At 37.9% G+C, this 243,793-nt stretch overlaps 3 protein-coding genes and 1 long non-coding RNA gene across 5 annotated transcripts; 3 read left to right on the top strand and 1 right to left on the bottom strand.

Moving 5' to 3' along the window:
- The first annotated feature begins 9,318 nt into the window (after nt 1–9,318).
- LOC124157781 (facilitated trehalose transporter Tret1-like) lies at nt 9,319–46,611 on the top strand. Its single transcript, XM_046532793.1, has 8 exons — nt 9,319–9,552; nt 23,558–23,645; nt 36,839–36,974; nt 38,095–38,280; nt 40,915–41,205; nt 41,388–41,560; nt 41,748–41,984; nt 45,229–46,611. The coding sequence occupies exons 1-8, from the start codon at nt 9,548–9,550 to the stop codon at nt 46,210–46,212; spliced, it is 2,100 nt and encodes a 699-aa protein (XP_046388749.1). The 5' UTR covers nt 9,319–9,547; the 3' UTR covers nt 46,213–46,611.
- On the bottom strand, nt 46,119–47,636 carry LOC124157782 (EEF1A lysine methyltransferase 4-like). Its single transcript, XM_046532794.1, has 3 exons — nt 47,409–47,636; nt 47,046–47,326; nt 46,119–46,932 (listed from the first exon to the last, which is right to left on the bottom strand). Exons 1-3 carry the CDS (start codon nt 47,566–47,568, stop codon nt 46,720–46,722), a joined length of 654 nt encoding a protein of 217 aa, XP_046388750.1. The 5' UTR covers nt 47,569–47,636; the 3' UTR covers nt 46,119–46,719.
- A 58-nt stretch (nt 47,637–47,694) lies between these two features.
- On the top strand, nt 47,695–149,804 carry LOC124156897. The gene is made up of 6 exons (XR_006864421.1): nt 47,695–47,762; nt 48,065–48,132; nt 50,514–50,656; nt 97,601–97,729; nt 132,789–132,958; nt 149,565–149,804. It is a non-coding gene; the product is annotated as an uncharacterized LOC124156897 (long non-coding RNA).
- Nucleotides 149,805–155,231: 5,427 nt separating this feature from the next.
- LOC124157780 lies at nt 155,232–232,515 on the top strand. Of its 2 annotated transcripts, XM_046532791.1 has the most exons (7): nt 155,232–156,396; nt 174,222–174,245; nt 191,937–192,145; nt 219,919–220,064; nt 222,618–222,906; nt 224,206–224,409; nt 229,761–232,515. In XM_046532791.1, exons 1-7 carry the CDS (start codon nt 155,756–155,758, stop codon nt 230,714–230,716), a joined length of 2,469 nt encoding a protein of 822 aa, XP_046388747.1. In that variant the 5' UTR covers nt 155,232–155,755; the 3' UTR covers nt 230,717–232,515. The 2 variants fall into 2 exon arrangements, with proteins under 2 accessions (XP_046388747.1, XP_046388748.1); XM_046532792.1 differs by lacking the exon at nt 174,222–174,245 and having other exon boundaries at nt 155,233–156,396.
- Nucleotides 232,516–243,793: the final 11,278 nt, after the last annotated feature.

Raw genomic sequence — 243,793 nt, 5'->3', positions numbered from 1 at the left:
ATGAACCGTATTTTAAGATTTGATGTACGATGGAGTGAAAAATTACAAAACAAATATGTTAACTACTCTGGATTACTCACTTTCTTACTGCTCAAAGATTGGCAGGACATTATCTTGCTTAAATTTTCCTATTAAAATATGACTCATGACTATTTAATTAATAATAACTGAAATGAAATGGCAATCGAAGGAAATTAAAAAAAATAGATTTAGAAAAGATAAAGCCTTTTCTGGAGTTACATTACTATGGAAGACAAACCTAAGGAAACATTTGCTCAAGCAATACTAATACCAAGGTAAGAAGCGAGCCAGTAATTAATACTGTCATGAAAATGTAAGGGGAAGAGATATTTTTCTTGAGACTCAATAATATTTGTTTTCCAAGAGAGAGACCATAAAATTTATTAGGAAGACCTGATAATAATGATACAGCTAACTTTACCTGCAACTAGACTTTTTCATTTAATTTTCCAGATCCAGTGCTACAATTCCAGAAAGTCTCTATTGTAATGATGTGTATATTAGTATATCACCAATAAATAATACACGTGATCCTAAAAAATAGGCCATAAAAATAACCTTAATCAGAAGTGGCGATTGCTATAGGTAGTAATGAAAATCTAACAGACCAAGATTCGTTCTTGCGTAGGAGACAATTTACACGATTCGTTCACATTCAGAAATACACATCTAACATTCCTAAAAAATAAAATGCCTAAGAAAAATAAAATACCTAAGAAAAACATACCTAACACAGAAAACCAAGACACTGCCTCACCAGCCTCATGGTACATTTTAGGTGAATTCTCCAGAGGATTTTTTCTTTCTCAAACGTGCTCATTCTTGAATAAAATACCTATTATAAGAGTATGAGACATATTACTTTATACCTTAGAATAACAGAATATCCACGATGTGTTTTTATAATGAAAGGGAGGTGAGCCAAATTTGGATCCACCACCGCGCTAGTCATATGGCAATTAGGGTTACTTTTCCTCAATATATCATCAGTGATGGCACAGGATTTTCAATATGATCTACATCTTTCGATGATTAAGCGAAGGAAAAAAATACTTTAAGAACATAAAAAAATTTAAATTTAAAGTAATAGCTATTACAATTGTCGAAATATTAGGTAAAATGTTAATCTTCATGATTTAAAAAAACACCATTAGCAAACAAAGAAAATGCAAATGAAGACTAAAGAAAAGGCTTTTGAAATCCAAGTGGGAAGAATCAAAGAAAATACATTATGACCTAAACGTAAAGGATTCGATGTTCACGTAATATATGGCAATCTTAAGACGCCAACTGAGTGATTGAATAATTAGAGAAAAATCTGAAGCGATAATTTAAATTCTAGTAAGCTCGACCCAATTATAATAAACTAATATAAATAAATAAAGGAACAAGTAGGGTAATTTAAGAATTGATAAAGAATTCAGGCATTTCAGAAAATAATATTCGAAGAAATTAGCAATCCAAATTGCACTTTGTATAAACAGCTTTTTTTGAACTTTTATTTACAGAGAAACAGATATGAATGGATCAATGTTCCAATTACTTTTATTGATGTAACGTACGGACATACGCGTACGTCACTTTCCTTGACATTTTTACTAACGCATGTCCGACGCAAACAAATTCTATCGCTTGCACATCGCATTAAAGCACTTTTACGACTTGAAACGGCGATTCTAGACAGGGAGATCTCTTCTTGAGTTATCCCGAATGCAGTGCTTCTACGTGAGGAAACCCTCTCCACCTCGTAGAGGACGTGACGAAGCGTTTTGCGTGCAAGCGAATGAACTCTTTCCAGTCTTCGCTTTATTAAACGCCCACGATCAGTCATGCTCATGTCACGGAGGATCCGTTCCCTCGCTATGCGCACTCTATACGTGTAGGATTTTTTTTCAAATAGAGCAGTAGGGAAACGGCACTGTGCCGCAGGAAAACCATCTTCCTGATCAATGGAAACAGCTGCATCGGCAGCCTTGCTTAATACGCCTCGACTCCCACCGTCACATGATGTTTTGGATGGAATTGCGAGTGAAAATTGAAATATATGTTTACACCAACACACTTTGATAATATTTCAATTCTTCATTGCATGTTTTATAAGGGTAATAATCCGGAATTTCAGATTGGCAACCCAAAAAAAAAAAAAAATGGGCAACCGTCACGTGATTTTTGGAGGGAATTTTGGGTAAAAACATGAATGTTTACACCAATGCCTTCTTATAATATTTCAATGCTTCAAACGTATGTTTCATCAGAGAGGTGACGTATTCCAGATATGCAACCTTAAAGAAGTTCCTAAATAAATACAGCTCACTCCCATTAGCTAGTATCCAAAAATATTTTTTTAATGATAGTCTATCTATCCCAAAAAAGAGACAAAAACGAGTAGTTACAGGGCGCAAGCATTTATACTAAATCAATCAATCAATCAATCTAAAAATCAATGGAAATACCTACTTTATTAACGGCAAAGGAGTAGATTTTCATAATTTGCGCCGCATGCGTTTATAGCTAGAAGCGTACAGAAGGATGGACTATTAACGAGAGGTACTTCGAAGAATAATGCAATTAACTATTATTTAAAAGAAAGTTTTAACGCGTTAAGTCAACTTATCTCAAAAGTGCATTGGGTAGGTTGGGAGGGAGATTTCAATCGTGAAATTGAAGCATCATGCGATTTAAAACAAATGAGACTAATCACTTTTATAATGATGGTCGAAAAATTATGAAGTTTGACCTATTCTTTGAGCAAATATTTATCAATTTTTAACGTTTATCCGTGTTTATGTTCCATTATTCCTCAAAAATTCTTAAAAATGACCATATATTGTTTACCTGAGGACTCAAGCCCCTGTACAATGGAAGAGCTAATGTACCTCAATTTTTTGCGAATAGCTTCGGAACGATGAAGTTAAATAATAGGGAATTTGAAATTTTTATATATTTTACGGCATAACCAAACAAAGTTTGACCGATTCTCATAGATTAAAGTATGTTTTAGAACAGTTTCAATCTTTCCATATCGTGAATCGTTTTCGGGAGCTAATTCATATTAAATGCAAAACAATGGGATAAAATGTGGGTATGCAACTCGCTAGCACACACCAGTGACTTATACCGGAGTGAGCCCTTCCCTCATATATCAATACCAACTATTGATGATGCACGGGGTGAGTGAAAGAAAGAAGACCTATAGTTACTCTTAAATTGCTGCAGCACTGTACAAATGCTTGATCGCGTGACAATAACCGGTCTTACTCCTCAGGGGCGCAGCCAGGAATTAAGGCTGGGGGGAGCTTAGGTGCAACCAATACCGGGGTGTTATGGGGATATGGAATAACCACCAGGATAAGCGGTAGGTGCGAGATTAAAAAATTTCGGAATTTTAAGATAACTTGTTCAAAATGGTGAGTTTTGAGGCTTTCTAAGGTATGTTTTTTAATCCTTACACTATTCTATTATTAATATCAATCCAATTAAGTAAAATGGATTAAACTTAAGCATTCCTCTGAGCTCTGGGGGGGTTTTAACCCCCAACCCCCCCCCCTCGCTGCACCACTGTTACTCCTCACATAACCGCTTCCAATACGCAAGTGTTGACGGCAGCAGTCCGGTAGTATTAGTCTCGTAATTCCACACGCATCATTTTCCACGCGCTCTTTATTCCCTCCGAGGGTCTCTCGACCCCATTTCAATTTATCCTCAGTATAAATCTCCTCCCCCTCATCCCAACACTCACCATGCCGTCCGGAGCGGTCACTCACGGACTCGACAACCCTCATATCTAGCTGTTGACCTCAAGTCCCTTGCACTTTGGCCTTTTTCATTTGCCCGCTCGATCCTCGCCGCAGTCGAAATAATAATACATAAATCCATGCATACATTAGAACTTCGAAGGTGACCGGTCAGCAACATGTCTTCAGTTGCTTATCTATTCACAAATTTTACTTCACCTCACGATGGCTCAGTTAGTTACGATATTTGGAGGAGGCGACCGACAGCTTAGCACATTTTCGCTGTAGAGAAAGGTATGCAAGGAAGGGTGGAGGGAAACTTGGCGACGGTAAATTTCACAGAAACTTGGAGTGCTCTTCAAGAAACTGTAAAAGGTGTCATCGCAATAGGAAATGATACCAGAGTGGTTTGGAGTGACCGCTTTAGTAAATGTCTCGATATGGGTGAAATGCTCAGTGGCGTAGGCAAGGGGCCGGGTTCCTGGTTACAAACCCTCCCCTCCTTGAACCTTTAAAAGAGGCACCAAAAACGAGTAAGATGCCCTCAATAAATAACTTAATAAATACTCGTTAAAAAAATTACTGTTCCTGAGACCTAAAAATCACATTATCAACATGAAAAAAGACCACAATTTTCCGAGGAGAACTGACCCCCCTTTGCCATGGGGTATTTTGGAAGAGTCCCGAAATCTCCACTAAACCCCCCAATTTCAAAATCCTGGTTACGCTATTGAAATGCTGTATGTGTCTCTTTATGTGAATGGTTGTTGACCTCTTTGAACAATTTTATGTAACAATTAGTATAGAAAACATTTTTTGTCCACATGCCACTTGTTTATTGTCTCGATTTGTCTAATCAAAGTATTTCATGATTTGTAATTTCATTTAATTTCGTCCTTCGTAGTTTTCTGATTTGGCTCTGGTCATTTACACTGCCATTAATTTGTTATCAAATGCAATATTTGCACTATTTAAGGGAATTAACCTTTTCTTAAAGAAAGACTCTAAAGAGATCACGGATAATCATCCCACCCGACGGGCGGAGTGCTGTATTTGTAGTGTCCTCCAGAAATTAATACCTGATACATAAATAAGGCTGTCTCTGAAAAATTTTCTACACCACTGAGATCGGAATCCGGGTCCACGGGGTGGGAAGTCAACTCTCTTGCCACAGCAACTAACCAATCTCCACGACAGCTCAGCCTAATCATTACTAGACTAGTAGGTCCCGTACATTAAATTTATTCCGGTATTACTTATCATATTTATATTTAATTCGAGGTATTATAACTTCATTAATACCTATAAATTTCACCGGTTTTCCGATACCATAAAACATGAAGTGTTGCACAGCTCCTCTTTACTGTAAAAATAACGTAGTATAATAAAAAGTCAGGTAACAACATAGTACTAGTAGATATAAATGTGTTGCCAAAGATTTTTTGTCATGTTAATAGCAGATAGGAAATAAATGCATCCCACGAGAAATTTGTAAAAATTATTTCCTGCTCTTTAAAGCATTAAAAACACAAAGCGTTAACGCTCTTTCTCTCAGAGCCTAAGTGGGTTTTGAGAGAATATTTGGGATTATTAAAAAAAATCAATCAATGAACAGCCATGTAAAACTATTAATTTAACTTTATTCATTATAAACAAAATGAAATCCTTCAAAGTGTAGAACTCATAATGGTTTAGCTCTTACGATTAATTATCATGATAACTCCTTCACACCTGCATTCTTTGAAGCGATGAAATTAGGGCTATCAAATTGGTTACCGTTACTTAACTCCATTCTTGCTACATTTGTTAGGGCTTCATTTATTCATCAGTAATTCACTCAAACTTCACCCATGAGCGCAAAACTTAGTGCTGAGGCAGATAATTTATTTCCTTAGAATAGACTGCATAGGAGCAAAAAATGAGCAATTGCTATCCTCTGAGTCATTGACAACGGAAAAAATTCAAAATGTCATATCACGTTATGTGAATAGGGTAGTTTCCTTTATCAAAGAAAACGAAAGGCATTGATTGCTATTCGTTACCCCCCATTAGTGTACTTTGGCAGGAGCTGCACGTCCACATTTCCAGAGCTCAAGAGAAAGTTTTCCAAGGGCATCGGCGTGTGTTTGAGTTGTAACGACTGCATTTGGTATCGTTAATGAAGGAGACGGCACGTCTATACTTCGCGGATAAGTATCAGACTGCAGAAACAAATTCAACTACAACTCTATTAACGCACATAAATGGCACGGTTCCTTTAAATGTAACTTTCATTGGGATGAGTGTTTTTTGTGACAAATAGAGAGTTGAACTTAGCTCTACCTGATTCACGCTTTATGCCTGGGCCAATATGGTAGTTTCCTTCATCAAAGAAAACGAAAGGAATTGATTGCGATTCGTTACCCCCCATTAGTGTATTCATAATATACAAATTATTTGGTTTTAGAAATGCCGGTTCAGACGAATGTCAATGGTCAATTTTATCCCCATTTGAAAAAGGCCAGATTGGCGTCCATGCGATACCACTCCACGTGACGTCACAGGGACCTAGTTTCTACACGAGAGGATAGGAGTTTTACATCGTCTGAGGTTACCAATGCATGCATGAGGCACAGAGCTCAGGGAAACATGTCTTAATAATCACCTATTAAAACTGCCTGAGGTCGGAAAGTTTTCTTCGTTTGATAAGGTATTAATAATCCTTATAGGCAAGCGCTACCAGCTAGCATGGTATTCAGCTACCTGCTAGCATCCTGCGTCGGATCAGCGCTCAGAGCCTCGCCCAAAGGTCACCTCACTTGCGGCAGCGGGAAGCAGAACGACGTCACGCGGAGTTTTTTCCGGCATTCATACTTACCCGTCGCGATTTCGAGCGCTTGAAAATTTTCACTTTTCATTTAATTACGAAAAATAGATATCGTCATTTAAAAATCTAAAAGCGTGAAATACGTACTCCAGAAGTAATAATCTTTCGATTTAGGCAATAAAAAAATAATAGGAAACCACCCTATTATCGTCTCTTATTCCGAACTCCATAAGAAATGTGCAAAATATCATTCACTCACATGGCATAATGAAATAGCATATGGAGTAACTCAATATGGATTTCTGACTATCCTTAATTTTTAATATTAAGTTTAGAACGGATAAACAATTTCCCAATCACGGATAGTTTCCACGATTCAACATTTCTTTTGATCCAGGACCTTGATTTGGAGTGTTTGTCAATTTTCCAAATATATGACTACGGTTCATCAATTAAAACCAGTAACCGAAGGATGAGGTAAGAAAAGAAGCCTACTGGGGAGGTTTCATTTAGTTGGTCAATTTGTGGACTACAGTGAAGGATGATTAGAAAAAAAAAGTCACAGTGTCTTTAGGTGTTTCCGTAATGACCAGAGTAGCTGACGGCATACTTTGCACAGAGAGAAAATGACTTATTGCCTTAGGAGTGCTCAAGGCAGCTTCGCAGAAACTAAAAGCTGAGACCAGCAATGAAATCCCAACATCACTATTGCCATGGGAAATAGAATATTAAATTCTTATGGATTAATTTAATTAGCATACTGGGGCTTATTCTTCTTCGTAAATCAAAAATTTATTAGCAATACCATTTCCATGGAAAAAAACACCTCAAGAACAAAATCGATAACTTGAGGTAATCAGGCCCATCAGATCATCACGTGATTACGGAGGATTACTGATGAAATATAAATTTATTCCAGTGTTACTTATCATATGGACAATTAATTCAAGGTTGAATCCCTCCATTCATATAAATTTAACTCAGTGTAATTCACCTCGTTTTTCGATACCATATAATATGAAATGTCGCACAGCTCCTCATTGCTATAAAAGTACCTATAGCAGTAAAAGTCAGATAACAATATTTTACAAGTAGGTATAAATGTGTTGCATAAGATTTTATTTATGTGAATAGAAGATAGGAAATAATTGCATCCCCTGAAAAATCCCATATCCATCTCGGTCGCATGCGCAGAAGTCGGAAAATCACTCTCGTTAATACTAACCCTGAGATTATGCAGGTCCGTCCGATTGAGTTGGAAATGATTTTGGAAGGGCAAGCGGAATCACATGCATCAGCGTTCTATACCATTGAAAGGCATAATCCGAACTGACTTCGCTCGCATTCGGCAATGACCTTGGGCAGGAAAAACGCTCATCCAAGGACATGAGGGACAAATCGTGAACACCGTCTCGGGGAATTTCAGCACCGCGTGAAAAGAATAGGCCAAATTATAGTAGGGAATTTACATTTTCCATGGCTTTATAAATAAGTAAATACATTGGCTTTCCACAAACCATGCTCATTTTTTTCGAAAAATTGCACATAAATTACCCGATATCAATTGTGTAAAATTCCAGCAGATGGATAAATATTTCATTACATCATTAGACTTATGGAATGGATATTTATTGCATGAATGTGCAAGAAAATCAGTTTTGTATTCGACCTGTTTCAGTTAAATCCGATATTTAATTGCTTACTACACGCTTGAGGGAAAAAATTATCGAAAACATACGTTTCATGAATGTTTCCTGCGACTTGCATAATAATAGAATGCTTCACATGATTAACTTACTTCCATTTTAATAACCTGCCATCTATGCATAATTTTCCTGTATTAGATTACAACCTTTTACCATAAATTTTCAGTAATCTCTCCAACACTTCCTCTCCCCTGCTCTGTTCACAATAAATGACAGTTTTCTCTCCCAAATTTAACTCTATTAAATTAGACTCTATTTATTAAGAAGACATTTGCTATTCGTAACTTTTATATTTGAAAGGGCATCAACAGTGTTTGGTGGCTAAATACTAAGAAGTAGTCGCTCAGAAAATATGCCGATGTAGGAATAACTTTTGTAGGTTAATGCTTAGTCTTTAAAGTAATTAATCGCCTTCGGCTCAGCTTAGTAGAATTACAGAGTGTTCATGATAATAAAATAACTTCGTTTCAGTCCACATGAATTACACCCCGAGTTTCAGCATGGTGTTGGCACATAACTTGACCCCAGACCCTGATGATCACACTCAGATGCTGAAATACGGTACGCATTGAAACTAAGCAGTTTTTAAAACGTTAATCTCGTCCTTAACATGACCAAAACGACAGCGAAAAAACTTCAGAATTAAGTTTCCTGGATTGTCGCAGGCGACCTTTCGTCAGGGACATTCCAAGGGTTCCTCTCTTCGCACGCTGACGGAAATTCGCGAGCAGGTTGGCCCCGCGAATTCTCAGAACCATTCATCCCGCGAAGCCAATAAATCGTCGGCGCTTGGCCCCCAGTCCTTCCCGGATAAAGGTAAAGGGCGCCGACCGGCGGCTCTCCCACCGGCTCAAGGATTACATAAAAGGCTTCTTCGACGCTGTTTCGTATAAGAAGAAGGGCGACCGGACCACAGGAGGCGAGACGCGGCGTGGCGGGGAGGTGAGTGCGTTGTAGGGGGGAGGAGGTAGGAGAGGGGAGGAAGAAGGCAGGAGAGCATCATGGGAAGAGGAGAGGAGGGAAAAGGGGGAGGGGAGGCGTATGGGAGTATAGATAATCCACCCCGTAGGGTTATCGCGGAACATTAAAAGCTTAACTCGAACCGAATCAACTGGCGAAGCTCTGTTGTTATTCGCAAAGATCTCTTCGTTGTGGTGAGACAGTGACACAAGGGACTTGGAACTTTTTTGCAAGGCGGAACTCGGACCGATGCTGATACCAGAGGCCGGGAGAGTGGACCAGAAACGCGCGGCCGGAAGGATTACGAGGCACGAGCAATAATGGAGTGAGTAGCAAAACAAAATTCGGAAGTGCGGCGTCTGTGTATGTGTCCGGAATACCATTGATATCTGCCGAGCTATCGCTAAGTGAATGAACCACCTGCAGGTCTTCAATTAACAAATCATTTAAATACTTCGAAGCCCTCGATTTTGCATTCATCATCACTTAACAAGCGTATTCTTCCGGTTATCATTAGGTATACCTTCCGGTTAACCTTTCTTGCTGTTTCCTCTCCTTATTCAACGAGACTTTAATGTCTCATCGTAAGTTCAGTGTGCTCATAATTGTTACATTATACTCCCAAATATATCTCCGTCTACAATGGCACGAATGTATATAAAATTTCATTCTCTTCATTTATTTAATCCTCATATCCTACAACGTTGAACTCCTAGTGTATCCACTTCTCGCTGTATTCTATTATGAAATTGTATATCAATAAGAACAATTTCATAATTTAAGGAAAAACTATGAAAGTGGGCTTACGGGAAGCAAACACTTAGGCAAATATATATATGAACGAATTTATACTTAAACTCAATAATCCTGAACTTAAGAATTATGTACATGTAATCTACCTGTGTAGATGTCGAAAGAATTCTCATTTGCCCGTAGTCCTTAACTTGTGCCACCTCTCTGAAGTTCCCACACATCAGTATACGGGATTAAATGAATATTTCAGAGGAATTTGGTTTCGAATTTCACGAAATTCACCTTTAGAATACCGTGCCGACTTTGCGGATACGAATGTGCTATGTGGATGATCAAAGAGCCGTTCCTCAGAGTCTTTCAATGAAGTATTCTGTTTTTGAAACAACGAATTCTCGGCGCTTGCTACCACTCCATGACGCCATCGGACCACCTTGGCAATAGACTTGCGTGCGGGATTCCACGCACGAGAGAGCAGGCAATGTCGAGGTCACTGTTTTTTTTTGGTCACCGGGCGATATGGCGGGATAAATGAAAGACGCAACGCAGCAGGCTAATCAGAAGAGCTGCACGACTCGAATACGCGTAATTTTCATCAAATTTCCAGCATTGGATTTGATTTATCGAAGTCATCGATATCTATTGACATGGATTTGAATATTCATTAGCCAAAGGAAACATTTCACGACGCATCGGACGGAAACTTTCCTGTTTGTCAACCCTACGTCCGTTCTTATCGCTTCAGCACGCCTTACTACATAATCTCAGGAGTTTTACGCAGCTATAGCTTGCGCGAGCAGTCGAATATGAGCTTACGAGCCAATGGATTGAAACCAGAACATTTCAATACTGTATTTAAATCTAAATTATTTCCGATACTACTTTAAGTCTTTTAGGGAATATTTTAAAAGCCATGCATTGCGCTTTGATTTCTCATGAAAACTGATATAAATATTTATATAAAAAATTTCGGGAATCTTAACGCATAAGCGAAAAAGTAATTTTGACAGAAATATGTGGAACTTTTTAAACGGAAGGAAAAGCGAATTCCAGCATTTGAAAAATAAAAATGATTTTTAAAGCGTTTTAATATGACTTCCTTGGTTTTTAAGGCGTAAAATTGAGCATTTTTTTGTTGCCAATAAGTATATGAGTGGGTAAACAACGTATAGGGTAAATTCAAACGCGCCAGATTAGCAAGATATATCACTGGATTACGAATATCATGGTTCTTGTACTGCGGCGGAGTAAGAATTTATCTTCCGTGTGGCTCCTTTCTCATTATTCTTAAAAATAATTGTAAAATCCCTTGAAAGCTTTTAAATTGCAATGAAATTTTGAGACAGTAAATTTGCAACGCTACAAAATGTGTGCGTGAGATAGAAAAACGTTTATGTATCTCGCCATTTCTGTTTAATTCTCCTTTTATCATCCTCAGTGCACGATAAAATACTTTAATTGCGTTACAGCATAAACAATCGCGTTCGCCCTAAATACGTCACGCCATGAAAATAATTTCTATCAAAGTCCAATCAGACATGATTTTATTTACCAATAAATTTCAAATACAAGATGATGTTTTTTTAGAAAGTTATTGGTTTTATTATTTTTACTCGGGAACAGACAGATCCACGTCAATAAAGAAAGCAAAGATATTACCAAAGGGTTTCCATAACCTAATTGTCCCTTCTCCCACTCTAAGTTATTAGTCGATAGTATGTAATTTTCATCGATTTTTTTTTGTTTTTTTTCCGTCGTAATGCTTAAAAATTTTAAACGAATAAGAAAATTTAAGAGAAACCAATTTTAAGTAAAATATACGTGGAAACGGTACGTTTTGCCATTAAGGTATACTTATTATTAAATAATTAAACATCTGCGGCATATTCGAGTGGTAGTATTTCATTTAAAAACTTTTAAAATTGCCAAAACATTCGTTACAGGTGATTTTTTCGCTCTTTCAGCAATGATAGACCAATGCAATAAAACTAATTAATTATTAAGTCAAACTCTTGCTTAAAGAGGGCATATCTCAGTTGATACCATATCATTTTTATCTCGTTTACTGAAATAATGTTTCGGGCGTTTATGACAGATTTTTTTACATATAAAGGACGGCAGAGGGATCACAAGAGAATTGTCCGTTATCAGTCAAAGTCTCAAAATCGCTGACTGGATAATAGATTTTTGAATGATACGGAGATAATTAACTTTAGCTATTATTTAATAATGCAACAATTAATTAAATTAATACCTTTAAATTATGAAATAATATTAAAACATCGAAATTATTCCAGTCCAAACTCAATTTTTCAGGAATTTGGTTAATTTTTGATGCTGTCGTGTAAATATACAGAGATGGCGGCAGAAAGTAACGAACACTACGCACGCCAGGAATTAACAAGTTGCCATTGCATTACCCTATAGGGTCGTATTAAAATCGTAGGCTGAATAACACCAATTATTCACTCATTTCAATACACTATTTAACCGGAAGTTAGTCCAATGTCATAAAAAAATAGTATTCGATCCAAAGCATCCACCGGAGTAAACGAATTCTTGAATTAGTAATTGAAAATATGCAGCAATTGAACAAATTTTTACCGACTCCTGGAAAATTTTCAAACGCACGCTGCAGAAATATTTCGCGTGGCAAATGTTTGAAGCATGTAGGGAGGGGAAAGAATTCAGTTGATTCAGTTTTCACAAACAAAAGCCAACATGAATATTGTTCACATTGATTGCAATCACAAAATAAGAAAAAATTATCCTGAACCATGCAGCGAACCGCAGACATTCCTTTAGCACAGTACTTAGCAACCCTTGAACCGCGACTATCAAGGAAATTTTAAGTGGTAATAACTAATCTATAGGTACCGTGGTGATCTTCCTCAGTGACAAGAAAAAACGAAGGGCTGTAATTCAATTTCCGGTCAAAGGGAATGTATTTCCGGTAATATTTAAAATGAGCTGCACTGACATTTACCCGGCAGGTTCGAAATAAATCACCAGCTTGTTTATGTTTTTCTAATAATTTATAGCACTTCTGCATCCAAATCACCATTAGCAGTAATAAATGACAATCGAAAAACAATCGCGGAATCGTAACATTTCACGGCATATCATTATATTAGGCGCCTTCGAAATCAAGGTGAAGAAGTTTTACGCGCATGCATCGCGCCAGTGGGTAGTGAAATGAAGTAGTAAACATAGTTTGTACATATTATTTCTTAAATTTAGTAATTAGTGAATATCCCAATACCTTTGAAAAGTTGTTGATGATTACTATTGCGGAAGTACAGACGAAATTAATGTCATCTATCCGACTCATTGCGAATCAAATATACCAACCTTTTATGAGACGTTGGCTCAAGGAAATAACATATAACATTAAATAATAAACGTATGCTTAAGCGCCACAATACTAGACATTCAAATTTCACGTAATTTAAATATTTATATAGCCTATCAAAACAACTAAGACGTTAAATGATTACCTTTTCACGACCTCAGTCACTTCTAACCGTTAACTCGAAACGGAAGACAGACAAGTGAAACGTATTTCTCGTTTCTGTAACTTCCGGGTAAAGGGCAAACATTTATGGAATAGGTGTGTGGTTACCCCTCTGCCTTTATTCCTCACTTCCTCTCTCTATCGACTCCTCTATGGCTGGAATGCTCTTCCGAACGCGATCCTTACAGCTTCCTTGAAGTTAAATTAGTTCCGGTATCTTATTTAAATGTCGCTGAGTGATATTTTTTCAGCTTCAACTACAGGGGCAAACAAGATAGTAGATTGAAACACGTCAGCTGTCATTTACCTCATTCACTTATCTCGTCATTCACACGTCTCTCTTAGCGGATATGCTGGTAACTTCCGTTATTTTGTTATTGTTGCTTCAGTGCCGTATTCAAATCCATGGAGAGTTGGCTGCTTTCCATCATTTCCGAAGCTTGTCTCCTTATAATCATTCTTTCCATAAGTTGATGCTAATCAGTTCGGTGATAATACTCCAGCTTCCTTCAGGCTACGGAATTCCTGTTTCCTTTTCTCCGAAACGACTTTCTCCTGATGGAAACCTTGGCGGAAATAAAATCATAAATGATCCAAGCACTCCTTATTCATGCATTGTACAGCCGCTTTTATATTTTGTACCCGATTAATCCAGTGAACTCCGTAATTGTAAAAATCAGACAAATCACATGAAATACAAGAGTGATATTTGTATTATATTTCTGTTTATTTTTTGTGAGATATTTTTGAGTAATTGGATGACATGGTAGTCGTTTTCGCTGCTTCTTTTGAACTTAATTGGCTTGATTTTTATATAACAGGGATGAGCCAAGAGTATTCCATTATTTGCGGATATGGTTTAGTCACGAGCATCATGCTTAAATATTTATTAAACATTTAACCATTGATTGTAAGCTGCAAAAAATATATTTCACAGCGGCAACAAACTATTTCGTAGATGGAATGAAAACGAAATCCTTACTACGAACATAATATTTATTTGGTGATTATTAAATCCAGGGATACGTAGCAGCCATATACCTCTGCCCGTTTATTTAGAGTCAATCGTATAATGAGTTATGAGACGTGAAGGAAGTTTTTGTACTATATAATCTTAAGAGTAACATATTTCAACGAATAACTTATACACTTGCATACAATTTAAATCGCAGTTTTACTTCTTGCGCCAGCCGAAAAATGTTAAAAAGTAAACAAGACTGAAAATCTGGGTCAAGAGCAAGCATATATATATTTTTTATTTTCTTACCTTGAAGCCATAAATTCGCGAGTCGGATTTCCCTGTTTTAGGGGCCATAAAGGTTAAAGAACTTCGCATATTCCTTGTTATTCATTTCTTGTCACCTGCAAGGGCATTCGATGACGGTCGGAAATAAATACGCAGCAGAGCCCCTAAAAGAATTCACCTTTATGATTTACATATTAACGAGTTATTTTTATCTATATAATTTACCAAACTAAATGCGTAAATATCTATAAAAATAAATGAAAAAGTCATATTTGAAATATGCGGTTATAATTACCTCAAAGATCAGCATGACTGAAAAAGGGTAGAGGTATTTTAAGACTCAACCAAAGCCCCTAGTTTATTCAGGTGCAGGAGAAGGATAGTGGAAACTTGCGAAAATAGCGCCCGTGACCTGTCCCTCTTCAAATTGAAAGCTCAAGCAAATAACTCTTGTTTAATCACCAAGAATAAATTAATAGATTTGATAAAGACTTACGTGTTGTTTTCTCAACGCCCGAGTAAGGGTTCAAGAATAGGGATGATTAGTTGAACGTCAAAATCCGTATACGTAAAAATGCCGCGTGTAAAAAAAAAATTCTCCACCAGGAATAGAAAAAATTACAATGATGCCAAAGTTTACTGAAAACGGAATAGAACACTCAAGGGTTCCAAAGGTTTTCTCAAGTTTCTTGCCCATCAGATTTTCTTTTATGTTGAAAATGATTCGCAAAAATTGTTCACAGTCCAATAAGACGACGAATCGCGGAATGGGTAGATAATTTTTTATCTCGTTCGCATTTTTGTACGAAAGTGACGTGGTACTTTTTTTATAGCTACGGTAAAGGGATGCCGACTTACAAAAAGTATTGGGGGGGCCCAAACGGGATCGGGAAATTTTATAAGTAGTGAATTTTAAGTTTTTTAAGCATTTTAGAAGAGTCATATGATCAAAATTAGAACTCTGATAACTCGAATCTCAATATCTGGACACTCCGGGGGAAATCGACAAGCCTGACACATTTTTTTCTCACACCCATAACGAATTTTTGAGGGGGCTCGGGCCCCCTCAGGCCCAATGGAGTCGGCGCCACTGCTACGGAACTACTAACGGCAGGCGAATTCTCATTGATAAAGATTACTCAGTTTATTTTTATCGGACAGTGTTATCCACCTCCGCATTTTTCCAGTATGATGAGAGCAAGGTCAACTCACTCAATCGTTGGCCTCCACTTCTTCCTAAACTGCCGAGTCAACACTCGCGCTTGGAATCTTCAAAGATCCTCACTATATGACGAAGATATAGCAATGAAGAAGAGACTTAGTGACTTCCACAGTTTATTTAACACTAGCAGGCCACCCGATGTTGCTTAGGAAGGAGAAGCGGGAAACTGAGAACTTGGAATTCATGGTCACATACACGAATATAACAAAATAGGATCCATAAGTCAGTCTCTAAATGTGTCGTCAACCACCGCGCATTTAAATAGATTTACAAAAGTCGCGTCGCTGACGGAAAAAATTAATACCAGTTTCACGGGGAAAATAGGTAAAATCAGGGGTATAAACCGAAATTTATTCACATGATAACGTGATCTATAAAATGCATTACTTTTCAATGCTATTCCTCGCGATGGCAATCATTATACTCCAAAATATTGGAAAAAAAAGTGGATCGCATTGCACTCATCACCGAGCCGCGGACATTTATGACAACCGATTTAAATGCGTCTGAAATGACAACAGAAATCAGCCTATAATATAATCATTCTATGGGAGTAATTGGCTATGCAGTCCCCTTGGTCTCATAGCCGGACTTTTAGGTATAGAACGAAAGCAAGTACGGTCACGGTATATGTGGTTACCCCGACCTAAAGTTTCCTACGTTTGACTCAAAATTGAAATAAAATGGTGAGCGCAATGCATCGAACATCAAAGAATTAAAAAAAAAACGATTTCCGTATTCCGTGCACGGGATCAGCTTTTACCCCGCTCCGTTATGTTTCCGTAGGTGCGTGGACCAAAAACGTCGTGCGAACGCATACTTCAGCAAAAACGTTTGCACCGAGAGGATTAATACATACTTAAGCGCAGAATCCCATTAGGTATGGATTCTCATGGAACGTGTCCGGTGGTGTGCTTACCCGGCAGAATGTACCCATAACCGCAGAAGTTGTATGACGTCACGTAACAAGCAAAAGTATGCGTCGGACGCAACCGGAAGTAGCACTAAGGGCCCCCGCGCACTGGCAACTTTTACAAAGCAACTATTTATTTGCTTTGAGGAAGTCCCTATGAAACACACGGCTGTTGCGGCTACTAAAAAGCCGCCCGTGCGCGGGGCCACAGTCAATGCCGTGTGTTTTATTTGAACTTTGTAAAAGTTGCCAGTGCGCGAGGGCCCTAAGGGGTTCGAAAGCATAAGATCCAAGTATATACTTACTTTGGTCGCAATACGTGCAGCCGTATGGAAAGGCATGGCGGACAGACAAACAGAAATCCCCTTTTATATACATGTATAAGATAGGATAGATAGATATAAGATAGAACGGCAGGTTTCGGCTGTTAAGCCATTTTCAAGTACATTCTGAAATGTACTAGTTTAAAACAAAAGTTAATTCGATAATTTATTTGAAAAGGGCTTGACAGCCAAAACCGGTTTTTTCCATTTTAAATAAACTCGAGAAGTCACAAAGTCTCTTCATTGCTATTATGAAGTCCTTCTACCACGTCATAGCTTCCAATTTCGATTTAATGGCGCAGAACAAAGGAAAAAGTCTACGTGGGGCTATCTCGTTGGTTTCGCCCAATTTCATCAACATATATCACAGATGATGGATTCCTAAGTAAACCTGAATGCGGTGCGTGATTTTTTTCCAGTGATCGTAGAATACCCACTTTCTGGGGAATTATAACACACTTAGAGAAATGCCAATCGAATACAGTGCTCATTATCAAATATAAATTTGGAGCTGCTGAGAAGGAAATACTAAACTTTTTCTTTCCAGTGCGAGGCTAGAAGTTTAATAATCATACTCAATACTGAAACATAAGCGAAATATCATGGGGTTTCAATTTCTTCCCAGAAATGTAGAATTATTATTTGTCTTACCTTGAGAGTTACCAGGAGAATTCACAAGGATTTTATGTCTGCATTCATTGCGTGTAATTATAATTTGCATTTATTCCATAAATTTAGAGGTAATCTAAAAGTTTCAAATTCAGTTTTAACTTATGGAATCAAGATTCAGAGCTTCATTTATTCTCATTCCGGAAAATATCGTCCTGACACTATTCGTCCACCTTTTTCGGTATGATAATCAAAATATGAGAGAGTCTAACCCCAACAGTAAACATTTTATCCATGTACGTACTTAAAAGAGCGTAAAATAATTAATTTTAAGGAGAAAAATGCCGTGATCACAGAATTATGTCCTAAAGTTAGTGAAAATGGGTAGAAACCGTCAAAAGAATTAATTCATTTATCTGGTCACTTAAATCATTTAAACTCCATTTTATAATTTCGACTGTAAAATTCCATCAATTTTTTATATGAATCCCTGAGAAATTTTCCTCGCCTCATAAACTTAATAAATTTGCTTTCCCCAGACAGCTTGACACCGAATGATACATTTGCTATACAACTGTGAAAAAGAAAAAAAATGCTGGTATCCGATAAGAGATGAAATTTTAAAAACTTCGAAATATAAGTCAAGGTCTCGCAGTCAAGAGTAAGGAAATGGCGATCTTGCCTCCACAAACAAGTCATTAGATTTACATTTTGCAGGAAATTTTTTTAAAAATTTCATTCGTTTACTAGTTAAAAGACGTTTTCAGAAATTCAAATTCTCTATTCAGACAAAATTATTATTTTCTTTCTGATATTACTGAGTCTAAGCAGGAATAGATTTTATTTATTTATTTCGGCTTAAAGGGTATCTTTACATCAGCATTCCAAAATGATGTCCATTCCGGAAATATTTTCAAGAAAATTCTGAAGGTCAAAACATTTATCGCATCAACCCTAAGCCTGGTTAGGATAGGTGAGAGTAGAGCTCACCGCGGACCCAGCGGACCAAGGAACAGGCACGTGAATTTCACGATCTCGCAATAGAGGTCACTGCAGCTCTCCTCATTGGGCCACCTTGAACCGCGATGACATTTGTTGGATGTATGACCTTAGGTTTCCCCGGCGTATCAGGCGCAGAAAAGTTTCTCGAGTTTTCCTCCGGTTGATGTTCTCCACATCTCCCGATGTTTCCAGCAGCGACTTGCTGTTTATCCTCAGGGGATCTTCTGAATGAAGATCATTCTGAAGAAAAATCATTCAGAAGATCCCTTGAGGATAAACAGCAAGTCGCTGCTCGAAACGTTGGGAGACATGGAGAACATCAACCGGTGGAAAACCCGAGAAACTTTTCTGCATATTTGCTGGATTCCAAAGAGCAAGAGGACTGCATGGAGGAGGCCCAATTCCATCCCATTGAAGGCTGATTTCCGTTGCCACTTCGGTCGCATTCTGATCGGTTTTCAAAAATGTCCGCGGCGCGGCGATGAAAGTAATGCGATACACTTTTTCAAAATTTTGCAGTGTGAAGTTTGTAATTGCGAAGAATAGCACTTAAGAATTATGAATTTATTAGATCACAGCATCACGTATATAACTTTTGGTTCGTACCCCTGGTAACACCATATTTCCATGTGAAACTCGGATCACTTTGTCCGTCGGCGACGCGAGTTGCGAATTTTGTAGACCCATTCAAATGCGAGTCGAATGACAACATATTTAGAGGCCAACTTGAGGATCCTGTGATGTCGAACCCAGAACCATTCACGCACTTGGAACTTCTGCAGCTGTGGAACAACAAACAAAAGGCGTATTTCCTTTAAATGAGAGTACTTCGTCAAGTTTTACCTGAAAGTGTTATCCATTTCTATCCTGTACGCATTTATTTACTTACTAGCAGGCCACCCCGCGTTGCTCGAGAAGGACAGTACCCAGAGAAGAGGGAAACTTGGAACTTGGATTTCAAGATCATTAAAGATTTTTGTGTTTTCATTTGAGTGTGTCAAGAGTTGTGCCTAACCGGCAGGATGTACAACCGCAGAAGTTGCATTACGCGACGTAATAAACAGTAATGAGAAAACGACGCAAAGGACGCAACCAAAAGTAGCACTACTGGGTTTGGGAGTGTGAGATGCACCTACGTAGAAAATTTTGTCGCAATCCGTGGAGCCATAGGGAAATGTATAGCGGATAGACAAACATACATCCTCTTTTATATATACAGATTATTTATTTTTGTGTTCGCACAAAACTACAATTGAATAGCACACTCATTACATTCGGGTTATCCAATTATAGATATGGATAAAAAGCCTCAGCCTTACCAGTTACCAGTGACATTAAATTCGGTCATTGCATTCCATCGACAATATTTGATAGACTTTTACAAAATTTGCTTATTTCTTGAAACAGATCAAGTTCAGTGCAATTATTCAATTCATCGCATTTTTCACATATTATATTCAAAGGTGATTTTAGCATATTTTAAGTTTGCTGAATGGAAGTAGAAAAAAGACTTGGGTCTCAAATGAACATTTGTAGCATAAAAATGTACACCCTCAGAACAAAACTGTTATTCACCAATATTTACGGTGTCGAATAGGTACGCGAAATCTTAAGCAATCCTTCTCTTTCACAAACTTTGACTATCAAATACTTTCAATGGGATTTTGTATGATTGATTAATTTCTCATACAATTAACATTAAAACCGGAATGATTGAAATAATTTTTTGAATGATAAAATGTGAGATGAAGAACGAAGAACCAATAAAAATACACCATCAAAGCTAGATTTATTGAATGGATGGAAATTTTTGGCCATATTCGTTTAGGAAACTCAAAAGCAGAAAGGCGTAGTTAGAAAAAAATTCGGGGAGAGATAAAGTTTAGTTGCACTTGTGTCCGTTTCTCAGAAACGTTTCGGGGGAGTGGGGATTCAAATCTATCAACTCCCGCCCCCCGCTCGCTATGACCTGCTTTGTATAATAATGACCATGATGAAACGATGATTACTCAAAGTGATAAAGAATACGATTACGACTAAACTAAAAAAAATACGACTGAAAGTTAAAATAAAACAAAAAGTAATACATATTAGGGATTAAATTTCTTTACTTCATTACTAGCCACTCAACCTTTTACAGTATCTAACACGGCATATTGGCCACTATGAAACGAAACGATATTACTTCGACCTTCGGGACATAATTCAGATTAATGACCATTAGAATAGGGAAGGAGCTAGTTTCACTGGACCGCCAGAAGTCGCTGTGGGGAGAATTCAAATTGGGTCAAGGCCATCCAAATGCCTCTTCGGCAGTTCAAGATGACGACGATGTCCATAGTTGCCCTATCACTCTCTTCCGTCCCTCGAGCCTTTCAGCCATTGCCGGGTCTAGAGGAAAAAGATTGTGGCCCACAATATCTAATCTGCCGCTTTCTTGTGCTGACTGGGTTTCCGACCGCGCCTATTGAAAGGAAAACGACCCCACGTGGGCAGGCACTCTCTCATTATTGGCTACTTTTTCGCCTAAACATGAAGTGAGATCAATTTCAAAAGTCCAAAAGACGAGCGTAGTCGTCTCTATATTTTTTTCGGAGTCGACCTTGCGGTATTTCGTATGGTTTCCACCGATACTGACAGTCAATTTGATAACGCCACGCAGATAATAGGGTAGTTTCCTTCATCAATGAAAACGAAATGCAATGATTGCGATTCCTTACCCACCATTAGTGTATTCATATTATACAAATTATTTGGTTTTAGAAATCCCAGTTTAAACGAATGGCAACGGTCACTTTTAACCTCATTTGAAAAAGGCCAGATTGGCGCCAAGGCAATAAATAAATAATAGGAAACCACCCTATTCCATATAATCGCAATTCCCAGGCAGTCTACAGCGGGTTTCAATTTTTTTCATTTCAGGAATTATAAATCATGCGTAGGTAAGTCACAATGAGGCAGATGGGAGAGTTACGGGGAGGGGAGATGATGGGGAAGGAAAGCATGTTTGGGCGATTTATGCTTGTCTTTTTCATCAGGAATATAGTGTCAAATATCTGCTATAGTACTATTAATTGTAGCGGCCTGAGATTTTTCGAAGTTTACTAGGTTGGCTTTTAGTTCAGCAAGGACAGGAGTGCCTTCATTTCGTATAAACCAAGGAGCCCCGGCGATTTTCCGGATCAGTTTATTTTCCGTTGTTTGAATCTTATTTAAGGAGTTTTTTCCGCCATAAACCAAAACTAGTGACGCATAACATTGGCGTAGCCAGGGTGGGGCGTGCGAACCCCCCCCCCCCCTCTGCAAAATATAAAAACTCGATTTATTTTCCTTCGTAAAAGAAAACAAACTATTGAAAAATCATGAATTTACAAAATATTTCTTTAACGAATGAAGTTTTTCGATTCTATAAATGGAAAGTGTTAAAATTAGTTTAAAACCCATTATTTAGTACCCTGTTTTTAAAAAAATTTCTCCCCTGGTTTGGACCCCCCCCGAATGAAATTCCTGGCTATGCCATTGACACATAAATTAGTAGTGGTTTCAGCATGCTATTGTATATCAGGAAGTCAATTTGACAAGCTTGTGAAATTGCTGCAACGTGACTTAGCCCATGCTAAAAGCATTGACGTCGATTGCAGTAAAACTTTGCAAGGGATGGACATGTAGGAGGTCTAGGGGAGTGGAATGCTACCTGGTGGAAGTGGGGTCCGGAGAGTCTCCCCCGGAAATTAAAATAATAAATCATTAAAATTGTTATTTTAAACCATTTTTCACCCCATTTCATACCGCATCAGGAAAAAATGCCAATTACGCTATTTCATGTTGACCTCAAAGTTCCCTGGGGGTAACATCTTATATATAAAATATTTGGAGGGACAGGTCCCCTATACAATAGAAACTGGTGGCTTAAAGGCTTAAACTGGAAGGAAATCATAATTAACTCCCTCCCATAACCAAAACAGTTCACTTTCCAAGAATCTCGAGCAAAATAGTTAAGAAAGGGAGTTTTTCTTTGGGTAAACATATTCTGTATCATTTTTAGACCTCAGAAAGATGGATTCCAACACAGATGAGGCCACTGGAATTCTCAGCACTTCCTGGAGACAGTATTCAAGAATTTTCAAGCTCAATGATTTTGTTAAAAGTACGAAGATATAAAATTAAATTCAAGTATAATCCATAGCCTATACGTATGCAGCCTGTATATAAATGCAAGCAAAAGAGAAGCAAGAAATATTTTTTCCCCTATCGCTCGCAGAGAAAGAACCCTTATAATCTGAGGCACCTCATCCTTCTTTCTTACAATGGGATGAGCCAACATTTGGTCACTTGCCATAGACAAATTAACAGCATGGAGCAATAAGGAAACAATACAAAATGAGCAGTACGACAGGAAATTCCAGGATGTACTGCTGGCTAGGAGGGCTGGCCCGGGAAAGTTAAGTCCATTAGGTGAGGGAAAGTCCCCAAGCATGTACATGCACCCAATCCTTGTCTTCAAAGCGCAATTAATGTTTAGAGAGATCAACTGTTATCTGCTGATTGCTTGGTAAATTTCATATTTATGCATATTTCTCATTACCCTCTAATTTTGATAGATTTTTATTCTCCATCTGTAAGCCTCCAAAATCCCTATATCACCACTATTTGCAATCATTAATAGATGATTCAGTTTTTAAATATGCTATGATGATATTGAACTTGTACAATCCCTTTGATACTCACCTTAATAAATAATTTCTTTCCAGTTTGGGAGGCTCAAATACAACTCTGACACCGGAGTTGACAACAAGCTACATGGACTCCAAGTTAAGCATCAGAGGAGCTATCAGACAGGTAAATACCATGTACATCCTCACAATTAAGCTAACCTGGAGAAAAGTAATTTAATCATCTTTAATTCCAATTTAGAGGCTATAGTTATATTTAAAAATATGAATATTAATATAAAGTAAACCTCTAGCTATATAGTTCATATTAATACTAGAATCCCTATTACAACTTCATTTTCAGTCAAGGCCTTACCAAGTGGAGGGTGGGGGATTTGAAGGGTTCTAACTTCTGCAAAATGAATGAGAAATTTACATCATCTTGGTATATTTTCCCCTTCTAATGAACTTCCCTCTCCAAACTTCCCTCTCCCCTCTCCCTTTCCCAGTGAACCTCTCCCCCAAAGTTTTTATAGCTACGGTCTCATTTCAATATTTGAAAACCTGGTGCTTTACAGTTATTTTTCCCATCCTATTTTTTCAGCTCTTATACACACTATGCATTAACTTAAACTGATTGTGAGATTTTATCATGCTGTGATATTCAACGTTTCCCGGGGTTTCAGAGAGGTCGCGATGTCCAAGCTTGGAATAAATTAATAATTACTTCCTTCTTCCCTCACTTGCCATCCCGGCCTGTGCATTGTCAATTTACTTAAAATTATTAATTATAATAATAAATAATATACTTAAAATATAATTATAAGTATATATATACTATATATACAGAATAATATATAAGTATGTGGCCGATCGAGGCGAACGAACAAAAATTGCACTAATAAAAACATAGACACACGTAAAAAAGGGGACACTCACAAAAAAACGTTCAGACGTTTCAGCGGATTGATCCGCTATCCTCAGTGCTGAAGGTGGTATTTATATTTAAGTATGTATATACTTATAATATAAATTATGCAATGTGCCCAAAGGCACATTAATTTTTCTTATGATAAACATTAAAAGTAGATATTCCTTTGATTTTGAGAGCACAAAACTTCCGGTGACAATTTAAAAAAACAAGCATGTGATCAGTGGCGTAGCCAGGAATTTCATTTGGGGGGCTCCAAAACCAGGGGGGAAAATTTTTGAAAAACAGGGTACTAAGTAATGGGTTTTAAAATAATTTTAGCACTTTTTATAATCAAAAAAACTTCATTAGTTAAATAAATATTTTGCAAATTCATGATTTTTCAATATTTTGTTTTCTTTTACGAAGGAAAATAATTGTGCTTTTATATTTCGAAGGGGGGCCCCCTGGATTTCCCCCTGGCTATGCCACTGCATGTGATCAATTTTTAGCTTATAACTGCCGATGTCAATTATAGCATGCAGAAATGACTTTAAGGAGCCATTGGAGGGGGTTCTTCAGATCTGGACTGATGGTAGCAATTAAAGCCACTCTTATTAGGGCTGTAGGGCCAGCCACTTATAAAATATTTGTTAATATTATTATCTGAGAAAATTGTTAATTTGTATCTTACTCTGATATCATAGAATTACAAAATTGGAGATAGGTATAGGAATAGGTGGTATCACATCTAATCTTGGGCAAAGAAAGACCTCTATAGCCACAAAATCCTTGGGAAGATTTAGCAGCAATTGCAAATGAAAACCAGAATACTTCTAGGATGTATAAAAATGAATGATACAGTGATTTATGTAAGAACATGGAGCTTAATGATTAGGGTATGTAATCTAAAAATATTAAACAGGAAATAATTAATTTTTTTTCTTTTTGTCTTGACCTCGTTTAATCCATGGTAAAATAGTTCTTGGAGTATAGGTCAATGTATGTGATGCAAAAAATTTTTGGCAACATTTCAGTTTATAAACTATCATCAGGGTGTAGCTTTGCATATATTTATCAATCGATATGTGCAAAGCTAAACCCTGATGATAATTTAAAATAAACTGAAATGTTGGCTAAAACTTTTTTGCATCACGTACATTGACCTATACTCCGAGAACTATTTTGCCACGAATTAAACAGGAAATGGAGAAAAGGAAAAGAGACATGTATGGGGTTATGCAAGATCAGATGGAAGTAAAGTGAAAGCTCCTGGAGTGATAGGTGCTGCGCGATTTACAGGGCAGGACAGGATATTCAACAATCACAAGCTATAATTTTATATAGGACACTTGAAGAGATGGTAGGAATCATAGATCAGGAAAGAAATTACTTTTACTAGCAACGAAATAGATGAGTGACAGGCAATGAACTAGTGAATCAGCTCAAGTGATTGACTCTGCAAATTAAACTGTGGTAGAAAAGAATCGAATTAAAGAAGTCCTGAGTACCAGTGCTGGATTTAGCACTAGGCACGGAAAGAGGCTGCTTTGGGGCTTCGGCCTCCAAGAGGGACCCAAGAAAAAAGATTTGAATTGAAATAATAAGAAATATGTATTATTTTTAATGTGGATTTAAGCAAATTTTGAAATAAAAATCAAGCAAATGAGGCATGTTCTGATAGCACACATAACTCATATGGTTATGCTGATAGTTTTCCTGGTGATACTATATGGGAGCTAGTTTCCGTTTTTTATTCCTACCAAGTGAAAAATATAATAATGCATTTGATACCCAAGAATTTCAAAGGATTTGACACTTTAAGCTTCTATCTAAAAACAGAAGTTTATCATTTTGTTTATTTATTTTCGGGATAACTCATTGACCATATTCTTACATATAACTTCATAGATGACAGACAATAGAAAATAATAAACGCACATAAAATAAACCCATTAAAAAAGTATACCGGACTCCACATCAATGTATAAAATTTATCAATGTATAAAACATGTAGGTAGATACAATAATATAAAATTTGACCCTTTTACTGCCACTGGGCCGATATATCGGTTAAGCGAAAACTGCTAGGGGCCGATATATCGGCCCGAAATATTTCACTTTTTTTCGTGATTGTGGCCTTTTCAACAGCTGCGATCTATTTAAACCCCCATAATCTCTCTATGGTTCTAAGATATAAATATATCTTAAGAATTGGGAAAAAATCTAGACGTATTAAATAAACTTAAGTAGCTGAAAAATTTTTAAATCTGAAATGTTGCTAATAGGGTAGTATCCTTCATCAAGGAAAACGAAAGGCATTGATTGCGATTCGTTACCCACCACTAGTGTATTCATGATATACAAATTATTTCGTTTTAGAACTACCGGTTTAGACGAAAGGCAATGGTCCATTTTTATCCTTATTTGAAAAGGGCCAGATTGGCGCACATGCGATGCCACTCCACGTGACGTCACAGGGACCTATACCATTTTTCCGAACTGACGGCGGCTGACCTTGAGCGTGCTCGAAACCCACCCACTCTTCTAGCCAATCACAGAAGAGCGACAGGAGAAAGTGTGTAGGAGCCCGCAGTCTCTCTCCGAACTCCGTGCTGTGCAGATCGCTCTCCAGCTAGCAGTGTTGCCAAATCGAATCACTCAGCGTTCATCCGAGAGTCTTCTGCCGCCCCCGAAGTACCGTTATTCTCAAGGCTGGCAACGCCGGTCGGCTGGATGGAGGGGAGTGGAGCGGAAAAGGGAAGGGGATGGAGGGGAAGGGAGAGGTCGAAGGGGCAGCGCTTCTGATTGGCTACTTGCTATTTTCCACCCAGCCGCCATCAGTTCGGAAAAATGGTATAGTTTCTATACGAGAAGATAGGAGTTATACATCGTCTGAGGTTACCATTGCATGCATGAGGCGCAGAGCTCAGGGAAACATGTCTTAATAATCACTTATTAAAACTGGCTAAGGTCGGAAAGTTTTCTTCATTTGATAAGGTATTAATTATCCTTATTTAAGCCAAGCGCTACCAGCCAGCAGGGTACTCAGCTACTCGCTAGCAGCCTGCGTCGTATCAGCACTAAGCCTCGCCTCAAGGTCACCTCACAGGGTGGCAGCGGGAACCAGAAATACGTCACACGGAGAGATTTCCCGACATTCATACTTACGCGTCGCGTTTTCGCGTGCTTGAAAATTTTCACTTTTCATTTAATCGCAAAAAATAGATATCGTCATTTAAAAATCTAGAAGCGTGAAATACGTACTCCAGGAGTAATAATCTTTCGATTAAGGGCGATTAAGGTACAATCGGGTTTTTTTATACAATCGGGTTATTTTGACAAAAAAATTTTTTTTGTATATTCCATTCTGTTATGTATATGTTTATATATATATTTCCTTAAATTATATTGTATAAAAAAACCCGATTGTACCTTTTTTATGCATAAATATTGTGTATCGTTTTATTCTCTGTATTTTATATTGTTCACACTTTTTCTTACATAGCCCTGAAGATGATTTAAAAAATAAATCGAAACGTTGGCTGAAACTAATTTTATAAATGACCTAAACTCCAAGAAATACTATACATATTATATATTAAACAAGGTCAAGAAAAGGAAAAAAAATGATATGAAGTATTGTAATCAGACTGTGATATTCCTAATTTGTAATTAATACATATGAGAACTTTATTTTGGGCATGTTCAAGCAAGATTGAGTTAGTATCATAATAAGGTGACCAGTTAACAACATAATATTCTAATATTAGTTTGGTCAAGATGCACCTTAACACATTCAATGCGGATGATATTTTCACCGAAACCTCCAGTGACGGATGGGTGATTTTCCTTCATAACGGTGGTCTTGGAAGTAATACAACAGAATTTTCAATTTCTTTTGTTTCTATTTCAAGCAATTTGTAAAAAACCCTAATGACATACATGTATGCCACCCGTCACCAGTAATTGACAATTCACGCAACCCGCATTACACACATGCAATTTGCCTTGTATGAAGGAGTGAACTTTTCATATTTCCGTTTATAATACTTCTTCTACCATTGATTCCTTAGGTTAATGACGGAAATATCTTGGAATTAGTCTTTACGTGTTTTTTTTTGTTTCAACAGCCGTAGATTTAATTTTTTCAAGTCACAGAAGTAGAACACACAATGAACGGCAAGAAAAATATAAATTTATGGGATAAACATTTTTTTAAATCTATGTTACCTCACAGTTATTGCAAAATTGAAACATTTCAATAAAAATTTTCACAAATATTTATGATATATTTGAAAGCAAGGCCTTAGATAGAGCCCTGGTTGACCTTCACATTCTGGGCAAATTGCAGTCACTGTCCTACGGATGCCTTCACGGTCAGCGGAGAAATGAAGAGCCTGCATCATTCCTAAAAACCTATCACGGCACATTTTCTCCCGAATATCGGTACTCACACTAATTCTGACCTCCAATCGTTAGAAATCGTATTAACCCTAATTGCGCCAATGTGGAGAAGAAGGCCCAGCCAAGTTTCCAGTTCTCCCTGTCCAACAGCTTCCAATCCATTATGCCCTTAGTGAAGGCCCTTGGTGAAGGATTTCCGTCTATGAGAGGATTATTTCAAAGAAAATATCATTTGCAAGTTGAAATGATCTCTGGGAGTGCCGCTGGTAGGGAGGGACTCCAACCTTGAGCCTTAAAAATTATCCAGCAAAATAGTACCATTTGTGTAATGGAGTGTATTGATTAGTACCTTAGTTTTTATGAAAATTAAGACTGCATATGTACCTAACACTAGAATGTATTAATGACCTACAAAATGAAAACACCTTAATGATCAGAGGACAAGTAATTGATGCGGAGCAATGACTGAGAAAATATGCCGTAAAATTAGGAAAAAACTCAAATTATGTAAAAAGCGTAATTTGCAATAATTATTTTAAAATTATTAATAAAGTATAAAATACGACCTTATGGACCGCATGGAAACATTTTGGAATAAAATAGTAAGTTTTGAGACGGGAATACACGTTATTAACAAAAAGTAAGTCTGATAATAATTTTTGTGGTTGCACATAAGATATGAATAAATTAAAAAATAAGATAAAAATACTATTTCAAGGGAATAAACAATGGTTAAATGCCGTAATGCTTAAAATACCTCTGAGTCTATTTTTTTCCGCAATTTCGTTTACAAAGCTAAGGAAACAAATAAACGAGTAAAAAAATACAGACCAATACTGTAGATAATGTAATGCAGTGTTGCATACGCCATTAATATGTTATTTTTTTATGAAAAGGAAGAAAACCTGCAACTAACCCAACACGTATTAATAACTCAGAAAATGAAATAAAATCAAAATGAATAGAGGATTGGTGATTGACCTAGGGAAACGAATGAGAAAATATGCCGTAAAAGTAGAAAAAAGACCCAAAAAAAATCACCCAGGATAAACGTAATTTGCATTTATAAAAAATGTTCCTAGCAAAAGAAATTCAAATATAACATCATTAACTGAAGCACCGTACTAAGATCATTTTCCCACACGGAAAATAAACATCTATTAGATGTCTAATAGATATCTACCGATAGATAAATAGATATCTAATAGACATCTATCGTAGATATCTATTAGATATATTATTGTCAAAATGGCAGCTAATCTAATAGATATCTACGGTAGATGTCTATTAGATATCTACTGTAGATGTCTATTAGATATCTACTGTAGATGTCTATTAGATATCTACTGTAGATGTCTATTAGATATCTACTGTAGATATCTATCAGATGTCTACTGTAGGTGTCTATTAGATATCTACTTATCTGTTCTAGACTTATCAATATCTATTAAAAAAATGCCTACGCTTGATGAAAATAACATTAATGAAAACCACGTCGCTGTATGATCAAAATGAAAACTGCAAAAAATAAAAAAAAAACACAATGTATAGCATTGAACCTGTGCTCCCCATGTTATAGCCAAACGCGCTCACCACTACACCAACAGAACTTGTTGTATGGGAATAGCTATTTTGCAAATATATAACAATTCTTAAAAATTCCACTCGGAAATTAATTATTTACAGCCTAACTAAGGCCCATTCCATCGAACCACTATCGGTTCAGAGATGTGCTCGCCATTTCAAATGCCATAAAAAATACGGCATTGAAAAAGGCAGAGCAACGTACGTGGTCTCCCCTTATCAGTAAAGGGAAGAACAATCTTATGTAATTATGATGATTAAGTTTATTAGTACTTTTCACCTTAATTCTAATAGGAGGAACAGCAGCTAGGGGGAACAGATGATTGCTGATGTCATGCATTTTGCATGGTTGGCATCGTTCGATGCGTGGCATAATTTTTCTAAGTCCGCCATCGCTCGAGTATAAAGGAACCAAAAAAAATTGTCCCTTAATCAAATGTTAAATCGCTTCCATAGCTCATGAATCGTGTTTTAAAAGACTCTTTTGGAGATGAATCCAAAACCGCATCTAATAGATGTCTAACAGAGATACATCTATTAGATGTCTAATAGGTATCTACTAAGGATGCCTATTAGACATCTATTGTAGATGCCTATTAAATATCTAATAGATGTCTAATAGGCATCTATTAGAGATGCCTATTAGACATCTATTGTAGATCTCTTATAGATGCCTATTAGTTATTTAATAGGCATCAATTAGAGATGCCTATTAGACATCTATTATAGATCTACTATAGATGCCTATTAGATATCTAATAGATATACATCTATTCGTAGATGAAAATAGACAATATATAGATATCTATTTTCCGTGTGGGAATAGATGTATAATAGGCAACTATTAGATATACATCTATCCGTAGACGAAAATAGACAAAATATAGATACAGTTGGCATAGTCGCCAGGCATGGTTCTACGCGTCGCAAAATTTTTTAAGTCCGTAATCACTCGAGTACGGGACCAAAAAAATTGTCCCCTAATCAAATGTTAAATCGCTTCCATAGGTCAAGAATCGCGTTTTAAAACACACTTTCGGAGATGGATACAAAACCAGCCATTGTCATCTGCACATCTAATAGATGTCTAATAGGCAACTATTAGATATACATCTATCCGTAGACGAAAATAGACAAAATATAGATACAGTTGGCATAGTCGCCAGGCATGGTTCTACGCGTCGCAAATTTTTTTAAGTCCGTAATCACTCGAGTACGGGACCAAAAAAATTGTCCCCTAATCAAATGTTAAATCGCTTCCAGAGGTCAAGAATCGCGTTTTAAAACACACTTTCGGAGATGGATCCAAAACCAGCCATTGTCACCTGCACATCTAATAGATGTCTAATAGGCAACTATTAGATATACACCCATGTCTCGTATAGCGCAAGGGATGCGTTCCTTGGGGTCTTTGCGCTATACGAATTTGCGTTATACGAGAGCGTTTTAACATAGGGAAGATAGGGATGCGTTCCTGGTAGCATAGGTCTTGGGTATTGAATTTCCTCTAAAACATCTATATTCCCATAAAAAGCCTTTGAAAACATTATTTCTAGAAATATTTATAGTTTAAAACATCTTTAAAGATAGTATTCACACATTCAAAGACTTTTATTCACGTTAAAAAAAAATTCTTACGTGCTTTCGAAATTCCATCCTGTCGTGCGGGTGGGCTAACATCTGCTTTCTCAGGGGATCGTAATGCGTTGCCGGCAGTTGACGATTTTTCAAACTAGTCTACAAACAACTATTGTGTCACCCAGGCCCTTTTGTCACTCATCGAAATGACAGGAAAATGCTACTTTAAATGCCATTTCATAGCTAGCGGAGTTTCTGAATGATAAATCATTTTAATTTGAAGTCCTCCGAGTCATTAGCAGCTACGTGAAACAGTCTTTAAATGCCTTGAAACCTGACCCAGGTTTTCCTTCCCTGAAAATGAATGAACGAGAATGCATTCTTTTCCAAAAGAATATCGTCTCGCCAACACTAAAAACTAGTTGAGGGGGAAAGGAGCCACTTTCAATAACAGCTTGGAGTTCATCAGAAAATTTAGTGGTGGCTGCACTATCAACACTTGCAGATTCACCTGATATCGCCACACTGAAAATACCTGCTTGCAGTTTAAATTCTGGAACCAACCGGAGCTTTCACTAAATGTCTCGGAGCGATTACCACTCTCGTCTTTTTGCACTGATTCACCATGAACTTTCTGTATGTGTAGACCGCTTGGTTGAAGTTGGTGCGGCTGAGGTCACTGATATTTTAGCTTCGTCTTTATTCAGAATAAGGCATCGTGAGTTTAAACTTCCGCGCAATATCGCTTTGACGCTCTCCATTTTCAAAGCAATTAACCTCTCTCAAGTCCTCTTCTAGGTTTATGGTTTTTCTTGATAAATTCTTGATTTTTCTACACTCATTCCTATTTTTCGCCATATTCTCTTGGTTTTTACTGTGTATGGCTCTATCTAAATCACCTTCTTCAGCTGAACTGTATTCCTGAGACGCAGAAGGCCTAGACTGCGGGGAGGGAACGAATCCATTGTGCTTGAGACTCTATAGCGGACCCTTTTAAGTGTTGATGCTATTCATGCGCAACTCGGCCACCGCTCCATTTCTCGCCCGTGAATACCGATGACCTTGAAGGCTTTAGCGTAGACCCTCTACCTGGAAGTCAATTGCCCGGTAACCTACGACGGCAAAAATACGTCTCAAACCGTATGGCTGAAAAAAAAATTCATTTCCACTAGCGCCACGCTTAATTAACGATCTAAATTATTTATTATCATTCTGTTAAGGAGACAAGATAAATCTTCGGTAGGCCGGCTATCTGGACCCAATGACGAGTAATACTTTCGGCACTTGCACAGCAATGGATTTCGATTAATATATAAACAAAAAAGACGATTTGAGGCAAGAAATAATATTAATATGCGTAAATTGATAGAAATTTCGTGTGCACTTAGCGTAAGTTCACGTTTTACCACGAGAGCGTTTAAGATTTTTGATTAGGCTACACTGCGTTGCAATGTTTCCCCGAGGAACGAATTTGCGCTATATCGAAATTGCGCTAATCGAAATTGCGCTATACGAGACATGGGTGTACATCTATCCGTAGACGAAAATAGACAAAATATAGATATCTATAGATATCTATTTTCTGTGTGGGATAAAATACGACCTTATGGACCGCATGGAAACATTTTGGAATAAAATAGTAAGTTTTGAGACGGGAATACACGTTATTAACAAAAAGTAAGTCTGATAATAATTTTTGTGGTTGCACATAAGATATGAATAAATTAAAAAATAAGATAAAAATACTATTTCAAGGGAATAAACAATGGTTAAATGCCGTAATGCTTAAAATACCTCTGAGTCTATTTTTTTCCGCAATTTCGTTTACAAAGCTAAGGAAACAAATAAACGAGTAAAAAAATACAGACCAATACTGTAGATAATGTAATGCAGTGTTGCATACGCCATTAATATGTTATTTTTTTATGAAAAGGAAGAAAACCTGCAACTAACCCAACACGTATTAATAACTCAGAAAATGAAATAAAATCAAAATGAATAGAGGATTGGTGATTGACCTAGGGAAACGAATGAGAAAATATGCCGTAAAAGTAGAAAAAAGACCCAAAAAAAATCACCCAGGATAAACGTAATTTGCATTTATAAAAAATGTTCCTAGCAAAAGAAATTCAAATATAACATCATTAACTGAAGCACCGTACTAAGATCATTTTTTTATAATGTAGTGAGTATGAAACGGGGATAAATATCTTTAATAAAAAAGTTAGTCTAATCATAATTTTTGTGATAGCACATAAAATATGAATAAATTAAAAATGAAGGTAAAAAAACAAATTAAAAAAAAATAATCCATATGTAAGACATGATTATGATATTTACGATAAGAATGATGAAAAAGTGACGAAGGAAATGAAAAGAAAAATCTCAACCTGCCAAATTGTTCCAAAAATAGCAGTAAAGTAAACAAAAAAACACTAAAAATGAAGGAACACGTAGAACTAGAAACGGACACTTCTGCAATAGTGTAAGGTCAATCCCGAACTGCGGGAGGGTGAAAAAGTAACGCTAGGCGCGCTCGGAGCACCCTAGTGACCAGCGGAAAAGCGTACTCCCGAAGACATACATTTATGTCATCCGCCTGAGTGGAAAAGCCCTCATGACATATATATATGTCATCCGCACTGAATGTGTTAAATGAGAGCTCGCTATCATACCAAACACCTAAATCACAAACTGCCGTTGGTCCACCTAATACAGTGGATTTAATGGTGTACTCATTGAAATATATACCCATCAATTAAAAAAAGGACACAGACTGATTTAAACAATAACAGGCCAATTTCGTTATCACCAATGTTTTCTAAAATTTTGGAAGAAAATCTGAAAATTTAATTATGAGAATTTTTGGATGAGAATACTTTTTTCAGCAGAAATCAGTTCGGATTTCAGATGAATAAATGCACAGATAATGCTCTTCTGCAATTTTTTTTTCACTGATTAAATAATTCCAATGAGGTTGTAGGATTATTTATTGATATAACAAAAGCATTTGACCCTGTTAATCATAAAATATTGCAAAGTAGATTAACCCTTTTGGGCTGAATGCCACACATTTGAGGCAAGAATTTTCATCGCAAAAAGAACTAAAGCCCTCCGGTGTGAAAGGGTAATGAGATACTTGATAGAGGTGTTCCATATGCCTGATTTAACAGCTACCTTAGCTGTAGTTATCAGTGTTTGTTTGTCAACTGCACTGGGAAAGTGACCAAACTTGCTTATGGACTTCCTAAGTGCTCTTTATTGGGGCAAATTTTATTCCTTATTTACCCAAATGGTAATGGTAACTTTGATGACAGGTTGACATTTTCATGCACAACTCAGTGCTATTATTCAACCACTTATGTAAAAGTACTTCATCAACAAATATAGACTGATTTAAATAACTAAAAATGTAAGTTTTTATGCAACTGTATGAATGTGAGCCACAAAACTAAATACGTTCTATTTTCTCTTAAGTATTGTAGCAATTAACAAAATAAATCTGTGATATTAGAGTACAAAATGTTTCAACTACAATACTAAATTCTATTATAAATGTATTCACAAGGGGAGAGTTAGCCATATCAGATATTTGGCAGTTAATATTGATGAATGGTTAAACTGGAAAATAATATACAGTTGAGGACCTCAAATCTGGAATCCCGAACCCCAGAAAACCCGAAATCCAGAACATTTGAAAATTCCTCTGCGAGGTGTTTTGACTTGCCACCTCATGGCACCATCTCCAAGCCTTGTTCTGGGATAGTACGAAGTAAGCACATACTATCAGTGGCGGATACAGATGGGGGGCGCAGGGGGCGCGCGCCCCTCCCTTGCGGGTCCGGCCGTATTGCCAAACATTGCAGAACCATAATTGACTTTTTTATATCATAAGAAGGCATCGTCTTGTATATGTGTATAATTACTTTAATTAAAATTTTATTTTACTCTGCCTGTGACTTGATTATTTTTTATCACGATAAAAGTTAAGGCAACTCAATGTATCTTTTGCGCCCCCTCCTTGAGTGTTTTCTGTATCCGCCACTGCATACTATGGACATATGCTATAAGAACCTTGTCGGGGACACATAAGGATATCAAATGCAAGAGCCTGAGCACATGTATAAATTAATTAATTTACTTAATATACTATGAAGACCAGAAATCCAGAAATCCAAAAGCCATTCGGTCCCAAGCTTTCTGGATTTGAGGTCCTCAACTGTATCTTTAAGCTGAAATCGGAAATGCTATCTATTGTAAGAAAATCTTATTTTTTTAAGAAATCTATGTCCACATTATATGAAGCGCTTATTATGCTTTTGTTAATTCTATATTACCGATTGGTATTGAGTGCTGGAGAGGTCCTTACATAAGAAATGCAGGCCACGCCTCGGTGGCGGTGGGGTAAAGTCCTCGCCTGCCAAACCGTAGGTCATGGGTTCGAATCCCGCCTGGGTAGGTGATCCCTAACCAGGGCATGGATGTTTGTGTTGTACTTTGTGAATATTGGAAACCCTCGTTGTAAAAGGCCGTTATGTGCTGTTTACGGGGGATGTGATAAATTAAAAAAAAAAATATTAAGCCCTTGGTAATTACCCTAAAAAAGATAATAAGTGTGATGTTCCATATGCTTCTGGTATGACCCACTCCTTCCTTGTACGTTAAAAATAATGTCCTACCTTAAAGGCATTTGTTTTCATATAAAGTATTAAGAATTTTTACGGTAGTGGTGGGGAACTAATTAAGCCTACAGATAATGAATGATGATCTAACAATAATTTGCTGTTTCTGAGGCCCAATAGAGAAATGTATATATTGGCAATGATTAAATATTTGGGGCCAATAGTTTTATAATATGTTGACTTATTATGCAATAATGGTAAAAACCAATTTTATTTCAGATATGGGCAGCACTTGCAGTACATTCTGTTGTTGTAATAGTTGGGATGACTCTGGGATTTTCAGCAATCTTGCTACCTCAACTTAATGAACCTGATTCTGATATCCTGATCACCAAAACAGAAGCATCATGGCTAGGTAATTAAGGGAAATTCTTTTTTTTATCGTTTAACCAATTTAACTATACTTCATGCACTATGAAGTGTCTTATATGAAAGATTATCAACTAATTTCATTTATTATCTGAAAGCCACAAATGCAGATCTCATCATGAAGTTCAAAGTGACTTATGTATTTCATTATGGTAAAAGAGACCACAGGTGAAAAAAGCTAGCTTGAGGGGAGAATTTTTAAAAGATGGGAATTATACACTTGATGATATTTCGAGACACTCTATCATGGTCCTTACATCTACATATATCAAGGGGTTACAATAAAATATTTTATTGTCAACTGCGGTTGCCTGCAAAGTAACACCCACGTACACTCATGTGCATGCATAATTCATGCAATCTTTTTGTATCCATATTTTTAAGCTTGGCTCCCTATATCGACACTCAATTCTTTGATCGAATTTCCGAGAAGGGTTGCTTGACTCTACATATTTCCATAGCATATGAATTCATTTTTGATATTTTTGGACTCAGCAAGACCTTAAACTGGTCAAGGAAGAGCATGCTATTACATGAATAGAGCAGCAGTTCATTTGCTTCACTGTATGATTGGTGCAAAATAAGATAGCTCCTTGCTCTTTTAAATTAAATTCTCATGTGAAATCAATTGAGTTCCATACTCCATTGCAAATTTCATATTTTACACAACCTATAAATATACATATCATATAATTGCCATTATTTTACAATTTGTAGCCTTTTTCATAAAAAAACTGATGACCATGTCAAATTTCACATTAATTTTACGAGATAGCATGACTGTAGCAAGTCGCCTTTCGAATGCCTAACAATGAAAGAATTACAAGGTGTGCCCTGCCTCCAAAATCAAACGTACCCCATCCACATGCTTTCCCTCTTCACATAGCTTCAAAATTTCTTTTAGCTTAGGCCTAATATTGAATTCAAGTAAGTACAATTGTGTCACGGGATCAAGCAATTTAAATGAAAAAGATGCACTCATGGCATTTTTGATGCTATTGAGTATTTTTCTGCTAATAATTCACCTATCAGAGTTTTTTCTTACTAATACGGTTAACTATCCATACATAACAAGAATGTATGACAGATTTTTCTGTATTTTTCAGCCAGCATTATAACAATAATTGCACCCATTGGCTCCCTCATGGCTGGACCAGTAATGCAAGTACTTGGATCAAGAGCAACAATTATGGTAGCCCTAATACCATATGCTTTGGGATGGCTTCTCATTGCTTTTTCAAATGGACTACCAATGCTTCTTGTAGGCAGATTCATTTCTGGCTTGGCAACAAGTAAGTGTTTATACGAATCAAGATTCATTATTATCATATAAGGTTTTGAAGACTTACACAAATTTTCCCAAAAACTTTTACACATAAAGAAAAGCATTGCAGATATTAGACCAGTGAATAATATGTTAAGTGATAAGAGGCAAAAGTCCAATTTCCAGGCTTATGTTGAAAATACAGCCAGAAGTAGCCCTGGTACACAAATAGGCAAGAATTCTGAGATCTCATAATTTATTAGGGATCTAGGAATGAAAAAATATTTGACTTTCTAGTCTAAAAAATTCACAAAAATAAATCATATTCTAACTTGTGGTACACAAAGCTACAAGTTAAATTTTGCAACACTATCTATTTATGTGATGTCTATGTCACATTGAGCAAGTCATATGAAATTTACTCATCCATAAGCTTCTGTAGGGCAACTCCAACTGAAATCCTCTCTAAAATTTGATTGGCTGAAGCTTGAATTTATTCGCAACATGACTTCTAGCATAGGTGTAATAACATTAAATTCAGCCTAAATTCCTATGGATAACTTTATCTCAGTTGACAGCTGAAATATTCTCCGCCCCTGGTTCTGCTGGTACTGAAGCTACTTTGAATAAGCAAGGCTCTCGAACAGTTTCTGCTGGTGGTCTCTCAGTTGGTGTGGTGCATTGAAAGAGGAATAGTGCTTGTAGCTCAGTGAAGTTGATTCTGAGCCTTAAGTACCCCAACTACAGACATATTGAAATACATAAGTATTTTAGTACAAAATCACTTGCAGTGAGAGATTTTAATAAATCATGAATGGGTTGCACAAATGAAGAATATTTCAATCTTGATGATAAAAAAATGCAATGTACATAGAGATTCCTGGAGATAATGCTATTACTGCTAATGATGACATATCTAGTGATGACACTGTTCAGTACCAATTATATTTTGGGTCTAGCGTGAGATTATCAATTCATTTCCTAATAATAACCATCAGTCGTTTTCACTCAACTAACCTATGAGAATTTGAATAATTCTCCTAGACATGTATGTACATGCATTTTGCCTGAGTAGACGCAAAAAGAGGTAGGGGACAATTAAAGGGACATGCTTGAGTAAAATGCTTATGGGTTAAGAACTACGTGAGGCTATTGAAGGACAACATTTTGACAAGTACCTAACTCCATTATCGTCATTTGGGCTGATTAAACTCACTGAAATGCTGGCAATCAAAAGCCTTACCAGTTGCCCAACCTGGGAAATTTTTTACAAATATTCTTTCCCACGAAAACTTTTGATCTTTTGCTATTCACCCATATGGAGAGGAAACACACTGTAATGTTTGTCACCTTGAAAAGAATACTAGGTTAATATTCCTTGGGGGCTTTTACTTTCTGAAGAGATGCCAAGGTGAGAAAATCATCCAAATTTTCAACGAATACACTCATCTATCGACTCAAAAGGACCCAACCTTTAGTTTGAAAGTTTGCTCTCTTACATGTCACTTGTTGAAATGTCGGCTTTCAGCAACATTATCTCGTGCCTCAACTGAATTTTACAATTATTATTCACAGGGAAAACCTATAGCATTTTATCAGGACACTCATGGATATTTCTCTGTCACATTAAATACATATACACTCACATTTTTGAATGCCCATTCTACCTGTTTCCCAACTACGTATGTACCTGCCTATTTTATTGTACTAGCCTTCCTGTGGTAGAAAGTTTTACAATGATATTTTAATTTATAAGTCCAAAAAGGAAATATAATGCATTGATTCACATTCAGGCAAAAAGTAAATTCAGAATCAATTGAATGGTTTGCGGCGTAACTTCGTGAAATTGCCTCATATTAGAATGAAAAAACTTTGTAAATTTCACATTAATTTTAATAACAACCCCACCAACCCCACCAAAAATAACAACCCCACCTCGCTGTTCGCCAAACATTTACTTGAGACCAATCATGCCAGCACTTTTGAGCCGGAGATCCTCCATGTGGAGAAAAGAGGACCCAAGCTGGACGCCTTAGAGTCCATGGAAATTTTAAAAACGGTACGTCATGACAAAGAGTTGCTACTTAACGATGCAATTTTCCTTTCCCACTCCCCATTACTCAACCTACCTCTCACACCCGTCATTACTGACCACAATCCTAACCCTTACCCCACCCCCCCACCTAACGACTTAGTGTGACACACCGCACCGCCTTTCCCAGCCTTCCTCTTCCTGGGTTTTTTCCCCCCACCTTCCCTCGCCCTCACTCAACCACCCCCTCTTGTCCAGCACCCGTTCCCATGTATCCCAGGGTATTTAAGACCGTGCTTTCCTGTATATGCACCTGATGATGTCGCACAGCGATGAAACTGGTCGTGTTATTAAAATTAATGTGAAATTTACAAAGTTTTTTCATTCTAATAAATTCAGAATGGTAAGTTAACAAGATACGTCAGTACTTCGAGTGTGATTACAATAAAACCTCATATTACAGTTGACTCAATATTTATAAATGAAAATTAAATTCATTAAAACTTTTGATATGTTTGTTTTCAGGTTATTTTGGATCTCCAATACTCTAAAGAAAACAAGGGCTAAGGGATTACAATTATCAATGTCAAACCATTTAATTGCTTTTCATATTTACCCTTTTTCCAACAGCATTCGGCAACACACCATGCATAGTTTATATAACAGAGATCTCTTCCCCTCACCTGAGACCAATGCTCACAGCTACTGGACCAATTGGTGTCTCTCTGGGTATATTGTTGGTTTACTTATTTGGATGGCTATTATCATGGAGGATTGTGGCGGGAATAGCAGTATGCTTCCACCTTTTTAGCTTTGCAGCCCTCTGCACAATCCCTGAGAGTCCTGTATGGTTGGTATCTAAGGGCAGAAAAGAGGATGCACACAAAGCACTACTTTGGTTCCACAGAGTACCAGCGAAAGGTAAGCTTTATTTTTAGCTTTAAGCAAAGCAACTAGGGATTATTATCAACTCAAAGAAGGATTACCTCTCAATAGCCTCTTGATAATAATTATTTTTGCATTCAACTATTAAATTATTTAAAAAATTACGAGCTTGGAAGGAAAATAGAATATTAAAAAGTTATTAATTTTTTATTTCAAAGGTTCACTGAAGCAGAGGGAGAGGAGAATAACTTTAGAACCTGTTGTAGAGATGAAAGAATTAGAGCAGGGAGAAACATCGTCAAATGATGAGCTAGAAATTGAACTGGCTAGAAGGAGAATAAGAGCTGAGGCAGAGCTTCGTCTCTTACTTGCAGAGCACCGGCGAAAAGAGGTGATTTAAATACGCATTAAAACACATTTGGTATTCCTCTTGACTCAAAAACAACATGGCAAAAAAACCATATGCTGATGTAAAAGTTTTGTTGCTTAAGTTGGGAGTCCAGAAACTTGCTTGAAAATTGAGATTTAGCGCTTTTAATGCTTATGTATTAATTGAAGCTTCTGATCTTTATTTTTAGCAAACAATGCTGAACAACAACAAACAATCTCCAGCAGGTGAAGGGCTCCTCAATAGCAGCAAACAGGAGATAAAATGTGCCAATGATGAGAAATCTCCCACAAAGTCAAGGCAAAACACGTTACACAGCTTGAAGTTAATAGTTACTCTACCAACATGCTACAAGCCAATGTTTATTTTGTTTACTCTCTTCCTCATTCAGCAGTTTTCTGGAATCTACATCACTCTATTTTATGCAGTGAGTATTTTTAATAAGTAATTGATTTAATACACCAAAAATTGAGTCAAAACAGGCTACTTGCACTTACAACTTAAATTATACTCCATAACTTTCATCCCTTTCAGATGCTATGTAAATTACTCAGTACGGCAAATGCCAACCCAAACTTAATTTCCTTTTAATCCTGACCCATTGGACCTAGATAAATTACATAAGCTAATTATGTGGATGTATTTCATTTAGTTTTCACCTTGTTGAAAATTCGTTCATGTAAGAAACAGTTTATTACAAATTAATTTTCAGACAAACTTGAGAGACCAGAATGCCAATATAATTATAAGATATTGATTTTATGATAGAGCCAATCCATCAGATAACTTCATGGTAGTTTCAATGCTTAATAAAATAATTGCACTTACAATTTTAAAAAAATTGTATATCGCTTACAAAATTCTATAAAATAACTTTTCCCTCCTACCTTAGTCATCATTAACACCTAAATGAGCCTTAAACAAATACAAGAGATAGCAAATGTGACTATTTTGTGGAAGCTATCTCACTGCACACAACAGTGCCCCTAACAATGCATACAGATTTGCTTACAATGCACAATCCCATAATTGTCTTTCCAACTAGGTCACACATGGTAAGGGAATGTGGATGAAAGAATGGTCAATAAGAGGGAGAAAATAGCTCCAAGAGAACATATATCTGGTACAATCATAAAAAATACAATGTTACTCACATGTGCACGAGCATCCATGCAACAGTTTCAGTATTCTATCTCATTACTAAAATTTGTCAATAAATTGAAGAAGGCTTTATGCCTCAGAATGGCTTGATACAAAAGGGCAAGTCATTATTTACTCATTGAAAGCTTGAGCAAAGGCAAAATACCTCAATAACAAATAAATAGTGATCTCACAGCTTAAATAGATGGATAAAAGTGCAATATATCAGCGGAGGATATCTTTGATGACTATCAAACACTTCCTTCGAACATCAATGACAAATAATATTTATCCCATACACATGCAATTGATGTACGTATGATCAACTAGATAGCATTTTGAATGGGTACTCAAGCAAAGAGCGATTTCACGCTCTGACCCATGGATGAGTAAAAACATAGGAAATAACAGATAGACAAGGCCTAAAATTAGCAAAACAAATTGAGCTGACTTTGGTTTCTCACCAAATTTGAATTTTCCCAATCATAAGGGAAGTAAAAATATGGAATTTCATAAAATACATGCTTAATGACAAAGCGTGTGCACCAAAACTAGGAGTATCATAAAAAAATTCAGGGGATTTCAAAAGTTATTTTCCTGATCCACAGCATTGATTGTATGGCAAGACATCAGCAGGTAAAATAAGAATGTTTACCACAGAGGCATATAAATAGTGAGCTTTGAAGTTAAGAGGGTGCGAAAATTCAAGGGCAAGGATGGCAGAAGGAAAAAAGTAAATCACAGGGTGATAGAGGAATGTGGCCTTGGTGGTAATTTATTAGCAGTTAGTGACCTCATATCTTCCATAAGTAGATGGATATAAGTGTAATATCATCGTAGGATAACTTTGATGACCATCAATCACTTTCTTGGAACATCAGTGACATTCAGTTGTCACCCAATACTTTGGCTTGGGGTGTGAGAGAAAAAAAACTGTGGGAGAACACAGGAGAGCTGGAGGGAAAGACGTTTCTCAAATAAAAGGTGAATTTTTTCCTTGGAGAATGGGCTCTTTCAACGATTTTGTTTTGTTGTTCATTGGGATAGAAAACAATAAAAAAAAACTCATAATACTACCTATTTACACCATTCACCTACTTTTGAGCTATTTTGAATGCTAATAAGTTGATGATGTCACGCTCATACCAAATGGAACACCACTTCCCTGCTCTTCCTCGGCCTTGAGCATGGGCCGAAAGTGGTTCATTGTTGTTAACATCCTAATGAGTGATACATTACATCAATGAAAGGATCTCTCTGAACATGTGAATGAACCAGAACTCTGATGTCATCAACAATTCTTGAAAAATAGATGGCAACTTTCATACTTCAATATAAATTTATAAGAGAAAAGGTGAATGAAGAACATTGCTTTTTTGCCGTACTTTATCTTTCCCTTCCACAGACCAAATGCCTTTAATATTCCGTCTAAGTGAACAACCTCATTGCTAGTTCTCAAATGAGTGTATTTTTACCCTAGCTAGTTACATGGATAGGTACGTTTCATATATGTATAAATTTTGGAAAATGAAATTTTTCTGACTGATAATGAATGACAGCTAAATTACGTTATTTATGTGCCTTTGATCTTTGTTTTAAATAACAATCATTTTTTTGCAAAGGTAAATAGTATTGCAGTCATTAAATTTTACAGCTTAAAAAACCATGATTTGTGTCTATACCGTGCATCCCCAAGGGACTTTTTTCACAAGATATTCAGTGAATTTAAACGAAGAGGCATGTAATATGTAATAATTTTCCCATTAGTGTTCCTCTTAATCTTCTGTCCCACTTGAACATTGTCATTATATTTTTTTTTAAAGTTAAGTCAGAATTACTTATGAATTCAAATATGGCTTTTGACCATATTATGCCCCAAAAATATGTAGCCAAGATTTTGTTTCAGAGGAGTTGTCTAGAGAAAATGATAACAGCATTGGATAACAGATTTGAAGGCCGAAAAAGAGCAAATCCTATTGGCATTTAGTAATCATCTTGAACATAGGCATTACCACTGGGAGGGACACATCCCATCTAATACTGATGATGAAATGCATGTAATTGTTCCAAGCCGACTTCAAACTGTGATTAACTTGTATTAAAAGTTACATATTTTTAGAAGTTTGTTCAGACTTAATTTCACCTCCTACATATGTGAAAAGTCTTCGAGAAGGATTTTTTTTAAATTACAACCACATCCCCGGCATACATAATAATAATAAAAAATAATAGCTGATGATGTCCATAATTTTGTAAATGAGATTTCGCCACAATATCAAAAATGTGAATTAATCAATCAGTTTTAGAGTAAATAATTATACATTGATAACCATGGATTCATTCAAATGTACACAATAGTTTTGGAAAACTGACAAAGTAAAAGAGGGTACAGTTGCCCCTGTGGTTCCCTACTTGCCCACCGCTGTAAATAAATACAATTCACTGTCATCTATCGATTGCACACCTATGTGAAACCAAAAGTCTGATCTTCACACAAACTAATTGTAGCAAAATTTTCTTTTCCTCAACAGGTTGGTGTTTTTGAAGAAATGGGAGGTGGAGCACTGAATGCATACATTGCCTCCGTGTTGGTGGGAATGATTCGTTTCTTCATGTCGCTGGTGAACATTTGGCTTTTTAAATCATTTGGAAGAAGACCCTTGTGCATTTTTTCTGCTTGCGGAATGGCAGTGGCCATGTTGGTGTCGGGAACATTCATTTATCACAATGATATTGAAGAATCAGCTACCTTCTCTAGAATTGAACGCCGCATGGTAACATCTCTTCCCCCCCTTGGGTCACCAGAGTTACCCTTCAGCTTGACGGATGATCACTTTAATGCATCAACTTTCAAGCATCTGAACGACACTTCTCTTCAGCATGGCAATGTTTCCAATGTAGGACCTTCCTCACGAGAGGCCACAGTATGGAGCCCAACTCTTCCGAACAACATATCAAACACACCTATGCCACTATCACATTCCAATCACTCTAAGTTTGGTAGTGCAGGCGTCAACTACATAAAAACAGACGTCAAATCATATGGAGTCAATGACTCCAGAAGCAATTCAATTGGGAAAAATGATTCAGACTCAAGTGCATTATTGACTGAACTAAGCCACGAAAATGAGCAAGGAGTCAAATTTACACGACAAAAGAAAAAGAGTATAATTCCTGCTGTGTGCATGTTGCTGTATGTTTGTGTGAGCATGACAGGACTCTTAGCTATTCCGTGGACATTAACAGCAGAACTCTTTCCAACTGAAGTGCGCAGCCTTGCCAACAGTTTGATTCTTTCCCTTGTGAATTTCATTCTTTTTGCAGCATTACAATCTTACCCTCATATGTTGGAAGCTTTTGGACCTCATGGTGTTCTGTGGTTTTTCTCAGCAGTCTCTGCCGTAGGAGTAATTTTTGTGTACTTTTTCCTTCCAGAGACCCGAAATAAGTCATTGGCAGATATAGAATCTTACTTTGCAAAAAACACTATTTATACAAAATGTGGAAGAAAATAATAATTGACTGATATTGTGAGCAACTTCCTGTGCTCAATATTCAAAACTTTGTTGAAACTGTGATGGTAATAATTTTAATAAGTACTTCACTGAGAAGTACTTCTGACTTAAGTTATATGTAAGCATCTCACCCAAAGAATGAATCATTATGCATCATGACTGCCCTTGCAACCATTATTTATGAAACGTGAAAACAAAGCCAGAAGGCAATTATAAAATGCATTGCCCTGGCAATATCATAGACATTCCCATTTCTGATCATGCATTTGATGACTTCACTTCACCAAACATTTCACTATGACCTCTTAAGTTATTTCATGTGGTTTCCCACACAATTATTGTATATATTTTGTATTTATTTTGTGTACAATCATTTTGAATAAATATTTTATAAAAGAAGCTGACTGAATTTGATTTAAAAACATGTACCAATAATTCATAAGAATTGACATCGATAGGTGTTAATGGGGAGCATTTCCATTCACAACTTGATATTGGATTTTGGTGTCATGAAGCAGCTTTCTTGTATTTATTAATGAGAGACTCACTCAATGGTCTTCCTTTAGTACATAAGTAAAAGAAGTACTGAACAAATTCACCAAATGATTTTTGCTCCACATCCCATTCGTACTTTCTATTTATAAGCATTGGTATACGGAAGTGAGGTTGAGTAAAAGTGACAGATATAAACCTGCCTTGGTCTTTTAAGATTCTGCTAACCTAAAAGAAAACAATAGAAGACCCTTTAACCAAGATGATATAAGGAACTTCTGAGAGAAAATGAGTCTGTTGACCACCAATTATTCATAAGATGTGAATAATATATTGCTCACCTGAGTAAGAATAGTATCAATTAATGCTGAATTTTCTTCAGAGATGTGCCATGGGCTATCATCAACAAGCATTGCATCTAAAGTTCCTTTTTCTATAACAATGTCAAAACTTTCATCTGAATATGACATGCTACGTATATCCATTACTTCCCATGTCATACCTGCCATATTCATACATTTTTCTTTCATCCTGTTGATCACGACTTCTGAGTAATCAACATTAACAATATTACGGTATCCATCTTCATACATGAGTTCACTCAACTTGCTATTGCCACAACCTAATGATAAAGAAAAAATAGTACATTACAATACTAGAAGGCAACAGCGAGGAAACTTGTATAAAAGTGAATCAATTATTACCAAGCATTAAGATCCTATCGTCAGACGACACGCAAGCTTTTATTAAGTGCTTGAAGGCATCATAGCTTTTAAACCAGTCATATGAGTCCTCTTTCGTATACCGATCATTCCAATAGTTAACATCTTTGTAGCTCGAATTACTGCTAGGAATAAGATCCATCGAGAAAACAACCTAACAAAAACAAATCCTCAATCAATTCAGTCTTCTGTTTCACGTTATGCTCACTTTCACATGCGCGGTGCTGATTTACGCTGTTCGTTTGTTTTTTAGTTCTGGTTCTGGTTGTTGATTTAAAATGGAGGTATTGCTGTTACCAAGAAAACTTCTATTAATTTGTGAAAATTAGGTCTAAAGTAAGTATGTATTGGGAAAGTATTCCATTCAAAATTTAATATGAATATTTTTATGGCGCAGAGAACTCATTGTTCATCATAAACTGAATTCATGAAGTGTAATTTTATGGCATTAATCCTAATGATGTCATTGCAGTATAAAGTTTCACCAAAAGGAAACTTATTGTTCTTCGCAAAAAAATATTATAGTTGACTGTCTAAGAAACTTTTAAGTAAAATTTTTAGCAAACCAAGATACTCTTTTTTGGTAAAATTTTAATTGAAGAACTACATAATTACAGATTTACTCATGCACTTTACAGCACTAGCTATGCTTTGTCCTTCTCGTCCACTACTTTGTCTTCAGAAGACAACTATACACTTATTGAAGGTAAAAATAATTGTATCTTATTATCTATTGATTTTTTTCTTTATGGATGCCTTCTATTTATACATATTACATAATCATTACCTATCATTTTATGCATAAAAATGTTTAAATATATTTTTCGTTCCGCTGATGTTAATACTTCATGTTCCTGGGTCAACAAGACCTCTTGGATTGGGATTTATAATCTCGCACTCCTTAATTCTGTTTTACATGGGGCGGTTCATTGCCAATTCTGACTAATGTACGAAGGCGTAATCAAAATTGCGTCCTGTAAAGCGGTGGATTGCTAGAATACATAAGAGAATGCGTGGATGCGAGACGGCAAAATAGCCCCCCTTCTCTGATTCCAAACTCGCATTCTCACAACGTCAACATGTTTTCAGAGCTAACCTGCGCAATGACGTGCCCCGTGTAAAACATCCTTTATAACATGTTGTGCCAGAGTTGTTCATCGTATGTCACCGTCATCTTTTCTCCTCCGTTTTAACGTTATATTTTGAAGGAGAAACCATATTTCCTTTTAAACGAAACGGTCACCACCTACCTCGTCACTTTCCTACTGTTCGGTAATCCAAATTCCTAACCCCCAGTTTCATTTCGAGCTTCTGCCTTCTTCTTCTTCGAAGTCTGCCCCCACCCCTTCATGAGCTTGCGCTCTCCCGATCCTGTTTGCCTCAGGTTCCCAATCCTCACCTTTGCCCGTTGTTCGGGCGGTTATCTAATGTAAATCTTCGCGATGCCGATGGCAGCTATTACTAATATTAACACGAAGAAGTGAATCATTCATGAATTAATTTCTATTAGCTAAATAAACTTACTAATCTAAAAGCTAAAAATAACTAATCAGAATCGATTTTATGACCCCAGAGAGTGTGAAATTACTAATAAGGCAAAGTAGGCTATTGCCCATGGGCCTCGACATTTTGGGGTCCCCGAGGGTCAAAGTGATTTTCTCCCTCTCTTCTCTTTTGACCTTATTAGCATAACAACATATTTGGCGACTAATTTATCTACTTTTCGAGTGTTAAAAATAAAATTGTCCTGAAAGACAAAGTATACAAGTGCATTAATCGCAGCTCTCCCTCCACGCCCACGCCGCCTCCACCCTCTGCGGTGTGTTGCTGAGGAATTACTCGGTAGATTAGCATGCAGCAGTTTCCTTATTACAGCATAACGACCTTATAAATGTAAAAAATAGAAATTCCTCTTTGATAATCTCGTAATACCCTCTGAAGCCGCGAACTGAACTAGATAAAACGTTCTTGTTAAGAAGTCTAAGTTGCTCTCGAATAGAATGCTAGGACTAATAAATTCCCGCGTAGAACCTTTCAAAACAAAACGTACCGATAGTTGCCTTAACTTACTACACAAAGGTAAGGCTTTCTAGCTGTCACGGAGGATGGCTTGAAAGCAATCTTTCGAGGTGGTTATTCAAGGAGTGGTCGGTAGTGAGGTAGTTTGCGCTATCTTTCTATCGTAGATGGCGCATTCCAACGACAAACATTAGGTGTCATGAAAACGAACATGATACCATGTACGGAGTGGCAAAAAAGCTTTGACGTTGAAAACTTCAAATTTGCATTAATCCCTTTACAATGGGTTTGTGGAGACTGTAAACAAATAACTCGTTTTCTAAAACGCTACTAGAGGTAAGGTTAGTCGAATTACTCACTGCCTGTACCGTTTAGATCTTCCAACTAGTTCGTAATGCTCCTCACCAACGCTTTCATATACTCCATCTACTTACACTCAAGATCAATGGCTTTTCCATCAAAAGACTAACTAGAGACAACCTGAATCTGTTGCGGGGGGGGGGAGGGGGTAAATTTCTACTAAAGGGTCACGTTAGCCTGAGGGGATGGGGAGGGAATACCCCCTCCAGTGTTGTTGGATTTTTAGTTATTGTAGATGGTGGTTAGCCTATATTTTTCATTGCGGGTAGGTAGAGGGTGGGGAACCTGCACCTTTGACCCCAACTAGATCCGTCATTGTGTAGGGAAAGGATAATTCATCAAATCCGTCAGCGGGAGTACATCACAATGCATTAAAATATGGATCGGAATTCCTCTGCAAAATATCCGTCATTGCTGTGAAAAGAGCTCTTAAACTTGTGATGAAAGCTTATGCTTCAGTCAGCTCATCCATGATACATATACTATTCTTCGAGATTTGTTTAATTCCTCGAGAACTTTCTCAAATGGCGGCCGCAACTAACCAATTATTACCATGATTTATCAACTTTAAGCCTCTTTGTTAAACACAGTGGTTGTTATACTTTGGATAATAGAAAAAATAAGCCTCCCGTAAAAATGATAAACAATGTTGCTGTCAGAGATGCTACTTTTTTTAAGAGTGATGAAAATTTTACAAATATTTTTCAGATTTACTTCGTTAACCACCGTTGAACACGCTCCGTTTAAGCGTACTTCTAAGGTACCTACTGTGCTGGTGCGTGCATCGTGCTGGTGCTTATGGTGCTGTCTGGAACTGAGACGAACATCTGGAAGAAGATGACCATTATAATGTAAGTACGTGTACTATACCATTTTATACGTAATTATTTCTTGCAAAGAATTTGTGTTGCAGTTGTGTTCCAATTCTGTCAGCTCAACCATCCAAAGCCTCATCCGATTATTTTTTTCTGTGATTGAAGAAGTCCGACGGCGGTAGGGTGGCGGATTTATGACTTTGATCAGGCTCTATTCGGGCGCAACCCGCCATATTTTTGTATCTTTTGGCCAGTATCCGAGGGCGTTTCAAAGAAGCTAACCCTTTATAAACTGAAGTATAACTATCTCACAAAGCTGGGCGAAGAGTATAGGTAGTGTTGCATTCGCCGAGTATTCTCGAAAAAGTTTCTATTAAAAAGCAGCAACGAGGATGAATAAATCAGTGGTCGTAGTTGGTTTTCTAAGGTCAAAAAACGCCCCTAAGAATGACGAAAACTGTAAGAAGTCATTAAATTTCGTAGTTAAATAACTCCCAATCTGCCTTCATCTCTCAAGCTATGACCGCTAGATCCAATTATTCTCTTCGTGAACCTCGTGAACACATTTGATACCCTTCTTTACTCCTCCCTCTGAAACCAGCGTTACTTTTTATGAGAACTACCTAGCAACCCACACGGAGATTTTCCGGTGAACAGTTGCGACATTTTGAACACTATTTCTGCACCTCGACAAAGTATTGCGGGATACTTTTACCCATTATGTATTTCTTAGTGTTCTTAATACTTTTGCAGGTATTAAGTCCTCATTTTACTTCGCTAACTTTTTGTTATAATTAGTTCGCCTCTTCTGCAAAACACGGCTGACTTCTACCGAAGACAATTTATTCCACCGATCCTTAACTCCCCTTTCCCTTCTCTCCATTCTCTAATCAGCACACAACGGAGATTCGCTAGCTCCTAAGTTTTTTTCTACCCGAAATTTGCTTATCTCTCACTTTAAGAGATGCATACTCTTTTTCACTTAATATATATCCATTAGCGCCTTTCATCGCTCAGAAAAATAAGTTAATTCCTCTTTTACAATCACCTACCTCTATCTCAAGGATATAACTTCAATTCTGAAATTGTCTCGCACACTTCTCAATTTTTCATAAACGTTATTGCATGAAATTGTATATTTATTCCTAAATAGTTATGAAATTTAAGTTTGAGATTAAAGGTATACATGCGACAGCGTATTTTCATCCGACGGTATCCGGCGTTTACATATCATTTTTATCATAAAATCAATTTCCTTCAAATACTAGTATTCGCGTCCCACAAATTCATGTAGGAAATCCGGCTTTTCGGCGTGAAGAGGTTGCTGACCTTTGGCCTAATCCATTACTTCAGCATCTTAAAAGAAAATATCACTCATTCGATCAGTCAGATACCACAATGGCAACATGAGAATTCAAAATGAGTCACTCCGACACCGCCATAGTTGTATAACACTAACGAAACTTTTTTATGCCTCTCCCACATAGGCTCCCGGCACTGTCTTTTTAGCTTTTGAATCATTTTATATTTAGGCGAAGTGATTAATCAGATGTACCTTTTCACTATTAAGGCTTCTTGCAGTTTACTGTTCCGGATTTCTTCATAATTTATAATATTTTCAATTAAGTTAAAACTAAATTTACCCTAAATTTTACACTGCACAATAATGTGTATTCAGTGGGTGACTTTGCCATTAATTACGGAGGCTTAGCGTATTCCCAATGTTTCGTTATAGTACAATAGTTATTGGAAGAAAATTCCACATCTGGGAGAAAAAATCCCACCTGGACGAGGAAGGGCTTTGAAAAGGACATTACACAGAGAAAAACGACAATTATTGGCAGCCTCCGCCAAATAACCAGCCGACCATGGCGTGAAAAACTAATCTCCTCAACCTTCGAACCCATCTATCAAGTTTTCCCTTCAAGAAACGGCACGGGATTCCCTTAGCGCCTAATCTTTTACCCTAGTCCCGCGTTGCAATCATCAAAATTAGCTAGCGAGCCATTCGGATCCCTCCAGTTAACGCCTTTGCCATCACTCCGTCTCCTTCCCCAAGGCATTCCATCTCTCGACCCCCTTCACATTCGGCTGCCGAGGTTTCTCTACCCTGCTTGTTACACTGACTCCTGCCCCCCTCCATCCACCTCCCCTTCTCACCCCACCACCACTCCAATTCACTTCTCAGCTCCTCACCCTCCCCTCTCCCACGACCGCCTGGAACCCCTTCTCCTCATCCCCAACCGTCCCCTCCTCAACCAGATCTCTCCAGAACCGCGCCTGTTGCTCCTGGCCACCCATCCCCTAACCGTCTGCATTTTTCTCAAGCCTCAAAAACACCAACCTTGGGGTTTCAAAATAATCCAGACGGTATTAATTTTGCAGTCGCACGAGGCGGGGGGAGGGAGCGGAGTTGGAGGAGGGCGGGGAGGCAGTAGGCCGAGACGTTAAGTCGTTGCGGGGGTCTCTCTCTCTCCGCTCACTTAAGGTGGGATTCAAAGACGGATGCTTCATTTAAGACGGCAGCGGGGTGGAGTGGGCTAATAAGCCGGCTGCGTCTACCGCGCACCCTGACGGGAAATTATAATTTGTGGCTGATTTTGCTTTCACGTCTAGGCGTCTGGCGTGAAGCAAGTTCATTATGCCAGCGGAATGAATTGTCTTCCCGGGTTTACATTAGTGAGGCAGCTTGTCACACATAGACCCAGGGTGGAATTGCCGTTCGTTCACTTTTGTCCGGCTGCGACACCGGGGAATGATTTTGCGAATGTGGCTTAATCAAAAGGAAAGGAATCGGGAAAGAACGTGTTTAATTCTATAAGAGCTATGCTTTTACGAAATATAACGAGTAGCGAGCGAAATATTTTTGGCAGCGCGTTTAACTGAAGTTCTCTGGATATTTTTACAGCATTACGCGTCGTCATCTTATAAATTAATTTCCTTAGCCTTTTGTATTCAATCAATTATTCTGTTGTCAAATCAACAGTCTTTTAAGGGAAAACACTTTAAACATTTTGGTATCGAGAAACTTGTAATTAGTTCCATATTATCCTTCAATAGCACGACTAACCCTTCAGGTCCTTAATTAATCTGGATTAATCCGGCATATCATATTTTAAAACTACAAAGATGTGGAAGTTACTGGTTTCATGTTAGGAGTGTTATGGAGAGTTATGTCACAATTTGGCTTTCATAATGTTCATCCTTCGTCAGCAGTTTTATTACCACTATCCTGTACCCAAAATATTAAAAATGAACTTATGCACAATCATTCAAAATGCCAAAATGAATTTAAACGGTTACTGTAAGCTGATGTGATTCTTTCCCTAGCATTACATCTGCTGCGTTATGGGGAGATACGATGGACGACCTTCTTTATCAAGTTGGTCATACGTATTTCGAAAATTAGCGAGGAAGCATGCAGTAACTCAAAGAGAATTAACGGTACGGATTTTTGTGAATTATCTATAATATTGTTGACATCGAACTGAATTTACCGTTATACGGCTCAGTAGAATATATATCGTGCAGCATTACTTCCGTAATTGCTACAATATTTCATTAGTTATGCTTGAAATTATTTTCGGTGGTCGTACCTTCTGGCAGCACCTACCGAAGAATTTTATTAGTGTGAACGTGGCAGTAGCTCTAACTCACTCGTGATTTAGTCTTTTCATTACATTTTTCACAATAAACTGTGATATTCTTTGACGAGGAATTCTGGTTTCTTAATCTAACCTATCCTTTGCACAGACGTTGCCAGTAAAAAAATAAGTCAAAAAGTTAATATTTCAAAAAGCCATCATTAACTAAAAAGCTTGATAGTCGGCTGGATAATTTTGCAGGATGCGCAAGAATGAGAAATACGGATTCCTCGTATTAAGTGAGTAAGCAAGGCTATAGAGCCCGGATTCGCTTAAATGATTCATTAAGCACACCACTTGTATTGAGTATTTGGTTTGTGTGCTGGACTTAGTATTTATATCACAATGGAAGTAAATGAAATTTTTACTCTAAAATAGAGGAACTTGATAGATGAATATTATTTACTACGACAGCATAGTTTACTTTTATGAATTGTTTAATAGGCGATGGTTTTATAAGCAATGGGTTCCCAAATTAACCGTAAGCATGGATTTATTTATTACTAATATGAATTTCATGTAGTTTGATTTTTTGTTTCATGCTGAAAAACGAATGGTAATGAACGACCCTATAAAAATAAGTAAATGCTTGGATGCTAGAACTTGATAGAAGTAAGCTAAGGACATTTTTATGCCTGTATGATATCTCGGATTGAATACTCCCATCGTCAAGTTACATCTGCCCACTCCATGTTTTTCCGCTCCAAGTCCTCTACTCCACTAATGACGGTAAAGCCTCACCTCTTTTCCATTATATCAAAAAATATACCTATTGCCGTAAAAAAGGTGTTTTAGCAGCTTCCCCATTACATTTCTCAAAGGAGCATTACAGGCAACACCATCTCCAAAAATGGACGCTCACTGAGGTCAAACACATTCTATGAGACCACCTAATGGGGTCAGATGCCTTTCTAATTCGTGTCTAGACGCTGCCTAGACTACCTTTTGTGTGCATCCCCTTTCTCGCCTACGAACAGTCATGAAAGGCTCTCTTGCCTCCTATAAAACCTTAGTAATTATACCTGCCGTTGCTATCCACACGTTTCATATGTTTTATTTTAAATTCAGGGTGCTATTCAAAAGGAACTCCCGATGCTCATGCTGCAAGTAGTGAGGTTGGTGTATAGTATGCATGGATACCGGAGTGTCGTTTTTTCTAGTATCTCGAATCGCATTTATTATGAACTTGACGTAATGCTATGATCTAAGTAGTTTTTTTGCGGCAGCTATAGCCAGTGTCATCTTTGGTTAACAATAATGAGATGGGTTTGACGCATCCAATGAATGAATTTTTCAATCAAGATATAAGAATAAGGATCATATTGACCTAATTTAAATCATCTTTCAGTGACATATGTTCCGAAAGCTGGTATAAATCATTAATGAAACCATACTACGTACCTTCATCTTTCCCCACAACTTGGATATTTTCCTGGCTTTATTTCGCCGTATAGAGATGGTTCTTATCCAATAGCTTCATTATCTAGGATTCAATGTAATAACAAAATTTACGATGCAAATTTTGCCGTAATTTGTTTTTTTAGCTAGTTCACTTGTCGTGAAGTAGTCTGATTCTCGACACATTAGTTTTGCAATTTTTTTATAGATTATATACCTAAGATTTAGCCATAGAGGGAAATATTCACTAAGTAATGATACATTTGCATGAGTATTTGGAAATCCCAAGCAATTTTAAGGATTCGCGGATCACTTCAAGGTTATATCTGACATAATTGTTTTATAACTCCGAATTTTAATCAGTTCTTCCTCTTAATTAAAACCAGAAGTAAGGATAAATACAAGAATATTACATAAATATAAATATTAGATTGCGTTAGGTTGTGATAAAGTAATATTAAATGTTATAAGAAAGAGTTTCGGCAGAAAAGCATCTGTGGCACAAAGAGAGCTGTGCGCGGGGAGTTGACGGTAACAGATTGGCTGCTGGGGAATTATCACGTGATGGGGATATGTAGAGCTGAAGGTAAATATGGTACAATAGGACATGAAAATGACGATGCCAAATTAAAAGTCATTCATGTTTAGTGACATAATATCATGGCTAAAAAGGCACTTGGTATTTCACGTAAAATCATTGATTTAACCCAAAAAACGTTAAGATTTAAACAAAAAATCAGAAAATTAAGGGAGACAACGATGTGCGTCTCTGAATACGTTCGAAATCATAGAAAAAGTGCATAATGAGTGCTCGCATAAATACTTCCAACCAAAATTTATTCTCATTTGAATCAAAATTCAAGTAGAGCTTTTAGCATCAGCGTGAAAACTATTTTGCTAAACCAGGATCATTCAAGTTTGAATCATTAAGAAAATTGGAGAGATGAATTTTCAAACCAATTTCGTAGGTTGAATACTGTTGGAAATCCAGAAGTTGGACAAGAAACAAAACGAGAAAATATGTGATTCTTTGAATATGTAAACGATTCCACAGACAAGTTAATATGAAATTTGACAGAAATGGGAATGATGCATACATATATGATCATTTGAGTCGGAGTGGAGTTGAAAAAATCGAAAGACTCCATGGCAGAACTATCTTAAAAACAAAGTCTTAAATTTGTCGATATTTTTATCCAGATAGGCCGTCAAGGTTCCAACGTTTAAAGGACCGATGGATAAATTAGCCATCGAAACATAGATGCCAGGAATTCTGTCTCTGCTGACGACCAGTAAATATTTTACCAATACAGTCCGGAGGGATCTTAACTCTGAAAATAGCGTAACTCACAACTGGAAGAAAGTCCACTTATCTTTTCCCATATGAGTAACCCTGAAGTCAAAGCCCTCGTGACCAAATAGACGGAAGCATATTACAGCCCATGGAGACGGAATGGGATGTGAAGAAGATACTAGTTCATGTCGAAAAGGCTACAGGCAGTTATCAGTGGTATATAAATGAGATATATACTAACTTTTACTATAATAAATAATAATAACTTTTACTATCCACATTATGACATAAACACACGATCCAGGCTTCAATCGTCAATCAAGCCCACGGTACTCTGATGATGACGATAATTTGTCGAAACCTGAGTATTTGCTCCATGCTGTGGTCATTTGTACCATACTGTGGCATTGCAAAAGTGTCCAATGAAATTTGTGAAGTGGAATACCGGAATTGGCTTTTATCATGTCTTCATGATGGATATTTCCATATAGATCCGAATATATACCACCGAGGGCTACTAGAAAACTGCTTCCTTGAAATAAGTAGCAATGAAAAGATACGGTCATGGGATATTAAAGCTACATCAAACAAACCTTGGGATTGTTCATCAATGACGATTATGATAAAAAAGTAGTTACCGATTGCGCATATATTCGAGTTCGATTGGAAAAGAGGGAATACGAAAACTGCACTGCAAAGTATCTGCGGGTAGAAAGATGGTCTGATATAGACGGTCATAGAATATGCAAACTCAAACTGCGAAGTTTGTGATTTGTCCCGGCGATCCGCGGCGTCCACTCGGGGCGAGCGATAGGTGCCGACTGACCGTGGATGCGGGCACAGGAAGGGGTGCGTGGGGTGAAAGTGGGGGCTCATTGTAGGGGTGGGAAGGGGAAGTAGGGCCGTGTGGGGGTTGGATTAGATGGGGGAGAATGAGAGGCGTCCGCAGCCGCCGCCAATGTCCCAGGGGATGCGGTGGGGACGAGACTTGAGGTTGGCCGCCGCGCGGAACTGCTCGACCGCTTACACGCCTCACTCCCTCCACATCACTCGCCCCAGCGCGGTCGCGCCGTGCTCCACGGCTGTTAATTGCTCGCTTTACGGCGGAGGGCACGTCGACGCCGTGCTTTTCGAGATAATGACGGTGTTTCCATATGCATGGATCACCTCTCCATTAAATTAACCCAGTATATTCCTTTTTGGTAACGAAATAACTGGCCAGTGATACAATTGACAAAGAGAAGGGCTTTCGAGATTAACCACATTATTTCATGCTTTTGAACTTCAGAGTCGAAAATTTGAGTCTATAATTTAGCCGAAAATCCGAATTAAACATGGGATCATTTCACAAACCTACTGGAGCCTCTTAGCTGCTCGTACTTTTTATCCATTCGTATCGACATAGAAATTTTCCACTTCTTTTGACGAGTTTTTTCAATTATAGGTGTCTTTTTGGCTCGAGAAAGGTCGGAATGGGCATTAAAATCTCTTTGGAAAATCAACATTTCAAAACAAGCCACTTCATCATTACTTTATTTCAAGTCTTACTATTGACTTTAAGTACATCATTGATGTTGAATTTCCATCCTATCGCACTTATCTCGTTCTGTGCGTCTGCTATGATTTTGTCTTTATCAATATTCTACGTTAATTTACACACCGTGGTGCGAAGATATATTGTGTTTATCTCTTTGACTCCTAGTCATTTCGCAGTGTCTCACTCTTGCTTAGAATGAAGTTAACTATTAACTTTGACTCCGATAAAAACTAAGAAAAATATTTGATTTTTTTCCGCTTACGCGCCATCGGCACCTACTCGTGCATTGATAATGAGTTGTATTGCCAATCTGAAATATTCTTACTCCTTCAAGATCATGAGAGGATTTTTCTCCAGTCAGCTATAAAGTTGGAGATTTCAATTCTCTCAAAAGGAGTATGATGCATTATAATTTATTATTGTACTATTTTTGGAGGGCTATTTCAAAAAAGAATTTACACAGCCAATTTAAAAATAAGTTTTTCCTCTTTGTATTCCTTGCAGTGCCAAAGGCGGTACAATTTACCTTTTTGTTCATGCCCTGAACTCCATCATTAAATTGTAGGTAATATTATCAATTCCATGAAAGATCTGTGCCCTATTAGATTACCCAGACCGAACATTTTTTAACTCATTTACTAATCACGAAGCTTTTAAAGTGCCGTTGATAACTCATGCAGCAAATCGAGCATAATGTTATTGATACAAAGCTGTTTTCGTTGTAAAAAAAGACGACTGCAGTTATTGATATACTTGATTTATTATCCCCGGGATTCGCTCCATTACTACCATTCTATCTCTTTCCATTTCATTTAAAGGTCTTAACCTTTTTTTTGCATATAGACTAACAAATTTCTGTTATCTTGGAAAAAAACCACCCTGGTGGCAGTGGATATTATACAATTGTATAAAGGAGCTATAATTTCATTAAAAATTCATGACACATTGTCTGTTCATTGTAAAAAAAACTACATTCCTACCCCCGGTGGGGCCCTGGAAAGAGCAGAATCCTGCACTTAAAGTCGGTTAATAGTATAAGTATTTGAGTAGATATAATATCCTTCTTTATAATGGCATCATGCTTAAGTGGTAAATATTACAAACTGCACAAGAAAAAACAAAAAATAATCTCGAGAAAATAAACTTACCTCTACAGCATATTTAAATTATCCACGAGGGAAACAGTTCCATTTGAGTAATGTATAGAAGTTCGATTGCCATTGCTTGAACTAATTTATAACTTTACCAGTCCTACTTCTATTTATCATTTCCTACTGTTTGCTTGAATTAGGTTTCTTTAAATGTTATTGTCAATTTTTAAATAGCATTTGGAGCCTGTTGAAATCAAAATCGCATACGAGATAGATATTGAGTGAGCGAACATCATCTACTATGGGAAGGCGTGGGTGGGGACATTAATTGTTCCCGCCCTTAAAAGTGGATAGGACGCAGTGATTGATGCATCATTATCTTCCGCGTGCTTTAGTCGGATCCGATGGGCCAGTGACCTGAAGATGATTAGCGATGAAATATGGTTTTATACGGTCCAGACACATCAGCCGACGAGACTAGTTTAATATCCAGGCGAACGTTCTAGACGCGTCTCGGCCAACGAATCCACTATAATAATTCCAGAGCATGTTTCTCTTGGTGCATTCCGTCCTCGTAATTTCATTTCCTGCACCTCGGCTTGGGGCACATCAGGTGCTCTTAGCAAAGATCTGCATTCTTTTTATGCAAGACAGGTACTGGGAGGTGAAAGAGCCACAGGACTTTTTTTTTCAAGCCCTCATTTCAAAAGTCAAAAGAACGAGACCAATACAGTCCTGAATTTTATTTGAATGCTCGATGAAGATAAATATCCACGTCCTAACAGAGTTCGTAACACGGACATGCTCATTTCTGATCCCTCAAGGGCCGAGTAATTCCAAGAACGGTCGGCAATTATGTCCCAGTTGAATATAGACTTTTTTTAAATAATGCATTTCGCCTTTGTGCACCCTAGTGGTAATTAAAAAGCATAATACGTGTCCTCCAGTCTCCTCTCTCTCTCTTCCATAGATAGACCGTCGAGACGTCGGCTCGGCTTAGAGACTACTATCCTATGAAACAGGCTCATCCTCATTAAAACTTTCGCCATCGCTACCTTAACGAATGCGACGGAGGAAAGTGCGAGTAGTGTGGTGAAATGTGGAGCCGTTTACGATGCCAGTCCACAACCACGCCTCCGACGTCGTCGTCGTCTCGCTGCCTTTTCATCTACTTCAAGTCTCAGGACTCCCATGCGATCATAGCTCCGGGCGGTCATGATGCGGCTAGACGCTTCTGACGTCACCACGCTCGTAGAGAGAGGTCAAAAGCGGTTGGATGCGCCTGGTGGGTGGGGGTATGAGGGAGGGGTGTTGAGAACAGGAGGGGTTAGGGAAAGAGAAGGTGAGGAACAGGGGGGCATAAGAGGGTGAGAGAAGTCCAAGGAGGACGATGATAGGAGAGGGGGAAGGTGAAGGAGGGGAGGTGGTAGGTCTGGAGTCGACCGAGTACTAGACACACTGGAGGGTAAGTTGGAAATTAATTCCACAGTGATGTGGAGACGGAAAATGTTGCCGCTATATCTCATTCAAATGCAACCGATGACCCCACCAGGCTAGACGGAAAGGAGTGGGGAGGGGGGACGTGCTAGTCACAGTGTATAATGCCGAAAGCGCTCGAAATATTAAAAGTCGGATAACGAATCCTGCTTTACTCTTATGAGTGGAGGGTATTCCTTCACTATTTTTTAACTCCTGTTTCCTGTGAAGTACCACAGGATTCAGAAATAAATCCAAAGGGAGTTCTGTAAGACGTGTCATTAGACGTATGCCAACTTGTCTAGAGGTTTTCATATGTTTTTCCCGTTGTTGACTTTCAAATGATATAGTTCAGTCCCTGAGGGCTAGGATGCTCGTGGCAACTTTTTTACCCTGCCGACCTACAACTATCCGGTTTTCAAAACTAATGCAACCTCCTACATATATTAATGAAAGAAATGCCTGCTACAATAAGGAAGAGATGAAATATTGCATTTGGTCCTTCAGAATCGTATTATCGCATGTATCATTGACATTTTTAATAATTTTAATGAGGAAGTATTTAAATAGCTTAAATAAGAAAAAGCACGTTTCTTATTGCTTATTTTTAGACCATAATTCAATCTGATTTCGTGAAATATTTATGCCAATATTCATTTCCAGGAATAAAATTACTTTTCCAGGCTGCTTCATGACGATTTCTGGTTTTATAAAATATTTTATAGCATAATAATAATAGTAATAACGAGCTGATCGACCAGGAGTCAGATCATGTTTTTTCCATGATTTTTCAACTTCAGTTTGCTAGGCGAAGAGCTCGTCTCTCGAGTCAAACTTCCACGACTCGAGTTCTTCCCAGACAGCGGAAAAGTTTTAGCCGCCCACATCGTTTTGGGGGCGCGACCGCGTGGAAAGAATGGATTCAAACGTGGGGTCTCGTTTTTCGAGAGCGAAAGCAATCGGATTCCAGATGATTGGACTCCAGGAGCAAAAAAATCAAAGTTTCAAGCCAAGTGATGGAGGCGTGAACGCAGGCTGGAAGAGGTCGTGTTTTCTTTCCTGGATCGGATATGGGTAAGTTTGAGGCAAATAAATGATAGGGAGGAGATAAGAAATGGTTGCTGGCGTTGGTATCAGATTAGAGTTTTGGGAAGCACAAAAAAGACGCAAAGTATAGACCAAGGGGACTACATAGATGAGGACGTCTCACTGAAGGCTGATTTCTGTTGTACTTTTTTAATCGGGTTTCAAAAATGTCTGCGGTTCGACGATGACTTTATTTTTTCCAATATTTTGCAGTATAAAGTTTTTAATTGAGTGGTATAGCACTGAAAAGTTATGAATTTGATAGATCACATCATTATATGTAAAAATTTCCGTTTATTCCCCTAATTATATTCTCAACGCAAGACTATTCGCAAAATAAATTAAATGTGGAATAAAGTTCGTCTAAAAAGGTTTAGCTGATTGGTTTGAAAGGTGCCGGGACACCATCCATTCTTTAAGCCCAACAAAATCAGGGCTCGTCCTTCCTGTCGCTAAAATATTTTAAAATGATAATAGTTGAGGGTATTGAATTGGGTGCACCATTGAATTTATACGAATAAAGCGTTATAGAATACCTCTCCGTTTAGAGTTAGGATTCGAAATAGCGTCGGCTGTAGCGATTCAGGATTTTCCGATCGAATGGATTCGCTGCACATCGTATATATTTGAATAATGATCGCTGAATGTGAAAGTTCGTTTCGTTGAGTTAAAAATCTTTAGCAAATGTTGCTGATAAAGCGGATCTTTCTCAGGTAATCGAGAAAATACAAAAGCCACAGACTAAAATTTTCCTTAATTTAACATTGATACGTTCTCCGCTTCCATCATATATGCTTTATATGAAATTCTAACGCAAATATTAGTCCCATCATGTGAAGCTTGGCCGAGAATGTCTACCATGCTCGTTTATTTCAGATATCATGGTCTCCATGTAGCTGCAAGATATATTGTTTAGAGCAGACAAATATATACTGAAAGGGAATTTTATATCTCACCAGCATGAATGTAGCATAGTAGCCATTGAATAACGTTAAGGAAATACAATATAGAATATTGTCCCTGTTAAAGAAAGGAGTTATTCAAAAGTTGGAAAATTCTATTCATAAATGTTAAACATGTGAAAACAGAAACCGTGAAATATCAGTAGTCAGTTGGAAGGTGGGACCAAATTACACCACGGTGAATACTTCCGGTAGTATTTACATGCATTGCGTAAACGGAAGTTATCGTATCATAATTCTCTTACGCGTTTGACAAAATTGTTAGCTGTAGGGAAAATGATCTCACCGAACGACTTTACACATATGATACAGATAGGACAATGAAATCTTTCTGATTATTCAAGTTTTAAAAGCCTAAAATTTATATTTTATCGTATCTAAAAGTAGTGTTTCTTATTAAGATGCCCCAAAAACACCATATTGTCAGGTGATGCATGGAAAATTTACCTTTTCATTACATAAACGCTGAAACGCTAGATACAAATGGCCCTCTTCACCTTACTGCGCCCTTCACCAGGGAGTTTCCAGTTCCTTTGATCGAACGCTAGAATGAAGCATCATTACAGCTATTTCCATTGAATCTTTCACAGATTCAATGGAAATAGCTGTCAAAATACGGTGAGATTGTTATAAGAAATAGCATCTAAACTGTCAAATGAATGGTGAAATATGATCCCGAGTTGCTTGAAAACTGACCTCAAAGACAACTTGGAACTTCGAAATCACTTAGCCCAAATGGTTTTCGACGTGGATGTCATAGTTCATATTTTAGGGTTTGACGTAAAAATTCTGGACGAATCAAGGTACGAAATTCTGTCTAAACCATTTCATAATCCATTATTTGAACATACTCATAAGTTGGACTCACGGTGAGAATTTGGGATTTTCTTAAGTCGCAGGAAAGAGGAAATGATATTTTTAAACGACACTTCACTTTGATGGAGAAGTAATACAGGAATTGTGGATGAAGAAGATTTTTCTTTAACATTTTACGCTTATTGATAAGACTTACCTGGAAGTTTGTTACGGTTTTAATATCCACTTTAAAATTGGTTCCCAATGTGATAGAATGATGTGTATGGTGAGGAAACACAAATTTATAGCCTTGCTGCATGCTAGATAAACATTTGTTTTCAAAAATTAATTATTTAAATTTTATTAAGCAAAACATCAAAAATATTCCTTCCGAAATTGGATTAGAGCATATATGTACTTGATCTACCAGTCCGTAGCATACCTTTCCTGAATCTGTAATCATTACATCGTGCAGAAAAAAAATATAGTAGAGATACTAATCTTGAGAAACAAAAAATATTCAATAATTAATAATAAAAATACATCAGGTTACAATTACTTCAGCTTAGAACAAGTAAGAGAATATATTGTACTTCATTCCAAAATAAAGCCAAACCAAAAGCAAAGCCTTTTTAGAATAAAAAATCAGGTAGAATGACATTGACCGAAAAGGTAGCCATGGCGGAGATATAATCGGGTGTCTGAAGATCTTACAAATGCGAAATTCTCGCACATATGATCACAGTGGATGTGACGGAATGAAACTCCTCTAATCTCGAATATCACTGATAAATGGAGCCATTAGATAATAAAGATGAGGAAAGGACGTATAGAACCCCATTACGCTTAGTTTTGTGGAAATAACTGATAGCGATGACGTGAGAAAAACATGCTACGAAAAACGTTTATCGCCAGTAAATACAAAAGAAGTCACTGAGTCAAATACATTGCCCTTCGAAAGTCAATGGTTAAATGAGAAAAAATAGGAGAACAGAGCTTGAAAAGTTAAACTGAATCACATTGACCGTATACGAAAGAAGATTTGGGAAAGGGAATGAGAGAAAATGCAGTTTTATGTTGCCAGCTACACCGTTATTGGCTCTTAAACATAATTGCAGTGCAGCAATGTAAGAAAACGGACAGCACGCGGTCATTAGCTCGGTAATTTAGGGAAAATTCACTTTCAAGCATTGAAAATTGATAACATTATAGCAACACCTAGCAGCACCTAGATATCGACTCAAAATTTTCAATTATGAAGTATATACAGACAATAATTATGGGTGTATATAAATAGACCAATTAACTATCTCTTTACTGCAAAATATAATTTTTATACCATAAGTAACTGTATGGAGACTTATTCAAAATATGAATGTTTATTATCAGAGATGCACAATGGAACATATCGATATTTGAAAACGATGGGAAAATTGAAGGATTTTTTACGAAGAGGATGGAAAAGTAGAAATGTATTACGTACGTTGATTACGTGAGGGATTTAAGGGAGGAGATGAAAATGGCAGTTAGCTAGAATCTTTCTCTTTGTAAACATTTAAAGCAGATCATGGGTCTATAAACATTTAAAAAATTCAACATAGTAAATAACGGTGACAAATGCGCGCAAGATAAAAATAATCCACTTTAGAGAGATTCGTAGCGCATACCAGGATAAATTCAATGTTTGGCGGTTTCAATGTCAAAAAACCGTTATGATGTTAGAACTCTTAACGATATCTCGGTATTATCCCTGGAATTTACAATACGAAAGATAATATTTGATTTATGCGTAAATATAGACCAACTTAAGTATATTGGAGAATAGAATATTGGTATAATCGTATTAAATATATAGCTAAAGAGTTATGAACAAAGTAAATTTCTCGCAGATAATAATCAGTGCAATGTAATGAAAGTAACGGATTCGAGCAAATATGATCTCAAATGATTTTATTAAAGAAGTAAAGTAGGGGTTTAGACAAAATAAGCACTATTAAAATCTCCAGAGCATTCAATTAGTTAGAAATTTGTAAATAATATGGTAGAAAAAATGAAAAGGAAGAGAGAACGGGAAAATTCATTCTCGGAGTTCATAAACGGTTACTACGATGCAATTCAAACGAGTCAAGCACATAAAAAACTCGGAACGCAATCTGTAAAATTGAGGAGATATCGGGAAAGAGGGCGATTAAAAGTGGAAATGAATCACGCACGTTGAGCGCGAGAGGGATATGGAAGTGTGAAGATGAAGTAGGTAGATAAGCGGGAGGAGGGAGGCTGGATAGGCGCGAGGGAAGAATGGTGTTGGAGAGGGAGTGGGCGTCTGGAGTGGTAATTGCTAGCGTTGATAGACGGCAGGATGGAGAGGACCGTGAGTAGACTGTGAGGGGAAGGGAGGGAGGGATGATAGGGCCGCTAGGGGGAGATTCCTTTGAAGAGGCTCCAGCGTGGGGGTGGAAAAGGGGTCGGGGGAGGTCGGGAAAGCCCGCGGGACGCAGGGATGGGGAGAATGAGGCCGCCAGACGCCCCACATTGTGTTGGGGCAGCAGCCTCCTCTCTTTTACTCCTCTTCCCATCTCTCTCTCTCTCAGACGCGACTCACCGACACAACACGCCGTCTCCCCCGACGCCGCACATCCCCCGGTCACCGCTGCTCAGGTGCGCGCCGTGCCGTGAGCGCTCAAAAACCGCGCACACCCGTCCGAGATGCGATTACACATTAGCACCGGCGACGCTGTCGAGGCATCCGCCGCTGGTCTTATTGTCGGTGGAGAGGGTGGCAGTCTAGCCGCGGAGGGAGGTGGGTGGAGGTTGAGGGCCTCTCGGTACCGTGAGTTCCGCGCACTTCTCCGTGCCGTAAGGGAATTGTAGCTGGGCATTTTCTCTGGTTGAAGATTGTTTCTCCATTTATCCAGTCTTTATGAATTAATCAGATGACATTCGTGGGATAAATAAGTGGCATTTCGATGATGAAAATTAGATATAAGGTATTCTGTTATTAAGGAAGATTCTAGTTAATTCTAACTTTCTCCTCTATAATCACAACGAATAAAAATTACACTCATCGCCTTTGATGTTCAAAATATTATGCGGATGCCATTCAAAGACTATAAATAGCCATAGAATATTTCAAATCATTGGATGTGAGTAATATAATTCACAGGTGATTCAGGTTTTTTCTGTTACATTTTTAGTTGGTTAATCTGAATATTTTGAAGAAGCCTGGTTTCTAGTAAATATTTATATTTAAATTTTAAATAAAAATTCATTACTGTATTTCTTTAATTGACATTTTTTTCGATATTTCGTTCACATGTAATTCCACCGAAGGCCTTGGGCTTAATTCAAAATCCCGTCTGTTTTACAAAATTCAGTCTGTTTTAGCATTTCAAATTAAATGGGTACTTAGAAGGAGGCAAATTCATCATTTGTCATACATAATTCATTAAAAAATAATGTTATGCAAAGAATTGTTTTGAATACTGACTGCCCTCAGTTTAATTATAGAGAGTAAGGTTAATTCAAGAGAAAAATGGATGCTTCTATTTAATATTTCACATTCCAAATAAAAATTGAACGTAGAAAAATTAAAACGGGAAAATAAGGACTAATCATCTTTTTCTAGATCTTTTGACCAGTGTTGGCAAAGTCCCAGTCTCTTAACGAGTCTCCGAATGCATTAGATCAGGTAGATATGGCAACCTGCTCGTAAAGGCATTTTGGCACGAATTATTTTGCCACCTGTGCATGGGCAGGGATGCCGACTTACAAAAAATATTGAGGGGGCCCAAACCGGGGATCTTGCCCCGAGAAATTTTATAAGTAGTGAGTTTTAAGTTTTTTAAACATTTTAGAAGAGTCATATGATCAATGTTAGAACCCTAATAACTCGAATCTCGATATCTGGACACTCCGGGGAAAATCGACAAGCCTGACACATTTTTCCTCACACCCATAACGAATTTTTGAGGGGGCTCAGAAGATGATTTATAACAATATTTATTGTAAACTTGTTAGGATAACATCGACTGCGTTGTCAAAATCATATCCGGGAATGAAATATTAGCGTGATACGTGAAAATTGAATTTTCATTACCTATTTTGTACTTCCTTTCCCTTGGGCTACAACCTTGTCGTGGTGGAAAGGCTTGCGCGTTCCTATGACCCCTAGAGCTGCACTGGCATGATTAATTCTAAATTATTCCCGGTAGGGCAACCCATGCCAGATAGGTCGAAGGGTAGGAGCCAGACGAAAGGTAGTCCACGTGATGGTGTCACGTGAAAAACACCGTTGGAATGGAAGTGGGAAACCCTACCAACTATCTCTTCCCTGAAAACATGGAGTACAACCAAATGAGCCTCGGAATCTCATCGCCCGGGACCCGTCCGCAAAGGGCGGGTGTCGGGCACGGCAGCGAGGTCGGCAAGGTCCTCGGGGTCGCCAACATGCGAAATCCTTGCAAGGACTTATCATCATCATCAGCAGCAGCAATGAAAAAGGAAGAAAAGAAGACCAAGAAGATGGAAAAGAAGAAGTCGGCTATAAATGTAGGGACGTGGAATGTGAGGACTATGATGAGGGCGGGGAAGTTAGAAAATATCGAAAGGGAAATGGATAAAGGGAGGATAGGTATCTTAGGATTATGCGAGGTGAGGTGGAGGGATGGCGGGGACTATTGGAGTGATGGGTATAGGGTTATATATAGTGGAGGGGAAGAGAGCCAGCGAGGGGTAGCTTTAGTATTAAACGGGAAGATGGGTAAGCGTGTGGTAGGTATAGACCAGGTAAGCGATAGGATTCTGGTGGTAGGAATTGAGGCGCGGACCACCAACCATGTGGTGGTCCAAGTTTACATGCCCACTAGCAATCATAGGTAAGAAGAAGTAGATGAGGTGTATGAACAGCTCGAGGAAATAATTAGAGACACACCGGGTAAGAAAAATCTGGTAGTGATGGGGGCTGGAATGCCTCAGTGGGCGAAGGGAGGGATGGGCACGAAATAGGAGATTTTGGTCTAGGAATACGGAACGACAGGGGAGAGAAAGCAGCAGAATTTTGTAGGAGAAACAAATTATTCATAACAAACACGTGGTTCAATCATCATAGAGGGCGAAGGTACACATGGAAAAGTCCTGGGGATGTGGGGAGATATGAAATAGACTACATTATGGTAAGACAGAGGTTTAGGAATAGTGTGAAAAACTCGCGCAGCTTCCCCGCAGCGGATTCGGACCACAATCCAGTGCTCATGAAATGCAACGTAAGATTCAAAAGACTTATGAAAGTTAGGAAGGCGAAGAAATGGAACGTAGAAGCCCTGAAGGGGAGTATGAGGAGAGAATATCAGGAACTAGTGGACATTAGTATACGGGAGATTGAAAGTACTAAAACTGTTGAGGAAAGATGGGATACTGTTAAAACGGGAATAGTCAAAGTGGCGGAGAAGTCAATTGGCTACGTTGACAGTAGAAGGATAAAGAAGCCGTGGATAACGGAGAACATGATAAGGGAAATGGAGGAGAGGAGGAAGTGGTAGAACGTGGACACATAACAGGGAAAAAGAATGTATAGGGAACTGAATAATCGATTACGACGTGAAACTAAGAGGGCAAGGGAGGCTTGGTGGAAAAGACAGTGTGAGGAAATGGAAAAGTTCCAGAAGGATGGAGAAGTAGGCGCGTTGTACGCCAAAGTTAAGTCGCTATCGGGCGGCAAAAGAGGACAAGCCATGTCTAAAATTAAGGATAAAGATGGGAGGATGCTAGCCGAGCGAGAAGAGGTACAGAGTAGATGAAAGGATTACGTGGAGGACCTGTATGACGGAATGAACAGACCAGAGAGATTGACTCTAGAGGAGGACAGTGCAGTGGAGGAGGATAATCTTGGGCCGGAGATATTAGATTCGGAAATAGAGAGAGCACTTCGTGATACGAAGGCTAGGAAAGCAGTAGGCGTGGACAATATCCCATGTGAGCTTCTGAAGAATCTAGGGAAGGAAGGTAAGAAAAGGTTTTTCGAACTAGTGCGCAGGATCTATGAGGAGGGATGTTGGCCGGAAGATTTTGTGAAGACGGTTTTAATTCCGCTTTTGAAAAAGAAGAAAGCTGTGGAATGCGGAGATTATAGGACTATCAGCTTAATATCGCATGCGGCTAAAGTGGTGCTGAGGATATTGAACAGACGAATGGAGGCGAGGGCAAGCAAGTATTTGGGCGAAGATCAATTTGGTTTCAGAAAAGGGAAGTCAACTCGTGATGCAATAGCAATAATGAGGTCCATCGTCGAGAGGAACCTAGAATATGAGCAGGACGTATATGCGTGTTTCGTGGATTTTGAGAAAGCGTTTCATAGGGTGAACTGGGTAAAGTTAATGGATATTCTCAAGAGAATAGGTGTAGATTGGAGGGATAGACTACTGATTCGTAATCTGTATATGGCCCAGACTGCGCAAGTGAGGGTAGCGGACGGAGAATCTGGGTGGGCAAGCATTGGCCGAGGTGTGAGGCAAGGCTGTCCTCTATCGCCGCTGCTCTTTAACGTGTACGCTGAAGAGATGGTAAGGGAAGCGTGGGATGAGTTAGAAGCTGGAATAAAAGTGGGAGGAATGATGTTCAAATCAGTGAGATTCGCGGATGATCAGGCGCTGATTAGCCAGTCAGCGAGGGGGCTTCAGGCTCTAGTCGATGCGTTATACGATCGTTGCGAGGAGTATGGGATGAGGATAAATCACTAGAAAACTAAGGTTATGCGGTTTTGTAAAGCATCACGAGCGAGGAATGTGAGACTCAAGATAAAGGTGGGTGGTGAAAAACTTAAGCAGGTTGAGCAATTCAACTATTTAGGCAGTACGTTAGAGGAAAACGGATACAGTAGTAAGGACATCAGGAAGAGAATTGCATTAGCAAAGGAGGCGTTCATGAACAGGAAGGAGCTTCTAAGAGGATCGTTATGTAAGAGTTTAAAGAAAAGGTTAGTGAAGAGTTCGATCTGGAGTGTAGCTCTCTACGGTGCGGAAACGTGGACACTGAGGAAAGAAGACGAGAGAAGATTGGATGCATTCGAGATGTGGGTATGGAGAAGAATGGAGAGGGTGAAATGGACGGAGAGGAAAAGGAATGACGAAGTGCTGGATATGGTTGGCGAGGAGAGGCAGCTTTTAGATGAGATACGGAGGAGACAGAAGGTATGGATGGTGTTAGTGCTTAGCGGTTAGGGGATGTTGAAAATGGTGTTAGAGGGTAGAATGTTAGGGAAAGGAGGGAGGGGAAGGAAAAGAATATGATTTTTAGATAGATTGAAAGAGAGTAGGCCTTACTGTGAGCTAAAGAAGGCAGTCCTGGAAGGAAAGGGAGGCTCCCAGATCACTTCTTGCGTACTCCATGGAAACCTACCTTAATCGGTAGAATACTATAATAATAATAATTTTGTACTTCTACCAAACAAAACCACGAGGGTTGAAAGGTGTTCTAGAAGAAACTATTTTGTCATTATATTTTAATTTATAATTGTTGTATTCCTATGATTTAATTATGATGACAAGATTTATGAAACCAGTTATCTCGTGTGGCCTTAGCCAAATAAAATGCGAAAGCTTTATAGAATAACAATAGGTGGGCCTAAATTATTAACTTTTCTTTTATGTTGATTTTTCATCCTCATAATAGTCTCTCGTGTTACATCTTCAGTCCCATTTTAATATGATACATCTGGTATTTTATTATTTCGTGATCTGAGAGTATCTCCGAGTGCTGAGCGCCGCTTGAATCGCATTCTATGCATTCTGTGTTTGTACATTCTCAGCTGTTTTACATCTCTCTCCTGAATCTCATGCGTGGTTGATGACGAAAGATTCCAATTTTTGGTGTTGTTCTACGATGAGTTGCATTAAGAAAGGTGATAACCATTTATTGATAGCAACTTTACTTGATTTCAATAAGGTGACCTTATATAATATTAATACTACACGTATGCATGCAATTTTTTTCTTTTTGCATAATACTCTTTTCGTGTGATTTTTGTATTGATGATTTGGTTATACTTAACTTATTTTTGAATGATTTTTGCTAAAAGATTTAACCGTTTTTTAAGCGGATTAATATTTTTCAGTTCAATTTCAGTAGAAAAATGATGTAAACGCAAATTTTATGTGTAAAATACACTTTCAGGTCTGAAGAGGTAAAAAGCTGGGTTGATGGTAAATGTGCTTTCGATGTAAGGGTGAGATGACCATAGATAAATCTGAAATACGAACAAGAAGAACTAAGGCGCTCATGGTTCTAGTTTGGTCGAGGGGAGCAGGTGTCATATCCCACCCAAATCAGACGTGTCCTCTCTGCAAATGTAAAAACCTTTCTCCTTTCACTCCCGCCACTTCAATGAGAGGCCATATCATCGCGACCCCAGCCGTTTTTGTCAGCCGGGAGCCCAGACTCTCTCCCTCTCAGTCACTCCCACCCATTCCCAAACTTCTTTACATCAGAAACTCCATCCTCTGCTCTCTCGTCTTCTTTCTTCTCAGAACAGTCTCAAGATCATCTTTGTAGCATTCCAGACGCCCCTCCAAAAATGCCTTCCTTGGAGGTAAGGTACACGGCTACCGTGAATCAGGAATGAGCGAAAGACAAATAGTTTTCCAGTAATTGAGATTTCGAGATGAACCTTTCTTAATGCCTCCATAGGTTGGGTTAAATTATTTCTTGTAAAAGGAGGAATGAAAGTAGCGTAATTACCTGATAATTAGAGGCTATATGCGTTATTCCATATTGTACGCCACATTTGAGTCAGAATGGTCAGTTATAATCATTTACACTGTTGTGCGAGTATCCTATCAGAGTATATATGTACAAATAGAAATATTGAAATTAAGGCAAAATTCATGCAGGATAGATTTTTTGAGATCAAAGCTACGAAATAAAGTTAAGATATCAAGTTGAGAATCACGGATCTCAAAATATTGGAATGGTGCAGTGATATTAACTCTAAGTTGTAGTCATTTGAGATAAAATGCCACACCATACTATTTGCTTGTCTTTTCCTTACACTCGTTTCTCTGTCACTCTCTCTCCTTCAGTGAAGTAATGAACGCTCCTTTATCATATGTAATCATAACACTACATTACTTGTCTCCAAAGATAAAACTTGGTTTTTGTTTAATCATTCATATTCGCAGTCAGTTATTATTATCATCATCATCAATGATTTACATAGATACTATTTAGAAGCTGACAAATGCCTTTTATAGTCGTATTCAGGTTGGAGTAATTTAGTGCACGAGACACATACAATTGCCTCAAGAAACCCTATTTTACTTATAGAGAGATAACTCATATATCTATATAGTAAAAATGAATTGCTCTGACTTATTCTCGCTAAATCTCGAGAACGGCAGGACCGATTTGGCAAATTTTGGTTTTAAAATGTTTGCATAAGTCCAGGGAAAGTTTAAACGGTGAGAAAATTATTCTGCAAGGCCCATGAGGCCCTGGAATGGACCCTGGCCCATTTCCATAAGAAATACTTGTAAAGTTCGTTATTAATGCCTGCAGACCTTTTTTCTTTTACAATTTTAAATTAGTAACAATGGTCAATGGTATATATGAAACATATACCATTGAAAAGATAAATAAATACAAATTCTTTTCCTTGCTACTGATTTTCATTTTCCAAGTGATTTTCGGTGAAATATGAAAAAAATATTCATGAAAAAGCTGAAAATTTAGCGTTTTCGACTCACTGTACCCTTGACGACCGTCAGTATTGTTTGCGTAGTTTGCAGTCTCTTTCTAAGCTTATTCACAAAATAAACCCTTTGAATTAGTCGTTAACAAGTTAATTTATTCATAAATATAGTGCACGAAAACCTTTTTCTCTTAATTAAGGCTAATGTATTTAACCGTGCGCGAGAACTTTTATGTCATTGATTTTTTGCAACGCTAAGGAGATGGCGACCAAACTTAGGTCGTTGAATTCATTTAAATATGCGACGAACAACCTTACGTGCTAACCGTATTGATGAATAGATAGAGACAGATAATAATAATAATAATAATAGGCTTAGAATGCAATTAGTTTGTTAACATCAAACACATCTACAGAGAGCATGATACAATGAAATTAATCGATTGTGACGCAAAGCTCCTGTGGTCCTGAAACGAGTAGCATTCAACTACGATCGGGTTGTAGATTATTGTGCCGAAAAATAATTAACAGTTGGGGAAATGAAAGCAGTTTTTCAATATTAAAAGGGGTTAAATACAGCGGTGAATCTACTGGATTATGCTGTGCTGGTGGAAAGGTAAAATTTCCACAATTGGTGCTACCACCAGATCCATTACGCTCATTAGTTTCTGGAATGGGAAATGATTCTAAACCCTTATTGGCCATCATTCAAAAATATAATATTTGTATTCAAATGGGTTCTTCATATTTGTATATTTAAGCACCGAAAAGAATGATAATAATATAGGGTATCAGAAAGCATTAAATTGATGAACTGTATTTTATCTGTGTTGTTTTTATTTAAATGAATATATTGAATTCATTTGAATTTTAAGGAAGTTTTATTTGATAACCGCACTTAATAGTGATAGGCCGAAAATGGTAATGACCGAAAAAAAAACTGTAGGTAGGTACTTATTTGTTGACATAATTGTCTGTGGCACAATGATTAGATAATCCGTGACATGGTTGAACGACGGGACGAACATCATATGTTTGGACTTCCACAGATATTTTATAACCAAAATTAGCTAAATCGGTTCAGCCGTTTTCGACTTTTAAGCGAGAAGAACTAACTGAAGTTGATTTATTTATGCATAGATAGATACGAAGGTGATACGAGGTTCACCGGGTCATTTAGTCAACAATAAAATTTAAACAACTAATATTGCCAATGCGTTAAGGTCCTTAAGGTAGCTTGAACGTCATTGTAACAATCAAATCTATGTTATAATGACGGAGTATCTCGAACTAACTGCACCGAAGATTTTCTACGGATCTATCGAGATATAAAGTAGAATAACATGGACAAATTTTCTGCCATAAAATATTTGTGCCAAAAATTAAAATTCGATACATTAATAGCATTAGCGATTAGCGACATTCTTATTCTGAAGAATATAGAAGTACAATGGACCAAAGCAAGGGCTCAAGAGCTGTCCCCAGAAGGTAAGATTGGAAGGACGACATGGCAAAATCTTTGAATTTAAAATATGGGGTAAGAAGAAATAGTTTCTGTCGTGAATAAGTGAGTTCTGTTATACTTCTAGTGTTTACAGAACATTGAGTTGGTTGTCGTAATTTTTCAACTACGGAGTATCAATAAATAATAGATACCACTAACACACTTATTAGAACGTTTTTTAGAGTTAAATTATATCTTATCGTTATTGCTATGATAACCTTCCGTCATTAAAAGCCGAAATAATTCATTACTATCAAGGTTCTAATCCGAAGATTGATTTCGCACAGCTCTCCACACGATCCCGCAATCAGTTATGCCTGAATCACACGATCTTTTTTTTTCGTCGCGAAAGTAATCACTATCGCGATCACTTTTCCCGTCGCGAAAAGCGATCGCTCTAGTGATCATTATTCTGAATCACATGGTCACTCACGCCGTCGCTTTTCGCATCATTTCCTATATCACAGCTCGTTGTCATAGGACCCGCATCACGAAAATGATAGCGTGTTTGTTTATCTATGTCGTTCCCACAATTGTCAAACGTTGCGCTGCAATCGTTCCATACGGGCATGCGTTCCGATTGGCTGATATGGGGTTTTAGTGACGGTTTTAGCGACGGAAAAAGCGACCGGACTAATGATGGAAAATAGCGATGGGAATCCTCATCGAGATCGCGGACGCGAAAAACAATTGCCGGCAACGATCATTTCGCCTAGTGATCGCGATAGTGATCACTTTCGCGACGAAAAAAAATGATCGCGTGATTCAGGCTTTATCTTTTTCACGCTTACATAAATCCTCTGTCGAATCGAATCCTCTGTCATAAATCCTTTTACGAGGGTCGTTCAATAAATCCTTAGAATCTCCAATAAATTGCTCTCGTATTATCAAAAATTATTATTGATTAGAAAGAAGCACTCGTGACTAGTCAACTGTTAAAATTTCAGCTGTGTCCATCCCTTAGTTTGATTCTTGTTGCCGATTGTAGTGAGAAACTTTCATTTGTTTCTAAAAATGGATAAAATAGAGTTTTGTGTGGTGCGGAGTCATGGCAACGATGGTAAAGTATGAGGAATTATCAACATCGATAACTTGAAAAAGGGAAAAATGAAAACAAGAGGGTATAATGCATCGTTGTTGGAACGGTAGAAATCAAGAAAAGCGCCCTCATTTGAAGAAGAAAAAATTTCTTCTTTAAATAAGACAATGCACGGTTGCACACCTGTTCAGAGCTAATAGCCAAAATTAGAAAATTTAAGTTTCGATTATTACAAAATTCAATGCATTAACCAGATTTGCCCCCCGGTGAATTTTTATAATTTCAAAACTTGAAGAAATAGCTATGCAGACAACGGTTGATGTCTAAGGAGGAGGTAATCACCCTAACGGCCTAACCAATGCCTATTTTGAGGAGATCCCGAAGTTATACTTTTTGGATGCTTGGAAAAATACTTAAAAAAAATTAATATGGATAAAAGAAAACCATATTGAAATATATAAAAATTTTGATCCAATATAATTTGCTTTTATACCTTTTTCTCAATTCTTTTTGAACGACCGAAAATTTTGTTATTGGAAAAAGTGATAGTGGGTGGATGACCAGTCCTACTTTTTACGAGTTCATCGCGAATGCCTTCAAACCTGAGCTAGAAGCAAAGGGGGCGAAATTCCCAGTTCTGTTGCTGTTTGATGGCCATAGTTCACATATAAACTTAGAATTACATGATTTTTGTGTTAAAAACAAAATTAATTTATTCTGCTTACCGGCGAACGCCTCTCAAAATTCAATTATGCAGCTATGTGATGTTGGCATATTCCAACCCCTCAAGAAAGCTTGGAAAGAAACGGTGATAAAACACACCCAAGAGTCCACAAAACCAATTACCAAAATAAATTTCGCTCCATTATTCAAGGTAGCCTATGATTCAGCAACGAAACCCGATCTCATAAGAAAATCATTTGAAACTTTTGATATTTTTCCGTTTAATCCATACTGTCCAGATTACTCCAAGCGTATGTCGAACAGACACAAAGCAATTGCTTCTGCACCTGACCAAAATTCAATTGATAGTGCTCGTGAGGGAACCTCAGTTTAAAGATATTGAAGCCGACATTCCCACCAGATATTTTACAATCGTTTCAAGATACTGAAAAATCAGGGCAAAATCCCTAACTGTTTTGTACAACATCTGGCAGAAATTCAAACACAAGTCCTACACACGGGAGCAACCCATTGACGACCCCACAACCAGGTCTTCGACATATGATGACAAGATTTTTGATAACCTTAATAATATCCCAATTGAAAATTATGAGGATCTCCAGAGTAACGGCGAGATATTCGACCCACCTCTTTCATACGGGAGTGCTCGAGACCCTCATAATTGAGGAAAGCCCGACACAAGTGATTATCGAGGTTTTTCCAGAAAAGAACCAAGACTCCTTACTTTCGGCGATTCAAAATTCCTCAAAACATGAAGATTATACCGACAATGAAGTGGCCCCCATTGAATACATTTTGAAAAATGGTCGACATCAACCTCTGAATTTCAATGTCCCGTATCCAAGTTCACCCGTAATAGCCACTTATGAGACCTCAGAAGAAGAACTAACCCCTTTAGAATCTTATTCGAATCAGGCGACTTTCAAGACTAAAGAGTATGAGACAATTTGGAGCAAACACCTGAGTTTTCCACGCATTGCTACGAGTGACCGAAAAAGGAAAGCAGAGAGTAAACCCATATATGCCATAACATCAAAAAAGTTTAAAGATCTAAGAGAAGAGGAAATGCAAAAAGAGGCTAACGAAAAAGAGAGGAAAATAGAGGCCAAGAAGAGCGTGCGGCCGAGAGAAAGGAAAAGGACGAACAAGCGAAAAGGAAATTGCAGGCCCGAGCAGAAGCTCTAGCTTTGACAATAAAAATGCTAGAGGATAAAGACAATGTCGAAAATTCCGTTTATATCCCCAAAAGCTGAAGAGCACTAAAAGATCATGTAAGATCGTTCAGCAAGAAATAGCCACCAAAAAAACAAAAAATAATTATTGACAATATCCAGATTTAAGTCAGTAAACTTGTGTATCAATACTTATCATAATATAATAATATCATGTTTTTTAATTATTTAATAATTTTAAAATTATTCTTGAATGGAATTTTAAAGTTAGAATGATATACTTGTTGAATAATGTTCGGAGTTGTTTAAACTCCTGAATAAAATGGTCTAGTTCATGACCTAGTAATGATTTTCATTGACTTGGTCATTCATCGGTACTACCTGTGGCGATTCGCTGGATTTTGTGGACATCATTGGTTTTTTTACGTAGAGTTCTTTCCACCGCTGTACCTTTGATCATTATCCATTCACACCATGAAGAGAGGTATTAATTTCACATTTGAACCTTCAAGATTAAGAAAAGTCTCTATTGGGGCAGTTTGACGACATTTCATTCGTCTAAAGTCAAAATTTGGAAGTTTACTTCTAAAGTGGACATTCACTGGAGCGATTACCCCTATTTCATGTAATAATTTAAGCCAAGAACCTAATATCACTCCTCTCCCTGCTCTTGCTTATGGCTAATGGATCTAGATGTTATCACACCTACTTTTTTTTAAGGATAGGATAATTTTCCGGCAATTGAAGAACATTCCAATTACTTTCAGCTTTAAAAGCATCGTGTTCCAATGCAAGGTATTAAGAGCCTTCTCCAATTTCTTTTCTATTAGCAGCATCAGGGTGAAAATTGCTTCTCTTATCCCTTTGCTTTTCCTGAATACGAAAATGTGTTATTCCAGATAGTTCTCTACTTTTCATTCAATTATCCTTAAGATACTCCATGTAAATATCTTCCTCGCATGTGTTGTTGGGTCTTTTATCTAAAAGTCTTTTCACTTTCACGCTATCTTGACAGGGATAGGAATGATCATATTATTGTCGAAGTCCATTGGTGTACTGCCGTTTGAGTGAATGTCGCAAATGGCATAGTAGAGCGCAGCTTATATATTTTCCCCTGAATTTTCATCTTCTCTGTTGGTATATCTCCAATTTCAGACGAGGTATTCACTCGTCAGTTTTCATACTAATGCGTCACATGTGAATCGACCTCCATGAAGTCAACTTCACTTTCCAATAGGCCAGTATTCGAATTTGTATGAATTTCCCTGCAGCTTGGATCTATCGTTGATTTCGAATGTAATAGTATTGCTATTGATTTCTAACACGCTTTACCAATAATTTCGCCAAACCACTATTATTTTACTCATCTATTGTCTTCTACCTCGCCTTACGTATTCCGCAATTGCTAACCTTGAACTTTCTGGATTCAATTTTTCAGTTAATACCTTTACGTAGCATACTGTTCTCTGTCAAGTTTTTCCTTTAATTTTTAAAATTATCAATGATGTGAGCTAATTAAATATGGACCAGAGCAAATTTAACAAATCTTTCTTCTATATAAAAAAATTGCTCATTATGAATAAAAATATTGCGAGATGATTAACTGAATAAGCCCTAGGTTATGTAAACGGCTATATTAATTCTGTAATTTATCGTACTTGAAAAAGAGCTCTTATGCATTCGATTGTAGCTCGGAAATTGAGATATACCTGTTTCGCTGGAGGAGAAAATCATTTACAGTTTATAATTCACAGAATGATTTTGAAATGTTAAATCCTGCATTCATGGCCTTAAGCTTCGCAGACATGAAATCAATTGGTTAATTTCTCGGAGTCGTCGTTCAAACCTTTCGACGAAACATGTGAGGAAGACCTCAGCTATAATTAAACTTCGTAACTGAGGTCTGTGGAGCTCATCTCAGAGGCCGTTAGCATTCAAACAGTGTGTGGATTAAAAATTCAGCGCTTCCGTAGTAATCTAGCTACAGCTAAAAATGTCTCCACGTCAAGACGTGAGGAGGCAAAGGGTCTTTTAAGGATGTAGTCCTCGGAGGGCACGCTTTTCGAATGAGCCAATGGAGACGAGCTAATATCTCAAAAACGTTGACCGTACCTCGTCCTTACCGAATTACCCGCCCAGGTGCCCGCCAAAAAATCCCATCATACCCGTTTTGGTACTTGCATCGTCTCTTAAAATTGCGGTGCGCATCATCCGCTCCCCTCTCCACACTCAACCCACCCGAGACGGGCCGAAAAATCATCGGGTCCGAAATCGCCTCCCAGGTGCATCGGCTTGCATCCGTTCCACCCTCCTCACCCGCCGATGTCCTTACTAAGAGAATGCACATCCCGCTCGACCGGTCTGATTTCTTCACTTACTGCTTGTTTAAAACTAAAACTTTCGTCTTGGAATTTTCAGGGAATTTATATTAATGAGTATGCTCTTGCAAATATATGTCCATATTTCAAGCATGAGTTTTTTTCCTGATTTTTATTCTCCAAGGAAACATTTACATATTCCAGACACCTTGAAGTAATTCTTTTTTTTTTAAATTACGCTATCATTTTGAAATTATCCGGGCATACACATCAAAGAACACAAAAAAGAACCTTGACGATATTTAACTGTATCTTAAGCTAGAAAATTCATTTGATCTCTTAAAATATATTTTCATGAATTATCTTAATTACGGTTTCTGGATAAATTACTAGTTCAAAAATTACTTACTCCATTTGAAATTTTCAGGCTCTTGCTACTATCTAACTGTGCGCTAAATATAAGTAACTTACCCCAGAGAAAATTTTGAGCTGGTATTCCTACAATAGCGAGAGAAAGTGATGGAAATTGTTAGCTCGACACCCCATGAAAATTTTAATATGACATTAAAAACGATCAAAATAGGCTGTGACTTTATTTAACTGCCGTTTATGATGTACTAAAGAACAAGAAGAAGATACACGAAAAATAAGCCTTCTATTTTCTGATTAATACTTCAGATCCAGTCCTCTACAGAGGATGCATCAACCTTAGAAGAAAATGCATCAACCCGACTCTATATACATTTTAACGCGACCTTTTACTTTTTAAATACTTTAACTTCCATCATGAAATGTACAGGTAATGTAGATACATCCTTTTCAACACGCTTTCATCTCAAGTTCGAAAATTTTATATTTATCTATTCATTTCAAATTGTATACATATTGAATCATTTTAATAATATGTTAGGAGCCTTTGACATTTAAGTATTCGAGCCATTTGAAATTGAAAGATGAGAGTCTAAGTACCAAATTTAAGAGTAATTCGTCATGAAAAAAAGAGAATTGGACCGATCGAATGATCTTTCCTCTTAGAGCAAGTAGAGAGCATCATTTTTACCTCGCAGTCATTACCCCAGCATGGCCTCACTTGCAAGCGGTCTGGCCCGCCGCCCTCACCGTACACCCCCGACCACCCCCTCTCGCTCCATCCTCGACAACCTCGCCACACCCCTTCGGGTCTGTTGCATTTCGACTTGCACTTGCCCTCGAGTCGACTCGGCAGACGTCTCGCCCCATCCCCCACTCCACCCGTCTCGCCGCCCCAACCCTCATTCGCCCTTGATGGAGTCAGGCATTCGCACCTGCCCCGAACTGCCCCCACCCCCCCGAAAATGAAAGTCCATCAGACGACGCTGTCCGACTCACGCATTGCCCCCCCCCCCTCCTTCGACAGACAGCTCTGAGGTTGTGTCCGATGCGGAGGTACTTGATATGCCCTTGCTTAGCCAAAGGATTGGTTCAACATATTCGAATAATCCTTATATGCTCTTAGAATACATTTATATCTGTACCTAATCTTGTACCCTTTCACTTCAGTGCTCCTCCAAATCACTTACCTTTTGGCTTTTCACCCCATTATGTAAGTGTGAAAAATGAAAATAACCTAGTACGTCCCATAATGGCTCTTAATTGACGACCACGGTGTTCACACTTACGTCATTATAATATAATATATAATATAACTTTATTCCATTTACATTCAAATATATTACATTAGAAAACACTTAAATGATTGTGGAATATATAGGTACCCCGATCACAAAGATAACTTTGAAACCAATCATATGCGGTTCCAAGTATACCCGCTTCCCATAATCGATTCATTAGTATCTTATGATTAACGGAGTCGAAGGCTTTGGTAATTTCTATAAACAAGCCGGCAACTCTACAGTTCTTATTCAGTCCATCGTTCAGCTCTGAACAGAATTTTAATAATGCATCTTCCGTACTTTTACCACTCATAAACCCGAATTGGTTTTTATTGAAACAAGATTTAGAAATTTAAGAAGTCGGAATTTAACAACTTTTTCCATTATTTTAGAAAATACAGATAATAAGGACATTGGTCTGTAATTATTTACGTTCATTTATCACCTTTTTTTAAAAATTGGTACCACTATCGCAGTTTTTAATTGTTTAGGAAATATTCCAGTACACATGCTTAAATTAACAAGGTGAGCAAGGACCTCCGAAATATTTGCATTAACTGCTTTGATAACGTGTGCAGAAATATTATCAACACCTTTAGATTTTTTCGACAATAATTCCTTAATGATGCTGCTTGTCTTTCGCATTAGTTGGTGCAAAAAACAGTGAGTCAATGAAATTGGAGGTCGGAAACGTTTCTTTGTATTTATTCGTATTACTTTGTAAATAAGTGTTCTGGGTCAATGATTGAATTACTTCACCAAAATGCGTACTAAATTCGTTGACAATGTCCTAATCATCAAAGTGTCGAAGCATTATTGCCGAAATGGTAGGCAGTAATGAGTTAGCGTGGAGCATTAAATGTGAATTTTATTTTTCTATACCTTCCTTCTACAAAGTTAGGCAGACATTTTTAGACAGTGTACTAGAGTGCCCAAAATTGCGTGCGCGGCACAAAGTACAAAAGCAGAGGCCACTAATGATACCTAAACAGCGGTATTATGATGGGAATTGGAAAAAGTTGGCAAATTATACTTGTTATGAGTATCTTTAAAATAATCTCCTACGTGAGAATCAAATCTAATGAATATAAAATTTCCAATTCAAATTAACAGCATGAAAACAAACGCCTTCGCTATAGTTTATCGATCAGACCCTTCACGCGATCTCCAATTTTACCGTTTCAATCTTGGTCGCATGAACAGTAGCCGAAAATCGGTCTTGTACATTTAAACTATGAGTATCTACGACGATTGCAGCAGTAATATCAACTTCACGGAAATTAGACACAGGATTAAATTTTTTCATTCAAACTGTCCGTGAGGGTATTAATAGGACTAATAGCGGCATGTTACACTTGATTGCTATTTATTCCTTGATTTCGGTACAAGTTTCTCAAAAACCAACAGTGGATTTATACCACACAATAAGGATTCTACATTTTTCCAACCTCTGCCTTGAATTGAATTGAATTTTTGTCCCCATAATATTTTTACACATTTTACACATATATTTTTAAAATTTTCAACCAAGCTTTCTATTAACTAAAATTCGTGGTAATGTGCAGAAAAGAAGAAAATGTGAAGATAGGTCCAAAGCTTGAATTCATGAATATAATAAGAGCTGACTATATATCCTGAATTGATGTTTAACTTTTACAGAAAATAATTTTCTTTTGAGAATTACATTCATTTTTGATCGCTTTCTAGCAGCAGCATAAATTAAGATTAAATTTTCTGAACAGATATATAAAAGGGTTCATAATTTCCATCAGATAAAATAACAATCTATTGAGCATTCGATAGTAGAGGCTATATTGTGGTTTAACTCCTTTTTTAATAAGGCTGGACCTTGCAGACCACTACACATGAATTACGTTCAGATTGCACGGTTAAAAAATGAGCCTGCGCTGTATCTTAGCATTTATCCACATTTAATTGAGCAATTTAGTTATAAATTTATCCAATTTAATTTGCAGTTATATTCCTCGATAGATTTCAGATGCCGTAGGTAATTCGCAAAATTTTTAATTGGCCATGAATTGAGGTGAGGATTGTCCACCGTAAAAATTATTTTCTTTAGGCTAAACCTGTCACAAGTCCACGTTCCTAAGATTTATTCCTGAGCTTACAGCCAAGACAATAACAGCAAAGCGTCTCAATCAATCAAACTGATGCCACAACGTGAAAGAAATTCAGTACGTGAGCGAGAGCGCTAAGCAGACATGTCTTTTTGGGGAAATACTCGAAATTTTTCCTCTCCTTCTCCCCTTCCCCCGGCGACTTTCAAGCTCGTCGAACCTCAGCCCAAAAGGAATGACGCCATATGTTCCAGCGAAGACTTCTTTCCCCTAACCATTTTCCATTTACGATCACACCCGGACCATGTCACTTACGATCACCGGCCATGGCATTTTCATGGAGTGCCTCCGAGAGCTAAAAGGGGAAATGCCTCCATCCGATTACCGTTATTCCAAATTGGAAAAAAATCAACTCCTTCATCATAATGAGGTTCAATATTAAACAGTTAAAAGAGAAGCAGGCAATCTTAATGGTAGGTATACACAGCGGAATATGGTATAAACTCCAAATAACAAGTATACTATGGTACAATACTACAAACTTCAACTGACTCATATAGTTGGGAGATTAACGTCTCATTGCCAGAGGTAGGAAAAAATAAGAAAATATTGCAGTGGGAACTAATAATATTTCAGATTTATTTCAAAATTATTTTCACCAAAATTTCAAAAAAGTGAAGTCATATAATAATTATTTTGCATTCAAATACAATATTTTATGAACCTTATTCTTTTTTTCTCTGTGGATCTTTCGCACGATTGTGCATTGCGGGTGACTCCCGTAAAAGTTATCACCGCGGCTGGTCCCGGTATACTTTAAACCTTATTCTATGGTTAATCGGCAATAGTAATGTACACGTGAGCTATTTTATCCACTTCATGTATTCCGTTTCCATTGTTGAGATGGCAAGTGTGTGAACTCTCTTCATATTTCTTAATGTAACCAGCTAATGGGCAGAGTACGAATGATATTGCATTTGATCTTCCATAAATTTCTTATGAAATGCATGATACCATACTAATTTATATGAATTGATTACTAAAAGTTGTAGAGGTGAACTTATATAGTAGAGGATTTTAATTTTAAGTGACAAGGGCTAATGCGTATTCAAAAGAGAATTTCAGTTGAGCTAGAGGTGCCTCATAATAATCCATTCAAGTAGTTTTCATGTCTTTTTCGCCATGGATAACATAATTTTATGTTTTTAAGAATACGTCAATTCAGTTATGAACCAGAAGAAAGTAAAAATCTTTACATGCGACTGTCATCGCACCCGCAAGTAATAAATTCCCTCCACTTATGCTTATTACAGCTGTATGACGGAACACGATGCCCAATTTCGCCTACCTGACTATGAATGTTATTCGAAAGTGCCAGGTGCCAGGAAAGGATGGGTCAGTAATACTAGGGTTACATGATAAATAAATTACTGATTTATATGGGACTTTAATGGTACTGTTATGCAAGACTCACCGGAGAGAGTGATCTTGAAACGTAGCGGTTAAGTGGTGCCCATCGCAAAGATTCCAAGGGAAAGCTTGTGTTTAGAAATGATTCGTCGTTCCTTTATACTTAAACCCTTTAAAGACTGAACTAACCTACCAACTGATTTTAATTGTTTTTTGCATATCCTATTTATTTTACAGCTAATTGAGAGATATTATAAAAGAAAACCCGAAAAAAATTCGAGTTTTCAAGCATTTTCCCCAAAGGGTACAAACATTTTGCTATTGCTTGAAAAATAAATGTAAACTTGAATGAAAAACTAATTTTCACAATGTATTACATATTGATCTTTTGAATGAATGAGCATTTGTTACTGGAGAGCGAGTGTAGCGAAAAATATCATATAACCACATGCACAATACAGAGGTGATAAAAGTAGCCGAATTAAAATAGGTATAATTAACGACCAAAGCCATGCAATTCACTTTAAAAAATACTTCCATACTTTTTTAAATAATAAAAGCTAGAAAAAGAATCACAGATTCTAAATATAATTTTCATACATTTTTATAAACTTGTTCCCAAATGGGAACATTGGACTGTAAACGGTTAAGCATTTGCTGAAGCCATGCTATCCGACTTTCGCATTTATAAGAAAAATTCATAGTCGCTATTTTAAAGGGATATTTCTAACATCCTAATTAAATTCTCTTCCATTCATGGAAAAGGAAAATATTGTACGACTTGAGGAAAATTGATAGTGCATTTATGCATTATTTAGTAGTTCATGAGTTTCTTAAAAGCAAATAAAATAGCCTATAAAAATAGTTTATATGAGACTAATTGGTCTTGGATACAAATAATTGTATCTGGGAGAAATTTTTTATTCATGTTGCTTTTTTTATTCCGTTCCCTCCCCACCCCTCCAACCCCAAGTCTCCTCTACAACAGTCACCCTTCCACCACTTCGCTGGTTTTTATTCTGCCACTCCTGACATCTCTTCAAGGTATCCAGCTTGCGAATCCCTCACCTGAAAAAATCCGACATATACCCCAATGTAATGGAACTTAAAATAAAAGGACACAGCTATCAAGATACTTTTTGAATTATTTATTCCTTCACTTCGGTTTAGCAAGCATTTTTCATAATAAACATCTTTTCTATTTTTCATGCTAGTGTATAGTCTACTTTTCTGCATTCCTTCCGTTTATTTGTACTCCGTTTCCTGCTTACTGTCATTCCAACACCTCTCCCTCCATCTTTATCTATACGCCTCTTAGCGACGAATCGTCCACATCTTTTGCCAACTCTTCATTAAATCCAGCCTTTCCTCTCCCCGTTCTCTTTTTCGTCCAGCTATTTCGTACTTAGCGTATAGAACAAGTTTTACTATCGCCCTTTTTCCACAAAGTCCGTGTTTAGGAATCAAGTCTTTCCTTACTATTAGGGCAATTTTTAATTACGGCGAAGCCACAAATTAATATTAAAACAATGCAAATACTAGTGCATTATATATTTTTATTATATATATCAGCTGAGATATTTTTCCTCGAAGCGATGTTTTCTGTTTCATCAACAAAAATATTAACGGTGAATGTTTATGAAGCTCATGCAATACCGGTTCACGAATACAGCCCTAACGGGACGAAATTTCATTTTATTTATTTTTTAGAATTGTTCTTCTTTATATGTACCTAACGACCTCGTCATACCATCCCTACTTCATCAAGAGTAACAGAATATTTTTTTCTTAATATTTCATTTTATTACCATCGCACTAAGCTTAGCCATTAATCACTGATGGCATAGATATTTTCAGCTCATACAGCATGTATATGCATTCTATTTATTTAATTAATTATATTCATTATCAATTACTAATAAAGTCTTTTTAGATAAGCATATTACCTATCAATGTAAAAATAAACTATTTTTGAGTTAAAAAAATATGAGTTGAAATGAAAAAAATTATTTTAATTAGGGATGGACGGATCCAGGATTTTTTTCGGATCCGGAGTCGGATCGGATCCTAGATTTTCGGAGCCGGATCTTTCGGATCGGATATTTTCGGATCCAAATGCATTTTCAAATTCCTACTATTAAAGGTATTAAGTAATTATTAAAGTAATTTTTCAAGTTTATTCTGTGTAAGTGCAATCGATGGAATGCTTTTTAGATTTTCATACACATTTTAATATTTTTATAAATTTAAAATCCTTTTTATAGTCTTTCAAGTTGTTTTTTTTAAACGTATTTACATGCTCAGAACCTTAACTGTTACGCATGGGTTTGGAAAAGAAAATAGGAAAAATCTTCGGATAAACCACTGACCAGTGGCGTAGGACAAGAATTGCATGCGACGGCACATTCGAAGAGTGAATCGGAACTCCTTCCTTTTTCCACCCTTATTGCATTCACTGAAGCTATTATTTAAAATTTTAGATCCAGATCCGATGTCTGCCGCGACTTTGGATACGATGTATCCGATGAAGGGCAATATCCGCGGATATTTGGATCCGAGGTATCCGATCCGACCATCCTTAATTTTAATTAAAATATTTTTAGACTTAGAAAAGTGGTATTTCAAATTAGCATGATCTAAGGCCGTGTCCTCATGAAATAAACGTAAATATACATCATTTTTATTATCATAGCCATAAGTCAACAATACTGAGATTAGTTTGATGCAGCTCTCCATTCTGCTCTCGTATCTGCAACTCTTTTCGTAATGACGCATTTCTTCTTTTCTACAGTGCACATCCTTTTCCTTATCTTGCTTCTTCACAGTAGAATCCTGATTTTATCACAGCTACTTGGTTTTATACAAGCTGTGTATAATTCAACGATCATTGTAAAGCATTCCAATTTCTATCAGAATTCTAAGCATTTAATTCCATTCCAATTTGTCTAAGGCCTTCTCCAAGTCAAAAAATGTTATGAAAGTCGGTTTCTTCTTCTCTATGAGCAGCCTAAGGACCAAGGCTTCATCTCTTGAGCCCTTAATTTTCCTAAAACCGAATTAGTCCTCATCCTGAAACTCTTCTCTCTATTCTATTCTCCTTAGATAATTCTTGCCAGTATCTTCGACACGTATATCATCAGGATTTCGGTCTTAAAATCTTCGCACTTCTCAGGCCTACTGTTTTTGTAAATAGGAATGATTATGGTCTTCTCGAAGTCACTTGGTATTTCTCTTGTTGAGTATATTTCCGATAAGGTTTTGTACAGCTGAGCTAAAACTTTATCTCCTACATTTTTTGACCATCTCTGCTGGAAAATCATCTATTCTTGGTACCTTATTCTTTTGCGCCTTATTCTGAGGTTTCTCCTGTTTTATTCCTGGTATTCTTTACATCTATTCAATCTGTTTTCCATCAAAATATTTCCAACCTTGATTCTCTTTTTATTACATCTTGTAATTCGTTCCTTGAAATATTTTCTCATGTATATATAGATCACTGTCACTTTTTATTGAATCCTCGATTAGGATTCATCATCCTCGCTTCTCTGGCTTTCCTAGCTTACGTTTCTCAATGAGGTCTAGGAGTGAATCCGTGATCTATAGTTTATTCATAACAGCTTTAATCCTCCCTAGAACTTCTCTTGCGGCCTCTTAAAGTCTAATTTTAATATTTTACCAGCTGTTCTCCACTGATTACTCAGTCAGATCTAATCCTATTTTGCTCTCCACTACTTCTTGAAAATCGCTATGAACCTGCCCTATTTTATCTACTAGCCATGTATTCTTAACTGATTTATTTGATGTCTTGAATTTCAGATGGCATTTCATCATCACTTGATTATGATCACTGTTGATGCCTGCCCCCTGGTAGCTTTTTCAGCCTTGTGGCTGGTTACTAAACCTCTACTTCACTAAAATAAAGTTTAGTTGAAATCTTATTTTGTCTCCTGGAATTTTCCATGGATATATTCTCCGAATGTGATTCTTAAACAGTGCGTTCGCAATCACTAATTTGTGCTCTGAGCAGAATTACGGGAGCCATTCTCCTCTTTCATGTTGATATCCTATTCCAAATTTTCCAGTTATTTTTCTATCCTGGCTTTCGCCGACAACGTTCCAATCATCCAAAACAATAAGGGTTTCTTCACCTCTTACCTGCTTGATAACTAACGTGAAAGTATTCAGGTTATTAATAAATCCTCTATGTAAAGTCAGAGAACCATAATTGCATCCCTTAAGCCCAAGCTTTTCCTCTGGGCAAAATATTTCTTCCACCACGCATTCCTCTTTTTTAACCTCCTAAATGTGGTCATACTTTTGCCTATACCTTAATTTTATTTTCCATCATACTCAGGGCGTGAATTTTTTTTTTTTAATTTCGGTTGTCTTCTTTTATACATGTTCTCGAGATCCTCCGGAATTTCTTACTCGTGCACGACTAACATTGACTTGAGAATATCTTATGCAACAGAATATCTCCTAATGGTATTCATCACGGTCCCCTCAATAAGTGATGCATTTGTCTAACTTATAGAGTTACAACAACAGAATCTGCGTCAAGCCTGTGGAAATAACATGTGATGTTTAAGAACTTGGGAAATTACTTGCAGAAAAGGGAATGGAAAACTTGTACCTTTATCTTGACCGACTCGATATTACACGCAAGCTGCTTGATAATGGTTTGAAGTGACTTTTACTCTCATAATGGCTGCGTACAGTTAGTTAAAAGTTCATTTGTAACGTTGAGTCTAGAAATGTATTGATTCGCATGCACATATTATTAATTATTACGTTGTTTTATGTTCCCTTGGGCGAATCAACCCATATACTTAATGCGAAGGTTGACCTTCATGGATATCATTATTGACCGTTCTTCTTCCTAGCTATAGCTCAAGGATTTAGTTACGTCTCTGTGAATCCTCTTGACCGTATTTCTTCAAGTAACAGTTACTTGGGCGACCTCAGGCAGTCCTTTCATCTGTTGCCATTTATTCATTCTGTATTTTCTTTAAATGACTCGGATTTCAATTTTTTCCTTAACCAAATGTCTTGAAATGTCTCTGAACATATCTTAACAATATTTTCCGCACCTTTATCACCCGAATTTAAGACAGCGTTTAAATCTGTGCCCTTTTTCGATGATAGGGTTTGAGTAGCTCTTGAAGGCCTTCGCTCATTTCTTAAAATATTCACTGTGTAAGAAATTAAAATTAAAATTTATTCCTATCAAAATTATTTCCCTATCTTCCAGGAATCCTCCACAGTGGCACATATGTCGCATTTTGTTTTTCAGCTACATTTATTCCATTCCAATCCCTTGGGATGATCTTATCTTTCCTTTCTTTTATTTAAATTCAAATTGTCATGTGCTCTGACCCTTTTTCAATAACAAAGTTCATAATGGTTTATCAAGTTCCGGGGCATTTCCATACGCGTATTCGATTTATTCTCCCTTAAGAGCACAATGAGTTATACAATCCTTAGACAATGCTTCCATTCGGCTTCATTTCAAAGCATTACTATCTGTTTTGAATTCAGGAGATATAAGCACACCTTAAAAACATTAGTAAAATTTATATGATTTGAATCTGCGTTTATGATCCTTTGGCTACCTATCAAATTTCTTGTCGTAGATAACTTAATTTTATTTATTATCATAACATTTAATTCCATTATACTTACTTCGAATTTTATATTTCCCGCTCTTTCTTTATTATAAAATATGATACTCGGAACTCCATTCCTTACCTTTTTAGCGACTTTCTATTGTTACCTTCATTCTTGAAGATGTCATCCATAAATCTAAATGAAGGAGTTTCGTAGACCATAATTTATTCGTCAGCGACCCACGTGCCATTAAGTAAGGGTATCATTCGTACATCAAACGCATCGTAAAAAATATTCATTTAAAAGTTTCCAAATGGACCGTGAAAGAGAGATTGGAAGCCTTTAGTATTTTGTTTTGAGATTTTTTTACGTGGAATGGAGCACATGATATTGACTGGCTTAGTTACTTCACCACATTGACTTTTAATATGCGTGCACTAATCGTGGATAAACAAAACGCATTTACTATGCGGAATTGGATTCCATACCAATAGATCCGGAATTTAGGTTTGGGGCATTCTGGATTTCTAGGATTAAAGTCAGAGAGCAATCGTTGACAAGCCTAATGCAATGAATGTTGAATTATTAATAAAATTCAACTTAAAACCCTACTGTGGGTAAACCCTATCCTTCGCAATATGCCAATATCCCACGTTATTTAAAGGAAATATGAATTATAGTGCAGATACTACTAAGAGTATTAGGATACTTTCAATAAAAATCGGGGCTATTTCGATGCCGTGAAAATCAAACAAATCCCTGGCCAAAAATAAATTGTTCATAACATACTTTATTGCTATTTAACAAGGAAGTACAGTCGTTAAAACAGATATTCTTGAGCATATAAACAAGGAGCCAAACGTTATGCAGAGGAGCCAAATATTCATATTTACATAATTAGCCCGTCGAAGAAAGTTTTTCTTAGTTGAGAACATTCCTAATATCAAAATATTTAGACATCATAAATGGCAAGTCAATGGGTATGCAGCATCGGTACTTGATTTTAGCCTCGTGCGGAAAAATTCTTTTTTTTTATTCAAAATAGTTACCGCATGAAAAATCCTATTGTCAACTTAACCTCAATGAAGATTTGAGGCAAGTGTAGATCTAGCGAGTTTAAGGTCATCATTGATCATAATTATGCGCTGATACTCTCCTCTACAAGTGAAAGATGTATCAAAATGAGATGGATAAACTCATTACCTGATCGATATCAATTGGTGTGCCATATGTGATTGGATAATTCCATTTTTATGCATTCACACATTCCACAGTAAAATTACCAGCAATTCCCAGCAGCTTTCTTTGCTTTATTCCCTTCCTTAATCCTGGTCCTCTCTCTCTCATTCTGATTCTTCTCCCGGCAGATGTCCTTAACACCCCACTAACCGCTACAGTCCCTATAAGGTTTTGAGTGTGGTAACCTTAACGCATTTTGATTGGTAAATAAAAGGGTATGAGTTCATGGGCTGAATTATAAACTTAATTTCCTGGGGTCGAAATCAACCATTATGAATGGTGCTTCTTGGAAGTCTGCTTCCGTGTTTGGAATTTCGTGGAGAGTATATATATCCATTTACGTGTTTCGTTTGTCAGAGCGTAAATTGGAGCGTAAAGCTGTTGGCTCCTTCCGCGAATACTATCGAATACAATTCTGCAGCCTAACACCTGGATTCATGAATTGTTAATTAAGCTTATACAGTCAATCATCCCATGATCATGCGTGAAAAGCACATAATAAACTCGTTAGAAGGTCACACGCATTCAATGAAAAATTGCAGAAAATATTCGCTGATTATGAATTTAGAATGGAAAATGAAGATAACGATTGCTTTTCGGGAATAATCACGGAGAGAGAAATGATTTCATCCGTAACGATCACCGGTGAAAATAAACAGTTCAGAGTCTAAAGTTTTCCCCACAGTAAATACGTAGGTAAATATCCAGTCACAAATAAATCGCATCATCCAATGCAGAAAATCAGTGCATTTTCGGTCTCGGGAAAGTTTTGCTGAAATGTAAAGACAAAGAGGTATGTTATCATGCATCACTTAAAATTGTCTTTCCCAGCGTTCAAGCATTCAATAATAAAATTATAGTCGTTACACCAATTCGAGATTCCTATATATACATATAAATACGCTTTACGCCACACTATCTTTGCCGTTGATTAGTAGACACTTCGGCCAGGTTTTATAATATGTGCTTGAAAATGATCTTGTCGTGAAAACCAACTTAAATAAAAAAATTCTTAATTTAGCTTTCATGTGCGTTGATGAAATTGCTAGTCCTATCCAATATAAGAGTAACTAACTATAACTTTCAGTAGCCTTCAAGATATTAAATATTTGGAGCCCCATAAAAGTTGATACCACTGAAATGACACCATTCGCAAGTATAGACCGTGTAGCATCAAGGACACAAAACAATTCTTCGAGTTCTCCCAGCTATTTTCTCTACCCATCAATGCCCTATAAAGAAGTAATTATTGCTCACCAAGTAACCTATTCGAGCCTATGGACTGCGAGTTTAAATAGGCACCTTTAAATGGGAAGCACATGGTGATATTTTAATAGAATATTTTTTATACACTTTATCAATCTGCTGCATTTGAGCAATCAAATTTATCTATACTTGAAGTAGTTCCGTAATGTTCAACTTCTTTAACTTTTTCAGGTGGGCCGCATTTCCATTGGTTTGTTGGGTACAAATACCAGCATTTTTCGAATAAATGCTTCATTATTGAATCCAATGACTAAATTTACTTTTTAATTATTCAAGTCAAGTTAAATATTATAACATTTATTAGGTAAGAAGTTTTTCGAGACCTGAAATTGTTTTCGGAACAAAGAGCAATTGCCAGGGAGACCACACAACATTGTTTTGTGGGCCGTATGTGGCCCATCGGCCCATCGACGAATGAATTATTCCTCACAGTATGCGATACACAGATACGATGTCATACATAAATATATCGTACCTTGAATTTTGATTGAATAGATGAACTAAGATGAAATGATACCTTTTTATCGGAGTTTGCGTCATTATAGCTGGATTCCCACCATTTTCAGTCCACAGTAGGTCACCTCGGCCGAGTTTAGACCTCCTCGTCGGCGTCTGCGCCTGTAGTATTATGCGCCCGGAAAGAATGCCACCTGCGTCCTTCCCGGGTGCAAAGGCCCCCCGTCGCCTGACCGCTGTTGAAACATGGGAAGTGTACGGGAGGAGAATGCAGGTCGAGCGGTGACGGGATGGAGCGAGCGTGGAGCTTGGAGTGGTAACGGTGTGCGGCTCAGAAGAGCGGCTACTTTCAAATGGGGATGTGCAGAAGGGCAGGAGAGGACATGGGAGGCTGCGGTCCAAAAAGGTGCCATCCCGCTCCCAAGACGCTACCCCCAGATCCCTCTTCAGCGTCTTCCTTACCGTCCCTTTCTTATTTCTCTTCTCGTTCTGTCTCACTTTCACAACCTCTCCTTGGTTGAGGATGCAGGCTAAATAGAGGGCTCGGATTCCATCACATAGCCTCACCTAGCAGTTGTTTCATTCAAGGGAAGGGAGTAAAACGTAAAAAAAAACCTTAAGGCCGTTAATATGTATCCTAACTCGTGCGTTACGTAGACGAGCCTAATTTGGCACGGTTGCATTCCTTAAGTGTAATCATTTGGATTGGATGGTAGATTGGAGGAGTGCTCAATTCAAAAGCACAATAGGTCTCGTAGTTATCTCACTTCATCTGCCTATCCTCTGTTCAGGTATATGTATGTTCTGTTCCTGCACGAGGAGGATAATGTGCCTAGGAAATATTTAAAAAATAACGAGCTCTGAGAGATCCTTCGTGTATCGAGTGCTGCGTTTGGCAAGTTTCCTACGTCGCCTGAATTTTTCTCATAAGAGGCCAGCCACTTGTTCATACAAGATGCTCTTGATGTTGGAGGAAATGTACACAATGAAACACTGCTCTTAGGTATTTGTATCACACTTCTTTCTTGTTCTAGACTAGTCTGTATGAGGCATAAAATTTCCAGTTCTCTGATTCCATTTATGTACAAGTTTTCATGTCTCCATTGCACTCTCTATTTTAACACTTGCAAATATTTTAAATTCAAGGCAAGTATAACGAAACAGCATTAAGATAGCATTTTAATTAATTTGATAAACTGACATAAGAGGATTTATATGATTAATTACAGCCTGAAGCAAAGTTTGTAAACAAAGGGATGATATCATTACGGACGCTTCCATTTAAAGCGATATTAACGGTTTTCAAACATCTTAGGCTTTATATTTTTACATAGTTACATTTTGACATAGTTAACGTATTTAGAGGAAACAAATGGTATTTCACATCAAAAATCATTTCACTTATACATATTGCAAATAAATATTATTTTTATTATTCCTTTTTCTCGAAAAAAGCTGAATTTACACGCCGACTCAGTCATTTAAACAAATAATTATATTTCTGCTTTAGGAGAAGCTTCAATAAATATGAAAATAATAACAATGACGCCTAAAACTACATTTAGTACTAACGTATCACAGCGATTAAACCAAAGGAAAATATCACTTGACACACTGTATTTTAATCTTAATCTTATTCTACATTCACTTCAAGATGGCTTTCTCACTAACAATAACTTATTTATATCTCATCACCATAGCCACCACCACCATCAAATCAGCAAAAAGAAATCAAAATAAAAACAAACATGCTCACAGGCAAATAAAACACAACAAATGAACTCAAAAACAGAAAACAAACCAAACACATACAAATGTGATTTCGGTCATAAATACACATACATCAGTACACATAAATCGAGAAAGTTTGTGTTTCGGTATGCATTTGAATTCCTAGCGTGGACTTGTCAAAAAAATCATCCATAGGTAGAAGATTAGTTAGCAGGACTAGAATATAAGAACAAAAAAGACATTGGGGGCAAAAACTTGCGACCTTTTTGCTGTCGGATTCTCCCCATCTGGTTCATCACGTTTATTTATACATTTTTTCCCCACTTTCCTCCCCCCTCACATCCATCCATTTCCAGCCCAGGCACGCCTTTCCACATCAGGTGGCTTCCGTTCCACAGGAGGAATGACTTCTTACTCGGAAGAAGATCACCGATTCCAAGAACGTAGTCTGGAGTTTCTGAAAGTGGCAGTCCGGGATGCGGTCATCCCCCATCCCCCCGGAATGGGGCAGTTGCGCTCTCCTCCCCGCTTGCGTGTGCCCGCGACTCCTTTTGAGGCGATATCGTCGACGTCTGCTAACTCGTTGAACTCTCGCCGAATGACTATTAAGCCAAGCGAGCGAGAAATCAAGATGACTCCTCGCCCTCCTCCTCTCCCCCTCCTACACGAAGCCTCTTCCACCCTTGCAACCCTACCCCGTTCGCTCTTAAGCTCCACTCCCATATTATCCACTCCCACTGCTGTCACGGAAGTGTTCGATAATCGTGTGAGGCCGAAGCCAATGACCCGCTCCGATGCAAACTGCATTTCTCGTCCTGTGTCTCTGGAAACCACTTGAGCTGGAGACTGTAAATTAGTGCTTCCAGTGCGGAGCGAAATTAATTTCCCGCGGGCGCCGAGGCGGCGGGATTAATGGGCCAAAAATTCTCAAGATATGGAACTTGACGATGGGATGATACGTTGAGAAGCGCGAGCCAGAAAGACGTCATTTCTCCCTCAAGTTAGATCTCATGCCTTACGTCGGAGTTGATTTTTTATTCAGCCTTTGAGCCAAAGTAAATTAAGTTTGTGTCATGTAAAAAGCTACTTTGAAGATATAGGGGACATTAACTCCTGTATTCGTTGCTTACATAAAGACTGTAATTTTGTTTAAATTACCTAAATATTTAAGAAGTTTTCCGAGTGCAGCTGCCGGTGCATTTAGCTTAGGGTTCCAATATTTGCAGTAAAGGCCTCAACAATTCAGTGCATTTGCAGCTACCCCATTGCTGTGGTTTGAACCTATAGTGCGGTTATATTAAAAAAAAAACAGCCCATATGCATTAAATAACTAGTCTACACTTCATGCAATTAATATTACCATTTGTTATTAAGAGTACAAATTACAATTAGATATTTAGAGAATTAGAAATTTGATTTCTTTTAATTACAAAGGTTCGAGCATTTTCTGTTCTAATTTTACAAAACAGTGCATTGGGTACGAATTTCTAAAGCTATGATGAGATAAGGTAAACGTTTATAACATGGCATTACGCTATGGTGTTTTATCTGTGCGGACTATATCGTATTCAAATAGAGTATCAATTTTATTTATAATTATGTCCAGAAAAAATGGATTCACCAGGATTCTCTATTTTATTTTGGCAATATTTCTACGTTTTTTGCAAATGAAAAGACTTAAATACTTGAAAATTTCATACAAAGCTTCTAAATAATTTTCTTTATTTTATTCTGTACTGCCTGTTGTATTTTTGAAAATAGTTTGAAATTTTAATATTCTTTGAGAAAAATGATGTCTTTCATTTCAGAATTGAGATGCAGTTTCCAATTTTTTTTCAATACAAGAAATACTTTGATTTGAGACTTTAGGGTTGGACGTCTAATCCACGGATTTAGTCACCCAAATCGACCATAGCTCTTCAGAAGTCGTTCAATGGGGCTGACAAGAACAAGATGAGAGTCAGTATTTTCTACTAGTCGAAGAATAGAAAGTGAGTTGAAATATATTTATTTTTCATGTGAAAGATCCCTTGAGAGTTTAGTATTAATCGGTTTTTAATGCTTTAACTACTTTAATTTTATATACCTCTAAATTGAAAACACCATTCATGCCTTTAGCCTCAAAGTTTTTTAAATCTAATTTTTAATGAAAAACATCAATGATAATCATCAATTTTCTCCATAAATCCAATTATTATAGAAAGGTCGAAAAAGTATGTTTTTACTACTAATATGCATTGTATAATAATTTATGGGAAATGAATAATAACGTGCCGAAATGAGATTGAATCCTGAAAATAATAGGTAGCGGTCAGTGTTTATTATGCGGATGAGGAAAATTATACGTTCACGTGTTTAAGATGGGTATTTTTATTATATTTTTACTGCGTATTTTATGATTTTATATTTTATAATTTTATCGTGTTATCGAATTTGCCATTTATTTCCATTTCTCATACGAAAACCTTAGACCACTAGTTGCGCTAGAACTGATGAAAAATGAGAGTAACAATGTGATACAAAAAAGATGCTATAATTTCAGAACGAATTAAAAAACTAAATGAGGGAAAAACGAAAAAAAAACTAAACATCCGTTATACCCCAAATCACTCAAATTTAAAAGTCGATGATAATAATTATACACTGCGATTTATTATCAAGTTGCCGATCTAAATTGTATGGAGCAATTTCCTATTATCATTATTTTGATAAACCTTAAAATAATTCAAAATTATATAAATCAGTTGATAAGTGTCATTCAACATAAAACAGATTTAAAGCTGCCTATGTACCAGAAGTACTTAATGAATGGACTCGATGAATGGATTGAACGTATTAACTTATTACTAATCGGTACTAATCAGTAGCAGTCACATACAATTTCTTTTTTTTTATTTCCTGTCAATCAATTTCACCTCAACCTATTGTGGGAGTGATAAGCCGTCAGTATGAGATGGTGATATTCACTCAGAATATTATGAATGCCTTTCATACAGTTATCGCAATGATTTCATCTCAATATTTAAAAAAATCAAGGCCTCTTAGCTCAAATTTTAAATAATTACTCTTTCCTTTATTGAAAATTTGTTCTGCAATAATTTCTATTTTACACGACGATGATGAGAGGTACTAAATTCTTCATTGAGTTATGTATTTTAGTTTATGAAAAGAAAATGATGTAAATGGTGATGGTTGGTAAATGGTGTTCTTTTTCCTAATTATGTTTTAAGAGTTTTAAGTAAAATAAAGAAAAACTTTCGTTTTTAAAATATATATTTTATTCGCATTTTCGAATAAAATACATATTTTCGAAATATTTCGCGTTACAAAAATGATATTTTTTCGTTTATACATACATCAGAAATTTGGCTGATATCAGAAAATCATGGACACTGTCATCACATTATATTAGATAATGTGTACATTAAATTACTCGATGGCGAGCAGACTTACTGCGTAGTATTCAAAAAGAGTAATTTATGCTATAATTTACTTGCCGTCAGTGGAGAAGTTAAATAATCCTCCTAATAACCTAAATATGGTCTACTGTAACCATAATTATCGAATTTGGTTCGATATGGTGTGATTTATAAAGCAGCTATTGTATGTTTACCTATCGTAAGCATCAGCGTTATCACAGCAAGAGCATATTTGTCTGGTTTTACTGAATGAACGATTTTCGTTCTAGCAAATGGTTTTTTGCCGAATTGCACAAATTTATTTCCTGTATTTTCTTGGATTTATCAAAAGGTCTCGTAAATAAATGTGAATATTTTTTGTTAAGAGTAAGAAAGATGAATAATTAGTCGATACGTCGCAAAGGATAATTGGCGTGCAATACTTATGGTGGCCTGGCATTTGGAGCTGCACATATGTGATCACTTAATTGCTTTGTTCGAATGTTTAAATTTTTTATTCAAAGAACCGAAAAGATTTCAACGAACTTTAATTGGATGAAAAGCTTACTACTAACGCCCAATTTTGCAAACAATTTCTTCATCATCACTTCACTCATCCGAAGAAACCTATTCCAACGCTGGCTAAACTTTCGTCGAAAGACACGTGCAAACCCTGAAAATTTTGCTAAAAGATTGTCATAAAGTTGTCTTATTCATCGTCTGCTTGGACTCTTATTGTTTGAAGCTTACAAATGGAATGATTCTATGGCCATGCCATTATTTGCTAGAAGTCGATCTTAAGATGTCATTATCTTGTTTCCTCGCTTCCGTTTTGCCAAAAAAATGTAACGGAGTTTTTTAATTTCACCGACGGGCATAAAAAACAATCTCTTAAAAAGTTCGTATTGTAAAACCAACCTTCTGTAATTATAGGAACTGGGACTAAAATTTTACATTGCCATACAGCTAACTCCTAAAATGCAACCTCAGGATGTGCTCCAACAGTATATTCAGAAGTAGCTACTTCGCATTTGCAGACTCTCCTTTGGTAGAAACCAGCTTAAAAAAAGTGTACGTCATTTGAAATAAACTTGGGATAAAGAAACAAAAATGCAATCTATGCCATAGGTCCATCAAAAATCAACCATTTAGCAATTAAAAAGAGAAGATACCTTAAGTATATCTAATACTAAACAGATGTTGATATAAAAAGCTACGAATCTAACAGAATAATGTACAAGAAATATTTGAAGGACTTAATGACTTGTATTTGGAATTACCTATTTAGGATGTTTACTATAGTAATACGTGTTCAAAATAATAATGTTCAATTGAGATGAACTGCAGCCAATTTTTCGGGTTGAAATGGGGCGTGCAAAAATATAAACTTTGAAAAATATCAATAATTTCAGTAATTTGGTATTAGTATAGTTGATACTAAAGGCAATTAATAATTTATAAAATCAAATTTTCCAAGCGAGAGCAAGAACTAAAGATTATCCTTCCATAACTGATAGCTGCTTACCTCATCTCCTACGTAACGTGTACACTTTTAATGTGCCCATTATTATTTGCATCGCGTATGCAATGGCTCATGGATTCAAATAAAAAATTCAATAAAATTCAACGGATATGTACGTCAGAGCCTCATAGCCTATCATCGGGCCCCATTCATTCCTGTAGTTTTAGCATCGAGTAACCCTCCTCTTTTGACACCCATCAAAATCATTAGATCTAATAATTTTACGATGACGACTGACGACTTCATTCTGTACTAGCCTCTGTCAAAGAAGATAAATACGTGATTTGCATTAGCTTCTTGTGGAATGAAGCCTCAAAGCAACTATTCTCGAAAAAAAATTATTTCCGGGACTTAATACCATAAATTGACGGAGTATTCACTAATGTCACAAGCCTCAGTACCTCATATTGAGGTATCTATCCAATTACAACGAATAAGGAAAAGTTTTTATGTAGGCTGCGTTTAATTTAATAGTGTCTTCTTAAATGGATGAAAGTGCAAACGCAAATGATGAAAGATCAAGCTCCGAGGTGTAAGGTATGTAAGATGGCTGAATAACTGCATCTATCTGTACGCTCTATAAAGCTGATGAAATTACTATATCTGATTACAGATCAGCGCGTTACATAACCTGAAGGAAATTCTTCGGTTATGATGAAGTGTGTTTCGCCATACAAGTAACTACCCACGACTGAGGAGATTCTCTTGAGAAAGATAATTAATGGGGTTTTAAAAGCGGCTGAATACTGTCAGATATACATCACGTCAACTCTTACTCTTATTAGCCTTATTGTGGAAAAAGCTTACCATTCGTCATATTTGAGTGTATCACTCCTGTTGCTTAACGCAAAAATAAGTTGAAAATTAAGTAAAATTAATTATTTAAATTATGTCGCTGAAATACATCAATAATTTACAAAGATAACGAATTTAAAAACATTTTTAGAGCAAGTAAGGGAAGCCTGTATTTTATATGCTGTAAAGCTGAAGGATGAAAACAAAAAATTAGTTGGTTATCGACCGATTCTGATCCGGAATAACTAAATTAGTAGAATATGGCCTTCAACAAGAACTAGGATCATTATCATATGCCAATATAGAGTCACAACCGCCGATATGTGATTATAAACACAACTACGCATAACATAATATTTCATTCGTGCAATTTGGTTTAAGAGATTAGCTATGGATCTCTCAGATATTCGAGCTTCTCAAAAGTTTGAATTTGATTCTTTGGATTCTATTGATGCCTACTCCTTCGGTTCAGCCTTCATTTGATTCAGCCTTCATATTTTTCCCGAAGGATATTGATGTAAATTGCGTCAGTTCTCTGAATCGTCACCACATTTACGACTACTCATAAAGTTATAATTAAATATGCCACTCCAGAAGACATCAAAAGTTATTAATGCCTTTATCACTCAATCTTAGGCTCGCATACTTCTTTGGAATAAACGTAAATTATTCAGTTACACCTGCTTCTCTCAAAGGAACAGCTATAAGAATAGACAATAAGGAGCCCAGATGGCTTTCCCTGTATTATAGAGGTGCTTTAAGCTCAATAGCTCCACTCAGGCTTCCTTTTTATCATGCAGAAATATATAGTCGAAGGAAAAAATAATTAAAAGAAAGACCTTGGGGAAAAGTGGTTTCACGGTGATTCTCTTCCAACCAGCAGGGAAGGGCTACTTTCTGGGCGTAAGCTTGTTAGTATAGGCAACCGGTGATACCCAAAAGTTGACAGAATTGCAGCGGCGCGCAGGATACGAAACGCGCAAATTTTTTCTTTTGTGCTTAAAATTGCTGAAATACGCATTCGGCATTGATCATTTAAGCTTTCTATGGGTGGTCTTGCCGCAATGATTCAACTCCTCTTTCATATTTTTTTACGCTACTAGAAACAACCCAGAATCATCACAATGCCAATGCTCTGCGAGAAAAGGCTTACGCGAGACTCGAACCAGCTACCCTGGAGAAATAGTGTAAAGTACTTAGCCCCGCTGCAGCTTACCTCGGAACTATATTTCTTCTTCTCAATCAGCGAAATAATTTATATGATTTTGCGTGAGGAAATAATGTGTTGCATAAATTTGATTGATAACCACGCATCAAACCGGCTTCATTAAATTGGAAAATACACAATTCCATGTATCATGAGTCTATTTGACTTTAGACCAGATATCAACATGCGCGAAAATTATAAGAGCTGGATAAGCATGAACGTGTACCTGTCAACTTTATATTACTTTAATGAGGAACATTTTACCAATAATTTCTGCATTCATTGCATCAGAGTTAACCAATTTTACACGCTAAAATAATGAAATTATATGTAAATTGGGACACTCATGCTGAATTAAATTTGCTTTAAGAAGCACAACGTTCAAGTTTAATGTAAATTTAAACTAATAAATAATATTTATAAAGGATAGGAGTGTGCAAAAATAAATAACGTGTAAAAAGAACTGGATGCACACTGCTAAAATTTACGGAAAAGACTGAATTTTATGTTTGAATTTATATTGTAAAAGACTAAATTAAAAAAGACCACAAAATACTCGAAGTAGACATTTCTTTCAAGGGATGTAACTGGCATAAATGGAAAACTTAGACGACCGAGGAGAGGTTTATGTTTTAGTTAACTATTGTAGTTAGCCCATAGCGAGAGGAACAACTGACCTAAATCAAGATATAACTTTATGAATCACCTAAAAGTTACTAAATTAACAAGGGTCAATATAGGTTTCAAAAGTTAAATATGGAAATTATTGAAACCAATTATACTTCATGCTAGAATTGAAAGAAGTCACTCACGTTTAAAGTAAAATTCAATAACCCTAGACATGATTTTGATAGTGAGGGAAACCGAATAAAATTGGGATGAAATATAAATAATTTTTGGATAAATTCTCGTAGTCATTATACCCAGGAATTGGTAAGTATCATAACATACAGGAGAGATTTAGTAATAAGCTGAATCTATTTTTACGCTCAATAAATGATATTTTGTAACAAACATTCAGGGTCTTTATGCAGGAAATAAATAAAACATGGAGCACATACTGGATATGCAGATTTTTTGGTACGTGTATGAAAGGAAATAATAAAACCATGAAAAATAAACAAAGTGATGGCACAGATTGCGGTATTGGTACAATCTGAGCCTTTCAAAGTTTGAATAGAAGCACTTTTTCTACTGCCAATTTTCCAATTGATAATGCTGGAAAGAGGATTTTGGAGAAGACTAAAATAGTAATTAATTGGTCTTTTCGCGGGTTTATCAGTAATGTGAGTGTGAAGGTATAATTTTCTCTCCGAATACAAGATATAGCGTAAGTAAATGCATGAATCATTACCATAAGTTCCTCTGACCTTAAAATGGGTTAATATTGTCACTTATTAGTTTTATATATTATAGCTGCTATCCTACAACTCTTTTGTGGTACAATGTTGATAGCTTCATTATCATTTTTACCATTCTGTCCATTGAAACACTCTCGAATAACTCGTATTTATTTAAAAAAATTACTCTGCTTTCTCTCCATCCATGTGTATAATTAACATTTTCTTTAATAATCATTATTTGTCACTGCGTGCTTTTTTCATTTGATGATGAATTTATACAGAGAATGAATCTATAATTTTATCAATTTGTGGCTACCAGCAACGATTTCCTAATGAGGAAATTTATATGAAAATGCTCATACTTGGAATTTGTTGAAAACAAATAAAATATATTACTATGCTTTGTCCAAATCACTTGTATTCCAAGTCAATTTAATATATTTTGCTCATTCTCTCATTTGGTTTACGACTGGCCCTGGGTATGCATTTAATTTTTCACATTGTAAACTGTGAAGACTTCATGTTGCATCATCGCAAAAGAACACAATCGCCAACGTTCCCAATGCGAAATTAGAAAACAGATGTTGAGTACATATTTCAAGAAATGAATTTGTGAAAAACATTCGTACTTACTAAAAAAAATACGTACTTTCACGATAACCTTTTTCTAAACATCAACAAACAGATATCAACTTCATTTCTAGTCTTTCGAACTATCCAACTAAGAAATACGTAAGTCTTCTCGAGCAACTCACCTCTTATGCACTGTTGAAACTATTCATTTCTTCAAGATATTTCTAAATTCATTTTGAATTTCTGTTATAAAAACAGCTTTACGGGATTTGAACGATGGGAATCAATATTTAAAGTCAAATTAACACTTTCTTAGGGAAGTATCGATAATATTTGTTATTAATCTCGGCTGATTTACTTTATACTTTTTATCATTAAATGTTGTCATGTTTTACCGAAAGGTAGTCTTTAGTACTGCATAATGTTCATTATGAAGAGGTCTACGTGGGGGGACCCAAAAATAACCGGACGAAAATCGCTGCGCGCGTCGCTCTAATATTTTGGGCTTCTCCCACTAGATGGGTGACATCTCATTGTCATATCTGAGTCAATAGGCGAAGCGGCGTGTGTTTAAACGGTTGTAGCGAGCCACTGTGACAGCTAACATTCAAAGAGTCTCTTCGAAGAGAGTTAATCTCTTCGATTTTTGAAATGGTTGGTACTCGAGAACAGCATGCAGCGTTGAACTTTTGCCCTCTGCACGGTAAATTTGAGTCGGAAGAGGTTAATATGTTGTCTATTACTTGTAAAGAACACGCTTTAAAAATAACACAAATGCACGAGTGGTATTCGCAATTCAATCGTGGCAACATGTCGATCGAAGATATTCAACGCCGAGACCGGCCTTTTAGGCCCAGAACTGATGAAAATGTGGAGAAAAAAACTCTTACCCTTGTGTACGAGGATAAGAGGCGTACTATTGTCGGACTCGCTGAACAATCTGGTCATTCGTGGAGTTCATTACACCGAATTTCAGCAGAAGATTAGGAAATGAGACGAATAGCGGCGAAATGCATCCCCCGCCTGTTGCCTCCTAATCAAAAGCGGCACGTGTTGCTGATTGCCTCGACTTGAGTTTTTGGTAAAGAAAATTGAATGATACTGCTTCCTCACCCACCCTACTCACCAGATCTCGCACCTTTTGAGTCCTTTTGTTCAACCGGATAAAACTGACGATGAAAGGGAAATATTTTGGTCATATTACGGAGATGAAAAGAAAATCGAAGGCGGCGCTGCAATAAATCGGAAACGACGAGTACCAAAGGCGTTTTGCGTGTTGGAAAAACATTTTCACCAATTTATCGGTGTAAATGGAGAGTACCTCGAAGGTGATTGACGTTCGTATGACACAAAATTAAATTAATTTTTTTAATTGCGTCCGGTTATTTTTGGGTCCCCCCTCGTATATGCGTGGTAAATTTTATTATCTGACACATATCCTACGACACTGGAGTGTGATATTCGATGAAAGGTTGACGATGGCTGTGATGAATTGTGATAGTATCCGTTTATATTTTTTTGAGGGTCTGCACAAATCAAAAGACAGGATATTTTGTGTCTATCATATTGTCGTTCTCAGAAATCCTTTCGCAGCCAATAAATTTAAGGCAGGTAAATAATTTTCCTATAAATAGTGTGTTGGTCTACCTAAGTACCTATACGTAACGACATCTAATATTCAACCCGCAGTGATCTTACCTAAAATTTTGGTTCTAATTTTCTAATTCTTGATGTTTTCTCATATCCCTAAAACGCGTCCTGTAATTGTAAATTCCACGAAAAAAAATTAATAACAACGCATAAACTCGGAGGCGGGTACAGAAATTTCATCTGTCGCTGAAAGGCATCGCTGGTTACGGCTTCGGTGGCGAAGGGCTAAGGGATTCACCTGCTAAACCGATGGTCGCGGGTTTGAGTCCCACCAAGGTGGGAAATTTACACTTTCCTGGGATTGAATGTGTGTATACATCCATATATTAAATACCACGCCATAAACTTTGGCTTTTTGATGAAAATAAATTATTAGTATTATCAGAAAGAGGTCAAGGGGAACGACATTCATGCTAACAGACGTTCACTTGCATGGTTATCGGGGAACACTCATATTATCAAAACAAATGTTCAACCCAGACTGAGGGTGAAACTGTAACACCGTAGACCATATTCCCTGGTAATCCGATTGACTTAAGGGTGCCGTCATATTTTCGGTGGCTAATCCATCACGTACTGAATTAAAATAAAGTTTCAGGGTAATGATCTTTCGTAACAAAGTTCACACGCTGGGTAAACGATGGATTGGTGGGAAGGGAGAAGTCGAGGAAAACACCGACCGCGAGCCGACGATTACCATATCCCATCGTAGGCCGATCCAAATCAACAATCTCCCTTCCCAATGGGTTTCCCAACCGAGGCTCCAGCCGCGACGGCGACCTCCACGCATGCATGATATATGCTCTATCGTTCTCACCTGTCAGTAGGGGCGATTGTATTTCGGCGGTTTTCATTCCCAACACCGACGTCACTAAGTTTGTCGACGCGTTGATTCATTCCCTCGTTTCGCCACGCCATCATTATTCCAGCGTCAGATCTCACCGTTATTTACCCTGTGATCTCACTCGGCTCAAGGCGAAGTTTTCCCTATGCAGATAGCAGGGAAACGGCACGCAGCGATGAAACTACGCATCAGCGGGCTTTGCCCTTCTTTATATCTCGTTGGAGGTCGGCGTTTCATCTTTCCTCTCCTTTTTTCTCGCTTTTCCGAGAACCTAATTCGCACCGTTGGCCCTGAGTCTTTGGCACGGATGATTGAATATGCGGAGTCGTTTCTTGGAACAGCGATTTTAGATAAAGATCCTTAGCCGGAGCCGCCCTAGAGTTTATTTTACGATACCATGGCTTCGGGCCAAAGGCGGCAAAGCCTTGTGTATTTCCAACGCCTACCAGTAACGTAAATGGGAGGATTAATGCATTTTTTACGAGATGGGAATGGATTTCGCGAAAAATTTCCGTCGCAATTTATGATGCTTCTTGAGGATTTAACAGGAATGATGTACGAGAGAGGTGCTAGAATATAAATGCACGCTTAGCTATGTTGCGTGACTTAAAAGTATAACAGCAAGACAATTATTTAAACAGAGTGTTGAAATATTTAATTGCAGCTGTTGGACCTCGATATCTTCTCGGTTTTATAAAGTACGGGAAACAGTAATTTCTGTAATGATTTCAACAGATGGAATTTTGTTGATAAGTTTTGTGGATTAAATAAGAGAGGATTAAGTTTATTTTTTTCAAATACGCAGGAGCAAACATTATGGCCTCATGGCTCTAATACACAATCACGGGACATATTTCCCGTAATATACGCATAACGATGAAAATATTATCGTTCAATCATCCCATATCCTGACCCTGGTCTCCTGAATTGAAGGGCAGTCTTACTTACTTCAACATTTCTCTTTTTAGTACGGAATAGGGTCTTGTGGACATGGGGATCAAAAAAGCAGTCCTTTCAGTAACATTAAATAAAATACTAAACAGACATAAGATAATTCGATATTTTTACTGGGTAAAGGATGATCAGAGAGGAATACATGAGAAATAAGACCAGTTAAAGATATTTAGTAAATTCTGCACTTAAAAATTCGTTGCGTCAGAGTTAGTCAATGATACTAACCCCAGGTGGGGACACCTTTTGTTCGGATTCCATGACTTTGTAATTAGCTTTTTATTCAAATATGTTTAGATAGAATGAAAATAAGTAGAAAAATGCATTCCCATGTCCTTCTGATATTCCTTTTTGTTCAAAAAAGAAAAGTTAGTTTTGAACATTTAAATTCAGGCGGAATCAGAAAGGTAGAGACAAGCGTTAAAATATTAGCATCACCCACCATCCAGCTCACCGGTAAACTCGAGTGAATTTCTGTTAATAGAGCATAAATTTTACGGAGTACCTATTTAAACTTTTATAAACATTACTCATATTCCACTATCATCACAAGATGCGAAAGAACGACGATGACGAAGGGAGGGAAATATGGGCTACAAAGGTCTCGCTCCAATTGTCTCTCTCTTACGTGTTTGTTCATTTTTGAAAATTTTTCTGACTACTGACAAAGCATCCCAGTTCAAATCCTGGGTGAAGCCATTGAGAGACAGCTAAGAGAAAAAAATACCGCCCTTCCTCAATTCTACCTTCGTTGTGAACCATTTCCTATCTCATATCGAAAAAAAATATTTCCGTTTGAAATGAATACAGTTCAACCGCTATAAGTTGTCACTTGGGCATTCAAACCTACGACCAATAGGATACTGGGTTGTACAGGGTCTTCTATCCTGGCAGACGGCTCGTAGAAACTATCCCAGTGCTGGGTAGGTTATACTCAACGTGATTAATTTATGATAATCTGTATTTTTTATACCAGCCATGAAAATATGCATTTCAGTCAAACAAAAATAGCTGTAGATCTCATCAGCAGAGCCTAAAAGTTTCTGTTCTGGTGTGTTTGAAGCGTAAACAAATGACACTCGAAATGAGATTCATATCAAGGCTGATGCCTATTGGCACAAAAAAATCATTTATGAAATAATTTACAAATATCATCCGTCATCAATAATAGTTTTCGATGCAAAACCGTATTCTCAGCGAAATAGTGCATGTCTCGCGAGACATCTCTTTGGCTAGAATTCCGTCACTAACAAAGTTTGATCGTTCTTAAAGGTCACAGTTAAGCGAATTGGCTTGTAAGAATTTTACAAGAAGTTGTAAAACAGGGAGTTTTCTCAATTATTTTACAGAATAATAATAGTTTCACGACTAAAGTCCGAATTATTGAAAGCATTAGGCTATTTATTGTCCTCGAAAAAAGCTCAAATTTTACAATTTGCGGTCTAAACCAGCGATATTTATTAAGGATACAATACAACGGAAAATATGCAAACAAAAATGCAACGCAAAATTCAAACTAAGCAACGATGGTTCTGTCACCTGATGTAAACAAAAGCTTCCACTTGCTTTGCACGATACCTCATCCCAACCCATCCAACCGGCATGAAAGGCTTTTGGCAATTTACTATTTAATGGCCAAGTACCAACTTATGACGGCCATAAAATAAGGCAAGATCTTTAGATCTTAACTTTAGATGGTCCCTCCAGATATTAGGTAGGACACCAGTTAGTAGTACTTCTATCCGTTTATTGACTTTATGAGTTCCAAGTATTATATTTAAGACTGAATATTCATGATGCATTATGAGCTCTGTGGGGTAGCTAGTCCCTATGTCAAATATCTTTTCCATTTTTCTCAAGCTGTGCTAAACATATCAGGTATTCCTGGAAATGCGTCTAATTCCCGAACTGTCATGTGGTTGAAGTGATCACTCGTTTACGTAGGCGCTCTTCTTGGAAGGGCGGTGCGAAGGGAACAGGATTTGCGGACTTCTACAGATCCCAGAATCCATCTTTTCCCCATACGTGTCAAAACACACCCACTTCCGCGTCGTGTCCGCACTTTTGCTGTTCCCCCTCCATACGCTCGGGCCAAATGGCGCGCATTGTTTTTCTCTGCCGATTTGGATAGTTTGAAAAAAGAAAATACCCTTACAAAATTATTCTAGGGTTGTCAATCAGCCAAATGGTTCCATCTTGGCATTTCTCTCTACTACGCTTTGAGGGATAAAGAGACAGTAGAAGAGTAAGCTGCGGAAACGATATGGAGCCATTCATTCGGTTGACCACACTATAGAAATATCCGCGTATATCCTCCAGGAAAACCTCAAATCTATTGTAAATACCCGTTCTTTGACATTTTTCTACAACTTCGCAAGACAACGTGAATGAAAGACACAAGCCCTAATAATTACACAGGAAGAGGTATCACTTTACCTACCCAATCTAAATATCCACAAAACAGCATTATATTTGCCTTTCTTTACGATCAATTTTTCGGGTATTTCACTTAGTATCAAATGTATCGAATAATTACTATTTATTTACAATCGTGTGGCTAAGTGTCGAATGAAGAAATTTTAAAATGTCTTTTATTAAGAATTCGTGTAGAAATTGTAATTACGGCAGCTTTTACGCGTTTATTCCTTTTTCATATTTTCATATCATCATAATTGAGAGGGTTGAATCGACCAGTCACAAATAATTATGGGAATCAAGCGATTTAAAAACATTATCGGAGAGTTTGAGAGAGAGAGAGAGGGAGAGTGAGAGATAGAGAGAGAGGGAGTGTGAGAGAGAGAGAGACAGACGGACAGACACAGAGAGAGATAGAAATTAATTCAGGCAATAGTTTTTTCCGAAGGCTTGATTTATAACTAAACGATAGTTAAGAACTTTAAAAGACAAGGTTCAAAACCTCAGTAAGAATATATGATTATGCAAGGAATTCTCAGAGATAATCAACTATAATCCTTATCGTGGGCTGAAAGTCATCTCCTGACGCGCTTAGCAGAAGCTTTGAATATTTTTCAATTACAAATTGAATGATTCATTTGTAAGAAATCAGTGTGCCACGCGTAGAATTGCCATTCATGTACAGATTGATTCTCTTATTTTTAAATATAAAAATATACTCCTGCATAGGATTCAGAATCTCTTGGCTTTATTATCCATTAGGATCATATTTTTGGTCCTTTTCGTTAAACTGAGTAAATTATATGTATATGTATAACGAGAGGTTAAACATGGATGAATGATTGGTGAAAATCATTATTGCTTGCTGAGGAAAGGAGTCAATAGTTCTCATAATTGGAGAGAGATGATATAAATTAGTCTTTAGACCAATCACTTGTCATATCTGAAATGAAATGAGTTAATGGCGGCTAAAACTATAGTATCCCAGTTTTAATTAAGTCCATGAAAATAGATGATAAAAAAGAGAAAACAATAGGGTGACCAAGGAAATCTATGATTGAAACAAGGTGTAAGAGCGTTTAATAAATGAGAATTCCATAAATGGTGTTGCTAGGCAGAAAATAAGTCACCATTCTTTGTATTTAAACAGCTTTTCACATTATTTGTATTTCCCGGTAGTGTAAAATAAATTTAAGTCATTCCATGCATGGAAATAAAGTTTTTGATAATTGGCTAAGGAAGGTTCATTTGAAACATTAATAGAGTAAATTGAGGTATTTTTCTCATGATAGTGGTGAAAGTCTGTCATATTTATTAGTAGCATCGCTCTTGGTCGTCGTTATGAAAAATAACTTGATCAGGAAAACGCGTGTGTAACTTTATGCTTAAATCTAGCCTATTTTGATTTTACGTTAATATTATGAAACGATTAACCTGCCTTTGTTTCCCACATAAGAATGACAACCTACTTTAGGATTACCAAAAACAGAAAAAAATTAGCGTCAAATGGTATTTCAGCTTATAAAAAATTTACTTAGTACACTATGCAGCAGTGAAAAACGCTTTTTCATGCGTGGGTGCTCTCAATTTTTTCTCTCTCCTTACAGAATTTTCAGTTTTGTCATTACGTACTCAACTATATCGATACGCTAGGCGATAAAAATTGATATTTTAGTCTCTTTCAACAAATTATAACCTAGTGAACCATAGATTTGGATTCCAATTTTTTTTCAAGAGCCAATGGCCCCATTCAAGCATGAAACAGATTGTATATGTATCCTGATTGCTCTCATATAAGCATACCTAACACTCTGAAATCATAACTTACTTTCCAATTGTGATGTATATTTTGTACAAAAAGTCTGTGGACGTAGAGAATTTTATTTATTAATTTCGTCCAGTTGCACGGCGAATGAGGCATGGTGGAAATTTTCCACGACAGCAGTAATGCTTCTTCGGTATTTTTCCATAACCAGTTCACGAAAAATGTAACAAAAAATGTAACTTTTGGAGGGCTTACAGGAAAATTTATTATTTCCGTAGTATGCGATTCATGCAAATAATGTGAGTGATACGGTATTTAGAGTATTATTTTCGTACTCAGGAGGTCTAAATGCAAACACAAACAATTTCAAAAATAAAATTTTTGGCCTTGCAATTCGTTCCATGGTGTGTTTTTTAAAATATGAGTATCGTTAAATATGTTAGTTTCCTTCGTCAAAGAAAACGAAAGGCATTGATTGCCATTCGTTGCCCACCATTAGTGTATTCAAAATATACAAATTGTTTGGTTTCATGAATCCCAGTTTAGACGAATGTTAATGGCCAATTTTAACCTCATTTGAAAAAGGCCAGATTTGCGCCCATGCGATGCCACTCCACGTGACGTCACAGGGACCTAGATACTTTACGAGTAGATAGGAGTTTAACATCGTCTAAGATTACCAATGCATGCATGAGGCACAGAGCTCAGGAAAACATCTCTTACCAATCACATATTAAAATTGCCTATTGTCGGAAAATTTCCTTCGTTTGATAGGGTATTAATAATCCTTATTTAAGCCAAGCGCTACCTGCTAGCAGGGTACTCTTCACTACCACCATTCTCGGCAGCAAGCAGCCTGCATCAAAGCGGCGTGCATAGCCTCGCACCCAGGTGGCCTCACACAGCAGCAGCCAGACGTCACACGGGCTTTTCCCAGCATTCATACTTAGCTGCCGCATTTTCGCGCGCTTGAAAATTTTCAATTTTCATTAAATCACGAAAAATAGATACTGTCATTTAAAAATCTAAAAGCGTGTATTAGGTACTCCAAGAGTAATAATCTTTCAATTTAGGAAATAAAAAAATAATAGGAAACCACCCTATTACGTACATGACTACCAAATGCACATCATCTCTCTTCTCTAACTAATTATTAGCCAACTGATGCATGAAAATGACGCAAACAAATTCTTAAAAATCATTTAACTAGTTCACATGAATAATTTTTGCTCCTCTACAATAGAGATTTGGATTTTTTTAATCTTATCAAAATCTTAATATCCTACACAGTGGAATGATTTTTAATAAGTTAGCCACTTGTATATTTAAGTTGAGATAAAGCATGCACTGCAGATACGATACCTTTATGGTATGCCCTCGTAGTAGGCGATAACTGTACGCTATTACTTAACATAAATTCTAGAATGCATGCGATCATATTTAATTACCGGAGTTTTAGACTACACATGAATGTGACAAAACTTCGGATGGAGAGCTAACTCAGTAGTAAGCCCATTCGATTGGATTATGAATTGAATCCTTAGAGATTATTCCCTCTTGAGTGCTGGCCACCGCCTGCCCCAGCTCGTTCTCATTTATGTCACAATTAATCACGCTTTATTCTCCAGGTCTGCCTTCCAATTATAATCCGTGAGCAGAATTCTTTTGCGGCGGGTGCGCGCGGCTCCGAGGCGCGCCAAACACGAATCCGAAGTTCAAAGAGCCGGCCACCTGCCCGTGAATATATTACTCAGGCGAGACTAAATCGCCCGCTCTTCTCGCACAGCCATTTTCACTGCAATTTCGAACTATAAATCAAATAATTGGCATTCGAGAGTGGAGGGGGTGAAGACTTGATTGCTTCGGACGCTATGTTACCCTTGAGCACTATAGATTAATATCGATAATTGGAATGGGAGTGGTGATATTTTCTTTTTTTCCTCTAGTCGTGGGTGTGGGGAGGACTGGGGCGTGGTGCGAAGGGTTTCATTGTGGCCAGAGGCATGGCACGGGTAGTGTGGGATGTCGTGAGAAAGTTCAAATGCATTTGGCTGCGCCCAGTGGAGAATTGTTACTTAAAAAACCAACTCTCTATGTTTCACTATTCATTGCACTGGACTAACCTCTGTGACTCATAATAAAACAACGCCCTATTTAACCACCTATTCCGCAATAATAAATATTGTAAAACATCAATAATCCCAATATTCACATTAATTTCCAAGAGAAAAACTTTCCATGGATCGGAAACTGAACCACTAAAATTTAGCTGTCCAAGTCACTACACAATCCAGGTTATTTATGTTTTTCTAGGATTCACATTCTTTATATTTACATTCATGGGATTGGATTGACGCAACTCTCTATTCTGCTAACAAATCTCTCCTGATAATTTATTTCCTTCCTTAACATTCATAATTTCTTGTGCAATACATTTCACATGCGGTATTACTTCTCATGTATTCGTCCTAAAATGACTTTTGCAGTGGTTGAGCAAAGCTCAAAGGCGTGTCAAACGCCAATCTTATCTTTGAAAAATACCATTTAGTGAGGCAAACAACTATCGTGTTTGTTTACAGAGCAAATCGGGTAGACCTGTTTTCTCTCCGGAATTTAAAGATGACTTCTCTTTCCCACAACTGCCTTAAATCCTTGTAACTCACATCGCTGATCAATTTAATCTTAATATTCTCCATACCGCATTCCGAATGATCCTACCTCTGACTCCTGTGCCCGCGTCATCGTACAAGGACATCGACATTGTCCATGATTCTCTGCTTTAATAAACTTCTTCAAAAGTAGCGCCTGATGGATAGTTTACTTATTTCTACTGTCGTATTCTCCGATGTTAAGAGAATTTTCTTTTTGTACGAGGGCCGTAATTTTTCAACCTCCAATGGGCCCTGATCAGAAGACAGTGATTGATTAAAATTATTTCATTGCTAAATTTTGAGCACACTTGTGGTGTCCTTTCAACTCAGTCGCCTCGGCGATTGAGCAACTGGTCGTGCTTGCGGGCAAGATAATATACCCTCTTCATAAGATGTTGCCGCCAATGACTTCCAATGAATTTTACTTTCGTCCTGAAGCCCATCGCCCGATTTAAAACGCTTCCCAACTAACCACATCTTCATTTCAGCGTAAAGATGGAAATCCACCGGCACTAGGTTGAGCGGCGGGTGATCGAAAATGTCCCATTGAAATTGCTATGGGAGCAGTTGGGCTGCATCAGTGCTGAGATGACGGGCGTTGACATGGATCAGAACACTTCCAGAAGTCAGCATGTCTTCTCTTTTATTTTGAATGGGAAGGACGCAATATTTCACACTGCTTCACTCTCTAGCGATTTTCCTGGCTGTCGCTTCGCAGTGCTGACTTGGCGGGAGAATCAATTGAGGCAGTTGTATGGTGTTTTGCTGAGCTATTGGAGGTTGAAATAAAATCGCCCTCGTAGAATGACCTCTTCACCTTGGACTATTCGACTGACTGCGTCCCTATTGCTCCATCCACCGTTGGGAATATTTCGCGGAAAAATTTGGCCTCCTCAACTCTTTGTTTGCTTAATCGGGCTTTGGTCTTTGGTGTCCTCCAACCACCTTCACACTAGAGTTGAAACATCATACCAAACGAAGAAATTTCCCGGACACTAGGCACAACCTTGTTTAACTCCCTACCCCATGCTTCCGTTTGCACAATTGGATCCAGATAATATAACTTCTCCCTGTTTCAATAAAGACTTCGAAAATTCTTTTGAGATTATGCAGAATCCTGTTTTTTTTCGTAAGTACAGCTTTCAATTCCAATAGTAGCTGCCAAAAGCCTTGCCTAGATCCACAAGCCTTAGAAAACCCGTTTTATTGGGTGAAATATCTCTTCTATACAACGTTCCGACCATCTAGTTGACAGTCTTTCTCAGGGCTTGAGACGAATCGTCCGTTTCATTCACGATTCGTACTCTAGGGTGGAAACTTCGGCTGTCATACACTTTTTAACTCAGTAACCGGAATAACAACTCATTCACAGAACCACCGGGATAACCTTAGATTAAACCTTGTGTCAAAGTTTTAATCAAATAGCCGCCCCCTTGTACCAGTGTAACAGAATTAACGTTTCTATCCTCTAATCGAGAGTAGTCCTCAGGGATTTTGGTGAGCCGTTCTCCAAAGTCTATGTTCGTCCCCAAGGGTCAAATTGTCCACTGGAGTGAGCTACTTAATCCGGCGTAACAACCGAATAACAAATGATTGACAGAATCGCCAGAAAAGCCTTCGACCACGCGTCCTGTTGCTGGAGTATGAATGTTTTTTTACTCTTCTAAGAGAGTTATCCTCAGCGCTTGAGGTGAGTATTCCTTCAAAGCTACTATTAGCCCACCAGGGCCGAAATTCCGGTTGTATCAAGTTGTTCAACCGTGTAAAACACCAAAAATCAAGTGATTCATTGAATCACCGGGAGAAACTTGGATCCAGCGTTATGTTAAATTTTTAATAAAATGGCAGCGTTCAGTTATCAGTTTAATTCAACATCTGTTGTTCATTTATGTGTCGTGAGTAAGGTGGAGTGGTCGAGTTAGGCGGAGAGGCGGACAGTGTCACGTAGGTTGATGGGTTGAAGTTGAGGAGTGGGGGTGGCGAGACAGCGGTGGCGGGAGGGCAGACAGACGGACAAGGCAGGAGGAGGGACTGACTAGGGGGTTGGCGAAGATGAAGGGGGAGGGCAGGATAAACCGGTGGTGGTGACAGGGTTGTATGTTGAGGGGTGTGGGGCTTTTGATACTTTATTAATTGAAGTTTTCGGAGTGTACGCGGTGCATGGACCGAGGTTATGTGTTCTCGGTCGAGCACGAGGAAGGGAAAGTCTGGAGGAAAGCGAGCCAGTGAAATTTTTGTCCTTTCTCCCACCAGCGACGTGTAAGTCGTGCTGACCCCCTAGTAAGTTCCCTCACGAGCGCATGCATAGGGATGGAAACTAGAATGGTTGTCCTCGTCCAATTTTGTTTCAAGAAAAAGGACAAAAATGTTGTTGTGGCGCCTCATCGGAGCATCGTTAGTTGCTCCTCGTTCTGAGCGTCATTACTTCCCTCCTCTTTAGATTCCATAGCCTCTATCGTTAGTCGGGTATTTATTTTTGTGTTCTGCATAGTGTTTCCCGGTAAAAAAATAAAAGTTAAGCCTACTGGGGTCCAAGCGGGGAGGTAAAGTGGAGGAACGAGACTTAAAGGTGCTGTATCAAAAAAAATATTCAAACCCACTTCACACTCATTAGTGACTCATGCCATATCTTTGACATTTCTACCTGATATCAAATTTCTGATCTTATTTTCTGATTTTTTATGAAATAATACCTTGGGATAAAAGCATCAATAAAATTATCGCAGCTGTCCTCAAACAGCGCTCATCTTATGCGTACTTTGAAACTCAATGTTTTACCCCTGGTGCGATATATTCATTGATTTTTATAGTTTTCCTATTCCTACGAAGGTTTCATTTCTCAGTTTCTTTCATCCACATGGTTTATTGGGCGGGATAAGTAACATTATTTGCAAAAAAAATTCGTATCACGCATCACTTATTCCTAAAAGCGTACCCTAGGTATTCAGTTGATTAAGCCCTTTCATAGTTTGTGTTGCCCATTTTTTCTTGGTGATTGTTTTTCCACGAAATTTGAGATTCGAAATCACTATAAGAAGTGAGAATATCATGCTACTTATAAAACATATCGAGCCTTTGGAAAAATTTTTGACAGGCCGTATTTTATTTGACCACCTTAGGCTTTGGAAAGGTAATCATTATAAGGCTAGTTACGTTAAAATGGAATCAGAGGTTTACAATCGGTTTGTCGCATTGATAATGAAAATCGCATTTAATAAAATTCCTAAATTTGTGCAACTTATAGCCTGTCATTTTAAAATATAATCTTTCCTAATCATCATTCAATTTACTACCGGAAGAAACAAATAAGACTCATTGAGAATTTAAAATTGGTTGAATTCTTTGATTTTTATCTAGTCACACAGGGTAAAATGTGAATTTTCCCAGGATACAAATTGGACTCTCACTACTCCACTTTCTCTCTTACTTTTTCTTCGGTGCTGATTATGCGTCAAATATGCACTGGTTACACGCCAATTCGTCTTATTTTTTGCACTGATGAAGAGACATACATGGCGTGAGCACAAGTTGCCAGTGGTTGCGCGGACGACCCCTCCCTCCCTTCCACCTGTGCCGGGGAGGCCGGCGGAAGGGCAGGCGGACGTCGGTCGACGCGACGGACGGAGGGCCGCGGTCTTGGGTGTCTGGCTGTGCGCGGGGGAAGAAAGGCGAGTAAGTTTGCATCGGCGGCGGTGGATACGAAGGCAGAGGGGGAGACGATACAGAGGGTGGTAAAACTTGTGTATTCCACGGAGGAGGAGGAGCGGAGAGCGCACGGTATTCATGCGAAAAATGCCTCTTCCGGTCGAGGATTGGGTAAAAAACAGAGAAGGGGTGAGCGGAATGGGAAAAGTGACGCAGAAATAAGAAGAGGTCTGGAAAATCCCGTCTGAGTGTGGGATTCAGAGTGTTCGCTATGTGCGTGGAGGTAATTGGGTGTCTGGGGAGGGTGTTAGTCGAGACTTACGGGTGTATTGGGCGAGGGGGGGGGGCAGGGACACTGATGAGTGGGGAGAGGGGTGCAAGGGAGTTTCGGCCGCTTGATGGGATGGGTAGAGTGGAGAGAAAGGTGTTGTGAGTATATCAGTGGAGAGTTGAGCGAACCAGACGACTGCTGGGCGAAATGAGATGGTTTGAGAGTCGCAAAATGTCACAAGGCCATTCTGACGCCCTGCCGCGAGCCTCGAAGTTTAATTGGCATGATAATTGAGGGTAAACACATAAGACTTTGAATCGGAGATGTTCACTCGTAGGAATAGAATCGAAAAAAAGCTTTCTTCAGAGAGACAGATCCATATATCAGCCAACTCCCTAATGTATACGTTTAATTTTTCCTATTAGCATTGGTTTCGTTTTCAGGGGCTCGATTTATTAAAAGCTATCGTATTAAAAACTATAGGCATGTTAAATATATTAAAATCACTGTTGAAAACTAAATAACGCACCAAAGACGCTCTTTGCGAAGATGAAAGCATTTATTTAACTGTTTATTGCTCAACCAATGCATTCATACCAGTTCTTCCTCTCGTAAAATTACATCAATTCTACAATCAATGGAGAGATTTCACTTGAGGACAAAAACAGAATACCATTTTTTAATTGATATATCATTGAGATTACTGAAAACGTGGTCATTAACTCATATATTACAGTAACCGTGTACTACAATTTCTTTTCCTTTTTTCTTCTTTTTTATAAAAATTCATGAAAGAGGAAGGTATTAGCACGAAATTATCAATGTATAAGTGTTTTTTTTTTGTTCCTTTATGTATTTACATCTTGCCATATTTTTCTGGATTTTCGTTTGATTAATTTTTTGCCCATACTACTCAGGGCTTTCGTGGAACGAGCCCATAATTATTTTATTTTTATTTATTTATTTATTTTACCATAGGTATTATTTGCAAATGCTTCCCTGCAAGTATTTTCATTGTCTATGCTCTCCCTATTTATCACTGTCCTTTGAATATTATTTTTACGGGTAGCACAATTATTAATTATCTGATTAATTAAATTAAATATGATTTTTCTAAAGATGCAAAAAATACACTTTATTTATATTGGCTGTAATACGTATCTAAGATTTTTTTGCGAGGTACCTTGTGAAATCTTCTTTTACTTTCTTGAAATCGATAAAGAAAAGAGAAGTTGCATCAACTGGGAATAGAACAGAAAGAATTATTTGCTTTGACTTAAATGGCATGTAAAGGTATCCATAATCCAAGACACAGTATGCACGATGGGATGGACGCAAGATGGGGCATCACAGTGCCAGAGGCCACCTCCAGTCATAGTAGGAGTCCTTAGATTTCTACAACAAATTTTATTGTGGTAATGGGCCCCATTAAGATACGCCATCAACGAGTGAGGACTCCGTTTTGCTTGAAAATTTCATCCAAAAGTACTGCAATATTGTCCCATGGCAAGCAAAGATCTCACATAAGTTGTTACTAGACTTCATGATTTCCCAATGCTATAAAATGTAATAAATTATAGACCCCTAGGCCTCTTTCTAAAACGTTTAGCGTCATATTTTCAATTTCATGGCATAAATACAATGCACCAATAGATAGGCGCAGCATTTGCATGCTTCACTTCCTAATTTTGAGTCCCAAGGTAGTACGCATAGACATAGATACAGAGTTACACAACAATACTACTCTCAAGTTCCCTAATTAGCCTTTTCCAATCCCTTTCCTTGTCCCTATATATCCCACTTACTCAAAAATAGCTTGCCACTTTCCGCTCATGAATTTACTGGTAGGCTGCGCTTCAGGGGAATATTTTTGAAACTAGATTCTGATATCTTTTCATCCTTTTTTTACGAGAGCGGAAGCATTAAAATTGGTACATGTTTGGTGAAGGGCATTAGCCGAATTTTTTGTAGTGGTGTTGATATTACGACAACATTTCGGGAAGTTTTTTTTTCCATTTCCCCTTGGGTTGACTCAGATCATCTACGGAGGCTTCATCAGTGATTAGAGGAAACGTATTCGAAGGAAGTCTAATTCTCTTACTACCCGAGAGACACGCGTAAGGAACATGCGACCAATGATTGCGTGTTCTGTGATGATGCACAGTTGAATGCGGGTCAATCTCTATGTTATGAGTCTGATTTGTGATTGGGCGTGCGTCTGGCGTAAGCATGATACGACGGAAGTGTCCCTCCAAGGTTCTTGACCCTAAGGATTCTGGATGACCTGCATGAGCGATTGACGCATTGCCGACTGGGTGTTGCCCAAGGGTCATCGAGCCTGATAGCGATAATAAGTCGACGAAAAGTTAGGAAAAATACCAGCTGACCTTTGACCAGTTTGGAGGGATGTTAATAGAAAGCATCTAGGGGTCATGAAGGGTTAGCCCTGTCAGGCGACAGTCTGGCTAGTCAGATAGGATGTATATTTCAAATGGATGAAGTCAGTCTTTATTCGGATACGACACCATCCGATTGCTTGACATGCCCCTGGTCGTAATCGAAAGGGAGACAATTCTTATTGGTTGCTGTGTTCCTTGTACGGGAAAATTTTATTATTCATTAGAACTACATTTATTGTTATTTCGTACTTAAACTCATTCCTTTCAATCGTCATCTAAGAAGAGATTCCATCATAGGCTTCTCCCTATAGTAACTCAGGGAGGGTAAATGATTTTTTAACTTAGTTTCGCTGATGTACAATATGCCCCTATCATAAGCGTTGTATTAAATCAAAACTTCAGTAATTTTTCGGTAAAAAATTACCGTGAAATAAATAGCGCTCTAATTGGTTACAGGAAAGATGTTTGAATTTCCTAAAAGATCTAAGAACGCCTCGTAATGATTTCAAATGAGGTGATGAAATCATACAGTCGAGAAAATTATCTTAAGTTTACCGCAAGACCAGCCATTAAGTTCGCCAGCTTCACCGAATTCTTCAGAAAAATCAGAATGGAATTCGTGCTAATTTATTCAATTGAGAGCTAACCTTGACATTGGTCCAGAAAGACTGGTTGCGTCTTATCTCCTCGGAAGAAGACGCAATGGAAAAAAACCAAGACTCATCGGAATCACCTCCGGCTACAATTCCTCCTCACTTAACGCCCCGCTTCGACTCTGACGTCCTACTGCTTCATCTTGAGTCATCGCGGCGGGCTAGACCACACATCGCGTGCAGAGATAAAAGCGGCGAATCCGTGTGGGCCACCTCTCTCTCCGAAACGCAGATTTGCTTTTGGGGGAGGGGGGAGCGACCAATGGGAGGAGAAGGGTCGGATGAGAGAGCTGGGGTGGGGACGGCACTGGACAGGTTAAAGGCGTGAGGATGGGGAAGAGGTAGAGCAGGAATTCCATCAGGATGGACTTGAGATATTATAAAATAAAATTAAAGGGCGGAGGAAAGATGAGTGTGGTATGTGGCAGGGGAGTGAAAAGAGGTTTGGTTGCCTCCTCGGAGGACTAGGTGGTATGGCAAGGACATTCAGGGACACAAGTAGGGGCGGAGAAAAAGACAAAAAGGAAGGCCACTTAGGGAACGTGGTGGCCCAGAAGGAAAGGCATAGGGCTACTGATCTATGGGACCCTAGTTCCAAAGTTACAATCCCGGATAGAGCCATCGGTCATCCAAATTAAAATCCACGGAATACAAGGTGTTCAAGGGTGAAGGATGGTCCCCCTTCCCAGAGTTATGAAATTCACACGCTCGGTCTATTAGGAAATATTTTTGGCAATTTTGGCAACATTATATTTTAACCGTGTTTTCAATAGCATGAATTTGGTCCATAAGAAAGATGTAGAAAATGATCATCAGTGTTCTGAAATTTTTAATCTGACCTTTAAATGTAGATTGTATGCCAAAGTGATACCTCAGTAAATAAGAATATAACCGCTTTCTTATTGTAAGTAGGGTATCAACAATTGCGGAAAATCTTCCCCATAAGTGCGCATCAGTTAATTACACTTTCATCAATTACGAATTATTAACAGCAGTAAATACCGTAAAATAAAATAAAGCTATGTCCTTAGTAGGAGAATGTAAAATGAATTTAGACTCAGATCTTTCTAAACATGCGATTAATACTCAAAATCATTTCTGTGTCCTGGGAACGGGAAACAGGAACACCGAATTCACGCATCATCCGTTTGAGTTATTTCATATACTGAATTAGTCTTAATTTAATATTATCTATCATTAAAAAACTGCGCACTAGCGTTGAAAAGTATGATGTATTCCGTGAATTAACGATATTCAAATGGCAAAGTTCTAACAAAATAGTGCATGAGAATTCCACGTCTTCTGCGTCTCATTCTTACTCTTGAAGGAATATTTGAAAAGAAAAGTATTCCAAAATGGAAGAGGTTACGAGCTAATTAGGGTAATGAGTTTTGGCTGGTGAGGATAGTTTAGTGCAGTCCACCCGAAGACCTTAGTCGAGCTATTAGAATACGAATTGTAATCTGATCCTTAAATTAAAGGGGAGACCGATACCATAGTCACATATGCTACATATAGGTATAGCTGATATGTTCTCGGAAAAAGGAGATTGAATGCTAAAAATAGAAAAGGCATGAATGGAGACAAATACCGCCGACGTGGGTATCAGCTTGCTCTGGAAAAAAAACTCTAGGAGAGGCATCACTTCATTTAAGATTCGGCAGATTGAGAGAAGCTTTAATAATACAATAATATTCTGGACAAAAATAAGGGAGATACATACAGAGATGTCAAAAAATATATGAAATAAGTTATTTTTAATGGGATGGAAGGATTTTGGCATAAATTTTACTCTCTGGATTTTATGCTGCCACGCATTGAGAATGAGGCCATTTTATCACTCGAATAGAAATAATATCTTTTCTTCCCTTATTCGTTACATATGCTTATGACGTATGTATTAATTTCAATGCAGAACCCTCTTATCTTCGCCTATGAAACTATTTTTGTCTGTTACCCGAAGTTCTTCGAATTTTTCTAGTCCTCTAATGTATGTATTTTTATGGGGCGCTAACACAAATTCAAGGCACTTAAAATAAAGAGATGTGTCAAGAGAAGTTAACGATGGTAAGAATGAACTATATCCGTGAGTCATCAATATTTTTTTGCCGAAAACGTACCTATAAAAATGCGAGCAGACAATATATCATATCGTTATACCACTGGGACACAGTTTTAAGAAGCCCATACACAGTTATTGAAAGCTAACATTTTTATACTTCACCTCGTTTTTATTTTCTTCCCTCTACCTCTTCGAGTCACTTTCGTCTCCGGCGAAACGGATAACGCGTCTAAATACAGATCTGATGATTCAAGGATCGACTTCTAGCAGGGTCATCACGTATTTATCATAGGTCTCAATCTGCAGTAGGAAAATTTGAGGTTCACTTTTAGTAACCAAAATTAGCAGTATTATAGCGATAGTAGATAGTAGATATTTCCAGCGATAGTAGATGTGTAGATCAGTGAATGTCTTCGTGACGTAAAAATCGTCGCAGTAAGTACTGGGTGGCCATCTCGATTAAAACCAGAAAATTTTCTTAATTAGACCTAAAACATGAAGATAAATATAATAGAAATATTAATTTAATCAATTATCGTAGGTAAAAAAACTGAATTTCTTTTCATATACTAAAAAAGCATCATCTCACTTCCTAGTTCCCGTGGAGTTTTCCTTAATTTTTTTTGTCATATAAAATGTGTTTACGTTGCTCAATGGCTTTCACGAATCTTGCGATTAAATCATTAAAGGCATTTCCCATGCCATCGCTGTGGTATGGCAGTAATGAGTAATAACTCTGTCCCCAGTTACCTTTGCATTGCCACTCCCATGCCGTGATTACAGTTTTTCACTCAAATATCAGTTGTGAAAGTAGATCTGATGATCCAAATTTGTCTGACCTATTTGTTTTAGCCGGTTATATGCTATTAATTTTGCATTCATTTGGCTCACTTGATTTCCCTAAATTACAAATTGCACAATCAAAAGGTAGCCGTGGGTTCTCCGTCGCAATCTCAATTAATTTGTAATGCAAAATGGATCGAAAATTTGCATATTTCTTTAACAAGATAATGTATGCGTCTCTTATTTGTAATCACATTATTGGAAGCTAGAATACTGACCTCCCTTTCATTTTCAAAGGGAAACAAAGAAATCTATCATTTCTGAAATAAATTAGAAATATTTGTATACCAGAAATTATTGTATCAACTCATTAAGATCATTCAGAAGCACGTATTCTCGTGATTGAGATTTTTGAAAATAAAAATGGTCCCCAGTAGAGCTGTGTCGTAGATGAATAAATCGTTCAAAATGAACGATTCAAGAGCATGAACCGAATGAATTGAATCTACGTTTTCCACTCGAATCGTTCAAAATGAACGATGGAAGATTCAAATCCTCCAAATCCAAATCGTTCAATAAGAATGATTTGAATTCGGCTTGACTGCGTTGATGCTACCCATGCGAAGAGGTGAATCATCATTAGATTCTGACGAATGGCCGTACAGGTTGACAATAAAAATGAACTCTTCACCATAATTACTAATAATTTGACTCGTAGGAATATGCGGTATGTATTATAGTGTGATGGAACAAAATATACCCTGATTTCGAGGAATGTGATAAGAGCTTTTTCTCGGAGTAATCAGTGTTCTACGTATTCTTCTGACTATAACAGTGAAATGAAAATTCTTGAGGCACGGGAAGTTTTTTACATGGAATTAAAATAAATTATTCACTTTCACAATTAAGTAAGAAAGTCTTTGAGAAATAGTTACATGCAATGGAGCAGTTAAAAATGTCTGTAATCTGACGGATTGCACTTATGTTAGCTTAAGAGTTATTTAATTAAGAGTAATTGCATTTCACAATTAATTAATCGTGGACTACTTATTTTGTATAACATAACATTCAGACAAATTGAAAAGGTTTTAAAATCCTAAATAAATTAAGTATAGAGATGCCTTTAAAATGAAAATAAATAATCACTGCTAATTGCTACCCGTCATAATATTTTAAATGCAGTAGGTTGACAGATTCTCATGGATTCAAGAATGATTTATACATTACATATACATACAATGTTTTCTCCATGGATTCGAGATTCACACAGATTCGATATATTCATTGGATTCGAGATCCCCACGGTTCATTCGGTTCATTGTGAACGATTTAAAGAACCGATTCATTGCCAGGATTCAAATCCCATGAACCGAATCCACCAAATGAACCGAAACTCCCACTTCTAGTCACCAGGGTTATTGTTGGATTTAAACTCTACATAATTGAAGAATATAAGTGATTGACAGCCTCCAAATTCGTTTTCTGGATGTGAGAGATTATCAACGAACGACAAAAGTGTAAAAAATAAGAAGATAAAATGGTATAAAAATTAAAACTTTTTTTATTAAATGTAGATCAAAGTGCATTGTAAAACATTTTATCGGTACAATAATGATTTTATATAAAACCATCATTGATTGCAATTCTACTTTGAGAACTGAAATTGATTTTGAAAATTTGCAATTACCTTTCTTCGTTTGTTTGAAAGTTTGATTCTGTAATAAAAATAGTTAATCTCTGTTGCAGCGATATTATTCATAAAAGATGACATTTATATGGCATTAAAATAAGATTCCATATCAAGAGAAGTTCAAATAATTCGACACCACAATTTAGAAATTATGAAATATATTTGAATCTTGTTTATTTGATGCTTTTTCAGGATTTTCATTCCAGATAATAATCGCATAAATCTGCTGTAATAATTTCTCAATTTTTATCACGTATTTCCCACCTATAAATAAATTTCATGATTTGAATGATTTCGTTGACTTTGATTTTTTTAAACCTAAGAAACAATGAGTTGAACTTCAATGAGAGAAAAGGAAATTGCGATCCATTAAAAAGAAATTGTTTTAGGTATTTTCTAACAATACTTAATTATGCGCCTCTTAATATAATATCTGATAATATATAGGAGAATTAAAGATGATGCAGCGACTTTAGAATTTTGAATGCTGAAATTATGGCATAATTGTCACTTAAAGCATGCCATGAAGCGGGGAAGCGTGAGGCTTATAGAACTTTAGTTTCCACTTTGCGGAAGAAAGTATCTCAGTGAATTCTTTAGCGGTCAATTCAAGTAAAAATTTGGTAGGTTTATCGTTCATTTAATACATGGAAAATTGGAGTAGAAGACTAATAGATGAAATATCATTTTGCTTTATACATTTACTAGCTGACCCAGCGAACTTCGTATCGCCTATTAATCACCGAACAGTTTAGTTTCACCATTTTTTTATCAAGAGCGGCTGTACTGATTTTAATAATATTTAGCTTACGGTACTAAAGTAATTAAAAAAATATATATAAATGAGCCAAACAATGGCTTGTTAGAAATATTATTTCTTTATTGAAAGTACACCGGGGAAGTAGACCAAGGCATGTACATGCGGATTTTTTCAATGAATTTTCTAATTTTCATGTTTTAGCTTAGGAAATTTAAGACACTGTGGTCTTATAAAACAATAATTAATGTCAAATCCGTTCTTGGAGCAAGTTTACTAGCTAGCTAGTCAAGTATCGGTCTAGCCACGCAAGACCGATACTTGACTGACGCTCAAAATCTCGTGAAAATAGTCCCTATGAAGCAACATTAATATGCCATATACTCGTGGCGCACTCGTTATAACTCGGTTCGGGGAAGTGCACTGCGTACCAAACGTGCCACGACACCTACGTATTCGGGTTTAATCTCGTGAGTTAAGCACCTTTTGATATATAACAGTTTTTGTTTTTTTATCAGACGCAAGATAAAGCAGATGAATCGAAATAAATATAGCGAAGCGAAGAAACAGATTAAGCGGATGGTTTACCTACTCGTGAACATACTACATATAAAATCTTGGATTTATCATCATCATATGAGCACAAACACTGAAAGATTGACCTTACGATTTGTTAATCATCATCACGAACGCAGCACGAACTGGATTTCGTTTAAGCTCAAAAGGGCATATAAGTTGGGATCCTCGGTATGAGAACTTTCTCATCTTTGAATTTTCCTTTGAGTATAGTCGTGTGAATCATATTCAATATCAGTTTCTTTAATCACCAAACGCGTTCTATTGGATAGTTTTGGTTGATTTGGGTTCCGAAAGATCATGAACACAGAGCCTACCTTTAGCTGTAAATCGTGCCGTGGTAAGCCCAAGGTACGTCCGAGGACTTTAAATATTCAGATAGATAGTTGGTGACTTCGTCTTCGTTTGATACTCAGTTAAAATATATGGATTCATGCGAAGTACCAAGTATTTGATCCTGATTTACTTAGTTTGAGTCATCCACATCTTCGTTCTAGGGTGTCAAAAATTGCTCGCTCAATCAACCATTTGTGATTGTTGTGGTGATCAATCATATTCGGGAACACTTTGTTGATGAGCTCACCTTCCGATGAAACTATATATATATATATATATTTCCAACCCTCTCCTTTCCTCACCATTCATACTTCAGCTGACGAAGAAGCCTGAAGTGCTTCGATAGCTTCGACGAGTTTATTTATTCAATGTGAGTGTTTCTTTTTTGTGTCTCTGTGTTTATCGATATTAACTTGAACTATATATATATATATATATAGATATGGATGGGATACGCAGCAATTCTTGGAGATATCTAAATACAATGGATGGACAAAATATATTCACAGTTTCGGCTACTGTATTTCAAATACTAATGTGAAATTTTAGTGATGACATTGTATGCCCAGTTTAGAAGCAGCTTCATTAGCAAGGTGTCTTGCTGCACATGCAAGATTTTTACTAAGTGACTACAATTTCATCTGAAACACTCCTTTAATAGTAATGCTAGCTTTAGCCATACGAATAAAACGCTGAAACCTTTGCTGAAAGAACCTGAACGATCTCCATGTACGGTTTTCCAATCGGACTCTCACTTGCCTCCTTTTTTACTTAACGACCTTTATTGCCACGCGAGCGAATTGAAGCCGTATCGCAGAGACCTGCTTCTTCCTCTTTCTATAGAAACCGATCGCAAACTTCTTTCCCCGCAAACATGGAGACTCGCTCACATAATCCATCCCCACCCGAGCGATATAACCATCTCCGCGTCCCTCACCCAATCTCTCTCCCACGGTGGCCTTAATAATGCAGGAGGGGAGACTCGAGGGCGATATCCAACGCCGCAAAAATAATCCCCCCGCGATGTCTGCCCCGCGTATGACGGGGAGCATAATCGTCCGGCTACAGTAAAAGAAGGCCGGGTTTCGCTCCCTTTTAACCTTACATGTATTATTTCTTCCCCCCCCCCACCCCCCGCCACGCCAGATCACCCTCCCCCGCCCATAAGTAAGTAGGCGTGACCCAGACGGGCGGGAGACGAGAGAGGGTTGGGGGCGGAAGAAGTGGTCGTGGGGGTGCGGGGACTGTGGCTTCCGGTCGGTGTGTTGGTGTGTAGGCAGAAGGACGGGGATATACGGTAGAGAAAAGGAAGGCGGAGATATTATGGGAACAAATGGAAGAGATAGCCGACTGCTCACACCATGACTTGATCGAGAGTTAGGGGGAGAACGGTAGGGGAAGGGAGACAGGCACGGGAGGAATACGGTGCAGCGGTGTAAAATACTTCACCTTATTTCGTTTCCAGTAACTTTTGGCACCTAATACGATTATTGGATGGGATAAATAATTGTAGCCTTTGAATATACTGAAGCTGCTAGGGCTATGCAATCTATGAAAATGGACAAATGTTGCATTTCTTAATTTGATGGGGTAAATTATTAGTTATTGAATATATTTAAGCTTCTATGACCTTTTGAAACCAATGGCAATGGACAAATATTGCATTTCTTAATTGATGAAAGGTTTAGAAAAAGCTTCGTTATTAGTAAATGGAATGCAAATTTTTACAATTTTTAGCCACACACATGTGATGTTGAAGCTTTAACATCGTTGGTTAACAAAGAAATTTTTATTATACTTATTCTTGTATATCATTTCCAAACAGAAAATCATATTTCAAGAAATGCACACTTCTTTTTTAGGAATAACCTTACCGTCCTTTACTTCTGCTTTCCAACTTTTATTTATTAGCGATGCAAGACCATTTTTTTCTGACAAGTTACGACAATGTTTACCAAAATACTAGCAACGCTTGAGGAGTGAAACAGTTATAGCGTAGCTTTTCCCTGAGTTTCTATAAATTTAATCAGATTATATTCACTTCGTTAGGCTTAAGCTTAATGCGAAATTAAATACACATGGTCCAAAAATTGCTGACATAAGAAAATATACGTGGATGAATCAAGAAGTTAGCTGAACTTAATGGCAACGGCAATTTTATGAAGTCAACTGATTTTTGTTACTGCATCATAAATATCGTCTTACGCTCTATTGATATTAGTGAATAAAAATGTTGTGAGATTCTTAAGTAGGTTGGATCATTTACGAATTGATAGTTTGACTTCACTCACAAGGATTATATCAAACCTTTTATAGCCTTCTCAAATTCAAGGAGGGGTCGTTCTACGCAAGAATCATAGCAGATGATCTCATCCTGACACTCTTGAATCACTCATGCGGCTGCTGAGTCTTACTGATTAAACTCGTCACTAGGGTACTGAAAGGGCTTTCACTAATGACAAAAACCGGTGATACCCAGTACCTTGGACGATATCAGCCATGCTGTATGCTGAATTTGGTGAAATATGCTCTTCCTTTAATCATTCAGCTGAAAAGAAAGTTATCCGCTATTGTTCCCCTGGAAAGCCACTCACACAACGTACTCACTAGCGCGTGTTTAGCTGAGGTCGAAACTGACTGGCTTATATTTAATTTTGCTTGAAACATGAAAAAATGGTCATTTTATGAATACCTACTGTAATCTGGACGACAAATACGCGCGGGTCTATGGTATGGTTAGTCTGTTCGAGTGCTCGCGAACCAATAAATCCATTTTGTGTGACACGGGCGGTAACCTTAAAACGCTTTAGTAGAGGGCCAATTTCTTTCGGTAAATTCCTTATTCTCAATTCGTTGCCTGAATGCAGCGGATCCACCCAATCAATAGACATTTGGCCTACGCAAAGTAGCCCTACATTGTCTACAGCCAGTCTGACGTCAAATACATCAATTCATTTGTGAAGCGGAAGGGGAGCATCACCTCTGTAACAGCAGAGACACTACAAGAAAATATCAAATTTTGATAACTTCTAGCACGGGTTATTACACGTTACATTAATTCCACACAAACAAACGCACGTTATGGAATGAAAATAATGAGTGCTGCGGCATAATTGGAGCGGACAATTGGGGCTTGCTTATTCGCATTGCTTACAATAAAAATCGTAGTTTAATGGAAGCTGTATTCTTCCTCAAGGGGAATGCTTGTGCCCAAAATGTGGACATTATCCTATGCGCCGGAAGAAAAAAATATTAGCGAGACCAAACATACGAAAAGCTAACCTTGTGATAATTCTAATGAGGCTGTGTGATTATTTGGAGCATCCTTCGCGATCTCGGGCCTTGGGAATGTTTGCCACACCGGCAAGCCAGGACACGGAGAGTGGGTTCGACACAGACGCCGACTAAGGAATGTTGCGGGAGGCGGCATGGGCAGACTGGGGGGAGGTGAGCGGGCACGGGGAGGCGAAATGGACGGCAGCAACATGATTATGCTTATCGGCGGCATCGTATAAAACACTAAAGGCCCCCATGGCGTCGGGGGCAGCCCCACGAGATTGGTGCGCCACGATTAAAAAGTCGATACATCTCCATCGGCTAGACTCAATTCGCCTGAGCCTGTATTTAGAGGTGCGGGTTCTCTCCTCCATGTGCATTTCAAGCAAATCTGGGCGACGGCAACACATTTCGAAGGTTCTGCATGTTTCCCTGTGCTTATGGATGCAGAAATATGTGCGTCTTGGACGCCTATTTTTGGTTCCATGGAGTTTGGATTCCCATTCATTATTCATTGTTCTTTCGCCAAAACAACTCATCTATGCGTGCTTATAGACACAGCCTGCCGTCATTCTAATTTATGATGCAGGGTAAATATAAATATTTTAGTTATGCATAAACTTCGAAGAAACATTAACCGCTAAAATAGTTCAAGGTTTCCTTTTGAAATGGGAGTAGTAAATAAATGCATGTCTTTATAAGCAACTTGCGCTATACTGCTCAACTTAATTTCTTTAATTATTTCGAACACATCATGTTTTTACAGCATCATGGAAAAGCCTGGTGGAAAATGGGGACAGGGTTCTATAATGCTCAAAGCTACAAGTTCTTTACTTTCCCAATAGTAAACGAAAAGTTTATATATACATACGAACTATGCTTCATTTATATTTCATAAGACATTTTCACACCATTTTAGATCTTAATGTATTATTACAACACATATTAGTTGCAAATAAGATATGGTTAAGAACATTTGTGCTCTTTTCAAGGTTACTCCTAAATTCTCCCTATTCGTGATGTATGGATTTTGAAATTTCTTGGAAACGGCAGGGCAATACGTAGAATATTTCTAAATGAATTTTTTCCCAATTTAAGTGAAGAAAGTACTTAAGCAAATGAAGGCATTTACGCTGGTTAACAGGGTGAATTTCTGACATATTTCTTTACTTTTAACAATGATAGTAAATATTCTACTACGTCGTCAAACTTAATTTTCAAGACGACCTCTTGAAGTATAACACACTTTTTTTTTCTTTCTTGTGGCTTAAAATGTTATAAATTTTACATAAAAAAGTATAAATATTTATTTTGATTAAATAATCGTTATGCTTTATCTCGTTTTATCACCACATACTCCTGTATTTATTCACATTCAAGATGTTTTTTGGGTTCTAGAAATTGCAATGGTATGTGCATTTAGGTTTCGTGACAAGGAGCCATTAATTCGAAGAACCGTGTGAAGTAAAACTTTAATCTTCCTGACAGGTGGTGCATGAAATCGTATAAAATAAAACTCCAGATTTTTGCGGAGCCATTCTGGGAACACCAGTGATTAGACCTCGGAGGATGGATAGGTGATGTGACTATGAGATTAGAAAAATAAATGTCTACGACTAATGAGGGAGTGCAAGAGGTTTACGAATTTCAATGACAAGGTATTACATCGCCTCCCAGTCAGAAAATGAGAGCTCTTATCTCGCCCACGTTCTTATTCTGTACTTTTCGATCTAATTATGATTAAATGAATAGCTTTTACTTTTTTAAGGCGTTACGGTAACTGCCACAGTTTTTATCGCACATCTAACTATACTTTTTCCCACATAATAGTCTTCTGTCATTACCGCTTTTCATTTACTGGGTGTCACAGTGCAGGCATGGGACAAAAATGACCTAGACCGGGAGTCACGATGAACATTTTAATTTTTTGACTCTTTCTGATAAGGGTATCCAATCTATACAGTTCTTATTTTTTGCACTTGCTAATGGCCTGAGGTCCAATATTGACAATCCCAGACGCAGGAAAACCTAAGAAGTATTTATTGCATGAAATTTTTTATTTGAATGTGGTAAAGTTCTTGATACAGAGGTCTATCAACATGAAAGGTAAGTACTTTTTCTATCTCCTCTTATACTTTCGAGGTGAATGTACGTAAATCGAAGATAAATGAGGCAGAGAAAAATTTTTTATTCATGTGAGGTATTTGAAACATGTAAAATTTAGTTCTTAATCGGCTCTACTAATCAAATAAATCCTTAACGTCCTTTTGATCTGGTATTCAAAATAACTGCTTTTGTGAAAAATGTATCTACTTCATTGGTCTCAAAATGTGGATATCAATTTCAATTGCATATCACCAAATTACAGTCCGTTATCGGACAAAATTCAAGAATTTCCATTCCAGGATCTCTCCTATAAAAATGGTTTATGCCATTGCTTTAGCTGGTTAAGTATCACAAGTGTTCTTAATTTCGTCCGAATATGCTAGAACTAACCAAACGGGACTTAAGTGATCAATGACAGCAGGTTTAATCTACTTAATGAATGAAATTGAAAGCTATTGATATGAAATGACCTATGTAAGACGCTACATCTTCTTTTTTTCCAAACTAGCCCATTGCGTGCGAATCAGTTAAAAAGATATATTTTCAAGCTATGACGAAAAATGTATCCATCTACCATAACGTATACATATATAGCGATATTAAGTTATATCGAATGTAACCACTTACCGAATCCTTATCGGGCCAAATGCTAGAAAAGAACAACGTAGCATGCAGGAATGTAACGTATTGGGCATATGAAGGCAAAAGTTATATAATGACGGAACAAAATGCAGCATTATTTTCCACTTTATTAAGTCCAATATAAGTGGATCGAGTGTCTTTTACCTAACTCCGAGGAAGGTGGTAATGCCACCGAAAATTCAGTTATTAATGTGATTTTTTAATCTTTATCTTGTGTGTTCTGTGATACTGCCCATCCTAGGGTTTTTTACGTTATTTACCTCGCTATATATATATCTATATACCTATGCAGCTTTCAACGCCGGCAACTCAGAAAGTTATTCATCCCACATGTTCCACTTTCCACGACAGGTGAACAGTGTGAGGACGATGGTTGTGCGTCAATACCACCTATACGGTACATAAACGAATATGCATCGGTTACCCAATCAGTAATCAGCATTCTACGTAGCAAAATTTACTATATCCTACAGGCGAGAGTCTTCTACGCCAGAAGGCTTTCATCTTTTGGATGAGCTTGTGCGTACGCGACACCGTTTTTCCCTCTAAATATTTATGCCTGAATTCTGAGTATTCGATTGGAGAGGTCAATAAGATTTAGAAGGTAAACAAGACCCTTCTCTGATGACGTCATTGTTTCCGAAATATGTTTTTGAGGCATATATCGTAGCATGTACATCAATCACAGTTATGTAACAGTTTAGAGACGTGAATATACAAGTAGCTCAGGGAAAACTTGCGAATAGCGTAATAAACATTTCGAAGAATGCAGAGAAATTATTCAAATTAAGTTTCTTTACAGCGTCAGTTTACTTAGACATAAAATTTCAGTATAATAATCAGTTAAAAAGCAAAAACAGTGGAATTAATCAAACTTTCAGTTTTTCAGTTTCGAAAAGTTCATAAAACGCCAATTACTTGGAATGAGGAATGAATTTCAAAATTGTACTATTCACATTTACACAGAATTTTAAAGCATACTTGTGCTTTAATACACGCTAAAGAGCTGAAATATAAGCTTGTGTACAGAAATATAACCACGAATGTTCATGCATTATTTGGCGTATCATTTTTTCTTGAAATATTTCACATAATGCCTTACTTAGTTCACCTTATGCTGTGGCATAGTTTGATTCTGCGAAACATATCAATGCGATTGATTTGTATAAAATACTGGAAGACACATATTTTCTTCTTTCTACCTCGACATATCTTCGCCTACTTTTCCCTGAATTCTCTGGGTATCAGTCCCACATAGCCACGGGCCCATTAAGTGCTAATTAAAACGTACAGAATAAAAATTTTGGTCCCCTTTATCCCTATCAGATTTCTCGTCATTGATTGCTACACGATGTGACACAAAATTTCCTCTTTGTGAACTTTATTTTCATTCGCTCACATTGCATTTTTCAGATGGATTTTCGGCGTGGTGACCGCAGGTGAAGGTTGTTAAGATGCCTCGTAACGACACGCAAATACTTAAATTCTTGAATAAGTACGTTTTCTTCTTGAAAATTTTACCTTTATATATTTCTTAAGTTAATAATCAAAATGATGTCGTTTTATGTCGATTAGTCAAAAAGGATAGTTCCTAGCAATTTAGAGAGCCTGAGAAGTGCCGGGGAGGAAAATATTTGTAGGAGGATTAACACTTCATACCACTTAATTCAATATTCATTTGCTTTTGCAATTGTTTGACAATTAACCATTGAAAATCGCTATCTTGTTCACAGTTTTGAATAGCTATTGGAGGTTTCAAGTACTATTGAAGTATATTAAAACTGAATGAAATTTGATATTCTACGAAGTAGGGGAGACCGGGGCACGTTGGCCCGATTTTTTTACATTTTAAAATAATTTTTATTTATGCATAGTTAACTTTATGAAATTATTGCTAAATTATAGAACAGTCTTTCTAAATCAGGATGGCAATAATTAAACTTGCATACATGAGTTATAAATTTAAAAAAATAAATAAATACTGGGCATATGACAGGTGGGCTAATCTGCCCCTACATCGGGGCAAGTTGGCCCAGCGGCTGGGGCACGTAGGCCCATCTAGTTTTTGATAAGCTGAACTAGTATGATTTTAGGAAATCAAAATAAAACTAATAGTTATCAAGAAATATATTTCAATATATGTAACCATTTTACTAAAACAACGGGAAAGCTTTAAATTATTAGGATTTCTGGCGTGCTAATACAAACCAGTTGACTTTTGTGACTGTCCAGATACAAAGGATCAGCACAATTATTGCTCTTGTGAAATAGTACGCGGATTTCATTGTTCACACATGTCAAATGAGCACAACGCTTGCAATTTGTGCACTGAATACATTGTGCTCCAGGCTAACCGTCGAAAAAGGTACACTTTAGGCACACTGAATCTTCATTTTCTTATATTGGACGCGCGTAATTAATTTTTTTAGCTCCAGTTGACAGGCGTTACATTGTGATACTATGTTACGTTCAAATAGATGTCTGTTTTCACCACTGCGCTTATATTTTAGTAGCCTCTGTGAATTTAATTGAGTCTTTGTGTCTAATCAGTTCAGACGCAACCCGACGCTCCCAAAGACGACTAATCGCAGACCCAGCGGAACCTCTGGAGTTGACTATTGATGCAACCTTACCCTCAAATGTAACAGAAAATAATCCATGTAAGTGAGGAAAGGGTAATCCAGCTTTCGAGCTCAATGTAAATTGTTATCCAATTCTTCCTACTGAAGAGGTAATCAAATGCGTAAGTCCACTCGACTTTTTTCAATTTTCTCGGATGAACTGCTTAAGCACATTTGCATAAACAGTAACATATATGCTAACCAGAAAAATGTAAATCTAGCTTTGGAGAAGGAGGAACGTATGACATGATAAAGTCAGGTAATATGACACGTAATGCTAATGCTACGATAAATACCCTAATAAACGTATGTGTTGGTCCAAAAAGGTAACAAAACTTAACAAAAGGTACTTCCCCACACTATTGTTGGCAAGCATGCATTGTAACCGATTTGAAACAATATTAAGTCATTTACGCCTGAATGACAGCTCAATTGATGATGGAAGTGACCGTCTATTCAAAATTAGGCCATTTTTGACGAAAAAATGCATAGGACGGGGCATGTTGGCCCGGGTGGCAAACGTGCCCCGTCGTCGCTGGGCCAACCTGCCCCATCGCCATGTTTACAATAAATTCTATTCGTTACAAAACTGACTGAAGCAATTTAGATTGCATGCCACACAGAAGTTATCCTTAAACTATGAGCTTTAATTATAGTACTCAACTATTGGGCCAAAATTTATCAAAACTTAAATAACACACATTTAACCTGGGAGTAGAATTTTACTGAAACACGCGCAAATACAATTAATCGCTACAACTTGTCAAAAACTGCTCCGCCAGTCATAATGGTGTTGTGGAGAAAGGGGAAGTGTACTACCAACCTTCTGATAGATTCCTAGCACGATTCAGTGTCTATTGTATGAATTAACTCGACTGGGCCATCCTGCCCCTATGGCCAACGTGCCCCGGTCTCCCCTAATAACTATTTGAATGTAATATCTTTTTTACTGGCATAATTTTTACCATATTAGGGTATAAACCGTTGGAGGGTATTTTCCAATAGTATGGTATGGTATTCGGAGGAAGCGACCGACAGCTGAGGTCATTGCCGCCATGACGAAAGGGTATGGAAGGAAGGGTGGAGAGAAACGCGGCGTCGGCATTAGCCTGATCCTGACGAAAGGCGCCGAGGGGACCACGGCTTAACGTCCCATTAGACGGACGGAGTGTTGAGCTTGAAATGTCCACCGCACAGCATTCAAGCTGGTATCAGACAGTCTCTGAAAATTCTCTGTCACCACCGGGATTTGAACCCGAGCCCACTCGGTGGAAAGCCTACATTCAAGCCATCACAACAACTCTATCCCCTCCATTAGTGCTAAGTAACAGATTTCCACTCTAACAGATTAATTAGAATTTCATTAGAAGAAGGCTATTAAAAAGACTCTACTTAGATCTCTGACGTACTAAGCCCTGGCGTAATAGGTATGTCTTTAATGAAGATTCTATCAGGTTTTCACAGCCAAAAATATGTATTTCAGCCGAAAAAATATGGCTCTCGGTTGCCATGCATACGGTATCTTCCTGCTGTATTACACCAGGCTCTAAGCTGAAGAGAATATATAATGTTTAAGGTCTTATCATAGATTTATATATGACGAAATCAATTTTAATGGCGAAAACAATTCATAATTTGGGAAGGCTATTGATCAGGGATGATTTTTTGGCAATTGGTATACATGTGGTGGCATTTAATTACCTTTGCGATATGCTAAAATATTGAAAGAATTGCATAACCAGTTTCTATACCTCATGATTCATCGCCAACCACTTGGTCAAATGTTGTCAGATCTCTAAGAATGAACTACTTATACTCTTCTCTGATATATATTCCTGACACTCAAGCCAACGTGATAGAATAAAACTCGAAAATTTGTATGGGTGTTGTGGGAAAAACATATCCGAAGTTTAGTTCAAATCATATGGCCGTCTTTCGTACGGCATACCATCACACTGCTTAAAAAAAACTATAGAGGAAACTTTTGAATTCGCAACCATATCAAACCATAACTTTTTGAGAAAAATCCTCAACAATTAACAAAACTCACGCAAATTTATTCCGGATATTCTAAGAGGTAATTTGTTAACCAAAGGTTCTAATCATCTAAGAAAATAGCTTCACGCGTGAATAACTACAGGTAGTTGATTATAGGTGCTATGGAATGAAAGCCAACTTTATCTCATCAGAGTGGAATATTTATGAGAAAATTTTAACGATGCAGACGGCCCTTGGGAGATCCCTAATAATGTAGCTGACAATTGTAGAAGAAGATGCCGGTAGACGTGCTTCATTTCCTCTGGTAGATAATCGTTCCTTGAATATCTCAGTTTTAACAGTCCTCTGCTTTAGATTCTACGCTGAACCTGCCAAGAATGATTAATCACGGAGATATTTCCTGGAATCTAGCTCGCGATGTTATTCTCAGGAAAAATGAAACCCTTGCCAGAAGGATAGTTCGATATATCCATTCATATCTTCCCCACAGTATAACTTTTGCGGTGTAAGAGAGAAGAAACCAAGGCATTGCTACCCTGTTTACATTGCTTCAATGCATGTCTACGCCATTGGTACAAAAAACATTACCCTCAACCGACATTATCCTCCTTTATATATTAATACCTTGATTTTCATGTACAGTAAAGTCTACGTGGGTAATTTTTAATGGGTCTTAATGAATTGCCTTTAATTTAGATTTCTTTGTTATGATCACCAGTCAATAGGAAAACTATTTTCGGACATGCTATCCATGCTCCATAATTGCACTATATAAATAATTTTGTACATATTTTTTCAACGTTTTCATATGCACTCATTATGTGATCCCTTTTTTTTCATAAAGTCGTGCTACTATGTCTTTGATCCTCTTCTACCCGATATATGTATCCGTTATTATTAGGTATTTACTCTAAAACTAAAAATTCTCAGGCGCCGAGTTTTTTTTTCAGTCTACTGGTGGATCAATAACAAATCCAGAATTTAAATGAAAACTTTATAAAAATTCATCTTATTTAAATATTAGTCAAACTTTCTATCACATTTAGCAATGCCTTATACTTGAACGCCAGTGAGCAAAAAAATAGTCGATATGGTTACGCCATTCAACTAAAATATTCATTAAAAAATTCAAAATTGAATTCCTCTCATACATAACTGAAATCGAGCGAAAGGATGTATTGTATTCAATGACACAGAAATAATGATATGTTGAGAGTGATAAGAAAAGCGGAGCGACTGGTGAGGAAGACAACGTGAAGGCAGTGAAGCAACAGCGCGCCCAGCTGAGGGACTGTTCGGACGTGAATTTAAAAACAGCTTTAATGGAAGATTAGCACGGATTTCTTTCAGATTTCGTGAGAAAATATATTTGGTGCCTGTATCATCCCCGAGCTGAGAAATATCTGCTCGTGAATTAGCACATTGTACGCAACGTAATACGATTGAACATAAGCGTGTACAGAATTGCAATGAAATACGATTAAAGTAACTAGTTCACTACAAAATACGATGCATCAGAGAATTCATTATCTGTGTTCATACTACAAGAGGATGTAAATACTAAAATTATTTGTGAAGCGACATTTGATAGTATGCCTTTTTTCATTATGAATTATTATTTTCCACTCGCAGTAGTTTACTTAAGTATATATTGAGACTCACAATATTCTACGGCCACCGTCACCTTTTCAACTTAATCCCAACTGCTTTTATGTCGCCTATTTTTTAATCAAAATGAGGTCAGAAATACACCTGAAATCCTCTGAGGAATTCACGATTTAAAATAGGCATCGGTAAGGAAAAGGTATCAATCGATCCTAGGGTGATAAAATATACTCGCTTCAACACGTACTATGCCCATGTTTTCTTCTGGTCACTATCTGGTCACTTATACCTGTATGCCGTATCTATTATTTCAAGAAGATATGAGTATGATGAGAAGAAAAAAAACAAAACGCCGCCGTATGAGCGGAAATGTTTTGCATTCCCAAGTTCCGATATCGTGCCATGCAACATCGCGTCCCATTTTTCTCTTTTTCAAGTAATGTAGGTTTGGGTGGTTGAGTTTTGTTTTGCTTTAGTTTTATAAATCCCTCACGGACCTTCGGCATATCTCTCCATGTCATGCCAAATCACTATTTTCTCCAGATGAGTGAATAGTACATCTATTCACTTCAGGTACCAACGATTTCCTATTCTTATTTGTGGTGGGAGGCTTTAGAGAGACCAGTCGTGTTCTAGTTGCGCTCTTGATTGTCTGATTCTTCTCTGCCATAAGGTTAAAAGAGACCTGAGCATCTCCCGTATAGCAGACCTTAGTGCCTTACGACAGCCCTCCGTCTCGCCAGAAGCCGGGTAGGTACATCTATGTACCCCTCGGATTAGCTAGGTTTAACGAAACTAGTAGTCCTAATCAGCAAAGTATGCATATTTAATAACAGGATAATGATAGAAAGTACCATGATAAGCAAAGGCGAAAGGTTTGGCGTCAAAATAACTCCATAGGACTTTATGAAAAATCCATAGTTAAGAAGCCGATACAGTGTCATACCATTGCCATGCCTTCATCCTGTGCATAGTTGGCTAAACTGATGACACACAAATATCTTACAGTGAGCATTTTCCCCACGCTGCTACAAGGCCCTAAGATATCTGAAATGATGAAAGCAATGATGCCAATTAAAAATCTTACCACAGTAAATTTTCGCCTTGAAAGGTCGTAGGCTGAGGGTAATGGAAGGTATTATCTGCGAATGAAATATAAAATAACCAAACAGCCAAGATAATAAAATTCAAACAATCAAGCGACTTTAATAAATACCTCCGTTGCATATCATGGTGTTGAAAACCATTTTAAAACACAGAATGTATTTAAAAAATACCCTTTTACCGTATAATTTAATTTTTATGTGGAAATACATCCATTTTCCTACGTTCAATTGGCCCCTGAATGGTTAACTAAAATAATATGGCGCGGAAGGTCCCTGGCCATTGCCATGCCTTCATCCTGCGCATAGTTGGCTAAACTGATGACACACAAATAACTTACTGTGAGCATTGGCCTATGACTAACTTCTTTTCTCACAAACACCAACACCCTCATAAAAATGTACCTGATGTAAATTGCCCAATAACCGAGGGAAGTTGTGCGCTCTGTTGTTCCATCGACAAAATTGTATATCAGCAGTTAAAGGTTGAACAGGTGAAGATTACTCATTAAAGCTTAATTTAGGTAAGGGTTTCCAATTAAAATCATGGGTGGATTTCACTAAGTTTAATAATAAAATATGTTATATACAGAAAAGTTTTTTGGTTCCAAGATAATTTTATCCTACATCATTAACGAGGATAAAAATTTATTCAGAGACCCCGATGATATGCTATTATGTTTTAGGGTAGGGCTATTGAAATTTGTTTTCTTGAATCCTAGGAAACCTATCACAGATTTTAATTTTTATATTATTTTTCTTTTATACTTATTCAATACTGAATGATAAGGGACTAATTTAATTGGAAATTTATGATTCTAAATCAAAATAAAAATGAGTAAAATACAAGGAAAAACTTTTCAATGGTTTTTTACTATATCTGTATACAAATTAAGGCAAAATGCATAGATGTGTAGCGTTATACGACGATGAGAGTGAATGCACATAGTGGGTTTTCCGCAAAATAAAGAAAGAAAATTCATTAATCACACGACTGGATATAGAAATATCATCGTAATTTTCATTAAATAAGCCTCTAAAATTTCGTGCGAGGCGTGGCAACACACTTAGAAGCTTTGTAACATTTATCCAAAATGAAAACCCAAGATGACTTCTTGAATATTATTCAATGTCATAAAACCAAATCTGAATCGTCTCCGGATAACGGTTGAATTATTTTCAACCACAGGAGCGTACGGTGGCATATACGATACGAGTGAAAATACGATGAAATTTCAATGGCATTTGGTTTCCATCATTTTCTCGACTAGTAGTAGCAACGCAGTTATCTTTGACTTTCCATTTAGCCAAAGAAACGTCTGCAGCCAATAAGCACTAGTATATTCCATCATTTTTCGATTAACTGGTTTATTTTGCAGTAGTAGGCATAGCTGGACAGATACCGTTCATTAAAAAAACTTGGAAAGAGGGCCATAGTTACTAGGAACATTTTCCTTCCGCACTTGGATGCATTTGAAGCTGTACATGATGAAGCCTTCTCCCTTTTCTGAGTATTAAAGAGTCTGCTGTTACTTTTCCAACGAAGTTTTTCGTATTTTAAGGACTATGCTCAGGTCAGGAAAATGCTTTCTACTTATTGTTAGTATCCGTTCTCATAACTTCGGGGGAGACGAAGTGACTAAAGGAAAAATACGGTTGCTACCATGCTACCAATATAATCCAATAAAATACTACATTTCATTGATTGCTATAGGCTGTTGAAATGTACTCCCTTAACTAATCATCTCAGAATTGCGTAGAAAAGTTGTAATACATTAAATTATTAATATAACGTATCTTCTCTCTTATTCCTTGAGGTTGGAAATCAACAGCGCAGTTATGAATGGAAGGTTGGCCTAGGTTAAAGTAAACATATTTCAAATGACGGCGCATAATCACAGTGCGAAAGGTTGCATGCGACGACATTCTGAGCTCCCGTGACGCCGACTCATCAACCAAGGAATACTTCCGAGAGTAGAATCATCACTTTTCACTGAAATCTGCTCTATCTTGCAGCCGTTCACGCTTACGTGCAACGAACCTGGCTTGGCTCTCATGCCCACATGCCTGTTAATTTCCCTCATACCTCAACATTTATTTTTTTTGTTTCATCAATTCTTGCGACTCGCACTACCTCAGTAATGTAACCAGAGTTGAAGGTGAATTCTATTTTAATACCGTTGAAATGTTTTCCTGAGTAAATAAGCGCAGTTTTCTGAGTTTCAGTTACGTTGACGGCTCAGCGGCGGAAATGGCAAGAGTTCTACTTAACCCATCCATGCCGCTATTATCAATATTAACAGCAGGAGGCAACTATGGTAAATCAGCAGCGACTGTAAGATATTGAAACTGATATCATATATTCTTCTCTACCAAATAATCTGCAACCCGTGAACACCAATCTTACTTCCGATCTTAATATTGCATTCTGGTGCATCATTATGGAAGGTTTTATTGAGAACTACCTCACCAAATTTCTCAGCGTGAACGTCGAATTTTTATGCAACTTTACTTTTAAAATATAATTTTGAAAATTCCTTCAGGCTGCGAAAATATTTGCCATTAAAAAGCCTTATCGACGCATATTCATCCCAATGCTGGCTTTTGATGATATCATAATGAATTTCATGAATATACCTATGTTTTAACAGTCGGAGGTGTCCGCTATCTTATAAAATTTACTGGACCTTAATTTATTAAATCATTGATTCAATTAATTATGAAACTTAGTTATTCTTTGGAGGAAAGTCAGGAATTCAGCAAACAACATTCGAAATTTACGGGGGAACTCTTTTAGTGGTCTAGGCCGATAGTTGGGGCAAGTTCGTCACCAACTATATCTTTACCGTTTCTTGGTGCAAAGGTACAAGAATACTGAGGACCAGGCACTGACTGTGACCCGAACGGCATGTATAATTACTATTCCTCTACAATAACGGAAATACGAAATTGCTTTGATCGGCAAGATGAATGAGATAGTCCACAAGAGTAGACGGTTGCTCATTGAATTTGGCCTAGATAAATAAATTGCCGATGAAAATGTTTCCTGATAAAAAGGGAGGCGAGACCCCGAAGGCCGAGTAATTATGCGCAATTTAAATCATAAAAAAATAAATTCCATGCAACGAGAATCACTATGCCAGGAGGGTTATTTAAGATTAAGATTTATGGATGACAAACTGCAGGTTAATTCATGACAATTATTGATCGACCTTCTTTATTTTATTATTGTGAAGTAATTGTATCTACTGTAGGAAATTCATTTCTATCAATGAAGTTCTTGGGTAAATATTTTATTATCTTGGGAGGTCGTGGTTTCCATCATACTGCGAAAACAGTTCCAGGAATGAAGTTATCCATAAAATCTATAGAAAGTTCCACCCAGAATGAGGCATAAAAATCAGGAGATTCGAGTTAGGATTAAACCAGTTCCAAGAAGAAATCCGTTACATAATAAATATTAAAGAAGACGTAGAATTGTCTCCAGAAAATCCCGGAAATATGCACCATTTCATTAAAGTTGATTCCCACTGCTATCCCGCTCTCAATAGGTTTTGACCTCGAAACATTATATAATCAACTTATCTTTTTGGTTGCAACATACTCCGATGTTAGTTTCCTCCTTCGTTGGCAAATAGGAGCCCTTTTATGGAAAAGGTAAAGTTTCATAAGGTCATTGAAGCAGGCTGAAATATTATTCTGGAGACCTGAGTTCTGCAAATAATACGTAGGGTCAGTAATACTGTTATGTCTAATAAAAAAAAGGTGAGACTGTCACCAATTTTCCTAGATGCTAGGAAACGCATTGTGGCCCCCTCTTCGTACGAATAGGATCTGTTCCTTCAGTAAATTCTTTTAATTTTACGTACCCCTCATTTATTAACTTGCTTGGGAGAGCAGCATTTCTTTGGAATGCTAAATTATGTAGTATTGCGGCCTTTTTATACATATCAATAAATCAATAAGTGGCTGAGGTTACAAATTTGGTCGTTTATAATAAACTATTTTCACGGCTAGAATCGACATTTTGTCGTACAAGATTTTGAACTTCGAATTTTCAAACTGAGCTATTGATTTCTTATGATCATAATAAAAATTTCAAATTCACAATTATCCATCCGGACATAGCTAAAGCCTGAATCACACGATCATTTTATTCGTCATTTCCTAGTGATCACTATCGCGATCGCTAGAGTGTTCCCGCCAATGATCGTCGCCGGCAATTGTTTTTCGCGATCACGATCGCGATGAGGATTCCCATCACTATTTTTCACCACTCGTCCGGTCGCTTTTTCCGTCACTAAAACGCCATATCAGTCAATCAAAACGCATGCCCGTGTGGAGCGATTGCAGCGTAATGTTTGACAATCGTGAGAACGACATATGTAAACAAACACGCTATATATTTAGGGCTGTGCGAGACTCTCGACCACCCGAGAGTCTCGACGGTCGAGACGAGAATTTCATTTCTCGGCATTGTCGGGACGAGACTCTCGCCGCGCCGAGAGTCTCGCCTGGGTCGAGAGTCTTGACGAGAGTCGAGAAGTCTCGCCCCTTCGAGATTTCTCGTCACCCGTCGAGACTCCCGCTTCCTCGAAAAAATAACACTATTTCTATTTTAGACATTGAAAATAATTTAGCAAAAAGATTATTTAAGACATCATATATATCTCCAAAACTAAAAATAGTTGTAATATAAGATCGACATTGACAATTTAAGCATATTTTATTATTTAATCAGGCAAAATTGACTGGTAACCATGAACCTTAGTTACCATAAATAAACATTTCAAAAAATATATAAAATTCTATAGAAATAAACGATCTATTCTTTTTTTTTTAATGATCAAGTGAATGTTTCTTTTCTATTATATTACTATAATATTTAACATTGATGTAACTCTCTAACATGCCTGTGTATCAAAATTATTTGCTCAATTTCATTACAAGCCCTGATAATGGATTGTAAATTAAAGGAAACGTTGGCACAATTTACATTTCAATTTAAAGACCTACACTCCATGATTCAAATTTTATATTAAATATTTCCAAAACTAAAATTAGTTATAACATAAGATCGACATTGACAATTTAAGCATATTTTATTTTTTCTATAGAATTCAATAGAATTTTATATATCTTTTTGAAATGTTTATTTATGGTAACTAAGGTTCATGGTTACCAGTCAATTTTGGTTGATTAAGTAATAAAATATGATTAAATTGTCAATTAAATAAAATAATTTTATAGTGTGAATAAATCCATGAAAGTAGTAAGGGATACCCCAGTAATCTCTATTAACGACTGATTGCGGTATTCATCGGAATTTCTCGCCTTGCTCGGGAGTCTCGACGGATGTCGAGAAATCTCGAAGGGGCGAGACTTCTCGACTCTCGTCAAGACTCTCGACCCAGGCGAGACTCTCGCCGCGCCGAGAGTCTCGTCCCGACAATGCCGAGAAATGAATTTCTCGTCTCAACCGTCGAGACGAGACTCTCGCACAGCTCTATATATATTCCCGTTATGCGGGTACTATGACAACGGACTGTGATATCGAAAGTGATGCGAAAGGAGACGTCGGGAGGGACCGTGTGATTCCGTGTGACCGTGAGAAAAATGATCGCTAGAGCGATCACTTTTTCACAATGATCACTTTTCGCGACGAAAGAAAATGATCCTGCGATTCAGGCTTAAGTCTCAGCGGAGAGGTTTGCGGGATATGCACCACGTGTGTCCATTAGTTGGGTTCTTCAGATCGATGAAGTGATCAGTTCGATAATCACTTCATCGACCTGAAGAAGCAACCTGATGGTTGACCAACCTGAAGAAGCAACCTGGTGGTTGCTTCTTCAGGTCGATGTTTGGCCGTTGGTTGGGCCGGTACGGCGTACCCCCTAAAATCCAAACTCGTTATAAGCGTACCGGTTAAACTACGTTTTTAAATCTGTAAAAAAAAAGTAGCCCGGCTTTAGATTTTCCAATGAATTTCATAAAGAAAAATCGAAAATGATTATTTTCTTGTTCAGAGTTATCTCGTGGCTCAACTTGGAACTAATACAAGACTTTGAGTTTGATATTTCAAATGCGACCGGATGCATAATACATGTTCAGCTGTTGGAAAATTTTGGTGAGTACCGCCTAAATTTATTTCCCAACTACAGCACTGTGCATATCCCATAAACCTCTCCGCTGAATTTTGGCCACAACACGAAAGCCTACCCAAGGATATCCCATTATCTCTCTTACGTATTGGTAATTAATGCCGATGGGTGCCTGCAACACAATTATTATTGGATATGCATACATTACGAATTTATCCTTTACTATTTACTGTAGGCTGCTCTAACATCAACCCTTCATATGCTTGGTACATGGACTATTATTGTACTTTATGAAAATATTAATAGGACTAGGTTTTACAAAGTAGGTACCTCATTGATAAATATTTAACTTTAAGATAATTATATCAGGTTAGATAGTGTGAGGTGTCGTCAATATGTATGGAACAAACTTGTGAAATTTGATTTACTAGACCTCTCGTAATTTTGTCGGCGGTACAGTCATCATTTATTAGACCTCTAATAATTTTGTCGACGTTAAAGTCATCATCTATGAGATTTCTGTATTTATTATTTTTCATTTATGAAATGTAAAGCTATCATTTACAGCCTCGTTTCTCCCGTCGATAGTTACTACCTTGACTACCACACGCATAACCAAGAGTGGCCATACTAGCAAGGCATCTTTTATAAGGGATATACTTCATAGAAAATAAAATTCCAGAGTACAAATTTAAAAAATAATAAATAAAATACTTTTTTTAAAACATAAAACCGGGCTTACTGCAATCACCTCTTCCACTTTATTGATAGACAATTTAAGATTGATTTCATTGCACTAGCAAAATTACTTTATTTATTTTTATGCTGCTTCAAATATTAATGAATTAAGGATACTTGATGTGGAACAATTTATAAGTGGCTAAGATGTTCACTTTTCTTGTTCTCTTTTAAAATTTTGAGCTCTGTTCGAGATACTCAATAGTGATTTGGGTTCATACAACTGGATTCTAAAAGAATGTATTTCTTAAAAAAAAAGATAGCGATAACAATAGGAAAAAAGAGTGGATAAAATAAAGAAAAGAGTACCTTTGAAGTTCAGAAATATTCTAAAACAAGGGAATGCCAGCAGCTAATGCAGAATATTGTGTAGAAGGGAAGAGACAAAGAGGCTGTCGCGAAAATTAGACGAAAAAGGCAACAATAACATGGTGGATAGGTCGATAGATTCGTACACGGAAAAAAAAGATTTGATTAAAACTATCAAACTGGTGTGATAGTAAGTTTTTTTTGTTAAATATACTTAAACTTTGATGCAAATAATTAAGCACTTGATTTATTTTATCAAACAGTCTTGATAAAATTTTCGGACGCTTTGATATTTCATAATTTGGTCACTTGTACCAAGAAGCTTAGAAAAATAACTGCATACATTCGATACGCTTCCGAGTTCGGTAACTTTCATCGAAGTTATGATTAATTTTACGAAAGCCCTAGCTTGTTTGGTAACAATTATCAAACTCGATAGTTTGGTTTGATAGAATTCGCTAATCGTTGTTGGTAATCTGTCATGCGGACTGTCGTTCCTGTTTTATTTATAATAATGCACATTTGCAATAGAAAGATTTCTATACAGACCTTACTTAAAAGATAGATTGGTAGAAATGATTATATTTTCATTATTTCTAATAGCGAAGACGAATTAATTTTATTTACGTTAATTTTTCAATTTATTATTTCTGTTTAAATCTGCAATGTTATCCGAAAGCTGGTGCATCTAAGACCCTGAATACTAGAATCAAGAACCCTAAGTATGGTTCTTCACTATAATACGTAGGATAAGTGCAATTACAGGTATTTCATTTTCAATTGTTTGTACAACGACTAATGTATAATGGAGTACCACAGAGTTAATCAAGAGTTAGTGAATTTTGTTCGCATGATGCATTTGCTCAAAATGCTAGGAAGTCACACAACATCATTATAGAAAGTTTTACAAAGTTAAATATGTTCTTATCATAGAAGACCTTTTTGTTCTCATAAAACTTTATTTGTCATAAAATCTAAAGCGTATTAAATATTTTACACCAGGTTTAAAAATCATTAATTAAATTAATTTTTTATTTTCAGGGATTTGCACAGCAAGAAGATAAGAACTAATCACCGATTTACCGCAAAAGCTGTGTAATATGGGTAAAAAATAATCTCAATGGATATCAAGAAAAGAAAACGCCGTGACATGTATTAGCAATATAAAAATGAACTCTGATTGTTGCAACGCAAAAATTACCAATTGCCGCCAGTAATCAGTCGCAATGAATGATGATGGATGCATAGAGGATTCGCAGAATATGATGGCAGCAAATAGCAAAGTAGGTTCATACTGATAAATAATAGTAAAATAATATTAGAAAACTTGTCTTAACAATAACAAAAGGTTAAGTATGAAGATTGTTCGCTTTATGTCGACACATTTTCAAAGTTATGCGTTGCTTTTCGGGAAAAGAAATGCCAATGGTTTTTTTGATTAGATTCCATGCATGTTTTTTATACTCCCATCCATCAACCGCGACATAAAAACGGTGCCCCAACTTCGGCCATTTCCCTTCCTATAGTATTGAACGCCAATAATGAGTCACCTCATTTCTCTTTCAAGTTCACTCCGCTCAGCGGCACAAATAGGACATGAATGTCATTTTTTAAGCGTTTTCCACCGAAGAAGGTTCGCTGTGTGATGGGCCTCGAAGGGGACATCTTTTACGATCGGCGTGAAATCGTTGATCGCGAATCGAACTCATTCTTCAAACCCTTGGCGTCTCATTTTATGCATCACATGGGTGTTAGTGATGAATTTTGATAAGAATATAATTTCCAACCATGACTCTCATGACCGCCTTGTCCTTTACTTTCAGAATAGATTAAGAATAAATATCCTATTTGCAATTGCAGTTAACTCAATTATATAATTTTCGTCACGGTCACGGACATATAATTTTCTATCAAATATTATATTTCATAGGAGAACATTTTTTAGGCGAGAAATATAAATTAATCATTGAAATTCCACTGACTACACGAGCCTACTTTTTTCCCGGGTATTCGAGAAGTAGCTACATCAAAAGTGACTCGATACATTCTGGCAAATACTCATCGTTTGCACCACTTGGAAGGTTATCGTTCACGGAACATTTTGGTAGTGTTTCGTCATCATTCACTTATCGGATAACACCTTCTGTTTAGGGTATGCTCGCATGGAAGTCAAAACACTTGCATCAATGTTTCATAGCCGCAGGCACCTGCTATCCTGCATTATTCCGCTGTTCGGCTCTGCACACGTCATACCTCTCTAAATCTATTGGTTGCTCTTGACGGATGAAAGGACATAGTCCTTTGATAAAAAAGGTCTTAGTAGGAATCAAGTTTCATGAATCTGCCCTTTGAATGGCATAAACTTCGCTTAAGCATCGCTTCGCTTAGTTGATTCGATTACGTAGCATTTCTCTTTATAATAAATTCTTACTCATACAGAGTTTCTTTACGCACATATAGGTTAAATTGTCAATGATATGAATATTTTTTCATAATAATAAAAGTGATCAACCAATTTTTAAAATAAACTCAAATTTAAGCCTGTAGAAAACACTTCCTCTGTTTAGTAACTAACATAATTAGAGGGCAACGATGCGGCTTCGTCCATTTTTAACATTTTCTCGGGTGCATTTAGAAATCTTGGGAAAATGAAAATAGGGCCTGAGTTTGAATTTATCAATTCTCAGCAAATGAACTAATTTTCCTATACTACATTTCGAAAGCGATAGGCGTAGAGTAGGTACCTAAAAACTTCTGGTAAGGAAAGCAGAATATTGAAATCGAATAGGGATCTTCATGCAGTAAAATCCCCACAGTCTCTGAGTTTTTAATCTCAGTCATACGAAAAGGAAAAATATTGTATCATTATAATCAAAATTGACCATTCTCCTAAGATAAGACTATTTGACAGACTAATTCGCTTCTATATAATTAAATAAGAGAAAAAATCTTACCCTTCACCAAAATTATCCGTCTCGGGTGCACTGGGCATTCTTCATTTTCCCTTACGTTTTCCGAGAAGGGAATTTGATTAATCTTCTTTCATTTTGCGCATCTAAAGTGAATACTAAGGCACAGAATGAGAACGGCTTTCGACTATAGGAAAATGAGCGTCCGTTACGAATCACAGAAAATGGGGGGAACTCTGCTTCGAGCCTAGATTAAGATTTACATGTTTCCGCGGTGAAATTTTTACGCTTTCGTGCACGTGCGGGTGGCGGCTCCATGAAGGTCTTCGGCGGCTATTCCGTTGCAGTATCTGAAATCATTTGTTAATTTGCAACAAATGCTGGATCCCACGGAATACGCTCAACGTATGCGAAAAAAATGTGACTGATATCCGATGCGAGGTTTCGGCCGGGCCGAAAAAAAAAACGACAGGAGGAATCTTAAGGTGGCGTTTTAAGTGCCGACGGGGGAACAAAGAAAAAAAATTAAAGAGCCGAAATGTTTTCACGTCTCTTTTCAGCACCTTTTCACGACCCTAACCACCACAACCTATAGTCCCCCCTCCCTCCTGCCCCCTTCCACCGCCTGGTGCGATCCCTTTGGCCGCCCCACCCCACCGGACACGAAGAGTCCCCCGCAGCCGCCGTCTGCTCAGCTCCTCCCCACCCTCCTACCACCCCCTCCTCCGCTTCGTCCTCCCCTCCCTCCTTCTCGGGAAGCTACCTCCCGAAAGCAAAACTCCCCCACAGAGCACAAGTCTTCCCCGATCCCACTCCCCAATACATATTTCCTCTTCCCTCCCCCGCCCGCCTCTTCCTCCCCCTTGAGGAGGCGAAAACCCTCGTTAAACCACCCCCACCCTAGCGGACGCTGAATAGACTAGCGTCAATTTCGTATCCCTACCCGAAAAACATTCCTCACGGTGCTGAGCGAGACTAAGGTGTTAGAGGCTGGCGTAGAGGGAGTGTAGAGTTCGGCTACGGAGTTGGTGTGTTTGTTAGCGAAAAGGAGAGGTAAGGTAGGGAGGATGAGAAGTGTCAAATGCTGGTTGGACGAGCCGTTACAAGTGTGCGAAAATCCGCCGAAAAAAACTTCCTTTTCTGTACGACTGAGGCGCTCTGAGGATCGAAATTTCGACAGCCATTGGTCTGGAGAAGCACTATAATGAAGATCTCTTGATTTTTCAATTATAACTATCAACTAAAAGAAAGTTCACAAGACCTGTAGGGGATATTGAGAGATTTGTACTCTTTTTGAGGTTATGATGAGGCGATTTTGCATCTTTCAAAATGTATTGATTATGTGTTGGCGTTTGATTATGGTCTTCATATTGGAGTTTATTTTTCTGCGTCCTTTTCATTAATTGGGTTTCCATTTTGCTGCCTTCCTTCAGTTAACGGAAAACTGGAAAGTCGAATAATTTTTAAATTGCAAAATAGATGTACCTATTCTCATTTGGAAGGTTCATTTTACGTTATATCCTTATTATGATAATACTATTTGAAGTATTAAGCATTCCCAGTTTACTATACCATTGTCATTCTCAGTTAGTCATCATGACTAATTTTTCCGTTTTCTATTGCCTTTGACAATTAAATTTTCCAGTAAATAAAGCAGCCCCTCAGTGTTGATATTATGTACGTTACAGAGGTTTGTATCCTCACACGCGATTCTAATTGTAAAATGACTTTCCGTAATACATATTGACGTCGATTGGAGACGCGACAAGGTCGTTGAATCCCCGTTCTATGACTTACTGTGAAATTTTAGACTGCATTCTTCTGGGGTTTTCAAACTGATGGGAATTTCCGACACCGACGCGTTGCATCGCATCCTGTAAACTATTTTCTTCGTCATAAGGGCTTATCCAGCAGTAGTGATGACGACAACCTAGGCGGTATTCAATACGTCAACAGAAATCGAGATTCTCAACAAATAAATGAAACGAGAATAAGTCACCACAAATAAATTCGAGATAAGCAACAAAATAAAAACCTTCTTTGTCATCATGTCTTCTCCGTATTATCCAACATTGTTTTCTTTTTGTAATCTTTAAATGAATATCTTGTTCTTTTTTTGTGGGACTATAAGTAGTTTAAATCTCATAGTCTGGATGGATTCGTTTTATTCACTCCAAAGAATGGAGTAGATACATGGTGATTTGTTACAATGCTTTTCCACACGTGAGTTATAATTTTATCACAAACCTCCAGTTTATAAATTTCATATGATAATTATAGCTCTTACTTGTAACTTGGTGTCCCTCCGTAATTGCCTCTCAATGCCAAGCATTTCACCCAACTTGAATACACTAGGGCGGTTGGAACTCGACATTATCCCTATCGAGACGAAAAAGAATAAAAACTCCCGACACGTGTGATTTTGAGCATTTGAGGTACAGCTTCGAAAAATGGCTCCTAAAAAACCTCCCTTCCCGTACTGTTGAGGCGCACGTGCGATCGAATTTTCGACAGCCATCGGTGTTGAGAAGGATACGGGGAAAATTTTAAATGTTTCAATGGTTATTACAGGAGTCTATGATTATCTCAATGCGCCAGCCTTTTTGTGCTGAGAAATGTTCATGCCGCAATATATCATAAATTCACTAATTCCAAAATTCCTTTTTCATAAACCCAAGTGAAATAAAATTTCCAGAGAAAGTTGAGAAAAAATAATGCACCATGTGCGAGGTTGAGGGAAAGGAACTAGCCCTCCTCCCCTGAATTTGTGAATTTCACACGCCTGTGGTTTAATCCAGAGTGATCTCTACCAACATCTATCCAAGTCAACTTTAGAGTTGAATCACGACGGTTTCACATCATAAAGTATCATCTATTCATTATTTAATTTTCATACTCCCCCTTTCCCTCAACATTGGTTCTTACTATGACCGTATGTGCACATGAATCTACGATAGCATCCTTAGATCAGAGAGAATTTCCAATCACAATGCATATTGACCTCAACGAATTCCAAAAAGTTAGTATATTTAGCTAAACTTGCCATTACTCTTAGGTAATATCTCATATACTTTAGTTGGAAACTGTAAATTTACATTTTTTTAATACTGCCCAAGGCAAAATAAATGGTACGAAGGTGAGATAACAGAGTACCATACAGAATTTCAACCTTACTGGAGTGCGTAGTGGAACCACAAAATACGAGGGTAAATGATGGCTTTATGCCTTTGTGTGTACGTGTGTGTGTGGGTGCATATGAATACATATATATTTCTTGTGTACGCGTGGGAACAAGGTGCTGCGCATCAAAAACGCTTAGCAAACCTAGATCTTCTCCTTCTTCCCCCTCCCCCAGATACCATTCGCGCTTCCTGTCCACCCCCCACCCCACAGCCCAGTGCATAACCCACATTAACCCCACCCCCATCTCATTATCTCGGCACCCTAACACCCACCCCCTCCACCTATGGTCACCTCTACCCCTCCCACTTCCCACCTCCCCTCCCTCCCATCCTTCCCACAATCCCACCAGCGCGCGCTTCTCTCGACTCCCCACCCCACTCCCTCCTGTGTCCACGCTCCCCTCCCCCACTCCTCTCTCATTTCTCCCCCCCTCCCCACCCAACTTCTCCCCTTCTCCCTTTCTCTCACTCTCTTTCCTCCCCCCTCCCCTTCTTCTGCTCCTCTCTTTTCTCTATCTCTCTCACTTTTCCTCTCTCTCTCTCTATCACTCTCCACTACCTCCAAACTATCCCCACCCCTTAGCCCTCCCACTCCTCCCCATGTTCCTTCCCCGCCCGTTATAACACTCAGTGCCAGTCTCCTCTCCGTCGCCAGTTAAAAGCAATACCGACTCCGGAGCGGATCGTCTCTTGAGGGAGAGCAAAGAAGAGCCAGCGGATGGGAAGACGACTGCTACTTCGGGAAGGGTAGGGATAGATATACGTACGCAGTCATAACACTAGGACGGGTGGGAGCCGGAGAGAGAGACAGGGAAACCCCACGTTGTACGAGACGGTACACGTCCGGCTCGTTTATTTTTTCCCAACGATAACCTCCCACGTCCTAGAGAAATAGTTCCTTGGGGAATTTTTTCGGGGGAGAGTCCCTTGGGGTGAGGTTAACGGTGCGCCGGTAACAGCGGTACCAATTGAAAGGTTGGGAATCGGGGAGGTGGGTAGGATTTCCGGGTAACAATTTGGGCACTCCTGAAGTTTCAAGCGATCCTGATCCCCGAATATCCCTCCCACATTTCACGTTCCGGCTAACGGGTTATCGAGGTCAAGGGTCGCGGTCCCATTTCGTGCGGCCCACGGACGGAACATGTCGTCCAGGGCGGCCCTCCGTAGTCCCCAAGTCCTCCTGCCCCTGATCCTCGTTATCCTCCTGGCCATCAGCTGCGGCCCGGCTTCGGGGAGGCCTTCCTCCGACGCCTCCAAGCACCAGCACCACCACGATCACAACCATGAGCACCACCACGCTCACCACGAGCAGAATCACCGAGCCGGAGAGGAAATGACGCGGAAGGCGCCGGAGGAGACGCCAGAAGACTCAGCGGAGGTGGTCCCGAGGGCTTCTCCGCCAGCCCCGGCGACAACCCCGAAGAAGACGGCGGAGGACCTGGGCGAATCGGACGAAGATGAAGATGACGAGGTGGCCATCAACGACGCCGACTACTACTTCGGGGACGACGCGGACTTGCTGACGGCGGCCGCCGGGGCAGTGGACGCCCACCTGAGGGCCGAAGAGGAGGCGGAGCGGCGGAAGGAGGCGGCGGCGACCGTGACTGCGTCTTCCCCGGCAATCGACGACGCCGCCAGCGGGGGCAGAGCGGGGGAGGCGACAGCCCCCGGGGAGGAGGAAATGGGCAACGGGACGGCATCGTCTTCGGCCGGGAGGGCGGCCGGAGAGGAGGATGAGGACCAGATCAATGGACCGGCACAGCAGATTGAAACCAGAGAGAGGTGAGGACTCGGCAGAAGCCTCCATCCTAATCATCTTTCCTCTCTCCCTCTACACCTATTTCACCCCCGAATGTTTATGAAAAACGCATGGTGGCAGCCGATTTCCTCCCTTCGGTCCATTAGCCTTGCCTAGGTTTGCCACCTATAGGCGTTTTTAATCTGCAGTATAGCATAATAATACTCGGTGATGGTTGCAGGTGAAACTTTATGGGTTTTATTCTTGATGTAAATGAAAAACTTTACTTTGTGATTCCACAATTGCTTTATTTATGAATATGTTCCGGGTTTCGAAGTAGCAATAGTTTCACCAATTTGGAAGCTAATGGGTCGTTTCAATACGTCTACGTAGAATCACAAACCTAAGCCAAAGATCTCGCTTCATGTGGCGAAATTTTCTCCATTTTCTTTACGCCTATGCAGTAATTAAGTTTTTCATTATTACCCAGCTATTCAAAGCCGGTGCTTCTGTAAGAAAAGATATTTTTAACCTGTAAATCACAGTTTTTTATAATGCAAGCGATATTTATATCAAGCAGTAGTATAAAAGTATTAGAAGTGTCTTATACGTTAAGAAATATAACAATCTTAGAAATATTTACAAGTTTCTATTAGGTAATACAAAGAATAACTGATTCCTTATGTTCGAGAGATTCTCATAACTCTCATAAACGGCTGTGCTACGAGGAAGAAGAGAATTTCGAATTAATCGAAAATCCTAACCCTTTCTCAGCAAGTGCTTTGGTCTTATATACTTATGAGATAAATTTATTTTAAATAAATTGAAAATTCCGTTAATTAAATAAAATACGCATATTCTAATGATACTTGATTGTATGCAGAAAAATGTGCTGACTTGTGATTCATTCCCTAACGCGAGCTTAGGTCCAGTAGCCTTTCCTGCTTGCTGATCTTGAAGATACAAGTCTTTTTCTGGTGATTTCGTTACATTTCCAAATATGTTCCAAGCTCGGGATTGAAATTTGAATAGAAAATTATTAATATCATTACGGATGCTTGTTAGGTGATTCCCTTGTAACGTGTTTGAAGTTATATAGGATCCATTCCTCCTACCTCAACTTTTGCTCCCAAAATATATACTCTGATATGTTTGGAATTTATTGAAGGTCTTCGAAAAGTTTAAAATTTCTGGTTCGCTTTGATTAGTTTGCCGTCATTAATGAATCATATCCCCCAAAGTAATTCTTGGAAGAACCAAAGCTATGTGATAACTCACTATTACCCTAAAGTACGAGAAATAATGACTTCATTAATTCATACAGATAGAATTTACTTTGACACTTTTATGATTTAGGTTTCCAATCACTTAGTATTACTTGTCCATGATGGACTTAGTTCAGTCCCTAAGGCACATCGATAATTACTGTTTATCCTAATATCATTAAAAGCATGAAATTTGAGGGCTGCATTCAGTCAGTATAAGGAAGTGACACCGTTTAATTAATGTTTTAATTTAATTTAATAAATTATTTTGAGATTCAGAAAGGTCATTACATTTCTGACTGATTTTTCAATATGCCAGCTTTCGAACGCACTTTTAAACGAATTATTTCGTCCACAAAATCCTTCTCTTCCATCATGGTAATAATCAATAAAAGATGAGTAGTTATTTCTCTGCCTCTGTATCGCTCATTTTTCACGATTTTTTCGCTAATACATTGGTAGAATCACGCGTAGCTTTGGATTTCGAATTCCTAGTTTTTTTGGATCAAATTCAATTAATGGAATGATTGCTTTCATAAGGTAATATTTAGGTAATATTACGGATATAATGTACATAACTTTGCATAATTTTCCCTTCCGATAACCAACCTCATTTAATAGCTGTAAGAATCGTAGGTAAATATAATAATAATCCTAGGAAAGTTTATGATAGAGCTTAATTATTTTGATAACTTCTGCAGATGTCTATATGACAGCATGGAATCTGAAGCTTGCTAGGTCGAAAAACGTATCCATTATCCCAAGAATTGAAGAAAATATATATAGCAGAGGAAAACATTCGTTTGTCAAGCTCGTTATGTATACGCTCAACTACAACAGCTTCTTCCATTGAGTAACTCAGAGGTAATTACCTCCACGATTGTTCAATCATCCCGCATTGTTTAGCACTTCCGCGCCAGCTGGGCAGCGTGCCATTCAGGCGTCTTCATGTTCTCGTCGAGTAAACATCGCCTTGGGAATCTTTTCATTTCGTCCTCTCCGTCCCGCGGCCGTTTTGAATTGCGCGCCTCGCCCCGCTCCATCAGGTGATCCGCACCCACTCCACCCCTCTCCTCATCCCCTCATCCCCCCACGCTCCTTCACTTCCTCTCCCTACCCCTCCTCTTTCCTCCCTTCCACCAACCCCCTTGCTTCCTTCCTTCCTCCCCCTTTCTTCCTTCACACTCGAGATGACCCGTCTCATGAAACTTCGCAGACGCAGTGTGCTACAAATATGTACACATGCACCGTGGACCGGACGCCCCGCGTAAGCGGTATGATCCCCCAACCCCCAGACCTCACGCTCAGCCCGTGCGCGACGTCGTCATCAAACGCAGAGCAAGCAGAAGGAGGAGGAGGGGTGGGCAGAGAAAGGCTACACATGTCGCGGCGATTTCAGTTTGGGCGGGAAAACTGGGTGGCAAGGTATTGAAAGGGTTTGTTGAGGGGCGGAGTGACGATGGAGAATAGAAATGAAAGACAAAAAGGGGATGAAATAACTTAGGCAAAATGCCAAATTCTATCGCGGGTTCACGACTTGCGTCTAGTATGCAATTTTCAGATTGATAAACAATATTGTGACTGGATGAACGCTACTCCCCTCAGCTCCTCTTAGTTCTTTTAATTATTTACTTCTCGCATCCCCAAAAAGAGGACGTTTAGGCTGCTTTTTAATTATTGCAGGGATTTAATTATTTACAATGTGCGATCAAAAATCCCTTTCACCTGGTTAGGGGCAGTCTACCAAGATGGGACTCGAACTCGCGACCTTCAGTTCAGAAGGCGAGAAACAGCACCGTCGAAAACATGAAAATCTGTCCATGTAACCGTGTTCTTAAACGCCCACGTTAACGTTTTTTTGCATCTTTGACAACATAATCAATGTCCTTAATTTAAGGCAGTCCCTTACTGAACTTCCCGTCACTTTTTTCGAAAAATAGTCAACACCAGACCAACATTTCTCACGATATGCCCCATTAGACTGTTGCGTTATAATAACATGATTTTCAGAAGATTTTTCTCCAACTCGGCAAGTCCTGCATTTTTTTCGTTTTTCCCCCATTTTCTTTAATAAATGTAAATAAGAAACTTCGGTTTCCATACAACCAAAACAACGAAAATAGGCAACTCTCTCAATGGGATGGATTTGGGAAAATGGGAGTTGGCTTAACAAATAGCCATTTCTATTATTCATTTAACTTATATTTCCGTAGAATTCCTTTCCCTTATTTTCACGATAATTCGGAATGAATATTTTTTCATTTGGCTGGATAAAAATATTTAACTTGAAAATACCAATGATATCATTTACCCGTGTAAATTTAGATGAGAATTTTATATTCTCACCTACCACCATCCCATCACCGAATGCAAAGACGAAGTTCCATCAAGAGTTACCCAAAACAATTCGACGGCACGTTGAGAATTTAATACGCATTCAATTTTTCAGATTTTTTTTCATAACAATTGTATTTTAGCCAGCTATAAGAATCAAACTGAGGAGAAAATTTACCAACAGAGCTATATAAGATGGAGCTCTATCATCAGTACTCAACGCTGCGTAGTAACTCAACTCATTTCCAGCCCAATGAAAAACGCTATCTGTGAATATGTTACCTCGCAGGCCTTGAGCGAGTTCTTCTCTATTATTCTTTCGCTTCTCTTGTCATTTACTGTAAAAGAGGGCTTGGCATAGAGATGTTGAAATTTTTGGAAGGATTTCAAACAGTTTTTTCATTGCGGCGCCCGAAATAAACTTTATAAAATGAAAGTTTCGATAAAACTATCAGTAAGAACGGACGAAGAGAGTAATTATCTCGATAATAGTAGGTATATTTTCGAGAAAAGTAATTTAAACAATCAAATTATACCTGCGCGATTCCTTATCGTTCAACAAATAAATCTATCAGAGCTAGTTATTCATTAAATGTCTGATCCAAATAATTCATGCTGCATAAAATTTTACGGGGGTGAGTCTTCAAGCTTCGGGGGGGAGGAGGAATGAGCCATATAGCTTGATAAGGGTTAATATATTTACGTAAACTGTCCGTTATTGTACAGTTTGTGATGATAAATATTCCGAACAATGTATCGGAGAGTAATCACGATCACGGAATTGTGGTCAGGAAAACAATTGAAAGACAATTTTTATGTAAATGAGAATATTGCGTCAGAAACATGCTAAATTATTTCGTGGAAGACTTCCAAGGTCTAAAATACCGGCATATTCATAAGTAAAGGGATACCATGCAAGCCACTAAATAAGGGAAAGAAGCCCTCAATCAGAATCACATAGTTTGCATAAGATCAATCAAATAAAATATCCAATAAGTTATAATCACACCTTTCGGATTTTACACCACGATATGATGGAGGAAAATTTGTAAAGAGCTGATTATTTTATTGTCGAGGAAAAACTTAAGAATCTAAAGTACTAATCCGCATATCCTTTTGCTGTAAATGAGTACTTACTCTCAAGGTTAAGTAACAATTCTCTCTTGTAATTTTGTTGTTTCTTTCGACTGCATACCGATTAATAGACAGCTTTCATACTGCGATGAAGCTTCCTTTGCCAGCCATCTACTGATCTATAGTGCATCAAAGCCTAGAGGCGTACCCACTACATTTTCCCGCTCCTTTTTCTTTTGCAAGTCGACTGATTGCCATCTGAATTATCGAGAGTAACTCATGCTGCCCTCCAGGTGACTCAAATTGACCTCATGATACGCAAACGGGTCTTGGGGGTGAGGAATCAGCAGTTCAACCACCTAAACTCTCGTATCCCCTGGAGTATACTCGTGCCCGTACCTTTTTTTCTCCCCATATCCTCACACCTCTCCTGATGCTTTTGCTATCCCAACTCACCTCGATTATTCTATCGTTTGAGAATGCGACATGGCAGTGTCTCACACTCTCCCTCCTCCCCTCTAAGCTCTTCTTCCGCAAGTCGGGCATTCACACCACAGCCCTTCGCCCATTCCAGCAAACCTCCTTCCTCCTCCTCTCCTCCCTTCCCATCCCCTGCCTCCGTTCTCTCAACCCTTCCTTTCACTCTCAAGACTTCCTCCCATACCATATCTAATTCCCATCCTCCTCTTCCCCTTTCTCCTTCCCGTGCATTTTTTCCTCTTTCACTCCTGGGGAATCTCCCCACTGCTCCTCTCCGTCGCCTCGTAGCATTCCACGACGGCCACACCTCAAAATCTCTTCCTAGAATTAATGGCCACGTCCCTCTTTGCGGATGAATCAGCTTATGAATAGGTTTAATACACCCCGTTACCCCAATCACGCCGTCTGTCGGGATGAAACTTCCTCAACCCGGCTTTCCGATGTCGGTAGCAGCGGTCATGGATTTTTGCTTGCCGTGTTGGTATATTTCTGAGTCAGATTTTATTGTCCGAGGTTTACAATCCAATGTTCTTTACCGCCTAAGGTCAATATTTAAGGAACTACTCTTTGCATGCTAATTTTAATAGCGAAATGGATTAACTATCCCTGCTGCGAAGGTTTTCCATTAGCGTTTATTTGTTTTACTTAATTTTTGAAACCAGCAGAAAAGTAAATCTTTAAATTCAAACTACTCACTGAACTCACATATTTTATGCATTTTTTCTCACACCATTTTTGTACATAGATTTGGCGTGTTTATCTTCTCTTTTTATTCACCACATTCTTTTCAGTCCAAGTTTCAATTTCAAATCAGCGACAAGGTTCAATTTACTAAGTTTTTTTCTAAATTATGCCGCAAGAACTTCAAATTTTGAGACTATGTTCCCAATAGGTACTTGCAGGTAAAGATTAATAATTATTCCGAGAACCGTGTACTTGATATTAATTCCGTTTTGCTAAAGCAACTTCCTTAAATGAAGATCAAGGAGTAAAATTAATTCATACATGCCATGGAAATGTCATTGGAGCTCCAATATGAGTACAGCGTTTAGCGGAATTCGCATGATTTATTTAAAATCATTTTATTTTTCCTTGAAAATCACGGAGAAATATTTTTGCGATGATATACACTGTGTTTCCACTCCACAGTTTCTCGTGTTTCCTCTAGCAATATCTAAAACGCAAAAAAATAGGTGGATGACAAATTCAATGACTGAAGGAGAAGAGGTACAGCCTTTATCTCAATGGCAAAACAATCCTTTCACAGTGTTTCTTACTGCTAATTTCATAACCCTACCTCTATGTGGTTAAGAAACTAGTATTTTATTCATTAGGAAGGCGTAATGACTAGAGGTGTAATTAGAGAATGGCTCTAAAAACTGCCTCAATGGTTATTTTTAGCAAAATTTAAGCAATTTCATTCTATCTTAGTCAACTTCCCTAAGGAGACATTGATACTGGAAAATTGATTACCGGCTTTCAACGCATCGTTGCATCCCTATAAGACGAATGGCTCTGTTTCACAGGGAATTCTTATGCTTGTAATCCCTTCGACATTCGATCCTCATGAAACCACTTTGTGATAGGTCGTTCCATAGGTAGAACGGATATGATACATCGCACCCAGGCTGATAAAATGGAAATTTTCGAGGAATGAATGTAAAATCGATTTTTCTAAGCAATAATAAAGGTCCTACATGACTTCAGAGAATACCGTAATGCAATACAAGGGTAAACCTTCAGGTTATTCCATGCATTTCCGCATTTTCCATTGATTAGGATATACCTAGTATCAAATGCTTTTTGTACTTTTTCGAAGATTTCAACTTCATACTTACCAACATATGGGGTATTTTCCTACTTTTTGGCCTTTCTTTGCTGACATTTAGGTTTATCTTCGCTTCCTCATGGTTAACCTCAATAAATATGCCATTAATTATTGCACAATAACATGGGATTTTAAGTCTGAGATTATCAATATAAATTGCTACAATCATTGATTTATTAGATGCTATACGATACATTTTTCTGTGGGCATGGTACATACGATTGGATTTCTAATAATTTCGGCCACCAAATCACCATATTTCAGTTAAAATGCTAGACTTTCCCCCTTAAAAATATATGTTTGAGGAACTTTTATGACTGTAATGTGTGTTGTATCACCATTACAAGTAATTTTTTTAACAGCGTAATTGCGATGCCTCAGTTACTTTGGGAGGAATCGGTAGGGATTGCTTATTCGTATCCCCTCTTGATTATCATCTCGCGAGAGTAACAGCGGGACTCGCTAAACACTCTAAGAACAAGCCCACTCAACGGTGTGAAACACGTAGAAAATGCGATGCCTTAAGAATAAGTCTTTACATTTCAATCTCTCCCCGGGGGTGATAAAATGCCTTGTATACTTAGGCCGAAAAATCTGAGGAACGGATGAAATCACCACGTTTGTGAGATTCCAGTGGATGAATTCACTCCGACGGATTTTTTCACTCGTTCTCTCGCGAAAAGAATTCGGTGAAATCGGAAGCCAATTTAAATTTGACAAAGCGGGCGCCCACTTCGGCGCCGCCTGAGAATGAGAGGAAGGAAAAAAATTACCGGCGTAGGTCCCAGCAGGTGTCGGTTGGTTTTATCTAGACATTCTCCCATTCGAACGATCTTTTACCCGATACCCTAGTGTTCCTGGAAAAAATTCCGTTTAGTCTCCCTCCCCCCTCCCCCTCGCTCTACAAATCACCGATCCGTCTGTGGGTTGGCGAGGTGGATAGACGAGGGGTGCGGCGACCCGAATGCCTCTCGGTCTAGGACTAGAGCTGAATAACTTGAAAAGAAAACACTCGCTCCACATGAGCAGAAAAAAATCATTTCCACAAAATTGGAAAGTGTAAACTTAAATGAGTTCTGATCAAATAATTTATTGTTCCTTTATTTTCTATCATTAAGAAATTGATGGAATTAAAGCATCTTCGGTTTTTATAACCCGTATATTTTCTATCGGATAGAAGGCAGAGTGTTAGTTAATATGATTAAATTATGTCGTTCCTCGGACTGAATAGGAAACGAGTTCGAAGGATTTTCAATAGAAATTAAGATGCAGGGGTCTTTATCTTAAAAAATAACATTTATTCACACGCTTAAGTACCATACAATTGGCCATTTCAATGCCCTTCACAATTAGTTCTTAGCATACTTAGCATATATAGCTCGCTTGATAGCCTTTCACCATTCATTGTTGTCACGAGCAAGACATGGCGATGCTTTTAGTTCACAGAATTATTCCCAGCAATGAGGCCTATGAACCGATATGAGATTAGATATGAGAAGCCTCTTCCTAAATATGTGATAATATTTTTCATTATTTTTTAAATTTTTATTGTTAAATGGCTATAATGTTTTAACAGGGTTTTTTTCCCAAGATTTTTCTCAGATTTGGTCTATTTTCTATTACGCTTCCTTCTACAATCCCAATATTATTTCTTTCACTATTCAACGCATTCTACCCTCCCTTTGTTCAAATATATCTTCCTTTTCTCAAGCGTTAATTTTATGCCTCATTATTTTAGGATAGCAGGAAGAGAGAAACGTATAATTTCAATATATAAGCGTTACACGCTTGGTGTAAAAAATCGTAGGATAGCCAAGGGTATGGATAGATGCAGGCAAAGAAAGCGAGCAGCCTAGCCTATGAGCGACAGTTCTCGCTCTCGCATTATTGATGATTTTAGAGTGTTGAGGGAAAGGGCAGGGCGGAAGGCGGCCCCCATGAAAAATGGATGTGTGGACGGGCTGGAACCCGCGAAATGGGATGCCGCCACACGTTGGGGCCGTGAAAGGCCTTCTCCCACATCCGGAGAGGCCCTTCTAATTGTCCTTCTGCTCTCATAGGCGCCCTTTCCCTTCTCTTTGGCATACTGCTAAACAACACTCCGCTTACCATCCAAACTTCTCCCCTCAAAGCACCTCGGCATAAGGCACGAATCCCGGCAGAAGACGCCGCGAACGAAAAATGTGTAGGGCGAGTGGAAGAAAAGATCAACATAGGTACTCTTAGATGTGCCGATGAATTTAAAGAGTTTTGATGGCTTCCCGAATGGCAGTTATGAAACGAGGTGTTTATAAGAAAAGAGAATGAGAATAACGTCGATTTATCTGAATCTGTGCCATGACGTTACTGTAATTATTTGACAGCAACCAACAATTGAAGAAACACCCAGGAGACAGCTTCAAAGCTGGGGATGAGAAATAAAAAGACATAGAAATCTGTTTTGTGCATACATGGAAATAACAATTAATGATAACCTTCAAGGCAACATTGAAAATAATTTACGGCCGATAAAGAGAGTAGGTACATTAACAAATTAGCGCAAAAAATTAATCGGTGCTCATAATGGCTCGATTTCTCAAAATTGTCCTTTGTTCGTTGTTTTTCTACCATTTTCAAGAACCTGCCAGAAGAATGAAAGACTTTTCCCAAAATAAAAAGGAATTTAAACTAATTTTTCTAATCTACTAGACGAGCGCAATTTTTATCCATGCGTATTAATCAATGAGCTAAATCAAAAATATGGTACAATCCCTGTGATACAGTTATTCTGAAAAAAGTGGTAGTCAATATCGTAAAGTACCATCTTTAGCTTCTTTGTTCTCCATTAAAATTTCTCCGACTGAATTTACAAGGAAAAGCTATAGATTCTCTGAGGGACACGTGTTATAATTGAATTTAAATTACAAGTCTGATGAAGGTCCTCTGACTAGATATATTTTTGAGCAAGTTAAGAAAGACTTCCGTCTATTAATCCCGATTTCCAAGTTTCAACTATTCTCTGGAAGTAAAACCTTTCCCTTATATTTGATTGGTAAATTTTTCCCTCTCCCACTTAGCTATGTCTAGAATTTAATGAGTAAATTTTTGGCTCTTTTCTTTTTAATTAATTTCGGCATAAAATATTCGAGTTTATTCTTTTTAAGTATTTTACCACAGAATTATTTTACATATCATATTTATGTACTCATATCCACTCGAGGCCCTGATGAAGTTGTATCAACATGCCGAGTTGTAGGAAAAATCTGCATTTAACTTAATGAAGACCTATACTCAAAGGCACTACACTACACTAAGACACAACACTACATCAACGTTACTCTCTTAAGAGTAAGCTGCTTACGTTCCCAGAAAAACCTGACGCATCTCTGCGGAGGAATGGCATCTTAAGGGACGACGCCCCTTAGTAGGCAGGGCACACGTGGGCAAGAGATGGGGGCAATTCTTCTCCCTCCCTCTCTTTCCTCCATCACATCCCCCGAAAAATTTCTCAGCTCCATGATTGAGATCTGCGAACATTCTTGGGTCGACCCCAGGGGCCCGATCCCTGCGGCCATACGGCCGAAATATCCTACGGTCCTTCCTCCTTCCGACCCTGCGATAGAACGCGCGGTGGAGAGGCCAGTGTTTTTGTTTACAGTCCACGGGACTATATTTACTCGCGGGAATGCGATGGGGAAGCTAAAACGGACATGAGTTGGCGGAGAGGGAGAAATAGAGAACCCTTGCACGGAATTTCCGAACCTTAAGGAGATCCCTCCTCAAAACGAATAAAATTTCCCTTTCGCGAAATGTTTAGAACATGCCCTTGCTATTGTGCTCAACAGTCAAGATAGCAAATATGTTTTCCTCATTATAATTTCAAGAGATACAATTTTAAATGCGAAATTTCTTGAGCTTTGAATGGTGATAATTGTCAATGAGGAGAAATATTTGTAGGTTATAGCTATTATGTGAATTTTATTCATTTGTTTCACCAAGATGTCAATTTATAAATTATTTGCAAATTATTGCAGTATCTGAAGTCAAAATACGTTAGCTGAAGTTACATGGCACCACAATCGACTTGAAAAATGCTACAGTTCAATATAGGGACATAATTGACTCAGTGGCGGATACAGATGGGGGGCTCAGGGGACGCGTGGCCTCTCTTGCGGGTCCGCCTGTATTGCCGAACATTGCAAACCACAATTGTAGCTTTTTTACATCAAAAGATGGCATTGTTTTTTATGTGTGTATAATCGCTTTAAATAAAATTTTCTAATACTCTGTCAGTGACTTGATCATTTTTATTACGATAAAAGTAAAGACAACTCAAGACATATATTTTGCGCCCCCCCCCCCCTTGAGTTTTTTTCTGTATCCGCTACTGGTTTGAATAATCGTTATGCTATCTCACTTTCATTTTAATATAAGAGAACGTCACATTGAGGAGAAATATTTTTTATAATATTTTCGAATGCGTTACACAAATATTTGTTTTTAATCTCAAAGCGAACTCAGAATACCTTTTTGCATTCTTCTACCATTCACATTCTACGCTGAAACTATCGGGGCGAGACAAATTTTACACTAAGGATGAAACTTCCCATGAAAAAATACTTCGGCTTAGCTGAGTTACGAACTCGGATCTCTCTCGATTCCCGATTAGATATTCTAACAGTCAAACTACCGAGTCACCTACCTTCTAAGCTTTCCGAAGGACTTTTTCATGGGAAATTTCACCATTAATGTAAATAACTTTGCACCCGAGCGCGCGACTGGGTACTAATTCACTTTTGTCGTGCAGAGTATTGAAGAAAATATTTTCATAGTTAAAATACAGTAGGGTAAAATGTCCTCTCCTCCATTCGGGACATAGCAAAAGTGGTGGAAAAGGATGCTAGGGAGAATTTAATCGTTGAAATAAGTATTGAAGATATATTTTTCGTTTTGAATTAGGCTCATTCATCTTTCTTATAAAATGTCAAGAAATGCTAAATTTTCATTCCTCCATGTTACGTCTCCAAATTACGCATTAAATTGTTTAAGAAAAAGATGCTTCAAAAACTAAAATAACTAAGCCTTAGCTTAACAATGAAAAATTATATCAAATTTAAAACCTTCACTTTTTTTGCAATAAACGCATTTCCTGAATGACTTAATCTGCGTAATTTAACAGTGAAATTAATTTCTACCGGTTGACTGAGAAAAATAAAACCTTTTATCATTTGAAAAGCAAGATAAAAAATAAAGAAAACTTGAGAAGAAGATAATAAAAGATTATGTTAAGAATTCCTGGTAATTAATTTTGAATGGAAGTATGGGCACCTACTTGTACTCAGGTATCTGTGAAGAATTTTTAAAAATTTATATATTAACCTGAATTGAAGTGGAATGAAGTGAACTTTGAATGGAAGTGAATTTTAACTGTTGTCTATGAATACTTGCACACCTTTAAATCATTTAAATCGGTCTAAATATGGGTATCACAACCAATCGCTAAATAACTGAGTGTTTTGGAACTAGTCCTCTACGATTGACTTATGAATGATGCGACCTCTTGTTGAAATATACGTTCTATTATGATAAGTACTTTTGTAACCCTGTTTGATCAAATATGCCGCAAACATTTCGCTCTATAGCTTCGGTTTATACGAAAATACTGTCTGTTTCATTGTTATCACTGTTGAAACCGTCAATTCTTGTCATAATATTCAGTATATCCATGGGTGGTTTATTACAAGAGCAAATATGGGGGTAACATTGGAATGATCAAATCGAAACAAACTGTAACGGGTCGCATTTAACATAGGTAATCAAGATATCAGAAATTGCATAAAATTTGAATTTTTAGTACATATTTAGTTGTTAAAAATCGTTTTTTTTTGTAAGTGAAAAATTTGTACCAAAATAAATTGTTCTTTCTAAAAATTAAAACATAAGAAAGAAAGGTGCTGGAGTTATGAAACGTGAAGAAAGGAAGAAACGCGTAAATCTATCCCATGGCTGGTGAATAGGAATAATTTTTTTGGGAAAGTGAAAAATATGGTGAAAATTTACCGTGCTATCCATTATGGTACTCTATCTTTCCGTAGATACTTTCACTCACTCCAGACGCTATTCAGCTCCAAGGCTTGATGGATGTGGCGATAAATCAGTCCTCCCGTGGGAGTAATGCAGTTTAAAATCCAAAAGCAGGGAAAGTTCTCTTTCATTTGCCACCTGTGGTTTCCACGGAGCTCTTTTTACGTTAAATCTCTTTCATCTATACAGTAGTTTTTGGGACTTAACTCAGAATTTACCTCAGCATCAACGGATCTGAATTCCAAGTCCCTATGAAAGTGTTTCCTACACCATGTGCAAGCTAATCATATCTCCATTCTTCTTAGTTATATTTCATTTGCGTTTTTCTGCTCCCTCATAAACCATAACTATTTTCAAAACCATAAAACTTTCGTTTGAACTTTTAACACTTCAGAGGGAAGTGGTATCTTTGCGCAGTGGTTATTGGTTATAAACTTAAGAACCATTTTTGTAATATCTAATAACCTGATTAATTTTTTGGCAATAATTTTATTTTACTACGGAATGCTTTTACTTTTTTTATTTGAAGTGGAGGTAGTGTTCAATTTTATTTATTCTAATCGCTATGACGACTAACCAATAAGCTTCATGCCAAGAAATATCTGCATTTAAAAATTATTTTCATGTTTTTCTCGCAATACATGCATATTTCTTAATACCTTAATTAAATTTGTGTGGGTGGTACTTTGTAGAAACTGAAAAAATATTTGTAGCCATAGTATTAAACTCCCAATTATAATTCAACAATTTTACTCTTTGATACCGGAGAAAAACTATGATAACCAATCATTGCGCTAAATTGAACGATTTTAAAACTTCGCTTCCAAAAACTTAGTTCGTGCTTCTATACTTAGGAATTGCTAAATAAACTTTTGGTACTTCTCTGATATTTATACATAAAGGCGTTCTTATTAAGCTAAGTTCTATAGACGCAGAAGAAATGCGTACTACCATAGGTTATCGCGTTGGCAATCTTATTTATTATGAGAGCCAGTGATCTTTCTATGTAACTACTGGTATACAGAATGACTGTAGAAGCCTAAATAGTATGTTGTTTTTCTATCACCTAAACTCAAGATTTTCGTTTTGAAAGAAATAATTTAATCAGAAATTTAATGAATACTTTCTTGAATGGAAAATTCATTTTCATACTTATTTCTCTCTTCATTAAGGCGATTTTACACGGGGCACGGTATTGCGCAGGTTAGAACTGCATTAATTTCTAAAATGGCGTGGAATTGCGCGAATGGATGAACGAAATTAGAACAGGGGCTATTTTGCCATCTTACGTCCACGCATTCTCGCATGTGCTCTGGCATTTCACCACTTTACACGACGCAATTTTAACTGCGCCTTCGTACACACGTCATATTGTGCAAGTACGTGCCCCGTGTAAAACGGTCTTTAGAGGTTGTGATGACGCGGCGTTATGGCTGACGTTTTTCCGAGAATTACAATGGGGTATGCATAAATCAGAATGCGTTCGAAACAAATAACACCTTGTTTGATGCATCATCAATACTTCTAAAATAGTGTCAACGGCTTTTCAACCAATTCAAGCAAAAACAACGGCGTGTACGTGCAAATAATAGCGATTGCTTGGAGACAAGAAGTCCTTAATAAGTATTATTTGACTCGCAATTTTCCAATCTCAAGGATGGAATCAGCATAAACGCATCAAATCAGCCTTTTTTTCACAACGTATATCTTTTTTATCAATCGTAGGCTCTTTTTAAAATTAACGCGGAATTAAAATCCCACCCACTCTGTAATGCTTCAATCGCCAACTGCTGGCGGTGGTATTTAACGATAATTTGTTCGAGATATGAAGTGAAACACTTTGCACTTTCCACATAAAAATTTATTATGTAGTTTAATAAATTTTTATGTGGAAAGTGCAAAGTGTTTTACTTCATATCTCATAATGGATCTCCACAAAGTATCTGCCTCTTCCATCCAATTCGATAATTTGTTCGCCTCGAAGAGCAATTATGTATTCCATTAACCTTCAAAATTTGGCACCAAATTTCATTCAGAAAACTTCATAACAATCGCCAAAAAGCAAACACTAATGAAGGCGACAGCATTATGTGTTTATTCTTACGTTTTGGTTGAAATTAAGAACAAAATCCGTGAACTAGCCCAGTATTTCATCAAAAATTTAACAGCGAAATATTTCATCATATAAATTATGTTCTTAATTCATCACTGCTATCCAATGTGTTAACTCATTAAAATTTGCACCCCTACTCATTATCCAATGGCAAGGCACAGGCCAATATCCATTTGTACTAATTTGGAAATTTATATATAAAATCTTACTCTTACTGAAAAAGGAGAGAGCATTAAACTTTTACATTCATGATACTTGTTGGGAACAGAAACAATTAAGCCTTGCAAAATACGGATTGAAATGAAAAGGAAACATTTTACGTGTACTCCTTAGTAACTTTCTCAGTTATAGCTTTAGCAAAAAACCATAGCCGTCAGGAAGTATGCTAAGCATTTGTAGCATATTCCGTTGTTGCTACTGAATAATGTTATCTTCATTGCCTGTAGTGTATACTCTTGATAAAGATATTAATAGGCACTGCCTAACATTCTCTTTCTTATAGAAATAATTAATCAGGGTAGGCATAAAAACTGAGACCTTAGGTTGGCCAGGCGAGGCCTTTTCCTCAGAGGCCAGTTGTCTGCATAGCGTGGTTTGACGGCTGAATTCGCGCAATCAGCTTCAGGAATAAAATAATTTGAGAAAATTTTTAGAAATTTCCTTACCCAGAAATCGAACGTCCGATTATCATAACTTCTTTTTCCTTCACGTGATCACATTCATATTACTGAAATTATATGATTGGTGACAGCAGCCCTCCATTTCCACCTTTTACAAGTTAATTTCTTCGGTTCCCTGATGATCTTATTTCCTTGTGTCCTTCTGTATATTGCCCTCTCGGTCTTTCTCATGTACATTTCCGTGAAAAGTTTCCTCCATTGTGCTCCTCACATAATTGTAAAGTTTCCTGGCATGGCCTTATGGGTCCTTATCCGCCATATGGTGCAGAACAATTAACTTTCTTCTCTTATTATTCGGTGCACTTCTTCGATTTTCATCTTACCCATATGGCCTTCACGACTTGTCGCCAATACCTGGCCTTGAAGGCTTCACGCGATCAAGAACTAAGTTAAACTTGGCAATTGTCATTCTTTCAACCGGTGGGAAATTGGCTTCTAATATTTCGGAAAAATCTGCCCCTGCGCATAAATCGCATCAAACCGGCCACGTATCAGAATGGTAGCTATTCTCTCGAAGTTTTAAACTAAGAAAACCCGAAAGTTACCGCAAATATTTCATGAGTTGGTGTCGTCATTAGAGTCTCAGCTCAAAGCATCGCTCTCGTAATTGTAAAGCATACGAAGCACACTAGATTTATATTCAATTACAAGGAGTAAGTGAGATTCGGTTACCCACTCGGCAGCAGTCGGTGGCGTCATTAACTTATCTGCGAATGAGGCCGTCGATTTTCGTCGCGAATATCTCTAGAGGGCGACGGGTTGAAAAACTGGTCACTTTATTCCTCAAGCGCCATCGCAGTCAACAATTTAAAAACGATGCTGAACGAGCCCTTTCAACAGAGTGAAGTGACGACCATTGGGAATAAGTCTCATGCAGGGAGGTTTGCCATTTTATGCCAGCGCTGCCGTTCCTCCCCTTCTGTGCCCCTTTCACCTCTCCTAATCTGGTTTCGGCTCCGTTTGCGGGAAAATCCGGAGTCGAGCCAATGGGCGGCGAGGAGAGAGTGACCAATGGACGACTCTCTCACAACCAATCGCCTTACCCCACCTCCCTCCCTCCCCCGCCCCCTCTGCAACTAGACGTGTACCATCATCCAAACTCACTATTTACTGCAATAGCACTCTTCCCGGCAATGACTTTCCGTGGTCAGGTCACGATGGGTCACGCATCAATGGATAAGCGAGGTTTTGTCTCGTACGAATATCCAAGAGATGTTACCGCATGCTCACATGCAGCTTTTTCAAATGAGATAAAATGAAAGTTATTAAGTTTAATGATATAGAAAATTAAGCAAATTAATGAGTGAGTATCGAAATTATGCCAATTGCCTTTGAAACCCATTCCCAGTTGTCCGTTAAGATTCCTCCTTTACTGCAAGGTGCGAAACCATTTTAAGTGTGCATTTCCTCATTTTCTTTTTTATTCCCGATGAGATTTTACCGCTGGACTAACCTGTACTATCAGCTATAAAAATGTACACCGAACCTTTTGGTGGTTATTACGTTATTTATGTGGTTCAGAGTGAACATTAAAAATTGAATTTTATGATTGATAAGTTTTTAATCATTAATCTGTTACATGCATTGCCGGGTCTGTATTGCCAAAATACTTGTTTTTTTGTTTCAGAGCAACATCTTGCAACCGTTTCTTTACATTTTAAACTGTCATTGTGGTTTTGCTATTATTTGATATGATAATATTCTCAGTGTTTAAGAATAACTTAAAACTATTGTATTTTACCTTTTTTGTGAAAAATGGCTCTTTTCACTACTCTGCCAAGCTCTCATTTTCAATAATCATTTCTTCACCATTTCCCTAACTCGCACGGTGATGCAGTTCAGGATCTCTGATTCTTTTGACAAAATTAAAAACATACGATATTGTGCTATTCTGATTACTCTAGACTCGTTTTGTAGCATGACCTTTGTTTTTCTTCTCTTTTTTTGTCGTTGGTCACTTATCATTTGATTTCAATTCATGGGTTTCTCCTTTTTCTCCTCCCTTCCCACTTCTACTCGGCCCCCGGAGCAGCCAAGAAGCACCAAACGTCGAGAGGTAAGACCAAATGAGTGAAGGCAATGCGTGTTCCTAATTGACATTGGCTGCTGCAACACATGCATGATCTACCTTGTATTTCCGCTCCATTTACACTCGGAATGCCATTTGTACGCGAGCATACACATCGAGTTGCAATTACTGACTGCCTGGAGTAAAGTGTTCTTCCCTTACTAACTAATCCTTTCCCAAATTGAATTAAATTTTGTATTTTGGCTTTTGAAATGAAGCGTTATTCAAATGCCTTCGCAGTCAACGGAGGTCTCAAGTTTATTGTTGCAATATTTGCGTTGTCGTCAAAAATTTATGATGAATTCTACCTATTGCTATATTTGCATATAAATAACGCATTTTTGGAGCCAAAATAATTTTGAACTAATATTGCATTTTTTAAACGTGTTGCGTAGAATAAGAAGTTTTTCTTGCATCTAAAATTTGATTGATTAACTCAAGTAGCTACTAACAGAACTGAAATTTAATAATTAGAATCGACTTTATAAGGTATTCAGTCGGTTTAAGAGAGTTTTATAAGTCGTATGAAAAGGAATGGGGTGAAGCAACCGAGATTTCGGACATTTTCACTTGTCAGTACATGGCGCGTCTTCGATAGCACCTAGTTTTATATCATGCTGCATGAACTATTCTGTCTTTTTTCATAATCTAGGTATGAATGTTAGCATTTTTATTCTGGTGAATACAACTTACGATGCCAAACATTCATACAACCTATTCGTGGGGAGTTATTATTTATTCATCACGGCTGAGGATTGAGATATTGGTGAAAGAATTTTAGCTGCATTTTAAGTTCCCAATTGAATTTTCCTGCTATTGCAAACAAAAATATTGGCGAATATAAAATATGATGAGTCGCGAAATCCAATGGAAACTGTTCCAATAGTTTTTTATTTATGTATACCTAATTTTTGGATATTCTTTAATGGTATCAATATATAAAACAATTTTCTGCAGCTTTTTTCTCAGATACCAGCAAAAAATCTCTTTTTGGCTTTAAATTTTTGTTTTGAATCAATCAAATAAAAACAGATGGTTTCGATATCAAAACATTCATGGTCGAGCCTTCCCAGATTAGACTCGAATACGCGACCTTGAGCTAGCAAAACCTTAATTCCGCAAGCAACGGGGATGGAAAATTAACGTGCAGATGTCTCAGGCCTAGATTATCATTTTTTCAGTTTTTATATAGTCGCAGCAGCTTTTCTATGGCCAGATAAAATTAATTCGATTGTTTATAACAAGGAATTACTTAACCTTTTCGCTAAACTTAATAGTATTTTGCACTGCACCCAATTCATTTTGAGAGATTGAATATAGATATCTCTGTAAGGATATATTTATATACACGAGATACTCTCAAAATTATCTTCATCTCTGCCGCGATGTTATGCACATAAATGATATTTCTGGAAACAATCGGAGATATTGTTGCACTAAAGGCAAGTTTTTGTTATTTCAAAGTTCATTTTTTTATTGCTTTGGTTTATAATATCGGCTTTTCACTGATATCTTGAAAAAATACCATTAGGGGCAAAAGCATAAAATGAGATAGCATTGGTTACAATTTCATAACTTTGAATTCCTAACGATTAGTTTCTAACTATTACACAACTTGCGGACTTGTTGGTTTTTCTGTTGTTTTCAACATTATTTCCACCCGTTAGTCGAGACCCGTGGTATTTCGAGACTTAACCAATTGTGCAACATTTGCGGGAATCAAAGAAGTTTTCCAAGCTCTATAATTAAATCTGGAACTATAGCAGCAAGATATGGGATCACCGAAGTCTGGTAGGAATAGCCAATGCACACTGCGACTAACCATTTTATGACTTCTGTGAGTTGTACGCCGTGGACTCCGAACCTCACCTCTTTACTCGGGGCTCTGGTATTTCTGTCCAGCATTAAGTGGGATTTGTTGGTAAAGTAGTAGCCCAACGCTTTTTTTGAGTGGACCGCCTCAAAATAATAAGCATCTTGGGTGAGAGACGGTATTCTGAAGGGGTGAATGTACTCCCAACGGTATTCTCCGCGAGTAATTCTTTCTTTCAAGCCGTGAAGCTTGTACTTTTGACGAGACAGTGTCTCTCGTCGAGGTTGGTCAAGCAAAAGGATAAGTGGAGAAAAGCTCGGCTTTGAAATTACGACAAATGAAAAGTTGTGACACGAAGTAAAAATATTTTTCGCTCGATACGAATTTTTCATTTCCATGTCGTAAAACAAACGATAAATATTAATGAGGGTTTTTCAAATATATTGACACAGTCGTGACTATGGCGGTGGATATATGTACGTTCACCTATTTGCTCCAAAAACTACAGGTAGAAATTATGTTATCATAAACCAGGAAGCTTCGTTCAGGTTACTTGCTTACACAAATCAAGTTCAATGGATATCAGACATAATGATGCGACCAGACCCAATTTCTTGCATAGTTAGGAACAGATTGGGTTTCAGCCTTGATTACACTTTCGCCAGAATAGGCAATTGCCTTTGCGCATTGAAATTGGTCACCCAAATCTTTTCTGGCTGAATTATTTGTAAAAACTCCTCAATTAACTAATAACATTGAAAAACTCTTCCGATTACTATGGGCGCCTTTTTAATCGTAATTTTTACTGCTCCATTAAAATACATCCATAAGGGACGACATACAAAATCTTGTAATATTCACCACAAAGGGATCAAGTTTAAAAGTTTTCACTGGCCTATCTTCAGCCTACCTCTCAAAAGGCCCAAAACTTGGAACACTCTCGGAAAAATATCCATTCTATTTGCTATTTCGGCCTTCAAATAAGACCCGAAGCCCGACCTAAACGGCGAAGCGTATCACATTCACAAATCGTTTCGTCTCCAGAATATTTCCCGCTAAAAAATTATCTCAATTAGCGAAACTCTTCTTCCACTAGTTGTGGCCAACACTTCCAAAATCAAGACTGCTTCGTGAGGCCCACCTCAGAACCTATTATCTACCCCTCGATGGAGGATGCAACTATCAGGTTGGCAACACTGACCTTGCGGTTTTCTAGGCAGACTTGGAAGAGGAAGAAGAAGAAGAATCGAGGGAAAAAAGTGTAGGAAAAAGGGGTGTCGGGGAGGGGGTAGGTAGGTGGAGGCAGACATGGTGTAGAGAGAGAGAGTGGAGGGGGGAGAGGAGGAAAGGTGCTAGCCGACCAGACGTCTCGGCAGTGCCCGGCCTCATAATGGGCCAGCGAGAGGTGGAGTGCTGGGGTAGTGAGGGGGAGAGGGGGTGACGGATGGCTCAGACGGAGGGGACGAGGCATTGACGGTGGAGGGGGGAATTTAAGTGATGGGGTGGGTTGTGTTGTGGGAGTGCGGGCAAGTGTTATGGGAGATTGGTAGGTAGCATTTTAATGGAGGCAATGGAAGAAAGGAGGATGCTTTCGCTTAAGCGGGCGCGCTTATATCAGTGATGGTATTGTTTTCATAACAACCCGATGACGTATCATATTGCTCCTTATCAATATTTAAGGAACATCCGCCGTTGACATGCTGCGATATGATGTTATATCAGAAGTAAACGTTTTATTCGCTAGAGAGGTCACAAATATGGTGATTTTATACAGGCAATCAAAAATTCGAGTCTCTTAAAAATCTACACATATAATATGAGTACAGTAAATAAATGTTTTCCATCGTTTTTATAATGGAAATTGATGATGGCTTTCTGTGACGTTCCAGGCATTTTTGCAACATATTTCACTCCGATATTTTGTCAGCGGGTCACCGAAAAAAATTCCCCAATGAAAGGTATAATTATGCTTTGCGCTAATGAAATCAAGCGTAAAATCCTAGTGTTATCAGTGAACCGTTGACCTTATAATCATTTCATACTTTTACCAGATCCAATATTAGTTACGAATTGTTAGATGATTGAGAGTAAATTTTCTTTTAAAGAAGATTTATTTCAGGAAAGAGGGTGATATAACTTAGGCTGGAAGAAAGTTTCATCTACGTAAGTGATTGCATCATCCTAGCGACTTCTGTTGGGAGTCATTTCTAGACTTTGAATGCATTTTTGGGACATGACTCTTCGATATCTTCTATTAAGACTATTCATCAAATAATAACGTACAATATGGATAAATAAGGACTACCAATATTCCATCAATATGAAGGAAGAATATTGTGTTGTTACTTTCAAAAACTAATACTCGAAGAGCAACCGGGTCAAGAATTCTTCATTATTTTTTAATTTCTAAACATATGTAATCCAATTTTAAAATGTTGATAGGGTATATATCCGAGTTGGGGAAGGTTCAACGGTTCATCTTATTTTCTGCGTTTCGTATACGATTCTTCGTTCGTACACACAAAGTAGAGAATGCCCTCTTGTCATCTTGGAATTAGCTTCACTGACCATAACAAACATTTTTTACGGTACTTATGTTCTATACGTAGATTTCCAAGAGACTTGATTTTTATTATTGCTTGTATAAATTCACCATATTTGTAAACTTGCTATCAAATAAAAAGTTTACTTCTGAAATAATGCATATCATACAAATGGCGGATTCTTATAAAATAGTGATAATGTGCTACATAAAAGTTAACAAAACAATTTCTTCCCTTTTCTTCATTTGAATGTTTTAGCCAGGAATAACCTTCAAATTTGCTTTCATAATTCGTATTTTTTATTTCGAGTTTCCTACTCCTTGAGGTAATTTAATTTCTAGTCAAAATAAAAACTCCATGAAAATGTTTTAAATAGTTGGAAAAAAAATTAAGTTCGGGACTTGGACTGAAATTCTTTCGTATTTTTGCATTTTTATTTCATTGAAAACATTTAAGAAAATTAAAATTGTGATCTGTCACTAAATTTAGTGACGCATCACAATACATTTCGGTTTCGCCTGTGAGGGTTGTCGCCCGTTTGACGACGAAATGGCATTATGAGCATCCATCACAGAAAGAGGATAATGTACACGGGTAATTGGTAGTTCGCAGAAATTGAAGTCGTACTTTACGATGCAATGAAAAATATTTTTATGAATCTATTACCTCTTTCTACGATCATTTCATCAACCAGTTCTTCTCTAGTTCACTGAAATCAAAAGAGTGTACCTATATCACGAAAATCTAACTTAAGAAAAGCAGATTTCAAGACCTTAAAATCGTAATCAGATTTGTAGTGAGGGACTATTGTGGTCATTTAGAGAATTATTTGTATTTACAGCAAAAATTCAAAGGAATAATTCCTGGATTAGCAGATCCATCGATTAGTTTCCACTCAAACTTCCTATTTTGCTACTTGATGAATAATGCTCTCTTAACGTGATGATGTGGGAGTGACTAAAAAAAGGCATTTTTCACAATGGATTGTCCACTACTCTCGTGTAAACAGCTAATATTAGCAAACTCAAACTCCCATGGAACAGAAAGTTGACATTATTTATGCAAAAACAATTCATCTGAGAGCCAGTGATATTGATCACTTCCCCACTTTCACAGTGCGTGACCTGATCCGTCAAGGGATAAATTTAAAAAAATCTCTAAATTTCTATTTCGCATGACAGATTTAATTGCTTTGGGTGCAGAAAATTAGATGCCAGGGAGAAGCGGGAATACAAAATGAGCATATTTTCACGGAGGGTGAGGTGGGCTTGTGGTGATAATAAATCTTTTGGACCTGTTCAACCCTTTTTTCCCGCCATCTTTTATCGATCCCATCCCAAAAGGTGACCCTGGCCCATTAAAAGCGAGAATTAAAGCTTGCAACTCGGAGTGAGCGAGAGGGATACAGAGAGGGAGGGGAGACAGTCGGAGGGGCGATGTAGGGAGGGGTGAATGGGAGGGAGATCGGAGGAATATTTAGGATGTGGATAACACTAGGGGACGCGAGGGTGGATGAGATGTGTACCCCGTCGACCGTGAAGTTTTACGTGTGTAGAAAACCCACGGACAAAACACGTGGCACTGTGTTCGACGTCCCCTGTGAGTCGGATGAGCGCTTCTCTAGTTCACTGAAATTAAAAGAGTTAACCTATTTTACGAAAATGTAAGTAAGGAAAAGCAGAATTCAAGACCACAAAATCGTAATCGGAGGGAGTATGGTCGCAATTTTATGAATTAATAATAATTTATTAGTTACATTATTTATTAGCTTATAGTTATAATTAAGCGTCCGACGTCCGTATGAGTCAGCGCTTGGTCTAAAAGCGCAGGAGCCAAAAGCTTAGGCCAACGGCGAACAAAGATTAGAACCAAGTGGCTGCGAAAATTACCATGCCGATGTCCTACCGAAAATTATTCGTAATAATAAGTCATACTCACCTACTAACTACAATTTACTTCAGATCAGTTCAAAACGGCATCAAGTTGGTCCTTATATGACCTCTAAGGTGTTTTGCTGTTTGAGTAATATCTTGGAGGTGACGAAAAATAGAATTGGAACTACGAGTAAGTAGTTAAAAATTAATTATCATCCTGAGAGGTAAAAAATTCTTAGATACGGAAATATCATTCGAGACTTGGGTGAATATAAACATTTATTTATTATCTTCCAAAGTCCTTCGATGAAATTTGGTTAATCGAGTTCTGCCACCCATCGCCTTTCGTTTAGCCTACTTTGCAGTAGTTACCTCCAGGACAAGCCCGAAGTAAATAAAGATGTAAATAATCACGATCTAGGGCGCAGAATCAGGAAATCGTATCCATCGAACAGCCGTTACAATTAGTTAACTATGATTTAGCAATCTTCTCACAGTAATATTCAAAGCACATTTGCAAATGCTTTATGCATTAATTTCGTTGAGGGGCAAAGTCTCGTGGCTAAGGCCTGACTGGAATACGATGATGTCTCCTTATTTGGAAAATTCTCACTTCGCAGGGGCAGATATAGTTCATTGTTTTTTTTTTAATCCTTTGATTCATCAGACTACCCTTGATTTGGAGTCAATTAAGACAGTCGGTGCAAGGGCGTACCCAGGATCGTAACTAGGGGGGGCAAGCCAAGTTGTGACATTTTAGCAAGGAAAGGTGAATGAAACCAAAATTTTAAGAAAATTATGACAGAGCTTTATTAGTTTATGAGATTATTTCTTTGAAAAAATAGTTTTATTTTAGTAACATATCGTATAATAATACATATCATTTTTCGTGGGTTTAATGAAAATTTGTTCAAAGACTTTTGTTATTTTTGAATCTTGGGGGGCAACTACCTGGCTACCCCCCCTGCCCCTCGCTGGGTGGTCAACTATGCCTATTGGAAGTATTCGATTGCTAATGATCAAAGATGCTTGCATTTTGCACAGTGGCACATTTTAAATAATCAGGTATCATTTTTCGGAGAAGAAGAATTTCAGGTAAGAATTTTCGGACAATTGATATCGAATAGCATTGAATATTAATCAGTCACGAAACTCAAAACATTGGAATGAAAAAGAACTTCCAAACATGGCTGATATTCACGTATTTTATACGCGAAATGCGCGAGAATAGAATGAGTGGCAGTGCATTTTGAGTTGTAACAACTGTCTCATGGCATCATATCAATTTATTTCTATGGTCGAAATCGCGCCCGAAATACATGAGTTAAAATATGAATTTTGAAGATGCCTGATTTCCCATTCCTTAAAATGGAGCGCAATGCTCGAGGTACCCAAGACAGCTAGATGCGTAATTTCACTTCACTGGAGAAGGAAATATCATCATTCTATAGCTAGTCACTCTCATAATCGTGTTGATTTTATCTACTTAGTTCAGTGTAATAAGTTACGTTAGATTATTGAATTATCACTCACATAACTGATATCAACACCGAGGACCATCAACACATCCTGAATTTGGCTAAGATCTCGAATCAATCGAAACATCTAACATGCTTCATTGAATGGCGGCAAAAATGAAGCGGAAAAAAGGGGAAGAAGGAATGGGCTTGGTGGTGCAGGAGGGATGGGGAGACACGGAGGAAGAGTGGAACAAGAATGCGGTCCACTTCAAAAGTCTACGAGTCAAGGAGAAGAGAGTGAGTCTGGGTCGGCGTTTAGAGTAAGACGGACCCGACAACACAGAAAAGAGAGAAAAAACAACAATAATAATGAGTCGGGATGAAAAAAGAAAAAAAAGGGGGAGGAGGAAGATTTTTTTCTCCGTCGGCGAGGGAATTTTGATTGGGAGATAATAAATGAGGAGGAGTTCGCAGGGGAAGACTAGGTCGGATAAAGGTGAAGCCGATGAGGTTTGGATTGGAGGAGTGGCTCGGGGTCGACAGCGATGAATGAAAAGGCGAGAGAGCGAGCGTGGCGAAGCGAGGTTATAGAGGGGAGGAGAGAACAGAATGGAAAAGATAGCGAGAGACGGAGGGTGAGGAAGGGGGGAGGGGGGGGGGCCGGTTGACTGGGCGTAGAGTGGTATGGGCGGGGACTGGTAGGCGAGCCTTATGGGCCCCCACCCTGCTCCCACTCTCCAGCCCATCAATTCCCTCAATGAAATTGCAGGGCTTCAAAACCTTTAAGCGACGGATTGAGGTAACAGATTCGAAGCATTCCTTTTCCTCCTCTTTTTTCTTTTTTCCCTTGTCGGTTAAAACCGATAGAATTAGTCGGGGATTTATGTAGCGGTGCCCACCGATGGGAATGAAACACGCTTTTTTTTATTCTGTCTCCTCCGTTTTTTTCTCCTTTCCCCGGCCGTTTCTCGCTCAGTTTTTGCGGAACGGTGCGTAATTTGGACGAGCCCTCATCGGGGATTTGATTTATTGGTGCCAGTTTACGAATCGTTTCCTTTGGCGCGTTTCTTCGGTGTTTCAAACGTTTTTACATTTAAAAAATATCCCTTATGCTGTTTCTTTTAGGATTTTTTGCTTCAATGGCACTTGGGGATTTTGATTCACAGCTTACAGTTGAAAAATCAGGCCACAATAGATACATTTTTATAATTTATTCTATACATGTGTATATCGTATCCATGCAAAAATCATAAAATAGTTCATTTTATTATTTAGTTCCGAATTAGTGTATGCGCGTGGAAGATATTTAAATTCATGTTTACCAAAGTCAATAACGTTGAGTTTGCTACAAAGTACCCATGATAAGTTTCCTAAGTTACTACTAATTTGATCTGATCGTTATTAATTTACGTAACTTTAATAAGTTTGTTTTCATATTCCACACGAGGTAAATAAATAAAGTACGGAGCTATACATTTTACTTTTTCTGAGAGATGGCCAACAAAGGATTTAATGACATTACACCAAATTAAGAATTGCATAAAGATGCACCATAATGTAGATAATGTTCGCGTCTCTCGGGGTCATTATTAACGTCGATGATTTTCTCCTGTAATCTGGTCATTATGGAAGATGAAAAGTAGAAAATGAGATATTTAAGATGAAAATCAGCTTGCAAAAAAAATAAAGCGAATTTAAACATATTGCATGTTTAAAACCAAAAGAGTTGTCCGCATTTCTTTATTGAGTTTCCAAGAGCTGAAAATTTTATTTTTCATTGAATTATTTTCCTTAATGTCAACTGCCTGTTTAATATTATCGCCAGGCAGCTATTTTCAAAGTTTATTTACGCCCAAATGGAAGGAGACAAACCGGATGTGGAGGAGAGGGCCAATAGCTGAAAACTATGCATGACATCATTTCTATCATTGGTGTTCTCGTGGGAAGCGGGAGCCGGTTAGCTAAGGCTTTGAAGGTTAGGGTATAAATCCCACAATGTTCAGGGATACCTTCGGACATTTACGACTGAACCCAGTCATTTCTGGGTACAAGGATTTTCTAATGAACCAATGGGACTCGTAATTCCCATTATTTCTTAGCGCATAAATTTCATCATCCTTTCCGAGCGAGGTCATCCCTAACCTAGCGAACCGGATTTTGTGTTAAAGACGTAATGGTTTCTGTTCAGCGGGGAAAAAAATAAAAAAAACATCAATAAAACGTTGGCCATGAGGCCTCCAGTGCACTTTAATAAGAATGAGTCATCAATTGTAAATCGAGGATATTCACAATCACCAACTTCAGATTGTGGTACTGGGATAGAAACATTTCTTTTTCTCTACCATTATAAAGTAAAAAATATTGTTAAATTTCTTGCGATTCCAAAGGAAATAATTCTTCATACCCAAAATTTGCAGCGAAATCATTTTTTAAATGCTGCTGTTAAGAGAAATGACTCATGTACCGCTAAGCTTAGCGATTGCTTCTTCCAGCCGAAAAGAAATCCTATATTGGATCGTCCTATCCCATCTAGCAACGTCAGATAGTGGATCTAGGATAGAATTATCTCTTATTCTCTCCCATTATGAAGGAAAACAAATAATGATAAATTTCTTGAGAGTCCAAAGGAAATTATTCTTCATGTCCTAAATTTCCAGCTAAATTATTTTTAAGTGCCATTATTAACAGATGTTCTCTTGTACTGCTATGCTTAGCGATTACTTCTTCCAGCCGAAAAGAAAACCCACGTAGTATCTTCCTTCACTCTATTGCGGAAGATAATTTCCTTTTCATTTTAACGTAGATGTTTTGTCCTAATGCCATCCAACAAGCATCTATGGTCCGCGTGCCAAATCCGGCCGAAAATTTCATCCGGCCCGCCAAAAAAATCCCCGCGTAATCTGGAACCCGATTTTAATGAAATTTTGGAATCAAAACGACAGTCTATTTCGTCACACAATTTGGCTGCATGAAACCGAAAGCATTTACCCTGATTTTTTTCAAACAAGATATTATAAAAATTTTCCATGTTCATACTCTAATCATTTTTGAGGAAATTAAATTACTGGCACTGGGATTTTTTTTTCAATCCTTCGACCTACATAAGTGTGGGAAAGATATAATGAGGCCGTTAGATTGAAAAGTTTGGAGACCCCTAGCATATGGGTTACCAGTGAATGCTAGAGGAGCATTACCCACCAAGCTGAGCGTTGCTATCGCCTAGAGACCTATTCTCCCAGTGAGTCTAGCCACGCAGCCGGTTCAAGGCCACCCACACGACTACTCCACGCACTTTCCACGGCTCCAACCCACACGCACTCCCAACTCATCCCAGCTCACTCCCAGCCTCCCTCTTTCCCTCTCCACAACCAAGGTACATACTATTCCGACTCGTTATCTCCACTCCCTCCTCCTCGCGGTCCATTAGTTGTCCTTTTTTCCATTTGCTTTATTTTTCATGTCATGACTTTAAGTTAGACTAACTAGACTATCCTTCTCCTCCTTCCCCAGCCAAAGCTCATAATTCGTGGTGGATGCCGTGTAGCCAGCCTCCGGAGTCCGATACTTTTTTATTCATTTCCTCCATCTCCGGATTCATTTCCTCGCGCCTCCGAAAAAGTACCGGTTTTCGGATGCTCAGGCGTCCTTCGCTTGAAATATATTGCACGCCAAAAACTTAGTAAGGCCAAGTTTTCTGTCTTTTTTTCTATCTGGATAATAGAGAGGATTTAGGTTAGTGGCAGCGCGAAGTTATTATTAATGTGGGCCATGAAGTTTCGCCAAATTAAAAGGAAAAAGAGATTCATATCAGAAGGGGCAAACTACGTTAATATTTCTAGGACATGTCTTTTTCACAAATTTAATTAGTAATTGCAACGTATGACTTTGGTGAAAGTCATACGTAATTCTAAATATTCTAGTTTTTTTTATATTTTCCCCAAAGATTAAGAGACTTTCCGTCTCTTTTCCTGCAAAATGGCGTGGATGTATTATTAAGAAACCACTGCAGTCTGTATTTCAGTTTCTATAAGCATGCATGCATTCCTACATTCCTGATTAAGGCACACTTTTAATAGCCTTCAAATCAAAGCTTAAGTAATTATCCATTCAATTTAGATGCTCTTCGAGATAAAGCAACGTAATTTTTATCGCGTCGTGACCGATTTTTGCTCCAGGCTAACTGGAACGCCTTTCACACACGAAAGTTTATGTATTAATTTCGCGTCGATGCGCCTGCTTGGGCTAATCATGATGCCGTAGGTCTCGCCAAAAACTCCTCCTTACCCTTAAGGTCACCTCTGGACCCTTGGGAAAACTTTCCCGTGGAGTCATTCCACAGCGGGCGGTCCGGCAATGCATTTCGCAATGATATCATAAATCAAAGTCCAGTTCTACGGCTTGCGGTTTCAAACGATTGCGCACCCTCTAATACCTCCAGTATGCCGCCTCCTGTCAAAAGGCGATCGCTTAACGAGATAGCGCGGCCCAGGCAGCCTCCCTTCGCGCCAGATCTGTGTCCTGCCGTCGGGAGATGATCCAATCATATCCCACAACACGCTATCCCCTAGAACCATTCCTCAGAAGCTGCGGTGCGGCCTTCCATCTAAGCCGCCAGCCGCTGCTCAGCACCTGAGACCGCCGAGGACATATTAGGCTATATTTCTATGCATTCTGAGTCACCCACCATCCTCCCCCAAATATTTCATTTTCTATGTATTCTATTTTTTCATCCATGTTCCATACAATTTCGATATTTTTATATATGATATGCTTTCAGACCTTCTATGCTCCATGCATTCTATATTATTCTACATATTCTGTGTCATTCTATTCAAGCCAACATTCGGGTTGAATCACAGACTACGTGAATGACTATTCCCTAAATTTTATTTTCCAAGCATTGTATATTGCTAGAAATGATCTTTCCTCTCGTCAGCTTTTGTATGCAACTATTACAAATTTTCAAAATTTAGGGTGGTTAATAGATTGTTTAGAATGCAATCGCAGGATTCATCTTTGACAAAAAAAAGAGAAGAACCTTAGTACAGTAAATAATTTCCCTTCATAGGTTTTCCATTTCTTAGTTGGATATAATTGATTATAAATTTGAAGACAGGAAATTAGCTGTACCCATGATTTTCCTCAAGAGCAATTAAATGGTATTATAAAAAGAAAGAGTAAGCAAATTGGTTTTAAAGGTTGGCTGGTTCAATGGTTGGCTCAATCTATGGATATTATATAAGAAATAGCTCCAGTGGCGGATACAGAAAAAACTCAAGGTGGGGTCGTAAAAGATAGCTTGAGCTACCTTTACTTTTGTAGTCATGATAATTAATTATTGTAGTAATGACAGTCAAATGCAAATTGTAAGAACGTTTTATTTAAACTGATAACACGCACGTACAATACAATGCCATCTTATGATATTAAAAAAGTTACAGTTGTGGTTCTGAAATGTTCGGCAATGCGAGCGACCCCGCAAGGTGGGGGTGCGCGCCCCCCATATTTATCCGCCTCCGAATAGTTCGTGCTGCTCGAGGGCAGTTTATATTTCAACTAAGGTAAAAGATTTATTTCATCATTAACCTTTTTTCTAACCCAGAGCTACCTCTAGGAGAAATCAAATTTCGGGATTTTTCATTTTTAAAACGGGAAAATTTTGTTCTCAATCATAGTTATAGTGGCAGCTAATGACTTCGTCATTAAACTTTACTCGAAAAAATTACACGTAGTTTAGATATTTCGTGAATAGAGCTGAAAATTTATAATTTTTGATGTTGCTTAGAAGCAATAATGGGTTACTTAATTACTTTGTTAATACTTGACATAGATTTTGGAGGTAAATTGGTGCATTGCATTAGCTTTACTCGAAAAATAAGAGAAAAGGCTGTAGTCAGTTATCTTCGATAGACAAATGCCTTGAATATCCCACGGTTATTAACAATCAACCGACGGACCGCGACCCGCCAGATCCTTCTCCTGCCATCGGAGAATCATCCAATCACATCGCCTCACCTCTCGCCACTTTATTCCCACCCCCCTTCGAAACATTCCCCTGATGCCGCGGTGTGGTCTTTCATCCGGGCCGCCCGCCGCCGCGCCGCTCCTGAAAGCGCCGCGGGCCCATTAGGCTATGCAAATTTCACTCCCCACCACCACCGCGCCGCGCCGAAAACGCCCATAAATTACCCCATCCCCCGGCTCTACCGCCCGTCACAACTTCTCCGACCCGCCCACTCTTTTCATCACCACCGGTCTTTTGCCGTGCCGTGTGTACGCGATTCTTTTTTATTATTATTACGCCCGCGTGTGGGAAAAGGTGCGTGAGGGGTGGGGTGGGGGAGAGAACGAGAATTATTCGGCGTTTAGCAAGGCTGGCGATTTTAAGCGTCTTGTATCTTGCCTTGCCTTCAGATCACCTCTCATACTCCATTTTTTTGGTCTTCTTCTTTGCATACACCCAATTATTATCTCTTTTAAAACGTTAGTTCTTTCCCTCCACTCTTACCAATCCAACCCTTCTTCTTCCATGCCTTGTCTTAAATTCTTTCTGCTGTCTGTGCATTTTATAAATGTTTGTGATCAAATTCCTTCTCTCAAAATAACCAAATGTATACCTGGTAGTTATATAGTCTCAGCTACGCTAGTTTTCATTTTACATTTTGTTCTCAAACAATAATACAAAAAGAGTAGAGATAGTCTTAAAAGATCCCCTATTTTCGATAAATCTGTCTTTTAAAAACTACAAACCAAACATTTAACTAGTTTTTCCTGTACAGCTGTAGTATCATCCCAAGTTTTATCCTACCTTCGGATTTCAGATGAATACACTCATTTTTGCATCGGTCACTAACATTCGTACCATATCAGGCTTTCAGTTCCCTTATACTCCGCTCTTTATCCTCTTTCCTTGACAGTACGATTTCGCTTCTAATTAATAAGCTCACTTTCAAACAAGAGAAATATAAAGAGAATGAACATTTTAAGACGCTGGCGAAGTTAAAAATGTCAGGCGTCTGCAATTGCGACTGGCTTTTGGATTTCCTATGTAACGTATTTTTCTAACTCCATAATATTAGGCATTATTCTAGTTTAATGTCTGAAAATTCCTCTTCTTCATTATTCTATTCACATATCTCCATTCTCAGGTTCTTTGCAACCAAGATAGCCAGGCGGGAAGTATATAGCCGTGAAACCCGGTCACAGTTGTTTTCAGGAAATAACAGAAAATAACTGTATTTTTAGTTCGAAAGATAACTGCAATTTTTGGCAATAAAAAACTAAGCAATAAGTGACATACTGAAAATGGGGACAAATAGTAAAATCTAGCAATAGAAACCTTTCCATTATTGCTGATATCGTTCTCCAGTCCGTCTTCTAAGTTTTAAATTAACACTTTCTAAATTTACAAATTTATCTTTTTGTCAAAAAAGCAACTCTTCTATGATAGTTCACTTGAATAGGTCTGATGCCTAATCTCTTTTCTTTAAATGCTCGCGAAGCATTATATGCACAAGGCGATGTGAACATTTTCCTGGTTCCGATTTATCAAACATTTCCAAAAGGATAGAAAATAAAGGAATAAACTTTGTAAGGTTCACTAATTTATTTGAAAAAAATGCACTACCCTAGTTTCTTAACCTTTTTACCTCTTTAGGTGAAGATGTATGAAATCCGATCGTGGTTTTTTAATATATCAGTGAACCTAACTAAGTTTATTCTTTTATTTTTATAATGGAATATTTCACACAATTAAGCACAAAATTTATCAGTTATATTTCCAAAAGGAAACTGGAAATATTCGCTGCTAACAAGTTCGGCGATTTTAACCATCTCCCCTTGGGATCGCCTCCGTCCTCTATCGTTAATTTTTCCTCTCCTTCTTCTTCGCCCGATCCCTTCCTCCCCTCCCTCTTCCTTCGATAGCCCACCCAGTCTCTCTGCCGCTTAGGCGGACGTCATTCCCCTCGTGATTTACTTCTCCCACCCCTGCCACTGCCTCTCCCGCCACACCCCCAAAAGTGAGCGCATTTCTAATCCTGGAGACTTCTCGCATTAGATAGGAGTCTATTTCAAGTATGAGAAGATCGCTTGGGACTCCCCTAAATGGTCCCTATCGCCGGCGTTCAATATATGTAATCAATTGTGTTTTCTCTTGTAATGCGTGTTGTACTATCTTCAAGCCCTTATCATTACGATGTTTGTGCATGGATTGATGTGAGTGATGAGCTGCTTAAAATAATTTTCCATTCGAGCGATTTTCATCTGCCCAAGCATTAATGTGTTTCGTTGAAAATACAGGGTGGGGAAAAATTTGTCACGAAATTTTAACCCTGGATAGCTGATGGTAGATGGACACAAAATTTCTGATGATGTTTCGGTCGAAAACGGTCCATTTTTAAATTCAGAAACTTTGAGCGAAACGCTCCGATTGGCCGCGGGTTTCCCCTGTTGTCGGATTCTCAGGTCAACTCATGACTTCGAATGCTTTTCCTGTCGGAGATCGCGATGAATCCAAGGCATCCGGCAATGGGGTGGATTCGCGTCCAATCGTAGAGTTTCTATAGTTTAAAAATGGTACGTTTTCGACATAAAAATCATTGGTAATTTTGGTTCTTAATAGCATCAGCTATCCAGGATTAAAATTTCGTGACATATTTTTCTACTCCCGGTGTATTAACTTTAAATGCTGACGAATAAATTTATTAATACCTCTCAATCTACAACTTTCCTGAATTATTGAGCAATCAACGTTAACCGAAAGGTGAAGAAACCTGGACTAAAAATCTCTCAATCATAGTGGCAGTGAGTTTTAATCCATTTTTGAGAGTAAGAGAAGAGGGCTTGAAAACAAATTCAGACTCCTGTGCTTTCCAAAGAATATTTGATTGAACGCTAAGTTGAGACCATGTTTATTCGAAAATTCATTTTAACTTAGGTATAGAATTATAGTTAAAATAAATCTCATTTGGAAAGTTATCACTTCGCTGATTCCACATTTAGAAGAGGTTTTGACCGTTTTTCTGCGAGACTTTGGGGGAAGAGAATATTTTACCTAATTTCCAAGTTTATAAGAATGTTCTTTCTCACGCATTTCAAGAAAATTTATCGTAGACAAATAATATTAATTTTAATAGAATTTATAATCTACCTATCCCTTTAACAATTAATGCTTTTGGATAATGTAAAAAAATTAAGTTCTCTTGAGAAATTGTTCTAAATTAGCAAATACGGTGGTAATTGATGTAAAAAACGCTGTGGCTTAAAAATATGTTCCTGTCTGATAGCTGGTTTTGGGTTTAAAGCCATTCTCATTTAAAGTATTAACAATGCAATTACCTTAAAATGTCATCAAAGACGAAAATTTTGCCAGTAAATAAATATTTGTGACTGTCAGCAAATAGTTTTCTCCCACCCCGTTGATAGCATGATTTCAAAAATCAAATTATTCGATCCTATACCAGCTCCCAATACCGTTTCTTCAAATGAAAAAGCGATCGAATAGAAAAGCAACTTGTTAAGTGCCTATGTCTTTACCATTTCCTTCGCATATGCGCTCTAATTAGAAATTCTGCCAAAACCACGAATTAATACCTCCATAGAAACAAATAGAACTGAATGCACTCTGGATCGGTTTTTTTGTAGTGGCAAGAGTTTTGGCTTTCCACATTTTGGGTCCGGATTCTAGTCCGGGCGGTGTAGGAGATTTTTCATGTACCGCTCGATCCCTGCTTAAGTGCTTCGTTGAGTGCATTTCGAGTACAGCACTCCGTCCGTCGAATGGGATGTTGAATTGTGGTCCCCTCGGCGAATATCGATAAGAGCTGATTTATGCCGCTGCCGGGTTTTTCTCCACCATTCCATCACGGCGCAAATGACCTAGGCTGTCAGTCGGCTCCTCGAAATACCACACTATACTCGGATGGACCCATTTCCCGTCACTTAAATGCATGTATTCAAACGTATTCGTTGTTTATTTTTTTCCCCAGACACAAGGAAATTCGTCTGAACACGATCAAGAACACGATTCTGACGCTGCTGGGCCGGGAGCCGGGCTTAGTGACCGCCAACCGGAGCATCCCCCTCACGGCCACCACTCAGCAGCACTTCGCCGAGGTGTACGAGAGGATGAGGCACACCCCCCAGTGGCCACCCTCCGATCTCTACACGGAGAAGGTGCAGAGCTTCTACCCGTCATGTAAGCCCCTTCCTCATTCCGTCTATTTTAAGTCTACATGGCCACCCGCTCCGCTGGACTTCGTGCCCTGAGGCGAGAATTCCACCTCTCAGTCATGCCCCTTATTTCAAGGTGCTCATTCTTCATATCTACATGCAAAACTGGAGTGGTTTTTAGCAGATAAAGAATGGGATCTCTCGTGATCAGGAAGTTTCTTGACAGCTTGGAATTGTTGAATATCATATTTGGAGTAATAATTTTCAGGTGTATCGACTCCAATTTTACAGCGTCATCAAGGTGCAGAAACTATTTTTGTGAAGGATATCTGAAGTTCATTGAAATGTTTATTTCCCTACATATAATTTACCTATGAGAAATGGATAGCTCAAATTTATTTGGCGCTATTATATTCCTTCTAGAAGCGACCGATTTTCATGCAAGAGCTCGATTTCCTGAAAAACATTGCTTGGCTCTGAAGCGATCAGGCTTATTCAGAATTGTTCCTTCAAATTATATCTCATAAGAAACTGATTTGAATTTCTCCTGGAGAATACTACTGTTGAATTCTTCTCGGGTTTTCAGCAAGGTTAATTCTGTCGTATATAACGACGTTTCGAGAGACGACTTTTCTCCCATCTTCAAGGCCGTGTTACTCTTTGAAAGACCAATTTCATTTGTGTGAAATTGGACTTCGAAGAGTAATATGGCCTTGAAGATGGGAAACAAGTCGTTTCTCAAAACGGCGGCTTATACGGCAGAATCAACCTGGCTGAAAACCCGAGAAGAATTCATCAGTATATCTCATAAGTATTCTAGTACATTCCCGATATTTCACCTGTACTACTAAAACTTGCGCATTTATGGCATTGTCGATGTTTCGAACGCTCCCGTTTCTTTTACATGGAAGGATTATATTTTCAAGAAAAAGAAAAGTTGCCTTGAAAATGAGTAATCCATGATCGATTTTTATGCCACTTCTCTAATTTTACTCACTTTTAAAGGCAATGGGCTTTGTTACCAGATATTTGTCTCCGTCTTTGTCTTTGTCTCCGTCAAATAACAATTTATGCATGTGAAATTGAAATCTTCTGCCATTATCAGCATTTCCATTAAGTCCCACAGGGTCTCGCCTTCTACAGTTGGTTATCATTCTTTCGCATTTTTCTACAAAAATATTTTTGATTATACCAACTACACTGCATCAAAGCTTCACGATTTCATGCAATATACATTCACAGACAGGAAACTCATTTACATTAATGCCGTTACTGGTACGTCTAATAACAAAGTGGGCATGCTATTCCTCGCACCAGTTCGTCAAATAAAAATATATGCATGTGAAATTGAAATCTTTCATTATCAGCATTGCCATTAAGTCCCACAGGGTCTCGCCTTCTACAGTTGGTTATCGTTCTTTCGCATATCAGGCCTTCAGTACATAGGCATGCCGGAAATGCTAAATCTATTGACACTACATATCTAAAACTGAGCGTAAACTAATTACCCGTACCTCGTTGGTACACACCGGCATTTACACATGTTTCTATGGCTTGCAAGATATAGATTTTGCCACGGTCCATTCAGTCAAAGCCGAGGACTTACGCGCTCGCGGGCGTTGTCTTTTTGTCTCTCGCTCCTTTGGCGAAACTGGCGGCGACGACGCGAAGGGTTGGGCGGAGAGGTGTGTTAGTATTGGGGCACATGTGTCCTGTACCGAGCCAAATCCGATGCGGAGAATAATGGCCGAGCGGAGAGGAAGCGCGGGAGAGAGGAAGAAGAAGAAGATCGGGGCGAACAAAAGGATGAGGGTCGCGGCGCGCGGCTCCAGAAATACCCGCGAACGGGCCGTTTGGGACGGGGAGCGTAAAAATACGCTCGACGCACCATCTGCATCGCCACTACGAGCCGTCCCCTTTTCCCTCCTCACGATGAGGGGTGGCTGTGATGTTGGGGGGGGGGGGTCTGGCGGCGGGAAGGGAGGCTTTTTCGGCAGAGGCTGATGGGATGGCGATTAAAAATAAAACGCCCGACGTGAACTATCATATCATTAAAACTTGAGCAAAATAGCCCGAGCGGAGAAGGAAGTCGCGAACCTACTATTATGTAGTAGAGGAGCTCGAGAAATACCCCAAGTAGATACAGGAATTGTATTATTATGTACGGCTCTCAAATATGAAGCGGAATGAATCTTCGGCGCGTATAAAATGCGATATAGTAATAATTTCATAAATAAAATGTCCTTTCATAATAGAAATGAGGAAATTCGACGCAAAAATCTTAAACCTAATATTTTTCATCCTTATCAACGTATTATAGTGCAGGCATTAATGAAGGAAATGCTAAATATGAAACCACTGCAAGCTCTTCATAAAGATTAGACGAGGTCACCCTGAGTGGTATGTGCGTACGTCGTCATTTATACTAATAACAATGTAACTTAATACTTAAGCCTTCAGTAAAATATCCCGGGTGAATTGCTCTAGGAAATGACCGCGGGCTCTCCAAGTTTCTTTACGGAGTCACCCGCAAGTGTACATTAAGGTTGAAAATTCCACGGGGAAGAAATCATTTTCCTTCACTGAGATTTAAACCCTTATCTCCTAATTCGCTCCAGAGTTCTACCACTTTAACTACCAAGGCATCACTCTTGGGTGAAGAAGGAATGCGCCAAAGGGGTATTTTTCCTAGCCATTCGCGACTTTCTCCCAGGTGATTAAAGAAATATTTTCAGCCACAAATATGAATTATTTACGATTCAATAGTTGTATTTCTTCGCTTTGTGTTACTTTCACCAAGGCTCAAAACGTGAAATCAACACTCGCGAAGTGCAATTGCACCAATTTCATATTTTACTCATGAAATTACGCTTATGCTATTCTCATCAAATTTACTCCAAAATATTTTGCAATAAATTATTAAAATGTAATTTTATTTCTCCCGGAGAGGCAAATTTTAAGTACGCAGGAAGAAATCCTTCGTATTCAAAGTTTTTGCACATTGATCTTTCGGAGACCAATAATCTCTCAGCTAATAAAATATGTTGTTTTCTTAAATTCGGGAGGTTCAGAAAAAATTATCAAGGCACTACGCTGGAAAAAGTTCAGAACCTTACAGAGGCTCAGCAACTTTTGACTAATTAATTTTACCTGACCAGCTACTTGACTAGAGTTCTTTAACTCACTTCAAGATGCGTTCCTTATTAGAATAGAATAATTTTGTTCAAGGAAGATATAATATGGAGATGTGCCCAATAATTAAGTAAAACAATTCTGACGATTATAATCCCTTAATCCAGCTTTAGTGAAACGTACGATTGACCACATATTTCACCACATATGGCCAAATAAAATATTCTTGAGTCACGAAAAATCATTGCACCCACTTTTCTGGTTTAGTTCCCTCAAAGTTACATTTCTAAAATAAAAATCTAATAAATGTATATCCAAAAATAAATTCAACATATTTCTTCTGGTATAATTTGGCCAATTTCACAGAAAACCCCAAATATTTGTAAATCTACAGCCATTTGTCCTTAAAGATTATGCCTCTCGTTTTATCAATTGTTTCATTTAATTGTGGAAATACATCACTTATGATGAAATCTCTATGGCTCCACTATTGATAGGGTCAATTTTTGACTTGTCCCTTCTTAACTAATATGGCGAATCTTTATCCTTACTTCTGATACCGATATGTGATAAAACACTCTTTGACTGTATTATTCAACATATTCAAAGTAAAAGGTCTTTACACAAAAATTATCTTATTATAAGCGAATCGCCAGCCGCAGAGGTATCCGTTGTTCAAATTTTTCGTGTCCAACTCATCCCAACATTGATAGACTTTTTTTCTTTCGAAAAACTTTTTGAAGGGCTTTGAATTTTCCAGTTCTCTGAAAATTAAAAGTCTCGCCAGTAAGTCTCGAGTGACTCGCAAGTGCTAGACGCCTCGGACCACCATGGGGAGATGAAGTAGACGAGGGGTTCGGGCAGAAATTCTTCGCCAAAATAAATTATCCGCTTGAAGCGACGTAAGGTGTCACATAGCATCTGCTTCGGCAGACGGTACCCGGCACATGCACGTCTGAGCATGAAAAATAGAGAGGCTGGACTTGAGGTTGCCACATGAACTTGACTCCGTCGGGAACCGAACACGGAACCTGTGGTACAGGGCTCTTCCACCCTGAACCCTTTTTAGCGTCCTCAACGACTCGGGAGGTTTTGTTTCTTCCCTTACCCTGCCTCATTCTCTCACGAACTCTCTGTCTGGGGATTCGATAATGGCAGCAAAGGTCACCTCTACACGTGGCTAAAGCTTATATGTTCGCAAGGGGTGATGAGCGTGCCATCGTGCACAGTTTTCCTTCTTTAATCGCATTCATGCAACCGAGGTTGCATTATTGAGAAGGGAACGGCTCCGCGCCATCTATTTCTACCAACTATGATTAATGAGCATCAATACCAAAAAAAAGTAATTAACTAATTTCTTTCAAGCATCATCTCTTCATTCGCCGGCATAATGTATTTTTTATATTCTCCGTAACAAATAATCTTATCAAATAATCTGAAATTTTGCAGCCCATTTTCTACAATTTCTTCTATTCAAGACACAAATTGGACAAACAATCCTTTTCTTACGCAGATAACTTGAGATTTCTAGGATTGAGTTGATTTAATTTTTTTGGAACTGGTCTAAACGTAAAAAAACGCTATTTTAGTTTTTTTTTATTAAAAAAGCTTCTTTTCACTCGTCTGTACGGATAATTTGAATTCAAGATAATTTTTTGGAGCTATTTTGTAAGTTTTACGCCTAATACAGGGTTACACTGCATTCTATCGATTCATTCCAAAATTCTATAATAGAATAGATATATATTTTAACAAAATAAATAAAACCTCAACAACGAACTGACCTATTCTCCGTGAAAACATAGTTCTATACGCAAAAGAGTGTGCTTAAACTTGATGGGATAAACTGATTAACTGTGTAAATGACAGCGAATTCAGCTATTAATGCGTGAGGTATTATCCTGGAAAAAAACTTTAATTACACTTTTTCAGCCTAAGCTCACTCTTTGCGAATCTCTTTGAGTAGTTTTTACACGGCTTTAAATCAGTTTTTTCTTACATATTCAGAGTAAATTAGCAATTGATGTTATATTAAGCTGCCATGAGTGCCTCCGAGCTCTTTCTGTCATTAGGATCTGATTTTTATTCAGGTACGATTACATTACACCCTTAAATGCTGTCAGCTCATTTTCCTGTGCAGACATAATCCGAGTACCCACCCCTGCTACGCCAAAGCAAGGTTGGAGGTGTTTTTCACGCGTTGAGTGTGAATCAGAGCACGCGGTGAACGGAAATGAACCGCGAACAGCGCAAGGCGGCTGCGGAGCAATCATTAATCTCGTGCCGCAAGATTACTCGGAGCGTTCTGGGTCATTAGTATTTCCCACTGATTGTACTAGTCTTTAAAATGAAAGAAAAACAATATATGCAACCGGAAAAAAATCAGCACCGAAGAGGAATAGCTCTTAGTGAATTATTTTCATCAATTAATCTTCTCTCTCTTTGGTAAAATGTAAAAGCATAAGAGCATGCTCCAAATTTATTTTGCTAACTTTCCTTCTGGTGAAAGAGGAAGAATCTGAAAGTTGAAATAACCTGTATCGCCATTGCGTATACTCATGGTAGCAGTGGCGGATACAGAAAAAACTCAAGGGGGGGCACAAAAGATATATTGAGCTACCCTGACATTTATTGAAATCAAAAACAATCAAGTCACATACAAAGTTTAAGAATGTCTTATTTAAACTGATTACATACATATACAAGACAGTACCATTTTATGATTTAAAAAAGTTACAATTGTGTTTCTGCAGGGTTTGGCAATGCGCGCCCTCCCGACCATTTCATTTCCATGAACTCAACAAATAGAAAAACATACATCTATGATTTGAAGTAAGACTCTGGGTTTTATCATGAAATAAGTCACCCTTTTAATCCACTCAGTGCTTCAACCTGAAGCTTGATTTGTTTGGAATACCTGGTATATACATTAAAAATAAAACATTCATATTTGTCTAATTTGTTAGAATCTATAGGATAAAGTGTTTCTAAATTGTCATGCAAATTTCTGTTGAGCATTTTTATTCAGGAAAGGCAAGAAAATACGCTGACGTTTCTTAAGCCTCTTTATTATTATTACTCAATACTTAAAGCCTGACTGTTAAAAAAGGTGAAAACATCAACTCAAAATGAAATGTATGAAGAGTGGCACATTGAGTAACTAAAATGTAGCTCTGAAACGAGTTGCTATGAAAGTAGCCGAATCCAACTTAGTAGGCCCATTCTGTCGTTGGTCAATGATCCAATAGGTAGACATTATTAGGTTAGGAAAATCATCATAAACTGGCATAATTCTGGTCATGCGATTTCTTATCCTTCGGTATTAGCTGTGTTGTCCTTATGGCTTACATTTTTTCTCGGATGCACATTAGCAGATGTATATTTAAGAATCACCAAACTCAAATTGGTAGATTACGATAAAAAGGTGTATTTTTTGTGGAAAAAAGTGGCAATAACTTGACGACCAAGTCATCAAAAACCCTTTCAAGAAATAGTTCGTACAACCTGTTCAACCGATTGTCCTCTACCCTCCATTATAGGCTCCTATTCCTCAAAACGTGTGCTCCAAATTGATTCTTGATTGATTTTTAACGCAACGACGAATAATGACATTTTTACTAATGACTCCCCCGTGTCTGGCGACGATTCCGACTTCTTGACTCGTCCCCGACCTCGACTCGATGCAATCCAAGATGTATGCAGAAATATTCAATACATTTAGGTTCGCGAGGGCACAAGAAGAGGCTGGGTAAATTTTTTCACCCTCACAAGTTTTGCGGGAATTCGGTTAATCCGTGCTTCATTAGTCTTGATTCATATCCCGTCACCTTCTCCGTCTCCAGACCGCATCCATAGCGACTCTTCCTCCCTTTCTCCAGCCACGGGAATCCCGACCGTGTATTTCAAGCGATCCAGATATTCCCTTCCTCCCCCGTCTCCCCTTCTCCGGCGGCCTTCCCCCACCTCCCTCTCCCTCCGAGCACCAGACTGCGCGCTGCCGGGAATGCTAACGAGGAGAGCACCAGCGTCGTCGTCTGCCACTCCGTCTGCTCACCTATCCTCCTATTTAGCCGTGTGCACTTGAATAAAGCTTCGCCATATCTGTTCAGTCATTTTCCACGTGGCCGCATTAATGCCGGTCAGTGTCTCGGAACCGGGGTAGAACTCGGTGTAACACTTGTCTCCTACCTTCTGTGCCCGTCGGACGTTAGCTATCTTATTCTTCCGTCTACTTTTGTCCGTGTTAGCCAAAATTTTTCCCATTTAAATCGAAACTAGAAGCTTGAATGTGGAAGGTCTCCATATTATCACGGATAGCACTTCGTGACTTCCACAATTTATTTAAAAAATTATGACCAGTTTGGGCTACCAAGTCATTGCCGTTTATGTACTTGATAGTCACTTGATAGCCGAAAACACACGTACTATTTTAATAAATTGTGAAAGTAACAAATTGTTACCATTGCTAATATGTTTTCCGCTCCCATTATATTCGATTCATTATATTGAGTTTTAGATATGTATAGGCAAAATAAATAGAAAGGCCTATTTTATTTCTTTCCCAACAACATTTTTAAAATATCACTTAAGGGAAGCTTTTTAGTTACTCACGTCCATCACTCTATCGAAATTAAATTGAATATATATTACTTTACAGTTACGTTCATTCTTTGTAGTTTTAACTACTCGTTTTCCAGGAAATATACTACAGTTGATTCCAGAGAATATAATAAATAAGTTAGGAATGTGATTTTTAGATGAATACGAAGGTTAAAGGAAAACTGATCGATGTAAATAGAAACTTTGTTTATTCAGTCATAGATAAGAATCCTCAGCTTTCCATCTTCAATGAAAGTTCGTTTAAAAAACAAAAAACGAAACCGCTGAACCATACCAAAAGCTTTGCATATGTGCGACCTTAGAGTAAGTATAAACATACTTATGTACTAAGTGAGTATATACTAACTTATAACCAAGATAGATTCCTTTATAGCCCGGACCGTATAGCGAGTTGCAACAATTCAGAATTTATCCTATTCTGCTTAAAATAATATGTTTCACCATGGGTGAGATGTACCCGATGCTACAGACAACTCGTTTTCGGAAAAACTAAAAATAATAGTCTTCATCTCTCTTTTCCTCTCATTCTCATTATTAATGTGAACAAGAGGGATAGTCGGCCTCTGCGCATGCGTTCAAAATTGAACCTGATTAAGGCAAGATCAAGAGATGGGCCCCATGGCTCTGATTGGCTGAATACATCGAAAACATTACTTTAGACGTTGCTTATACCTGTTGGATTTTTTTCTCAATTTAATTCTTACGAAAATGTATCAGAATTTTTATAAAACCTATCTTAAAGTATTTCATTAGGTATATTTTTTCATTTCTCTTCATAATTGCAAAGTTTTGGGTACAGATTCTGGCTTCGGCTTTTGCTTACTGCACACCAACAATGACCTTCCTTCCATATATTTTCTCTGAACTCCTATTTCGCTGTTCCTTCGAGTAAAGCATCGCCATATCAGTTCCGCCATTTTCCACTCATCCTGTTCCATTCTTTCAGACCATTTGCTCGATTACCCCTTCTCAGTCAAACTACAACTCTCAACCTCGATCACGAATTTACATATGCTTTAAATGCGTAATCTGTTCAAAAATACCGTCTTAAAAGGTTATTAGGTAGTTCTCTTCCTTGTAAGCCAAAAATAAACGTTTTTAAAGTTCTCTCTATTATGACCCGTCTTATCCATTAGAAAAATTAATTTTTCGATGAGTGCTTCGTTGAAAATCAACATTCGTCCCTGAACAAATAGATTTAGCTTATTATCTACTATTTGGTGTATCCTTGAGTCATCTCCATTCGTAAACACTCGTAGCGTAGGCACTCGTACGAGTATAAGCTGAAAAGTAATGCACACATGCTTGTAGAACGCGAACGAAATAACTTTCATAAGGGCGCCAGTCGGCATTTGGAATTGACACCCCCCTCTATACGCATACGCAATTAAAAGGCCTTTAAGTAAATTCAGTGTATTTTGATCAGCGGAAGTATGGAGTAATGTTCTAGTACTATGTCAACGCGAGATAAATAGCGTGACATAATCGAAATTTTAACTGCTGAAAAAGTAACTCCTACTGGGATTTATCGTTGTTTACAGCTGTTTATTACAGATGGGTCATAATAAACCGACTTGCCAAAGCGAACTATTCCACTAAATGAACCGATTTGAAAAAGAGAGAAGTTCTCTAAAACACTCTTTTCGCTGTTAATGTCTGCTATCCACTCGAGCGGAGTATTCGGGCAAGTTGGTATGCTCACCTGGAGGTATTTTGAACCGCAGCACAATCACGCGGTTACTCCAGTAAGTGCCTTGTAGTTACAACTGATGGAGGTTAAGATGCAAACCATAAAATGCCGCCAACACCGTGTCGCACACCACCGAGCCCCTAGCCTTCATTCTATCGAATGTTCCTCTGTCTTATATCGAGTCAGCACGAACGGCGAACGCCCACAATCAGACGAAAATGAAAAGTTTAACTGAAAAGCGGTTCGTCTGGCCGTTCGTTTTCATCTACGCGTTCGTTTCCTCTCGGTGTTCGGTTTCAGGAGAGCATTCGTATTCTCTGGGTGTTCGCTTCGTTTGGGCGTTCTTTTTCATATGGGCGTCCGCGTTTATTATACGTTCCTTCATAAAAAGTTACAAATTCTTTGCTTTTGTGAATAATTGAATTGTAATTTGACAACGGAGGGGAAGTATTTCCAACTCGGCCAGAGAAAGTCATTGAAGCATGCACTCATCATTTCCAGCCTCATTCACCACATTTTTATGAAATGATATTATGACCATTTCATATAATTTCACCTTCATAAACCTCAAAACTTCACAATGTTATAAATTATTTGGATTTACATTAAGACAGAAACAATAAGATTATTTTTTGGCAAGAGTTGTATAATTAAAACATAAATGGAAGGGGAAGGTAACCTAATAATAAATTATAGAAAACGCTGACATACAGTAAATTTTAACATCAATGAGAGAAAAAGTATGTTTTACTTATTGGAGAAAATTAAAGAAGGCCGACATTATGTTCAATTGGTATAATATGACGTCAATAAGCACTATTTTACCATATCGAGATATTTTAAAGTCGTTTAGACTAATGTTATATGCATCGACCAACCAATACAACGCGGTTTAAAGGAAATAATTTAACGCGTAAGGCAGTAATGTATAATAATTTTCTTTGAAAAGTCAATCATGGATTTGTAGAATCGGAAAAAACAACATCGTGGAACACGTAAGAACCGCGGATCGCAAACGATGTTGGAACATTTAAGGAAAGTGTCGGCTTTTCCACACAATATGAATGCAGTAAAATATGTGCACGGTGGTGCAATAATCTTGCAAAAAGACTACGTTCGTCCACTCATGTTGAGTGCAACTAAAGAGGCTGTGCGAAATGTGAAGTTTGAACTGATTACACACCCTTCTTTCTCGCCCTATCTTGCGCCTTGCGATTTTTAATTTTTCTTCTACTTAATAGCGGTTTCAAGTATAATCATTACATCGCGGGAGATGAGGTTAAAGCAGCTGACAAGTCCTGGATTCGAGAAATGTCAGTAGAAATTTTCTGGGACTGAATGAAAAAACTGCGGTAATTCGGTGGGCGTAATGTTTGTCTTAAGGGTGACTACACTGAAAAATAAACATATTATCTTGCAGCTTAGGAATTTTACATCCTTTCATGTGCTTTTTCCCCGACCTTGCAATTTCTTAAGTTTTTGCTCTATAGTGTGTGTGCAATACTACCTTTGTATTTTAATGCCGTGCCTCGACCTTCATTCGTGACACATTCGCGATTTAGGGAGCGAAGCTGGCATGCCGCCCGTTACGCCCTCTAGTCGCGATCTGTGTGACACAACTACCCCAGCAGCGTGAACTGCTCAAAGGGTGGAGTGAAAATAAACTCGCGGCTGGCAGGAGGGAAGATTTCGAGGGTGGCGAGAACATTACCAAAAGGGCGATTCTACTCCTTGACTGAAAGGTTTAGGACAGCCATCTCTCAGGATAAAACGTTGCACAGGGAATGAAGAAGGACATACATTACTACACCATATGGCCAAGAGACAGATTGCTCTTGAAAATGAAGAGAAAAATATAATCCTTGCTTCTTCTAACAATTAAGGATCATTTGCCAAAATGCAAGGCATCTAAGGACAGATAATACGAAGAAGTCGTAATGAAACGCCAACAGAATGCAAGGGAACCGGTCATCGATTACAATATTCAACTACTGCTCTCATGGGCATAAAATGCCCATGCACAGAAAAATCTTCAATCTCTTCATTAGTTTCTTGAGAAGAGCTTTCGCCAATTCGCAGTGATTGACCATGCTGCAATATCAGAGAATTCGTTGTGATTGATAAATCGCCTCTTCATGGCCGACCTAATTTGAAAGGGATCATTTTTCAAAGCTTAAAATTATTTTTCTGTAAAATTACCGCTATTGGCAACATATCATCTCTCGTTTGCTACATTTTTAGATGTATATTACTATTTGTGTATATAATTTATGTCACCTTTGCAAAAATGTTTTATTGGGGAAAGGCCATATGAATAATAGGGACGAACTCGTAATTTTTAGCTTATGACTCGTCCTACATAATAAATGTTGAGAAAGACGATTGTTTATAGCTGCAAGCCTGTCACGAGCGAATTTTTGAGACTTTAGGAGTTTTTTTATATTCCGAAGCAAAAGAAGAGCTCTCAAAAAAGAGTGGTCATAAAGAGCTCAGTGCTTTGGCGCCAAAACGTTGGAATCAAGGGATGCGAGAATTTTCCACTCTCCTCTCTTTGAGTTCTACGAAGAGAGAATTCGTGACCTCAAGTCCAAATTCCCAGACAGAATCGACTACTTACTTTACAACTCAGGTTATATTCCCTAAATAGCTTCACCGTCTGGGATGCTATATCCACGCGAAAGCCTAATTTAAAGCTGGATTGCTGGGGGAGACGGTAAAATTTCCGATCGAGAAAGAGATTTCTCGCAGAACACATTCCTAGTTTGAACGCTTTTTTAACTCTAAATCACGGTGTATAAAGTGATTTTCAGATATATTTTGAGAGAGTTTTTATTGATGTAGCGTCTTATATCTCTATTCCTTTGAATACCAGGCTACTAATGCATTATTTACATAATTAACTTTTTTATAGTGTACAAATGTATTGGGTTATCTACTTCCCTTATACTTGATCGGTTGGCTTGAATTACTTCTTGAAATATACTTCTTGTGCCATTTGCATATCATCATTATTTTGAATCTCTACAGCACTTTGTATTAACTATTTACTGTATTTATTATTTGAACTTCATAGGCATAGTTTCTCTTTTTCTGTTCCCAATTTTGGGTTCTTTGCATCATCTTCTCACCATCGTAAAAATGAGATTTTCGTGGCTATCATTAGTATTCTTTTACAGATAAATTTGTAACTTTTATGTCCTTATAATGGCAAAATTGTAATATCTGTAATTTTTCGACTCACCAGGGTTTCGACTCACCGAATACCTCAGCTTTAAATCAAGTATTTTATTTTGACTCTGTCTCACTAAGTCTTATTTCACTCTTTTGACGTAAAAATTACAAACATGACAGTGTTTATTTTCTAGTCTCCGAGTCCTAAGTGGGGCAATCAATAGCGGCTACGACCCATTTTACAACGGCTGGACGTAATACCGACCGATAGTGACCGAAATCACGCCAAAAGCCCTTTAATTAAAGCTGTCTGGGGACGAGGCATAGGTCATATAGATGACTGCTTAATACTGCTTCCTTCTGATTTTCCAATGTTGTACCAATGACCTTCAAACAATATTCTATCGCTGCTACTCAGTGAAGTATAATAATACCTTTAAATATGGAAATTTGACTAAGATGCATAATATTAGTTTCATTCTGAAACTCCTGGGAATATTTTGTCTTATCAAATCTGTAAAGTCTTTAATATGCACTCAAAAAAATCAATAATTAGCGAATATATTTCCTTCTTTGATACAAAAATTGTCAACACTTAAAAATGGTCGATTAAATATTTAAATATCGCTGCCTCAAAAGCTGAACTCAAAAAAGTGATTAATCTGACATTATTTTGAGAGAGGTAGCATTGCGCAGATGGTTTCAATTTTTTTGTGGAACTTTTCAAGTTTTGTGGTGTGGGAAGAGAAACAGTCAAAATTGGAGTGCTGCATCCTTTGGTTTAGATTGACGTCGGGCATAAAAATAGAGCAGCAGATGTGTATTCTCATTCCGTATCGATTCCTCTTTGGACTCTCAGAAACTACCGTTCGTTTTTGATTAAATCCATCTCTTCCGATTATACATTTGGTCTACAATGGAATCATATTACGGCATTTCCCATTGCAGTGCTGCACTTTTTCTGCAAAATAAAATGACTTCGTGAAGAAGAGGCGATCGTAGCTTTGTAGCTCGACCACGTCGACTGGTATACTTTTCCCCTCCACTGCACCTTCACAATTCTTCAAGACGATTGAACCATTTCTGAGTCTTCCTTCTTTTAGCCTACGCTACAGCTCAATTACTGTCAACTCTTTTTCGGTGGTTTACGTGCATTCTTTTAAGAGCGGCCATCATTTCTCTCCTCCTCGAAAACGCCTCCTTCCGACTGCTTTTGTTTATATTTTGACTCTGCCCATTACACTGGGCAGTATTGTGACGTTGATAGAGCGCTGGATGAGGGTGCCGAGTTCCAATCCTTGTAAACCTTTGAACTTCCCTAGTGAAAGGTCTCACATGGAAGTGGGCCAAAAGAAAGAATGTGGCCCACATACCCTCAATGTTTGATTATGGCACGTCTCAAGCTTAGCTTGTGATGAACTCCTGGGGTGGAAACCAACAGGGGCGCAGCCAGGAATTAAGGCTGGGGGGGGGGTTTCAGGCGCAAACAATACTTGGGTGCCTGGGCGTATGGCATACCTGCCAGGTTAATCGGGAGATGCGAGGGCCCTCCGCCAGAAAAAAATTAAGATAAATGGTTAAAAATGGTGAGTTTTACGGCCTCTGAGGGATATTTTATTAATCCTTGCACTATTCTATAAGAAATATTAATCCAAATAAATAAAATAGATTAAACTTATAAAATTGTCTGAGCTCTGGAGGGGGTTTATCCAACACCACCTAGTCTAGGTGGTGTTGGTTTATCCCCCAAAACCCCCCCTCGCTGCGTCACTGGAAACCAACCTTTGAGTTCAAGCACCGAAAGAGCGAGATACTATTTTAACATTAAATTTGAAAAGTTCTGTTGGATAAGATATGAAATAGAGTATATTTAACTTTTGAACGGGCTTCTTTTGAACACAACATGTATAAGGAGTCCAATTTCTTTCCCTAGCCACCTACAACTTCGATGATATTTTTGGGGATTTCGAAGGCTGTTGGCCATTGGCCATTGGCCATCGGCCATCGGCCATTGGCCATCACCGAAAGAGTTTGTTTCAAACGCCAATCTGACAAATATAACACAGGAAAAATCGGTAATTACAGTGGAAAGAAGATGGTTTCTCTCATAAAATGGATTATGCAGTAAGCATAAAAATAGAAAATGGGATCAGTCATTCAGACCCGAGGTCGCAATACTAGAATTCGTTAGATGGAAGGGTACGATACACTACGACGAAAATAAATCTCTCTCGTAGTCTGTAGCCGTTTTCTAGTAATTTAAAAATAAAAAAACTCGCAAGTTCGTTCAGGTTGAACTAACTTTTCATTGAGGCCACTTCATTTCATCCACAAGACTCATAAGGGCAAAAAAAAATTAACGAACAACGTGAAATGTGTGCATAGGCCGAGGAGTAGCTGAAAAGCAGTGAACTACTCGGCATGAGTTTGTGACGTCATCAAATTTTCATCGAGAGTATTGAGAACGGTGATTTTTCTCCACGAATAAATTGAGAAGTAGGCGACGGACTGGGAAATGGAAAAAAACGAGTCTGGTTATTTTTCGAATTTCATAAAAATCGGCTACAAAATTACATTCGAAAACTAGCCTATTTTGATATGATATTGAACCAACGATAATAAAAATCACGAAAGCTAGAGTAAATATATACTCTCTATTTTTCTACTTCGCAAACTGGCCTTAAGAGACAGTTTTGCGTCTCGTAGTCAAGTGTCCCGATGCTTTTTTGTCATTTGGGGGATCTGTCTCGTTCCGGGTGACGGGGGTTCCGTTGCCGTTTGTTGCAGTGAAAAAAAGGCGCCCGGGAGCGGCGTTTCCCGCAGCGATCACATGCCACGAGGGATGTCTACCGATTTCCTTCGTGAGTCCGGCCGGAGTGACGGGAAATGCGAACACTGGGAAGGAGGAAGAAATGCCCATCCGAGCGAATAAACTTAACCACAACATCGAACTCACCAACACTTAACTCGGAGTAACTTAATATCAACTAGATCTCCGTGTGAAATATTTCAGTCTGATAAGACCGTAATTCTGAAATCGATTCCAGGCAATTTATTAAAATCGGCGGCTATATGGAAATAGATTTGCTTATCATGCTTGGAATGCCAGGACTACTCACGGTTTATCTTATTTCGATATAACATTCTAACTTTCCATTGGCTATTTTAAAGAGAAAATATGTGATTTTTTCTATATTAAAGTGTATTCCAAGTCGAATTACGCAGATTATAATTTTTGTGAACCGCTAGACGCACATCTCATGTTTTAAAGTCATACCAAGTTGAGCCAAGTCAAGCTGTGGCGAACGAGGGCGATTGCTGATTGTTCTTCTTTCAGTTCTTTCAGCCTCACCCTTCCCTAACTCTCGTAAACCGATTCGAAGGTGCTGTGCTAATTCCTCCCCAATTCACAATCACCCATTCCCTCCAAAAATTAATCCGCCTAAAACTACTTCTCTGCTTAAATCCCGTAGCCATGGTGAGGTGAAATAAAATTGCATATGAAGCTCCACACGACTTTTGTCGGTGAAACCCCGACTAGCTTAAATACTTGAAATAAAGGAAAAGGAGCCTCATAATGGCACAAAAGTATTGGAACCGGCCGGAGTTGCCGCTTAAAATTGTGCAAGACGTAACAAAGGTTAGTTTTTATTTTACTTCGCTATGATCTGATACTGCACAAGGACATCGAAAATTAATTTTAATCGGAAGAACCCCGTTCACATCTGCATTCACTAGATGAAAATCGCAGATACTCATTACTGCTAATGACCTATAGGTTCCGACGTTTGAACGACTTGCTTATTTAAATACCTTTTCCTGCGTATTTTCTCTTTTATCTTGTGAGGATGTTTTGTAAAATCACTTACCCCACCGTTTGGCTCGGCTTGAATGTCACCCTAATATCGCCATAATTTTCTCTTCGAAATAGCATTTTTTTCCATAGCCCCTGTAGCACATTTCTATATTTAGAGACGAGTCCATTTCATAGCACCTTTCTATATTTCTCGTGAAAGGTTTCGTGATAGGAGAGTAAAAATGTCGATCTTGGAAATGAAAATAAAATTTTCTTCGTGAAAAACGAATACATAATTTGGGTATCGCTGTAGAGAAATAATTTTAATGTTTCTTGTCTATTGTTTCCAATATTCCTCATATTTTTGCTTCAAATTATCTTTAAGGTTTACTTAAGAACCAAATTATAGAAATCAGTAAGCCATAAGCAATCGATTTGCTTATCATGCGTCAAATGGCGGGACAGTTTACAATGTAACTTACGGCTTTCCACCTCTCATTCAGATATAATAAAATTTATTTCGCACTTCAGTAGTATTCGGTTCTGAGCCTTTGCCACGTTTCAGTATGTTTCAAGGAGATTTTCTAGCTAATAGAGGTAATTATGTATGAAACCCATACACCCTATCCTTTCGGCTCCTTCCGCAATTGGGTTTATTTTCTTTTGAGGGCTTCTTCGCTGGGTATTAGGATGATGTACTCGAGTTTTCACCTACACTGCTTGAAGTTTATTCATGAATTTTTCTTTCCATGAGTCAACTTTTTAAATTTATTGACAAAAAATCCTCCAACCCCGCGGCAGGTCACTTAATTTTTTGGGGACCACGTCGCCGTGTCTATCTCTCAATCATTGAGGTGTATGGAATGGGAAAAACATCCATGTCGCTCTTCGGTTCAAACCCGCGGACGAGCGGCGTAGCCGCTTCATTCATAACTACCAAGTAATGGCGGCAGAAAATATGCCCTGTGGCTTCAATGGAAGGGGTTAATGAATAAAAATAAAGGAAAAAATTGTATATTACCAAAAAAAATAGAGGTAAACTTGAATTCTACCCTCGGAATCCTACACACACAGGCCTTATCCCCACCCTGTCCTTGCTCTCACGGGGGAGTTTATGTCGGCGAAAAATGGTGGGGCGGGGATGCTGGGGAGGAGATCTTACGCGTCGGGGTGGGATGGGAAAGACTAGAGGGGGAAGGGGTAAGGGAGTGGGTGCAGGAGGAGGAGTGGGGTTGTCGGCGGTGACCTTCGGAGTCGCGCCTAACCGTCTGGTCGTGCCGCGCAGCATCCCCTCCCCTCCGCCGCTTCTTGTCCCCCTCCCCTCCGCCACCCGTCTGCTCCCCTCCCCTCCGGCCGAGTCTCCCCTCCCCTCCCGCCCCGTCTGCCCACTTGTCTTGCGGGACCGAAAGTGAGAGCGGGATTGCCTTTGTATATAGTCCGGGGGGAGGGGTAGACGACGATAAAGGGGCGACGCGTATCTATTTTACGCCATCCCCCCTCGGAGTAACCAGACGGTCTTTTTAACCCATCGCAGTAAGTATAGAGATAACTGAATGGCGCGGTGGCACAAATTCGTTGCCGTTATTTCTGTAGGAAGACTATTCCTATTTCATTCGTCAAAGGCACTCTTTATATCTCGTTCAAAGCTAACTTGGCTAGCTCTCTCACATAGGCATGCACTATAATGGAAAGTATAGATAAATATAGACGGATGAGACAATAATTCATATGGCAAGTACTTTTTTCTTTTACAACTGACGGTAAACCCGTGACGCTTTGACATTAAGGTTTTCACAAGTGAAACCTCCGTCAAACCATAACATAGATGAATTACAAGAGTAATACACCAAGGAAAGGTATTCCTGCTGGTAAGCTGCCATGCCAAACTATACAAAACTTTTCAACAAAATTCGTACTATTGTGACGGTGATTTAACTACAAATTTCAAAATACTGATTTTTTTCATTAAAAATCGATTAGGGATTATGTAGGGTAACCTCATCAGAACTAGCGAAACCCTATTCTATCGACGTCTTATATGTATAAACTCTTTATTACAATAGTAAATTTTTTATCTAATTGCAAGAGGTAGCTTCCTTTCGTCACTGAAATGTGTGATACTTACTCTGAAAATTACTAATTTAGGTAGTAATGCAGAGTAATATCATCCAATACACGCATTCAAATTAAGGCTAACTATGTTACTACAAGTGATAGAGTTCTACTACGAGTTAATATAGATAATCTCATACGCCAATGACATGACGACAACTAATTACGACAGCAGATTACGCTCGGCCGCCTGTATACACGGGACCCCCATTACATGCCAGTCTCTCCTTTCCCGGGCGCGCCAATGAAAAAGTTGCGATAGATAAACATACATCGGTATAACGACTTATAAATGAGTGAATCTCGTCCCAAATGAGATGATTTAAATCGGCAAGGAATCTCTGATTGAAAATATGTATTCCTTTTAATACAAAAAATTCAACGTGCACTAAATTAGCGATGCGAAATTTCAGTCGACTCTCATAGTAGAAAAGGAAGTAGGGAGAGAAGGAAGTTTAAGTAGTTTTAAGGAATACAAAGATTAAATTTCAAATTGAAAGTAAAATCACAGCAAAGGCTTGATTTGGGCAATTATTTTCACCAAAGTATAATTACATCGATAGCCTTTTCTGGGAAATAGTCGAGCTTGACAGTCTCAGCTATTAGCTCTCCACCGATACGATATCAAAAGATAATAATTAAGAGAAATATAATTTTATCAATCTTGTCTATCATGATTAAGTTAATGAAAAGAGTAAAAAAAAAAATTATGAATGATTATGATGACTTGTTACCCGGCAATATTTCGAAATGAGATACGTTTCCAACTGAAGATGACTCTTAATTAGAATGCATTACTCAGATTTTGGAAAATTCAACGTGCACCAGATGATGTCGCCCTGGAATTTTATAACCGCATCTCGCGGGAGAAGAGAAAAGGAACTCAACCAGAGCCACCTGTTGGCTGCGACTCAACGGACCCCCAAATGCGTGTATCGTCTTTCATGGGCGAGCCAATAAAGAACTGGCATAAAATGTACTTTGATCAACGTAATGACTTGGAAATAAGCAACTATGGGGAATACATGATGGTTTATCAAAGAGACCTCTACAAGCCATGCATTCTATTAACACGGAAAAATCAACCTATGGAATATAACTTCAACGTGGGATGTTAAAACTGTATCTCGGAGTTAAAAATAGTGAATAAATGAAGCTATAAGGCAACAGAAGCCTTCCGAAGTGGATTAACGCTCTAACGTTGAGCAATTTTGATTGCTGGCCAAATTAAACTTTTTTACATCGAATTCACGGAGAATACCCATATTTTATATACATATATACGGTACATAAAATCATTCTTAATAAAAATAAATTTAAGTACCAACCGTATTTCACAATGAAATCATGACATATTTACTTACATTAATTGCTGATTTTCTAAATACTCTAGGTAAAGTTAACCCTCAATGAGTCATTATTAGAATGAAATGTAGTCACTACCTTTTTTATGGTCAATTTAAAGCAAGAGGGTTGAACTGTGATCTTTCCTGACACGGTGCGTCGTAGTAAGGTCCGCATCCAAGTGTCTGGTATTGTACCAAGTGTCTATCAGCAATTTTTCATGATTATCTGCATGCACGGTACACACTAACATCATGGCCGAAGCCGCAACCTGTATAAGATTTTCCTGCATAAATGGTGGAGAATGGGCGACTATTTGGGATTCCGAGTGGGGTCAAAGTGGAAGTAGTTGGCCGTAATGAAAAATGACGGACGTCCTAGCTCAGTGGAAGGTAGTGGCTGCCTTGAGGCCACCCACCACCACCACCATTTTGTCAATTTTGTCGCATCTGCGACGTTTTAACCGTTATATGACTTTAAGATGCGTGGCGCAGGTAACCTGAACGTAAAAAAAAGAAAAACGTAGGCGCTCTCAGAATTTCCTACCCGCGGGGAAACCCTAGAAATTTTTAATTATTCTGTTCGCCGGGAAAGTGTAAAATCATACATAACCTGAACGTAACATGGCGTCGCGGTGCGGGGCAACGGGCCGCTTGCGCCTCCTGCCCCCTCACCAAGAAACTTTTCGCGTCTTTCGTCATTGATTCTCTCTAATAGGCAATTAAAAAAACAATAGGGTCGTAAACTCAAATCCGATGTCGCAGTTCATGAAAAAATTGAGTAGATGGAAGGGAAATAAATCATAGGACCAATTTTTGTTGTTTCCGGACCGCATGGTCATACTGACTAAGCCAAAAAAAGATGCACATACCGTGCATCATAAACAAATTCTTAATAAAATGAATATAAGTAATAAACTATTCTCATTAGTATAATGGAGTCATTTACTCGGAATATGAAGCCGCAATTCATCAAAATCATTCGGTGGATGGAAGTAAAAGTTAGGTTACGACGAAAAGAACTCTAATAATTCTCTCGTGAGTTTAAAATAAGAAAGCGTAATAACTGCCGTCCATCTTTCATAAGTTTCTGACTTCCGTCGAGTTCTAGTTCATTTATTCGTTCAGGAGAAACCGTTTATTGGGGGAAGGAGTCGCTTAATAGATATAAACAAGAATGAACCACAGGAGACCCATACACAAGACCGAGGAGTAGGTAGATGAGAAGTGATGGCCCGTTCGTGACGCCATCCACTTATCAGCGAAAGGGTTAAGTCCGGTGATTTTTCGTCTCAAAGGGCCCAAAAATTAGGCAACGGATCGTAAAATGGAAAAAAACACGGGTCTCTTTAATATTTACTCCATCACAATCGTTAGTATAATAAAATTGGCAAACGTGCTCACCACAAAATAATTATTTGAAATTAGTATGGCATGGTTAAATTGCCTCATAGCCTCAGAGTTCACTTGAGATAAATTGAATTAAGGAAACATGTGTAGAAGAAAAAATGACAAGACTGCTCAGTTATTTCTCGGATTGATGATAGCGCATTTGGTGAAATATGACCCAGGTTCAGGTTTAGAGGTCACTTTCATGCCACTTACGAAGGTTTAGATCAATACTTATCACAATTTTTGTCATTTATAAGTATAATACCTTATATAAAAGTATTGCAAAATGTAAATCCCCCTGCCCCAAATATTTCAATCAAAATATTATTTATCGTATACTTTGTATTTAATTTATCAAATGTCTATACATAGGTAGTCATATATTATTACTTACTACGTAATATTAATCATTAGGTAATATTATTTTTACTACAAGAGCATAGGAAAAGTGGTCAAAAATACTTGATAAAAAAGTCACTGTTTGAGAACTGATGCATTTTCGAGATTTTACGCATTAGGCCGAGAAAATAATACGATGGCCCATTCTCGAAGGCGAGGAAATATGCAATGGAAAGAGAAAGTACTTTAATGATGGCATAAAATCCTCTTTATTGAGTGATGAAAAGCAAGGGAAACGTGGGCAGGAAAGCTAATTTAATACTTCGCAGAAGAGGCATTATGCTCAGCATGCTTTTACGACCTATCCCTCAAGTTTAGACCCGCACATAAATGTTAATGCCTAGTATCATATGAATACGTATACAGCCATGTGTGCTATTTCTTTTTGTGTGGCAAACCTCTTCCGCTTAACGCCTATTATGTTTCACTTCGGCGAAAAATCATCCGAGCGGACTGAATTTAGTCACGAGCTCCACGCCAGGAGTGAGAGGCGTGAGAATTTTTTTATTTTGGAAGAGTTGATATAAGCCTCGGAAGGATGAGCTAGATGGAAGCAAAAAGGGGAATTTAAATTGAGAGTAGAAGATTGAAAAATGAGGATTCATTTCTTTTTTCATGGAAATAGTTTCCCAAAGTGATTCGGAGTATTATCAATTTGCGCGATAAAATTGTTTTTATTCCCTACCTCTGTCTATAGGAATAAAATTAGCTGAATGGCTCTTTCTCTATGGAGGCTTGACTTATCAAATACTTGATAGAATTTATAAAACAGATAATAATATATTAGATATCTGGTATTAAAGTCGATTCTTCGCTATATGAGGGCAGTAAAAATGACTTCGGATGGGAAGCACCGATGGAGGAAGAGAAGGAAATCTCGGAAGACCCAGCGGGTTGTCCGGGGACCGAGATGCTAGAGTGACTTTTCCGAGAAATAACTTCAAGGAGAGATGGCTTATGCCTCAACTCCCACGTTGGATGGCAACATAAACGTAAAAAAAACTATTATTTCAAGGGGGTCAAAGTGCTTTGCTTAGGGTTCATTTCTTCAAAAATATCACGCGTAACCTAACGAGTTGTTCGATGTGAAGAATTTCGCGCAAAAGAATGCCATGGGATGTGTAATTCACAGGTGAGTGAAGAGATGGTGGCAAAGTTATGGGGACATCGGTGCCAAGTAGGGAAACTTGTTAATGGGCTGGCGCGCTAGCGTTGTTCCTCTTAATCTTCTTTCTAAGAATTGGTATACAGTCGGTGAGAAATTTTAAAAAGTGCGAATTAGTCAAAATCTCACGATGCCACAGGAATGTCGTGAAATAATAATTATCATGTTGTGAGAGTGAAAAATCTTCCCAAGCGATGTCGCAGCGCAGTTGCGACTCCGAGGGAGTCGAATACTCTTGTCTTTTAGGGCTCCACTGCGAATGTCCCTTCACAATTTAGTGAATATCGTATATAAGGAAATGAGATTCTCAGCAAATGAAATTACTTTTCGGTGTATGACAATCTTTTAAAGTGAACATTCAATTCCAGATGACCCAAATTTTAGGCAAACGCCCAGAAACCAGAGAAGACTATTACATAATGTCCACAGAAATATCATGGGTGCTAAGTTCTCCTCTTGGGACTTTAAGCTTCTTTAAAAGTCCTGCTTCCCTTGCGTTGCCATCCATGATGTACCGCGAGGGAAATTGCGCTGTCCCATCAACACTTGCAAATAACCGTGGGAATTAAGGAAATGAGGTAGCGTGGTAGTCCGGAAAACCAAAGCTGTGTGATTTGATTCCTAGTCCAGTGGATTTTGTCCCACCGGCGATTACGCGAATTTCACCGCATGAAATACAAGATGCAATGGAGAATGGACGAAGAGAAATATAAAAGAAGAAGTTGATGACATTTTGGAGTGTGAAAAATATTCCTTAACAAGCAAAGAGGAGGAACATGTGTGGTTAAAACTTGTGCGCAAGGGAATGTCACCGTCCAAAAATTTTTGTCGGGAAAAAAGACAAAATACGACCGATTGAGCAGAAGTACCTACGTGTTCTCTTCACCGGTGGTACATCTACTAGTAATAATAACAATAATATTTAAAAATCCAGAAGACCTTTTTCACGATAAAATCAAAAGTAAACTTTGCTATATTCCGCGGTCAAAACGGGTAGAGTTTTTAATAAATACTATGCGGAATATAACAAAGTTTATTTTTCATTCTATCATATACCACGAGGTGAACTCGCGAACCTTTTTCACGTTTAAACAGGGCTTCCCACGAGCAGAATATTCAGTCGACTCTTGGCTAAATTTGCCTGAATCTCAAATTCAACATAAGCACTTCAGTATTCTCTGATGCCAAATTTTATATTCTGTGAGATATAGACAAATGTTGATAATGTTGTACTCTATACGTCCCGAAATTTTCAGTGAGATAGTTCTAAGTCTTGAAGGGTTTTCCTTTTTCCGGGACTGGGTTGGCGGGAGGACGGAAGGAAGAGAGGGCGCCGCCGCCGGGGAGATGTGGGGCGACGCCTCCTCAATGGCCCTCTCCCCTCAGTCCACTCCCCTTCCACTGGAGCTCGCCAATTCAGTGGCGGAATAGCGCGCGGGAAGGCGACCAAGAGGGACGGCTCTCGTCACTTCATTTCACCGGGGCAAGACCAACGAGGTCACCCCTGCGGCGTGCCTGCATTTTATTTTGGGTCCAGTGATTCACGGGGGCCTCCGTCTCCGTTCGCTAAATCCCTATGTATTTCCCCGTCCACCCGCGACGTCCTTCCCCAAGATCCTCTCCGACGCCGTCTTTCTCCGACTCTGAAAAAGAATCATCAACCTTGCCACCCCGGCCTCCGGCACATCCTCCCTGGTCCTGCCCTGTTCCCCGCCCAACACCCCTCCATATCTGTCTCCACTCCCCTGTACTTAACACCGGCGGAAGTCGTTTGGAGTCTCTCTGACTCCTCGGAGGTTCGGCGGAGATTCAGCGCAGCGCGGAAGAAGGACGGCGGAGTTAGGAAGCACCTTCAATCCTAACCCCTCCCCCTCTGTGAATTTTGAAGGATTTCTGCGCGTCTCCCTCCAGATTCGAAATTCCCGAAACGGCTCCGGATAAATAAATAATGTGCCAGCAATTTAACAAGCAATATGCTGAAAACAATAAAATGAAAAAATTATTTATTCGAAAATCTTTAACTTCATTATATTAAAGCAAATGCCGAAGCGGAAGTTTCTAGTAAAATTCAGCAATATGACTTAACTCATAGGTAATAACAAATGAAAAGAACAAAGAGTTGGACACGATTTCTGGTAGTGTCCTAACTCCTTTTTATTATATTTGATGGATTGAGAAGCCAGAGGAGGTAAAAGTGATTTTTTTTCTCAACAGAGTAAGGTAAACTTAATTGTTAGAATATATACACAAAAAGTTGGTTTGTAAGGGATACGAGTGAGTCTCTGTTCTGCGCTGACATCGAGTGGAAAATCAAATTCACTACCAAGCATCTAGTTGATCTCGTTTTTTTTCTATACCTAATTTCTGTACCTAACTCTGTGTAGAAAAAATAAATCACTTGTACCCCTTGGCGTCTCACCCACTCATATCTCCTTTATATATGATAACGGCATTCAAGTACCGCTGTTTCCATAGTACCCTAATATAACTATGCATGAACTCATCTGCTTCTGTTAAGTTTTAGTGGGACGTACAACCTAATAATTAGAAAAATTCTTAGTATAAATTAGTGTAAGTATTGATTTATTCTAATTTTTCGGATACAAAGAAAAATAATTTCCACTTGTAGACATCATTCCTGATTGAGGTTTGAGAACATAATCCAACACAATGCCATTTGAATACGATATCCAAGGCTAAAAATACAAACATCCCGTTAAAAAAACTGACCGGAGAATTGAGGAGAGATTTGCGTCAAACCTATCTTGATGATGTTGATATATCCATCAGTATTTACTAATCACTTCCCATTTATGTTATTTAACGATCATTTCATATCAAATCCTGACGACAATAAAGATTAAGCTTCAGCGCCAGGACCCGGGTATAGAACTCCTTTTAACCTTCAATATTACTAAGTAATAATTTTGAGGCTTAAGAATTATTTCAACAAAAGTATCCACTTCACCATTAAAACAATTTTACTTTAGATGCTCCAATAAAAATTTCAAACTAACTCAAAGTGCCAGAGCTAAAATTAAACCAGTCGAAAGATCCTATATGCAAATGTAATAATTCGATATTGATTCGGTTTCTCACCATCAACGACGGTTCATCAGCCAAAGCGATACTTTGAGTACAAAAGAATTGGCTGAATCCAGTGAATAAATGGATCTCTGTATTCGCCGTGTATGCTCCTCCACAAGGGTCTCGATGGATTGCCAAAGGTGTGTGGTAAGCCTGCTGGGTTTGCGAGCTCTACCACGGAAAGCAAACTGCCCGTCGTCCTGCTCAGTGGAGCACGTGCAGCCACAGGTGCTGTGGGTAGGGGGCGGACCTCCTACTCTTCCCTTTCTGAAGGGGGCGAGTCTGGCTATCGGTCTACTGCCGGGGAAGCGGGCCAAATTGCTCTCAACCCCTCTTGCCCCTTGCCTTTATGCAACCCGCCTTCTCACCAACACTTCCCTCTCCTCACCGAAAGAGATCCCCTCTCTCACTGTCGCGATTCCTCTCCAGGCCATTTTCATGAATCCGCAAGTTCCACAGTGCGTGGGATAAATCTTTTTACCACTTCGATGAACCTGCTCCATTATGATAAAAACGAGATTTTTAAATCGGGGAGATATAGAAGAGAATGTCTTCGTCATATTTTCGTAGAAATTCAGAATTGTATGCGACTGATATCTTCATCTTTAAACCACGTTCCCAGAAATTATTTCTTGCATTCATTACAACGTGACATAGTATCGTTTGAAAATGATTTTACATATTCAATTTTAAGTTCCGTCGATGGTATTCATCTTCGGTCAAAAAAGAGGATAAAACATTATTAACTTTATAATTATTTTTCTTAGAATTTATACTTTGATATGCATTACTTTATATCTTTTACTCCAAGATGCCACATTTGTAACAAATATAACAACAATGTAAAATATCCACAAATTCAAATAAACCCGAGGGTATGCCAATGAAAAGCATTTCTCTCTACATTGAAGCATTAAAATTTGGAGTAAAAACTACCACAAGTTATAACAATACAAAAGCCACTAACCACCTCTGTTCGTAACAACCTGAAAATCTAAATAAAGTCTAAATTCGCATTCAAATGCGAAACTATTATGTTTATACATTTCTATACATGTATATAGCATTCCAAATCAAAGAAAGATGTCTTTTTATATTATATAATTTTAAGAAACATAATACTGTTTGAATCAGAGTTAATTATGGGGATCCTACTTAAAATAAATCGTAATTGTAGAGAAAAAAAGTTAAAAGAAAAAAAATGACAAAATTGGAGTTTCGTAGATAGTTAGTAAACAGATTAGCCACATATTTTTTTTATCAACAGTACGTGGCCTCAGCAAAATCCCGTGGCTGACACCATACCACTCACACCTAAAGAGTGTATTTGAACGAGTAGGTATGTTACGTTAAATTAGCATTCCTTCACGCGTCGCATTCATTAAAAGCTGGCTCCGATGATATTGCACGTAATTGCTCCCCAGAACATTAATCTCAGTTATTTTTGAAACAAAAAGTCTACAATGAAATCTTACTTAAGTGAAGCAGTAATAATTTGAAATAATAAATTATTCCCGTGCAACGATAGATTTTGTCTGTTTTATGGCAGTAGAAGGAAGTTTATTGTCAAGCATATTTTTCTACTAGCTTTTTCTTACGATTTTTTATGGAAAATTACGTCTATTTGGTTCTTACCGACCAAAATTGATCTTACGCTCCATCGCTACCAAGAATACCATCTTAGAATACCATACCTGATCACCCAGTGAATGATACCAGCCATAACTCTTAATTATAAAATGCTTTTACAGTTCTGCATTTTTCCAGCATGGCTAATTTTTTTAAGCCCTCGAGTTTGACCAAAAATAGGAATAACTCAGGGCTTGAATATAACTACTCTGTTTTAATACATTGACGGATGTTTTTCTTTTGCTTGTTTCGTCTTACACAGGTGAGGTTCCTCGCAATACTGACGAAGAAGCGTGGCATGGCCCCAACGTAATGAATCTCCTCTTCAACCTCTCTTTGCCTGCAGCCACCGATGGATCAACCATCACCATTGTCGCCGCCAAACTACGACTATTCAAACTATCACAGGTGAGTTACAGGTTGAGTCGATAGATAAAGACAAAACGCATCAGTTATTAACTCGTTAATTTGCATTTTCATTTGATCACAAATCATAACTATGACGATATTTCATCATTAGCTCCCTTTCAACCGATTTTCTGCCACTTTTCGATTGCACATGTAAAATTTAAAATCGGCGCTTGAGACAACCAACCTAGTCCAACATTTCGCCGTCAAACATCGCCACGTGTCTGATCCCGTTATGGCGCGATAATCAAGTGGCGCAAGAGGACGCTTGCACGTTTGAAGATTTTATTTACGTCTTTCCGAAAGGAAAATAATAATTTACGAAACACGATTATGTATAAATTTTGTCGATTCTCGACCGTAGTTCAATATTTTCAATTATTCATAACTTAAATTGTGAAATCCTCCATTAGATTTCGAAAACGGTAACATAGACAGGGAAGTCAGACAAAATGTTACGATTACATATAATTTCACCGGCCATACAGGAAACAGTAATAAAACTACCTACAAACGTAAACAATAGAAGAGATAATCGTCGTGGTTGGCGGATGAAGGATGCTGATTTTTATTAGAAATCATTGTCTTATTTTTTTATTTTTGTTAGACATTGAGTAACCTTTAATATTCTCGGATACATTTCTAATTATCATTTGATCACTCCTTTCTCGCGGTGGAGATAGCCTAATTACATCATTACAGGTAATTGGTTCACTCTCTAATTATCAGGAATTGGAATGAAGATATAATGAATTCTGTTAGTGATGTTTTATCGGGTGTGCCCTCTGTACTTATTCAGTTTTTTTCCCAGATGTTTTGTGGGCGTTGCTGGTCACTTTTTCTCAGGGAATGAGGATGTTCTTTCTGTGGAGGGTATTTCTATAGAAGGAGATTATAAGGGGAGAGGGTGAAGGGGTTGTCATTTTATTTGCATAATTTCAGAGCAGGATCCCATGTGTCCTCGAAGTCCTCGAAGAAATTCTGGTTACATTTCTTTGTCTCCAATGATTCGTGGATTAGCCGAGGTTTAAAATTGGTCACCTTAGATTCAACCAAAAAAATAACAAAATGATTATTGATTAATGAAAAGTTTTTGAAAATTAGGACAATAAACTCTCCTGCACCTTGCAGTTGGCATGAATTTGATAGCCCTTTCCCTAGTCCAGATTAAAAATTTGTAATAAATTACATTTATAGTAGATTAACCAGAGTTGGGAGAGAACTACAAAGAGTCCTAGGCTGCTGGATAGGCTGCTAGATGTTAAGGCGCTTTCACTCACATTTTGAGTGCCCAAATACTTAAACCTTAGACTGCGGGAACGTTTTTAAACGTTTTGTTTTTCTGGGATGGCCAGCGAGAGTTAAGCCGCATTAATGATGCCTACAGTGAGGGAAAGTGCACTTGAGCTCTAACCGGGTACCAATAAAAATTTTGGGGGACTGAAGTAGGTAGTCGACAATGGTCAAACATTAAAAAACATTTTTCCTTCAGGAAGTGTATAAAACGTTTAAAAACGTTCCCTCTGTCTATGGGTTAAGAAGAATTTTGTTTTGCATAACTGATGAACCTTTGGATATTTTAAATTTGCTAAGTGTGGAAGGCGATTTAAATAAAATTTCTTTTTTTTTTCAAAAATACATAAATTTCACATAACTAGCATAAAAATCAAAATCTAAAAATCACGAGTCTTATCTTATAAGCATCAAATATTTGATTCGATATGAGAAAGTTGAGGAGCTTCATACACTGAGGATGTCAGCCACCAACAGTAAATGATCTTGTCTGCATGTGCATCTACCAGGGGTGAGTGAGAATCAGGGACGATACTGAACAAGTGGCGCGGCATGGGGGGGTTTTGGGGGATAAACCCCCCTCCACAGCTCAGATAAATTTTAAAATTTAATCCATTTTACATAATTGGATAAAAATTGCTTGTAGAATAGTCTAAGGATTAATAAAATATCCCTCAGAAAGCCGTAAAACTCAACATTTTGAACCATTAACCTAAAAAAAAATTCTGGGGGAAGGCACCTGCACCTCCCGCTTGCCCTGGTTGGTATTGCATATCCCCTAAACCCACAGTATTAGTTGTGCCTAAAACCCCCCTTAGCCTTAATTCCTTGCTGTACGTCGGCTGAACACCACCAGCAAATGCATTGGGTTATTTTTGTTGTAGCTATTAAGGCCGTTTTACACGGTACACGGAATTGCGTAGGTTAGAGCTGCATTAATTTCTAAAATGGCACGAATGCATGAACAAAATTAGAACAGGGGCTATTTTGCCATCTCGCATCCACGTATTCTCGCATGTGTTCTAGCAATTCGCCGCTTCACACGACGCAATTTTGATTGCGCCTTCGCACGTACGTCAGATTGCGCAATTCCTTGTACCGTGTAAAACGGCCTTTACACAAAAATGGCTGTTCACTCAACAAAAATGGACTTGAGATAATCTAATATTCTTATAACATAAAAGATGATCTGGCCACCTTAGAGCAGTTACTCTGTCAGGATTGTTGGTAATATTTGCATATGATTGACTGTTTCTATAGGCTAACCTTACCTCAGGAGCCACCAATGATGGATGCCCTCCTAGTTCAATCACAACTTCCACGTCAACTCAGGCATCTTCGGCAGCAGACACAGAGCCAAGTGATGCTGTGGCTGCGGAAGTCCTTCCTGTTGCAGATGAGCCAATTGTAGGACCTCCTGCCTCGCCCCTTCTCACTCATAATCCAGTCCCTGGCCTCATGCACTTGCCTGCATCTGCTCTCCAGCAAGATGATCATCGCATAAGAGTGTCCGTTTATTGGTACACTAGGGCCCTGAAGAAACACAGAGGTAATGTACTTGTTTCATGATTCCATAATTTTCTGAATTATTTCGTGCTTTCCATTGATCCTTTCAGTCTCTCCATTTTAAACCTAATAGAATTGAGCACAACATGGTGGAATTTTTCCATCATGGAGATAAGAGTAAGAGCAATGTAAATCAACACACAACTTTTTATACAGACCCAGGTTTCACCCGAGCATGGTATCATCTCACCATTTTTGTTTCAAAAAGGAAATGCTATAGTTCACATGACCTGGCTTCCATGTTTTGCTTAGTTATTTTTATTGACTCCTATATTTGAAGTCATTACTTTAAAGGATTCATATTTTTATGCGATCCGTGGGAATGAAATACTTTTGAGGAAGCATCAGGCCTTCAGAAAACTCAAATTGCTAAGATAAACAGAGCATATCAAATTTCTTCACTCTTGATTTGTGAAAGCTAAAATATGGCAAAGCTGGTGGGATATTAGAGAGCCTTTGAATGTTGAGAATAATTTCAGCAAAGTAACTACATATGTATAAACTAATGTAAATTCAACTTTTTAAACTTAAGTAGTTTAAATTTCTCCGAAAGCAATAAAAAAAGGACTATATTTCCGTGTAGTGTATTCTTTTGTGGTGTAATAATGGCTTGGGTGTCTATTCACTGACAGGACTCCAAATGACCAGATAATGCATATGCCTACTACCTATAGCATCTTACACCAGAAGAAATTGGCTTCCTACTCATAAAGAGATTGACTTCATATTCATAAAGAGCCTATACATGAGTTTAGCTTGGTCATGCCTGATGAATGCTACAAAAGAATGACATTGGTGGATATGCAAACTAATTTCTGAGGACTAAAAAATGATGAATCATCATATTTGTATGCATAGGTCTATATAATCAGACTATAGTGGCACCCACACATTATTTCCAATGGGTAAAAAAAAACTAGTCTTGAAAAGCCTAATAAATCTAATATAAAATGTAAACTTTACTCCTAAAAAATCCAACATAAAAGATAGAAAAACATCATTTAAAATAACAATTATTTCCTTTAATATTAGACAATTTGCTTCATAATCATACATATAAGAGACTAAAGTTATGGGGTAGAGGGGCATATAAGCAATCTATTATTTGACTCAATGAAACAGTGGATTCAAGGGTTGTAAGACTATAATACTTACTCAGTATCACTATCGCAGCTGTCCCACCAGAAAACAGCACAGAAAAATCTCCTGGTATAAATATATATGTAACATTTTGTATTTCTCTCCAAATGCTTCGATTGATGGTTCCATTTTATGATTACAGCTGTGAAGAGGAAACTGCTTGACTCTCAAATGGTATCCATCAGCAGCCCTAAGGAATGGGTGGCATTTGATGTCCGCTTTGCAGCCCGAGTGTGGAGGGAGCTGGGAAAGAACTTTGGCCTTGTCGTGGAAGTCGAGGATGAGGACGGAGCCCTCCTCCCAGCAGAGCGGTACTTTGCAGCAATGAACTGCTCAAAAGAGGCATGTGAGTAGGGAGGGAATGTTGGTGATACCCAAATCCAAAAACTTCCTGTTGTTGTGCTTAGCTTTCTGAGCACACACTAATAAGTGATTCCTTCTAACCTCAAGGAACGGATTGCTGTGTGAGATTGGTAATTATATTAGCTACTAATCTAGGGGCATATTTAAGGGGAGCCAAGAGGTCCTATGTCTCCCGTAATGTATAACATTAAGAGAAAGCTATGCACTACCACATTTTAATTATTTAAACGAACACTGAACTAAGGATGAAAACAATTGTTGCACGACCAATGGAAGGTAAGAATGGAAAAGGAAGATCTTGGATGAGGTATATAGGGCATGTAATGAAGGATACAAAACAGATGGTTCATTAAAAAGATAAAAGATTAGCTGATATGAAAATTAAAAGAAGACTGAGCCAGAGTGTTGGATTTTTAAGTCATCATAAGAAGGCCTTGCCCATCGCATGCTCATTTAAAGGTTAAGCTTTGGCAAACTGTAGAAGTTAGGATTTATGATTTTAAAAGAAATCCATATCATTAATGGCTGACTTCCAAAATATTTATTATTAACTTAAATGAATTTTATTACCTTAGTAGTTGTCCAAAGATAAGGATATGAGAGGAGAATATCCAAACAGAATTATGCACCCTTGAAGTAAGGATTGCAATACATAATTGAATAAATGCATGTACTTCTGATAAGTATGACTCCTTTGTTAAGGATTAAAAAAAAATTTTATTTTTAAAAAGGGCTTTTGAATTTGTACTTTGAGTAGCACTATAATTTTTACTTTTTAATTTAAACCAGTAAGTAGACCATAATGCCGGCCACTTACCTCACTTTGATATGGTGGTTAGTAGAACGTAGGTATGACCAGGTTTTTGCTAGTCCTCCCTAATCCCCCTTGGGTGAGCCCATGCCGATAAGGGTTTGGTAAAATCATCGAAGACAAATTTTGTCCATGCATTTCTAGTTGGCAGTGTTAAATGATCACCAGAATACTCTTAGTTAGGACCAGGCTTGATTTATGGAGCATTTTTGACCTGATCTTACCTGTAATAGGTACCTACTACAACCAATGTAACTTGCTCCAAGTTCCTCGGAAGACCTCTGGCTGTTTCCCCACTGCATATATTCTCTGCAAGTATTTCCAACTGAATGACATTTTGATGCATTATTTGGGCTGTGAAATGTCAGCCTGTACGGGGCAAAAGTGTCAGCATATTTGGGACAACCTGAGATGGAAACCTAAGAATTTCCACTTATCTAAGTAACTCCTGTAGGTAGCATGAAGAGAGTTGTAGCATGAGAAGTTGAACACTTAGTCAAAATGTTGAATGCTTTGAATATTTGCATGGAGCAATTTTTCATATGCTTGGTGTTTGCATGAGAAAAACTTTGTCTCTTGCTACAGAACGTTTTGCCAGGTTTGTCTAGAAATAAACCAACCAACCCATACTTTAAGGTGAGCCAACCTGATACAAAGATATCTCACGTAAAATTTTGGGAGTAAATTTTGCTCCAGAATCAAAGTATAATTTCTAATCACCAATTTTTATTGCTATGAAAGGATATGATGACATTTTTCACCTTGCTTTGGATTATTTTTCTCAATGATTACTTTCTATTCAAACTCATAACAAAATAATAATCCTATTTGATAAAATACATAACGATGGATACAACATATTTTCCTGAAATAATAAGCCATTTTATTCACACAAGCCTAAAAAATAAAGAATTTCAAGATGATGCAAAGTTTAGACGTTTAGACTGATTACTAAGAATGAGGTATGATCGTTCCATCAACAGAGGAAAATATTTATAAAACACTAAGAATATCTTAAAAGCTAAAAGATAATATTTTTTCTGAAGTTATACACATGTTCACTTATAGTATTTCAACACTTGAATTAAAAAGAGGCCAAATTATCCTTGAATTATGAAGGTAGTATTTTTCTGAAATTATAAACACATTAGACAATAATTCAACAATTGTATTGGAAAAAAAGATAAAATTATCCCTGAAAGATAGTCAACAATATATCAACCAATATTATTTTAGCGGCTCATATGCTCCTGCCGTATAGACAACCCTAAAGTAATTACAGATTACTATTTCAGTACCAATACAATTTTGTGGAAACTTCTGCAGTGATATTGCATGTTTTAACACTTTGGGTGCTGGGTGAATATCACCAGGTCTTTACCCCAGTGCTGGCTATTTTTTGCACTTTTCAAAGCGATGTTACAAAAAGAATTTTTAAGATATGCATGAGTGAATAGCATTAGTTTTAAGACCATACTTTTATCTTTTGAATTCATATGGAAATATTTTGTATATCATAATGCATAAAGAAACTGCAGAAGCTAAAAAAAAGCCCATATTTGAATTTTCAAAAAGTTGAAAAAGTCATTGTTTTTCATAAATTTATTTATAAAATAATCACAACACCCTAATTTGAAATAGTAATTGCCAATATTTGTAATTATCATAGTAATCAACATTTAAAATGATCATAATCAATATTTGAACAATAATAAAAATCCAATTATAATAGCTAAATCGCGAAGTTCTTCCTTGTGTGGAAAAGCTGAAAGCATGGCTCTATGCAGAGACCAATGTTACATGCATTACACTGCTAGGAAGTACATTTTCTGGCAGCTTTCCCAGTTGTTTTTCGCCCTTTTTCGGAGCACACCCTACACCTCTTTTGAGCCTTCTTTTGTACTGATGGTATGGGAATTTTTTCAATGAAATGCTTTTCAGATATTCTAGTTATCTCGGCTCTGGCGTTTTCAAGGGGCGATTCGTCTTCCAATGTAACTAACTCTGAACATATTTTTTGCGTAAAATAGGTGACTGCAACAGATTTTTGGCTTAACTGATTGTACATGATTATGTGGACGGAAACTTTGTGGCATTAACTTCACCTATAATAGCAAATGCATGAATCCGAGTAATACCAGCGGTGTAACTTTGAGGCGGGAGCCGCTACAATGTAAGCAAAATGCCCGTCGTAATATTACGCCGGCCGCAAATTCTGCAACACCTCGCGCGGCGTAATATTACGCCGTTAGCACTCAAAGTGTTAATCATTGATTCAACTTTATTAGAATTTATAAAAACTTCCTTCTTTATTAAACACTGTTTTATTAGCCATGGATTAGTATTTTTTTAATTTTATTTGAGAAAATTCTGCATGAATACCAAAATGCCTATTAGCATTTTAACCTTCTCTATTCCTGGCCACTCAACTGTGATATACATATATAAGGTCTATGGTGAATGGACAAGAGTAAAGCATACCAAGATCTTCTCAGCTTTTTTTACATAAAAAGGAAGTTGATATATAGCTGTTGACAATTACTAAAGCAGGCAAGGGGAGAATGTATGTAAAAAAAATGATTTAATTTAAAACATAAGGAGAACCAGTTCTGAAAATTTTAGCATAATCTTATTCCTGTCCACACCCTTGTTTTGATTTAAAAGTTTATAAAATTAGTACAGTAGATTCCGGTTAATAGGGACATATCGGGACTTGTGCACTTTGCCCCAATTAAGCGGCTGCCCCAATTAGGCGAACTATCCTGTATATGGGCATAAACAAACGTTGAGGTGATAGAAAGAAGATTAAAGAATGTTTATAATGCAACATAAGTTTATTAAACTATTAATTTGATTAATCAATCAGCGAGTTTAGTTAATTTATTGTCATTTTTAAGAATAATAACAATTTAGATAAAATTATTTTTCACAGCCTCGGGCCACGCTAAATGACTGTCTTTTACTAAGTCCAATTAAAGAGAAGTTCTATCCTCTTGGGATAGTATAACAACAAGAGCTTTCAAAATAGGGCAAGAATAAGAACATTTGTGAAAAATAAGAGTAAATCAAAGGAGGAAAATATAAAAAAATAGTACTCTGAAAACAAAAAAATTTAATCTCGTCGCGAGTATAGAGTCTATGTCGCTGACTTATGGCCCAATAAAGCGGCATGCTGTCCCAATTAAGCGGAGAATACTCTGGGATATTCCTCTATTGAGTTCTGTTCTTCTAGATCTGCCCCAATTAAGCGGCTGCCCCTAGTAACCGGTGGACCCATTAAACGGAATCTACTGTACTAAGAAATTATTTTCATACAATCTAGTGCATCTTGTTCACCCTGTGCTCCTTAAACGCAACCAGTAGATTTTAAAATGTTTTTTTTGAGAAAAAGGTGTTTTTACACCTTCTTCCACAGCTATTAATACCAATGTCAAAGAATTTCAAGCATCTTGTCTTCACAATAATTTACTTTGTTCCTATAGTTGAATTACTATATTTATTTTTTCATTGGAATTGCATGTTATTAGCACTTAAAGTATGGAGTTCTCCAGGTATACGGTGAACAATATTTTACAACAATTTATATTCACATTCACGGAAGATGGCTAATAAAAATCACAATAGATGAATGCCATTGAGAGTTTACTTAAATTTTTTCTGAAATTGCCAAGGATTTTTTAAATTGCAGCTAAAGCATATAAAATGCTACACACATTCTTATGCTTGTAAATGTAAATATCATAATCTGTCCACTATTAATAAACAAACTTCATACATAGTAAGATGAAATTATCCTAAATTTAATGTTGAGATAGTTTCTTCCTTGAGAAACATACATAGCCATCACTTTGGTCACCTAAAAACTTAATCAGAGACTCAAAATCTGCCTACTAGTCCCATTATGAGTTAACATTGTGGTGACCCTGTCCTAAATCCTCTTGAATTCTATCTCGAAAATTATCTTAAAATTTAAAAACTTGAGTCATATAGTTATGATTAATTGCTAAGGGGTCCTGACATTCATACCTAATGTCAAGATGTCTACTTTATATATGGTAGACCACATATTCTATCCATGCCAGTTCTTTTACCTCCATAATGTCCCTTTTCCAAAGTCCTTCTTAACTTGCACAATGTACTTGTCTCTTGGCCTTCCTTGGAGTAGCAGTCATTGAATCCAGAGAAAATTTACTTTATACATCAACATTAGATTCAGTGGAAATTTTCAGGTTCAAAGTAAGCGTTGTCTGTTGAGAGAAAGATACCTAGACATCGCTAATTGCATTGGTTATTTTTAAATTCTTTCATGATATTGGTACTAACAAAGTGTATCCTCTGTCCTGTAATCAGAATTGATATCCTGTAATCAGATTCATAAATGTACATAATATAATTTAAGCTTATGATGTGGTTACTGCCACACTTGTTCATCACTTAAATTGCCAATGAAAACTCTGTAATTTCCAATAGTTCAAGCAATGGTTGATGGAGGAAGCATAATTTGCTGTCTCTCTTTTTTGCAGCCACCACAAGGCCTTTCCCTGGCTTCCTCTTTGATGCTGCAAGGGAGGCAGGCAGCGTCGGAGCAGGGAGTGGAGGGGCTGCTGGGAATGGTCTTGGGAATGAGCCAGGTAGTGGGAACATGGGAGCCGGGATGGGAGGTGGCAGCCGAGCTCTTAGTCTCGACACGAACCTGTTTCCCCTAATGGACCTCTGTACTATCCAATACCCTGAGGGTGAGGAACCCCTCCACCTGCTCCCCTCCCTCTCTTCCCCTAGTGCCTTCAGCTTCTCGTTTGGGAGACGAAGCCCCATGCCCCCACCTCCCGCCCCTTCCGTCATGATGGTGGCCTGCGGCGGGGCCAGGGGTGGAGGCGTGGGGCAACAGAGGCAGGTCGTGCCCGCCCCTATCCACCCTATCGTAGGAGGGGGAGTGGTGGTCGCGCCAGGTGGAGGACGCCATCGTCGCCCGGAAGATAAGACAGCTAAGTCACCAGAAGAAGGTAGGGCAGGAAGGGGTGGGGGCAGGAGGAAGGGTCAGGAGAGGGATGATGACAACGATGCAACAGCCACCAATCAACTGAACCAGAGGAGGGACGGAGGAGAGGGCACTTTGGAAGGGCCCTTGGTCGACTCCCCAAGCGCTATCCAGGTGACGAAGATTCGCCACCCCAGGAGGCACCTCGAAGGAGGGCACACACACCGCACCCGAGAGGGGAGGAGGCTGGCTGTGGAGAGGGGAGACGCGGGAGGCAGGGAGGGAGAGGATGAGAAGGCAGAGGAGGAAGATGAGGAGGTCAGGGAGGAGGAGAGGGTCTCCTGGCAGGATTCCGAGGGACGGCAGCACGTGAAGCGCAAGGTTGTGGTCCACAAGACGATTGTGTCACATCGGGAGGGTGCCGGACATGAGGAGGGGGAGGAGGTGGACAGGAACGAAGAGGGCAGGTCGATCGCAATGGTCGACCATCGTGGGAGATAGGGGGTGTTGTTGTTATGTACTCTTGTAGATGGTGTTTGAGATGGACTTGGCACACTTTTACTCTCTTCCACTTGATTTACGTGGTCAGTTCTTAAGTTGGTTGGAGTAAATAACTTTTTGTAAGATGGGAAACAGCAAGCAAAATTCATTTGCTCTCAACTACTATTCTCATCTCTGCCATAAGGCAAAGGTTTAGCAGCGGTGACTTGAAAGTCTCCTTCCCCCTGTGGCTGATAGATTCCAAAATTAGCTTGGGTCCGATATGAGACATGAATAGCAAGCTACAAATGAAGGAGCATTGATCACAATCAACAAACATGCAAAGGGTTACTACAGTAAATACAAGATGTAATGCCTACTGTACAATAGGGATACTTAAAGTAGTAGGAACTACACTACAGGAAGCAGCAATATGGAATTGAGTACACTTATTACCCAATAAAGAGTAGGATCAATAAGACTTTTTTCCTGGATTGATTTTTGAGGAGGCAATATGGTTATAATGAGGCAAATGATTTTTCAAACCAATGGTAGTTGTTAAAGATCTACAATTAATGTATTTGTAGAGATAATTTCATCCTCTTCAGAATTGGCTGCAGAAGAAAATGCTCTACTACAAGAATTTAATTATTTATAAGTATTTTCTGTTTTGTTGAAAAGCCAAACGTAGTTTATGCACTAAAATGTTTACGCAATATGACATTCCAGTTTTAATGGCAATTTCAGGGTTATTAGAACCTAATCGGCATCCTGAGCAATATAAGCCACATATATGCTAAAAGAATCATAAGTAATTGTTAACTTTTGTGAGTCAATTAACTTGAGTATAGACATGGCAGGAAGTTTTAGAACTTCAAAACATGGCAAATATTGGCGTAGAGCAGCAAAAGAATGGAATCCTAGTAGAGTAAATTTTGCACTCAATAAATGGCAGCATTCCTCTTACTTTGATATAGAAACTTCCTACATGTATGACATCATTTTGTAGGTGAAAACTTCCACTATATCAGAATGGGATTGTCATTTTCCTCACTCTAATGCCTTGCTTTTGAGCCACCATGCGTTTTTATGTCACAGGTTCTGACGGGTCTGTATTTATTTTCTTTTGAAATGGATCTTCTGTCCCAGCCTGAAAGTACCTACTATCTTTTGAATAGGGAAATGTTGTTTTATCCACCGTTCCAGTGCCAGTATTATGGCATGATCAATGACTGAATAAAATATTTCACCAGTTTCATTTTCTGGTTTTTCTATTTGTATTTTGTCCTTGGGCCACCTTCATATTGATGGTATTACATGTGTTATTTAATGTTAAGCTATGTCACTAATATACCTACCACAGAATATCTGGTAAACTGTTCAGAGGTTTTGGTTAAAATTGTTGTTAATCTAATGTGTATATTACAGTGTTGTAGAAATTAACATGTGAAGCCCATGTGCTCTTCACACAGTTTAACTTTGTCCTCGAGAATGAATTATAAATGATGAAAGAATGTATTAAAAGGGTAGCATATCAATAGAATTGGTAGCGTTAGGTTATGAAATTATCATATCAAACCAAAACATAAAATACCAAGGATGTCAGTTTTAACTGTGTAAATATTGTAAATTTATGTTTGTACGTTTTCTATAATAAATGAATATGACATAACAACATGAGGTAGTCATGTATTTTGACTCCATAGAGAATGGAAAATTTCCCCTTGTAATATGAATGTATGTTTTAGAGTCTGATGGGATGATATGACATAAATAGCAAATAAAATAACTGTTATGACGGAGAAAGTTCCATCCATGAATGTCTGACACTTTATTTCCCCTAAATTGGAGTGAGTTTCCAGAGAAATATTCCATATAATTTTTATGGCATCCGGCAATGAATATAAGATTCAGAAAGTAAAGATAACATAACTTCTTTAAATAATTTAAGCAATGGAATGGGATAAAATTTGAGCAGCAAATGGAAAAATCTGACATGAAGCCGACATCTTCTACTGAAAGTAATGGTAATAGAATGAAAGTGCAGTAGATGGAGAACACTAACTTATAGTTAGTTTCAAACAGGCACTTCCATAAGGATAATGCAATTATGTATTGGCATGGAATCTTCTTGCTTAGGAGAATCAAGAAAAATCTTCATAAATCATTCTTAATAGTAAATTTTAATTCTTTCCGTTTCTACTGTATGATTTGAATGTACAGAAAATTCTCCATAGAGCCACTATGATGGAGCAACTCAAGCCTCAAACCAAATTCTTACACATAAAGCAATTTATTTTAAGGCCACACTAACTAAAGTACAGTTATTGGTAACACAGACTAAAGAATAGTTGGCTCATACTTTTCTGAGTCATTGTTCAAATGACTCTATTTTCTTTTGGATTTCACCTCTTTTAAATATATTTTGCGATAACATTTTGCCTGATATATTCCAACCATCGTCTTCAAGTCTAGTTTCCATTAGGAATTTTCTGGCACTTCAGTTCAAAAGAATGCATTGATGAAATGTACCATCTATGAGAGTCCACCTTTAAGAGCATAAAAGGACAGAGAAAACTAAACAATGCCAACTTTCCACCATGCTTCCAACATGCTTGGAGTAGACCTGGCCATAATACCTTTTGAAGAAGTAACTGTCATTGCTAATGAAAATAAGTACTATCTGACTAAAGGAGGCGATAGAAACAACAAAAAAAAACAAATAATATGAACAGAGAAGACAGATACCCACTTCACTATTCGTTGGTTAAGGTTGCACTGAAGAAAAGGAAATCAACCAATCAGCTTCCAGTTTAAGCCTTCCGTGGGCCCACATGGGTGACCCACAGTGTTTCATTCGTGTGCCATTTTTCTTATGATGGCATAAAATACATGTGATTTTCAGTAGCTGCACATTATTTAGTTGTCAAAAGCCTCACAAAAGGAAATAAAAAATTTTAATTTGGACCACTAGTGTGGCATGTGTGCCAAACTGTGCAACAAAATTTAACGCGCCCACTGAAGGGATAACTAGTCATATCTTTCACAAGTCGTCAAAAAATTACCAACCATCACTTGGCCTGATGCTGGTTGGAATACCAGAAATACAGTCATCGTGGATTACATTTAGATGTAAATTTTTTTAAGGTAAAACCAAGAAGGAATGCAGTCACCCAAAGTTACATATTCTTCTCACTGATGAGTTCATTTTCCCATTCCAACAACTATGCAAATCTCATTTAAACAAATGCCAAGAAGCCTATAAATGCTGAGAATAGCCACAAAATATTGGAAACATCTAAAGGTGAAAGGTAGGGTCCCAGCCACTGAGTGGCACGATCTTTTGATGAAGCCACAGTATCTATATTCTAAATTTATTAATCACGCACTCTTGATCTGCCTAGCAGCTTATTGTATCAATGATTGTAGTCAATAGCAAAGTGGCTAGAGGGCGATTAAGATGTAAGGCCGTGGACGAACTACAGTATCCATAGACTTCTACTATAACAATGATACAATATAACCAGTGGCGCAGCAAGGGGGGTTTTGGGGGATAAACACCCCTACCCCCAGGGCTCAGAAAAATTTTAAGTTCAATTCATTTTACCTAATTGTATTAATAATACTTATAGAATAGTGTAAGTATTAATAAAATATCCTTCAGAGAGCCGTAACACTCACCATTTTGAACCATTTATTTTAATTTTTTTCTGGGTTAGGGCCCCCGCACCTCCTGCTTACCCTGGCGAGTATTCCATACCCCCCTGACTCTGCAGTATTAGTGGCGCTTAAAAAACCCCATAGCCTTAATTCCTAGCTACGCCCCTGGATAGAACTGTAATGAATAGCATAGTCTTCTGTTGAAATAAAATTCCCGCTATACCCTGAGGGCATACTTATCCTAGAGGGAGGTACCATCATAGGAAAATAGCATGCCATGAGATGGAAAATACAGAGTAGTTTAGGCTTAATCAAAGATTTTAAAATATGCACTAACACTCCATAAAAAGTACTTCAGATAAAATATCTCTTTGAAATTGTATCAAAAGAAAAAAGTAACTTGTTTATAAGTTTTCCTGGATATCAGACAATTACTTATACTACTTATTTTTCGTCAGAGCGCAACCTGGGTTTTAATGAATTATCATCATCTTCAAATCTGATAAAAAACAAGTGGCATAAGTAAGGCCCCTATTAGCCGAGGCAACCAGACGCGCAACCGGTGGCGCGTCTGGTTGCTCGGGTTTATTCCGCCCAGGACACCGGTGGCGCCACCAATATCTCTTTTAAATCTTACCCTGCGCACAGCAGTAGTTGCAATGGTGTTGTGCTGTGAGGACGTACTATTGCTAGGTCTTCTCATAAAGAAGAGAAGGCGAAGGACCAGGAGGTTTCGGAAGCATCCTATGCTGATGTCTAGACTTACCAAAGGGCTTTATTACACACTATACGATGATCTTTGTGCTAGTGGAAGTAAGTTTTTTTTTAACTACTTCCGTATGTCAAAATCTTCATTTGACGACCTTCTTGGATACATCAAAGATGACATCACGAAAAACGACGTCATCGGAACGTGACGTCACAGTATGGTATCCACTGATGACGTACTGAGGAAGTGGATACAAAATCGGTCTATGCATACCTATGAGGTCCAGCGGGCCCCAAAAGAAAAATTCCATTTCTTTATGAATTTTTTTAAATCATTGAGTACCTAATTGTTTTTCTTATAATTCTATGTAACATAACAATCGTGCAATTAAAAAAAAATTTGTTTTTGGAGATGCTAATCCTAAATAGGATTAGCATTAAAAATCTCATTGACTAAATGATAGTATTTTTTCAATATTTGTTTTATTTGAAATTTTAAGCAATATAACTAAACATAGTTGTTATCTCTTTCAAAATACGTGCAGGTTAATTTAGACAAAAACGCACAGCAATAATTTTAACGTTAAATGTCAGTAAGAACAATTTTTACATTATACTTCAAAACCTTCCCTTAAGGTTTAAATATTTTTAACCAGTTTTATAATAAATACAACATTTTACATCAATATTGGCAGTTTATAAAACTTAATTCTACTTTTACAAACAGTCTTCAAATAAACATAAGGAGTATTAATTCATTAACATTGTTCAATTAAAAGAATATCATTCATTAACACAATTGAATATTCTATTATCCACTGAAATTTTAAAATCAAATATTTGTTTGATTAAACGTGAGAATAAAATTCCTGAATCTTTCAAACTTTACACTAAAAACGGTTTTGTTAGAATGTCGGCTACTTGATTTTCTGGGAGACAAAACTGTAAATCAAATAATCCTTCCGAATACATACTCCCAACTTATAAATCTGTACCTCACCTCAATGTGTTTTGTTCTCCTACTCATCTGACCAGATTGCATCATTTTTATTGTACTTTGATTGTCTATGTTTAAATTTACAAATACTGGTTTGCCTGTCAACTCTCCAATTAAATCCTTGGCAATTTTTTTATTTCTTGACAGCATTCAGATGTTGCAATAAATTCTGCTTCAGTTGAGGATAGTGCCACTACGCTTAGTTTGTGTGAGCACCACAGGATTGGCACACCACCGAACAAAATTACATGTCCTGTTGTACTTTTTCTTTCAGACATTTCTCCTGGAAAGTCTGAGTCACTATGCATATGCTTGCAGCTTTATTTGCTCTTCCACTTCCGTTGTGCGGAAATGCATTCCCAACCCTTGTGTTCTTTGTAGATATCTCACTGTCCTCTTCAAATTCTCTATATTTTCTTTGACAGGTTTTTCCATGAATCTACCCTCAAAATTAACCGAAATTGCAAGGTCTGGTCTAGTTTTAGATAATGTATCGTATCATCTATAAATGATACGAAGTGCCTTTTACTATCGCGAGTCTCTGTCTCAAATGGATCGCAAACATCAGTGTGAATTATTTGCAAAATTCTATTCGCTCTCATTTTTTCAGTTTTAAATGGGAATCTGGTTCGTTAAGAATTCACGCAAACAGAACAAAACTTATTGCCATTGGTCCGAGCAATTTCTTAAGGTACACCATGACACAGTGATGAAAAATTTTCAATGCTCTTAAAATTTAAATGACCCATTTTTCTGAGCCATTCCACATCCAAATTAACTGCCTGAGTTAACATGGCTTCGGTTTCGTTTACATCAATAATAAACTATCCATTTGAACCTTTCTTCCCTTCTATTACAATATTTTGTTTTAGTATTTGTATTTCAACTACTAAAATTTTAATGCTATTCTTTGTAAATAATACATTTCCATTATTTTCTGTGATTTCAGAAACTGACATTAAATTTTTAAATAATTCAGGTACACATACCCCTCCTTTACATTTATTCATTTCCAGACTTCCTACTCCATTGACTAACATACTCGCATCTTTCTTAGCAACCTTAACCTTATCATTACATGGGCGCAAATTTTTTTACTATTTCGGTGGAATTAACCATATGTTTTGTCATCCACTATCCATTACAAATTCAAATGTATTCTTGCTACTAAGATAAGACGCAGATTAAGCTAAAAATGCTTCTTAACTTTCTCTCGGCTTTCTGTCCCTATATATTATACCCTTTTTCATTTGACGATCCCTTATTTCTAAATTCCTTTCACATTTTACAACATTTTTCTCGTAAAAAGCAGTCCTTTTCAGAACGATTAGTTCGTTTACATATTGAACACCCCCTTTTTGGACATCTAGCTTTGATATGACCCTTTTGGATACATGAAAAACACACTATATCATTTTTATAATTCATTTTACCGAGTCGATAATCTGCCTGGAGCGTCGTGGTCAGGGCAGTATGATGCGCGCGCATGCAATATTCAGTCACCGGTGGCGCGTCTGGTTGCCTCGGCTAATAGGCTACATATACTCCAATGCCCCGGGACGATTCTGAGCAACCCAAAGTGGAAGGCGCGGTTGCGGGGCTCAGGCGACTGGTTTCGGTGGAAAGTCTGGTGGCGCGTCTGGTTGCCTCGGCTAATAGGACTCATTTGATTCTATGCCCTGCGACTGACCATTTCCACCGGACGCGCCACCCGTTGCGCGTCTGGTTGCCTCGGCTAATAGGGGCCTAATTGTCTGATATCCAGGAAAACTTATGATGGAATGTACCACAGAGTAAATCAAGAATAAGTGATTTTTTCAACTTATTTATGCCGAAGTCCACCAGATTTCCTGACAATAACTATGAAGGGGAGTTGTTGATGGCCACTATTGCTGGACATATCAGTAATGATGGACAGTGTTTCAGCATAGGCGTGCAGACATGTGAAGTTTATTTTCAATTTCCCAATAGAAAATTAAGAGAAATTGACTATTTGTCAGCAACAGCAATTTCTAATAACTCCATAAACAAATTTCACAGCTCCATTATGACACCAAATTCTCAAACCAGGAAGGCATAGGAGTATGGGATGAAGGAGAAGATCAACTTTTACCCAGGTATAACCACTTAACCTAAATTCAAACTCTGATACAATCATGCTTGGTTTATATCACGGTTTTGGATAATCTTATGCTGATGAAGGAGCATACAAAATTATGAATACACTAAAGGCAGATACAACTATATGAAATTTGCAAGGCCAACAATAACTATGCAATGAATTTGATTGCTTGACCCTGGAAATTTTTACATTTCCCAGATTGACCAGCAAAGTTATCAGCTTTCTTTCAATAGAACAGGCATACAAATTTTCACCCTACCTGGGCATTTTGGAATTGAATTATTTTTTCTAGAGAGTCGCCAAAAAAGTTTAATTTGACATAGTGCCTATGAACGTGATCTAAGTCTTAAGAATAGGTTTATATTTAATTTTAGCCCTGTATGCGTTCTGTTCCGTGTACAGTGGCAGCCAGAGAGGGAATTCTTACAGCAGCCAAACAGATAGTATCAGCCAGTATTATGTGTTTCAAAATGAAAAAATTGAACTGTAAGAATTTTAAAATTGAATTTATTATATCCCCCTCCCCTCAGGAATGTATACTTGTTGCTCAACCTGATAACCTGTCCGTCCCCTTGGCCAATGGCTGCAGCCCTGAAGCCAGATGGTGAAAATATGTATGTACCTGCCGAACATAAAAGATGCCTTTTCATGTCTATGCTAACTGGAGCAAGGGGCAGGGGGGTGGGAGCAGCTGCCTCCCCTAGAAGCAAAAATCGCAAGTCTTTAAGCAAAATCAGTACTGAAGTGAAACGAGAGTATTCAACAATTTTTCTTTAAACCCATGAAAAATGATATATCGATGGCTAAGTTCTAACAACATGTATCTCAAATATAGCAACTTTTCAGGAGAGCACAAAAACGATTAACTTTTTTAACTAGTGCATTGAAATTGGAAACCAAAAGTTCAAAAAAACTGAAGAAGAAGCGTTCATTTGCCAAGCGTTGTTTTTTTGCTAGTATTTTATTTTTTTAAATGTTATTACACTTTAAGATACCTGTCTCAAACCGGCCAAAGGGCATAGCCGGATAAGAAATTGAAAAGTCCCCCCTCCGGGATATTTCCCGTACTTGGGGTGTGCGATTTGGGATCAAATAGGACTAACCTCCCCACATTTCTAGCCCGCTAGATGCCCACCAGGGCCGGCTAAATCGAAAATACGATTTTCACTCTTTTTTAAATATCTCGGTCACGAAGGCGTATTTTTTAATGCTGTTTGCGCCATTTGAAACTTTATTTAATGGAGCAGATTTCCAATTGTTTTCAAGAACTTTGAGTGGGACAAGAAGAAATGGCGTCGATTTGAAAATTTCTAATGCATGTGTTCATAAAATATGCTTGAGAGGGCCAAAAAGAAAAAACGTTTTCTGGAGGTGTTTTGTAATACCTTTCGGCTGGAGTATTGAAAAAATAACTTTTACGTGGTGGAACATCGCGAAAAAATGAGATTAAAAATATGCGATGCCTGGCTCTTTCAGACCACTTTGGAAATGCATCTCAACCCCGCACGCTGAATGTACATATAATTAGTTATATACCCCATATAGTATTTATACCTAATATAAAGATTTTTGGAGTAAAACATTGAAACAATGAGTTATAATTAATATTGAATTTACTATTATTCTTGGATATGTTTGATGAATTTCGCGGGCCGGAAATTGTTCCAGGCAGACTGCGGGTTGGTCATCTAGGTCACCTCTAACGCAAGGAGAGAATGCGTTGCTACAGAAAAATATTGCTCCCAGAATCAAAAGTTTTCATGAGGAGTCATAAGGAACTTGGCTTAAACCAGTATAATGTCACACATAGAGCTCTATGATGTCACACCTCTCACGCGGGCTAGACATCAGCTAGCCTCGCATACTAGCAGTAGAAGTCGTACTGGGCATGCGCCACCCCAATCAAGGACCCGAATATCTTTCATTAATGAGCTCTTCAGGTTTAAACATAAACAGCATTAGTAGTCCGGCCTGATATTAGGGCCGATCGCCTCTTCGATGACGTAATGAAGGGGCTTACCTTACCTTGAACAGATCTTACTTTAACATGATCTAAGGCCGTTCCTGAAGAGCTGGTTCATGGTCTTTGCTCTTATTGCTATAGTCAGCCTGCCTGGGTACTCCGGCCGAAAACTTTCGTCAGCTGGGTGTCAAATGGATCGACCAGTTTCAACCACTCCTAATTCCAACCGCAGTCACCGACCTCTCGAGAGTGTCGACAGGGCGTCTGCATCGACAACACCACGAGTAAACTTTTCTTAAGAGGTGCTGGCCTCGGAGAGCACCGTATCCGCCTCAAAATGCTCAAAATCATCATCCCCTTGCGTCTTCCTGATCGCCCTTTTCATGGGGTACTTATGGCCCTTTTAATTCGCGAACAACTTACGCACGAAATTTCGCACCATCAGCAACGCTCTCTATCGTGATCTACCCCAATCAACTACGGTGGCAGACTTTTCAACCACGAATAGAACATTCGAGGATTCTTCAGGCTGCCAATAGATGTATTGTCACCCACCGCGCATTTAAATGGATTTACAAAAGTCCTCAGTTGTGTCGTTGAAGGGTAGAACGATCAGAAATGTACTGATAACAAGCTATAATTAAAGATATTGACCGAAACTGACAAGGGCAGGGGCGCAGCTAGGAATTAAGACTAGGGGGGGTTTTAGGCGCAACTAATACTTACGGGTGTGGGGGTATTGCATACCTACCAGGGTAAGCAGCAGTTTCGAGGGCCGTCCTCCAGAAAAATTTGAAGAATAATGGTTCAAAATGGCGAGTTTTACGGCTTTCTGAGGGATATTTGATAAATTCTAACACTATTCTATAAGTAATACTGATCCAAATAAGTAAAATTGATTAAACTTAAAAATTTCTCTAAGCTCAGGGGGGGGGGGGGGGGTTTATCCCCCAAACCCCCCCCCCCCTCGCTGCGCCACTGGACAAGGGTGGTAGTTTTTCACAAATTTATTAAGTAAGGTACAGCGCATTTCGACCGTTTGATCATCCTCAAGTACCTACACTTAACTGAACTCAGGATGTCTTTCCACTATAACCAGGGCTGCCGACTTAAAAAAACATATTGGGGGGGGGGGGTTCGACATACCATAAATCCGAGATAGCCAAAAAATCAGGCTAAAAATTATTAACAACATAGTACGCAATAAATGTCCTACTACGTTTGCAAGTAGGGTAAAAAAAATCCAGTGTTCATCCATAAGAAAAGAATTGTCGATATAAAAAAATTATTTCGACTAATATCGAGAGATTTATACGAATCATCGAGGCATCAAAAAATCTATATTACGTCAGTGGGAGAAGATGTCTCTGGAACTATTATTTATGACGATATTAAGGAAATAGTTTTAGTCCCATAAGGCTCCCATGTTAATTCAAGTCGATATATATCGAAAAGTATCGCATTTTTCGGAAATTTGAGATTTTTCCTCCCAATGAATTTTCTTTTAGTTTTACCACCGAAAATTTCAGCTCGATCGGCCCGGTAGTTTGGGCTGTGAATTTGTATCAATCAATAAGTGATCAATCGAATTGCACGGGGTAAAACATACACAATACTTGTGTTTTACCCCGGGAAATTTTATAAATATTGAGTTTCAAAGTTTTTTAAAAGCATTTTAGAAGTCATATGATCAACATGAGAACCCTGAATTCTCAACTCTCGATAACTCAATACCCCAGGGAAAATCAACAAGCCTGACACTTCTTTTCCTCCCCCACATGACGAATTTTTGAGGAGGCTCGGGCCCCCTCAGGCCCCATGGAGTCGGCGCCACTGACTATAACTCGCCTTCTACAGAACGTTTACATTATTAAAATCGTGATTTATGAACTTCATAACTTTTCAAAGGAATGTAAATATTAAATATATATCGAGAATTAATTAATTTTTCTGGCCTCATCGCAGCGCTACGAGCATTTTTGAAAACCGATTAAAATGTATCTAAAGCGGAAACAAAAAAAAATGCGTCAACGGGACGGAGTAGCGCCTCTTCTATTGGTCTCCTCTTAATTAGAACAACATCATCGTCGGATACTGGCGCAATAAGCAACATCGTCATCATCATCACGTAGCAATCGCATAAATATTGCCGATGAAATAGCAATCAGGATGACAGCAAAATTCGACACTATTTTTCATCGTATATAAGTTTAATTAGGCAATATGTAGAAAATTGAAAGTTCTGAGGAGCAGGCGCGCAGCTACGAATTAAGGCTAGGGGGGGTTTAGAAGCAACTGATACAGGGGGGTATGGCATACGGGAGGCACGGGTACTCTCCCCCAGAAAAGTTTTCAGGTAAATGCTTCAAAATGGTGATTTTTACGACTTTCTGAGGGATATTTTATTAATCCTTACACTATTCTATAAGTAATATTAATACAATTAGGTGAAATGATTAAATTTTAAAATTTCTCTGAGTTATGGGGGGAGGAGTTTATTTCCCAAACCCCCCCTCTTGCTACGCCACTACTGTGGAGCACATTTAAAGTATAATTTCATGAGATGCGACGCCACTTCTGCTTTGGCTATGGACGATTATGACCACGACTAAGCGCAAGGGCTACGTGACCTGCCTTGCACGCCAAAATATCATGATTATAAAACACACAATTCACAAATTCAGACAGTGAAGTAAGACTGTAGTATACCGAGGAAAGCCGTTCGCATCCCTTGACATCAGCAAATAACGCGTAGAAATACGCGAGGAATGGGTGGTAAAGCTGCGGGGAAAATATTTCAGGTAATCTTGAATTCGCATCGAGTATAGAAGGAGATGAAATAAAAGGCATACATTTGTACCCTCAATTATCTATCCGACTAGGTTGGAGCAAAAACTGGAATGCGATGCAACAAAATTATACTCATCAAAAGTATACATATAAACTCACAGAAATAGTAAAGTAAAATAAACTCATAATAAATATTTAACTAATGCTTTTGTAGTCATGTCATCCATCAACCTATAAGTTGAAGTATCGAGTCTACAAACAGGCAAAATTAAATTTACTCGCAAAAGAACATTTTTAAAAAATTATTTGAAAACCCACACTTTTATTCTAACTAAAAAGAAGGAAATATAACACCATGCCTTTGCCTAAGGTCTAACGTTCAAATTTTACCGGTAAAAGACTACATTTTCAAAACAAAAAAATTGCTGCGCATTAGCTTTACATTTGGCACTGGAGTGGTATGTATTCTTCATCATATGTTCGAGATTTTTGTAGTAGTAATGTAATGAATTTGATTTAAAACGATGAAATTGAAGCGCACCACGTTCTTGATTTTGAACATGCAGACTTTTACCTCCGAAATTTAAACTTGGTACCGTGGGCCAATTCAGGGTGGTTTATTATCTTTATTGTTGAAATAAAAGCATGGAATTTTAGTTAACTTGTCACTTTATTGTTACATCTTCTTACATCTTGTTACATCTGAGATAAACTCGAATGAAGCAAAGAAAAGACTTGACCAGCCCGACATCCAATGACCATTGAATGTCCAAGGAGCTGAACCAAATGCACTAAAAGAAGAAAATTATACATACCGATACCATATTTTGTACTGTAAAAATTAACTTAAATACCTAT

The sequence above is a fragment of the Ischnura elegans genome, chromosome 4 (assembly GCF_921293095.1).
Source record: "Ischnura elegans chromosome 4, ioIscEleg1.1, whole genome shotgun sequence".
NCBI lineage: Eukaryota > Metazoa > Arthropoda > Insecta > Odonata > Coenagrionidae > Ischnura > Ischnura elegans.
Note: the sequence above shows the minus strand (reverse complement) of the source record. Positions and strands in the feature narration are given on the sequence as shown.

Bases quoted from the DNA above. Each gene is read 5' to 3' on its own strand.
- LOC124157782 (XM_046532794.1), bottom strand. From the start codon at position 47,568: ATGGATCTTATTCCTAGCAGTAATTCGAGCTACAAAGATGTTAACTAT. The intron at 47,327-47,408 runs GTAATAATTGAT...CTTTATCATTAG, and splicing joins CGATAGGATCTTAATGCTTG to GTTGTGGCAATAGCAAGTTG. The intron at 46,933-47,045 runs GTGAGCAATATA...GTTTTCTTTTAG, and splicing joins TTGATACTATTCTTACTCAG to GTTAGCAGAATCTTAAAAGA.
- LOC124157780 (XM_046532791.1), top strand. From the start codon at position 155,756: ATGTCGTCCAGGGCGGCCCTCCGTAGTCCCCAAGTCCTCCTGCCCCTG. The intron at 156,397-174,221 runs GTGAGGACTCGG...CCCCCGGAGCAG, and splicing joins CAGATTGAAACCAGAGAGAG to CCAAGAAGCACCAAACGTCG. The intron at 222,907-224,205 runs GTAATGTACTTG...TTATGATTACAG, and splicing joins GGCCCTGAAGAAACACAGAG to CTGTGAAGAGGAAACTGCTT.
- LOC124157781 (XM_046532793.1), top strand. The intron at 23,646-36,838 runs GTAAATACCATG...ATTTTATTTCAG, and splicing joins TCAGAGGAGCTATCAGACAG to ATATGGGCAGCACTTGCAGT. The intron at 36,975-38,094 runs GTAATTAAGGGA...TGTATTTTTCAG, and splicing joins AACAGAAGCATCATGGCTAG to CCAGCATTATAACAATAATT.